Source organism: Callorhinchus milii, unplaced genomic scaffold (genome assembly GCF_018977255.1).
Source record: "Callorhinchus milii isolate IMCB2004 unplaced genomic scaffold, IMCB_Cmil_1.0 Scaffold3, whole genome shotgun sequence".
Classification (NCBI taxonomy): Eukaryota; Metazoa; Chordata; class Chondrichthyes; order Chimaeriformes; family Callorhinchidae; genus Callorhinchus; species Callorhinchus milii.
In genome coordinates this window covers 37,932,069-38,220,426 of record NW_024704744.1, presented here as the reverse complement: position 1 = coordinate 38,220,426, position 288,358 = coordinate 37,932,069, and the positions used below count along the sequence as shown (strand labels likewise).

Here is a 288,358-nt window from a genome sequence, read left to right as displayed (position 1 = left end):
ACAGTGAGTTTTGGCAGTTAATATTGGGGCATATCATAACTCAGCTTCATCCTGTTCTCACAAGACATCCAGCCTTAATAGCCACTTGTGGAAATGAATCCCACCCCTTAAAAACTGTCTGAGTGAAAACATATCTTCTGACCTCTCCCCGATTCCTTTCCCACAATAACAACAATTTGCATTTATATATAGCCTTTCATGATGGAAGACATCTCAAAGTGCTTCACAGAACTGATAGCAAGGGGTGGGGGGGTGGTAGAGAGAAGGTGGCCAAAAGTATGGTCAAAGAGATTGATCTTCAGGAAGGTTTTTGAGGCAAGGAGGTAGGGAAAGAGGCAGAGGGCCTCCAGGATGGTTGCAGAGAGTAAGGGTGATATGCGTAAAAGTTTGCCCACCAAAGGCAGGACAGATTGGGCGGGGACATGAAATTCATTGGCCTGATAAGCTGGAAATCATCTATTTTAGCTTCTTACACTTAAAAAAAAGCCAACTTCTGGGTCATAAGGTGACTGCCAACATAATTCCCTGCTTTGCACTTGTACAGTAAACAGAAATTGATGTCAGCAATTCAGCAAAGGCCTGATAACTCAGAAGTTGACAATTGTTTTAGTTCAGTAATCAGCTATTCTGAGGGAGTGGGTCAGCTGTGTACATGTGCAGTGAACCCAGTTATCACGTCTCGCTATAGTGCTGAATACTATGGATCCCTAACAGCACATTATAATGAGCCTCCACTGTACCTCTCCAAAAGTGGTGGCCAAAGTTCATGGTCAACCAACAAAATAAATGTTCTTGATTGAATATTTCTTGATTTATACATTAGAATACATTAGAATATACAGCACAGAAACAGGCCATTCAGCCTAACTGGTCTATGCCGGTGTTATGCTCCACATGAGCCTCCTCCGGCTCTTCCTCAACTAAGCATTCTGCCATACATCAAGAAATATTCAATCAAGAATAAAAGTGAAAACACACTAGTGATTGAACACGGACTTATCTAGACTGGTACGAATGTTTGGGTAGGCCAATTCTTGATGGCCCCACAAGCCACTTCCACCCTATGGGCCACAGGTTAGCCACCTCTGCTCTCCAAGGTCCCCGCTGAAGGAGATTTTCAAAGTCTGAAGAACCCCAGCTTGTCTAATTGTTGTTCAGAGCTCAATCGTCTAATACTAGAGACCATCCTCATTGCTCTCCTCCGCATTCCTCTAAGGCCTGGGCAGCATCCATTATGTCACTGGGACCAGCATTGTATGCAGTAAGCCAAACTACCTAGTTGGAACACCGTACCGTTTGAGCTTTAACTATGCCCCTAATCTTTGAAATTCCCTGCTTCAATTCCTCTGCCTCGCTCCTTTCTTTATCTATCTTTAAATCCCACCCTAATACCTACCTCTTTGATCATGCCTTTGATCACTTCTCTCCCCCTTCCTCTCTGTTGCTTTGTGTCCAGTCCCACCACTGTGCAGCATTCCGAAATACTATTCCGCATGAAGGGTGCTATATAAATGTGAGTTGTTGGTCACCATGACTTACGGGAATGTGAACTTAACTGTAGTAATATAACCAGCATCCAGTTTGCCTTGTTTGTTGCAGCCTCACATTGTTTTGACATGCTGAGTGATGAGACAACAAGCAAACATTTAGATCTCTTCAGCTTCCCCTTGGCAAGTTCTATGCTATCCATGGAGTACGTGGCTCTCTTATTTTAACTTCTTATATCAGTATCTTGCATTTAACTTAATTGAACAACATTTGCCAATGATCAGCCCATGTGAATATGACATCAAGCTCTCTGTAAATTGTATTGTTCCCTCCCATTCCACTTGCTCTAAAGAAGAGCACATGGTGGTCAAACAGTCTGGAACCAAGATATTTGAAACTAAATAGGAAACAACGATTTGAATATTTTACAAAGTAACACAAACAATACCAATTTGAGTCTGGCACTGCTAATTTTAGTTAAGAAACATTGGATTAACAAATGGTGACTTTTTAAAATAGCCCTCAATTAATCTGCTGAACGTAAATAGTGAAAAGCGTAAATGAGAAGCAGCTCAAACAGCTGACAACTTTGTTTTAAACATCTTACTGTTTGATGAATTATAGATGCTTTCTAATCAGGCGAATTTCAATGCCACTGTGGATTTTCCTAGCAACCAGGTATTAAAAGGATTCAAACTTCTTCTAAAGTCACTTTAATGAAGTTGTACTTTTGCCTACAGTTACCGCAGAACATTAGATATTGTTCTGAAAGGTAGCCCTTTCACGATGGGACACAGGTTTGAATCCCGTGCACAGAGCAATCGGGATCACTGTTTGACAGCTGTTAAGCATTACAAGTGAAATGCATTCTGACCGTTTCTACTTAAACCCCAGTGAAAAATGGATACTTTCTATTGAAAAAAAGTTGCATATTTCCTCTCCTCCACAATTTGAACATACTGTTACCACAGCACTCTACAGTACTTTGAAACCATTTTGACAACTTGATAAAATGTTTTATCAAATGCAAGGATTATTATTAATAACACAGATTGAGTTTAAATGGTAACTTGTGAAATGGCACTCTAACGCCAGCTACTGAAGGTTTCAGGCCAGTTTCAGTCTAAACCTTGTACTGAAGGTGGTGGTTGGGGGGGGAGTTCACACCATGAGCAGAATTTACCCATCAACAGGTTGACCACATTTTTTACATCACATCGCTATTTTCACCCTTTTATTTCTGATTACTCAACCTCACATTAATACACATGCTACCTGTGCACCTACACACAAGACAATAACTTCATAGTGTGTTATATATATATATAACATGTGTCAAGTGACGGGGTGAAAAATGTGGTGGTTCATAACTGATCCAATGTGACTCTGTAATACACTGTCACCTTTTCAACCCCAACGTGTGTATGAAGGTTGATGTGTTTGTGACTTTGTGTTTGCTTCCTCTATTCAAGAACAGGGTGACCTGAAATGAAGAAAGCTGCAAATTGGACCACATGATTACTGATAATCTCCGCTGGACAGATCTTTTAGGTTGAGACTATTTCTAGCACAGCCCTGAAACACCACAGACCTTTCTAAATCAGTGAGAACCAACTTTCTCAGGTGCAATTATTGTCACGTCATTTACTGACATTAGCTGACTAATTCAGAGATTATTTGCAAATAAATGAATGAAACGGATAGATTAGCCAAGCCAATCAACAAAGGTAGTGTCTTCCAGTGTCCTGACCAACAATCCTCAAATAAATTAATCATTCATTTCATGACTGTTTGTGGGATCTTATTGTGTATGAATTGGCTGCAGTATTTGCCGACAACTACAGTCTCTTGACGGCAATTTCCTGTGAAACACTTTGACGTACCAGGATTATTGCAACCGGACAGTGTTCCCAACATTTTTTTAAAAATGTGTCATGTTCAAAGAACGTGGTTTCACTTGACAGAAAATGATCTCAACACTTTGAATAAAGCAATCCATGTAAACAGGATATTCTGTGAATTAATGCTACGTGACAGAGTTCAGCGTGATGTGATAAAATGAAAGGCTTTGACAATTGACGTAAATAGGGCCACTGCTATAAGGCCATTTCCTGTTTATAATCCATCTCATTCTGCTAAATAAACAGGAAATCCATACGAATAGTGCCACAAATGTGACAAGTAATTTAAGAGTTAAAGAATTAATCAAATTCAAGCAAAGTGAAAATTAATAAAATACGAAGCACCAATTTTGATTTTTTTTCAGTGAGGCTTACCTCGCAAGTTAGAGTACAAAGCTACCAGCAAGCAGGGTACACCATATTGGCCAGTGATATAGGGAACTTGTGATAGTTATTATTACAATCCTTTTACAGAAAGAACTTGAAAGAAACAGCTTGCATTTTTATAGCCCATTGTCACAAAGAACATCTCAAAACATTCTACAGTAATTATTGCCAAATGTAGTGACTGTTTTTGTAGGCAAACACAACAGCCATTTCACACCAGCAACGTCTGACAATGGGACTGACCAATTTATCTGGAGGATCATTGGCCAAGGCACCAGACAAAATTCTCTTCTCTAGTCAAAAAGTATCATAGGATCTTTAATATATACTTGAAAAACAGGGAGCTTACGTTTAATCCAATGGATGGCACCTCGAACAATGCAACAACAATTTGTACTTGAATAGTGCCTTTCTCATTACACAGACTCCTCAATAGTCTTGCTTCAGCCAGTTTCCAGTGCCAATCTTTGTGTCCAAAATAAATACTAAAGTGACCAATGCTTATTTAAATTTGCATCTTAATATGTTTGTTTTGACAATAACCATCATCAGTCCTCAGCATTAGGTGCAGGATGGCAAGAGCCAAGGCTTGGGTAATCCACTGGAGTACTGGTGGAGTTCAACAAGTTAAAATCCCAAAGCTTGCCATCAAAAGCACTCTCTGGCAAGCTTCCCATTGCTTGTCCAATCAGGACCCATTAGGGCTTTGGCTTGCATGGTTAACAAATTGGAAGAAGCCCGAGCCCCTGTGACTAGTCTGAGCCTTCAAGTCCTCCCAATGAGTCAGGCTGGCTGGTCTATCAGTACCAGTACCCTTGAGTACTGCAGGTCTACCTGATTCAGGAACTGGATTACAGAGACAGTCACAGAGGATTAAATCAATTATGACATTCTATTGCAAAGCACATCACTTTGGACGCAGCTTAGTTTACCTCCCCCCACTAAGCAGGCGGTGCTGGACTATATCTGCACAGCTATCTGCACAGTTCTCTGAAAACCAATCACTTTTTACAGTTGGGAGGAATTTCATTCCATAAACATCTAAATCATTTGAGGCTATAACAGTAATACGATGCAGTTCAATTCTCCTTATCACTAATTCACTTATCCTGTGAACATCTTAGGTTCTTAGCCTTAAGACGTGTTCCTAATATGTGAGATTATGAGGCATTTGGAAAATGTTAAACTCAATTTCAATGACACAACTGGGATATTCCATTCACCAATCCTTTTCCAAATCTCGTGATATAGGCCCATTGAAAATACTTCATTATATTATTAAACCATCCATACAGCACTTGTGTATGCTATCTATGCAACTAAAATGACTTGTCCTTTCTCTATCTCGTCAGCAAATTTTATCAAAAAAACATTAAAACATCAAGCAACATTTTACTTTACATTGAGGTTTGTGGTTGGTGATTTTGACGCAGCATGTCAGTGTACTAATGCATTCCAACATCTAGTGTCAGGACGCAGATCTGAGTCACAGTGCGCCACATGCAAAATTTCCCACTTCAGTTCCAGTGGTGGCCAAACGTTTTTGTTCGGTCAACAAAATTAATTTTCTTGATTGAATACTTCTTGATTTATGCCATAAATCAAGAAATATTTAATCAAGAAAAACCTAGAAACACACTACTGATCGAACACGGATTTATCTAAACTAGTGCGAAGGTTCGGAGGCTGCTTCTTTGATGGCTCCGCAGGTCAGTTGGTTGGCCATTGGGCTGCTACAGGCTAAATCAGTCTGAACTGATCTTCTAAACTTTCTAGTAAGACAGCAGAATGGCATAGAGAGAGACTTGTGAGATCTTTGGACAAGAAATTATGCACAATTCAGGAGGGAGAAAAATAACTAATTGTGGGTGTGTGGAGAGGGGGATGTGCATGTCTCTGTAAGGGGAGTATGTGGAAAAATAAATAGAATATTTTAAATTTTTTGGTTGTAAATTTCAAAAAGAGAAAGTCCCTGAACAACTTTATAATAAATGCAATAAATTCTGGAGCAAAGAGTGAAACCAAACTTCCTGAAATGGTGGTATAAAATAGAATATCTGACCACCAGTAATCACCATTCTTAGGTGGTGTAAATTGTAGTATTAGTCAATTTACTGATGACACTTTTAAATGGTTTATCAATTTACCAATTTGGTAAAATTGTCTATCATCAACAGGTGGTTGAAAAGAGTTTGTTTGGTTTTTCTGATAAAATGCCCAAGAATGTGAATCTTATTCTCAATGGTCTTCTGTCAGCTATCAATTATTTCTTGCTTTTCTATTACCTTTATGATTTCTATATAATGTATCACTATCAGCAACAATACCCAGGATTCCAGCTGCGTTATCGGAGGGTCAGCTTTTGTTTTCAATTTCTGTGGTATGAAGGTGGCCCAAAACTGTCAGGTAGGTTGTGCAATGACACAAGCTTACAAAAGTTCTTTGGCATATAGGTTAGAACACTCGCCTCACAAGCGAGAGGACCTGGCTTCAATTCTATGGCAGGGCGAGACCTTGGCAAAATTTTCTTACTCCATATGTCTTTGTTTACCTGGCAGTAAGTGGGAATCTGGCTGTTAGTCAATTGACAGATCACTATCAGAGGGTAATAACCCTTTAAAAAAAATTTGGTGACTCAATCCACGACTCTTTCTGGGACACAGCTGTGTGCAATTGGCTGCTACATTTCGCCCACAAAATATACAGTCAATTAATTTTACCATATATTCTGTGAAGCTCTTTGAGACATTTCAATCACGTGATAAGGCGCTATATCAAATGCTAGGATTAGTGTTAATATTATTTTGATGATACAATATTTGGTTACAGGTATTTTGAGGCATATTCTGTCTTGTGCTTTGGATTAAATTTCATTCATGTTTTTCTGTCCTTTCCAAGTTTCACTCTTACCTATCAATTTACACTACACTTCATGGCTGTTTATGGGACATTACTGTGTCCAAATTGGCTGCTGTGTTCGCTTACAAAATAAATAAAATAATAATAATCCTTGCATTTGATATAGCGCTTTTCATATCTTCCAAACATCTCAAAGCACTTCACAGAATATACTGTAAAGTGAATTGACTGTATATTTGTGGGCGAGATGTGGCAGCCAATTATGCACAGCAGTGTCACACAAACAGTCATGGATTAAAATGACCAATTTATTATTGTTTTTTTGAGGGATTATTATTAGGCGTGTGGAGTAAGGAAACTTGCCCAAGGTTTCACCCTGCCAGGAATCGAACCCAGGTCTCTCTCTTGCAAAGCAAGTGCTCTAACCACTGAGCTACAGGACTCCACAGAACTTAACCTTAAGAACATTTTCTTAAAATCTAAGACTGTAGAATTGTGAAAAATTCTTAAGAAATACATAGTCATTGCACTTTACAGTAACCCGTGTGAAATGATTTGAGATGTTCTCCTGATGTAAAAGACGTGGTATAAATGTAAATTGTTGTTGTTTTGCATGCATGTGAAAGATCAGATCAGTTCTTAATTTTAAGAACATTTTCTTAAAATCTAAAACTGTAGAATCGTGGAAAATTCTTAAGAAATTCAGCGTTAATACTTTACAAAGAATTGCAGAAAACTGGCTTCCAAATTAAGACAAAATTCTATTCTAAAAAAAAGTCTCTTGAGCATCAGATTTATGAGTGAAGCTGTCACTGAGGCAGAGATATTGAAAAGGATTTTTGGCTGAAGTTAGTGGTGAGTGAGAGATTTTTTTCAATAACTCACAATTACGAACAACTATCCACAAAATAATGCTGAGCGCAATTGGCTGCCATGTTTTGCCCACAAAATATTCAGCCACTCCATTTTATAGTATATTTTGTGAAGCACTTTGAGACATTTCGAAGACATGATAAGACATTATATCAAATGCAAGGATTGTTTCAGAGTGTTGAAGAATTTGGAAAATTCTTAAATATGGTTTTATTTTTAAATGGATTTTATGTAAGTTTCTACAAAAATCCACTTCATAGTTAAAACTGAATTCAACAATTTATGCCATCTTCTGGATGCTCAGAAAATGTCAGGAAAACCAAGCAAATCTCAACCCAGGTGGAATTTGTCAGCCTGGCTCAGTTAGTAGCACTCTTGCCTCTGAGTTATAAAATTGTAGGTTCAAACCTGGAACTCATGTAGTCTAAGCTGACACTCCAATACAGTGCTGGGGATGTGCTGCATTGTTGGAGATTCTGTCCTTCAGATGAGACGTTAAATCAAAAGTCTGCCTTTTCAGGTGGACATTAAAGATCCAACTATTCGAAAAGAGAAGGGAGTTTCTCCTGGTGTCCTGACCAACAATCCCCCAAATAAAATTGATCATTCACTTCATGGCTGTTTGTTGAGCACTGCTGTGTGCAAATTGAGTTTGCCTACAAAGCACGCAGTAACTCCACTTTGCAGTATATGCTGTGAAGTGTGTTGGGATGCAGAAAGGCATTATACCAAATATAAGGATTATTATTATAATTCACCTGCTACAAATCCCTCTTGAACAGTTTTAATAGTCTGCTCAATGTAGTCACCAAAACATACAAATGATTTAGAGTTGGCCGAAAAGTGACCATTGTTGCCTCCCCCATCCAAGAAAGGTTTACTCACTATCAAGCAATCCTCCATCTAGTTGCTCAGATGAAAACTAATGAAACGTATCCAACTAAGTAACTTCGAGTGACAGGTAACCCCGGGACCTGTGACCTTCTAGTTGAGAGTCAAGCATTCAACCATTTGAGCTACTGGAAAACCCTATTTGTCTTCCTTAACAGACAACTCAACCTAAGTGAAAACAAACACCTTCTATAAAGTGTATACTTTCAGTCTTTTCATTCTGTACTTAACGCCTTGTACTTTGTGAAGCTATGAAAGGTCAAATACTCGCATTTCTGTTTTTGTTTTCTCAAATTCAGTCTTCCATATACTCCAGGTTTAACATTTTCTTTGAATCAGATACAACACAGAGCGTTAATTATGAACAATTACCTTCCTTGAAGGTGCTTGCTGTTTGCCAAAGGAAGTGCAAGACAAAATGCTGGCAAAAAACAACTGAACACAAGTCCCATTGTTGCACTCCAAGTCAACCAAAACAAAGATATTGTTTGCACCTTGGTGTATCAAATGGTTACAAGCACAGCAAGCGGAGATGCAGCTGACAGGAGACGAGGGTTTGTGCGAAGCAGATTATAATCTTCAGACAACTTTCAATATCATTTGACAAAAGCATTTTATTCATTCAGGTTTCATTCTGACGAGAAAGACACTTCTTGGGCTAGCTGTACTGGTTGAAGCCTACGGAATACAATCTGTGGCAATTCATAATGCATTCAATATGATAAGAAGATGTCTTAGTAAAATGCCACAAATGTTGCCCCTGTGTGTGATGTTTCCAGAGGTTCCGCGCCCCTCTGACGCTTTACTTCAATCAATCATGGCTTCATGGCTATTTGTGGGCCAGTGCTTGGTGCAAATTGGCTGCCTCATATATCTACAAATTCACAGTCAGAATATAGATTTACACAGATTGTACAGCACAGAACCAAGCCATTCGCTTCAACCAGTCCACACTCCTCATGAGTCGGAATGCATTCTTTGCTCACTCCCATACCCTTCTATTCCCTTCTCCCTCATTGGTATATCTAAATTGTCATTGTTAGTCACACAAGGAATGAGGTCTGAGTAGGGTGGCAAAATTGATTGAAGGGGACAGTTATGCCTCCCTTGTTCCCTACGCATACTACAGGGGTATTTGCAGTGAAGTACAAACAGTCTTCCTTACAAATGCTTCAAGTTATCTTAACAAGGAAAAGAGATAAATATACAAAAAAAGAAATGTAACCAAATAAGCCCATTAAAACAAAGAAAATACTATAGCTACTAACAACATTGGAAAGCCTCCTCCCACCCACAAAGACACCACCAAATAGTTTAGGATGATATTCAAAGTTTCAGCTGGAGAAAATGCAAACACAGTGAAATTGGTAAGCTAGCGAGATCATTGGTACGGGAATCCAATGGTCAAGTATTAGGAACAAATGAAAGTTCCTGCTTTGTGACGGGAATCCAACAGTTGTAACCAGCAATGAGCAGCAATTTATCTTTTTTTGGGGTGAGCTGGGTTGCAGGCTCTCACCCCCAACCCCCAAGCTTAATTAAACCAAACCCTGTTGCATAAGTGGGGAATGTGAGTTGCCTCCAGTAACTCAACAACAACAACAACTTGGATTTATATAGTGCCCTCCACGCCAGACGGCTCTCAGAGTGCTTCACAGTAACGGATCCCGGGGCAAAGCCAGGGGGCTGGGGAGGAAGGTGGCAAAAGGCGCGGTCGAAAAGAAAGGTTTTCAGCCTAGACCTGAAAATAGGAAGAGAGGGGTAGAGGCGAAGGGAGTGAGGAAGGGAGTTCCAAAGCCTCGAGGCGTATTGGCTAAAGGCACGGCCGCCGAGGGTGGAGCAGAGAACTCGGGGGACAAGGAGGAGGCCAGACCCGGTGGAACGAAGGCAACGGGCACTGTTGTGAGGAGAGAGGAGGTCAGAGAGGTAGGGGGTTTCAGAGGAGTGGAGGGATTTGAAGACAAGGGTGAGGATCTCCCTTGCTCAAACTCGCTAAAACTCAAAAAGTGGCCCCAAACAGTCTAAAGACAGCTCAGACCCAATCCCATACATCATGACCTCAATAGCAAGTCAATTAGCTGGATCGTTTCGCTGATCTGACAAGCCTAGTAAGTAGGGCTCAAGGTAGTCTCTATTCCAGTTTTTCTATTCTACCCCATTTGGGGTGGATCAAACTTTCCAGGATCAGGATCAAACTTATCCCGATCACACCAACAGAGAGTTGAGAGCAAGGCATCCCTGAGGTCAACGACTCAAACCCCTTGCCACCTCATGAGTTAATCATGAGGCAACCCTTTCACCTAACCGAACCTCAAAGGAAAAGCGAGCTACTGAGAACTGGAGAGTCAGCTAGGCAAATTGATGATAGCAGACAGGAAAATGAAAGAACTCCTGTCACAAAATGGCCACTTGACTCACTCCCCTTCCTTTTAGCTTGGCGATCAAGCCCCACCACTGTGTAGGTTTCAAAGGTGGTTGAGTCACAACTAGTGGTGGATTGTACGGCCAGTTTTGTGCCATCCGTATTCTGTATTCAAGAGCCACAGGATTTGGAAGGAAAAAAGGCAGGAAAAGACAGATGTGTAGGAGTCTTTTCTGGCACCAATGAAAGCAATGCATTTACTCTTCCTAAAACTTTCATTGCATTTGAATTCCTTTGGACTTACAAAAGCCCTTTGCCCTAAAACAAAATTGACTTTCAAATAAGCATCACAGCACGTTTGAACCTTTCTCATCCCACTTTAGAAATATCAGGGTTCACTGCACTGAAGTACAGTACCAATATTATGAAGTATCTGCAGGAGTGAAAGGGTTAAAACTGAAAATATAACATTGCTGATATCCTTTACATCTATTTACATGTATTTTACTGTGTTTTAATATTTCCACACAGTCTCATCTGGACTATTCAAAACAGCAGAACAGTAAGTGTAAAGTGGGTGATAATGCCGTTCCCTCTCTGGCAGTAAAAGCAATCTCTAGGTCATAAGGTTTACTCATCATACAGTTACCAGTTTCTCCGATGACTGAATTGGTCACCTCCCCATTAATCCAATATATTCAGATTCATAGAATAGCCTCTCCAGCTGGAATCATTGCTCAGCATAAAGGATCAGTGGCTTAAGAAGAGGGAAGAAGAAAATTAAATTTGGAAACCTTCCCATCCTTTAAAACAACAACAACAAAATTACATTTGTATAGCACCTTTCATGTTGGGAGGAAATCGCAAGGAGCTGGACAATTAGTGTTTCGGACATGAGCTGGGGGTCGGGATCGGGAAGGGTGGAGGACAAGGGGGAAAGGGGGATGACTGAAGGTACGGTCAAAGAGTAAGGTCTTGAGATGGATCTTCAAGGAGACAAGCAAGGGGATGAGGTGAAGGGACTGTGGGATGGAGTTCCAGAGGGTGGGGGCAGAGTGGCTGAAGGTTCACCTGTCAATGTTGTGGGGTGGGCGAGGTGGGGGATGTGAAGCAGACTGGAGCACGCTGAGCGGAGGCAGTGGGCAGGATGATAGGGTTGTTAGGAGGTTGCAGAGGTAGGGGGAGCAAGGCCATGGAGGGCTTTGAAAGTGAGGACCAGAATCTTGAACTATATCCTCTGTATGATGGGAAGCCAGTGGAGTCGGGCGAGGATGGGGGTGATAGAGTCGTGGAACCTGGTGCAGGAGAGGATACGGGCTGCTGAGTTCTGGATGGTCTGCAGCCTATGGAGGGAAGAGTTGGGGAGACCAAAAAACAGGGAGTTTGAGTAGTCAAGCCTGGATGTTATGTATGAGGGTTTCGGTTGCCTGCGGTGTGAGATAGTGGTGGAGCCGAGCGATGTTGCAGAGATGGGGAAAGGTAGAGCAGGACATGCTATGGATATGGGGTACGATTTCAAGATCCTCACCCTTGTATTCAAGTCCCTGCACTCCTCTGCACCCCCCCTACTTCTCTGACCTCTCTCTCCTAAAAACAGAGAACAGATGTTGCCTCCGTCCCTCCGGGTCTGGCCTCCTCCTCGTCCCCCGAGTCCTCCGCTCCACCCTCGGCGGCCGTGCCTTCAGCCAATATGCCCCGAGGCTCTGGAACTGCCTTCCTCACTCCCTTCATCTCGCTCCCTCCCTTCCCATTTTCAGGTCTCTGCTGAAGACCTTTCTTTTCAACTGCGGCTTTGGTCACCTTCCCACCCCTCCCCCTGGCTCGGTCCTGGGATCCTAAACTGTAAAGCGCTCTGAGACTCCATCCGATGTGAAGGGCGCTCTATCAATCCAAGTTGTTGTTGTTGTTGAAGGACAGTTAATGGTCGAACAGGACGCTGAGGTTCCATATTGGATCTGTGAGATGTAGAGTGCATCCATGGAGGGAGATAATATAGAGAAGAACTATTTGTAATCTGAGGTTTGACACTGGCAAAATGTTTCCTCCCTAAGATCAAATAACACTACCTTTGGTAACAAGAGAACTCAATGCTAAAACTTAATCCAAAAATATCTTTCTTGTTTACTTTAGCCAGAGTTCCTGCTCATTAATAACCAAACCTGAAGATGGTCTAAACATCCCTACCAAAACAATTGCAGCTTGATATTTCCTACATTCTTTCCATGATACTCAAAAAGAACTAGAGAAAATTGCCGTTCCAAATTAAGATTCATTTTAAAATTGTTTCCTAAATTTCTCTACAATGTAAATTTAAAGGCTGTGGTCTTCAAATTTTGATAGATTTTTGGTTGGTCAGAGTATTAAGAGATATGGGGAAAAAGTGGGATAATGGAATTTAAAGGATTAGTTGAGGTACAACAGCACTGTAAGTGCAAAGCCATGATTAATTAAATAATAATAATAATAATCCTTGCATTTGATATAGCGCTTTTCACTTCGGGAGGACGTCCCAAAGCGCTTCACAGAACACACTGTAAAGTGAATTGACTATATATTTGTGAGCGAACACGGCAGCCAATTGCGCACAGCAATGTCCCACAAACAGTCGTAGATTGAAAATGACCAAGTTAATCATTGTTTTTGGTTTTTGGAGGGATTATTATTAGACCAAAAGCATGGTCAAAGAGTTGAGATGGAACCTGAACGAGATAAAGGAGGGAGTGAGATGGAGGAATGCTGGGATAGAGTTTCAGAGAATGCGTGCAGATCATCTGAAAGCTACTTGCTTATCATGGGACAGGTAGACCAGGGATGTGAAGTAGGGCAGGGCCCGTTGAGCAAAACTTTTATCAGCATCTATCAAAAGCTGACTGGTGCCATCCCAAAGAGCAGCTGTACTACCCATGAAAACAATGGCAGCAATCAATGCTTGTGCAACAAGCATTTTCCAAACACCATAGAATCATTGATATTTCTCAATACACAATGTTCCACCACATCTAACAGGTCACAGATGTTCTCATTACAGCAAGATGATTCATCGTAATTGGATTGTATATCCTCTATTCCCTTTGATGGGGCTCCCTTTGCTTCTTGTTCTCCTCAACCTTTCTTTCTCTATGTTACGTGAACCATTCCATCCTTCTCCACTGTCTCTTCCCCGCTGAACTGTCTCCAAGGTGACATATTTGGCAAAGGAATGTCAGAATTGAGCCAACCCTCTCAGGCGGTCTCAATAGTCCAGTTCCTGAGCCAGGTGGGCCCACAGTACTCCAGGGCATCGCTGATGACAGCCCTACCAGTCCGGCTCATCGGAAAGGTAAGGAAGGGTAGACCGGTCACTGAAGGCATAGACTCTTTCCACTCAGCTCCCGCTAACCCTGCAAGCCAAAGCCCAAACTAGTAAGGTGATTCTAGCTGGACAAGCAGCAGGAAAGCTTGCCAGATAGTGCTATCAATGGCAAGCTATGCGGCTTTAGCTAATTAGACCCCAGCAGCACCCCAACGCACACTCTGGGGTCCCCAAGCCTTGGCTCTTGCCAACCTGCACGGCCACATTCTGTATTACTCAATGCTCTTTATTTGGTCCTCTCCTCTTCACTATCTATATGCTTCTATTTGGTGACATCATTCATGGGTACGGAGTTCATTTCCACAAGCATGAGGGTGACACCCAATTCTATCTTTCTGTGTCTCCTCTCAATTCCAGTACCAATACTGTTCTGACCAATTACCTGTTAGATATCGTCATGATGACCTTGAGCTTTCTACAGTTCAATCTTGATAAGAATAATGATCTCCTGTTTGCCCACCTCCACATTACCTCTCCAAGATGCTGAGACCATGCCTTCACCGCTTCCAGGCGTAACTATTCTAATTCTCTTTTTGTTAGACTCCCCTGTTCTTCCCTATACAAAATGTAGAACTCTGCAGCCCATATATCCTCACGCACAAAGTTCCACAAGCCCATCACCTCTGTCTTTTGTATGTCATCCTGGCTGAGTTGGTAGCACACTTGCCTGTGAGTCAGATGGTTGTGGATTCAAACCCCATATCAGGCCTGGAACTCATATAGTCTAAGATGATGCTCCAATGCAATGCTGGGGGTATACTGCATTGCCAGCGGTTGAGACGTTCAATCAAAGCCCATCTGCCTTTTCAGTTGGACATTAAAAGATTCCATGGAACTATTCAAAAAGATAATGGAATTTCTCCCGTGTCCTCGCAAACAATCCTCCAAATAAAATTGACCTCATGGCTGTTTGTGAGATATTGCTGTGTGCAAATTGGCTGCCTTGTTTTCCTAAGTGCTTTGAAGTTCCTCCTGACATTAAAGGCACTATTCCAAATGTAAGGTTTATTATTAAGGATTATTATTATTATCATTGCTTGGATCCACTGGCTCAGCTTCCCCCAGTAGATCAAATCCAAAATTCTCATCCTCACTTTCAAATGCCTCGCCCCACTCTGTAACCTCCAGCAAATACCAGCCTGCATCATGTTTGCCCCACCATTTGAAAATTCACCTTCAAACCCATCTCCCAACAGTTCTTTTGGACACATTTTCACCCCCCAGATAACCCTAACCCTAACCCCTTGATCCTGACACCAAGCAAAAGGCAAAATGAAATGCTCATAATATTGAAATAGTACAAATAATAGAAAGTTCCCCAAAGTCTCAGTGTATTTGTACAGTGTGTAGCTCAGCCGATTGTCTAACACAAGAGTAAAGTCATCACTTGCTTAAGACTATCCAAACCAAGCTGAGATTTCCATTCATCCCATCTACACATGGAAATCCCAGAGATAGATTGTTGGAAGGGAATGTGCAATCTCTCCCTGGAGGGGTACATTCTGCTTACCTAATTCTGACAAGTATTAGATGCAGGTTGGCAAGAACCAAAGATTGGGGACCCCAGAATGTGCGTTGGGATACTGTTGGAGTCTAACCAGCTAAATCTGCAAAGCATGTTGTTGAGAGCACTATCTGGTAAGTTTGACATTCTGCCTGTTTGACATCCCACAAACATAGGTTTAAGCCCTCACTAGGGGAGCACTATGAGGACATCAGACATAGAGGTGCATTTACTGTCTCAACTTGGACTGAATTACCTTGAGGAGACAGGACGTGAGAGGGCACTGGTGAGGAACAGGAGGAAAAATAGCTTATTGAAGAACAAAGAGCTTGAGTTTTGCTCCTGCAGGTTAGGACATTATCTGAACCCTTCAGGTAGATTGCTGCCACTCAAAACAGATAAACAACTGATTGCATGAACTTCCTGAAAATTGTACCCAAATTTGAATGCCAAATTGTAGATAAACGTTTTGTAATTTGGCAGCTCTAGTTTATGTTGATCTCTTTTTCCATCATGTCCCATTGCCGCTTCCTTCATTGCCTACCTGATGACCTACTGTTCATTTTCTAACTATAATTTAGTGATCAAATGTTCCCTCAAGAAGTACACTCTTTGATCACGTTTTCCTCTCCAAACCCCTTTTTCCCTTTGATTATCTTTTCCCTCCAAACCACTTTGGCTCCCACCGCAGCTCAGGTGCCCAGCTACCTGTGTCAAGCGCTTTGCGATTTCCTCCCAATGTGAAAGGTGCTATTTAAATGTATAAATAAATGTATATATTTCACTTCACTTTGGCAGGATTTAGAAAATAAAACAAGCATTATACTTGCCAATGTAGCAGAACAAAACTCTATGGGCTCCTGGATGTGAAGGGCAATTTTAGGACAGACACCAGGAAGAGAATAATTAACAGCTGCAACTGGTTATTAGGAAGGTTGACTGAGGCTAGGGAACTGGGACTCATTTAAAGAAACAACTTCATGCCTTTTACTTTCATGTAAACTTTAATACTGCCTTTGTATTGAGCTTCTGTGAATTTTTACTTTTTCTGCCTATTCATGGCCCCCTGGGTAGCTAACATTTCAGATAGCTTCGGTGAACATTTTGCATACATTCTGCAACCCTGCTGGCTTAAGCCAATTTCCTTTGAACAAATTTCAAGGGGTACTTGAGGTCGCAGAACAACTAGTACCTGATAGCTTTTCAGTTTGAAACCAACACTAATTAAAAATGTTATAAGATCACTTGCAGGATTTGGTGGCACAAAGCAGCAAACATATGTACATATATGGGCTGGTGCCCTGAGGATTAGTCCTTCACTAGACAGCACCAGTATGACTCATTGCCGTGGCTGAGACACTGAGCGTCAGCACTGTCACCACACAGAGCTGCAGACAACCAAACCACAACAGACTTGACTTCCTTGTAGCTTTTCCGCACTCGCTGGGCATCTCATACATCGTTACAATGACATCAAAATGAGAGATTAAAACATGCTCACACCTTACCTAAACACTGCAAAGTCCGTCATTAGGTGACTCAGACGGGGTTTTCCGAATGTCACTGAAAGAAAAAAAGTGTTGACTGTAAATGACTTCAGTACTTTACTGTAATCCTGCACATTATCCATTCACTTACCTATTGGGTGATTCAGATTAAACAGACATGAATCAGCTCTGAGTAATAAACATAATGCAAGACAACATAAATGGATCCAGTCTTTAAAGCAATTGAGTCCGCTGGAAGGTGAAAGTAGTGAACATGAATATGATGTATTTAATTGTCGCTTCATAAAATCGATCAATTGATCGTGCTTTTGCAATGCCTTTGATCTCTAATCAAAAGGTCATATAAGTGTATGGACGTTCAAAGCACAAAATTATAACTACTGACTATCCTCCTTGGGGGAGGTAAATGGGGTCTTTTTGGAGCTGAACTGGCTCCAAGTTGACATGTTTGGCAACGAATGTCAGAATTGAGCCAGCCCTCTGTGGCAGTCTCGATCGTCCAGTTCCTGAGCCAGGAAGGTCCGCAGCACTACAGGGCACTCCTGATGACAGTACAGCCTATCTGGCTCATTGGCAGGACTTGGGAAGCAGACCAGTCACTGGGGGCAAGGAAACCTCCCACTTAACTCTCCAAGCCAAGCCATAACGGGTAGGGTGGTCCCAGCTGGACAAGTAATGAGAAGCTTGCTAGACAGTGTTTTCAATTGCAAGCTTGTTAGACTCCCGGAGTATCCCAACTCACACCCTGGGGTCCTAAATCTGGGACTCTTGCCAACCTGTGCATGTAATTGGGTAACAAAACAACAACAAAATTACATTTGTATAGCATCTTTCACATCGGGAGGACATCCGAAGTCGCTGGATAATCAGTGTTTTGGACCCAAGCTGGTGGTCAGGATCAGGGAGGTTGGAGGGCAGGGGGGGAAAGAGAGTGATCAAAGGCACGGTCGAAGAAGAGTGCCTTGAGACGCGTCTTGAAGGAGGCAAGGGAGGGGGCGAGGTGGAGGGACTCTAAGATGGAGTTCCAGAGGATGGGGGCAGAGTGGCTGAAGGCCCACTTGCCAATGGTGGGGCGGGTAAGGCAGGGTTTGTGAAGCAGGTCAGAGTCCTCTGAGCGGAGGGAGCAGGCGGGTTGTTCAGGACTTTGGAGGTTGCAGAGGTAGGGGGCAGCAAGGCCTTGGAGGGCTTTGAAGGTGAGGACCAGGATCTTGAACTGTATCCTCTATGTGATGGGAAGTCAGTGGAGTTGGGCGAGGATGGTAAGCAGGATGTGGCCCTGCAGGGAGAGAGCGCACATTCCATTTGAATAAATATCTCAGGCATTTCCATTTAAACATTCCAAACATGAAATTGTTCATGTGTAGGTGGCACACATGGAATTCTCAGTGCACTCTTATGCAATGTGATGAGTTTTTGCATGTGTTAGATACCCGGCTGACCAAAAAAAAACATTCTTAAAGTACTTTATCATTGCTTCAACTAATTTATGTAGTAGCCTGAAAAAAATAAACCCAAATCAACTACAAATTCATCCTTGCGAAGTGGTGGTATGCATTTATCATGATATAGTTATGTAAAGCCCGTAGTTATAGTATTTAAAGTGGAGTGAAGCTCGGAAAATGCAACTATCTCCTATCAAAGATTGCTCCCATCCCCAACAACAGTACTGATAAAACAATTATGAGACATTCCCCCAAAATAAATAGTCTAGATTTGTGGAGTCCCATAGCATACTGTTTATTCATGCACCTCACAAGTGAGAGGACCCAAATTCAATTTGAGACCTCAGGCAAGTTTCATTGCTCCACACGTTTCTATTTTCCTAGCAGTACGTTAGGAACCCGGTTGTTAGTTAATTGGTGGGTCGCTTTCCGGGGTAATAATCCTTCAAAAACAAATTGGTCACTCAATCCATGACTGTTTGTGGGACACTGCTGTTCGCAATTGGCTGCTGCATTTCACCCAGAAAATATACAGCCTTTACAATATAGTCTGTGGAGCGCTTTGAGACATCTCAATGACATGAAAGGCACTTAGCAAATGCAAGGATTATTATTATTATTTGGCCTGGAAAGATCAATCTGAGTCCCTTTTTGTCAGACCACAAAATGTCCTCCAATGCTCTCATGACTCGATCCTCTCAGACATCCTCTAACTCCCCCCGCATCCCCATCCGCCCACCATTTCCCAGGAAGATTGTGGTATATGAAGGTTAAGATGGCAATTTAATCAAACCTTACTCCTACTAGGATGATACCAGATCTGGCCAGTTACTGTTACCAGGATAAATTGGCTAGGTTAGGCCTTTTTTTGCAAGAGACAAGTTGTTAATAAGGGACCTAATAGAGGTGTTCAAAACTATAAAAGAGTTTGTTAAGGTTAGCATAAATATGCTGTGCCCGCTGGCTGGGGAATCCGTAACCAGGGGACACAGCTTTGAGCCTTCATTATAAGGTACCGAATAAAGGATCTAAAATAGAATTTAGGAGGAACAACTTCACACAGAGGTAGTGAGATTGTGGAACTTGTTGCCTAAAAATGGTGGTTGAATCAGAAAGTAAAATGCTTTAAGAGGAAACTAGACCTTCACATGATGTAAAAGGGTACAGAAGAGGATTAAGGGAGTAAGGATTGGGTGGAGACTCGGGTGGAATATAAACACTGGCACAGACTGATTGGTCCAAATGTCCTGTGTCCAAGCTATACATTCTTTGTAAATCTTTGTAAATGTATGTTCCCTCAAGTATCACAGCCATTTGACCTTTTCATCCTCTCCCAACAGGCATGTCATTCAAATGCATGTAACTGTGTAAACAGGCCAAAATCTCAGGATATGCTCTTACACTTCAGTCTGGAGCATGTGAATAAAATGCATTACCACATAATACGGCACAAGTAAACCATTCAAAGCAATAAAGAAAAACATTTTATCCTCTTACTACACAAGCATTTTCTCATATTAGCCCACGCTATGAAATTTCCCTTATTATTCCCCTATTATTCAGGTCTATTCTTGGAATTTGGGCCGTGATTAAAGCCCATCCAGCAATTTTCACCTACTGGTGTCTGCAGCAGTACAATTTGTGGTTGTGACACAGCTACACAGTCTTTTTTGTTGTTTTTGGCTAAATAAATCTTATGCTCTAATTTTCGCCTGTTACGAATACTCTGAAGACAAAAACTGTTTGAAACTGACTTCATATCCATTCCAAACACTCCCATCCCCTCCCACTTCCATCTGAAGAACCTTCCTATTTAACAAACGCCTATTTACTGAAACCCTGCTGAGAAGAAACAAAAAACAATACTTCATTAAAAGGCAAAAGTTTTGTGCAATCCATATATTGGGAGATTTAATTCAAATTCATATTGTATATTTAATTCAAAAGAAACAAATGTTTAGGAAGAAATCCCACCTGGATCCAGATTTACTCCTGGATTTAGTCCAGAGCATTCTGGACTTTGGCAATATGTTGAATATGTTGAATTCAGTTTTAACTTTGAAGTCTGTTTTCTGAAGTTCATAAAAGAAACTTACAGAAAAATAGCTGCAAAATTAAAGATTTATGCCAAATATTGAGGACTCTGAAATACTAAGGAAATGGGAGTATACCTAGACCTGAGTGCAATTTCTTGACCTTTATGAAATACCACAAATTTCACTCCAAAGAACTTCTTAACTCAACTTTGTTCTTTGAAGCAGTGTTCAAATGCTGCCTCCAGATTTCATGAAATGTATTTTTGGTTACTTGAAGATGCCATTCAAGACAGCAGCCAAACAATGTTGAAAAGAAGCTTCAGACTGAACCATTGTGCTAAACATATGGGAGTTGGCATTCAGATTTACAATTAGTCAAAAAACATTCAAGTGAACTTCTGCTGTTTCGTCACAGATTCAATGTAGTAATTAGCATATGGAATCTATGAAGAAAACTGCATTTTTCATAACAAATCAAGTGGCTCCAGAGGACATACAGTTAATACTATAATTAGCCAGTGGGGTGTCATCCCTAAACTCCACAATGAAAGCTATTAACCCAGTAGCAACCCAGTTGTTCGTTGATTGGTGAATTGCTTTCCGAGGGTAATAATTCCTTCAAAAAAATGTGGTCATTCAATCTACGACTGTTTGTGGGACACTGTTGTGTGCAATTTCACCCACTAAATATACAATTAATTCACTACAATTTTTTGTGTGGTGTGCTTTGAGACACCTCAAAGATGTGATAAGGAGCTATAACATGTGCAAGGATTGTTACTATTTTTCTTATTAAGTGAATTAACCTGCACTGTGACACAGGTATCTTAAGAATTCATGTCACTCTCATGCTTTATTATTCGTTTCAAAACCTTTGATTCTTTTTAAGTGGATTTTCACAGGTTTGACGCTATACTGGTTCCTCTCAGAAGTGCAGGTTGAACAGCCTGTAGACAATCACGGTCAACTCCCAGAGGGTAACTGGTGCCCGTGGAATAGACCCTCAGTACAGCACCCCAAGGGGAGAACATTGTCAGGTAAGTAGAGAACTAATAGTTGTACCCTAACAATTGTATCGAAAGGGTTGAATAATAGAAACCAACTCTTAAATTCAAGACTGTGAGGTTACTGCACTCAAGGACACAATAATCCAAACTGCTATAAGACCCTGTCACACTCTTCAAACAACACTGTAACCAGATTGTGAGTGTGGGTCACAAGAGACAAACTGATTGTTGTAAATCGCTAGTTTGCTTGCGAATTACATGAATGTACAGGGTTTCAACAGAGAAGTCAAACCCTTATTTAATAGCATAATTCAGATTGGCACAGGTGGGAGACAGCTAAAACATTTCCCAATATCTAACACAGTAGAGGAGTGAGATCATTTTGTCTGAAAGCTAATCAAGCAAATAAGAACCAAACAATTCTGTGCCATAATCTTATCTACCCAACTGGCTCCAAACTTTACAGTTTATTGTTCTCTACCACTATGTTACTCGCTCCCAACCACTTTTATCAGATTCCCAAGTTATTTAGGGAATTTTGGCCAGTGATCTAATTATAAACAATGAGAGCAAAGTGTGAGCAGTTTATTACAGTGACCTGAACTCAGATCAGATTATAGCCTTGAGATTATTACCTTGTCTTTTATCAGTGGAGTCCTGTAGCTCAGTGGTTAGAGCACTCGTCTCTCAAGCGAGAGACCTGGGTTCAATTCCCGGCAGGGCGAAACTTTGGGCAAGTTTCCTTACCCCACACGCCTAATAACAATCCATCAAAAAAATAATAAATTGGTCACTTCAATCCATGACTGTTTGTGGGACACTGCTGTGCGCAATTTGGCTGCCGCATTTCGCCCACAAATATACAGTCAATTCACTTTATAGTATATTCTGTGAAGCGCTTTGAGACATCTAGAAGACGTGAAAAAGCACTATATCAAATGCAAGGATTATTATTAATATTTACAACATCTAATGTTCTTCTCCAAATGTCTTCCCTCCTCTTCTTTAGGATCTGACTCATACTAGGCCACGCTTTCATTCACAGGGCTATGCTCCTCTGGTAACTTCACCCATGTAACCATTTTTCATGTGTGTCACTCTAAAATCCTTAATGAAAGCTGTTAAGTAAATGAGCCAGCATTGTAACACAGGGACTTTAATAACTCATGTCACTGTTATGTCACTGTATATGTTTCATACCTGCTTTAACCTCTGATTCTATTAAGTGCACTTCCACACACATGCACTTTGCAGTAATCAACAGCCAGCATTTATATAATACCCTTCACACAAGGTAACATCTCGGAGTACTTTACAGAGGCAGGGCTGAATGCCGAGCAAGAAGGGAGGGGAAGAGGCAGCCATAAGACCCCTAGCTTGTCTAATGTCATTCTGGTTGAGATCAATTAACTCAGCAGAATGAATATCAAAACCAGTTTCAAATAGATGGTTACTTTACCAAGTGATCCATTGAGGCAGCCAATTGTGCACAGCAGTGCCCCCAAACAGTCGTGGATTGAAGTAACCAATTTATTATTATTATTTTTTTAAGGAATTATTTATCCCCGGAAAAGTAATCCACCAATCGACTGACAACCGGGATGTTACTTACTGCTCGGTAAACAGAAAGTGTGGAGTAAGGAAACTTGCCCAACATTTCGCCCTGCCGGGAATCAAACCCAGGTCTCTCGCTTGCAAGGCGTGTGCTCTAACCACTGAGCTACAGGCCTCCACATATAATACATAATACATATAATATACTATATGTTACTACAAAAGATATTTCAATATAAATTTTACCTCAACACCCAATATATTTGGTTACTCAGATGTCTTAGAAACAAAGGAGGATGTGCGACTTGAAAATTTACAAATTGTTTCTTTCCTGCCCTCTGTTTGTCCACTCTAGGGACATGTGGATGAAAAACAATATAGCTTTCCTCTGCACCTGTGTGCTCATAGTGTGTGCATGGCATCTCCTTTCCAGTTAGATCTGTTTATCACACTACACAAGGCTCAAATGCTGAAACTGTCAATATATTAAAAAACCCAGCAGAAATGGTCAGTCTGACTCTAACCAGATCTTGCTCAATGTGTTCACTGAATGCCATGCCATCTGAAATCTCTTTATGCCTTTACTGATAACGTTTATTTCCCCTTGTTGTCAGTGCATCCACCAGTGCAAACAGTCTGTCACTGTTTACCTGCCTTTAAGAGAGGAGTGGTACTGGAAGAAAATTGGAAACAAATGTCTATGGCTCAGTGAGTTACTCAGCTCTGCTTCAGACACAGACATGGTGTGATTCCATTTTTATGAAGGCTGAGGATGCGTCTGAACACAAGCCTAAACTGATCAAAATCATGTTGCTTCAAATGGCTATTAAGCCTTGATAAGTGATGTTTCAGAGGGGCAGTTACAAAGGTCTTAACTTTGAACCAAGAAAGTAATCCCAGAACAATACATTCAGATACGTCAAGGCAAACAGGACAAGAAGGTTCATGTTATAAGGGGAAACCACAGCAACAGCCTTTTGACTCAGCAAGGATGATTGGTGGAGTAAGCAAAATATACCTAAAATAATGATGAAAATAAAGGTATAACTTTGAAAGATACTGGATTTCTATCTTGTTAAAGGATTGGCAGCACAAGCATTCTTCTGATATTGAAGTCAAAGTATAACAACATAAGGAAGAGAAAGATTTTTGGCCCATCAACTTAATCCACCCATAAACCATACAGTACCCAAATAATAATCCTTACATTCAAAATAGTTATCTTCATGTCAGGAGGATTTCTCAAAACGCTTAAGGGGATTTATTTTAAAGTGCAATAAACTCACAGCCTTCTGATTCAAAGACAAGAATGCTACCATCTGAGATAGGGTGACATCTGTCCTATTATAGACTTCATCCACTCACTACAATGCTTGGGGAAAGTTCTGCGTTAATATTCCCTGATCTCAAATAGAGTCGAGTAAACACTGCAGTATTTTATCCCGTCCCTATATATGTCAGCTTGGCTCCGTTGGTAGCACCTTTGTTTCTGTGTCAGAAGTGTAATGTTTAATCTCCATGTTTGTACTTTGAGTTCGGTAAATGGGCAGTGCTGCCCCTTGTCAGAGATATAATCATTTGGTTGAGATATTTTGCCGAGATACCATCTTTTGCTCTTCAGGGAGCCAGCACAGACATGATAGCCCAAATGGCCTTCTTCTATGCCATGGATTCCTATTTGCCTATTCAGATAGATGTAAGATGACATGGCACTACGTTGTCAAACAGAGAGGGGAGTTTGCCTTGGTCAATACTTTCATTGCACAAATTGGTTGCTGTGATTGCCTATTGGCATACAGTCAATGCACTTGACAGCAATTCCTGCTGAAGCACTTTCAGGTGTATTAAAGTTATAGGCACTATATCAAAAATGAAGAATCTTTCCTATTCATTCCAATCCTTCTAGAGTTAACATTCCCCAAGCAACAGAAAATCCATTGTGTCCAGGGAACACTGGAAAGTACAGGAGAGAAAAGACCATTACAGGACAATGTGTTTATCTCAATCTGCAACTTCCCCTTTCAGTTTAACCCTCTGAATTTCTTTAACATACCACTAAGGACATGGAAAAGATGAACAGCCAAACACTGATCCTTCCTAGCAAGTGTGGGTGTGCGGACATCCTGTGATTGAGGTTGAATAGGCTGCTGATTATTACCGTCCAGACTCATGTATGAAAATTACCCATCTACCCGGTGAAAGTCACACCCAAGCAAGGTACCTTCGCCTTCCGCAGGAAAGAAGGACAGAAAAGACGAGAAAAGCAGTAAATGTTTTCATAAGGCTACATAAAACATCAGAAATATGAAGTGCGAATCTACAATGTTGTAATTAGAAAAGAGAATTTTTTTTCACACATAGAGCAGTTTGGATATGGAATGCCCTGTTGGGAGCATTGCCAGGTTGAGGCAGAATCCATATTAGCTTTCCAACAGGAACTAGGTAAATAACTAAAACTAAAGGGAGTAAACTACAGAGGTATGGGGAAAGGATAGGTAAAAGGGACTTAAAGGTTTGCTCTTAAAAGAGCCAGCACAGACACAATGGTTCGAATGGCTTTTTCTGTGCTGTAAATTTCTATCGTTCTCTACGGAGTTGGGACTGGTGACTGGGAGCCACCTCGAAGTGATGGTGACAAAAATAACTATTTTTTAAATATCTTCCATAACAGTAAAATAAAAGAGTATATTAAAAATAATCTACTTCCCTTTCATTGGGATAGAATTCCAAAAGTTACATTAGACTGTGTAGGCTTAACAAAGTGTGTGATATCATTTTGTGTATCATTAAAATGATCAATACCAAACCAGGGTTTGGGAATGCATTAAAACTTAAAATGTATTTTTACATCAACAGTACAGAGTTTCTATTGAATTGCCACAATGGTATGCAAGATAACAGCTGATGAGAGTGTTAATAAAAAATCTTTGCATGACTTAGTGGTGCAATTAAGATGCCACCGGCAATTAGGAAATGATAACCTTTCTCTTTAAGACTATTGTAAAGCTTGCAGTTTGTCTGGCTAACTGCAAGACATCAACAGAGCAAGGTTCATTGCAGAGCCCATAAAATTGACAAGGACAGGGAGTGGCTGAATATTGCCATGGTCTGATCTGCGGTTTATTGCCGCACTGGAGAATAGAGCTTTGTTTTCAATCATTTTGAAATCTTGATTAGTTTCTTTCTCCAACAAAAACTGGTCAAACATAAAACAAATGTATTTAACTATGAGGCGTATTGGAAATACAAATTTGCTTTTCGCTTGTTTTTGGCGTTCATGCTTTGCACCATGTAGGATAATCGCAGGATAATAATTTGGCAAATTCATAGCATGTTTGGACCCTGGTTCATACCCTAAGCAGGTCAAGAGTTACACAACAGAACTGCATGACCCTGCACTACTCATTGTCTGCACAATACCCACTGAAGTTTGTTTCCCAATCTTTGCTAATTAGTAATGAATGAAGACTAGAAAACAAAAAAATGCTTCAGTGTTACTAAGGAAAAGTGGCCTTATATTTCCATTGCACAATCCCAGATCAGTATCTGTAAACTCAGCCTGTTCATTAAACAATCCTAGTCTGTTTGTTTCCTTACATGATTATTCTATGCGTAGCAGTGGTTTTTACAACACAACATTTTTTAAATGTTATCCTCTGATCCAAGTAAAAGTAAACACTCTTCCCTCCCCCTTCCCTGTAAGGAATTGAGAGAGAGAGAGAGAGAGAGTGGGGTGAAACTAATGGGCTTTTATTTTTCCTCCCAAGGCTATAATTTAGTTCAAAACATTTTCTTTGAAAATTGAACCAAGGTCAACTGTATTCATTACGTCCTGCTGCCGACAGTCCACAAGACTTACAGTACAATGTAAACATCGGAAAAAGGGGAAAGTAGAGTAAACATCAGAAAAGGAAAAAGGAGACACTCACAGTACCAGATATTGATAAGGTTTGGGGTTCCAGTTTGGATATCTTAAAAACAAACTCAACATTAGCCAACCTATGAGGCCATCCGAAGCAGCGGTACTCACCTACAACACAGTCACTTCATACTAAAATCTTGAAAGCAATTTGAGACATCTCAACTACGTGATAAGGCATTATATCAAATGGAAGGTTATTTATTATAGTGTTGCTCAAGCAGGTACACATTTTGCATTTGCCATATCTCTTGACATCTGTCCAAGACTGAGAAATAACTTGTTTGACCAGGAGATTTATTGAATTACAACAGGGTTATCTATATTGAAGGAGAAAAAGACAAGTCGTTGTTGTTGAAGAGCATTATAATAATCAGCAAACTCACAGCACGTTGGACACAAAATCACCTCCCAAACAGGTCAAGGAGTCACATAATAGAACTGCTTGACCATGTACCATTCAGCTTCTGCACAATACTCGCTGTTATTCAATTTTTACAGTATTATTTAAAACAAATAGTTTTTGTGTGTTGTTGACCTAAGATTTATGCAGTATCCTATGTTCTGTCGATGTGAGATATGAAGCAAATTAATTGTTGCAACTCGTTGGAGTCAGTGTTTTCAGGATCTCAGCTATGATTATTGTTTAATTTGTCTGTTCGCATCAGAGATCGGTATGGAATTAAGTTAGAATAGAAAGCACGGAGGAAGGATATCCAAGACAGATAGAACCATAAAGGACTGAGGCCAAAATAAGAAGAGGAACAAGGATCTGGGCTTAAATGCAGCCCAGACTGCTAGGTGCTGGCTGTAAGAGGCCTGTAGGAAATACATATAAGCAAACCCAAAGTAGGTTAGTGGCTTCCCACAACAAAGCAATAATGTTACCCAGAGAGGGGAGAGGGCTGACTTGGTTAAGAAATGGAAATTCCCACATTGTTCCATTAGAGGGTGCTCTTTCAAGATTATGATTAAGGGTACAATGAAATGCCATTTCATGCCATGCCCTCCTCACGCATCTCCCCAGTTCCACTACCCATAAAGATTCAGAATTTGGCCACCCATATTCTCACCCACACTAAACTCCATTACACCAATCCTCGCCAGGCTCCACTGGCTCCCTATCACAGAACGGATCGATTTCAAGATCCTCTCACTCTACAAATGCTTTCACATCCTACATTTCTGACCTGCTTTCTGCCCACTCAATACCCACTGCCTCCACTTGGCTAGCTCTGGCCTCTTGCTCATCCCTTGGCCCCTCCATTCCACCATCGGTAGCCGTGCTTTCAGCCACTATGCCCTGAAGCTTTGGAACTTTGTTCTTCAATCCCTCTTCCTTGCTCCTTCTTCCCCTCTTTTACATCACAACTGAAGATCTTCCCCTTTGACCATGCTCATGGTCGCCTCTTCCCTCCCCCAGCTCGGCATCAGGCTCTGCCATTGTTAAGCACTCTAAGATGCTGTCTCACATTATTGGCTGCATTTTTGGCCAAAAAAATTAGTTGCACACATGCTTAATATATCCATTAATTTTTCCAATCAGTGCACGGTGGAAAGATTCAATCCATGTAAACACAAAACTAAAGAAAGGCACACAATCCCACGAAGATCCAATATTCTCAGTTTTCTCATTTGCACATTGAACCTGGTCTAAATATTACAGATATCAGGCTCTCTTTGTATCCAGATGTGTTGACATTGACTTGGAGGAGTGTCTGAAATAAGGAAGTGTATCCTTCACCAGTACCCACTCCCTTTTGACTTTGGTGAGATACAGGAGAGTAACCACTAAAATAAAGACAATAGCAAACAAGGTTACATTTGTATAGCGCCTTTCACGTCGGGAGGACGTCCCAAGGCATTGGATAGTGTACAACATTTCAGACCCGAGCTGGGGTCAGGGAGGGGGAAAGGAAGGGAGGTGAAGGGGGGTGGCCGATGGCATGGTCGAAGAGGAGGGTTTTGAGGCAAGACTTGAAGGAGGCTAAGGAGGGGAGAGGCAGAGTGATTGGGGGATGGAATTCCAGAGTGGCTGAAGGCTCTCCCTCCAATGGTGGGGTGGGTGGGTCGGGGGACGTGGAGCAGGCCGGAGCTGGCTGAGCAGAGGGAGCGGGCAGGTTAGGAGGTTGCAGAGGTAGAGTGGGGCGAGGCCGTGAAAGACTTTGTAGGTGAGGACCAGGATCTTGAACTGGAAGAGAGTGGAAACAGACAAGTGGGAATAAAGATCTGAGGCAGTCTTGTGGGACTGATCAAAGGATTTCAAATACCTTCCAGAAGCCATCGCTGTGAACTTTACTCTTGATTGAGGGTTTCACATGCCACAATGGGAAACTATTTTGTAATCGCCTATGTAGGCATGATAAAACCTTTGATTGTTAGATCACCACTTATTTCCCTGACTCTTTTCCCTGGGCTCTTTCTGATTTGTGTTCCATTCTGTCTGCCAAGTTATAAATTTCTAAGATTATTTTCTCCAGCATGTGCAAGATGGCTCACAATCGTGTAATGGAGTCTGACAGAGGGAACAGGGTAAATATATGTCTGTGAAATATAGAAACACAGAAACAGGAAGAGACCATTCAGCCCCTTGAGCCTGTTCTTCCATTCTATAAGATCAGGGCTGATCTGTACCAGCACCAATTACCCACCTGTACCCCCTATCCCTTAATACCCTGATCTAACAAATATCTATCCATTTCAGTTTTGAATATGTGAATGGATCCAGCATCCACAGCCTTTTGGGGGAGAGAATTCCAGATTTCCACTGCCTTTTGGGTGAAAAATTGCCTCCTAATTTCACTTCCAAATGGCCTCGCTCTAATTTTAAGACTATACCCCCTTGTTCTGGATTCCCCCACCAGAGGAAATAGTTTATCTGTATCTACCCTATTGAATCATTTTATTATTTAAAAAANTTAAGCTCTGCAGATTTAGTTGGTTAAACTCCAACAGTAGCCCAAAGAATTTTTGGGGTCCCCAAGTCTTGGCTTTCGCCAACCTGTGCCCAATACTCTCTGTAATTAGTTGAGCTAGGTGGGTTCCTCTGGAGAGAGAATACACTTTCCATTATAGACACAGGGATGTATCCCCCATAATACACTGATAGATCAACACATATCTGGGAGAGAGGAATGTGGATGTGTACATCAGATCTCAGATCAGTGACTAAAACAAGATTCTCAAAAGAAGTCTCGTCCGAGACAGATAAACTTCATGGCTGTGGAAATACACATAACTAAAAGGCTAAATAATCAGTTTTGGCCATAAACAACATAATAACTTGCCATCCACTATTTATAAACTGCGAGAGGGAATGTCGAGCAATTTGTGGGAGAGAAAAAAAGCTATTCGGGAAGGAAATGACTAAGAATTGATCAGAGGCTCGCAAACTGCAGCAACAATCATAGCATCTGCTATCTGCGGGGCAATCACAACATCTGCCTGGCAAATGGACGTCACAATGAGATTCCTCAAATAATCTTGTGAATTGTATTCATTTTTAACATAATACAGTACAAATATACAAATTGCACAAACCCTTTGGAAGAGTGGGTGGAAAAGGGCGATCATAATGAAGGGAGAGAGAGAGAGCGCTGGGGTTTGGGGCTGTGATCGGTGCTGGGAAGCTGTTTTCTCTCTCCCTTTGTGGTGAGAAACAGCAACAGCTTCACAATGTCTAGCAGCTGCACAAAGCAAATAATAGGATGTGCTTGTAAGAAATTGCAGGTTTCCTTTTCCAATCTGACATTTGCAAAAAAGTGAGTGAGGAGGGTGAGAAAAAATAAGGACGCTGGAAGAGGACTGTGGGAGAGGGAAAGACAGGATCTCGACCAGCTCCAGATGTGGAAGGGACAGATGTGAGAGCAGCTGTTTCGAGACAATAATAGCCGGGACACAAAAGTCTGAATTTCCTCACAAGTTGTTTGAAAACCTGCCACACAAATGCATCACACACATCACACACAGACACAAACAAACTATTTCAGATTTCTAACATTGGCAGCGTGTTTTTTTCTTTTTATCTCGCCAATAAGAGTCTGACTGAGAAAAATAAATAATAATAAACTTTTCGCAGACCTCTTCCCCTCTTTGTTATTTCCTTGAATGAAAAGGTTTGTTAATAAATGGTGCCTATGCAGTATTTAAGTTCATTTGGGGTAAATAAAAATCCAAGCTGTAATAATTGTTTAAAAGAAAGAGGCAGAATATATTTTATTTGGGTCTTTAGTGGATTGTGTGTCAGTCTGGCTCAGTTGGCAGTACCCCTCCTCTGAGTCAGAAAGTTATGGGTCTAAGACCCATTTCCAGATTTTGAACTAATAGGCTGGGGAAACACTGCATTGATGAAGGTGCTGTCCTTCATCAATGCATGAAACATGGCTGTTTCCAGGACTTTACTGTCAGCAAATGCACATTTGCCTACAACTACACAGTCATAACATAACATAACATGCAGGAGCAGGTGTAAGCCATTCGGCCCTTCGAGCCTGCCCCGCCATTCAATCATGGCTGTCATTTAATTTTGCAGTAAATCCTGTGAAGCACTTTGTGATGTCCTTATGAAACAACAACAAATTGCATTTATATAGTGCTCTCCGTGCAGGGTAGCGTCTCAGAGTGCTTAACAGAGGTGGAGCCTGACTCCAAGTCAGGGGGCAGTGGCCATAAGCAAGGTTGAAGAGGAAAGTTTTCAGGTGGCTCTTGAAAGAGGGGGCAAGGCGGAGGGATTGAGGGAGAGTGTTCCAGAGTTTTGGGGAGTATTGGCTGAAAGCATGACCTCCGATGGTGGGACGGAGTGTGCGAGGGACGAGCAGGAGGCCGGTGCCAGTAGAGCGGAGGTGCTGAGTAGTGGATTGGGGAGTGAGGAGGTCGGAGAGGTAGGGAGGTGCCAGGGAGTGAATGCATTTGAACACGAGTGTGAGGATCTTGAAGTCGATCCGTTCAGTGATGGGGAGCCAGTGGAGCCTGGCCAGAACTGGTGAGATGTGGGTACGGAGTTTCAGTATGCGGGCGGCAGAGTTTTGAATGAGCTGGATTTTGTGAATGGTGGAGCTGGGGAGACCAGCGAGGAGTGCGTTGGAGTAATCCAAGCGGTAGGTGAAAGATGCTATACATGAAAGATACTATTCCAAATGCAAGGATTATTATTAAGAATATTAAATATCAAATGTAAACATTCAATTTAATTTACTACCTCCCAAAATGAATGAAGGCCAACTGCTCATTGATTCATTTATAGGAAAAATGTCACTTACGCTGGTAGTCAGAATGCACAGCACTAGACCATGATTACTTTTCTTGGTAGGATAAACAACAACAACAACTAAGTTACTTTTATAGAGCGCCTTTCACGTCAGGAGGACATCCCAAGGTGCTGGACAGTCAGGGGTCAGGACCCGAACATGGGGGAGGGTGGAGTAGGGGAAGGCAGAGAGGTGGGAGGGCAACCAAAGGCATGATCGAAGAGGAGGGTCTTGAGTACAGCCTTGAAGGAAGCAAGGGAGGAAGCGAGGCAAAGGGAGTGTGGGATGGAGTTCCAGAGTGTGGGTGCAGAGAGTCTGAAAGCCCGATGGTAGGGCAGGTCGGGTGGGAGACATGGAGCAGGCCAGAGCCCACTGAACGGAGGGAGCAGGCAGGTTGCTCGGGAGTCAGCAGATCAGAGAGGTAGGAGGGGGCAAGGCCATGGATGGTCTTGAAAGTGAGGACAAGGACCTTGAATTGGATCCTCTGAGGGATGGGGAGCCAGTGGAGTCGGGCGAGGGTGGGAGTAATGGGGTCACTGAGCCTGGTGCGCAAGAGTACACAAACTTCAGAGTTTTGGGATGATCTGCAGCTTGTGAAGAGAAGAATTGGGAAGGCAGATGAGGAGGGACTTTCCATAATCGAGCCTTGATGTGACGAATGCGTGGGTGAGGGTTTCGGCAGCCTGAGGGGTGAGCAGTGGCAGAATCTGGCAATGTTGTGGAGGTGGTGGTAGGCAGTGCCGGTCATGGCGTGGATGTAGGGAAGAAAGGACAGTTCAGGGTCAAACAAGATACCCAGGTTCCTGACTGGCTTAGTGAGGTTGAGTGTGCAGTCATGGAGGCTGATGCTGCCAGTGCCCGAGGTGCAGAGGCGCTGACACGAGCCAATCAGGAGGGCCTCAGACTTGCTGACGTTCAGCTGGAGAAAGTTGTCCCTTGTCCAGGACTTGATGTCGGACAGGCAGTCGGTCAGGACGCCAGTAGTCCTGGAATTGAGGGTGGAGGCAGAGAGATAGAGTTGGGTGTCATCTGCATACATGTGGAAATTTACCCCATGTCTGCGGATGATGTTACCAAGGGGGAGCGTGTAGAGGGTGAAGAGGAGGGGCCCGAGGACAGAGCCCTGAGGAACGTCACACGAGACAGTGCGGGGGCTGGAGGCAGAGACGAAGTGGAGGCGATGTGAAAGGTAGGACCTGAACCAGTCAAGGACAGAACCTTGAAGGTTGAGGTGGGAGGAGAGGCAGTGGAGGAGGATTGAATGGTCCACAGTATCAAAGGTGGCGCAGAGGTCGAGGAGGACGAGGAGGCAGAGGGAGCCCTGGTCACACATGGTCAGGATGTCATTTGTGACCTTGACCAGAACAGTTTTCATGCTGTGGGCAGCATAGAAACCCGATTGGAGGGACTCATGGAGAGAGTGGGATGAGAGGAAAGAGCGAAGCTGGGAGGGAACGGCTCTCTCAAGGATCTTAGACAGAAAAGGGAAGTTGGAGATGGGCCAGTAGCTGGACAGCTGTGATGGGTCAAAGGAAGCTTTCTTCAAGGTGGGTGTGACAGTGACTGTTTTGAGGAGGGTAGGAACAGTGCCAGATGGCAGGGAGAGTTTGATGATGTCGGCGAGTAGTGGGGCAAGGAGGTGGAGCTGGGATTTAAGAAGAGGGGTGGGGATGGGGTCCAGGGAGCAGATGTTGAGCTTCATGGAGAACATGGTGGTGATGACAGAGGAGGGGGTGACAGGTTCAAAAGTGTGGAAGGAGGCCTGGGTAGTGGTCGGAGTGTGGAGGGGCGTAGGGAGGGGGTGGAAATTGGGAGTACAGTGGCAACTGAACAGATTCCCTCAATTTTGGACTTGAGGAAGTCCAGCAAATGTTCTGCAAATAATGCAAATATTCTGAATCATTATAGATGTCCGTTACATAGCACCAGGCCAAGGAATCACCTCGTCATTTCTGTAAGTCAAATGAACTTTAGGTGGAAAGTGTTGAATAATTTAGTAACCCATCTGCAGAAAAATAACCTTTATAAAGGGCTGCAGCTTTGGTATTCCCCCATATCAACTTGTAAAACAAATCTTGGTATCAGAACCTGCCCGAACACATACACATTAACAAGCATTGACTCTCAGTTCCCGAAACACTCCTGCTGGCAAATGAAATATATAAAAATTACAAACTGAACATGCAAAGCAGATAAGAAATCACAATACTATATATTACATGAAACAACACACTCTGGAGTGAGCTCCCAGACATGGATCAATATAAAAAAGACAAACTAGGAAAACAGAGAGCATTGGAACCAACACGATAGACTGAATGATTCCCTTGTATAGAATCTCAAACCATAGAAATTTACAACACAGAAGGAGACCTTTCAGCCCATTGTAAATTCTCTATAAATTCAACTAAAAGTCAGAGTTCAACAAAGTTTAGTGCATTTACGTGGTCATTTCATGGCTGTTTATGGGACATTGCTTGTGCACAAATTGGATGCCGTGTTCGCCAACAAAATGCACTACACCTTCTGTAAAGTTTTATGAGATGTCCTTCCAATGTGAAAGGCACTATATCCAATTATTATCCTGCGTATGTTGGCTTTCTGAAGGAGCTATCCATTTTATGTGCAGAAAATTTATGTTTCTATTTCTATGTTTCTTTAGTAATACACCTTGAGGTGGAGAGGATTTTAATGACAGCACCTTAATTGCCAGATGTGTTATAAGCTTGTAATACATGTTATTGTATCTGTAATATATTAAAGGAAACCATCTTTTTACTTACAAATAGACAGTCACTACATTTAACAGCATATCTTGTGAAACCTTGAGTTGTTCTTCCGATGTGACAGGCACTAGACCAAATGTGTGGATTATTATTACTGTAGGTTGTGGCTGAAACACAAAAGCCGTCTCTCTTTACTTCGATAAAGTCACACACAAAATAAAGCAATGCTTCAACCCAAGTAATTCTGTGCTCCTTGACACCTCAGATAATAAAAGTTTAAATAAAACTCCACCATACAAACCAGGAAATTTTAGGTTCAATCCCTTGTCAATACTATTAGCTGAACTCACTATGGGTGATACAATTGACCCTGGTCTAGGGAGGCTAGATTCAGTTGGACATCACATTTCTGATCTTGATCCATGTCAAATGCTGGAAAGTATATTTATGTGAACAGTTAAAGATAAGATTGGATTTGACTGTGATGCTCCCCAGAGTTGAACAGCCTGCTGACACTCACTATCCAGCCTCACTCATGAAGAATAGTTTTTTGGGTGAGATACTGGAGAATAATTGCTGTCTGTGGGGTCTTAGTCCAACAAAGTGCCAAGAGTGGAGGAAGGGAGAAAATTGGCAAAGAAAAAGTATTTATCAAACTTTTGTGATTGTTTACAGGGACATAATAACATAAATTGTTTTTTTTTTGTTTTGTTTCCTCTCAACCTCTGAGAGTGTTGATGGCACTGACTCTGACGTCCTTGGTGGGAAACTAAGTGGGGCCTCTGTGGTGTTGAGCTGGCATCAAGGTAGTGTATTACTGGGAGCCAGGGATTCTTCCCACTCAGTTCCAAATCCAAATAATAACAATAATCCTTGCATTTGATATAGTGCTTTTCACATCTTCTAGAGGTCTCAAAGCGCTTCACAGAATATACTGTAAAGTGAATTAATTAACTGTATATTTGTGGGTGAAACGTGACCACCAATTGTGCATTGTAGTGTCCCACAAACAGTCATGGATTGAAGTGACCAATTTTATTTTTTTCTCTCGAGGGATTATTATCGTGTGTGTTGTAAGGAAACGTGCCCAAGGTTTCTCCTTGCCGGGAATCGAACCCAGGTCTCTCGCTTGCAAAGTGAGTGATCTAACCACTAACCCCAGTAGGTAGGGTACACAAGCTCAACAAGCAGCGGGAAGCTTGCCAATGTGACAATGCTTTCAATGGCAAACTATGCAGTTTTAGTTGGTTAGACTCCAGCAGTATCCAACACCCACTTTGGGGTTGGTTCCCAAGCCTTGGCACTCACCAACCTGCACCTAATGCTCTCTGAAATTAGGTAAGTAGATTGTTCCCCTCTCTGAAGAAGGTGGGATGGGTACCTGTAATAATTAGGTCAAAAGGATTAAAGGGCCTTGGTCATCCAAAACATTCGGTGATCTATTTTCACGGGTTTACAGTCCTATTTGCAGTTTCAGAACAAAACACAGTCCATGTTTTTACTTTAGAAATTCCACCTGAGGCTCAAGTCAGGTGATATCATGTCCCTGCTCCTCTTGTAACATATATTTGCTTACATTACAGGACTGGTCCCGCCAGTATTTCTAAGTTAGAGGTTGGACCAAATTTGTGTGTGTAAAACAATACACTTGAAACAGTATTAAAAACTGGAACTACAATTTTAGGATTCAGATGATATATATAAAGATATAATATAATCCTTCAATTGGGTAAACTCTAGCCATTTCTTAATTGTACATGCATTTTGAACAAGCTAATTTTAGAGTGTGCTAAAACCGCTTGTAAATGAGCAACTAAAATCTTATGCATTCATTACAAGATATGCTGTGGAGCTAAGCACATCATGACGCAATGCTCATACCGTTATTTTTTCCATAAAGGAGATGATTTTTTTTAAAAAATGAACAAATGGCCAGTTGCTATTCAAAAGGCTAACAGATGGTTAGAGAATGAATTACTGTGGTACACGATAGACCTAAGATTTCAGGAATAGGAAGCAACATACAAGATTTTCTCCCAGTGTCGTAGCCAGCAATTCTCTGGTTTAATGGATCGTTCACCTCATTGGATATTTGGCACACACGCTAATTTCAAAAGGGAATTGGATATTTACTTGAAAAGAAAGAGTGGGGGAGTGGGACTAATTGGATAGCTATTTCAAAGAGCCGGCACAGCCACAATGGGCCAAGTTATCTCCTTCTGTGCTGTAGGATTCTATGGTTCTATGAAATGACTGCTGCATTTACTCACAAAAAACAGTCACTACACGTCACAGCAATCATCCATGAAGCGCTTTGAGGCAATTAGACATGATTTACAAACATTATCTTTCTTTTCACAAATGACTCAACAATGATTGTGTAATGCTTTCAGTCATGAGACTCCTCTATCGCTGATCCCTCCCACCCCAAAATTTCAACCCAGGTTTTGGCACATAAGTGGTTTGGAGCATGTTTTTGAACTACTGGCGCCAGACCACAGCTCAGGAACATGTACATCAATACAACTCCACCATGTATTCGTATCAATACAGTATAATTAGAGATTTAACTAGTTCTTACAAGAAAATATATAGATAGAAAGTAAAGCTGATGTTTGCCACTTACCCTTTGAACATTGCAGCACTGGATTATCTAAGGAAAGCAGAATGCAATTATTATTCCTACATACAAAGCTGTCACACCCTTTCAAAACAAAATATGTGTTTGCGTGTGTGAAAGGAGCCAGGGAGTGCTCTGAGACAACAAATTTCTATAATTAACATGTCTGTAATTTGCTCCCGACGTATAGTTAATGTAAATAGCTCTGAATAATTACTGATTCACTTACTGGATACAGGTGAATAGGAAACAGATAAAAGAGGAAACTTAAAGTTAATAAATAACACAAGAGCTGTCAGCCTTGCATGAATCAGAGGAAGAGTGACAAATAGTAAGATCAGAAATTACAGATATCTGACTCAGAAACTGAAAACACAGAAAAGAACAGAACACCAAGCAGTCATTTTAGAAAACAAAAGCAGAGAGAGAAAAAAGTCAAATCTGAACTATTCATCAACTGCAGATCAAACTAAACCTCATGCCAGAGTTTTATCAGCTTCAAAGACACACTCAGCAACTTCACACCTACCAAAACAGAAAATATCACATTCATAGTTCTTTGTTAACATATTTGCAATCCCTTCATCTGGTATAATATCGTGATCTCTTGATTTAATAGAATAACATCCCATCCTTCAGATGAGAAGTTGAACCGAGGTGGGCATTAAAGATCCCATGGCACTATTCAAAAAGAGAAGGATGTTTCTCCTGGTATCATGGCCAACAAGTCCCCCAAATAAAAAACAAAATTGGTCATTCATCTCATGGCTGTTTGTGGGACATTGCTGTGTGCAAATTTGCTCCCGCATTTGGCCAAAAATACACAGTCACTTCACTTCACATTAAATATGTTGGGGTGTTCTCCCAACATAAAAGACGCCATGTAAATGTAAGTTGTTTAGGTGGATGCAAAAGATGTCATGTCACTATTCAAAAAGGAGTTTCTCTCAGCGTCCTGGTCGACAATTCTCCAAATAAAACCTCATCATTGTTTGCGGGACATTGCTGTGCGCACATTGGCTGTCATGTTTCTCTAGAAAGTCAGAGGCTTAGGGTTAGGACTGTCCAGCACCTTGGGACACTCTCCTGATGTGGAAGGCGCTATACAAGTTAATTTGTTGTAGTTGTTGATAGCGTACTTGTGCACACACTGATAATTAATTCAGTGCCTTTAAACACACACATTAGTGTGAAGACTTCGGGACTCAGTCATATGCTGCGGCTTGCGTAACTGATAATTGGTAGTTGAACAGCCACTAAATTTGATCTCTGTAATGTGTCTCCTACAATCACGCAATGCTTATCACATTTTTACAAGAATATGTTTTCAGGTGTTTTTTGATAAAATCTTTTATTTTAAACTAGTGGTGTCATGAGCTAATAATATCATAACATTGCTCAAAAGAGACTCTGTGTTAGTCCTTGGAAATAATATTGTTTTATGAGGCAGCAAGACAGCTGTAGACATTTTGTACATCATGGTGTTTTTCAGTGAGCATTGCTTTTGGAAGTTAAGAGCTCAGCATTTGAAAAACATTAATGTTATAATAATATGACAATATCCTTTGTATTTAATAATATAAAACGTGATTTTGCCTCTAAGAGAAAATGTCTTAAGATGCTTCACAAGTATCAAATGAAATGATTGTGTATTTGCAGGCAAATGGGAGCTAATTTTCACACAACAATGTCCCACAACAGTCATGAGGTGTATGACCTATTTCTCTGGAGGATCATTGGCCAAGATTGCAAAGAGAAGGCAGTGAGATTTCATTTGGAATAATGAAGCCAAGTAGCCCAAAAAGGTTTCTTCAGCCATGCTAATTCCGGCTCTCAGTGTGTGATAGACTGAAGTGTTCAAACTTTCAACAACAACAAGATTCTATTTATAGAGCGCCTTTCACGTCAGGAGGACGTCCCAAGGCGCTGGACAGTTGGGTCAGGACCTGAGCAGGGGGGAAATGGTCAGGGTGAGGGGAGGGAAGGAAGGGAGCGAGGAGGGGGTAGAGAGTCGAGAGGGCAGCTGAAGGCACGGTCAAAGAGAAAGGTCTTGAGACCAGCCTTGAAGGAGGAAAGGGAGGAGGCGGCGAAGGCACTGGGTGATGGAGTTCCAAAGCCTAGGGGCTGAGAGGCTGAAGGCCCGACCACCGATGATAGGGCGGTTGGGGCGGGGGATGTGGAGCAGACCTGAGCCAGAGGAACGGAGGGTACGGGCAGGTAGGTAGGGGGAAGAAGGTCGGAGAGGTAGGAGGGAGAAAGGCCGTGAATGGCCTTGTAGGTGAGGATGAGGATCTTGAATTCGATCCTCTGGGGGATGGGAAGCCAGTGGAGGCGAGCGAGGGTGGGAGTGATGTGGTCCCGAAGCCTGGTGCGGGACAGTACACGAGCTGCAGAGTTCTGAATGACCTGCAGCTTGTGGAGGGAGGTGCCGGCAAGGCCGGCGAGGAGAGAGTTCCCATAGTCCAGCCTTGAGGTGATAAAGGCGTGGACCAGAGTTTCAGCAGCGTGAGGGGTGAGGTCGTGCCATAGTCTGGCGATATTCCGGAGGTGATGGAAGGCGGTGCCAGTTGTGGAGCGGATATGAGAAAGAAAGGACAGCTCAGGGTCGAACAGAACAGGTTCCTTTCGGTTGCAAAGTTCACAAAAGTTATTTTGACAACAGGATGTACACTCTGGAGACTTTGTTGAGAAATTGGAGTTGCATGATGGAGGGAGTAAATTGCCCCTCAGAAATCAATGCAACAATTTTTGGCAAGACCAGAAATAATAAATAATGTAAGTGCCTTTAGAAGGCAATACAAATGGCAGCAGAACTCATAGCAAAACAGATTTTACACTGTATTTTACATTGTTTGTGGTCCAAGGATGGGTAATTGGAGTTGAGATACAGATCAGCCATGAACAGGCTTGAGGGGCTGAATGGCCTACTCCTGTTCCTATGTTTCATGTTCCTATGTTCCAGATCAAACAGAACAATTAAATGCCAAATTCAATAATGCTACATTTTGTCCTAAAATTGCCCTTCACAGCCCTGTTGTTGTGTTGGTTTGGTATTTAGACCAGTGCTAATGTGGTACCAACCATTGAGGTGTGACTTGCTTATATTTACACTGCCACCAATGACCATATCACCTCTAAGGTACTGTTGTTTAGAAGTCAGATTTTGGCTGATTCTGCTCTATGAACAATTTGGCAAATCTGGAGAAAAATCTGGAGTGATTCCCCATGGGAATGTGCCCAGTGCTTGCTCTCCACTTTACCACTCAGAGCACGGCTAAGATTAGGAATTTAATAGGTGATACAGGCAGCCAATTTCTAGCTGGTTGGCTTGTGTTAGCCTAGTTGAGTTAGCCGCACTCTCTCTCGAAATCTGAAGGTTTTGTGTTCAAGACGATTGTTGGAACATGGAGCCCATCTAATCTATTATTTGTATTACTATTATTTCTACAGTCCATGGCACATTTTATTTGTCCATCACCAGGCCGGATTTTTTGTCTCTTTAAAAAGATCTTTACAAAAAAACTGAATAACTTTGTAGTGTAAATCTAGTCCTTGACATGGCAGGTATTTTTTTTAAGTGACCCTGATGCTATAATATTCAAACAGTGACTATCCTCCTTGGGGGAAGGTAAATGGTGCTTCCGTGGAGTTTAACTGACTCTAAAGTAACTTGTTTGACAACAGAATGTCGGAATGAAGTTAAACCTCTGTGGTGGTCTCGGTGATCCAATTCCCCTGAGAGAGGTAGGTCCACAGCACTCCAGGGCACTCCTGATAACAGCCCAGTCAGCCTGGCTCATTGGCAGGACTCTATAAGGTAGACCAGTCACCGGGGACAGGGAATCCTCCCACTCAGCTCCTGTTAACACTGCAAAGCCACAGCCCTAATGGGAGGGTGGGGACAGCAATATCAATGACAAGTTATGCAATTTTAGTTGATTAAACTCCAGCAGTACCCTATTAATACTCTGGAATCCCAAAGCCTTGGCTCTTGCCAACCTGTGCCTAATCCTCTCTGGAATTAGGTAAGCGAGTGCATCCCTCTTGTGAGAGAGTGCGCATTCTATTCCAATAAATATCCCAGGAATTTCCATGTGTAGTGGGGCACACTTATGTGGAATTCACAATCTGTTTGGATCCTCTTCAGCCTGATGATGGGTTTCCACATGTGTCAGACTCCTGGCTGACCAAAAAAAACATTTGCACTCAGTGCAACTTGACAGGAGATGAACTGCTCGTGACTAGCTCATATTATTTCAAATACTTTACTTTGCAGATTAATTTTCAATTTTATTTTGACTTTACTTTTCTAGACTTCGAAACGTTGCACTTTGAAGTGATTTTAAATAGTACAAGTTGTGAAGGAAAAAACAACCTACATGAATAATGTTAATAGATAAACAGCAGGTGTGTCGGTTTAGAAAACAAAAACAGCTCTTACCAATCTTTTTGGATAAAATGATAAAATGATAAAATATTCTTGTTCTTTTTCAGACATTTAGTATCACCTGTTCTCCAGTACCTTGCTCATACAATTATTCTACAAGTGTGGAGTCCTACAGCATAGTGGTTAGAGCAGTCACTTCACAAGCGAGATAACCCAGGTTTGATTCTCAGTAGGGCGAAACGTAGGGCAAGTTTCTTTACTCCACACACCTCAGTTTACCTAGCAGTAAATAGGAACCCGGTTGTTAATCAATTGGCAGATTGCTTTCCGGGGGTAATAATCCCTCCAAAAAAAAACATTTGGTCTCTCAATCCATGACTGTTTGCGGCACACTGCTGTGCGCAATTGGCTGCCGTGTTTCACCCACAAAATATACAGTCAATCCATTTCTCAGTATAATCTGTGAAGAGCTTAGAGACATCTCAATGACATTATAAGGCGCTACATCAAATGTAAGGATTATTATTATTATTAAGTGTGAGACAGACTGTGAGTGTCGGGAGACTGTTTTACTGCAGGGAACATTGCAGCTGAGCCAAATCCCGTTCACGCCCAACATTCACACACTCACACACGTTCCAGCAGGATTATTGGATAGTGGAAATCCTGGCAGATTTTTCCTTGCCCTAACCCTGGGGGCGCCGAGTCCTGTTTACTTGACCCGCTTACTGCCAGTACACAGCAGCACAAGCTGACATCAATACTGGGTGAGGTGGTAGTTGTGTAAGTGGCATGTACGCGCCTACTTTAATTCACATCGGTGGTTTTGTTGGAAACTAAACACAGGAGAATTGTAGCTCCCTCACTTCATATTTTCTAACTATTATTTCTACAGAGCAGAAAAATGTAACTACATCCGAATTTTTTTAATGCTTCATAATTTGAAGCATCTCTATCTCAAAAGTTGCTCCACTTTACAGTATTTCCTGTCAAGCACTTAGGGACATGAAAAGCGCTACATCAAATTTAATGAGTTTTTTTTAATCAAGAACACCTCCTCTCTCAGCCATATCTTTATCAAGTTCCCCATCTCACAGTCTTAAGGTTCTAAAGTAGTTAATCTTTCCTCTGTCCCTGAGATCACATGCATACCCTCCAGCACATAGGAACCTAATAAAATGGGAGAACAACTTTAGAGAAGGATCAAAAGAAAGAAATATAAAGCATATTTTTGCAAGAAGAATACAAAGTTTGCTCATCACTGAATATTGCGCAGGAATTCCACTGAGGCCAATTGAAGCCACCCTGATTTAGGATTATAAGAAAAGAGGAGCAGGAGGAGGCCATTCAGCCCATTGAGCCTGTTCCACCAGTTATTTCGGCATATCTTTTAAACCCAATGCCCTTCCCTTTTGCCATACCCTTTAACACCTCAAGGATTTACTGTGGCATGTAAGGTAATTCGATCATTTGGACCATCAGCTCCGTTTCTGTGTCACGCCATGTATAATTGACCCATTTCATTTCCTGAAGGACAGTTCTGCACAGTTATGCTCTGGTCTGTAATTAAAGGTAAATTAGTTAAGTTCCAAAGTATTCAATCATCCCACACATCTATTAGCTATTGACATTTCTTTGCAATTGCAATTTTGTTGTCCTAATATGTTTAATTGTTTGTTTCCCCTCATTTGTTTCTCTCCTTTTTACGTTGTCAAAACATCCAAAAACACTTCACAGGATTTTTTTGCTTTAGCATGACTGCATATTTTATAGGTGAATGTGGCAGCCAAATTGTACACAGCAAAGGCTGACAAATAACCATGAAGTGAACAAACAATTTTATTTCGGGGATTGTGAGCCAGCACACAAGGAGAAACTCCCCTCACTTTTCAAATACAGTGCCATGCAATATATTTTTCAGTATTCATTTTGTGGTATTTCTCAATGGGCTTCTTTACTGAGAATTCTACATGGGGGAGGGGGATAACTAGAAGTACATCATTCACATCATGGAGACTCAAGGGAGGGGCTGCTCTGAAAATACATTGAGTTGGTGCAGCATTCTTGTAAGGTGAAGTCATGGATTTCCAGGTTTTGTACTTAAAGCTTCTGTTTATAAGAACCACAGAATCAATCCTGAATTCACATGACAGTCAGTCACTTGACTATGGAGGATGTTCAAGCCAGGATCAATCCTGTTTGCACCCAGTGCCCACAACTGCATAATATCCAATAGAATAGCCACTGGAAAGTGATTCGCAGAAGGAACCATGACTGAGACCTTTGTGACCCTTGTTGCCAGAAACGTTGAAGCCAGGTTCTTCTCTCCTCTTCAACATTCTGACAGGATTGACTTCTCCCTCGCTGCATTCATGCAAATATGAAATTGTATCAGCAACATAGCCAAAGTGCAGTGGTGCTCAGCAGGGAACTCTTTATCCTCAAACAAAAAGAAAATGTGTACAAGTTGTCAAATCTACTGGAGGTTGGCCTGCAGTAATGATGAGCCAATATGCCCTGACCCCTGCTGCATATGCAATCCATCCTCATAACACATTTTGCAACAAGCCAGCTATAATAATAATAATCCTTGAATTTGATATAGCGCTTTTTGACGTCTTCTAGACGTCTCAAAGCGTTTCACAGAATAGACTGTAAAGTGAATTGACTGTATATTTGTGGACGAAACGCGGCAGCCAATTGCGCACAGCAGTGTCCCACAAACAGTCGTGGGTTGAAGTGACCAATTTTATTATTGTTTTGTTTTTGAAGGATTATTATCAGGCGTGTGGAGTAAGGATACTTGCCCAAGGTTTCGCCGTCTTCAGTCTATCCATCCTGCGATGAGGTGTTAAACTAAAATCTGTTCTACCTGTTCAGATGGATGTTAAACATTCGGACACTTTTCAGACAGAGAAGGAAGTGAGGGCTTCCAAATTTAAATGTTTTTTTAAGAAATGTTCACAATTCTGTAGTATTGTAAATTTTAAGACAAAATGGTTTTATAGGCTAAAATGAGTTTAAATTTCGGGCCCAATATGTGGCATTTTCAATTGTTCGAGGCACTTTTTATGTGTTCTGCTTTTACTTTGTGCCTTTCAGCTCCTTTTAGTGCACCAATTTTCCAGCAGACTTGTGAGAGCACGTCTAATGGTAAAGGTGCTCATGCCCGTGTTATTGCACGAATGGTACAGGAGGAGTGTGTGCATCACTGCTTCCCCAACATCCTCGCTTGTGGAGTAAGCAGGTGTTTACATTAATCCTATTGGGTACCTCCTTTGTTTGTCTGCATTCGCCCTCCTGTGGTATAATAATGTGTTCTGACTCACTAACCTTTGATTATTGACAGAATTTTCATCACACACTTCCTCCAGGGCAGACGATCAGTTTCACTGCTATTCTGCTTGTAACTCAATGCCTCACGTTTGTGGCATACGCCAAACATTTTTGAGATAAAAGAAGTTGCTATTAATAAAACCGTCCAATATTCTTGTGATAATTCGGTAACTACACTGGTTGCCAATACAAACACTTGTATGTTACACAATCCTTGTCCAGCTAGTATCACCCTGCCATTAAGGCTTTGTGTCACAGGGTTGAGGGCATGCCTCCACCTTCAAATCCCACTGCTGAGCTAAACAGGCTGGTCAACCATCAGCAACACCTTAGATTATTTATCTACCTTTAGTAGTCGATGTCTCCTAAGAATCAATTGAAGCTGTGCTCTAACTTTAACTCGATGGAAACTATCTCTCTCTCCACAGTCCCCACCGCCCCCCACCCCCACCCCATCCTGGAGGATCTCAGTTTCGTTTTTAATTATAAAGGGACATTCTTATAGCACATTTTAAAAAATTGTGACATGTAATACTCATTGTAGCTGTGATATGACCGCAGTGTCTGTAGTATGTGAGCTAAGCATTCGTGCATACTGTTAAAGTTGTTTTGCAGCATAGCTGTGATTACACGCAAAGTAATGTACAACAATGCTCTCATTTGGTAGCACACACACCCAGAAGAAACAATAGGACGTACAATATCCCTGTGGTCATGTGACTAGGCAAGGCCCAATGTTGTTCTCATGCTCTGTATCACGGACTATGTGTACATTCCTTGGGGAAGAGGTAACAGAACACACTGTAAAGTGAATTGACTGTATATTTGTGAGTGAACGCGGCAGCCAATTGCGCACAGCAATGTCCAACAAACAGTCGTAGATTGAAGATGACCAATTTATTATTGTTTTTGGTTTTGGAGGGATTGTTATTAGGCGTGTGGAGTAAGGAAACTTGCCCAAGGTTTCGCCCTGCCTGGAATTGAACTCAGGTCTCTCGCTTGCAAAGCGAGTGCTCTAACCACTGAGTTACAGGACTCCAAGTACTTCGAAGGGCAGACCAATCACTGAGGGCATGGACACTTCGCACTCAGTTCTGGTTAACCCTGTAAGATAAAGCCCTAATGGGTGATCCGAGCTGGACAAGAAGGGAGAAAACACGCCAGGCAGTGCTTTAAATGGAAAACTATGGAATGTATGGAACTCTCAATCTGCTTTGGATATGCTTAAGCATGGTGATGGGTTTCTGCATGTGTCAGACACCTGGCTGACCCAAAAAAGGAAATATATCTGGGAGATTGTTGGCCAGGACACTGAGTGAAACATCTTTATCTTTTCAAGTCGCACTATGGGATGCAGGGTTCATCTCCAAATACACAGTTACTAACTTTTCCATAAAATCCTGTTAAGCGATTTGAGACATTTTGATGATGAGATAAGGCTCTATATCAAATGGAAGGATTATTATTATTACTGCAAGGGAGGAGGGAAAGGTGAGTGTTTGGGGGAAATGCCTGCCTGAAGAATTGCAGGGAACAATAAATGGAGAATAGTGATCAATAACAGATTAGATAGGAATGTTGATGGAGGCCACACCCCCAATGTCTCAGATTTCACCTTCTAGCACTCAGGTAATCGACAAATATAGAACCATAAGCTATAAATTGAGCAACCGTAGCTTATCTTATAAGGACTTAGAGCCAATTTAAAATTTTGTATCTCAGAAAATTCTAGAGAAACCCCCCAAAAAATTCATGACAATCAAAACTGTCATGCGATATCTTTCTATTCCAAACCTACATTTCAGATGAGTCCCGAAAGGCAGAGATTACACCTTTTCACTGCAACTAATGATAGAAACGTCCATTTGCACAATAATAATACTAATAATAATCCTTGCATTTGATATAGCGCTTTTCACGTCGGAAGGACGTCCCAAAGCGCTTCACAGAACACACTGTAAAGTGAATTGACTGTATATTTGTGGGCGAACGCGGCAGCCAATTACGCACAGCAATGTCCCACAAACAGTCGTAGATTGAAAATGACCAATTTATTATTGTTTTTGGTTTTGGAGGGATTATTATTAGGCTCTGTGTGGAGTAAGGAAACTTGCCCAAGGTTTCGCCCTGCCTGGAATTGAACTCAGGTCTCTCACTTGCAAAGCGAGTGCTCTAACCACTGAGCTACAGGACTCCACAATGTGAAGAATTGTACAGTGCTCAGCTTTCAAACCATTCTAATCCTTAAAGATCTGTTATGGTTGTCTCCACACTCTAAAAGGTGAGTTGAGTGAGTGAGAGAGGGGGGGAAGGTGGGGGAAGACAAGTATGGATGTGTGATTGTGGAGATTAAGAGAGTGTGAATGACACACACAGGGAAATGTGTATGGAAGGGAACAGACAAAGGGAGCAGACAAAGATATAAAATGTGAGTGACTGAGTGTAAAAGTGGTAAGAGTGGGAATGTTTGGGAAGAGGGAAATGGGAATGACCAACTGAGTGTGAAACAGACAGAGAGAGAAAAAGATTCAGAGTGAAAGACAGTCTCTCTCTCACACAGACGCACACAAATCCTACAGAAAGATGGGATAAGCATAGAGAGGGAGAAGGGAACACAAACAGGAGGTGAGGGAGAGAAAAGTAGAAAAAACAATAGAGACAAACAGTAGACAGAGATTCATTCAAACAGTATAGTTATGCTCGCTGCCAATAGCTTGCTACTACAGACTTTCACTCCCTCGTAAGACCTCCTCCCTATTACCCATCCTGGGATGGGCCACTTTACTAGTTTTTTTATAAGCCTGAAGCAATGTGATCACAAAGACCTTTTATGCTTTACACAGCTGAGAAGTACTTTATTTTTCTGTTTCTTTACATCAGTTGAGAAAGGCTGGTTCTTATGTGCTTCCTGACTGTTAGTTGAAGTGAAAAGGTCACATTACATTCAATAAAATAACATTTTTTCCAGCATACCAAATATTTTAAAAATGCAATAAACTTTAATTCATGGCTGTTTGTGGGACATTGTTGTATGCAGATTAGCTTCCACTCTTGCCTACCTAATACAGTCCCTACACTTCACAATAAATTCTATGAAACTCTTTGAGACGTCCTTCCGACGTGAAAGACTCTATATCAAATGCAAGGATTATTTTATTCTTATTCCTATCCTTGTTTTCCCCATTCTAATCTCTTCCCTCCTAAAAGTTGTGACCTGTTTGCCTGAGCTCCAGCCACATCCCTATGATTCATTCACTTGGTCACTGCGTGATATTCTGCTCAGTTCACTGAACTGCTTAGTTTCATTCAAGTTCAGGAACCAATATCAAAGAGAATTTCTCCAGCGTCCTGGACACAAACCCTCAAAAAGAATTGGTCATTCGTTTCAAGGCTGTTTGAAGTACATTGTTGTACGCAGATTTACTTCCATGCTTGCCTATACAATAGTCACTACAGTTTACAGTAAATCCTATGAAACGCTTTCCGATGTGAGAGACGCCATATCAAATGCAAAGATTATTTTGTTATTATTCCTATAGTGACCTCTTCTGCTGAGACTGGAATGCATTTGCCAAAGCAATTAGTGGATTTATATCTTAAAGAATGCAATTGAGCTCTGTATAGACTTGCTAAAGGTTGGCAACCATGTCTGTGATTGTGGGATGAAGAATCTAATCTTGACTTATTTTGTTTATAGCCTGGGCCAATAGAGGTCCAGAAATATTCACCAAAAATGTATGGGAAGGTGGGGGGTTTTGACAAATTTTGAGGAAAAATTCGGGGAGTTAAGTGGTGCTATTGAGGTACATTTTACTGCCAATCTACATTTTTNCACTTTTTTTATAATAATAATAATTCTTGCATTTGATATAGCGCCTCTCACATCTTCGAGATGTCTCAAAGCACTTCACAGAATATACTGTAAAGTGAATTGACTGTGTATTTTGTGGGTGAAACGCACCAGTCAATTGCGCACAACAGTGTCCCACAATCAGTCACGGATTGAGTGACCAAATTATTATTATTTTTAAATTTATTTTTGAAGGGATTATTATCCCCAGAAAAGCGCTCAGCCAATGGACTAAAAACTGGGTTCCTAGGTAAACAGAGGCGTGTAGAGTGAGGATACTTGCCCAATGTTTTGTCCTGCCCGGGAATCCAACCCAGGTCCTCTTGCTTGCGGGGCGTGTACTCTAACCACTAAGCTAGAGGACTCCACAAAAACTAAATATTAAAAAACTAAACGTGAGGAAATAACACAGATTAGATTGTTGCAATTTTTAAAAAAATTAATTTCTTCTTCAACAAAAACTTGGTAGCCCATTTTTTGTGGGGGAAACACCAGCACAGACCCAAAGGGCCTGGAGATCCGTGAAAAAACAGACACTCAGGACCAGTGTCCTAACTGCGGGGCCAAAGGAGCTTACCATCTCCTGCCTCTCAGGGTCCGGCACTGCACACAGACACAGAGATCCAGAAAGAGACACACACACTCAGCGACACGGAGAGACACACACACGCAGAGACACGTAGAGAGACACACACACTCGCAGACACAGAGAAACACACATTCTCAGAGAGAGACACAAAGAGACATACACACACACAGATAGAGGAGAGATACACATACACATTCACACAGAGACACTCATAAACACACACACATGTAGAAGAGAGAGATACACTCACAAACACAAACATACAGAGGAGAAAGAGACACAGACACACTCACAAATACAGCCTGGGCCAGAAACTTCATTTTTTAGTGATTTTATAGCAGACGGCACTGTTTATAGCAGATTCTGCTGCAAAATTGCGGGGAAGGACAAGAATCTTAAAGCTGATCCAATGGGGGGATAAAGAGCTAGTGGAGCCCGGCAGGATGGGGGTGATGGGCTCATAAAGCTTAATATGGGAAAGGCTACAGGCTGTGGAATTCTGTACAGTTCAGCGTTTGTGGAGGGTGGAAATGGGAAGGCTGGAAGCAGGGCTTGGAATAGTTGAGTCTGGAGGTGAGAAAGGTGTGGATGAGGGTTTCGGCTGTTTTGTGGTGGGTGGTGAGGTAGTGGGGGAGGTGGCAAATGCTGCAGTAATAGAAGAAAACAGACTTAGTTAAGTGATTGTGAAGAAAATGAAAGCTGAGAAAAGTCACAATGGGGACTGGTTAAAAGTAAACACTCAGAGACCCTCTAAATGCAGCATTACAATGGATGGGTGGGTCTTATATCCACTATCTAATGGCACTGAGATAAATGATTTGAGCCCCATGCAGGCATCGCATTGACATCACAGGCCACCCATGCTCTGCTGTTTGCTTAAACACGGACTCTCTTCTTACCTTTCCCTGCTGCAGACAAAAAGTAACCACTGGCTTATTTGCCTATGAGTTAGATGAAATGCCCATGCTTACAAAGAATGCCCATAAAGTTAGCACATTAGAGGAAGTGGGTGCAGGGCACTTTGTAGGATTGGGAGCTGAGAAGACAGGTAGCATTTTGTTGCATACTCATTTGAGCTCAATCCAATTTCCAATGTGACTTGCTCCATGAATGCATGTTCAGTGGTTGCACTGACAACAGACCTGTCGTGGGCTTACAAGTTAATGAAACAATTGTATCAACAAGAGGTTCTTCAAAATCGAGAACTTTTTGAATCAGCTAACTCACAATAATGATAATATTCCTTACATTTGATTATCACCTGTAACATCTCAAAGCACTTCACCCAGGAATTGCTTTCATGCATAATGACAGTCATTTTGTGCACAGCAAGATCCTCTGAATTTAAGAACGTTCAATAATTCTGCGCGATGTTCAGAAAAAATGCTCTTACAACAACAACAACAACAAAATTACATTTGTATGGCCTAGGACAAGGTAGATTTCAGGCCTCCGAAGGTACTGCTTCACATAAGAGTAATAATTCTTGCATTTGATAGAGCGCTTTTCACGACTTCTAGACGTCTCAAAGCACTTCACAGAATAGACTGTAAAGTGAATTCACTGTATATTTGTGGGCGAAATACGGCAGCCAATTGTGCACAGCAGTGTCCCACAAACAGTCGTTGATTGAAATGACCAATTTATTATTGTTTTGTTTTTTGAAGGGATTATTATTAGGCATGTGGAGTAAGGAAACTTGCCCAAGATTTCACCCTGCCAGGAATTGAACCCAGGTGTCTCGCTTGCAAGTCAAGTGCTCCAACCACTGAGCTACAGGACTCCATGAACAATTTCATAAAGTCTCTGAAAATCCTACACTTACCGTCAGTGCTGAAGCATACCTCAGCCACATGGTCATTTTTTATGTGTGAGTCTTGCTCGGTGAACATGGGAGGAGGCATCACAGCCCAGTCCTGATGCTGTCCTCACCTATCCCCCACAAGTTACTCAGAGCGGAACCTAGGCTGACATTCCCCCATAGGTTATGATTTTGTGGCAAATTTTTATATTTTTAAAGCTACCCCAGCTGAGATCAGCAAAGTCAGCTCAAACCCCACAAAGATTTAATCTGGGGCTTTTTGTCTCTGTATGGCTCAGTTTCGTTCTAGGCAGTTTGTATATGTTTGACATTAGTTTTCATTTGACTATGGTGGCAGGACGAGATTGCAGGAAGTCCTATGATCAGTTCCCAAAGCTGCTGGTACATGATTTAACCCTTTTTTCTAACAAAAATACCCACGTGTTTTTAAATAGTGAGTTAACTCTGTGGGGCATCCTTTATTTCATTTTTCAACAATGACTAACTTGATTTTCAGAAACTCTGTGAAACTGTTCAAACGCATCCCATGAAGTACAAAATCACTTTGAAATTAATAAGCTTGATGAAAAAATTAACTCTCTCGTTTCCTCCTTTTTGGAGGTTCTGAGGAACTCTCATCACCCCCTTTTACTTCAGACTCGATTTTAATTTCTATTTGTTTAGTAAGCGATGTTCCTGATTCAGGGTTTCAGTGTGTAAATAAAGGTAGCAGCTCCATTTCTTGTACTCTTGCACTCTATTTCTTGTACTTGTATTTTTCTTATAAATATTGACTCATCCAAATCGAGACACTCTGGGCAGGTTTACAGTTTTTTTTAAACTATGAGAGCATTAGAAAGTCTCTGCAGCTGTCACTTTGGTTAAATTATAACCCTACTGTGCACAAGCACTCGCATATCCAGAGCTTGGTGTCCACCTTAACTGGTATGCTGAGAAATAAGCAACGGTGGCTCAAGCTTCACACCAACAACTGGTAGAATCATTGTTCAATCGGTAAAGGTGTGTGTCTTAGTTGTGGGCAGGAGGGTGTTTGATTGTTCTCATGCATTTCTTGCTGCAATGCACTGCTCATCAGGAAACTTGCAGGGAATCACTTAGTAAGAAAACAGACCTGGCCCAAAGGTGATATACTTGGCAACTTGGCTACCAGAAGCTCCTGGTGTACTGAAGACTTGGGTGATTTATGGTGTGGTAACACCAATGAAACTATAGGAGCTGAAAAGGAAATAAATTGAGTATATGCACAGTGATTGAAGTGTGATGTAACTAAAGGTGCTCCTGATCTCATCAGTGTCATGACCACAGAAGACAGTTTTATGATGTCTAAGATGGAAGTTGTTTTGAGAACCTAGTTTTCTCAAAAGTGTTTAACAAAGTGCCACTTGAAAGACACCTTCACAAACTGAGGTCGCTGGGCAAGATATGGCCATGGAAGATTTTGTAGGCAAATGCAGCAGATTTGCACATAACAGTATGCCACACAGTCATGGAGTGGCTGTTTGTATCAGGGGAGTTAGGTCAAAATGGGGAAGATGTATTAAGCGGGGTGGCAAGGCATCTATTTAGGAATCTCTCCTGTTTCTTGTATATATTAATGATGTGGATTCACAGATCCAGTGTCACATATTTAAATTGCAGATGACCCCAAGTTGGGGAAATTATGGAATCAGAGGCCTTACAGAGTGAGCTTGATATATTTTTTAATCTTGTGTGCCTCAGTAGTAGTATGATGTTTCATGTTAGTGCTCTTACATACTGTTCCATGAAATGGGACAGCATAGGCTGATTTACCACTGATTTAAATTCACCAGCATCTTGTCAATGTTTCTTAATTCAGATGTGCCACTGGAGAAAACAACAACCCTTCATGCAGGTTAGCATTTCAGAGCGCTGGAGAAATACAAACCTAAGAACTTACATGTGTTAGTTGCTCTCAGTGAGAACATCACCCAACTAACTATACTGCACTCGTGGAAATCTAACGAGTGTTTGTTAAAGTGGTAAGAATCAAGCCAATTCTGTCATTTCAAGGGTAGTGGATAGACAGAAATAACAAAATCAACTTGCATTTATATACTGCCCTTCATGTGGGGAGTGCTTGATCCCTATATATAAAACCATCCTCAACATATGGCACAAACTGAGTGTGCACAGCATAGTGAAGGGTGAAACCTTGGGCAAGTTTCCTTACACCACAATTGCAAGGATTATTATTATTATATAGCATTCTTTTCATTTAATCAATTATATTTTGCAAAACACCTGTAGACATTTATTTTTACATGGAAGGCGTTATATAAATAACTGATTATCATTATTATTAATGCTTTTAAAAAACATTAAAAATGTATCAAATGTCTCTTTTAAAAGGAACAACATGCAACTTCTTCAACCGTGTTTTTGATCACCCTGCTTCCCACCCTGTCTTCCACTTTCCCCAATCCCGACCCCCAGCTCAGGTCCGAAACACTGACTGTCCAGCGCTTTGGGATGTTCTCCCGAAGTGAAAGGCACAAACAAATGGAAAGTTGTTGTTGTAGTTTGATTTTATACCGTTAAACTCACTATTAATTTTAGCTGCCTAATTTATATGGTTGTAACCAGAATTAAATAGTGGGTTTGCGTATTCAGTATAAATCATTTAATTATGCATTATAAGAGCTGTTTTGGGCAGCATTCGGCATCAAAGCTCATCATTTTAATATATGTAAATCCTCTTAGATCTCTGGGTGATAAACACAAGCTGTAATTGATTCTTTGTCTAAAATTGTATATTTGCATACTGCAGCACAGAGCGACAGGTAAAAATAAAGGCCTACAACAAATCCTGTAACAAGATTAATCTAGTGATAGACTGTTGTCACATCTCATTTAAAAACAACTTAAAAATGTATTACAGTTGGCAAGTGTAAATAAATGTAATTTAATTTCAGTCCTTTTAGCATTTCCTGACCTTTCGCAATTTTATCTTTTATTTTGTATATTTAATAATTTTCCCCTCTTGTCTGAAGATACAGACTCTTTACTCCGGTGCCTCAACCAAGTAACAATTTTAATATGTGAGCCTACACAGTGAGTGATGACAGGCTATTTGACCATGGAAGACCTCACAACAGAGCTCAGACATGTTCTCATCTAACACCTACTCACATTTACTTTATAGCAAGGATTAGTGTCAGCTTTGTTCAATTGCTAGCACTCTCACCTCTGAGTCAGAAGGTTATCGGTTCAAGACCCATTTTGGGATTTGAACTCACAGTCGAGGCTGACACTCCAAATGGGGAATGGAACATTCCCAGAGCTGTCCTTCCGATGAAATGTTAAACCAAGGTCTCATCTCTCCAAAAGCTGCAGATCATCCAGAACTCTGCATCTCGGGCCCTCTTTCACACCAAGCTTCGTGACCCTATTACCTCACCCTTGCTCGGCTCCACTGGCTCCCCAGGCCCCAGAGAATAGAGTTCAAAATCCTTGTCCTCGCTTTCAAGGCCCTCCACGGACTTCCATTCCCTACCTCTGTGACCTGCTGACCCCATATCAACCTGCCCAATACCTCCCATCCGCTCTGGCCTACTTCAGGTCCCCCATCCGACCGCTCCACCACCGGTAGGCGGCCTTCAGTCTTTCTGCCCCCACCCTATGGAACTCCATTCCACATTCCCTTTGCCTCACTCCCTCCCTTGCCTCCTTCAAGGCGTGTCTCAAAACCGTCCTCTTCGACCAAGCCTTCAGCTATCTTCCTAGCCTCCCTACCCTCCACCCTTCCCAATCCCGATCCCCAGTTCGGGTCCAAATGCCTTGGGACAACCTCTCCACATGAAAGATGCTATACAAATGTAATTTTGTATTGTATTTATATTGCATCTAATTCTCTTTTGAAAGTTGTAACTGAATTTGTTTCCACCACCTTTTTAGGCAGTGCCTTCCAGACTGTAAGAATTCTCCGTGTAAAAAAAAATTCTCCTCATCTCCCCTCTGGTTCTTTTGCGAATTATCTTGAATCTATGTGTCCTGGTCACTGACCCACCTGCCAGTGGAAACAGTTTCTCCCTATCTACTCTATCAAAACTCCTCATAGTTTTGAATACCTCTATTAAATCTCCCCTTAACCTTCTCTGCTCTAAGAAGAATAATCCCATCTTCTTTAGTCTCCACATAACTAAAGTCCCTCATTCCTGGTACCATTGTTGTAATCTCTTCTGCACCCTCTCCAAGGCTTTGATATCCTTCCTGAAGTGTGGTGCCGAGAATTGGACACAATACTCCAGCTGAGGCTCCAACACTTGCAAGTGACTTATAAAGGTTTAGTAGAACTTCCTTGCTTTTGTACTCTATGCCTCTATTTATGAAACCAAGGATCACATATGCTTTGTTTTTTTAACAGCCCAACAACCTGTCCTGCCACCTTCAAAGACCTGTGTATGTGAACCCCCAGGTCTCTCTGCTCCTAACCCCCCCTTTAAAACTCTACCATTTAGTGTATATTGCCTCTCTTCATTCTTCCTCCTAGAATGCATTACCTCACGCTTCTCTGCATTAAGATTCATCTGCCACATGTCTGCCCATTTCACCAGTCTGTCTATAGCCCCCTCAATCTGCTACCATCCTTCTCATTGTTTACTACCTTCTCAGCTACAGCTGGGGTTGAAGTCTGATGGGGTGGGGCAAGGGTGGGAAAGACAGCCAAATGTGCGGTCAAAGAGGAAGAATTTGATCAGACCTTGAAGCAGGTGAGGGAAGGGGTGAGTCGAAGGGACTCTAAAAGTTCCAGAGCATGGGGTAGATATGCTGAAAGTTGACTGTCAATGGTGATACAGAAGACATGAAGCAGGCCAGTGCCTGCCAGGCGGAGGGAGTGGCGTGGGTTGGTAGGGTTTGAGGAGGCGGCAGAGCTAGGGTGGGGCAAGGTCAATAAGGGACTTAAAAGGAAAGGAGCACTCTAGGAGTACTTTAAAGGTAAGGAGATCAAAGCACTTTAGAAAGACTGAGTGGGAGTCAGAGTTGGGAGCATCCTGGGCATGGGGTGACGTGAGGAGACTGTAGGTGAATGAAAGCACAATCAAAGAGGTATGTCTTCATTAGGGATTTATAGATCTTCAGGCAGGAGGAGATTTTGGGAGAGGATTCTAGAGAGAATGGGCTGAAGGCACTTCCATCAATGATGGAACAGAGTGGGTGAGGTTTATGAAATAGGTCAGAGGTGGCAGACTGGAGGGTGTGGCCGGTGAAATAGGGATGTAGAAAATTGTAGAAATAGAGTGTGTCATTTCTTAACAACATATATATTAGTGCTTCACCAGGTGATGCCTTTACCCAGTATTCCACTGAAGCAGGTCGTCAGCCTCTTATAAGCAATGTTACCTTTGAGACAACCGCAACTGATTTGTCAAGAGGAAGCAAATACTGGAAAAGCAAACAGAGAAAATCCCAGAAATTGGCAGCAGGTTATTCAGCATCTGAGGTTGAAAAATAGGTTATTCATCAGACAGCACTTCTGTTTATTTGCCAAATTGACGAGATTATACGCTATAATTACTCTTGCTGCTCAGTGTGCCTGCATGAAATCTGGGTGTGTCTTGCTGGCAGGAACCCAAGAATGGGGTTCAGCTGTTGGAGAATTTTCTTTCTTTTAAACCTCAAGAAGTATGTTTTTTTTTACAATACTTTTTTGCTTGTTTCCAATTTCTCCTCTTCTCTTCTGAAGGTGGTGGTTGATGCTCAGGTAAGAGCTGTCTGTTTTACATTAAAATGATCCTTGTATTTGACATAGTGCCTTATCATTTTGTGGGCGAAACCCAACAGCCAAGTGCACACAGCAGTATCCCACAAACAGTGGTGGATTGAAGTGACCAATTCATTATTTTTTTAAGGTATTATTGTGCCCTGAAAAGCGATCTGCGAATCGACTAACAACTGGGTTCCTACTTGCCCAACATTTTGCCCTGCAGCAAGTTGAACCTTGGTCTCTCACTTGCGAAGCGAGCGCTCTAACCACTGAGCTGCAGGACTCCACAAGAATTATTCTACATGGAACACTCCACATGAGACCCCAACCCTCATATTTCCCTCTCCTGTACCCTTCTCTTCTCTCCTCCCTCATATATGCGTAACATTTCCTATTAAATACATTAAATACATCATTAGGTTTCTAGGGGAAGAGCGTTCACAAACTTCACAATCCTCTGTGTGAAGAAAGCATAATAATAATAATCCTTGCATTTGGTATGGCACCATATCACTTTGTCAAGACTTCTCAAAGCGTTTCACAGGATTTTGCTGTGAAGTAGTAACTGTGTATTCACTGGTTGAAAATGGCAGCTAATAATGTGCACAGCAATGTCTTTCAAACAGCCATGAAGTGAATGACCTGTTTTACTTAGGGGATTGTTGGCCAGGACACTGGGAGCATCTCCCTTCTCAATGAATAATGTCAAGGGATCTTTAATGTCGACCTGAACAGAGAGACAGAACCTCAGTTTTAAAATCGCATCCAAAGGACAGCAGCTCCAAAAATGCAGCGCAGCCCTAACACAGCATTGGAGTGTCAGTCGACATCTGTGAGTTTAAAGTGCCGATATGGGGCTTGAATCACAATCAGCTGACTCTGAGGCAAGAATGTTACCTGCTGAGATAGGCTAGCTCCTCCTGACCTCAGTTCAGTCATCGTTCTGTTGCCCACATCACTGCCCTTTATGTGAGAGCCTTGACAATGTGACAACAACAGCTTGTTTTATATAGAGACTTCATGCTTGGAGAACTGGTCTGTTGATAAGTATCTGTACATCTGTACACATGTACATCTCCAGTGGTTTAATTTATCCCATTATCTCGCCAGTGGGGACTGAGGCAAGTTGCCAATTGCCTCTCAGGTTGAGATCAGCTAACTCAGACCAGACCAGGAGTTGAACTTGGGACCTTTCCAGTTTTCTCCTCTTTCCAGTTCTTCTCTTCTGAAGGTGGTGACTGATGCTTGGGTAGGCGCTGGCTATCTTATTCTAGAATTACACAGAATGGTTGCGCATGGCCAGTGCCCCTCGGGTATTCACCGGATAAACCTGATGACGCATGAGGAGAGCTTAATGAAAATAATCAAATAAGAATGCGTTGACAAATATTAGAGACAAATATCACACCCACAAACATTTTCCATCCTAGGTTTATGTGAAACAAAATCTCCAAATCCTCTGGCTACAACCCACACCCACCTAGACAAAAGCACATTCTATTCCAAGCATAGGCGACTCCCATCTGACACGCGCATGCAGATATTTATTAAGTAGACTTTCGGGAGTTATGAGTATGAACCCTCTTATTTCTCCTCCCTTTTATAGTGGTATTTTGGAAATGCTTTGGTGCACTTGTTAAGCAATGAGAAAAGCATTTGCTCAGTCAGTCCTGAGTATCACTTAACACCTCACACTGTATAGGTGTACAATTATCAAGTCAACAATAGCAATTATTGCATGTTAAAAAACAATGCAGAATTCACAACATGGTAAAAAGTGAGGCATTTTATAACACATCCCTAGTAATATCACAACAAACATATTAATGTGAAACCTCCAAGGGGTGTTATCCTACCTGAAGGATGGGATATAAATGTCTCACAGGCTGAGATCAGCTAACTCAGACCAGACTAGGGATTGTTGTTGTTATGAAACATAAGCTTCACCTCTGCAGGGCGAAATGTTGTGCAAGTTTCCCTACTCCACGGGCCTCTGTTTACCTAGCAGTAAGTAGGAACCCGGTTTTTAGTTGATTGGCAGATCACTTTTCCGGGGGTAATAATCCCTTAAAAAAANTGTGGTCGCTCAATCCACGACTGTTTGTGGGACACTACTGTGTGAAATTGGCTGCTGTGTTTCACCCATAAATATAGTCAATTCACTTTACAGTATTTTCTGTGAAGCACTTTGAGATGCCTCGAAGACATGATAAGGCGCTATATCAAATGCAAGAATTATTATTATTAATATAATTTTCAGACACTGAAAAGGAATCCAATTGTAACATCCTAAAATGAGCCAAATTAGAACAGACTGGGGTAAAGCCTGGGACTGTCATGGTTTGAATGGCTCAGTTTCACATTTGACAATGCATCAACCAAGCCAATAAGGATTCTATTTTTGATTCTTCAAATGACTGAAATTATACTTGGATCTAAATGTATTTTATTTTCTCTTTTTATTGGAGCATCCAGAAGTTGACAAATTCTTAGATACAATCTTAACTTTGAAGCTGTTTTTCTGTGAAGTACAGTATTTAAAATTGTCTGTCAGCCAGTCTTAGTTGGGAGCACTCTCGCCTCCGAGTCAAAGGTGTGTACTGTATATTTAAGCCGTATTTCAGAACTTGGAACTCATATAGTCCAGGCTGGCACTCCATTCCATTGCTGACACCTTACTAAGCCAGTCCAGAACCTAGGCATCTTGTTTGACCCTCAACTATCCTTTCTACCCCACATCCATGCCATGACCGCTCTGCCTTCCCCCACTACCGCAACATCTCCCAGCTCCACCATTATTTCACACCGCAGGCCACCAAAACCCTCATACAAGCATTCATAACATCGGGACTTGACTATGCAAACTCCTTGCTGTCGGCCTCCCCAACTCCTCCCTCTATAGGTTGCAGATCATCCAGAACTCTGCAGCCCATGTCCTCCCTCACACCAGACTCCGTGACCCAATCACCCCCATCCTCACCCAACTCCACTGGCTTCCCATCATACAGAGGATACAGTTGAAGATCCTGGTCCATACCTTCAAAGCGCTCCATGGCCTCACTCCCCCCTGCCTCTGCGACCTCCTAACCACTAATAATAATAATAATCCTTGCATTTGATATTGCACTTTTTATGTCTTCTAGACGTCTCAAAGAGCTTCACAGAATATACTGTAAAGTGAATTGACTGTATTTTTTTCTGTAGGCGAAACTTGGCAGCCAATTGCACACAGCAGTGTCCCACAAACAGTCGTAGATTGAAGTGACCAATTTATTATTGTTTTTTTTTGAGGGATTATTATCAGGCATGTGGAGTAAGGAAACATGCCCAAGGTTTTATTCTTGCCGGGAATCAAACCCAGGTCTCTCGCTTGTGAGTCGAGTGCTCTAACCACTGAGCTACAGGACTCCACCCCACCCGCTCCCTACCATCCTGCTCGCTCCCTCCGCTCAGCGGGCTCCAGCTTGCTTCATGAACCCCGCCTTACCCACTCTACCATTGGCAGATGGGTCTGCTGTCAGTCTGCCACTTTGCCCCCACCTTCTGGAACTCCATCCCACAGTCCCTCCGCCACGCCCCCCACCCTTGCCTCCTTCAAACTCCATCTCAAGACCCTCCTCTTCAATTGTGCCTTCAGTCACCCTGTTTCCCCCCCTGCCCTCCATCCTACCTGATCCCAGCTCAGGTCTGAAACATTGACTGTCCAGTGCCTTGGCACGTCCTACCGACATGAAAGGCTCTATACAAATGTAATTTGCTGCTGCTGTTGTTGTTGTTGTTGATGTTATACTGCATCATTCCGGTAAATTGTTAAATCAAGGTCCCATCTGCCTTTTCATCGCTATTTATGGAACATTGCTTTGCACAAATTGACTGTCATGTTCGCCTGCAAAATACAGTCGCTACGCTTTACAATATATCCTGTGAAGCATTTTGAGATGTCTTCCTGATGTGAAAAGTGCTCCATCAAATGCAAGGATTATTGTTATTATAACTGCAGAAAAATACCTTCAAAGTGAAAACTGAATTCAACAATTTGACAAATTCTGCAAACTTTGATGTGAAGTATTATAAAAATAAGAGTTAATCTGGACCCAGGTGGAAATTTTTCCTCCAAATTTGCTGACAACACACTGACAAAAGAGAACCCTTATGTTTCCTATCCCCAAAAAATCTTCCTCTAACATACGTTTGATTTGGCCACAAACTGAACGACGACAAGTAAATGTGAACGAATGAAAGTAAAACAGTATTGTGAATCATCTGTTTTTCCACTAACCCACATCATGAAGCATCAGACCACGACAGTCTGAAATGTAACCAAACTTCCCACAAAAACATCCCCGGGGTTAACAAGCTGAAAATGGTACTTGAAGAAACTGGAGCAAGTCTCTTCTGTTTCTCATTAGATAAGCATGAAATATGTTAGCAAATCCTGGAACCCAGCAACATAATCCAAGTCATTTACAATAATAGACTTAACTGAGTGCATTTTATGGACGATGAATTTATGGGTTACATATAGGGCAGTAATAGGGTCTAATTTGTGATATTTGCAAACCGAGAGATTGCTTTAATTGCAACTTCCAGTTGGTTACCTTGGGTTTAGGAAATTTGACTGGTGGTTTCCTGCTGGTGTTTTAAACGTCGGCCTTTTTTGTAGACTTTGCCAACTTGGAATTCGCAATTTGCCAGCTGAGAATTTCACCGCGAATTTTGCAAATCCAAAGTCACCAAACAGAAGTTGCAATTTACACAACCAATTTGTGAATATTGCACTAAACCAAAATGTAATCTATGAAGTAACTACTGGTTTGTCATTGATGACTCCAGAACATTTTAATTCACCAAACTGCAGCAATTTGGTACAGCCTTAAAAATGAAAACAATATCTGCCAATGGCTCAGTGGAACTCATTGTGGTAATGAACCATAACAGAAAGATTCAGAGACCTGAAGTTTCATCTTGTTTTAGCCATTAAGGACATTTGTCTTAATAATAATAATCGTTGTAGTTGATATAACGCCTTATCCCCCTAAAAAAAGCCGTCATCACCCGCATCTTGAAAAAACCTGCCTGGACCCATCCTTGCTCTCCAGCTGCTGCCCCATCTCCAACCTCCCATTCCTCTCCAAGGTCCTGGAATGAGTCGTCGCGTCCCAGCTCCGCTCCTTTCTCTCTCGCCATTCCCTCTTTGAACCCCTCCAATCCGGCCTCCGTGCTGCCCACAGCACGGAAACAGCCCTGGTCAAAGTCACTAATGACATTCTGAACATCTGTGATCAGGGCTCCCTCTGCCTCCTTGTCCTCCTCGACCTCTCTGCCATCTTCGACACTTTCGACCATTCCATCCTCATACACCGTCTCTCCTCTTTACTTAATCTTCGCGGACCTGCCCTTGCCTGGTTCGATTCCTATCTCTCTCACCATCTTCACTTTGTTGCCTCTAACGGTTTCTCCTCCAGCCCCCGCACTGTCACATCTGGCGTCCCTCAGGGCTCTGTCCTTGGCCCTCTCCTCTTTAATATCTACATACTCCCCCTTGGTGACATCATCCGCAGACATGGGGTCAACTTCCATATGTATGCGGATGACACCCAACTCTATCTTTCTGTCTCCACCCTCAATTCCAGGACCACTGCTGTCCTGACAGACTGCCTGTCGGACATGAAGTCCTGGATGAGGGCAAATTTCCTACAGTTGAATTTGAACAAAACTGAGGCCCTCCTGATTGGCTCGCGCCAGCGCCTCAGCACCTCAGGCTCTGGCAGCATCAACCTCCATGGTTACACACTATAACTCACCAGCCAGTCAGAAACCTAGGTGTCTTGTTCAACCCTCAACTGTATTTTCTTCCCCAAATCCAAGCCATGACCCGCTCTGCCTTCCCTCACCTCCATAACATCGTCCAACTCCGTCACTACCTCACCCCTCAGGCCGCTGAAACTCTTGTTCATGCCTTCATCACCTCCAGGCTCGACTATGCAAACACCCTGCTTGTCAGCCTTTCCAACTCCTCCCTCCACAGGCTGCAGATAATCCAGAACTCTGCAGCCCGTGTCCTCTCCCGCACCAAACTCCGTGATCCCATCTCACCCATTCTCGCCCGACTCCATTGGCTCCCTATCCTTCAGGGGATCCAGTTCAAGATCCTGGTCCTCACCTACAAAGCCCTCCATGACCTCGCCCCACCCTACCTCTGCAACCTCCTAACCCCCTACCAATCCACCCGCTCTCTCCGCTCAGCCGGCTCCGGCCTGCTCCTCGTCCCCCAACCCACCCACCCCACCATTGGCGGGAGAGCGTTCAGCCACTCTGCCCCCAACCTCTGGAATTCCATCCCCTAATCACTCCGCCTCGAACCCTCCTTAGCCTCCTTCAATTCACGCCTCAAGATCCTCCTCTTTGACCATGCCATCGGTCACCCCCCTTCCCCTCCCTTCCCCCTTCCTGACCCCAGCTCGGGTCTGAAATGCTGTACACTGTCCAGCAACTTGGGACGTCCTCTCGACATGAAAGGTGCTATATAACTGTAATCTTGTTGTTGTTGTTGTCATCACCTCATTGAGATGTTTCAAAGTGCTTCACAGAATATATGGTAAAGTGGATACTGTGTATTTTGTGGATGAAACTCAACAGCCAATTGCGCACTGAGGTGTCCTACAAACAGTCATGGATTGAGTGACCAATTTTTTATTTTGGGGGATTATTACCTCCTGAAAGCGATCCGCCAATCAACTAACAACTTGGTTCCTATTTATTGCTAGATAAACAGACGAGTGTGGAGTAAGGAAACTTGTCTAAGGTTTCACCCCGCCTAGGAATCAAACCCGGGTCCTCTTGCCTGCGAAGCGAGTGCACTAACCACTACTCTACGGGACTCCACAAATAAAACTTAAAAGTTAAGACTGTTCAAAATTGTGGAAATTCTTGCGAATTCTTCAGTTTAGTCTTAATTTAGAAACCGGGTTCTTTTCAGGAACCACAGAAAACTGGCTTCCAAATCAAGACTGAATTGAAGAATCTTTCAAATTCTGCATAATCTTAAATTTTAAGACCATGGTCTTAAAACCATGATACATTTCAGACATCAAGTTTTATTCCCAGTCTTGTGTTTGTTAATTGATCTATCCCAAAATACCAAATGTCATATATGAGCAAAATAAAATCTTGCCAGGATTTCTGCTCCTTCAAAATTCTGCATGATCTTAAATCTCAAGGTCAAGACTTTTGAGACACTGATTCCTCTCTAGTCAACCCTGCTGAAAACTACATATTTGTGAACGTTGAGGACAGGTCTGGGCTCAGCTGTGATACCCTCCACAGTCAAAGTAGCCTGCCGACACTCACTGTCTATGCTGATACATGAAGAACAGCATCTTAGGCTAGAGGCCAGCTCTTGTGCAGCAGTATTTAACTGAAGCATAAACCAATACCTTCTGGAGAGGAAAAACACTTGAGAAAAAAGATAATGAAAGAAATGTGTAAGGAAGGGATTGGCAAGATGACCAAAAATGATTTTAAAAGCACTTGCGTGGCATTTCCTGAACGGGGTTAAGGGTTTACGTTTTTACAGTCACTTCCCGTACTTGTGGTATGTTATCAACGTTGGTTCTGAAATCTGTAACTGATCCCATTGCAGTGTTTTTTGGCAACAGAAGCTCAATTTTGCTCTCAGTAGTCAGGTTCCTGAGCCAGCCGTTTGTCCACAGTTTTCCGAGGCAATGCTGACTTCAGACCAGACAGTCTGGCTCGTCAGCAGATCTTGGGGGAGCAGATGGGGCATGCAGAGGAACAAACAGTACTTAATTCAGTTTTATAGAAAAAATAACTGTTTTACTTTATGTTTGGGTGCATTTTTAACCCAGTCCTGAACAACAATCACTTAAGGAATTTAATTAGTGAAGACATAGGAATCACTTTCTGGCCCTGTTCCTAAAAAATCCTATAATTATAAATAGACTGTCGTTTTTCATCAGTGGAAGAAGGGGAAAAAACATATAGAAACACAACAAACCATTTGTGAGCTTCAAAGTGAAGGATACCAGTGCCAAGGGAATAGAACATTTCCATTTTCGGCACCATATATCATCTTAACTTTCTCAGATGAAGTGTATCATGTGCAGAGTAAATATCCAATGAGGCTCCTCTACAGGGTGACAGCATCACTCAATACAACACCGAGCCATACCGACCAGAAAGTTTCAAGTTCAAATTCTGATCCGCGATGAGTTTACTGATTTTAGCCTTTGCATGAGGAAGGACAGGCACTCAAGGGATGAGTTGAGGGAAAGGGCAGTCAGCCAAGATTTCCACTCTTGATAATATTCCTCAATACCACACAATTTCCGTTTGTCTGGTTTGCCGGGTGTCTGACTCATGGAGAAACCCATCTCCATTCTTAAGCATATCTGAACCAGACTGAGAGTTTCAATTATGTACGCCACCTACACATTGAAATTTTCCTGTGTTTGGAATGGAATGTACACTCTTTTCCCAGAGATGCATGTTCTGCTTACATAATCTTGAAGATTATTAGGCACTGGTTGATGAGGGACAATGCTTGGAGTACTGCTGGAATTTAATCAGCTAAAACCGTATAGTTCACCATTGTGAGTGAGCACTGTTTAGCAAGTTTCCCACTGCTTGTCCAGCTACACTTACACTCCCTACTAGGAGTTTGGGCTTGCAGGAGTGGGAAGAATCCCTGCCCCGGTGACTGGTCTGCCTTGCCAACTCCTGCCAATGAGCCAAGCTCTCTGGTCCATAATCAGCAGTGCCTTGAAAAACTGTGGACCCCAAGGAACTGGCCTAGCGAGGGCGCCACAGAGATTAACTCAATTCCAACATTCATCACAAAGATGTTACCTTGGAACTAGTTCAAACTGAAGGAGACTCTGCAACAATGTATGTTTATCCACTACGCTAAGGGGATCCTTATCCATTCTTTTGGAGAAAATAGGAAAACTAAATTAGCCCTCATTTAAATTGCTCCAAAATTGTCCACTTATGCTCTTAAGAGGGAATTAGATAAATATCTAAAAAGGAGAAACATAAAAAGGTATGGGGACAAGGCAGAAGAATAGGGCTAAAGGGATATCTTTAAGAAAGCCAGGACAGGCATGATGGGGAGGATGGACTTCTGTGCCATAATTTCTATGATTCTAAGTTAGAACATGATCAATTCAAACTTTTTCAGATTTGGTGCCGATTCAAACGTGTATAAACTGGACAGAATTTGTAGTAGGAGTTCAGTAACTTTTGAATCAAGAAGAATTTGAACTCAGTGAAAATCCAAGACCTCAATCCTAAACCTTTTGTTCAGAGGATTAAATAGGTCCATAAAGTTTGAAAGATGTAGACTTGATAAGATGGGTATCCTTTTTATTTGTTCTTTCTCACGATCTCCTCCTACGCACCACTGTTAAAATAGTGGTTTATGAAGTAAAGTCATCCCAATACAGGGAGAGCTTATATGTTGCCAACACTTAAGCTAAAAAAAACCAGACTAGAGTACAACACATCTGTAATGAAACACAGAAATTTGAATCACTCTTTGCTGAGAATTGATGTGATGATCTCATCAGTATTTGAGTGCACATATGTTATAATTTTGGCAGAGATTTGACACAGAGGTGAGTTTTGTATATCTTGTATGATTTCCAGTTCTAATTTATCTTTTGGTTTTCCAGGTCGCTTCACTTTCTTTCCTAAAGGTGTTGTTTAAGATGGGATATAGTTTTGGGGAAACCTTTGGCACCTTTAGATATCTTCAGCCAATTCCTAAGCAGCACTTATCCACTTAATCAACGTTGCTGCGATGTTGTTAAATTAAGCTGTTAAATACGAAAGATCCAATTTAAATGTCCACTACACAGTCAAGCCACCAAAATGTAAAAAATAAATATAATAATTATCCTGGCATTTGATATAGCGATTTTCACGTCTTCTAGACATTTCAAAGCGCTTCACAGAATATACGGTAAAGTGAATTGACTGTTTGTCAGCAGGAAAATCCCTCATCTTTATATCTTGATAGTATATTTAAGTCCTTGCTTCTTTGTTGGCTGTAGCCCCCTCTGATAGTATGTGGTGTTTAGGAAACAATGTGACAGGAATCGACTGAGAAAATTTATATAATTGTGTTTGTAAACTAGGAAGAGAAAAGTGTTTGACTACATTTGAAGAGTAAGAACTACAGTAGTACTTTTTCTATCTCAATCTCCATTGAGACACCTTATACCTCTGGTTCTGGTTCCACAGGGTAGCCTCTGGCACTCTCTACTGTGACACACGCAGCTCAAGATGCTTTTTAGATACTCAAGGGAGCCTCTAAAAGGTTAGTGGAGATTCACTGAGCGATGCATTCTTGACCCAAACAGGCAGTTGTAAGCAATCGCAATTGTAGAGGGATTACCAATGAGAGTACAGGGTGTTGTTTTAGGAAAGTATTCCCTTTAAGCAGGAAAAGCCCTCATCTTTATACCTTGATAGTGTGTTTAATCCCTTGCTTCCTTGTTGGCTGTAGGTCACCTCTGATGGTATGTGGTGTTTAGGAAACAATGTCTCAATGTGACAGGAATCGACTGAGAAAATTGATATCCCCACAGCCAGAATTGTTAGATTAAATTGCTTCTTAAACAAACTAGTTTTTTAACGTATCTTTATCTGTCACTGATATTAATTGAGCACTTTCTTTGTAAGGAACTTGCAAAATTCTGAAATGCAAGAGAAGAAAGTTTGACCCAAACAAAAGAAAAGAATGTGCTATGGTTTAGATGTAAAGGAAAGTTAGACTGAGACTGTGGGGATCTGAATTACCTCCCCTGGTGGGTTTGATCTTCTTAATTCTCAGGTACTGCAAGAACAAGCAGGAAGCCTCACATTACCCACCAGAAACAGCTGTGTTTACCACCAGTGGTTTCCTAAAACACTGCTTTATACAGTTCAGACAGACAGGTTTTTGGAGACGCTGCACTGTGGATTCTGTTAATGTTTTCAATCAGCACACACGCAAAGGCTGTTCTATCTGATTCAACTTTTTGTAGCAAACAATCACTAGTTTCCAGCCCTTGTGAGGACAATTATGCTGGTCTTATCAACTCCATCTTATTAATTATCAACAATCATAATCTTTCTTCGAGCGGGGCTCCACCCAGTATAAACAACATTCTAAATTAATGAATTGAAAAATAAATGCAAAACAGACAAAAAACAATAACACGTGTGTCTGTAATGCTAATCTTCATGCAGACTTGGTAGTTTATTGCAAACTAGAACTTTCACCCCCACCACACATCTTAACAGGAGCAGTGAAAGTGGAAAGCCTCCAAGAGACTTGATATTTCACCTAGTCTTAGTCATGAAAGGTGCTCTATAAATGCAATCTTGTTGTTGTTGTCCGTAAAATCATTTTGTCAATTTAAGATTGTGAAAATTATTTATTTTTTTCTCCTCTCCTGGAAACAGTGACTCATGCTGGGGTACACTTCCATACCACCAACCAGCCTTTAGTACATGGCCATGCCAGAATAGTGTCCTGTTGCTCACAAGGGGAAAACTAAGCAAGGGTTCTTGCTCCTGTTCACCTCCCAATGACTACTGGACCAATGGAATATCCGATGATGCATTTTTTTTGGTTAGCCAGGTGTCTGACACATATGGAAGGAAGAGTATCCAAACCAGACTGACAGTTCCATCTAGAAAGAGAAGAAAAGCAAAATGCACTTGTTTTCTTCTCTAAAAGGCACCTGTGGCCTAAATTCCATCTAGTTTTAGCCTGCAAGACCATTTTCTCTTAAAGTTTAGTATAGGACAGAACTGTGGAAAATTCTTAAATTTGGCTTAAATTTGAAAGCAGTTTTTTAATTTTTAATCCTCTTAGAAAATGCCATCGGCCACCCCCCTCCCCCTCCACTCACTTCTCCCTCCCTGACCCCAGCTCGAGTCTGAAATGCTGTACACTGTCCAGTGCCTTGGGACATCCTCTTGACGTGAAAGGTGTTATACAAATGTAATCTTGTTTTTGTTGTTGTTGTTTAATAGAACCATGGAAATTTATGGCACCGAAGAAGGCCATTAGTCCTATCATGACTATGTTGGTTCCCTCAAGAGCAATCCTTCAGTCTCATTTAGCTGCTCTTTCCCTATACTCCTCTAGTGCTTAAGAGAAACCAAAGTTTAGACTGAATTTAAGAATTTTCCATAATACTGCGTAACAACAACAACAACATTTCATTTATAGAGCGCCTTTCACGTCAGGAGGACGTCCCAAGGCGCTGGACAGTTAGGTCGGGACCCGAGCAGGGGGGAAATGTTCAGGGTGAGGGGAGGGAAGGGAGGGAGCGAGGAGGGGGTAGAGAGTCGAGAGGGGAGCTGAAGGCACGGTCAAAGAGAAAGGTCTTGAGACCGACCTTGAAGGAGGAAAGGGAGGAAGCAAGGCGAAGGCACTGGGGGATGGAGTTCCAGAGCCTAGGGGCTGAGAGGCTGAAGGCCCGGCCACCGATGGTAGTGCGGTTGGGGCGGGGGATATGGAGCAGAACCGGAGCCAGAGGAACGGAGGGTACGGCAGGTAAGTAGGGGGCTAGTAGGTCGGAGAGGTAGGAGGGAGCAAGGCCGTGAATGGCCTTGTAGGTGAGGAGGAGGATCTTGAATTCGATCCTCTGGGGGATAGGGAGCCAGTGGAGGCGAGCGAGGGTGGGAGTGATGTGGTCGCGAAGCCTGGTGCGGGACAGTACACGAGCTGCAGAGTTCTGAATGACCTGCAGCTTGTGGAGGGAGGTGCCGGGAAGGCCGCCGAGGAGAGAGTTCCCATAGTCCAGCCTTGAGATGATAAAGGCGTGGACCAGGGTTTCAGCAGCGTGAGGGGTGAGGTAGTGCCGTAGTCTGGCAATATTCCGGAGTTAATGGATGGCGGTGCCAGTTGTGGCGCGGATATGAGGAAGAAAGGACAGCTCAGGGTCGAACAGAACGCCGAGGTTCCTGACTGGCTTTGAAAGGTGGAGAGTGCAGCCTTGGATGCTGATGCTGTCAGCGCCTGAGGTGCGGAGACGCTGACGCGAGCCAATCAGGAGGGCCTCAGTTTTGCGCACGTTGAGCTGAAGAAAATTGTCTCTCGTCCAGGACTCAATGTCAGACAGGCAGCTGTCAGTACATCGGTGGTCGTGGAGTTGAGGGTAGAAGAGGAAAGGTAGAGTTGGGTGTTATCCGCATTCATCTGGAAGTTAACCCCATGTAAACTCGAATTTTAAGGCATAGTGGTCTTACAGGCAAAGAGGTAGGTGTGATTTCAGACTTTCTGTTCAATTAGAAGTTAGCTTTGCACTTGCAGGTTTGCTGTGGGTTTGCTCTGTTGGGGATGAGGTGGCTAACCAGACTCACAGCGTACTGCATATCATGTCCCTTTCCAGCCATCAGTGAAACAGATGTTGATCACCATGCCTTGGACTAAAAAATAATCTTAGAGTACTGAGGGAAAACCCAATAGCTGAGACCAGCATCTTTGCTGTCTGCGTGCCTTGGGCTGATTAGAACATCTTGGTTTGTACAAATGACCTCAATATGTGATTTGACTGGTTAACTGATCTCTTCCTCCCACCCTCCCGGATTTAAACTCAGTAAGTCAATCTCTGTCATCATAACCCACAGTTATGATTCTTCCCATAAACTACATGCATTGTGCAAAAACAAAAAAAAGGATTGCAATACTGATGTCAGGAATTTTATTTTCCAGTTATTTTGGTCTCCTCTCCTGGAGATAATGACTCATGCTGGGGTACACTTCCATACTACCGACTAGCCTTTAGTACATGGCCATGCCAGAATAGTGCCCTTTTGCTCATGAATGGAAAACTAAGCAAGGATTCTTGCATTGTGTTCACCTACCAGTGACTCCTGGCCCAATGGAATGACTGATTTTGCAAGCCTTGGCTATGATGCCTTTTTTTGGTCAGCCACGTGTAGAAACCTAACATAATGTTTAAGATTATCCAAACCAGACTGAGATGTATGCCACCTAAACATGGATATTTCTCTGTATCTAGAATGAAATATCAAGGAGTCAGCCTAGCCTAGTTTGCAGCACTCTCACCTTGAAGTCAAAAGATTGTGCCAAGTCATGCACAACTTGGAACCCATACAGTCTAAGCTGACACTCCAATGCAGTGCTGCCCTTAGGATGAGACGTTAGACCAAGGTCATGTTTGCTTGCCCATTAAAGATCCCATGGCATTATTCAAAAACAGATTGGAATTTCTCCTGGCATCCTCGCCAACAATCCCAAAATAAAAGCAGTCATTCCCCCATCAGTTCTTTATGTTGCTGCTGCATTTGGCCACAAAATACACACAGTCACATAACTTTACAATATATCCTGTGAAGTTCTTTGAGACGTATATATATATATACAGAGCCCTGTAGCTCAGTGGTTAAGAGCACTCGCTTTGCAAGCGAGAGACCTGAGTTCAATTCCAGGCAGGTCAGGGCGAAACCTTGGCCAAGTTTCCTTACTCCACACGCCTAATAATAATCCCTCCAAAACCAAAAACAATAATAAATTGGTCATTTTCAATCTACGACTGTTTGTGGAACATTGCTGTACGCAATTGGCTGCCTCATTCGCCCACAAATATACAGTCAATTCACTTTACAGTGTGTTCTGTGAAGCGCTTTGGGACGTCCTCCCGACGTGAAAAGCGCTATATCAAATGCAAGGATTATTATTATTATTATATGATGTTGAAAACGTAACAGCCGGAGCTTTTAGAAGCAGATGGGGAAATGCACAATCAACTTCTACTTTGATTTGGGCCCCGATGAACACATTACTGCTGAGTAATAAAGTATTATTGGCAGAAAAGACTGAACAGCAGAGAAAGAAGATTGGTATTTGAAAGGAGATTGATGATAAAGGAGATTCCACCAGAAGAAAACCAATGACCAAATCAACCAGCCATAATCACTATTAGTAGAACACCCAACATGTGGCATACTCGCAGACCAGCCTGAGATCCAAAGTCTGATATGTATTATATGTATCAGAATGCTTCATTTTCATACTGCTAAGTAACACAGTAATATAGCAACAAGAGGAGGCCATTCAACCAATCCAAGCCTTATTCTGCCGGCTTAGTCGATTGTGGCATATCCTTTAGTCTATTTCTCCGGCCTTTTCCACACCTGTTAGTCTGTCTGTTAAAAATCCCAGTTGATTCTACAACCATGGCCTTCTGGGGTAGTATATTGTGTGTCAGCTTTGGCTCAGTGGTCTGAGTCAGAAGGTTGTAGGTTCAAATCCCATTTGAGACTTGAACTATCATAGTCTAAAATGACAATCTAATGCAGCACTGGGTGTGTCGCATTGTCAGAGGTTCTGTCCTTCAGATGAGATGTTAAACTGAGGTCCCGTCTGCCTGTTCAGGCAAACATTAAAGATCCCATGGCACTATTTGAAAAGAAAGGGGAATATTTTCCTGTGACCTGGCCAACAATCCCCCAAATTAAATTGGTTACTCATTTCATGGCTGTTTGTGGGACATTGTTGTGTGCAATTGTGCTGTCAAGTTTACCTACAAATAGGAGTACACAGTCACTCCATTCCGTAGTAATTCCCGTGAAGCACTTTGAGACATCCTTCTGATGTCATATAGGTGCTATACCAAAAAATTGCAATGATTATATTCCATGTTCTCACAACTCTCTGTGCGAAGAAATGTTTTTTTGATCTCACTTCTAACTGGCTTAGGCGTAATTTTAAGCCAATGTCTGAGTATAACTGGAGAAGAGGCGCAAGTAAAGTTGCAACATTTGAGCACTGGGATGATTTCATATATTAACTTATCACAAGATTAAAACCACAACTGCCTCTCTGAAATTGACTGTGTTTGCAGCTTTCTTATTTGAATCCCAAGTTTCATTTCACCATGAGTGGAAATTGAACTTGTGGTCAACTCTTCATTTCACATCATCCTGCAGGCAATATGATATTGTTTCACCACAGTTCCCATGGTGTCTGACTTAGGTGAAAGTACTGAACCCCTCACATGATACAATAAATACTATAACTACACAGGAAATCTTCAAGCTTTACTCACAATGGGATCTAAAGAGTAGTGATTCACAATGAGATTCACTGATAGTAACTCAAAGTTGTTGAACAGGGAACATTTCCAGTAACTGTCATTACATCACAGCCAATCCTATAGACAATTTATACTCTAATATTGTATTCATTGTAGTGGCCATAAGATCTCATAGACTCGAATTCAGATAGGGAGGGAGAAGAAACAGTTTAGATGTTACTACTTTTCATATGGGCTATTGACAACCTGCGCCTAATACTCTCCAGATTAGGATAGCAGGGGTGCTTCCTCCAGAAAGAGAGTGCACATTCCATTCCAGACACAGGAATTTTCATGTGTTGATGACATGCATGGAAGTTGCAGTTTGGCTTGGATACTTTTAAGCAGGATAATGGGTTTCCACATGCGTCAGACAGTCAACTGATCAAGAATAAGTCATCTTCTAGGGTAACTAATATACAATAGAATAGGAGCAGTTTACCAGTGTCCACTGCTGGGTATAGGGGCAAAATTTGCAATATTTCCTTCATCAATTTCTTACATTAATCAACACAAGAAAAGGTTAAGAAATACTTTGATTTTGTTCCTCATTAATCACCTTCACTCACTGTGCTGCTCCTTGCCTACAATTCCTCAGAGCCGCCTTCTCCCAGTCAGCTCACCACTTGCTGGTAAACAAGGCAAGAGACAAACTTTATGTGGTACGTTCCTAGTATAGGTGGGGAACATGGTTGTAAATCCGTATTAGATGTTTTTACTCAGGAGCATGTCTAATCCTGAGTTAAAACTCCAGAATGCTTTCTGTTTTCATCTCAGACACACATTTTACTTTTCTTCCTTTCCAATCCCACATGTGCCACCGACAGTCCTCACTACTTAGACCAATTGTCCATTCTGCATTTACTATAGGGAGCAAGATTGCCTGTTCCTTCCCTTTCATAGTTTAGAGCCATTGAACAGACCAAGGATTGAACATAGGTCATTCCGGATTCCCATCCCTCAGAGGATCGAATTCAAGATCCTCATCCTCACCTGCAAGGCCATTCACGGCCTCGCTCCCTCCTACCTCTCCGACCTACTATCCCCCTACCTACCTGCCCGTACCCTCCGTTCCTCTGGCTCCCGTCTGCTCCACATCCCCCGCCCCAACATCGGTGGTCGGGCCTTCAGCCTCTCAGCCCCCAGGCTCTGGAACTCTATCCCCCAGTGCCTTCGCCGCCTCCTCCCTTTCCTCCTTCAAGGCCGGTCTCAAGACCTTTCTCTTTGACCGTGCCTTCAGCTCCCCTCTCGACTCTCTACCCCCTCCTCGCTCCCTCCCTTCCCTCCCCTCACCCTGACCACTTCACCCCTGCTCAGGTCCTGACCCAACTGTCCAGCGCCTTGGGACGTCCTCCCGACGTGAAAGGCTCTCTATAAATGAAATCTTGTTGTTGTTGTTGCATAGTACAGTACTGCACCTACCCGCTCTACCATCAAAGGAGCTCAGAACACACACGCAGATTGCTGATACATCAGGAGCCACAAGGGATGAGGAAGGTTTGTTTATTTTCTCAGTGACTGGCTCAGAGTTGTTTTTGCCTGTTTGTGATTCACAGCCTGTCCTCTCTCATGCAAATGCCCTCGGTGAAAGTCTTCAGGAACATAATGTTGGAGCCTCTGGTTTCTGACAGAACCAGCACTCTGTATAATAAAATAATAATCCTTGCATTTGATATAGTGCCTTAACATGTCATCAAGACATCTCAAAGCCCTTTACAGGATGTGATTCCAAGTCCTGATGTGGGCTTGAATCCACAACCTACTGACCCAGAGGTGAGAATGCTACCACTGAGCCAGGTTGATAATAATATTAATAATAAACCTTGCATTTGATATAGCGCCTTAACACATCTTCGAGACGTCTCAAAACACTTCATTGAATATACTGTAAAATGAATTGACTGTATGTTTTGTGGGCAAAACACGATAGTCAATTGCACGCAACAGTATCCCACAAGCAGTCATGGATTGAGTGACCCAATTATTATTTCTTTTTTATTATTCTTTTGAAGGGATTATTAACCCCAAAAAAGCAATCCGCCGATCAACTAACAACCAAAAAGGGGAGGTAAATACAGATGAATGGGTGACTTAGTTCCAGTGTCACAGAAGAAGCACATGTGTTTGGCACCACAGCAATATCTGGTGCACAACCAATGGTAGGACAAGTTATTGCAACTATCTTATGGTATCAGATTTGTCACAGCACAATCTTCCTCTACAGTCATTGTACTTAGCACAAAGCTTCAAACCCTCCTCATATGAAACTGACCCACATGGAGCAGAAAGACTCCAACAACCTTAGCCTAAGGTGTGATTATATTGTAACCCACTCCTTGTGTTCATTAACGGTGAGAATGGTGAAGAAATACTGGAGATTTTGCCTCTGTACCCCAATAGCGAACACTGGCAAACTGTCATACATTCACCTGGTTTTAGATCATTGTCTTAAAGTTGTGCAGAAATTTGGAAAAATCTTAATTGCAGTCTTGATTAGGAAATCTGCAGTTTTCAGCAGGTTTTTTTAAGAGCTCCAAAAAAACAGCTTCCAAATTGAGACTGAATTTAATCATTTCCAAAATTCTGTGCAGAGTTAAATTTTAAGGCAATGTTCTTAAGGTTATGGCCGCATGAATTTCAGGCTTCAGATTTCATATCTGTCTATGCTGATTTAGCTGGTGTCACCCAAGTGGTGATATGAGGTACTACAGTTGACTTCCAACACTGTGCACTGTATTTGGGAGGGATTGACAAGATTCTAATTAATATCTAGTGCCACCTCCATTCACACATATTGTAGCTTCACATAGAGCAGGAACAAGCTGTCCAGGACACTACCTCACATGAAAGGCACTTAATAAATGCAAGTTGTTATTGTTGTTGTTGATTAAACCAGGGACCTTCCTGGAGTCAATGCCCACTGGACTGCGCCTTTATCACTCAACAAAAACAACTTGCATTTATATGGCGTCCTTCACATTGCGCAACAATTTGGATTGCTTCAGAAGGATGGAGTCGGATGCCAAGTAGGGGAGAAGGGGAAGGGGAAAGTGACCATAAATGTGGTGGAAGAGTCGGTTTTTAGGCAGGATATCTGCAAAGGAGCTTGTCTACTAAGTGTTTATTATGAAAACTGGTTGTAAGTTTTCCTGCAGCTGGAGGTATTTTCAGACATGTCCTGTGTCTCATTTTTGTTTTCTCTTCACTGCATTTCAAGTTTGGCAGCTGTTAAAACGTGCACTTACTTGACTATGTTATTATGAATCATGTCATCTACCATTGAAGATTGATTCCTGAGCTGTTTACTCCAAGCATCCCTCCCACTGAACCCAATCCCAAACCTGCAACATGTAACCAGTTATCTTTCACAAACTGCTTTTGTTATTTTATTTTTGCAGTTTCTCCCCTTGCCCCTCCTACTAGGGAGACACTGACTCATGCTGTGTACTGTAACCTAGACATGAGTGTCAGCAGCCTGTTCAACGATGTGAATATCATAGCAGAGCCTGTGCTTATCAGCATTCTTATATATACAGGACAAATAAGTGTCGCTAGACAGTGATAGAGGTAGCTACCAATTGTTATTTCACCTTCATAGCCCAGACACACAATCATCTATTTCAACGGGATCTAATATGGGACCTTCCAGTTCTGTATGCCACAACAGAATAAATAAATAATCCTTACATTTGGTATAGCGCCTTTCATGTCAGGAGGACATCTCACAAGATATACTGTGAAGTGTAGTAACAGTGTGTTTTGGGGTGTTAATGATATTGGAGCATGAAACAGTAAATCAGGGATACTTGTTAGCAGATTGGAGAAGAAAATTAATTTAGTGTCATTATTAAAAGGTTTTGTGAAAAAATTGTTATTCATAGAGACCAGCAGGTGACAGATTCCCGATTTAAAAATTCTGTTGACAAAGTTACTCCAAACTAGCATGTTGCATTTTTATTTAACTATAAGTCACTACTTTTCGATGAGGGGAGAAAATGGAATATGAGAAGATTATATAAAGTTGAAAGCATAGAACTCCCTCCATAAACCACACACAGCCTGCCTTTTTCAAGCCCTAACCGTACCCTTCTATTTCCTGTTGGAAAATTTTGCATAGACACCCCTGAGCCCCAAAAGTGATCCAACAAAAACTGCAGACCATTCCTTATTCTCACTGTCATTGTTCAAATCTCCTCCAAATTGTGCAAAATTGCCCACAGGATTCAAAATATCCTGTTGAAGGTTAAACCAACATATTTTGACACTATAGGTAGAAATTCCACCTGGGTCTAGAATTACTCTATTAATGTAGCATTTCTGTGAACCCAGAATTTGGCAAATTGTTGAATTCAATCTTAACTTTGAAACCGTTTTTTTCCAGTTCTTAAAAGAAACTTACAGAAAAAGCAGCTTCAAAATTGTGACTATAATTTTAAAATGTTACATTAATAGAGTTATTCAAAATTTCAAGGGGAATGTCTGCTGCAAAATGATTAAAAGTAAACCTGGAAGATAAAGAATCTTAATCCACATAACCTTCTTTCACATGTTGGCTTCGCCTTGAACCTCGGCATCATTTAAATCACAGACCATATTGGATATGTTTTTTGCTATGGATGTCTTAAACACTGAATTGTAGAGACATCAAATAGGACTTCCATTTATGTTTACATGCCCCCATGTATCTAACAACAGTGCCAACACATTTTACAAAATACTTTATTGATGACATGCCTAGCCTGGGGTTTGTTTGTTGCCGTGAGCTGAGAATTGAATAAGACAGGGTTTGAAATATGATCTGACAAAAGGTCAGTCCGAGAATGTTACCTTGTTTGTTGAGCTGCACAGGGAGCCTGATCATACAGGTCTCGTTAGTTAAAATTAGAGGTGTTATTGTATTGTTCTGGCATCCGTCTTTCTGCCCCCTCTCCTCAACAAGCCATCAACAGACAGGTCAATTTACAGTTTTTCTTGGCTTGTCTGTAGTTGAAAAGAACAGCAAATAACAGTTAAGTGAAGTGTGCTTTATTTTTTTAAAAAAATTAAATGTGTCTTTGATTCATTATTTAGAATTACGAGTCATTCGTCCCTGGGCAGCCTCCTTCAGCTGGGAGAAAGGAATAGTGAAGTCAAGGTCTTCTTCATATGTAATGGCACAAGAAAGGTTAAAGACCATAGCACTAAGACCATATTAGTGCTAGGACTAAAAATCTGTCCAGGTAATAGGAAGCTAAGTGAGTATGGAATTCTGCATTGTCTATTCTATTCAGTAAGCCATGGTGACATGGAAGAAAGCATTCCTTTCAACACCATTAAAGTAAACAGAAGACCTATTATGAAAGGATACACAGAAAGAGCAGGGAATTGGTATAACAATATATAGCTTGAGATAAGGAGTCCTGTAGCTCAGTGGTTAGAACACTCACCTCGTAAGCGAGAAGCCTGGGTTTGATTCCTGGTAGAGCAAAACCTTGGGTAAGTTTCCCTACTCCTTTTGCTTGATAATAATCTCTCAAAAAAAATAATAATAATAATTTGGTCACTCAATACACTCAACCCTGCTGTGCGCAATTGGCTGCCGTGTTTTGCCCACAAATATACAGTTAATTCACTTTACGGTATATTCTGTGAAACACTTTGAGACGGCTACAAGACATGAAAAGCACTTTATCAAATACAAGGATTATTATTATTATATATGAATAGGAAAAGTAAACAGTCAGTGGGTGAGGTATAAGTGAGCAACCTGTCACTCGTGGAACAATATTCCAGTGGGAGTCAGAATACTGTATTCAGAACAACAACAGTTTGCATTTATATAACACGCTTCACAAGGGGTAGCACATTTGAAAATAGCAGAGTGACGCATATGAAAATAGCACCGGTAGTACTGAAAATTGGAGGGATAGGGGAAAGGCAAAAAGAATGTTTTCATATTTTACGACTTATTCTGAATATGCAGCTATTTCTTTGTTCCTCTTAAAACTGAAAGAAATTGTCAATTATCTTCAGAGACAGCTTTATTTGTGTTGATTCAGCACTGTAACATTGCGTGTGAAATACCGTGTGAAACAGACCAGCTACGTGATTCTAATTCTTATATTTCTTAACAGGATGTCTTAAGAAGGAATCCAAGTCACGCAAATAAGGACTGCTTTCAAACCTAGATATACCTCAGGCTGATGCAATTTGACTTACTTCTGGATCGAAGTGCTGGTGGGTCGATGGACTATTTAAGGGATCCTGTTAAGAAATATCATAAATCACCAACTGTATCAATGCATCATTACATGTGCACTGACTGACTGATGACCAACTATCAAATCTGCCTTCCTCTGTGTCACTGTTCGGAATTTGGATATGTATTTGAGTAGAAGCAATATGAAAGATACTGAGATAAAGCATGTAATTGGGATTGGGGCAGGTAGCTCCAATAGAGGAACTAGAACCATCTTACGCTTGATGGGTTGAATGGCCCCTTGTGCAGTAATTTCTTTGACACTGTGACTTCAGAGTTTTGGTTGCACTCCACATCTGTTGGGTAACAACAACAAGAACAAATGCAACTTGCATTTATATAGAATCCTTCACACTGGGTAGCGTCTAGGAGTGCTGAACAATGGTGTAGTTTGATACCAAACGGGAGAAAGGGAAGGTCACTGTAAAAAAGGTTGAAGAGGAAAGTCTTCAAATGCAATCTAATGCAAAGTGACTCAAGATTGAGTCAGGGAATTCCAGAGGTTCAGGGCTCAGTGGCTGAATGTTTGGACCCCAGTGATGAAGCAGACGAGTTGAGGAATGCGCAGAAGGACCAAGGTATCGAGCGATGCCCAAGACAGTCGGGCGGATAGAGGAATGGGGTGTAAACAGATTGGATTAGATTAATAAACAAGACACCACAATTTGGAGATGTATGAATCTTTATTTCGAAAACTATAAAGGGAAACCAAAAAAAATGTTGGCTTGTAGCTGGCTATAACTTTAATTCCCATTTGCAAGTTACCACAGTGGGACACAAAATCACCGCAAGAAAGGATTGCATAAAAACGTGGGAGGACTTAAAGTGTCATTTATTACAGAATAACAACATAAAATTAAACAGAAATATAAAATAAAGCAATACAGTCTTCTTCCAATTTTATAGTTTTATAGTAGAACCATGGGATAAAGCTCTGAAATTTGGATTTCACAAATACCTGAGCAATATATTTAGACTGGAAAAAAACAACAGAAAAACAGTCAGACATTGCAGGGATCTGCTAACTGTGTTACCCATTCCTTTAAGATGAAAGTACCATCATGTGACTTGGAAAAGACCTGTAATTGGGAGCTGTCTATGAGTTTTGTTGCAACAACGTACACACACAGATATTTGCAATTAGACAGGTTCACTGAATCATCTGTGTGAATGCTGACTAATAAGGTACTTTAACCAATCAATTAACTGACATTATTTAGCAGGGTTTGTTGCCCCAAAATTGCTAGCTAATGTCAGCATATTGCCTAATTCTGGAATTTCATGTCACGTATCATATTTATTAAGAAATCCCATTGTCTGCTTGAGCCCCAAATCATACCCGACAATTATGTACTCAGCTCCCTGAAGCCACAAATTACATGGCCAGATTTCCACATGCATCCAGACTCCTCCACACGTCTGTTCTTTATGGAATTATTAACCGACTCTTCTTTACAGGTGTTAAACCTTCAAAGAACAGGATACATTGCATGGGAAGCTCAAATACAAGGCTCCCAATTCCAATACTCTGTTTAGATGATTGGGCTGCGTCATCACCTGGTTTGTGCACACAGGAGTTAATTTGATTTATCTTGTTGCCTTTATTACTTTTTCAAACTTATCAGCATTTCCTAATTTTTGAAACGTAGTCGTAGTGAATGAATAATGTCACTGGACTTCAGAACTTTGATAACTGGAAACGATTCAAAAACTAGGGCACTGACACCATGGTCTTCTTTGTTCTAAAAATCTCTATGGAACTAAACATGGAAAATGAATGGGCATCTTTGTTTACTCTGGCGGTAAATCTATTACATTGTGTTAGATGTCTAATGACTAACTAGTGGTGGCTGTCTTTAGGATGGGGAGACAGGTGAAAGGTGGTATGTATGTATGTATGGTTGAGTTGGCTCTAAGGTGCCTCATCTGGCAATGGAATAACAGAAGTCTGAGACTAGTTCATCTCCCTTAATAAATCAATCCTTATCCCTGCCACCCAACCCACCTGCATCTCCAATCGCCCTAAAAAAAGATCCCCCCTCCCTCTCCGCTGCCCTGCAGTCATCTGAACTCCTCCCACTCTGGGCTTCCTTCCGCAATGACCTATCCTCCTCAATCACTCTGCTCCACAACTCCCTCTCTGCCACTCTAGATGCCCTTGCCAGCCTCACCTCCCGAACCATCTCCTACTCATGAAAGTCACCCTAGTACACCAGCCACCTCCACTCCCTCAAGGCAGAAGTGTGTGCCACCGCACCTGACTCAAATCTAATGGTCATCCGCAGATCTGGCTAGATTTCATCAAAACTTACCGCTCTGCCTTGCCTCCGCTAAATCATTCTTCTACAAGATAATCTTGGAGGCCGAGGACAACCCCAGGATCCTCTTTTCCATCAGCAGCCAGCTCCTCCGCCCACTCTTTCACATGCAGGGCGAAACCTTCGGCAAGTTTCCTTACTCCACACGCCTAATAATAATCCCTCCAAAAAAAAACAATAATAAATTGGTCATTTTCAATCCATGACTGTTTGTGGGAGATTGCTGTGCGCAATTTGCTGCCGCGTTCACCCACAAATATACAGTCAATTCACTTTACAATATATTCTGTGAAGCGCTTTGGGATGTCCTCCCGAAGTGAAAAGCGCTATATCAAATGCAAGGATTATTATTATTATTGTTATTATTATGTCTCCCACTGCGAGGAGATGCTGGATCTCCTCAAGATCAAAATAGAGGGTATCCACTTAGCTGCCTCTGCCCTTCCAACTGCCACCACCTCCCCATCTCTCCCTCACACTACCCTACCCATCCCTCCCTCTGCACCTTTGAACCTGTCTCTACCTCTTCTCTCACCACTATTTTAACCCACATGAAATCCACCACCTTCTCCCTCGACCCCATCCTTATCCCTCTTCTTACCTGCCAGCTCCACCTCCTTGCCCTTCTACTCACAGACATCATAAACCTCTCCTTGTCCACTGGCACCATTCCCACCCACTTAAAAACAGCCATCATCACCCCATCCTCAAACATTCTTCCCTGGACCCCTCCCTACTCTCCAATTACTGCCCCATCTCAACCTCTCTTTCCTTTCCAAGGTCTTGGAAAGAGTCATAGCATCCCAGCTTCACTCCTTCCTATCCCTCCACTCCCTCTACCTCCCTCTACATACCCCTCCAATCGTGTTTCCGTGCCACCCACAGCACAGAAACAGCTTTGGTCAATGTGATAAATAACATTTTATCCATCTGTGACCAGGGCTCCCTCTGTCTCTTCATCCTCCTTGACCTCTCTGCTGCCTTTGACATGTTGACCACTCTATCCTCCTCCACCACCTCTCCTCTTACCTCAACCTTCATGGTCCTGTCCTTGAATGGTTTAGATCCTACCTCTCACATCGTCTCCACTTGGCCTCCACAAACTGCTTCTCCTCAAATCCCCACACCATCTCATGTGGCATTCATCAGGGATCTGTCCTCCACTCTTCAACATGTACATGCTCCCTCTTGGTGACATCATCTACAGACATGGGGTCAACTTCTACATATATGGGAATGACAGCCAACTCTATCTCTCTACCTCCACCCTCGACTCCAGGACCACTTCTGTCCTGAGAGAATGTCTGTCAAACATCAAGTCCTGGATGAGAACTAACTTTCTCCAGTTGAAAGATCGAGGCCCTCCTGATTGGCTCTCGTCAGCACCTCTACACCTCAGGCGTTGACAGAACCACCATCCAGAAATGCACACTCCACTCGAGCCAGTCTAGAACTTTGGCGACTTATTTGACCCTCAACAGTCCTTTCTACTCCACATCCTGCCTTCGTCCACCTCCACAACATTGCCCGGCTCCACCACTGCCTTTCCACTCCAGCAGCTCATGTCCTCTTCCCGTACCAGGCTCCGTGAACTCATTACCCCCATCTTCGCGTGGCTCCACTGGTTTCTCATCTCCCTGAGGTTAGTGTTCAAAATCCTTGTCCTTGCCTTCAAAGCCCTCCACGGCCTAGCTCCCCCCTACCTCTGTGACCTGCTGACGCCATATCAACTTATCCACTCCTTCCACTCAGCAGGCTCCGGCCTACTCCATGTCCCCTGCCGGGCCCACCCCAGCTTCGGCAGTGGGGCCTTCAGCCTCTCTGACCCCACCCTTTGGAACTCCAACCCACAATCCCTTCTCCTTTCTCCCTCCCTTGTCTCCTTCAAGGCACGTCTCAAGACCGTCGTCTTCAACTGCACCTTCGGCCACCCTCCTACCTCTGCCATCCAAGCCTCCTGATCCCAATCCCCTGCTCAGGCCCAATTTCTTGACTTTCCAGCGCCTTGGGACGTACTCCCGACGTGAAAGGCGCTCTATAAATGGAATCTTGTTGTTGTTGTTGAAAGGTGCTATACAAATGAAATTTGTTGTTTTTGTTGATTTGTATAACTCAGTTGCCATGACTTTACCAACTAACTTGTTGAGGATATCTTAAAACAGCATATTTTTAAATGAAAAAGAAACAGTGACTACCTTAACAGAAATAATGATGATTATTTGTAACTCTGTGATTGGAACACACAGGATAAAAGTATAATTGAGGACATGAGACAACAAGAGATTTTAAATAGTAGTCTCATATGGTTAATTTTCTCCTGGTGTGCAAGCCAAGAGTCCTCCAGATAAATTGATCGTTCACTTCCTGTTTTTTTTGTGTGTGGGATATTGCCATGCTCAAAAGACTGCCTCATTTGCCTACAGAAGGAATGACAATGCATGATAGTGACTTGCTGTGAGACATTTTGCTTTTAAATATTTTGACATGATAAAGCTCTCTAAAAATTCAACATCTTGCCATACTTATTTACTGGTGCAAAGACGTTGCTCACCAAATTTAGCTGGAAAAGCTCACATGGTTTCTCTTTTCATATAACTGCAGATTGTGTACAAAAACATCTTGAATTAGAACGTGCTGATTCATGTTCAGCATAAATAAACCCCAGCTGCATAGCCGACTGTTCTAGCGGTCAGTGAACCCCTTGCTGCGAGCTGTCAATCTAGTCAGCTCAGATATTGGGCATAAAGATAAGCATATTATTCACTAGATCATAAGGTTGGTTTGGATGAAATTTGATGCCATTTGGTGTCAAGCTTTCAGAATACCTGAAAGGCATCAGACTGGCTCAGTTGAGTCAGAGGTTTGTCTGAGTCAGAAGGTTGTGGATAAAAGCCCCAGATTGGGTGTTGGAACCCATTTAATCTATGCTAACACTCCAATGCAGTCGAGGAGTGTGCTGCATTGTCAAAGGTGCCGTCCTTCAGATGAGACATTAAACCGAGGTCCCGTTTGCCTGTTCAGGTGGACATTAAAGATCGCATGGCACAATTCAAAAAGAAAAGGGAGTTTCTCCCATGTCATGTCCAACTATCCCCCAATAAAATTGGTCATTCACTCCATGGCTGCTGGCGGGATATTGCTGTGTAAAAATTAGCTGCCACATCTGCTTATCAAATAATCATTAGAATTTACAGTGAATCCTTTCAGACATCTTCAGACGTGAAAGGTGCTTTATCAAATGTAAGGATCACTATTAGTACCTAGTCTACTGTCCTCCAATCACAGCTTTAAGCTGCTTCTTAAATGAGACCAATGTCCTGGTCTCAAACATCTTTTAATGCTAATCTATTGCAGTCATTAATTATCCTCTGCGTAAATAAATACTTCCTGGTCTCTGTCCTGAAATTTTCCCTTTGCATCTCTAAACCTAAGTCCTTTTGTTCCAATGTCTTGGTATATCTAAAAATGTTCTTCTGGGTTTACTTTTGCATTCTCATTTAAAATCTTATATACCTCTATAAGGTTTTTGTCTCATAGTCTGTTTTTAAGACTGAAGAGCTCCAGCTTGTCTAATTGTTACTCATAGTTTATTCCTCTAACACTGGGGATTATCCTTGTTGCACTCCTCTACACCGCCTTTAGGGTGTGGGCAGCTCCCTTATGTCACAGCAACCAGAACGGTATTCAGTACTCTAGGTAAAGTCTGATCAGAGAACCATACAACTTGACTAGGACATCTGAAAACAACTGATTTGGAAATATAGCCCAACATCCTGTATGCCTTCCTATTCGTGCCTCACGCTATTGTGACATAGTGAACAATGAGTTAACTCACACCCCTAGGCCTTTTTTAGTTTCCCTGTTAGCAAGTTCTATCCTATCTATTGATACGTGTGTCACCTATACTTATGTATGCAGTATCTTGCATTTATCTGTACTCCCTCCACAGTCTCAATCCACCTATCTCTGCAACCCCCTGAAATCCTACCAACCCGGTCATTCTGCTTCATGTCCCCTGCCCTGTCCGGACCACCATTGACAGGCAGACTTTCGCCTTACTGCCCCCACTCTATAGAACTCTCTCCTGGAATCCCTCTGACTCGCTGCTTCCCTCACCTCGTCTCAAGAACTACTTCCTTATTTGTGCTTTTGGTCATCTTTCCCTTCCCTACCCACCTCAGTTCTCCCTCAGCTTGTGTGGCCATTTAAGCACTTTATGTTGTGAGGACATAAATTGGGGATTTGTAACCCATTTAGTCTACGTTGATAGTTAAATCTATGTCCGATATCATAAAAATGTAAATGTAAATTGGCGTTACATTTAACCGAATTTGCCAATCATCAGTTATGTGCATACCCGTATCAAGCTCATGTTTTAGAACCTTTCCCGCCTGCTCTGAATCCACAGCTCTTCCCAACTTGAAATCAACTGCAAATTTAATTACATTACTTTGGTAGCACTCATGCCTCTAGGTCAGAAAGCTGTGGGTTCATACACCCAGAGTAGAGTTGCTTTGTTTAAGATGCTGTCCTTCAGATGAGATGTCCCATCTGCCTGTTCAGGTGAGCCGTAAAAGACTACAATACTATTTGAAAAGTGAAGTAAGATATTCTCAGTGTCTGGCTAACAATCCTTGAAGTAGGTTGGTCATCCATCAATTTATCATTGGCTGTGTGTGGGATCATGCTGTGTGCAAATTGTCTGCTAGGTTTACCTTCAAACACACACGACAGCAATTCCTTTGATGCACTTTGAGACTTTTTGACTTCATATATTAGAAGTAATAATTTGTTCATGTATTTGTACTGTAATTTAAGCAGAATTAAATAATAATCCTTTCATTTAATATAGTTTTTAATGTCAGGAGAATGTCTCAAACAGCTTCATAGGATTTACTGTAAAGTATAGTCACTGTGTATTTTGTCAGCAAATGCAGCAGGGAATTTGTACACTGTAATGTCCCACAAACAGCCATAAAATGATTGACCGATTTTACTTGGGGATTGTTGGCCAGGACACCGGGGAACTCCCTTCCTTTTTTAAATAGTGTCACGCAATCTTCAACTTCCACTTGTAAGACAGACGAGATCTTGGCTCACATGAAGAATGGCACCTCCAACAATGCAACTCTCCCCCAGCACTGTATTAGAGCATTGGCTTAGGTCAGAGTGGTCCAACCTTTTGGCTGCTTACGGCCAGATGCCGGATTTGATATTAATAAGTAATATTTTTGTGTTTCCGTAAAAGAAATATAACCCGTAAGAATCATATAGAAATCCTATGTTTTAAATTGTGTAACTGTATTACTTAATTTCACTATATTTTAGTTGCAATGCAAACTTTAAATAGGCAATGTAAAAATTCCTACAAATTTTTAAACAATTATGCACGTTCATCAATAAAGTACAAAATGCAATAATAATAATTAAATCCAGAGTAAACAATGAAAGTGAAAACGATAATTAAGAGAATTATAATGCACATAATTTAATAGCCCTAAAAATGAACAAAATAATGATAATCTCAAATGGAAATAATATGTGCATAGTTAATTGTTATATATTAAAATCAAAACACAAGATATCAACTCAGCATCTGCAGCATTAGCCCTTACAGACAATGCTCAACAAAACCAAAACAGATTAACCCAGAATTGCAAAACTAAGAAAGGGGAAAAATAAAGACACACTGAATATATAATAATTCAAAGTAATATGAAGAATTATTAAAATGGATTTAGAGTGGATTGTATGATAATCGCACATAATCAAATTATTTTATTTTACCATGCATTTCCTTGGCACTTAGGCTTGGTTTATTTAACATTGGACCAATGGATCTCTGTGATTGAAATCCAGCAAAAGTGCCAGTCTCTTGGGAGTGTGAATGAGAAACTGAGAGAAAAATTAGTGAGATACACAAAACCTACTCTCTGGGCTGAGCATCACTAGCCGAAAGCTTAACCTTAAAGTACAAATATTAAAGTCCAACAAAATCCCATCCTGGACAACGATATTCCCAGGATTAGACACCAACCAAATGGATGAAGAACACTGACCAGCCAGTGGACAACTGGAGACGCCAAGATTCAAGCCAGCGAAGAGAATTCCAGTCCAGCCTTGACCCTTCTCTTCCCTCCCTTCCCCCAAATAACAACCTATCAGTGAAGGTTCTTGTTTGGGGTCTTCCAATTAGATAATAAACTAATTGGAAGCCACTGGGAGCTAGGGAGGTACAGAGTTTCCACTAGCGAGCACATGAAGGTTGTGGATTCAACCCCACATCAGGACTTGGAATTGTACAGTCTAAGTTGACACTCCAATGCAGCACTGGGGATGTTTTGCATTGTCGGAAGTACCAACCTTTGGTTGATCCTTTAAACCAAGGTCCCATCTGCCAGTTCAGATGGATGTTAAAGATCCCATCGCGCTGTTCGAAAATAGAAATGTGTCACTCACTCCCTGGCTGTTTGTGGGATATTTGTGTGTGCGACTGGCTGCCACATTTCACCCACAAAATATGCAGTCAATCCACTTTACAATATATCCTATGAAGCGCTTTGAAACGTCTAAACAATGTGATTAAGCACTACATCAAATGCAAGGATTATTATTATTATGTAATAAATGACTTGCTCATTGCTGGCAGTCAGTGGAGTCTCTGCACCCTTCCCCCTTCCCCACACCCCAGCTTTGTGTAGTGCACTCAGGAGTCTCTCTTCTCCTTCCCAATCCCTCCCCATGCAGTGCACTAAATTCCAGCAATGTGTAGGTGATTGAGTCTTGTCTACCCCTTCCATTCTGTGTGCAGAGTGCCACATGGTCCGATTCCAGAGCACCGTCTGGCTCAGGGATAAGAGTGTTACCCAATGAGCCAGGCTGACACCTTTAGTTCTTATGTGAATATATTAATTTTTTTTTAAAATCTTGCTTCATTTTTTCAATGTATTCCAGCTTCATTTTTTATGGTTGTTCAAACTATAAAGTTAAGAATAGAGAAGCCTATTATTAGTAGCTGTATCCTTCATAAAGTCAATGTCGCTCAGTGACTCAAATCTTAGCGCTTTTGCCTCTAGTTATAAGGAGGTTGTGGGTTCAAGTCTTACCTCAGACTTTGAGCTCATAATCTAGTCAGACATTCCAAAGCAGCAGTGAAAGAGTGCTAAATTGTTGGAGGTGAAATTTATTGCAGGAGATGGTAAAATGAGGTCCCATTTTGGTGCATGTTAAAGATTCCATGCCACCATTTAATTGCTGGAGTTCCTACCACATCATTTAAATCGTGCTGGGACAAATGTCCTAGCTAAACGAATTAACAGGGAAATAAATAGGATTTAAACTAGTAAAGAGAGGGGAATATATAGGTAAGAGAAACCATAAGTTAGCATTAGAAAAAGTAAAGATGACAGTGCAGAATAGCATGCCAGATAATAGGAATATGTTAACTAGGGGTAAGAAGCTTGGCAAAGTAGATAAGGAATCAGAGAGTAGAGGAAATGGTAGGAAATTAAAAATGTTATCTGAATGCGCGAAGCATTCGGAATAAAACTGATGAATTAAAAGCACAGATAGACATATATGGGTACGATCTAGTAACCATCACTGAAACATGATTACAAGGAGATCTAGGGTGGGAGTTAAATATTCCAGGGTTCTCAGTTTACAGGAAAGGTAGGCACTGTGGGAAAGGAAGTGGGGGTGTAGCCCTGTTTTTAGGGATGAAATTAAAGCAGTGGAGAGGAAGGATCTGAAATCCGATGACCAGGAGGTCGAGACAATATGGGTGGAAATAAAAAATAATAAAGGGCAGAAAATATTAATGGGAGTGGCTTATAGACCCCCAACCAGCGATCACAATATAGCACAGGGTATCAATTAAGAAATCAGTGGAGCATGTAGGAAAGGTAAAGCGATAATACTGGGCGATTTCAATCTCCACATAGATTGGGAAAACTAAATATGCAAAAGTAGGTCAGAAGAAGAGTTCATTGAGTTTTATGAGAGATAACTTTCTGGAGCAGCATGCCGAGGAACCAACTAGGGGACAGGCCATCCTAGACCTTGGTTTGCATAATGAAACAGGGCTCGTTGGCAGTGTAGGTATTAAGAATCCTCTTGGGCGGAGAGATCACAATATGATTGAATTCTGCATTAAGTTAGAGAGGGATATAGTTAAATCCGAGACAAGTATTCTGAATTTAAATAGGGCTAATTTTGTAGGTATGAGGAAAGATTTAGGTAAAATAGACTGGAGAATAAGATTAAGAGGTAAAAATGTAGACCAACAGTGGCAAATATTTAAGGATGTAGTGCAAAATTCTCAGCGGTCACATATTCCCTTGCGGAATAAGAGTACCACAGGGAAAGCAATTCATCCGTGGCTAACTAGAGCAGTTAGAGAAAGCATCAAATTAAAAGAAAAGGCTTATAAAACTGCCAAGAAAAGCAGCAAATCTGAAGATTGGGAGAGTTCAAGAAACCAGCAAAATAAAACTAAAAAACTCATTAAGAGCGAGAAAAAGGAGCATGAGGGTAAGTTAGCTAGGAACATTAAGTCTGATTGTAAAAGTTTTTACAAATATATTAAGAGGAATAGGCTAGTGAGGATAAATGTAGGTCCACTTCAGTCAGAGACGGGAGAAGTTGTAATGGGGGATAAGGACATGGCAGAATCCCTCAGTGGGTACTTTGCATCTGTCTTCACCCGAGAAGACACAACAAGTCTGCCAACAATAGAGATGCACCAAGGGGATAAGGACAGGGAGCAACGCAGGGAAATTTTCATTAGTAGAGCATTGGTGCTAGGGAAACTGTAAGCACTAAAAGTGATAAATCCTCTGGTCTGGATGGCTTGCATCCCAGGGTTTTAAAAGAGGCAGCTTATGAGATAGTGGTGGCCTTATGTCTGATCTTCCAAAATTCCTTGGATTCTGGAACAGTCCCCATGGATTGGAAGATCGCAAATATCACACCACTATTTAAAAAAGGTGGAAAGGAAAAGATGGGGAACTATAGGCCAGTGAGTCTCACATCAGTGATAGGAAAAATTTTAGAATCATTGATTAAAGATGTGGTAGTGCGGTATTTAGGGGAGCACAATATAATTAGGCCAAGTCAACATGGTTTTACAAAAGGGAAGCCATGTTTGACAAATCTCATAGAGTTTTTTGAGGATATTTCCAGTAAACTAGATAAGGGTAAATCAGTGGATGTGGTCTATTTGGACTTCCAGAAGGCATTCAATAAGGTGCCGCATAAAAGGTTAGTCCAAAAGATAAGGACCCATGGCATTGGGGGGAGCATATTAACGTGGATGGTTAACGGGTAGGAAACAAAGAGTAGGGATAAACGGGTCCTTTTCAGATTGGCAGGATGTGATTAGTGGAGTGCCACAAGGATCAGTCCTTGGGGCTCAGCTATTTACCATCTATATCAACGATCTAGATGAGGAGATCAAAGTTAATATATCTAAGTTCATGGATGACACAAAACTAGGAGGAAATGTCAACACAGAGGACGACACAAAAAAAATGCAGCGAGACATAGATAGGTTAGGTGATTGGGCAGGTAGGTGGCAGATGAAGTATAATGTAGGGAAGTGCAAAGTCATCCACCTAGGTAGCAAAAACAGTAGAGCGGTAGAAGGGGAGAGATTGGAATGTATTAGCGTCCAGAGGGACTTGGGTGTCCTTGTACACCAATCACAGAAAGTTAGTCTGCAGGTGCAGCAAGCAAGTAGGAAGGCGAACGGTATGTTAGCATTCATTATGAAAGGATTAGAGTATAAGAGTAGGGAAGTCTTGCTGCAACTGTATAGGGCCCTGGTGAGACCACACCTGGAATACTGTGTGCAGTTTTGGTCTCCTTATTTAAGGAAGGATGTTACGAGGATAGGCTGATCAATTTGAGCCTATATTCTCTAGAATATAGAAGAATTAGAAGGGATCTTATAGAAACCTATAAGATCATCAAAGGGCATGATAGAGTAGATAGTGGGAGATTGTTTCCCCTGGTTGGAGAAACTAAAGCCAGGGATCACAACCTTAAAATCAAAGGCCAGCCCTTTCGCACTGAGAACTTCTTCACTCAAAGGGTGGTGAATATATGGAACTCACTACCCCAAAGGGCTGTTGACGCTCAGTCGTTGAACATATTCAAGACTGAGATAGATAGATCTCTTATTGCAAAGGGGATTAAGGGATATGGGGATAAGACAGGGTTATGTTATTAGCTGGAGTTAGATTAGACGATCAGCCATGATTGAATGGGACAGGCTTGAAAAGCCGAATGGCATACTCCTGCTCCTATATGTTATGTTATCCAAAACCCCATTGCTATAGGGCATGTTATTATGTACTCTTTGGATGTTGTGTCTGCCTGCATAACAGTCACTACACTTCAAAGTAATTCATTTCGATTTGCGGCATGTTACCTGAACAGATTGTATATTATCCCTGCAGAATTAGAGTCACAAGATCTCAAATTAACTCATTGTATGAAATGCTTCGAACCATTATGTGATGCTAAGACGCTAAATAAGTATAAATTGTATTGTAAATACACAAATATTATTATTCATTTCCCTTTGCTGCTGCAGGCAATTAAATAACCATAGTCTATCTTTCATCCACTGGGCAAAGGAAAAGTCTCTAAAAGACAGTAACTTTCTTATGCTCCAGTTGTACTGCTGGCAGCCAAGCAGCTTCTGGTTGCTGCTGCCTGCTCTACATCACTTCCATTAGGACAGAAAAAAAGCGGACATCCAAATTTGTCTCTTTGTCCAGAGCTCTGGTATGAATCACTCTGTCCAAGACCCAATATATACTGCATATTTGCTGACAAATTGCTGACAAAAACAAGTACGAGCATATAGTGTAAGATGATTTACCCCAGTACTGTAAACTGAGAATTTATTGATACAATGTTAGGAATAGCAATAGTGATTTGCATGACTGTCCTGGTTACACCAAGTGAATGAGAATTCTTGTCTGTCCCACCATCTTCCTAAAATTCTGTTTTGCTCTTCGGGTATATTTTTACAAACTGCAGGGTGTCAGAGTTAGCAACCAGACATGAGGAGGTCCACTGCAATAGCATTTCCTCTGCACTGTTTTCTTCTTCACAAATTGCTTGTGCTCTGAAAGTACAACTAATTATAGCCTGTAAACTGAAGTAGCACATCTGTTTGGCCTATTTGTGAAACTTAAATATAGTAACCCTTCCATTCTTTGAAGTTTTCTTCCAGCAAATATATTTACATTTATAATACATTTCTTGCGGCTCCTAGGCTTTGTCCAAACTCTGTAAAGCCTCTGTTCTGTGTGCTTGCTTTAATTGTGTTTCTTACAAACACTTTGCGTAATTCGACCTAACCTTGTTATAGTGGTACAATGTAAGAGAGGCTTCACTGTGTCCACGCCAATAGCCCTGCTAGGCTACCACGGTGAAACCTCTAGCAGATTAGCATATGGTGTTAATGCCATGTAAATTGAGTGAGGGTATTGCTTCCAGAGGTGCTGACTGCCACCTCCCACTGATGTAGGGCTTCACGCTCTCTCCAGAGGAACCAGCGCCTGACACACACTAAGGGAATCGTGCATGATATAATATTGTGCCAGTATGATTTTCTGGCATGATTTTCTGGCCAGAGACAGACAAGCTGTTGGCCTGCTAAAATATGGGCAGCAATAACAAAAAGAAATTTGGAAATCAGGAATTTAGGAAATAGGAATTTAGTAAGTGTCATGCTCAGTGCAGGTTATTTTTGTTTCTGTGCAACCATGGGATATTGTTATTACATGACCTCTGACTAGGTATGATATTATGGTGTCACTAATCCAATGGTGTCACTAGTTCCACATCAGTTGCTCAGCTACCAGGAGCACGAGCACCAGTCAAAGGAACCATCTGATGGTTAATCCACTGTAGTTTCCATGTGTACCAAGTCATCTTCATTGTAGAAAATAATAATAATAATCCTTGCAATTGATATAGCACCTTATTACATCATTGAGACGTCTCAAAGTGATTTGTGTGTTTTGTTGGCAAAACCTGGCAGCCAATCTGCAACATCAGCGGTAGAAATAAAGCCATACCACAGTCTAAACCAGTATCAAACAGAGTTCGTTCTAACGAAGAAGAATCACAGCCAAAACACGAACCTTTTCTCTTTTTTACTTTCGACCTGGAACCATAGAAATTTATGGCACAGAAGAAGACCATTTGGCCCATCGTGTTGTGACTTGCTATGCTTCTCCAGCAATTCCTGTTTTTAATTCAGATATTCAGAATTCACAGGCTTTTTTAATCCCTACAATTTATATGAAATGTTGGACAGGGAGGGACCAGGTGATGCAGTGTTTTGCCTGTTGACCTTTCACATTTGGATCTAGGGTTGGAATACAGTAACAGACCAATGCCTCACTCGTTGAACTGCATTGTTATTTTAAGGTTTTGATTTTTTCCCTTCTCTTTCAGTCTCCCTGGACCACACACCATTTCCTGGCTGAGAGACTTGGCAGGCAACCTGAAAGACTTAAATCATATTTTCCTTTTTGTTTAGTGAATTTTACACTCATCAAGATCGAGAGATGTTAGTGCTGGGAAATAAAATAGTTTGCCAAAAACATTGTTGGCCAATTGTTTTCTCTATTTTCTCCATTCTCCGCCTCATTTCCTCCTGAAAACACTGCCTTTGCTGGGTGCAGTTCAATGGACACCAAGCCACACTGCAGCTTGCTAGCAGGTGTGTGAGAGCAGCCAGCAATAAGCTAACCTTTCTGTGGGGATAAGTCTAGTGGCACCTCTGTGCCTCTCTCTCTGAACCCAAAGTTGAAATCTAAAACTCACCTTGTGGAGAAAGGGGTGCTGCCATTCCCTAGGAACAGCACACAACACCACTGTGTGTCTTAATTGTCAAAATAAAGTGCTTTCTGTATTTAAAGAAATTCAATCCCATTACATGACAAGAGTCAAATGAATTACAGCTTGAAGGTAGATATGATGAGTTTGCTGATCTCAGCAATAGGTAGTAGCGATGTATGTATATATACACACATATAATTGGTTGGAGGAGAAAATAAATTGCCACGGTTCTCTTCCTGGATGCTGTCTTGTGTCCCCCCTTGCTAGAAAGTGCGGAGTCATAAATGTTGAACAAGAACAGGAAAATAATTCCCTTGGAGTCAACACGAGCCAAGCAGCAATTGGGTGAATGACCTATTTCATCTGAAGGATTGTTCACCAAATTACCAGGAGAAACTCCCTTCTCATTTTTAAAAGTGGCATTGGATCTTTAGCGGCAGCTGAACAGGCAGATAGAATCTCGGTTTAATATCTCATCCAATTGCAGTGTATGAGTATCGTATTGAAGTGTTAGACTGCAGACTAAAACACATGGTGCTTGAACCCACAGCCTTCTGATCTGCAGATGAGAGAGCAACCAACTGAACCAAGCTGTCCAAGCCTAAAACTGCCAACACCATCCACAAATGAAGAAAGGCTGCCACCAATTGTGTAACCATTTGTCAGGGTAAATTAGCACGTTCAGGAATGGAGGTTAAAAAATTGTGAGAGATTAGGGGGAAAATAACCTTATTGGCTGAAAGTGTTTTGTAAGGCTCCAGATATCAAAAGGTTCTGACCACACTCTTGACAAGGCCCAGAGACTATTACAGCCTTTTACCAGCTGTTAATTTTTTTAAAATACACTTGAATCCTGGTAAGCACGCAACTAATTTGCCAGGAAATCTTGTACGTAAATCTGGATTATTGCGTGAATCAAGATTTCCAGAAATTGATATATATAAACAACCAATTTGGAATCCTTTGTGCAACAGCCAATTCAATCCTTCATTTCAACAATGCAATCTAAACAACAGCAATAGAAAACATTAAACAAAAACATGTTTTACACACAAGGCACAGGATCTCTAAAGCATGGTGCTCCTGGTGAGGTCTATCCATGGATTGATTGTGCTAAGTCAACCCAGAGTATTAAAAGGTAATGAAGAACAATGAATGTTTAGTATCAGAGGTTGCCACATCATGATGGGCGCTTATCATCAGAGGCTGTAATGTACAAAGAAATCTACCCCTCTGGACTCTGCTGACAATACTGTCTGACAATATGTGTCAGTATGCTAACAGTAGAACAGCAGATGGCTGGGGTGCCTGTAACTTACAAGGCACAAACTCAATCAAGTGCTCTGGTGACTTCATAAACCACAAGAACAAAAGTTCAATGATCCACGAACATCAGCAACAAACTGTGATTAAATTACTTGATTCCGTGCTGAGTTAACTGTTTTCAACTGGGGCGCTATAATTGGCATCAGCAGCCTTGAGCTGGAAGGGGAACAATGAGCCAGGGTATCTCAACAACAACAACTTGCACTTAAATAGCCTCTGTTTAACTAGTAATAAATAGGAACCCAGTTGTTAGTTGATTGGCGGATCACTTTTCTGGGGGTAATAATTCCTTCAAAAATAATAATAATAATAAATTGGTCACTCAATCCATGACTGTTTGTGGGATACTACTGTGCGCAATCGGCTGCCGTGTTTTGCCCACAAAATATACAGTCAATTCACCGCATATTCTGTGAAGCGCTTTGAGACATCTCGAAGACGTGATATGGCGCTATATCAAATGCAAGGATTATTATTATTATTATCCCCTCCCTAATTTCCCTAAAGACCCTTGGGTGCAGTCCGTCTGGGCCAGGTGCTTTGTCCTCTTTCAGCTTGTATTATTTATTTAATATCTCATTTCTTCCTCTCTTAATGGTTGTGATTTTATACCCTGTCTCTTCTGTTCTTACTGAATATTCTTTATCAGATGCCTTTGTGAAAATTAGGGAAAAATATTAATTTACTATTTCTGCCATTTCCTTATTATCTGCTGGGAGCTTATCTCCTCCCCTTCTTAATGGTTCTATTCCTACTTTAACTATTATTTTATTGATAGCATGCCTACATAACAACTTGCTGTTTCTGTTATTTTCTGTTATGTTCTCCTCATGTTCCACTTTGCATTCCTCATTGTCTTTAAACCTCTTTCCTAAGTTTGCTGTATACACTCGTGTTGTCCTCTCTGTTATCTATTCTGTACTTTTCAAATGACCTTTTCCTTAGCTGCTGGTTTGTCTTCACCTCATCCATATAGAACTCTCAGTCTGGTTTGGATACTCTTTAGTGCGTGTTTCCACATGTATCAGCCACCCAGCTGACCAAAAAATATCTTTGTTTAACTGTCCTTCTACGAGAATACAGATCCCTGGCAATGGAGTGTCCACCACGACCTCAGCAAAGTGACCATTCTTCATGTGTGAGACTTGACAGTGTCGGCAAGTTACTTAACAACAACAACAAAATTACATTTATAGAGCGCCTTTCACGTCAGGAGGATGTCCCAAGGCGCTGGATAGTCAGGGATCAGGACCCAAGCATGGGGGAGGGGTGGGGTAGGGGTGAGGGAAGGCAGAGAAGTGGGAGGGTGACTGAAGGCACAACTTAACCATAGGAGTAAGGAAAGGGTAGGGAGGAATCACACCTGAGCTTGATCCTGTGCTTGCCTGAGGTCCATACCTGGAAAAGAGAAGATTGAGAGGTGACATGATTGCTGTGAGTGAATAGTGAACCTGTGGAATAGGCTCCCTAGGGAAACGGTTCAAGCAGGAAATGTTGATTCTTTCAAACACAGATTAGATAGTTTTCTTTTAGGAAATAACATTATGGGATATATACATAGGTAGTTTGGGACATATATCCATGCGACTGTCAGGAAAGTGGAAGGCGAATTAGATGGATCTTGGTCTTTTTTCATCTAGCATTTTTTATGTTCTTATGTACACATACGTGTACATCCAACAGATAGTGCAGGATAACAATCAAAAGCAGAAACCCTGGCTAATTTTCACTCTTTAACCCCCATACTGAGGCCAATTATAGTCCCCCTGATTGCCATCCCAATTGACATCAACTAACTGAGCACAGACTGTGGATTGTCTCAGATTTTCACAGCTGATATGACTCACGAGGAAATGTTCCTTAACAGTGAATTTAAAATCATAAGTTGCTGGGAATACTCAGCAGGTCAGGCAGCATCTATGGAGAAAGTGAGTCAACGTTTTGGGTTCATGACAAAGTTCTGACGAAGGGTCATAGACCCAAAACATTGACTCACTTTTCTTTCTCCATAGATGCCGACTGACCTACTGAGTGTTCCCAGCAACTTCTGTTTTTGTTTTCAGATTTCCAGCATCTGCAGTATTTTGCATTTAATTTAAAATCATGTCCAGTTCGCAAAAGCTTCATGGACAAAGCCAGCATCCAGTGCAGTTCAAAGTTAGACAGATATATGTGATTGCCAGTCTGCACTCAGCTAATTGATATTAGCCTAGGCGGAGAGCTACAATTAGTCCTCCAGAATCTTTGACGAAGTTTAGGATGCTGCAGGCTGAGTGAATTAGCACTGAATTGTTTGGGGACAAAGATCAACTTGTTCCTTGGGCTACAAGCATATTTCAAAGTACAATAGCTGGACATTTGTTTTATTTTACATAAAAACAACATTCTCGGAAACGTATATGAAGTCTGTTTCCTTCTGAGACTAATTCCTTTTTACATCATAAGTGAGAGTTTGTGTAATGATGAAAATAATAATAATCCTTGCATTTGATATACTATAAAGTGCATTGACTGTGTATTTTGGGAAAGCTTGCCAGACAGTGCTTCTAATGGCAAGCGATACGGTTTTAGCAGGTTAGACTCCAGCAGTACCCCAATGCACACAGCCTATCTATCATCGGCGGTTGGGATTTCAGCATATTGCCCCAAATCTCTGGAACTCCATAGAGTCCCTCAAACTTTCCCTTCCCTCACCTCTTTAAAGACCTTTATCTTTGACCACATCTTTGGTCATCTTTCCCTTCCACCCCCACTTTGGCTCCCACCCCCAGCTCATTTCCAACCCTGGACTGCCCAATGCCTTAGGCCATCCTCCCGATGTGAAAGGCGCTATCTAAATGCAATTTGTTGTTGTTCAGTTCATATCCTTCAGTTAGTGACTCATGCTTCTTCCTATTTACCTTGTCAAATCCCTTCATAATTCTGAACATCTCTATCAGGTCTCTGCTCAATCTTCTCTGCTCTAGAAACAGTTTCTTCATATTCCTGTGTACCTTCACTGTGTTTTTGACTTGTTTTCTAACATGGGGCTCACTGAACTGACACAATAACTTAAGAAAGCTTAATAAATGATTTGTTTACATGTTCAATATTAACTCTTTGCTTTTGCATTCTGTGCCCCATTTATGAAACCGGGGATCTGATTACATTTCTTTAAGTCTAATCTTACACTCCCATTTTTAAAGATTTATCCAACAACAAAAACTTGTGTTTCTTTTAGTGCCTTTCATAACAATAATGATAATAATACTTGCATTTGATATAGCACCTGATCACATCATTGAAACATCTCAAAGTGCTTCACAGAATATACAAGGTATTGTAAAATGGAGTTACCATGTATTTTATGGGCGAAACACAACAGCCAATTGTACACAGCAGTGTCCCACAAACAAGATGGATTGAGTGACCATGTGGGTCCTAGATAATTATTTGGGAGGTCAAGTTTGCAGGGTTATGGTGACAGCGAGGGGGTGTGGGATTATTTTGGGTAGCTCTTTTCAAAGAACCGTCATGACACGATGGGCCGAATGGCCTCCTTCTGTGCTGTATAATTCTATCTCTGCCTGCAGGAATAGTGTTTGGGAACACTGCACAGTGGCTGAGTTGGACTGACACCCAAAAAGGAAGAAGGGGGAAAGGGGTTGACCATAGGTGATCAAAGATGCATATGAACCCTCAAGCCTCTCTGCTCTTCCATTCCTTTTAATGGGGTGAATATTGCACTGGAAGTAAAGTGATGGAAATAGGGATGAGTAGATTTTTGATGTATTATATACTGTCTATAATTTGTGTGCATTAAATCCAAGCATTAGAGCACTCAGCTTGCAAGCCTGGGTTCGATTCCCAGCAGGGTGAAATGTTGGGCAAGTTTCCTTACTCCACACACCTCTGTTTACCTGACAGTAAGTAGGAACCCGATTGTTAGTCGATTGGCGGATAGCTTTTCTGGAGATAATAATCCTCAAAAAAAATTTGGTCACTCAATCGGCTGCCGCATTTCGCCCACAAATATACAGTCAATTCACTTTACAGTATTTTTCTGTGAAGCGCTTTGAGATGTTTAGAACACATGAAAAGCGTCATATCAAATGCAAGGATTAATATTAGGATTATTAGCTACTAAAAGAGGAGTTGGGCATCAGGTGAAGCGAGGAGAGGATGAGTGTGCTTTTAGGTGGCCAGTCAAACATAGAAGCTGCTTATTAATTGTTCCAGGGGCACAAAAGACTAATAGCTTGGGAAAATAGGCCAACTATGTAAACAAACAAACCGCATTGTCCTGTAACCCTCCATCAGCCCACGGACAAATTGTGGAGTGACTAAAAAAAATCCTGTTTTAAATCGTACAGAAAAAAAATATTTTTATTGAAAAGCAACCTGGAAAACCATACTTTCTCTCGCAAAGCTTACCTGGCGATCGAAATGCCTGGTCTGCAAATAACTGTGCTCGAAGTATTATACACTGTCTTATAAGGAGGCATACCATGTGCTCCCGTATTGTGCGACCTACTCAAATCGGGGCATTTTCTGTGTTGCTTTTTAAGTTTTATCGCCTGCTGCATTTTCAGCTGAGACAGAAAAACTACATCGTTGGATCTGATATTTTTGATATCAACGGGATCGGGTCACATGGATTTAAATGAACATCGTGCAATCGAGTAAAAATGAAAAGGGAGGCATGCGGGAGCCAGGCTGGGAATGTCGATATGTGTGCCTCGAGAACGAGCAATGAGGGCCATTCTCAAAAGAAATTCGGTGCAAATTGTTTCTGATTGCAGAAATTGAGGACCCACGGGCTAACGTGGAGGTATGCGAGGGGGGGGGGCGGTAAATAGCCGACCGAACCCGACTCATTCAAAAGGTGCTTTAGTAGAAACAAAGTGTAAACCCCCCTATCACCTATCTAATGAGCTGCTTATGTTGTGGGAGCAGTAAAGTGTGCATGCATTGTCTTCAAAAAGCCACAATAAACGTTCCTGCACTGAATCAGGTATTGTATCCCATCTGCTGGGAACTATTCATCAAGGTCTATAGACACTTTTCACTCTATCTCGAGATCTGATTCAATCCATACCACACCCAAGCTTTGTGCAGCCTTCCACCTATCATCCCCAATTCTGTTGTCTCTGGCTAATGAGATGAAAGAGGCCAAGAAAAACATTCTTGAATGAGAATAGTCCCGGATAATGGCTTGTGACTGTAGAATTGTGTTATTTCTCGTTGCATTTTTTTCTTAAAAAAGCTATTCTTTTCCAAACCCGCCCAAGTGAAGATTCAGCCAGTTAAACCGATTTCAGATTATTTTCGCTTGTGCCGTTGTCCCTTTTTAACCATATCAGTAAATGAAAGCACATGATCAGGTATTAAATACCCTCTTATCCGCACCAAGACGTACTTTCCATAAACATGCGGTTATGTGGCTGCCTTCCATTATTGACCAAAACTAACAGATGCAGGAAACACTTGGGAGTGTTTAAGTGGGTTGACTGAAGGAATTCATTTCAAGTAAAATAGGAGGATGAGAGGTACATGTGCAGACAGTTATCGGATTGCAAGCAAACCTCTCGTTACACCAAACTATACCTGAATCAGCGGCCAGGCTACACATAATGGAAAATAAATGCTTTCGGATTTGCTTGCACATTACAGTCGAACAAAATTTATATTTTTAAATAGTAAGATTAAATTAAAACAGCAAAAACCTTTATTTGTAATTGCTTTTTTTTAAAGAAGTTCCTGGGCAGGAATATCGAACGTGTTCCTGGCAATGCGCATAAACCAACCACCAGCGGCTTTGCACTTCCCTCAAAGGGCGTTAGCTTTCCATTCCCCTGACTTATAGTGTATTAATTCCTCTTGCTATTTATTCAGTTGAATAACATCGTAAAAAAAAGTATTTTGCCTTTTTGTTTACCGGCAAAAAGGTACTCGATCGAGTGCAAAAGCCCAGAGCTCTGCCAGTATACAATTGATCTGTAGTCGTTTTCCATGACAGGTCGCTACTCTTTATTTCCCCCACACACTGACGTTGTTATGATCTTAAAAGGGGCTCATTTCAGAAAGCAGCTGGAACATAAACAAGCACCTTCTGCTGATAAATCGGCGTGTTTCTCTTCACTCAGCCATCTCGATAGTGCTCAGCACTGGACACCATTCTTTTATCAGGTGCTGACACCCCCCGAGTTGTCTCTTAACACCTGACCCGCCTCGCTTCACTGCACAGAGTGAAACCCAAGTGCTGTACTGTACACTCCAATGCGGATCTCGCACCAAACTCGGGTTTAACTCGTGAAAAATTCAGCCGACTTGACCCTCTCAATTGAAATACGCGGGGATAAGCAAATCCTGCAATCTCCCTCTTGATAAAGAGGACCCAGACCTCTGGAGGACCAGCCGATCCATCACAAGTGCAGGGCGGGCATGGTCCTGACCTTATCATCTCGCCTCACTTACCTGAGATACTCAACACTTTCCAGGTCGGTCATTCTTCTTCTTAATATAATTTACTCTTGTCTCAAACCTGTCTGGAGCTGCAGAGCTAATTGAATCCAGATACGTTTCGCTAACTGCAAAAGAGAGATTAATTCGCTCGATAACAACAACAAAAGGAACGACTTCGCTCTGTCTGTAGTTTGCATTAACCCCCCCCCCCCCCCCCCACCACCACCACCCCCCACCCCCGAAAGACAGTGTGTCAGTGTTCTCTGTTCGAAAACACTGGGCTCGATGAAACATTCGTAAATATTTTTTTACGTTTTGAAACATTTCCTCGTCATTACTCAATTAGTCAGAGCGGAGGTGGAGGAAACTCACTTGCATAATATGTCAAGGGCAAAATCATCGTCAAATGGAAGGTTTCTAAGAATATTTCGAAAGATTTAGACAGGAGGCTGCCGTGCAGTCAGTGCAGACACACTTTAGCTACAGGAATGCAACGAGGCGCATCTGAGAATTTAGACGCTGTATTTCGGAGGAGGGACAGACGGCATCGTTTAGGATCCGAAAAGTGACCGGAGCTGCAGATAGACACCAAAGTACAGTACATGGATCACCGCGTACGTTTGTGCTACTTGTTTTTATTTTGTGTGTTTTTTTTCAAAAAAAAACTTTCCAGTCGGCATTTACGACCTGCAAAGGAATTGAGCTCTGAAGGAACCGGAGTCACCTCACAGCGCACTGGTGTGAAGTCAGACACAGTGTAAAGCTGCTGTTAAAGCTGCGCTCCCTGACTGCAGCCACAGTCTCTCTGCCTTGTTTGTCCCCGAGTTTCTTTCGGTGGCAAAATGTGTAAGGGATCAGTTTAGTTTAATGTCCGCTCGGCTGCTCACAGTTGTTGAAAGAGACAGTGTTGAACTATCTCCAGCTCTGCTCTGCTCTGCTCTGCGATGTACGAGAACCACACTCTCAGCTCTCGGTGGGACCCAAATCCATTGACATGAATTGACGGCGTTTCGTCATTGGTGACATACAGTATATTTTATTCTCGGATCTCCTGGTATAAACTTTTGAAATGTGCGAGTGTGTGTGTGTGTGTCGGGGAGGGGAAAACGAGAAGCAAATCCAAGGAACTGAAACTTTTTCCCCTTCCGGAGAAGCTGGAATAGAATTAGAATCGAATTGATACAGGAGATTGCGCTTTTTTTAAAAAAAAAGGGTTACTGTACTCCTTGTCTGTGTGTATTTGAGATGGGAGCGGTGTTGTGCTCGTCTTTGCAAAGGCATCAAAGTCATCTGTAGATCAGGGGTCTGCCTCGGATTCTCAACTCCCATTAGTTCGAGCGACACAACCACTGACCCCTATATATAAACCTCTATCTGTCCTCACGAAGGTATCGCATATATTTGGAATAAAATTCATCTTCGACAACTGACACACTATGACTAGGAACGGGCTGGGCTGATGGCGTGAAGGATCCTGTTAGGGACTGTGAGGGCATTGCAAAATAACGGTGGAGTTCTTGACCCTGTACCTCCGAATATAATACCTCTATTTCCAAACCACTCTTGCATCTTGTTTTACACATACGCACATTCATTTAGCAACGATCTTTTCGGGGAAAGCTGTTGAATTCGTGAAGGCTGGCGATAGAGCACATGTTCATTTCACAATAATTGCTGATGGGGGGGGATTTGGGAATGGGGCAATCTCTGGCACACATGTATATGATTCTCCATTTCCCCAACGAGAGAGACAAATAAAATAAAGTGAAATTAGAAGCTGACCTCATTTTTTTGGTTACAAAATAAAAGTGCTTTACAAACCGATGCAAAATGTGATCGGAGAGGCTGTGTGTGACCAGGTGCACTGGTCACCAATGTTACTATTAATAATAATATCTTCCCATATAATAAAAACCTGGGATTGCAGAAAGTGAGTGATGTTGCTCAAAGGCGGATGCGCTGACTCATAGATTGTCAATTTGGCAGTGAGTGAGTGAGTGAGTGAATGTCCTGTATAAAGGATTTTAAAATAGAAGTGAAAGTATTTGTGTGTGTGTGTGTGAGAGAGAGAGAGAGAGGGAGTGTGTTTGGCGGAAGCTGCGAATCACGTGTGGGAGGTGAGAAGTTGGAGGAGAAGTTAGTTGGCGGTGACTGACTTTGCCAATGTACAGACAGACCGGTTAGTGACAGACAGCAATGCTGTAGGAATAACCTGACCGGATACAGGAGCTACACTGGTGATCGATCCAGGTCCCCCCCCCCCCCCCCCCACACACACACACACACACAAATTTCTGATCCAGGTCTGAGCTGATCAGTGTATTTTCCTTCCCCTTTTTTTAAAAAAAACCCCATCGTGTGGGAGCGCCCTAACCTGGGAGGTGATGAGCGATTTCCATCCAACCTGCAACAGGTACGATTCCATGGAATAGCACTGGGACACATGGAATAGCGCCAGTGAGCCGCGCCGCTGCCAGTGGGGCTGCCGCGGTGATCGATGCGAGCGGAGGGGCTTTAACTGTACCTTTTCCTACCTAATGAGATTCGTGCTTCATGCAAATGTTGTATTTCCTCAGGTCTGAATGATATGAGTGGCTGTTAGAGGGAGAGCGGGTCCCCCCCACACAGGTTAAACTCTGAAGCGATCACAACTCCTGACTCCTGGGCGAGATCGCAGGTAGGAACCTGGAGATGAGGCTGGTGTCATTTATTGGGGGTGTGGGGGGGGGGATTTAAATAGCTGTTGGGTTTTGCAATCGTTACCAGCCACCGGCAAATCTTTGCAAGAAAAAAAGGTGAATCAGTTAAAAAAAAAAAGGTCAGTTCGTTGTCATCCCGTGGCAAGAGGTGGGTCTGTGTTTCTCACACGAGTTTCGCTGCTGTTCAGAGCGGTGAGTGAATCCGGGAACACAGATTTATTCCGAGCAAAGCAGAGCGGGTGACCCCGCACCCCCGTCGCGCACTGGGTTTCGTTGGGTGAATGGGGGGGGTTTGGCTCTGGCGGGGGATACCTGGCCGTGAGAAAACAAAAGCGAGAGGGAGAGCAAAGGAGGGGAGGGGAGGGGGTGGGGGGGGGGGAGTGTACAAAACAACAAGAGGCCCCGGTGAGTGTGTGTGTAACCCAAACCGATCCAATTGCACCTTTTCGCTTTTATTTCTCCAGAAACGCCAAATAGTAACAACGTGCAATTTATTGACTCGAAAATGTAGTTGTTACATCCAGACGTGTGCATATATATATATATATATATATATACACACACACACACACCAGGGCAAATAATAGAAACTTTTTTTTTGGTTTAAAGAAAGGAAAAGGGGGGGAAAAAAAATCAAAGGTTAAACTTGAAAAGAGAGAATTTTTGAAACTTTCCAATTTGGGGATCAGCTGTTAATTCGAGTCATTTACTGCGACTGGTTATTACAGGCAGAGAGGAGAGACGGGCAAAGCGTTTCAGGGAAAATAACTAATCGCAGCACAAGTCTGTAATCTAAAGCAAGATTTAATTGCAGGACTTTTATTATTAGAGACCCTTCACCGGTTGTTTCGCAGAGAGAGGCTTCGTTTGGACTCCGACGTGAAAATTCAATTGGGTTGTTTTTAAACCTTGACAGAGAGAGAGAGAGAGAGAGAGAAAGAAAGAAAGACGTTGGTACGAAGAAGACAGCAGTGGAAGAAGTCAACCCCAACCCCAACCCCTTCCTTGACTGGTGAGTAAGTTAAGTTCCAATAAGTTAGTTGGTGTTTGCACACCTCAAGCCCTACAAGCGATCACTGGGTGCTTTACTGGGTTCAGTATTGAGTTGGGGACATCAAACAGAGAGTGAGAGGGATGAGTGGGGTCTCTGCCTCCCAGTGCCCCCCTGCACCTGTATCGCACACTCCAGAGCCCGCACTTCGCAAACTACTCACCATAGATGAAAGAATTTTTTTTTTGCGCGAAGGATCCTCACCTGAAGGTGAAGCTGCTGAGGAGGAGGAGGAGAGAGTGAGGCACATCTAACTGGTTTTATTCAGAACGAAACGCCAACTTATGTGAATCAGGAGAAAACTTCTAAAAAGATATTGTATTCGGTTCAGTCAAGTGCTTTGAGACGACCTCCTGACGTGAAAGGTGCTACACATACACACACACACACACATATAATGCTGTCGTTGTATTTCATATCCTCTTTTACTGCAACTTATTTCAACTGAGAGCATTTGAGATATATATTCAGCAATACCATGAAGTATGAGGGCAGTTTATGGCAAAAACTCTGCTTTTTTTCAAAGAGAAAAAAATGTGGGTTTAAGCGGATATGAAACGGATGTTTCTGAACTGTAAATTCTGACAATCCAACACATTAAAGGTGTTTTACTTAGTGTTTGGGATTGTGATAGTGATAACTGTGAAAACAGTATTCCATCATTATGCTCTAACTGCTGTAGTCACTCATTTAATATGTATTGTTTGTTTCCCGAGAGACAGTATACAGCTTACTGGGGGGCAAACCTCCATAATGTGCTTTTATATGTAACCCAAAGAGTCTAATACATAGATCAGGTAGATATCACTCTTTTGAAATGTTCACTGTATCAATTGTTGGGTTCCTTGTCTCTTCTGACCTGTATTACGTACAGCAAATCCTATAAACTTTTTTAAATGTCCTGCAAGAATGTATTACTGCTGTGCTTTCAAAGATGGGGAAAATGTTATGGATATAACAACAATTTGGTCAATCAATCCATGGCTGTTTGTGGGTCATTGCTATGTGTAATTGGCTGCCACATTTCGCCCACAAAATATAGTAAATAATAATAATCCTTGTGTTTGATATAGCACCTTATTACACCTTCGAGACATCTCAAACATGTTTCACAGGATATACTGTAAAAACACTGTATATTTTATGGCAAAAAAGTATATTCTGTGAAGGACTTTGAGACACCTCAAGGAGATGTGAGGCACTATATCAAATGCAAGAATTAATATTATTAAGATAACCTCTTGGTGGTATCCCATATTTTCAGTTTGATTTTTATGACATGACCCTGCTGGAGAATGGAACAATTTCCCTTGTTACACACCGCACCCCCGGGTAGGGTGTTGCACTGAGTTGCATGCAGGAACTTTGTGTTATACTGCTTTTAGACCACTAATTTGTCTCAGGTAGAAACTAGTAGGGTAAAGTGGTTCTTTTTCCCAATCTCCAGATAAAAATTACACTAATAATTCTTATATTTGTTGTAGCACTTTACCACATTGTTGACACATCAGAAAATGCTTCACAGGATTTTACTGTGAAATATTGACTGAATACCTGTATTTAATTTGTACACAGCAATGTCCCACAATCAGCCATCAAGTAATGACTTTTTTATCTGGTAGAATTTCAGCCAGGCTATCAATAGAAATCTCTCTTCAAATTGTGCCATAGGATTTTTAACATTCACCTGAACCAGCAGGCTGGACCTCAGTTTAACTTTTCTTAAAATAACATTTCTGGCATTGCCGTGCTTCCCAGGCACTGTGTCACATTCGTGTGGCTGAACTAAGCTCAAACGAAGCTCCTGAGGTGGGGTTGCAACACACAATCTTCTGACCAGAGGTGAGAAAGCTACCAACTGAGCCAGGCTGACGCCTAGAAAAAAAACTTTCACCCAATCGAGACTGATTTGCACTCTGGTTCAATCAGTAATAGGATAATGGCCATACTCAATGCACCACACAGACCTCTTTATTCTAAACTTTAACTCAATTTGCCATAAATTAGAGTCACATTGATTGATGCCGTGTTGATCAATGATTTGAGCATGTATGTTTTCCCATTTTGCACTAAATTTTATTCAGGCAGGACAGTGGCCATGTTACAGAGTTGTCATTTTAGTCACAGCAAATTGGTGGAGCTGACATTCACTTCCATTTTAGTTTGGAGATCGATATTATCTCTTTGGAAATGAAGCTCATAATCTAGGCCGAGGCTTCAATACAGTTGCGGGGAAGTATTGTATTGTTGAGGTACCAAATTTCAGATGAGACATTAAGCTCTCCGTTTATTCAGGTAGCACGAGTTTAAAGAAGAACAAGAAATGTTCTCTGTGTGCTCTGCATTATTCTTTTCTGAACCAAATTCACCCAACGCTTTCTCCTCTGCCATCCCTCCCCCTGTCCAAAAATGAAACCGTTGTTCATCACAAGACTGTTTGAGATGTTGGTGGCACAAACTAGCTACCATAATTTCCTATATGACTGTAGTCTGTAGACTTCAAAGTAAGTTAACTTGTGAAGCACTGAGACAGTGACATAAAATGTTTTTATGCAGGCTGGTGTTTGACACATGTGGAAACCCATCATATAACAATAAGAGTATCCAGACCATGATATAAATAAGTGCCCAAATGTTTTTTTTTAAAAAAACAAGGGGATGCAGAAACTTCCCTTTCTGTAGCCGGATTAAACCAAAAGCAAAGCATTGTAACACTGTCACTTCTGGGCAGCACGAGTGGCTTTCCTTGTACTGAACTGCCATCTGAGGGTGTATTGAGCTGTGAGGTTTGGCTCAGTGCCTGCACTGAGCAACAAAAACTGGCATCAGTCCACCCTTATCACATTCCAGTTGTACTCAATAAAATAATTAGGATGTAGCTCAAAGTGCTAATTGCTTTTGACTAATGAAGTCAAGACTCTGTTGGGCTTTGCTGGAGGTTGTGTGGAAGAGTCTTTGACAGGTCTTTTAACAGCTGTGAGCGGTTTATCCTTCCCTGCAATAAAAGATCTGTCTCTTCATATGCTGGGGGTGAGCTGCACTTTTTGTGGAATTGCATGGATAGCTTTATTTTCAGCTCCCAGTGTTGCCAAAGCAAACATCATGTTAAATATTTATGGTCTGCTGTGTCACTGATACCATTCCTCATTGTAAAGTCAGGGAAGGGATATGGTTGCTGGCAACTGTTTCAGAACTGGCACGTCGTCTTCTATTCAATCTCTCCCCTTTCCTCCCCCTCCTCACCCCCTCCCAACTACCCTTTCTGCCATGCAAGTTAGATAAACATTTGCCTCTCAGTGATTATTTACGGCTGAGGGCACATCACCGCACCACCCTGTTGCCATACTCTTGAGCAGCCGACGGCTTACGACACATGCTGTGCCTCTTTGTGACACGTGTGCTGTGGTTGCTTCTTCCTGACCCCTTTCCGTGGGGAGGGTTTTAGCAGGCTATTTTTGGTGTATCCATTTACTTGTCTGTATAAGGTTAAAAAAAACACCTCCTTACCGATCCAGGTGGTAGTAAGGGGATCGGAGACTCGGAGAGACTTTTTACAGAGTTCCTCCGACAGGGCTTTGGATATGTAAGGAATTTTAGTGATGGTGATCTCTGGAGAGCTTTGACCTGCGTTTGCTGGATGTGTCTGTTGTTTTAAGGCTTTCGTTTCATTCTCTTTGGGCCATGGGTTATTCTCGCTTTCTTGTGTTGTACTGTGTGTGTGTGCACACAACACTGTCTTTAATCAAGCATTAGTTTCTACTTCTGAATTAAACAAAGCTATAAAGCTTTCAGATATTGTCGTAGATATTGTCCTGTGCTGAGTTCACTGATTTTGATGATGTGTGGGGGGGTTGGGGTCACTATAGCTGACATTATCATCCTGGTGCAATATCAGTCATAATTCCCGTTTCTGATCAATTTCTTGTTACTTCGTAACCTGTTGGGAATTGAATGTTTGTAGATATCAGATTAGACTGAATTCTGTCTCCCACTCCTTACACTCCTGTCCACAGTCTGACTGTACTCACTGTTTTGACTTTCACCCTAGCACAAGACAGTGTCTTTGAAAGAGAGTAGAAAATTGGAAGGGAAAGAAAGCAATAAAAGTCTGAATTGCAGATTTCTCTTGCTTGTTACTGGGTGTGACTGTCTGATCACATATTTTGTCGTCTCAGAAAATCTGACACATGAATTAGTATTAGGTTTTGAAATGCATCCGATAATATTTACGTTTACATTGCTTGGCAGTGTTTCTACACAATGCCCACATGGTGATATAGGCTCTCTCTTTCGTCTCTCTTTCTGAACTGCTGTGTGCTCAGAAACATTGCTTTACTGAATTAGTGGGATGCAGGTCAAAGGAAGGGGTATATGGGCTCATCCATAGTATTTATTGTCATCAGAGGTATGACTCGAGTGATAGACTGATCATTTCCCAGGTGATGCAATGTCTGTCACTGTTCTTTAAGAACTGGAACACTGTTCTTTAAGAAGTGTAACTCTGTCCATAACATCCTAGTCCACATTAACCATTTACTTAATGATAAGCCCACTCTAAGAGGTTTCTTCCCCTCTTAGACGTCCACAACTGAGCCCCCTGTTACAGCAACTGCTTGAATCCTTTCCAAACTTGGCGGGAGAGGCTCCTCACTGTGAGAGAAAAGTGGAGCTTCATTTATTCTCTCTTCAGCTTGTTTGACAAAACCGTATGCCCTCTTACTTTTCAAGTGTGGCTAACTTAACAAGAGCTGGGCTCCTGCTCCAAGCAGTAATGAACTGCTAATGTGCCGGTTTGTTTAAGGATCATGATGCAGAATATGTGGCTGGAGCTCACACTGATGTGTAACGTTTGCGCTCAGAATAATTTGTGGTAGGATAGAGAGAGAGACAGAAAGAAAAGCGCCAGAATATTGCACTTACATTTTGGGTGGCTGGTTTTAGCCTAATCAGAAGGTAGTTATAAAGTGAAGCTGCTACTATCATTTATTTTGTGGTGCTGCTGTTGATGGTAAATGTACAGTACTAGAAAAAGATCATTGTGGTCCATTTCATTACATTACTGTATCATCCTCTCCAACCTCTCACTCAATTTCTTTATCAAATAACTATCAAATTTCCTCTGAACAATGACCACTTGGGGATGCACTGGAGATCCACTAACCTTTATAGAACTGTGCGCCAGCAAAAAATCAACACCAAAAAAGGAGGGAGGAAATATTTATCATCCAAAAGTACAACGCAACCTCTTTATCTGTGCTGGTTTAGTCCATCCTATTCTTCTGCCAGTTAGATATGGAACAAAATTCCCCGCCTTCTCACCAAACCTGTATACAATAAAAAAAAGGTTATTTTCAAATACACAGTAGCTGAAGGATTTCTCTCCATGTCTAACCCTATGAACTGCTCTTTTTATTATAATAACAACAATAATCCTTGAATTAGATATAGTGCCTTATCAAATCTTCGAGACGCCTCAAAATGCTTCACAGAACATACTTATATTATACTTACATACTTAACAAACTTGTGTAAAGTGAATTTGCTGTGTATTTTGTGGGCGAAACTGCAGGAGGAGGATTAGGAAAGCTCAATAAAAAGTGGTGGGTCTTATGGAAAGCGTATCTGATGAGAGATATTCATAGTTTTAAACTACACCCGTGTTATTTTGCATTTGCTGTAAAACGTTTGTAGAAGTAGTAATACACATTTAAGTTTGGAAGTACACTGGTTTGGGCTTTTCAGCGCCTTGGGACGTCCTCCCGATGTGAAAGGTGCTATACAAATGTAATCTTGTTGTTGCTGTTTGGTAGACTGGAGTTCTTATTTAAATTCCCTAGAAATCATTGAGACTTCATGGAGGGTGATGGATTTTCACTCAGTAAGCGCTCCAGTATTCTACCCCGTGTGAATCAAAGAATCATAGAATTATACAGCACAAAAGGAGGCCATTTGGCCCATCGTGTCTGTGTTGGCTCTTTGAAAAAAGCTATCCAAATCAATCCCACTCCCCTGCTCTCTCCCCATAGCCCTGTAAACTTACCCTCCCTCTCTTAAAAGTTGTTATTGAATCGGCTTCCACCACCCTTTCAGGCAATACATTCCAGATCCAAACAACTCGCTATGTGACAATTTCTCCTCATTATAGTCTCTAGAAGTTTCCCCACTTCTGACGTTAAGCTGACCGTAGTTCCTGGGTTTATTCTTCTGCCCCTTTTTGTACAGGGGAGCAACATTTGCAACCTTCCAGTTCTCTGGCACTACCCCAGTGCCCAAGGAGGATTGAAACATTTTGGCCAGAGCCTCTGTTATTTCCACCCTTACTTTGCTCAGTAACCTAGGATGCATCCCGTCCAGACCGGGTGACTTATCTACCTTGAGCAACAACAACCTTTTTAGTACCTCCTCTCGGTTTATTCTTATCTTATCCAATTTCTCTACCCTCTCTCTGATACTGTGACATTGGCTCCATCATCTTCTTTTGTGAAGACAAATGCAAAGTACTCATTCAGTACGTCAGCCATGCTCTCTGTCTCCACAAGAAGGTTTCTTCTTTGGTCACTAAATGAACCCACCCTACCTCTGATTAACCTTTTATTCTTTATATGCTGATAAAATACCTTAGGGTTCCCTTTTATGTTACCTGCTAATCTTTGCCCCTCTTATTTCCTTTTTCAGTTCGCCCTTGTACTTTCTATATTCTATTTGATTATCTTCTAAATTTTGGACCTGACATTTATCATAAGCCTCCTTTTCCTGTTTTACTATAATCCCAATTTCCTTACTCATCCAGGGAGGTTTGGATGCCCTACGTTTCACCTTTGTGGGAATATATTTGCTCTGTCTCCAAACTAACTCTTCCTTGAAAGCTTCCAATTGCTCGCTAGTTGTTTTAGCGGCCAGTCTTTATTTCCAGTCCACCTTGGCTAATTCCCTTTTTAAACTCACTGAAATTAGCTCTCTTCCAGTTGAGTATCTTCACCTTTGATTGCTCCTTGTCCCTTTCCATAAACACTCTAAACCTAATGATGTTGTGATCACTGTTGTCCAGATGCTCTCCTACTGAAACCTGCTCCACTCCATTCCCCAGAACTAGATCCAGCACTGCTTCCTTCCTCATTGGGCTGGAATATACTGATCCAGAAAGTTATCCTGCACACATTTCAGGAATCCTTCTCCCTCCTTGCCCTTTACACTGTTATTTTGCCAGTCTATGTTAGGATAATTGAAGTCCCCATAATAACTACTCTATTGGGTTTGCAACTTTCTGAAATCTGCTTGCAGATTTGCTTGTCTGTCTCCTTCCCACTATTTGGTGGTCTATGGTATACACCTAACAGAGTAACAGCTCCTTTTCTGCTGCTTAACTCTAACCAAATAGATTCTGTTTTGGACCCACTAGCACATCGTTCCTTTCCAGGGCTGTAACCATGTCTTTAATCAATATTGCCAACCCCACTCCTTTTTTTCCCCTTCCCTATCTCTCCTGAATACATTGTAGCCAGGAATATTCAGCTTCCATTCCTGCCCTTGTTTGAGTCAGGTCTCTGTTATTGCTACTACATCATAAGCCCATATGGTAACTTGAGCCGCAACTCACCATCTTATTTGTCACACTCCATGCATTTACACACATGCACTCCAAGACCAACTGAGTCTGCTCTGCATTTCTCCCCCGTCTAATCCCTCCCTTTTCTGGACTATTCCTTATGACATTGCTATTCGTCTCTCCCAGCTCTCTTTATAACTTGTTTGTCCTCTCTGAAGCTACATTCTGATTTCCTTGCCCCCTTGAAATTAGTTTAAACCCTTCCCCACAGCACTAGTTAACCTCCCAGCGTGGACATTGGTCCCAGCCCTGTTCAGGTATAACCCAACCACATTGTACAGTTCCACCTGCCCCAGAACTGATCCCAATGTTCCAGGAGCTTGAGGCGCTCCTTTCTCCACCATTTCTCCAGCCATGCATTCATGTGTTTGATCCTGCTATTTTGATACTCACTTGCACAAGGTACTGGGAGTAATCCAGAGAACACACTTTTAAGGTCCTACTCTTTAGCTTTTTCCCTAGCTTCTGATACTCTCCCTGTAGGATCTCAGCCATTTCCCCCCCACCCCATCATGTCATGGATCCCAACATGGACTACAACTTCTGGATGTTCCTCTTCCTCCTGTGGAATGTTTTGCACCCGTTCCGTGATGTCTTCAACCCTGGCACCAGGGAGGCAACATACCATGCGAGAATCACGTTTTTGGTTGCAGAAATGCCTGTCTATCCTTTCACCATTATGTCCTCAATGACTATTGCATGATACTCTTCCCTGTTTCCTCCTTGTGCATCCATTTGCTTTCGACTCCCCTCCCCAGAGTGAAGGGAGCTGTAGAAATGCAAGTTGTTGTTGTTAAGGAGATTCCCCCTTTCAGAGAGAGAGGTGAGGGAGACATGGTATTTTTGTTGTATGTAAATGCAATGATGTTTCACGACCTGGGGTCAACACAGTTGATTTCAGCATTCTGTGACTGGTAGGCATATTTTTCACTTTGATTGGCTGCCAAGCACCTATTTATTGATATCTGGCAGCCCTCTGATAACTTACCATCAGTGAACTACTTACAAACAGAGACTTGAGCCTGGGACCTTGAGCCTCTCTGAGTTGGTATAACAATAATAATAATAATCCTTGCATTTGATATAGTGCCTTATCGCATCTTCAAGATGTCTCAAAGTGCTTCAGAGAATATATTATAAAGTCTGTATTTTGTGGGCATGCCTCTACTACCAAATGCTCTCAACCGTGTCCCACAAACAGTCGTGGATTGATTGATCAATTCATTATTACATCCTGAAAAGCAATCCTACTAATCGACTAACAACCGGGTTCCTACTTACTGCTAGGTAAACCGAGGCATGTGGAGTAAGGTAACTTGCCCAATGTTTCGCCCTGCCAGGAATCAAACCCAGGTCTCTCGCCTGTAAGGCGAGTGCTCTAACCACTGAGCTACAGGACTCCAATTGGTTCAGTTTCACACAAAGCAATAGTTTAACCAACTGGCCCAGTGGGGGAGTTTAACAGTTTGTCTTTGGCAACACTTGGTGTTGCTGGGCTGGCAATGTCGTGCGTAAATCTGGTTGTGGCTGTCAGAGAATTTGAAAGCCCCTAGTACTAGGCTATTCCAGGAAATTGGAAGTTGCTGCAATAACTTCAGGCAGAGGGCTTCTTACTATAAGTGACAGGCTGCTGATATCATCACCTGTTTTCCATTATTTCTATGCAGTTTCACTTTGCTTAGAAAATCGCCCATCGCCACCAGCAGAAGTGGCTGTAGATAGGATTTAAATCCCGAATCTCCTGAGGTAAGCACAGGTAGCAGCTTTTGTTTCCTTTGTTATTCAAAGCAAAAGGAGACAATGGATACTATTTGGTGTGAGTAGCTGACCTTCTAACCTTTGCTGATCCCAGAATGCCTGCAGGTCAGTGGATGTTAAAAGTGGCATTTTGTTCCTTGGGGAGCAGAGAGCGGGGTGCGCTCTGGGATAACTCTTTCACCACCCCCATAGTTAACCTTCAAGATCTCCCTCAGAGGTCATCTGTCCTTCCTCTGCTATATCCAAATAATGATGCCCATCTCTCGCCACACTGAAGCCTGAAACCTTTCATTATCCGCAAATATACTTAATGTTCAGTGGCCATCTCTAGATTTACATCCTTATTGCAAGTTTCACAGTTTGCAAGAGTGGAATCGTGATGGTGTTTTTAAAACAAACTTAAAATTAATAACTTCAGAATTTTTTACTTTTCTTTTAAACCATTTTGAAGTTTTATGAACTGTAGTGTGTGGCAATGATTAGACCTGATCCGTGGGGACAAACTATCCTCCGTGTCCCCACAATTGAGATGTTCTGGCAGCACTTTCAGAGGGAGTAAGTCACAATTGCCAGTTAGTATTATTTACATAGTTATCTAAGAAGTCCTGTGCTTTTCCTCCTGGTTGAGGCCTCTATGGGTGGTGGCACATCTCTGTGCACGTGTACGATCAAAAGTCCATCTCGTCACAAGAACCACCAGGCAATGAGAAAACTAAAGGCGACGAGTCATGTACCCAAGCCAATCTTTCAATTCATGCACACGAACAGAGCATAATCGCAAACCTCAGCACTTTCCACATTGTGGAATCCACAGGGTGCATGTGTGACTATATTCAGAGCACGTGTGTTAAACTATTCAGAGTTTGCTGGTTTGATGTACTTCTAGATCAACTCTAAACAATCAACAAGCTCAGTAAATGGCAAATATTGGTACTGGCTCCTAATCTTTCATTCTGCCATCTCTGCATTATTGTTCAGGGCTTACCACCCATTGTGGAGGGTGATGTGTGTTTCTAGGAGACTTGAGCTGTTAAAAGATGGGGTTCAGCTCAGAAAAGGTGAGTTGCAAGGACTGTAACTGGAGGAAGCCTCTTTAACGGTTGATAAATATTTATTTGGGGATGGGGAGAGGAATGTGAGGAAAGCAGTCAGCATGTCTTTAATTCGCAAATTGCTTTTGAACAGCCTGTGTGAAGACAACATAGTATCAGTTTCTTCCTGAGCTGTTGACGCGGACGCAAAAAAAGGGAGCAAAATCCACCAGTGCTGTATAGGTTACTTCATTAATCAATCGCCTGGTCCTTTTGCTAAAACAGCTTTGTTCAATTGCAGCGCGTGAAGCAGATGATGTGAGAAAGCGGTGACACCTGTTTACCTTTTTTTACCCTAAGTGCAGGTCATAGAAATAAACCTGGAGACACTTTGCCTCTTTAATGCCGCTTTTACATTGTGGTTCTAGAGACCCACTCCTTGTGTCTCACTCAAGTCACCATTCCTTGTACCTCATTCAAGTCACAACTGGACTTGGACCTCACAATTAACCCCTCCCCCCAACACACACACACTCACTCTACAGTGCTCTGAGACATTACCCCACACGAAGGAGTGTATATAAACATAGTTTGTTGTTACCAATTTGTTGTACATCCTCAAAGTCACCATTCCTTGTCATTGTATGTAACGGAAATTCTGTGAGGTGCTTTGAGGCATGTCAGCATTTATAGGAGTTACAAAAATGCAGGTTGTTTCCTGCCTCTTCGGAGGTCAGAAATGGTTTCCGAGACTCTGCCATAAGTTTGGGATTTGTGAGGATATTACACTGCATTGTTTACAACTGTGAGGTAGACCAGGGGTATAAATGATGGCCTTTTCTGAAATAGCTTTCTCTTCAGGCTAGGGTGGAGAATGGTTCCAATTATCCTATATTCACGTGTTAATGAATTTGGATTCAGGGAGTTCTTTTCACTCTTGAGGACTGTTTGATTATGCAGTGCCTTTTTGTGACTTGTCTGTCCCTGCATGGATCTGTCTACACTCAAATGGTGGTCTGAATGGCAGTGGTGGCTAATCTGTCTGCAGTCAGCAGGCCTCCGGCTTCAGCTGCCCAGCAGGAGCAGCTCTGTCCTGTAATTACAAGAACTATCAAACCCACTGTTTGACTTATGATCAATCTCTGGCATCCTTTTTTCTTTTTTGATGAAAAAAATGAGGGTTTCAGTTTGCTCTTCATCATTACCCTCTTTAGTTTTACCAAGACGGGCGCCGGCTTTGCATGCACATTCTGCACAATCTGACGGCCATTGTGTCGAACCCAAGCCTTTGTAGATTAGCCCTCAGGACCCACCTCAAGCCTTGGTCTCAGAATCAGGGTCTATGAGTCTGGGTAGGGAAGGGGGCCCTTAGTTTTCATTCCTGCTTTGGCTGTAAATTGGTTGCTGTATTTACCTACGAACGTACAGTCACTACACTTAACAGTTATTACCTGTGAAGCACTTTGAGATTTTTTTTGTCAAAGTTACTTTGTCAAAGGCAAGGATTATTATCCTGGACATGCCAAACAATAATGTATGTTGTTCTGCAGTTCCCATATTTAGTTTTCTGTTCTGTTAGGGGTCATCTTGGCTCAATTGGTAGCACTCTCGCCTCCTAGCCAAAAGGTTCTGGGTTCAAACTCCATATTGAGACTTTGAGTTCATAGTCCATGCTGACACTGCAATGAAGAGCTAGGGGAACCTACATTGTTGAAAGTGGCAACCTTTGGATGAGATGTTCAATTAAGGGCCTGCCTGCCTGCTTGGTTAGGTGGATGTTAAAGAGCTCGACATTCAAAAAGAGGAGGGAGTTTCTTCCAATGTCTCGGCCAACAGTCCCGCCAGTTATAAACAATTGGTCATATACCTCATGCTTGTTTGTGGGACATTACTCTTTGTGTAAATAAGCTGCTGCATTTGCCTGAAAATGTATGTTGAAAGTCTCTGTTTACAGTAATTGCCAACTGTAGTTACTCTTTTCTGTCGGCAGTTTAGTTGCTGTAAGCGGGATGAGCCTACTTGCAGCAGCAAGTAAAGTCATTAAAGTGCTTTGAGGTATTTTGACTTGATGATGCAGTATGTCAGTGCAAGCATTACAGTAAACCCATGCCTTACTGGACTCTAGGTATCTGGAATTTGAACCTATCCGGACCATTATTCTCCACCATTAGTCTGGCTAGCCAGGATTTTAGTGTATTATTCAATAGTTTCAGTTGTCAGCCAACTACTGCAGATACTAGATGATAAAAAGTTCTTTTTTGTAGCTGTGCTGCAGAGTTCTCTCTCTTTATAGAAGCCACTTCTCCTCAGCAGCCTTTATGTCCACTGTTCGTACATTCAGATGCATGCTTAACTTCAAGGAGTCACCCTGCTTGCAACAACAACAAATTCTATAGCGCCCTTCACTTCGAAAAAATGTCCCAGGAACAGCTTCCGAACTGCCTACAAAAGTGATCACCTACGCTTGTCATTTAACATAAAATACATTGAGGCAGTTTGAAGGTGGTATAAAAATGCAAGATATTTCTGTTTTTTTCAAACTGGCAAGCATTAGGCTCTGTTTTCTCCTCTTCCTTACTCATTTTCTCCTTCTAAACCCAGGGGCACATAGTCCAATTGTTGAGAGTCCTAGTGCCTACAAAATACACCTTCCTTTGAAGAGCTTTGACACATTCTCCTGATGTGAAAGGTGGACATTAAATACTATCTTGAGATCAGTTAATTCAGCACAGAATCAGTAATCCCCTCAGCCTCAATATTGAATTTTTAACATCTTCAGATCTGAGTTGTATCCTGCGTTCTCCAACCTCCAGTTCAGATTTTCCCCTTTCTTTAAACCTGCTCTAGTGGAATTTCACACCTTCTTTCAGCTGTCTCTTTTGCTTTGTTTTTTCCCCCAAACCACCCATTCACAGTACTTCACCAGTTGTTAATACCCCATCAAGCAACCTCCTGATGTCATCAATTTCTAATTTCTTCCTAATGTGTGTTTCTCCTGCCCTATGGAGGGAGTTCTGCAGCCCAGGACCTACCCCAAGCATTAATCTATCTTTCTCTTAAATAGATTTTTTTTTAAAAATGTAAAACTTTCTTTCACACACTGTCCTAAAACTTTCCATGGCTTCAGTTTTTGTTACATTAACCAAACATTGATAAAACGCCCATAACATCAAACATCTCAAAGCACTTCATGACATTTCTATAAAGTAGAGTAACAGTATCCATAGGCTAACATAGCAGGCAATTTGTGCACTGTAATGTCCGTCCAACACAATAAATAACTCTTACTTCAGCTGAACTCAGGGGGAAACAGTTGTGGGTGTACTCTATAATACTAAGTATTATAGATGTAATATAACCAATGTAATGTACAATGTAATATAAACAAAGTTTAGTTTACTCTATTACACATGTCACACCTATAATTCCATTCATAGTTCTGTTCAGGAATAATTATCACTGGGCTGCGTCCCAGAGCACTTGACAATGGTGGAGACCGATGCCGAGCCGGGGGAAGGGGCAGGTGACCAAAGGCGCGGTCAAAGAGGAAGGTCTTTAGGCGCAACCTGAAAATGGGGAAAGATGGGGCAAGGCACAGGGATTCAGGAAGGGAGTTCCATAGCTTCGGGGCGTAGTGGCTGAAGGGACGGCCGCTGATGGTGGAGCGGAGGTTTTGAAGGACATGGAGGAGACCAGAGCCAGTAGAGAGGAGGAAGTGGGTAGTGCTGTGAGGAGAGGAGGTTGAAGAGATAGGGGAGTGCCAAGGAATGGAGGGATTTAAACACTAGAGTGAGGATTTTGAAGTCAATCCATGCGTGCGTGTGACACTGTGACATTTGCCCACAAAACACAATCACTACAAATTGCAATATATCCCGTGACGACGCCCTCCTAACGTGAAATATATTATACCAAATGTAAAGAACATTAGGATTATTATTTTAGGAGTGGTTCCACTTACACTGGTTCTAACAGTGAATCACTATTTATGTGTAACACTAGGGTGGTTGTGTATAAACACTGACTCAGCAGTTAGACAATAATAGACAAGCAATGTTATACAAGAAGGTGACAAATGTGAATTTTTACAATATGTGATGATCACATTGAATTGTTCCGTCTATTCCTTAAAAGCTAACCATCAAACTGAGCTCCCCCTCCTTCACCACAACCCAAGAGCAGATGATTGGGAATTATAAAGTTATTCAGTGTGAAGTAATCTCATTACAAAATACTGCAAATTTAGACCATGTAATAATGTGTTTTATTCTGTATAGTTAACTGGATTCACCTTATTCCCCTTTTCATAGATTATGGTATTCCTGGTGTCGAGTGTATTTAAAGCTCCCGTGTGTATGTTTGACCTGTTAGTACCCCAGTTGAACCCAGCATTATGCACTCGTGTGTCTTGTGGCTTTTTCCCCTCCTAAAGCCATTTGCAGAAAGCCTTTTATTTTTAGCTGTTGTGCAGGAGTTCATGGCAGCCCCGCCATTTGTGACCTATACAACTGTTCCCTCTTTGCAATGATGGATTGTGCAGCAAAGTGCTGAACGCCTGTGTAGACCGAAGGTCAGCTGCGGAAGTTTTCTTTTTTGGGGAAACCCTGTGGGGATGGTTGGTCTTTGGGTCATCTGCAGAGAACTGATTGGAGAGAGGCAACGCCTCTTTTGCAGTTTCAGAATTTAAAATCTTATTATTTAATTAATGATATCCAAGAATTTGTAGGCATTGGTCTACAAATAAAATACACAGCCACTACACTTTACTATAAAATCCTGTGAAGTGCTACATCAAATGTTAGGATTATTATTTAATTGGACTAGTGAGTAAATCTATCTTGTGAAGCGTTTTGAGATGTTCTCTTGACAACAAAGGCTCTCTGCCAAATGTAAGTATTATTATTATGAGATTATAATAAACTGAGCCAATCTGCAGTGTTGGATCCCGTACAAACATCCTAGCATAGCCGGCTGTGCTCTTAGATAAATGAATGGCAAAAAGCACGTGAGCGAGGTGGACTGATACATTTAATTCATATTTTAAAAAATCTCCTAGATTTTATTTTGATTCAGAATAAAGCAGGACAGGAAGGAAGTGTGAACAGATAGTTGAAGTATGCTTTATGATGTGCTAATCCGTGTGACTGTTCTCAGTCTTTTCGCCATGATCACAGGCGAGGCTGAGGGCTCACGAGGGTGGGAGTGCTACTCCTGCTCTATATGCAGATCTGACACCCAATGCTTGTGAAAGACAGTATGTGGTTTATTTTAACTGAATGGGGTGCCCAAGCTCTGACATACACCAACCGTGCACTTCAGTCTTCGTTGATTTAATGTGTAATGCTAGGCTTAAGTTCTGGAGCAAAAAAAGATAGTAAATAATATCATTTCACCTCTGCTATTCTGTGACTGAAGCACAACCTATTCCCGGTCCCAAAAATACTCACTGCAAGTAATATTAAAGCTTTGGATCTTCTAGAAAAAAATGCCAGGACCTCTCCAGTGACCCCTGCTGGAAAGCGTGGAATGTGGATTTGAGATGAGAATGAGATTGGACTCTCCTTCCTTCTTTCTCTGCCCCTCCCCAATCTGATCAACTGTGATCGCATGTGCACACAAACGCACTTAAATGCATACATACATATACACACACACACATTTTTCCATTGCTTACTGACACTTGAGACCTACAAAGAAGGTTGACCACTTAGGAGAGTTATTGGAGAACAGCTGACCACTTTGTAACCATACTACAGCAATGGTTAGTGTCTTCAGGAGCAGCGGACAGAGCTAATATAATAATAATGCTTCCGTTTCTGTTAGGCCTGTTCGCATTGTTGAGACGTATACCGTAAAGTGAATTGTCTGAGGGTTCGCCTGCCTGGGAATTGAACCCCGGTCCTCTCGTTTTCGAGGAGAGCATGCTAACCACTTGATGTGATTGCGAACACCTCCAGACACAGGATGTATGTAAAATTACAGTCCCACAGGAATCCTGTGCCGACGTGAGTGAAAGGGTTGAAGCTAAGCATCATGGCATCTGTCAAATTCCCGTGGTTAAAGTCACGTTTTTTTCCTTAACTTAAATATCCTAAACAAGAAAAGGTCACGAGTCTGGTCACCTGACGGGCATCTCCTAGTTATTTTTGGCACTTTATTCCCTCTTGCTACTTTCTTCTTCCTGGCTTGTGCAACGTCCCATTGTGTCTTGACTGTAACCATTTCTCATTGTATCTTCTGCAGACTGTGAGGGGCTGATACCATGAGGTGGCTTGGTTTCCTGTCACAGACGTATTTTCGCTTTTGATCCAGCCTTCCAGCTTGTTTTGTTGGCTGCCTTTAGTAATGCTATTAGCTTAATGTTTTAGTTTGGTCTAAAATTAGACCTAATCCTGAACGAGAGTGAGAGTTTCTTACTTAACCTCCATCCTCCCTGCCTTCTTCCTTCCCTGCAATTCATGTAGTTTTCGTTTACTGGGTTTGTGTGGTCGCTTCCTGGAACTTTATTAAAGGATTTGTTTGGTATCTAGTACCCTGCAATGATTTTAATTATTTCATGAGGAAGGTCTCCTGAGGGCAACGCCTCATCACGCACTTTATTTTCTCAAAGACTGGGCTGCTACCAGCTTGTTGTGCTGGTTCTCTTCACCAATGCGAAAAGGCAGGTTGTGGCTGCCTCTGTTCAAAAGATCCAACTATTGAATTCAAAAAGAAAAGGGAGTTTTTCCCAGTGTCCTGGCCAACAATTCTCCACATCATTTTGCTGTACATTTCATGGCTGTTTGTGAGTCCTGCTATGTGCAAATTAGCTGTACTACAATTCACAGCAGGTTTTGGCGCTATACCAAATGCAAGGATTATTATTAAGTATCAACACATTTACAGGCATTCTGACTCTGATCTGTGATGCATTCAGCAGGGCTTAGTGCAGATACAAAGTAGTGTTACATGCAATGATTTCTTTGGGTTGTGGGAGAGAAAGAGGAAGGAGAGAGGGGGGATGGGGGTGTATCAAGGTTCAACGAAACAAAGCAACGCAGGGAAGAGATGAGCTGATAAAGACAGTAAACAGAAGCTTGTATAGGAGTGTGGGAAAACATTCAGAAGAAGCACAAACAGGAAATGCACTGCCCAGTCTAAACAACGAGTCAATGCGATGGCTTCCATTGAATGTGGAGTCACTCAATGCACCTCTATCAACATTACCAAATGTGCATCAGACTTAACATGACTAAAACCCCCTCCAGTCACTTTGGAAATCATCAGTCCCAGCATCATGTAGCAGCCTGGCCCTACATTCCAGTGATTTACGCTCATCCAGCAGCGGCTATAAATTTGGCCGGAAGTAATCGTCCTGGGCTCGCCTGTGTTTTTATTTTGTCCTTTGTTTATAAAGAGAAACGATGGAAGTGATTGGGATTGTGCAAACAGAACGGGCGTTATAGCCTAACAAGGGGAAACAGATTAGACGCTCATTTTAAATCTGGTTTACTTGAAATACCGAGCCTGGGTGTTCTCCATTATTTTATTCAATTGTTGACAGTCCATTGGGTAGTTCTGATCATTTAGACCCATTCACAGCTGATACCTGTGTATGTAGCAGGCTGTTACGCCTGCTACATGCATGGTAAATGCATACATGGTAAATGCATGCAGCAAATGGTACCTAAATCTTTCCAAACATGATCTCTATGGGTTCCTAGTGCAGGGCTTCTGCATGCCTGGTGTGCCTAGATCCATGTTGCATCCCTCAGGATATTTCATTTGTTTCCTGGACTGCCCAAAGCTTTCAATGGCTCTGATAATAACAAATAGAGGCTGGGCTTAATGTCACACTTTTCATTTACTTGCACACTCCGTGAGTGCTGGGCAGTGTTGTGTTTCTATCTGCAAAGTGGGCAGATGTCCTACTCAGAAGTTCATTAATGAATGGCGCCAGTGTGGAAACCTTTCCTCTCCTCACCTGAAGATGGTGACTCACTTTAGGGTCAAGTTACAAGGGCACCAGGAAGCTCCGATGTCTTTCCAAAGTGTCTGTGCTTTGTGTGTGTGTTGTGTGTGTGTGAGATGGATGCCAGTATTGGCAATCTATTCAACTGATGAAGGTGCCACAACCCAGCTTGATCCCATACTCAACTATTGTCCATACACAATGCGTAAAGTCTGAGACCTCCATCCTATTCTTGGGACAATGAGGCTTTAATTAATGGAAGGGGATTGAGTGGTGTTTCCTCCAGGTCCTGGCCAACAATCCCCCATATACACTTGGTCATTCATTTCATAGCAATTTGTGGGATATTGCTGTGCACAAAATGCTTGCTGTGTTTGCCTACAAAATACAGTCACTAGACTTTACAGTAACTATATGTGAAGTACTTTGATGTCCTCGTGTTACGAAAGACACTGTATCAAATGCAACAATTTATTTATAATGTAATTTATTCAGCACCATCTGGTTGAGATCAGCTAACTGAGTCCAGATCAGGAGTTGAACCAGCGGACTTTCCTTGTCTACATGACTTCATGAGTCCACACCATGCAATGCATTAGGCACTGAGAGCTGAGGGAGCTGTAACCTGTAAATTCGCGATGAATTATTTCAATCAGGCTTCAGTTGTATTTGCTTAAAAAATCTAATAATGCCGTAAGAGCTCAGGGAAGGGGGTAAACATTGCACAGAAAAACAACTGAAATGGCAGAAGATCTGCTTTTCGGTTTTATCTTACTATAAAACACACAACCATTGCTGTGCCATGAATTGCTCTGGGGGTGCATTGGTGGTATTGATATTGGTGGGGGTATATTGGGAGGGCTGTTGGTGGGTTGGTGGGGGATATTGATATTGGGCGCTGCAAATGTGTCAGTCGGGGTGTTGCTTTTGGCATATTAAATGTAGCAAAATATTTATCTGTATATAATCAGTTACACTGCACACGTGCTTGTTTAATTCATTCATGCTGTAACAGTGATTCTTGGCTTAATCCTGCTGTTGCTGCTAAGCTACTTAGAGGTAGTGTTTAACCTATTTCTCTAATGGTCATTAAGAAACATTTTCATTTCCCAAGAAGAGGATTGATTGTAAAATCCTCTCCCGGAGTGACCTGTATGCCAAAGGCATTACCTGGGCCTTCAGAGATGAATAATTGATTAGGCTAAGAGTGGTAAGGAAGAAACAAATAAAATGCTAAATGTTTAAAATCCACCTAAATACGCAGATTACTATCTGTTAAAGCTTCCTTATCTTTAACTGTGAGGCTTAAAAACAGCCTATTGTCTTCAGCTTTTGGAGGTATTAATTTGAAGAGAACCAAGCTTTAGGGTCTAATGACAAAAAGTGACCCACACAATTTCCGACTCTCTGGGACTATTTGGCAGTTGTTCACAAGAAGGTTTAGTTTAAAAATGGAAGGTGGCAGAGCGAGTTTGTATTCAAAGGTCTATAATAAAAAGGTTGGGGAGGCTTGAAAGTATCATGCTTAAAGATGGCCTGTTGGATGGTGCTCCAATTTCTCATGATAAAGAGGGTAGAGGGTGCTGACAGGTAGATCACAGCAGAAACGCTCTCTGTCTGTTAGCACCTTAATTATCAATTATTCACTTAACAAAGTGCAGCTCTGTGGCTAAATGAAAAGATGAATGCAAGCATGAATACTGCACCCGGAGCACTTTTCAAAAGTAAGTTCCTCTTCATCAGGGTATAAGTAGTGGCGCTCAAAATGGTTTTAGTGATTTTTTTTGTATATGTTGTGGGACATAGCAATTTTCTTCCAAGATTTTAGTGTCACTGACAGCAGGTGAAGAACAGAGATAATTTCTTACACTGTAGGGAATGATCTCTGTAATATTTCTTACCACGTTCCTTAATAAGCAATCCCAAGTCGTGTAAATTAGGACTTTTCTGTAACTGGAAGTGCATCGTGCTGTCCTATTGCTCCCACATGATTTGGAGTGGAGCTCCACGCAAATTCTAATGCGATGTTAGGCAGGTTAGAGGCCCCCTGCACCCCATGTTCTTTTTTTATCTTTACTTTTACACTGAGTTTTTGTTAGTGGTTTCTGTATTTGTTCTTGTGTAAGTGTGACTTGTGAAGGTCCAAGAGGAAAGTGAGAGCCGGATCACATAGAGCTACAGAAATATATAGCATTGTGTCTGGGCCGATGCCTATATCTGTTTGAGAGAGTGATCTATTCAGTCCCCTTTACCTGCCTTTTTCCCCATATCCATGATAATTGCTCCTCTTCAGATATCTATCTAGTTCCCTCTTGAAAGCTAATATGGATCTTGCCTCGACCAGGGCATTCCCTACCCAACAAATCACTTTTTAATAATATATTTTTTGAAAAAATCCTTCTAAACTCCCCTTTTCCTCCCTTGCTAACAATCTTAAATTGTTGCCCGGTAAAACATGGGGTCACTGCTCCGAGTTGCTATCCTGCATGAAGGGCACTATATAAATGCAAGTTGTTGTTTTAAGCGCTCTGGGACACCGCTTGCTATGTAAATGCAAGATGTTGCTGTTAAAATTAGTGCCTTCTGTGTTGGAGAGGAAAGGTCTAGTTGTCCTCACCTAACGATTATACATTCGAGCGCGAGCGAGCTCTAACATTTAAATGTGTTCTGCAGCTACGCAGGGATTAACATTTTGTATGATAATTTTAGAATTCACACTTCTCTGGATGCCAATGATGATTGACATTTTCTAGGCCAGAGAGGGTTGTATCATTTACATATTATTAAACACTCCTGGTGTTTGCAGGCAATGTGAAGTGATGAGGTGGGGTGTGGTGGGACCAGCAGAGGCTCAGATTTAATAGCCTTGATCATAAGAGGTGCTCTTGCAATTCCTTTCTTTCCTCCCCTCCCCCACTCTTTTCCTCCCTGCCCCATATTAATCTGGAAGAATAAAAAAATGATATGTGCCAAAATCGCTGTCTTGTACAGGGAATTTAATCAAGGATAGCCTTGTACAAAATCCATTTGTGGCAGTGACCTGTAATTCATCTTGCAGTCCATTGACAGGCTCTGTATTGGCCGTTTGTGCCTTACGAAGTGCTCAGTAGGTGCATAATGAAGGGCTATAGGGAGCCTGAAGGTCAGGCAGGCGCTGTGAAACTTTCACATTGGCATGCTTCTCCCCGTGGTCAGTTTTGTTTGTCGATGGGACGCTCTCGGCTGCCGCTTGAAAACCCGTTCAGAGATGGTCTTATTAAATAAATTAGGATCTGTCAGATCAAACGGATTAGGCTGACGTGTAGCCCCCAGGACGAGGAGCTGGAGCTGGCTGAGGAGGTGCCGTCTGCTGTCAGCTGAGAGCAGGATGGGCACCAAGGTGATCAAAGTCTTCTCTTGTTATGTCTTTCAGTACTACCGGGGTGCACTCTATTGGGGGGGGGTAAAATAGTGATGTATAGTCTGTTGCAAGGCAGGTCTGCTCTTGGTCCCATCCACCTTGCAGTCCCAGGTAGTAGCAAGTGCTGGAGTCTGATTACTCTGAGGAAAGAAGCCTCTGACCCCGTGCCCCTTTGACAGCTTTGACGGGTGGGATACAGATTAAATATTTCTCATCTCCTGATGAACTATGCTCCTCATCAACAGTGACCGCGGCAGATTTTTTTTCAGGGTGGGGAGAGGGAGGGAGAAAGAAAGGGAGATTGAGAAAGAGAGAGAGAAGAAGGGCAGCCCATGTGACCTCCTCCAATGATATTGTTGTCTGAAAAGATCTTTGTGTCAACATTTATGTGGCAAAGCTTTGAGTGACCACTGTGCTGGCTTTTCTTTTTAAAGGAGTAAAGGCAAGCACAGCTCTCAAGTACAGCCACCCACTAAATTACATGAAACGGCCCAGTTCATCAGGGGAGACTCCAAGCTGAAGGTCAGTAAGAGTGCGCAGACCATAAAATGTGGAGCAATTTAGGCTTAAAACCCTGGATGTCTCTTCAGGACAGAATGAGGCCACATTACCTGCTCAGTAATCAACAGGGAGCCTTTTGAAAACTTTTGAGGCTGTACGTGCATGTGTGTACGTTCACATTCAGAGACTTTTTCTGATGACATAGCATTTAGCCTGGCTGCTTGCTTAATGTTTATGCATGTGTTTGTGCCCATGTGTCTGTGTGTGCACTTTTGCATAAAGTGATGATGATAATCGGAGAATTTGGTATAGCACCTTTTACGTCAGATGTCCCAAAGCATTTCACACTGTAAAGCAGAATGACTGTATTTTATGGGAAAACGTGGCATCAATTTGAACACGGCAATGTTCCACAAACACTGGTGAATGACCAATTTTATTTGGAGGATTGTTGGCCAGGACATTGGGAGAAACACTCTTCTCTTTTCGAATTGTGCCATGGAATCTTTAACATCCACCTGAACAGGCACGTTTAATGTCCCATTGGAAGGATGGTGTGTGGCGCACATTTATGTACATGTCAATGGGTTGTAGAAAAAGAGACTGCAGATTGGCTGTAAGGAAAGACTTACCAATTCTGTAAAGGGTAAATTACATAAAAATGTCACTGTAAAATGTTGAATGTTTTAATGTTGATTTATATGCAGAACGGACCTCTTTTCAGAAATGGTTAAAAAAAAAGTGAGCCTGTGGCGTCCCTGTTTTAATTGGGCTAAATGTTCAGTTAGTATCTATATAAAATAAACTACATTGGAGCCACGCTTACTGCCATAAAATCTTTTGCTGTAAAATATTTACAGTTGCGAAGTAATGAGACATTTTTAAAAGTTGCAAAACTAGATAAAGTTCAGCACTTTTGTGGAGTTGGCTTTTTTTTACATGGTTTCCAAGCAGAGCCAGTTTGTAAATGATTTAAATACCCTGTATTAGTTCAGCTGATAGAGTGGCAATAAAATAGGGACTTATTCTGACGGACTCTCTTCTGCAGTGAGATCTTCAAAGCCTTTCTTTGGTAAACACCTTGTGAAAATCAAACCCGCTTGTTGGAATTGTGTGCTTGTGATACCGCGGAGCAGAAACTGTAAAGGATCGGGCTGGTGATAGATTGCATGTAGTCTCTGTATAAAGGTCTTTGCATGTATTTCAGGAATTCAGTTATCCAGAGATAAATCTGATTTTTCTTTGCTTCAATGCTTTGATGATATGTTTCAGACTGTTGATTGGGAATGTTTTGAGTTTTTTCATCCCTCTGCTTCCTCCCCCTTCCGCACCCCTCTCTTTTTTCTTCCCAAAGAAAGAATATTGACCCAGGGAAATCAATGAAAAATTGAGAATGTGTTAGCAAATGTACAAGATAAACGTGATTCGATCACCATGGTGTCAGTTAATGGTTAACACTGTTTAAGATGTACCTGTGCTCCGACACACATAGTGTTTGCACAAGGTGGGCTTCGACCACTGTTTGAGGTGGGGTGTGAAGCGAGGCTGCTCGTTTAAGCAGGGCCAGAAATCAACAGTGCAGATGCACGGAAAAAGCTTTCACTAGCTGCCAGAGCAAGAAAGTAAGGTCGCGTGTTTACCTAATAGTGGTAGGTGGCTTTTGGAAGTGTCCTGTGGGTATCAGGGAGGTGACTTGAACCAGTCAGCTGTCGCTTCCTTTATTTTTCTGGCCGTTGTTCTAACAGGTGCTTGAGATTCCAGTGACTGCTTTAAATATTTGAAATAACCTTTCCTTAATGCCCCTGGAAAAATAAAGCAGCAAAAATAGCCAGGAAGGACGGGCTTGGATGAGAGGGGGGTAGGTTCATTGGGGCAAAGGAACTTGTTTTTTTTAAAAAAAGTGAACAAAAGTCCTTCTGTGTATGTTTCTGTTTGGTGTTTCTTTCATTTTAAGGCATGCCTGCGTTCTCTCTTTTTCTAGCTTGCAACAAACTCCCTCTCTACCCCCACACCCCCAATAAATGCGTGCTTACTTTGCAGTGCAGCCAAGGTAGTAGTGTTTTGAAGCAATGATGCCACTCTGCTAGTTTGTATTGTGTGTGTGTGTTTCAAAAAATCCCCAGGATTAGAAATTGTGTTAACCCAAAATGTAAAAGCTGAATTCTATGGTGAGGATGGCATTGCTCTGGCAGTTCTGATTGTTCATGTTTAACAAAGGGTGTGACTTTTTTGTGGGACGACTGCCGTTCTGTTGTCTTAATTTAAAGCAAAATGACCAGCTGTTCAAAAATGTCTGGAATCAGCACCTGTAGAATAAGTAGTTTGTGTTTGGGGTAATGAGTTTATTGCAACGGTGTGTGTATGGTGGGGTGGGGGAGGTTGTAAGAGAATTTGTCCGAATTGAATTCCCATTTAACAGCATTAACAAAAAGTATTGATGGTGAGCTGCTCAGAGACCATTATATGAGACTATCAATGGCTGATAAGATTGGCCTGGTTGTGCTGCTATTTTAAGTCTGCTACCATTGCTGAAGAAGTTGTATGATAAAGCTGAGGTTCAAAGGTTATTTGATACGTGAACCTGGGCTGTAAAGTCAGAAGGTTTTGAGTTTGGTGAATAATTTCCTTATGTGTAAAGTGTTCACATGAGCTGAGCATGATGACAAGTCCTTTGTTATCATTAATCCAGGGGAGCTACTTGATTTCCAAAATGAGACTTTCCAACCTATTACATTGCTTGCGCACTTTGGTACGTCCTCTCAATGTGAAAGGCACCATGTAAATAAATTGTATCGTGGAGAGAGGCACAAGGGGAGGAACATTGAAAGCTTGAGAGTCCGCGTGGGGTTCTTGAGTTGGGTTAGAGCAAGTCTGTGCATCAATTAAGGTCTCCATAGGCCAGCCTTAGAGCAAAGGTTATGGCTAGAAACAGCACAATCTGTTTAATATGTGCATGAGTTGGATACTTGTCAATGAGCAGCTTCCAAACAAGACCAAAGTTCCCTGACCCGACTTACAATAATCCTTGCATTTAACTTAATATAAAATGGTTTGATTTATATTGTGCAAGAAGAGACTTCTCTGAATTTTTAATCACTTTCATTTCTGGTGAAGAATACCTGCTGATTTAAAATGACGCACTTAACAACAGGTTCCTCTGAACTCTGGTTCTGATCTTAGGTTTCCATTGCCCAATGTACGAGAACAGCTACGAAACTCAAATTGCACAAGACCTCAAATGCCACAGGACAGAAGTGACTAGTTTCCAGATTCCTGTTGAACATTTCTCGTTCTTAAATGTATCAACCTCGGATTCTTCAAATGTCCCAGACTCAGAACAAATTAATCTCAAGTCCAAAATGCCTATCTACTTACTTGATGTAATGCAACCATGTTTTTTTTAAAAAAAGAGAGTTCCAACCACAGCAAAGTCTGATTTCCTGCATTGTGGCCGAGTTTGTAGTAACTATATGGGAAGACATGCTATGTTTGAGTGTGTGTGTGTGTGTGTATGTGAGTGTGTGTGTATATGAGTGTGTGTGTATATGTACGTGTATGCATGTGTAAATGGGTGGGTGAAGCCTGGTGACTAACGCAGGGTGACTAACACATTTGTAAAAGCTTTCTAGACTTAAACAGAGATGGGGGGTTTTTTCTTGACCTTCTGATTTTTAATCTGCTCTGTGCAACCTTTTCACTGTTGCCCTGAAATTACTGGCTCACACTCAGGTACGGTACCCTGGGAACCGGTTGCCTTCCAATTCTGTGCTAATTTGCCCATTCTTTGTGTAAACTGTTCAACCACGGAGGTTAACACACTATCCACACACGCGCACAAACTTTCCAGTAGGAGTTGCTATATAGTGATCAGAAGCAGGAGTCATTTATTCCCCTCCTCTAAGGCTAATTGTAATGTTTCTACTGCACCTAGGCTGAAATCAGTTAACTGAGCTCAAATGATTGAATTCAGGACCTTCCTGATCTTGGTAGCTAGGCAGTGACTGGATCAACTGAGCCAATGATGTGAGGTAGTAGCCTGGAATCAAGATTTAATACAGATTTTTTTTTCCCCCCTGCAAGTCAAGCCACCCGACCTAATTTTATCAAAGTATTTTGAGACTTGTGTGATAGACATTGATGTCTATCACACATTCATCTGTGTAAATGATGTGGGTTCTATCAGCATACAATGTCAGGCTTCATCAACAGAGCTGCTCCTCAATGATAAATGGCACTGAAAGCCACTGAATGGCACTGAGAGCATTTGTGTTGTATTACATTCCTGGCAGTAACATAGTAAAAGATCAAGGAAATGAGAAAAGGAGAGGAAAAATGATCTCTTCACAGGAAAGTATAATCATTATTTAGTATATTTTTAGTAATAGCTTTAGGGAGATGGGATGAGGGTGATAGAAAAGTAATTTGTGATATTGAGGTCTAAGTTAGGATATTCATAAACTATGTTGGTAGCGACTTCTTATTTGTGAAATTCCTGAATCCCAAGTCATAGACCAGACGTGAGACGTGCATCTCTATAGCACAGTTATAGAGATACACATCCCAGGTCTGTGTTGAAATATTTGATCAATCAGGACAGAAGACGACGATTGACATTCGTGCCCTTTCACCCAGAGAGAGAAGAACAATCAGCCAGGGTGCCTGATAACTATCCAGTGACCCCTACTGGTAAGTGGGCAAGTGGCTGTTGGGTAAGGACAGGATCAAGCTTGGTTTGATCTATTACCATCCATGCTCACACACAAAGAAAAAACAAACTAAGAGATGAATTGCAAAGTTATTAATATCTGTGGAACAGAAAAAACAACTTATGGGGCATGTTTTCCCGCATGGGGGGGGGGGCGCACGCGCTATATAAATGCTAGTTGTTGTTTTTGTATTTTAGCATTATTCACACAAGTAATTACTGTCTAAAAATTGCTTTTGAGGATAAATGGAGCAAACATTTGCACTAGAAAGAACTCATAGTCATGAGGTGATTGATCAATTTATAATGGCAGATTATTGACCGGGAGAAAATCCCATCTTTTTTGATTAGTGTCCTGGGATCTTTAACATCCAACTGAAAAGAGGAGGCAGGAGACCGGGCTGCATTTCAGTTGGAGAGTTAGTAAAACTAGGGTGGGGGGTGGGATTGAGGTGTAGAAAGGAAAGGAAATGTATATGTGGGTGGGTAAGGGAGAATTGTCATGGACATTTGGTGCTCAAAGGGTTAATGCTGTCAGGATGAGAAGCAATGGAAATAATTTTGAGGTTTGTACCTTGGCAAGGAATTAAGTTAACACTGGGCCATTCATGATAAATTTGTCTCTGGGAGAAGGGTGAAAGAGGAAGGATTGCAATCCATAGAACCACATGTCCACCAATGATGGACACAATGATTTATTGGAGTAACCTTGCCTATAAACTGGGCAGTGGGTCTTGCGCCATGGAGGGCTATAGTAGAGTGGAGATCACTTTCTGTGTCGGGTCAGTAAAACCTCGGGGGAAGGAAGTAGCAGCTGCCGAGCACAAATGAAGATTGATGGTCCCCTAAAGGAAGGAGGGACACAGGCAGGAGCAGCGAGGATGGGCAGCAGACTCCTGGCAACTCTCAGCTGTCGCTTCCTTAAAGCACTGCAGTCTTTCAAAGGCCAGTTACACCAGAGGACTTCCTGATTATGACCACGCTGCTGTGCTCTGTCCTAGTTTCAGGTCAGCGTGAGGCCATCAGTAACAAAGTCAAACCTTCTAACGAAGTCAGAAATTGCTGAGTGTAAAGGTAGCTAATTTAATGAAAAGAGATTTTGAAATATTGTGATTGAACAATGTCCCTTTTTTCCCCGTCCAAATTTGTAACATTTTATTGCTGCAGATTCGGGAAGTGGGGGGGTAGGGAGAGTTATCTCTCAGTGAGTTCCCCATCTCAGTGAGTTTCCCATCTTTATGAGTTGTGGACAAAATAGTTCCCAGGTTACACGCTTGGCAACAGAATATCTGATTCTCATCAGCGTTCTGTTGTGGTCTTGTTAGTCAAGTACCTGAGTCAGGCAAGTCTGCAGTACTCCACAATATTGCTGATGGCAGACCTGCCAGGTTGGCTCGTCGGCAGGCTGAAAGGAAACTGCGAGTTAGAGATTGCTCCACTGAGCTCCTGGTAACCCTGCAAATTAAATGGCATTATCCGGTAAATGGAAATAGATCATGTCACCGAAGCAGAGAAAGGGGATTAAAGGTCAAGTTAACCTGGTCTGTTTCTAGCTGTTGCCTGCATCGCAGGTTTGTGAGAGCATTGGTAGCTCCCACAGCCTGGCAATGTAGAGCTGGAAAATGTTGTGTTGCATAAATTCCAAGGAAATTTTAATGAAAAAGACCACCTTACCCCACTGGCTCAGTTGCGAGATGCAATGTCCAGAGTGGTGGTGAGCTTTACAGGCAGGGAAGAGCAGTTGGGCTGAGTTAGCCCAACTCGTGTTCAAATCCTCTCTGACCTCCTCACTCCCGAATCCACCACCCGGGGCCTTCGCTTGACTGGCACCGGCCTCCTTTTTGTCCCTCGCACCCTCCGCTCCACCATTGAAGGTTGCGCTTTCAGCCACTACGCCCCGAAACTCTGGAACACTCTCCCTCAATCCCTCCGCCTTTCCCCCTCTCTCCCCTTTTCAAGTCCCGTCTGAAAAGCTTCCTTTTCAACCGTGCTTACGGCCACCTCCACCCCTCCCCCCCGGCTCGGATTCAGGCTCCGCTATTATTAAGTGCTCTGAGACACCACTCTGCGTGGAGGGCGCCTCAGTATTTGAAGAGGAAAAATGATGAGTTCTGACTCGCTATTCAATGATCCTGCTGGAAGCTGCTCGTGTGAGGGCAAGAGTGAGATTGGCTATGATACCCTCTGTGGTCAAATACATCACTGAAATTTGGTGCCTGCGCCTTTCAAAACAGCATGAAGTGAAAAATGGTGAGAAGTGTTTTGGATTAGGCATTTGTCCATAGTTTCCTCGACAAGCATAAAGTCAAAGGCAACCAGTCAAACATGAATTTTATAAGGAATAACTTATATGAGGCAATGCTTTAAAGTGTAAAACAAAGGCACACTATGATGATCATGCAAAATTATAAGATGAAGGTGAGACCTCACAACATGGGCTCACACACACACCGCTCGAGGGGCTCCTGGCTGAAGCTTTGATTTAAAGAGCATTGTCCAGGCAATAGGAAGACGGTGTAATTAATTGTAGCTGCTTCCTTTCAGATGTCAAGCCCAGGTGGTGAAAGTTAAGTGTTGTGTCGTTCAGATGATGTCCTGTAAACAGTTTTGCTTAGACTCCCATCCAGTCTTTCTACACTCAGCTCTCTTAGTGGCCAAGCTGAGGACGGACATTATCCAGATTCCACAGCATTCTGGCTGCAGAAGATAGCGACGAGACCCTACTGTTAAAGTAAACTAGCTGCCGGCCCTCTTGGCTGAACTCTGGGGTGCAGAAGCTGCCTGGAGATCTGGCAGAGACCTGAGCGATTCCTTGGTGGCTGGAATCAGCGCTGCACAATCTGGGGGAAACCAGTTTTGAATGCAGGCCATTAGATGAAATTGCTGATTTGTTAAAATATCCTGCCTTGAATATGTGCAAACAGTCAGCAACCAGACCTTTTGCAGCCTAATACAGTTTTGTTTATTAACCCTTTCTGTGCTGGAGACTCAAACGTCCCATTTCAATACCTGTGGAAATGAAGGCATTGATCGCGTCCGGTTCTTGTTCCTCTGTTATCACCCAGGGAAAGATTGCCAGGCCGCTGAGCAGCACCTCAGCTCAACTTGAAGTATAATTGGGGCAGCTCTGCTGGAAGGGCCCTGTAACTGGAGCAAGACTGGCTAGGGAGGCAATCACTGGTACATATGGTGCCAATGGGACAAGCACAAACATCTGGAAGAACAGCAACACACTGATAGGCCTGCTGTAAAAGACCCAAACCTTATGAGGGGCATACAGAACTTAGTTGCAAGGCTAGCTGAGCGCAGAGGACACAATGTACTGTAGGGGGTTGGGATCTTTACAGGGAGACACTATAAACATATAGTGGGGGTTGATTAAGCAAACAATTGTTCAGATAAAACTCATTGTTCATCAGTTTGACGTCCAGCAATGCCCCAAATAGTTATAATAATAATCCCTCCAAAACAAAAAACAATAATAAATTGGTCATTTTCAATCTACGACTGTTTGTGGGACATTGCTGTGCGCAATTGGCTGCCGCGTTCGCCCACAAATATAGTCAATTCACTTTACAGTCTGTTCTGTGAAGCGCTTTGGAAATATAGTCAATTCACTTTACAGTCTGTTCTGTGAAGCGCTTTGGGACGTCCTCCCGACGTGAAAAGCGCTATATCAAATGCAAGGATTATTATTATTACATGGGAAGAGGAGAGCTCACGATGGTATAATGTAAAACGTTCTGCAGTATGATAGGGTTCACTATGATAGACTTTGCATGGTAGGAAAGCAATGAGTAAATAGTGGATTTGTTCCCAGGAGGAAGAAGGCTGAGAACTGTGGTCAGAAGAAAGGCGGCAGAAACTGCAGTTGAACATGGTGGTAGACAGACAGGTAGTTAAAATCAAACTCTGTTCACTGTTATTGAGTAAAACCAACCACTACAGAATGAACCCAATCCAAGTGGCAGAGGTACGGGCTAATTTGTTGCTGTTACACATCGATAACCTCATAAGCAGATGAGATGAAGACCTCTAACAAAGCTGTGTCTGAGGTATCGGCTTGCTTTTCCTCGGGCAGCTCGAATAAAGCCCCATTTTGTAACTGGTGCTTAAGAAGCCTGTCCGTGCTTTAATCTTAAATAGGAGCTTTGTTTTCCCTCTGCTGCATAAGCCTGCTTCAAGCAGTGCTCACCTGTCATATCTGTCATAGGTTTAATTCATCACGACTCCTGCTCAAAAGCCACGTTGATGGTATCGGGGATCCCTCTTATAAGATTAGTGATCAAAGAAGTTGGAGGTCAAGTTAAGTAAAGGAAAGAAGGTAGAAAATGATTAGTGGCTTTATTTTTTCCTCATGCACTTTTGGTGTGTATAAACTATGGAAACCCTTTGTTCAAACTGTCCCCATTGAATGCGAGAGGGTTAAGTCTTGGCTTCGTTCCTTAATCAGTATCTATTTATTCGACCTGGCTTTTGGGATGTGCTGAAAATGTTGGTTTTGAGGAAAATGTAGAAGGAGCCCAATGGGGAGTGAGGGGGCTGCTCTCTGGATTACAGATGACTGGGAAGCAGCCAGGGATCTCATTGCTGACTATCACTGAGAGATGGAATAGTGTATGGTGGCCGCATGAGCACGACATTGAGCTCAACTGTGTACCAACAAAAATAGTCGCTACGTTTGATTAAATTTGACAGCAATTAGTTATAAAGCGCTTTGAGGCGTTTTGACGTCATCAGGCTCTAAAAAAATCAACCTTTTGTTGCAGTTCGTTAAGGTGCTCTGGTTAGTCCTTTCTTTAATACTAAACTAATAGAATAATAAGGCACGTTTACTGCCAACATCCTTAAATAAGTAACACGATTCTGCCTTATTTTTTATGTCAAAAAAAGCACATTACAGTTTGCATTTATATAGTGCTTTCACATAAGCAGTACATCTTAAGTACCTTACAATGAAGGATTGGGAGCCTAAGCTGGGAGGCAGATGAGTCGAAAAGGGGGTGTGAAGGGGGTAGCTGAAGACATGGTCAAGGAGATATGTTTTTAAGCGGATTTTGAAAACAGAAGGAGGGAGAGAGGCAGAGGGATTTCAGAAGAGAGTTCAAGAGACTGGGGGCAAAGTGGATGAAAGCTTGCCCACCCTTGGCGGGACAGAGGGATTGGGGACATAAAATTGATGCGGTGGGGTGGGGAGTAAACTACAAGAGGTGGCAGAAATAAGGTGGGCAAGGAGATACTTGATGGTGAGGACAGGGGGGGAATCTTAAAATGGTTCCATTCCTAGGGCAAACGTGAAATGCTTTGATTTATATAAAAGTTGTTTTCAAGATCCTCTCGCTCGTTTTCAAATCCTTTCACGCTATTGCACCTCTCCACCTATTCAACCTGCTTACCCCCACCGCCCCAATCCTCCACCCGCTGCCTCTGTTTGGCTGGCTCCGTCCTCCCGATTGACCCTCGTCCCCTCCACTCCACCATCGGTGGCCATGCCTTCAGCCACTACACCCCGAAACTCTGGAACTCTCTCCCTCAATCCCTCCGCTTTACCCGCTCCATCCCCACTTTCAAATCCCACTAAAGAGCTTTCTTTTTGATCGTCCTTAAGGTCACCACCTCTCTCCCTGGCTTGGCTTCAGGCTCTGCCACTGTCAAGCGCTCTGGCACGCTATCCGACGTGAAGGGCGCTATATAAATGCAGGTTGTCATTTTTAGTTAAATATATGGACACTAAAATGGACTATAGCTCACATTTCATTGTACGAGGGTCACCGCTGGAGCAAAAATATTCATTAATCTCAACACTGATTCTGCCTTTGAAATAGAATCAGAGACTGAATTGTCTGAAGTGTTGAAATGGTTTGGGGAAGGATTTGAAACTGTGTGTGTTGTGTTACGCTATTGCCTAACCTGACCATGGGGAGAGGTTGCTCCTCCGACTGACACATGCGAAACACGTGTAAGGTAAATCCCCTAATTCAGTCTATTCTTCCAGCATTCCCTGGCCAGCAGCCAAGCTAAATATTTCTGCTGGATGTGTGTGTGTAAAAAAAACTACTGGCACTCCACTCTGCTCAGCCTGACAACCATTCAGAAAGTTGTTGCAGAGGCTTCTCTTGCTCTGTGTGGAGTTGGGGCGGCCTATGCAGCGGGGAGTAGTTGAAAAGTCGTACTTGTGTTGTGATTAAAGCAGTTCAATGAACCTTAGAGGAGGAGAGCTGCTCGTGGCGTTTGAAATCCCTTCTTGGATTTCTTGGCTGTCTGCCAGCCTGCGTCTGGTGGCTGCTCTTGGGTAAACCAATTATAAAGGCTTTAATATTTGGGTAATTGGAGCACAACCCAGAAGCACAAGGCTGAACATATGGGTGCTCCGTCGACTTATGGCTGAACTGTTTTGGCTGTCGTTAGTATCTAGGAGCTGCAGGTGCTTGAACAAAGATACCCTAACATACACGGATGTGGACAGGGAGCTACACAATGTGATGCAATTCTAAGCTGCAGTGTGCCTGAGTCTGTTTGTATTAATTGCTATAACAGTGATGTGACCGACACACGTGTTGGACCCTCTGAAGTAAATAGTGGCTATGAATCTATTGGGAGGTAAAATGTGTTACCTGATGTGATCATGTTCACTGAAATGTGTGATTCAAACCTGTCTTTAATTATGGACATGTTTGTGAGTTAACCCTCCCCCACCCTCCAAGGCCCAAAGCTTTTGCGGCCGCCATTTTTGTTATGGCCACCCACGTTTTGAAAGCATTCAGTGCTGTTGCAAAGAGCATAGGTGAAACTCAGAGTTTGGGATCTTTGTATTGTTTTAAACTTGTACCTCTTGACTAGCTTTATTTGACTTGACAAGAACCGAGCACAGCCACATCCCATCCTGACCACTTGCAGTAGAGTTAATGGATACACATCTACCACAGAGCAGCATCTGACACAGGCAGCAGGATTTGTCTCTGACAAAAGGTTACAACTGGCTGCAAATCTCAAGCATGTGCTAAGTGCAGGGACGAGTGGACTTTGCTTTTCACTGCCGTGGTTGAACATCAGTTGATCTGCACCCCAGTTGAATGAATGTTCTGTTGCTCCTTGATACGTAGGTTGTAACTCTGCCATTAACGTGTGTGGGGGAAAGCGCTGTGAATATTTACTTTAGCTCTGGATGGCGCAGTAAGCTCAGTGCTTGACCATTTCAATCACTGGTCGAACAGTCTCTCTGTTGACTGTAAGGGTCTGACATGAATTGAGTTTGGGCAATCTTCTCGTCTTTGCTAGACCTGATTTGGTCTCCCACTATCAAATGAGGCACTTCCATGTTCTCTTTAAACCTAGCTTCTGTTAATACATAAACCCTACCAGTGCAGGTCACTGAAGACGCAATGGGTTGTGACAAAGAATGGTAAGAGTAAGACCCTGATTATTGCTACTGTAAGCCTGAGACTCACCATTACACTCTCACACACCACCTAGTGGACAGTTACAGATCTTCATTGTCAGAGGTCTGGGTCCAAGTTGACTGCCCTCTCTGTCCTGACCCGTCAACCTGCGATTCTAGAGAATGTAATGGAGGAGGAAATAACTATGCACGGAGGAAAGTGAACCAAATGTTGACACTTTCGGAAGGGGAAGAAATTGATTTAAAACTGTCCTCTCTGACGACAAGATGTGGAAGTGAGATTGTAAAATATTAAAAGGATAAGCAATCTGTGCTGGAGTCATGTCAGCAAGAAAACCCAGCACAACAGAGTATTTGGCTGCTATATTAAAACACACAGCACCACAGGAATGGGGAATTACAAAAGTGACAATTCTTCACTCACCAGGTTGGGTACTGTGTATTAGAGCAATATTTGACCAGGGCGTGCAGTACAGCCAAGCCTGATACAGGCCATGAGTAAGCATCGTCCAGGAGAGGTCTCTAGGAACCCTGACCCCAAGTGAGCTGTTTCCTTCCCCACCAAGAGCACCCTATCCCCCCAAATAACATGAGTGAATTGTAACATCTCCATTCTGTCCTGGGGGAGATGAGTTAACTCAACCCACATGGGCTGGGAATTGATCCTGGGAACTTTGGGTCTGTATGGCTCAATAGCGCACTCGAGATGCATTTACTAACTGAGTAAACATTTTTCTTTTCAGTAATCAACTAACTCAGCTCTTCCTACACAACCAAAATGAGTAAATTGTTGATCTGATATTTCTTGGCTTGCCTTCTGCTTGGCTGACAAATATCTGAACTGGAGGCTTATGTGTTGTGCACCTCTGCCTTGGTCCACAGCTGTTATATGTTCTTCTCAAGTTTATTATGAAAGATTCTTATTAGGGATAAGAAATGAAGACCTCACATCAAGAATGATCTAAAGGGTGGCCTAGCAGCTCCTGTGTTGGAGGCCATGATCCCTTCCCCCTTGAGTTCAAGTCACAAAGCTTTGACCGTCAGTCGAACTCCACAACCCTGGTTGGCTGAGTTTCTTGACTTGACTCTTAAATCTTTAGATTGAGGGAAGAGTGGGCATCCGTGGTTTACAAGCAGGCAACCAATTGTAACCAGCAAACAGGTCTGGAGAGATCCTTGGGTCAGATTACCCTGCACTCTGTGGGGATTCAGGTAACTCCAAGCCTAACATGTAAATTTGCTAAATTGTTATTCAGCAAAGCGATTCAGTTGAATGTTCAGCAGGATGGTCTACCACCTAGCTAATCTGCTTTGATGGTATTTTGTTTTGTGAGGGTAGAAGAGATTTGATGTTTTCTTGTTGCAAAGATGTGGTGTTTTCCATATGTAACATAATAATAATTTAAATGAATAAACGTTGCATTTGACATAGCATCTAATCACATTATCGAGATGTCTCAAAGCACTTCACAAGACTTTACTGTGAAGTGCGGTCACTGTATTTGTAGGTGAATGCTTGTGTAGTGCTAAACTCTGCTGTGAAAGGTTGCAGGTATTGATCATACAGGTTCTGTTAGTCTCACAGACCACATGGATTGATGTACAGAGGAATTGCAAACAGAATTAGGGAGGCTTTGGAGTTCAGTGGAGTTGTGCTGTTAATTGCTCTTATTAGGGACTAATCACTGCTCAGCATATAGCTGAAGAGCAAAAACTTTAAAATCCTCCCACCTGTCATGGAGCTGTCTGGACCCCCCCACCCCCCCCCCACACACACACACACCTGCATACATATACACACACACTTGCATACATATAAACACACACACACGCACACACGCATGCACATATACATGCATGCTTCAGACACTACACAAAGTAGGCCACATATTTAACCCTTAGAACGCCGATGCTGTGCAAAGATTCTTGCTAAATTCCCTCGTGTTTTCAGCTCATGCCACATGACCCTGAAAAAATAGGTTAATGTTGCAGCAGCAAATTAACTGAAATGTTAAATGATGGTAACATGAAGCATATTCAAATAACTATAAAAGTACAATTTTCTCCATAACTTTACCAATCTCACCACATTTATTTCCATTTTATCCAATTCATTTTCATTGTCTTAAGAAGGGAGTTGAGGGGAATAAAAAAACTCAGCAATAATAGTTTGATCATTTGCATTCATTGATTTTAAAACTGCAAACCCTGATGAGAATAGCAGTAAACACAGGCTGGTATATATTTAAAAGTATTAATTGTTTAATTGCCTGTAATGAAACAATTAACCTAAGACATCACAATATTGTCAGTGGCTCTACTATTGTATTTTGGGTGGCGGTAAGGGGGGCAAAGTGGGTGGGGGGTGAGGAGAGATGGATTTGTAACACTGCTTGCGGCTCTGGTTGGGTGGGGGGACGATCCTTGTTTAATGAATTGGAGAACAATATGTAAGTGTGGAAATTACATGGGAAAAGTGGAAGCCAAGATTGGGGTGGCAGTAATTGGATATAAGTTTATTTTCTTTAAAAAGGTACCATCTTCAAGTTTTCTTTCTCAGAGCTGAAAGTTGCCGTTGATGGATCATTGAGTTCAGTGAAGCTGTCCTGTTACACTTATTGGTCCTAATGAAAAGTACAATTTAATCACTGCTGTGCTAAATTGAGCATGATTAGCTCTTACTGCAGATTAGTGCCCTGTCTGCGGAGCATATTGATCTACGAGTGTTTCCGATGCACTTGCTCCCTGCCTCTTGCTGTGGTAATTGTCCAGATGGCATAAAACGCAGCCAAAGATTTAATAGGAAGTAGGTCACGAAAAGTGGGGGATTAGTGGCAAGCCTCATCCCTGTTCCGTAGGAGGTATGATCTCAAGCAGAGTACCTCATGCGTGTAATCATTGGGAATTAGAATTTCAAAAAGTGCTGCTGCCTTCAGAATGGTCTGTGATTGGGAATAAGATATTAGCTGCCTGGTACTTACTACTTCCATTTCTTCCTGCACGATATTTCAGTAAGCCTTTGTGAACTTACCTCTCGGGTGTACATCACTACAACTTGTACTTTCCAATGTACAGCTTTATTGCATTCTAAGTTTTATTTATCCCCTCCATTCCCTTCTTCCAAACCCACCCCCCCACCCCTACCTCCCAAACAGACACACTCACAGCATTTCTACACCCAACTAATTTATACTTTTTTCCCTGGTAACAAAATAGTCATGTGAACTCCCAAGTCATTATATGCATCCTGAACCCATACAGTAATAGCGATATCTTTTGCAAGTAATATCAGTGCTGTCTATTCTTGAATTGCATGTCTAGGGGAAGGGGGGTAGGAAGTGGAGGCCTGATACAGTTGTGTGGGTGGTCCTGTAAAACGAGCGAGCTGTGCATTGAGACAAATGTCTCTTGCCTGATGTAACCCTTTCGAGACCCGAAATTCACAGCATGAATCAGAGAATATAAACTAGATTTTAAACATGCCATCTGTTACAAACAGACATACATGTAACAGCGTTCACCTACAAATATACAGTCACTACACTTTATAGTGAAAACCTATGAAGTGCTTCAAAACGTTTCGACAATGCGATAAGGCACTATATCTAAGCAAGGATTGTTTGTTTGTTTGTGGGGATATAAAATACAAGGTCAGTGAGTAAAGGTATGGCACGAGTCAGAGAGATGAGGAGGATGCTGGATTGCGCCCAGGTAGCCAGCTCCAACTGGAGTAATGATCAGGATGTACAGCTTTCCTCAGTATTAAGAGGAAATAATCAATCCTGTGTGCCTGCTCCTAATTGCTATCCAATGAAAACTACTACAAATTGCACATGTTTGGGTGTTGGGATCGTACTTGATTGTCATGCCCTCCACAGACCAACAGCCTGCCAACATTCACTGTGTAGGCTCATACGTGAGACCACTTGGGTCAGGTACCAGAGAGCTATTTGTGCCTGTGTGGAGCTTCTCCCCCCAACATCTGTCCAAATTTGCAGGAATGTGGAGGGGCAAGGGTTGAAATCAGAAAGGAGGGGTGGAGAGGAAATGGAATCCAGCCCTGATAGGGTTAAGCTGCACTTTTTGGTACAGACCAGCTTAATCTCCATACTTAGCACTGGATAAACACCAAGACAAGTTAAAAGCTCGCTGAGGGGTAAGACAGCCACTTGGACACTTCTGTTTAGGAAGTGCGGAGTTCAGTTACATTTGTTTGTAATTAAAACACAACCCCATGTGCATACAAAAGATTTATAATACACACCTCCAAAGCCTTGATAAAGTGGCTTGAATTTAGTGAGAATTTCAACCACAGCAAGATTAGGTCTCCTCCCTTCCTTTCATATTTGCACCCTCCACCCACCCCACTCCCCATTTAAAAAAAACACTTTAAGCCTAATGAGCTTGAATATTTTAAAGCTCAATAAAACATAAGACTTTATTTTTCTGTTGATTGACGGGCTTAAAAAAAATTCTGCCTGATGTTGAAAGAGCATGTGGTTTTCAAATCGAATCTAGCACCTTGAGTTTTCAGCAATGACTTGTAAATGACTCCGAAATATTGGTAATGTTAAGTCAGCATTTACTGTAGAGTCACCACGGTTCCAGGAACTTGCTGTAACGGAGATGTAGCGAAGCACTCTGGGTGGGTGTGAAATAAGTAGGTTCTGAGAGGGACTCCCTTTCCCCCCCCCTTCATCTTTTACTTTTTTTTCCTACGCACACAATCTCTCTGAGAGAGAGCTGAGAGCGTGCTCTCAGCAGCTGAAGGCTGTTGACATCTGTCAGTAGCTGAACGTGTTGATAGCATCTAAAGGAAGCTACTGGGGTTTTCTCTAGATAATTGTGACCATGCAGCAATTGCTAAAGTACTGCACATTTGGTGTTACTGAAATAATAGTGGACTTCACAACTGCTGATTGATGGGCTAATTGAGCTTTTCTATGAGATTTGGAGAAGGGAGTTTAAATTGTTGTCTAAAGTCCTGAGCTTTTCTGACTGTAAGGAAGTGTGAGAGTGCTATCAGTGTTGCTGTTCGGAGGATGAGGATAGTGAAGGAAGTGAAGTGACTGGTTTGTTTTGTAAGAAGAGGCAGGAATGTAGATCTACATTCCCAATAGTAAACAAGTAGGGGCATTGTGTCCCTTCATCACAGGATGTCCTTCCTTCAGCCAACTGACAGAGGCAGATAGGAGGAAGGGATTGACATAAGTCTCCACAACAGTGAGTAAAATCACTAATAACCCTCTACATCCCACGGGAGCACTTCTTCTGTGAACGGGTTAGCTGATCACATCAGCACTCTTGTTACCTTTTAATTTCGCTCAGAACTAGTACATTTTGTGGTAGAGAATTCTATTTTTGTTTTGCCTTCTATTTTTGCATTTACTAGTTTAATACGGCTATACAGATAACCCATTTAGTCAGGAGCCTTTTCTCAAGGTTTAGTTTGTGTGCTATGCTGGACAAGCCACATGGATTAGCCCTCATTAGACAGTCAGTACAAGGTTTGACTGCATGTGAAATGATTTCTAAAGCTGAAGATTTTTGCTTTGTCCTTTGCAAACCATCCTGGTAATTAGAAGTGAAGCACCGTGCAGTAGTTCAGCGTGTGCTGGTACTGATGAGGTTAAGACTAGGAAATTGTACAGAAGGAAAGGAATTGCGTGAGTTTACTTTGGCTGTTTGTGTGTTCCTCAGTCAGGAGCAGGATTTAAAAAAAAGTCCAATTGAAGGAACTTATTGGCTTCCTTTTCTTTAAAGGAGTTTTTCATCTAGGAAAGTAGCCTTCACAGTTTAGGTTGGCCACAGCTCAAATTTCAGGAGTTTTTTTAATATATAAAACTGGGGGTGAAATGTTCTTTGTTGCCAAGACTTGAGGAAAGGTGCCCTTGGATGCTCTTTACTTTCATTGGATACTATACTGCTGATGTACAGGTAAAGATCCCGCCCCAGCAACAGGCAAGTCTCAGCAGAGAGCATTTGGGGAGTGAATCATCAGGTCAGGTTTCCTATTAATAAACCTGAAAGAGGGAGGAGAAAGGAAAAGTCTGTTTGTTACACTGAAACTTTCAGTACGTGTAAACCACTCAGCCCTCCAGTGTGGTGAGAGGCATGAGCTCAGCACCTGCTATAACAGTGGAGTTTGGTATCTGTGTGTGTCTTCATCTTCTATGCCAAAGCTGACAGTACCAGTGAGTACTAATGGTAAACAACTGCACGCTACATTGGCAGTGTCTTTAATTTAAATTGCTTTTTGATTTCTGCCTTTCCTTTCCTTCTTTCTTTCTTAGTCTCTCCCATGCATGTTTTTTTTTGTCCTCTTCTCCCTTTTTTATATAAAAAAATATTTTCTCCTTGTTAATTTTCTGCTGTTTCCTTTTGTCCCCTTTTCCTTATTACCTTCTCTGTTCCTTTTCTCTTTTCCTCTCCGGTTTGTTCTCTTTCTCACTTTTTCCTTTGCACCTCGTTTTCCTACCCCCATTCTTCTCTTTTCTAATCTTTCCTCATCTTTTTTCCTCTCCTATTTCTTTATCGCCTTTTTTTTCTTTGTTTATCTTTTTTAATCTTTCTAGCTCTCACTCTGTCTTATTTGACATTAAAATTGCTGTGATTTTGTAATAACGTAGTGCTTGTTGGAAATTAGTAAGAAAGAAATAATCCTCAAAAAAAGTCTCGCTTATAAGAGTAAAGACAGATGTGCTCCTTATTTTGTGTGTCTGATTTCTGACACCTCATATAAATAGATCTCCTATTTATTATCTGGTATAAATTTTCTGTACTTTTCAATATACAGGATGCCGGTGGTTTTAATTGTTGTGCTCTGGGAATGTTTTGAGGTGCAGTCAGTGATGATGCTGTAGGACCTGACATTGAGTCTGCTCCAAAGGATGAGGAGACGTCAGGGCCACTTGTTTTGAATATTGTTTGTGTCTCAGGAATCGGTGGGAAAATTTTAGGCTTCCCCATTTGGAAAGGCAAGCAGGTTCCGCTGCTGCCGCACGCTGTTCCAGATTTAGCTCAACAACGCAGACAACAGCTCCTTCCTCTTCCTCTGGTTGTTTGTGTCACTTTCTGAAGCAGCTTTTCCACAGGCTACTGGAAGCCCGGCCGTGACCTGAAGTGCACTTGGAATGGGAGAGCCATGCGGAAGGTTTCCTGTGATACAGACTGCAACATTTTCAAATGTGGGCTGGGAGGAGAGGGAGAGGAGGCAGAATGGTAGAAGCAGGAAACGGACGTGTACTTATTTTATATTTGAAGTATTGTTTCTTTCACCCACCCACCCACTGACCCATCCTCTCCCAACCACCTCCCCACAGAAAAACCTCCATATTATCTATTGTTTCAATTGTTCTAGACTAGATTCCATATCTGAGTCTACCAAACATGCAAGTTAGACTGCTTGGTCGATTACTCAAGCACTTTGAGCAATTTGCTGCATGGTAAAAGTGCCTCAGTCTGCTCTATTAGTCACACACTCTGTCTCTAAAGGAAACCACAGAATGTGGACAATCAAGATTTTCAAAGATTTTCTTCTTCTCTAGGCACCCAGGGAAAAGCCATTTGGATTCTAGTGTCTGAAGCCTGAAGGGAGAGCAGAGGGCTGGAGAGGAGAGAGGCCGCGGAATGAAAATGGATGTGGAGGTCGAGGATATGACCCAGTGGACTGAGTCCGAATTTGAAGAAAATTGTACGTACATTGTGAACGACCAGTCATGGGACCCCGGTGCCGACACTCGCCTTGTGCACGCACAGGCAACTCTGCCCCGGAATCTGAAGTTCAAGTACTCACGCGATTCAAATGAGGTGAGTTATGTCTCTGTCCAGATCCTCTGTAGCAGCGATAGATCCAGGGGAAAAGGGGGTGTGAAACTTTGCTGAGCTTATTGTTATAAATATAAATAATGATAACCCTTAAAATTAATTGAGCACCTATAACATTGATGTCTCAAAGTACTTTATAGCTAATTGCTGTCAAGCTTAGTGAGTATTTATAGACAAATTCACATTTTTAATGCAGGCACCCACACCAAGCCCTTTATTCAACTCTGAACATCAGCCTAGCTAAGGAATAGAGAGAGGGAAAAGATAGTCTCTCCGACTTCGCTAACTCAGAAAATGCTGCAGATGAATGGTTCTTTCTTTCTTTCTTTCTTTCTTTCTTTCTTTCTTGAATGAATGAATGAATGAATGAATGAATGAACTGGACCAAATACCCTGTATTTAAATGTGATGTAAATCTGAGTGGAGGATACTGAACACACTTTAACTCAGAACAGATTTGATACGTATTGTTTAAAGATGCCACCAGCTTCCTCGCTTTCAATTTGACAATAGTGTAAAGTGACACACTTCTAATAGCTTTCTATGTTAACGTGGTCCAATTTATTTTGTTAAAAAGAAGTTGTGCACTCCAGGAGTCTGTGGGTGGCCAGTGAGTGCTTTGTCTCATTAATCTGGCAGGCAGCGAGAGTTATATATAGTGTATCTACATCATAACTGAGAGCTTATAAACGCTTCAGCAATACATTGGCTACAAAGTACAAGGAAAACCAATAAAACAAGAGTGACAAATGCAGAAAATAATGTATGTTGGAAAGGAAGTCCCAAGACTATGAGTGACTTCAATTTTGCTTTAAATATTTGATCTAAAAAGCTTCTTAATTTGTATAAGAGTAGGTGAAGTGTTTTTTGTTGAGCAAATGTGTATGTGTTTTTGTTGTCCATGGATATGTGTGCTTTTGTTGAGTGTGTGTATTTAAAGGCACCCGAGTAATGCAGGCATGAACCTTAATGACTAGTATTAATGGTACTTTTCCTCGTTGGTCACAGAGGCTGAATAACATCCTATTCCCACAGTTTAGAAGCGGCTGTGCTGCTCTTTCAGCACTCACAGGAAGTGTAGAGACAGAGGAGATAGATGACACTGTGGTCATTTATCAGAGAGAGCGGCAGGTCAGAGCTGCAAGGTCGTCTTTGACCAGTTTCTTTATCAGTTTCACAAATTTGCACTCTGCAGTCGAGATCGCTCCTGAAGTGAGTGAATGTCTGTCTGTGGGTATGACTGAAACTCTATGACTTCTTCATTAGACTGTAGAAGCGTAGCATGCAGGCTTGTTCCCAACATCGTCCAGCTGATTTTCACAATTTTACTCCTCAGCTGTTTTAGGTTTACTCACTATTAGTTCCGTTTTTTTTTAATTCTCTCTTCCTCTTCCCCCACCCCACCCACAAGGTTTTGTTCGTGAACACAGATGATCCCTAGCTGTGCTCACCTGACATCCACACACATTTTCTGGGGGAGTGGGGGGCACTAAAAGCAGTAAGGAGTGGAAGTCCTGGTAGAATCCTGTACCTTCCCCCTTTTCCCTGCCGAGATGTAGGATGTTGAGATACACAGTAGTACATTCCTATTATTGTACTTCTGAAATGCATTTCCATTATATGTACACAATGATCGCAGAGCCTAGTGATGCACAGCAAGATGGGAGCTGTACATTTTGGCACATGATCAGCATCAATTCATGAGTAGTGAACACCATCGATTTGCAGAGTTCAAAACATTAGGGTTTTCTGCCTGATTCAACTAAATGTGGTATCCTTTAGCAAACGTCAGACTATCTGCTTGATGACTAACTTTAGACGGGACTGTCTCTTCAAATGGAGTGTTTACCCATTGCGATCAGCTAACTGGTACTGGGGATTTTTCCCATCTGTTTGACTCAGCACCACATTGTGTCTTCATTGACTAATTCATGGAGGAAGACAGAGATTTAATTTCTTGCATTGTTTCTGATCCTATTAATGAGCAAGCATTATAGCAAAGGGTCTGGGTATTAGTGACTCTGGGACCTCTCGCTCGCTGGCTGGCACTTGTAGCTGAATTGGCTATGTACCTCTCTGCCCAGGCAGCAGCATGGCAAAGATGGCAATGTTATGTGCAATGTGAAGTGAGTATCAGTGACCTGATGGCAGGCTCCAGAATTATTCTACCCCCCTACTCACATTGTCTGAAAACATGGTATTACACAAGTAGGAAGAATACTTGAGGCAAATCTTTATTGCGATACACAATGCAAATTTATATTTATGTACTGCCTGCGTTTCACATCTGGAGGACATGAAAGTTTCACTCCAGGTGTGAAGCTGGATTTTCTTCAGAGCACACTCCACACCAGGTTCAGTCTAGAAGTTTAAGTTGCAGCTGTTTCAAAACTACAGAAATAAGAAAAATGAAGAGGAATTCTCAGGGTTAAATTTGACCACTTGCCACTATTGAGCTTTGTTTAAGGTAGGGAGCTGGCATTTACTGTGATTCAGTGACAGTGGCTTAACATAGACATTAAATAAATTGTATATATATATATGTGGTTTCCTTGAAAATATTTGTCACTATCTCACAGTTATTTATGTTTAATTTATGAATAGAAAAGCATGTTCTTTCCCTTTGACTGTCGCAATAAAAGAATGCTTTGAAGAAAGTTCCCTCATGGAGTGAGTGGACCATGTAAGTTGCAGCTGTCCTAAGACTCTTGTTCATTTATTACTATAAAGACACTTTTGACTATGGAATTTCCCGTCAGGCCCAAAAGAAAATAGGTGTGCAGTTTGCATGTTGGGTTTGATAAGCAGTTTTTAGGGGGAAACAGATAAAATTGTAATAGAGGGACATCTTTGTATGTCATGGGCATTCAATGTCCCGTGTTTCATTAGAGGCAAACTGGCCTCAGAACTCTATGTGGAATTCTCCTTGTGTAAATTCACGTACAGAGACAATGAGGTGGAGTTTGCAGCATTATGTGAGTTAACTAACATAAAGAACTGGTTATGAAACACCATATACTTCACTCCCAACAAACTGTGGGTGGTGACCCCATTCACAATGTCACCGAGAGAAAGAGAGACTCTTCAAAGAATGCCTGCCTGCTGGCTTCTAGCTAGCGTATTCGATGCTGGGTAATCAAAGAGATGACTGTAACATTGGTAAGTGTATGGCTATTGCCCTCTGTGACAATTTGGTAAACGCTCTTTGGCTTTAACATTTTCCCATTGTGTTCCTTTTTGTGGAAGAGAGATAGTGGAGGAGCTTACTTATGTGCAACACTGGTCTTTCTGGTGGCAAACTCAGACAGTGTGCAACAATCGTTTCTTTAAACCATCGAGACCTGTTTTTCCTGGATTTTCATTTATGTTATGACTACAAACTGACTTTTCTATCAAGAATAGGGGAATTTCTCCTCCTCCTCTTCTTCCTCCTCCTCCCCCCACGCCACCACTACCACTGCCAAAGGGTGGGTGGAGATGGCGTTGTTAAAAAAATAAGAAGAAAGCAAAGCATTGAGGTTTCAGATCTCTGAATAGCATAGTGTAATTAAACATTGCAGACTCTTTAAAGGGCTGTTTTAAAGGCAAACACACCTAACTATCATGACATGCATGCTGTAATCACCACTGCTTTTCAGACATTTAATTAATAACTTGCAGTTGTTTCCTATGTAAATACTTAAAGTAAATTGAGTTAATGAAGACTGTGCTTGACTGTTTTTTGTCTGGGAGACAGACATAGGCAGGATGTCTTCACTGACCTAGCCCGCTGACAAAGATAGATGCTCCTCAGTGCTAGAAGGGTCAACGCTGCCATAAACTATCGAGAGCAATGGCTTCTGAGGGGGATATCAAGCATGAAAGTGTTGAAGCTTTCTACCTGTTATCCACCATGTGTTTATACTTGCCAGACATCAGCCCTGCCCTCCTGTGTGATTCATTAGGGTGGTGGTCAGTTACAGTGGCTTTTCGGATCACTGTTAGGACAGATTAATGCAGAGCTGAAAGCTTTGTGCACTTGATTTTAAACAGCCACCTTTTAGCGTAGCACATGTATTGCTGGGTGATTGGGCCAATGTTTAGAATAGGATGGAGGATGAATGTTCTTCCCAAGTGACTAGGTATAGGGAAAGAGACCATTTATAGCAATGTGCTTTAAGTCTACTTTGTATGCACCTTCAGTGGTGAATCATGGCCATGCCGGTGAATTTGTTTTGGTAGAAACTAGCCATTTTGATTAGACTAGTTGCCAAATGCACCAAGTAGTGTGGTGCTCAGCTATCCAAAGGAGTCAAAAATGGGTCCCAGGATACAAGTGGGTCAAACAAAAACCATGGGAAAATTTTATTAGGAAATTAGAAATTAGAAAGTAATTGAAATAAATCAATATAAAGGATATAGAGAGAGAGGAAATTGGGATTATAATAATGATAATCCTTGCATTTGATATAGCTCTTTACCACGTCTGCAAGACATCTCAAAGCGTTTCACAGAATGTACGGTAAAGTGAATTGACTGTAGGGTGAAACGCAGCAGCCAATTGCTCACAGCAGTGTCCCACAAACAATCATGGAATGAATGACCAATTTTTTTTTAAGGAATTATTACCCCCGGAAAAGCGATCTGCCAATCAACTAACACCCGGGTTCCTACTTATTGCTAGGTAAACAGAGGAGTATGGAGTAAGGAAACTTGTCCAACATTTCATCGTGCCCGGGGATCGAATCCAGGTCTCTCGCTTGCGAGGCGAATGCTCTAACCACTGAGCTACAGGACTCCCAAGTACTATAGTAATTATAGCACAAGAGGAGGCCAGCCATTCGGCCCATCACTGGTTGATCTAGGGTCGATTAGCCGAATGGCCTTGGGTGCTGTGCTGCTCCATTAAATGGTTTAACCCACGCAGAATGAGAGGATATTAGAGATGACTTCAACCAAAGTTATATTTACCTGTTTTCTAAAAAAAAACAGGATTGTTTCTCTGGGTTTAAAATGGGAAATTCCATTATTGAACTTTGGTGGAAAGATTGTTATTTTTGGTCATCAAAGTAGGTCAGATCCTAATGCCTCGTGGGTCAACAAGGGGAAGTATCAGCCCGGGTTCTCGCTGGTGGCTGCTACTGGAAAGAGTGAGTGGTGGACACTCACACGGACCATGTGAGGACATTTGGCACCTTGTCCCCAGCCCTGGTGAAAATACTATTTGTCACTTATTGAGGGCACAGTGAAGTGGCAGAGGACTAACTGCTCCCCTAGACCTGTACAGTGTGGTGAGGTTGCAGTGAGCTGACAGCTTGTACAGTACAGCGAGCCACTGACTTCAGGTAGTAGGCCTTTGACAAGAGCTCTCTCTAAATTTGTGATTGTCCCTTTAATAACCCGTCAAATGAGTTGGTTTCAGGTTCTGTTCTCGAGGTGATTTTTAGAATTGCTCTTTCTCATAACTATCTCTTGTGCATACAGGTGTGAGGACTGTAAACAAATGAGTATACTCAGAAGTAAAAACAGCTATTGTGAAATGCGTTTTGACAACACTTATTAGTGGCGACAGAACAAAAATAACTCTGTGTACTTGGGCTCCTGGCACCACTGATCTGTGAAAAGAAAAGGTTAACTTAAGCGTTTTGTGCGGTTTAAGCCAGCCTCATTGGCATAGGGATGTTGCTGCATCATGATGCACAGATGTATGAGTGAAAACCCACAACATGGAAGTAAAACTTCAACTAGCTGGCTATTTACAGAAGTGTTTCACTGTAAGAAAAGGCCTGAGAGCTGTCAGATTTTTTATTTTTGAAACGAAAGTGCAAAATTATTTGAAAATTCGGAGAGGGATTAGAAAAGCAAGTGGGAGAAATGCAGGTGTGTCCTGCACATGAGAACACAATACTATACTGAGTGACCTTAAGCAAAAAAAAACTTACCTTTGGCACTTGGAAGTCAGCAAGACCCAAATGTGAAACCCAGGCCCAAAACTGGCACACCAAATATAGGTGTGTATGTGTGTGCGTGTGTCTAAAATGTTCCTTCAGTTTCTGAGAGGTGGTGGATTACACTAACTACCGCAGCAGTTTAGTGCCTGGATAAATAATTGGCTTCCCGACTTGACTCATGAATGGGATATGCAGCGAGTGCAATAGGGAATCAAACGCCTCTTCTTCCTAAGTATAGGTACTAATCCAGGAATTGTCTAGGAATTTCTTTTGTATGTTTCCTTTTGGTTTGCGTGCACACACTCTGTCTGGGTATCCTGAATGCCTTGCTCTCCAAAATCACGTTTTAAACAAATTGCACGAACATCAACCCCAGTGCTGTGATTCGGCAGCGACAGCTGTTCAGTGCTGAGTGTCTGACTAGACAATTCCTATTCTGCACTGACATTTGCACTCACAACTTTGTGCACACACCGGCCAAACCTGCTGGGTTTCACGTGGGAGCCAGTTAGAAGCTGCTGATGGAAGAAGCTTCCGTTCTATAATGCTTGAGTAACGGTCTTGAATGACCATTTCAGGAATATGGGGGCGAGTGAGGAGGGGGGGGGTGCAAATTGTAGGTTGGCAGATGCTATCTATTAACTGTTGATGGGCTGGAAAGTTGTATTGACTCTGGGTGACAGTGTCTCCAGGATGACGCAATGTGTTGCTGCTGTGGCATTTGATGACTGTGAAAAGCTGGCATTTGGCAGCAATTGAAAATCCTACAGAGCACAATAATGCCGTTTAGATTTACAGCTGACTCACTTACTCGCTGTGAGGAAGTGTGGCTGTGGACTGCATGATAAATATGTGCGATGATTTGAATATTATCTTATCTACATTGAGATAATTAGCCTGATGAGAAGTTCTAAAGAAATAAACTGCTCCTATAGTCATAATGCAGTCAGTCATTAGACCGGTCCTGGATCAGAGCTGTCCTATCATGGATCATTTTGGGAACTTATTTAGGGAACAAATTTTGCAAGTGTCACATTGCATCAGGTGCTTGCATGATTTGGCGGTGTTGCTCCCCCTTCATATCTGGCTATAGTGTACGTTTATGCAGCGTGAACTCTGAATACAGAGCCTCACACCTTCTGGCACTGTCTCCTCAGGTACTGGGAGTTCTGAGCATTGAGTACATACCGAAAGGAACTCGATTCGGACCACTCATCGGTGAAATCTACACCAACGACACTGTGCCGAAGAACACAAACGAAAATACTTTTGGAGGGTAAGTTTGGGGAGGGGGAGGAAAGGGAAGAGAAAACAAATTCTGTTGGTGCAACGGCTAATTCACTAAATGAATACTGCTGAAAAAGTTTGTCACTTCCTGTTTTACATCAGCAGTGGCGAAGTTCCTGTGTCACACCATATATGTAGCAAAGTGGGAGTGTAAATTAGCTGAGTAACTGTCTGTGCCACAGTGAGTGGGGAATCTCGAGGGAGGGCCTCTTGTTCGTAATGAATTGATCTCGGCTATTCTTGGCCCTGTATGTCAGAACATAACGCTTTTCATGGAATAGGAAACGGTTTAGTTCTGCTCGGAGGCAAATTAAATTTGCATTTTGACTGGGGACTAATTAGAAACAGTTGATGCAAAATCCTGGGTTTTATTTCCTCCTCTTTAACCACCAGTGACTTGGCAAAGGTCAATGAGGAAGGAAAGTGCATTTTAGTTCAGGGTTCGAGACATAGGTCTAAAAGCAGTATTTTAGAGCCCGTTTTTACCCTGGTCATGACTTGCCTCTGACCGCAGAGCAATGATCCAGGGCAGGAAACGAGCGGTGATGGATTCAGCAAGAGCAGTGCTCCTCACAGACTCAGCTGGGGCATGAATATCGTTTGTTACAGACTCTTGACTTGCAAACGTGATTTAAGCTAACACCCTTCCTTTCACCCCCACTCCGTGCGTTACATATACAATACCTTTCAGGCAAACCCTATCCAGACCACTATTGGTAACAACAACTTGCACTTATATAGCGCCCTTCACACAAGGCAGTGTCCCAGAGCGCTTGATTGGCAGGCTGGCTATTAGCCATTTTGCCCAAAATTCCCTCCTGGAGTCCTTCTGACTAGTTCTCCTCCCTTCTTTCAAATCAAGTCGCAAAACCTTCCGGTCGTGTTTTCGGTCATCTTTCCCAATGCCCTTGACTCCCACCCTCAGCTCAGGTGCCCATCCACATTTTGGGACATCCTCCTGGAGTGAAAGGAGCTGTATAAATGTAAATTGTCATAATGCATTGACGTACTGATGTACTTGGGAGGGTGTTTTGCATACATGATGCTAGTTTTTACTAAGGGTTTATCAATGTGTTTGACATTAATTGAAGTCAGAGTGTGGTGGGGGTTGCAGAGAAAGAGAAGAGAGAGAAAGGGAGAGGCTCTAGATTGGCTTAAGCTTCACAGCTCCACAATATGTGATTGCTATGTGTAAGAGACATCAAAAACATCATGTGGAGGACACTCATTCATAGCCACCTCGACCATTGATGAAGTACTGTGGTATCCCCTTAATGAACTAATTTTAAAATCATTAAATTGTTGCAGTCTTCCATTCAGACTAGAGGCCCAAAATTCCACCTAGTCTTAACCTGCGAGACCATTTTGTCCTAAAATTTAAGATGGTGCAGGATTGTGGAAAATTCTGAAATTCATTTTTAATTTGGAAGTAGGCTCTTCGGTAGTTCTTAGAGGAACCGATTTCCAAATTAGAACTGAAATTAAGAATTTCCACAATTCTGTGTATTCTTAAATTTTAAGTTTTTTTCCAGCTGACATTAGATGGAATACGGCCTCTGTTTCCTATATTTAGTCATTTAGGACTTACATCTGGCCTGGATTCTCAAACTGCAATACTATACTGCGGTGTAGGCTGATCAGAGTTGCAAAATATTTTACTAATTACCAGAAAAACTACAACATGATGATGTGAATGCTGCTTTTTTTCTTCTTCCTGTGTACATTATGGCATGGAAATATGATTTGAATTTGGGTCTTGCTGATGTCATGGGAGCTTGTGTTTTCAGTTAGGTTGTACAGTAAATGAGAATGTGGAAAATCATTGGAAGGCTTATCAAGATTTCAAATACACACACACAATGTCTTGTAATGGAAGTGACAGTCATCAATTCCTGGAAGTTTTTCAAGAGAGAAAAAGAATAATATTTCACACTAAACAAAACCTGAAAACCTCTCTGGCCACATATCACCTCTTCTACTGTTCCATTTCTCATATCAAACTCACCACAAAACTTTGGACCACAATATTCTCAAGAAGCCAAATGTATTTTTTTCCTCTTTGATTTTTACAGGAAGTGTGTATTTTGAGTGAGTGAATGAGTATGTGCTTGATTGCATGTAGCTGTGTGGTGTGCATGTATGCGAGAGAGTCTACTTAGTTTGAAAACAATATTTTTCTGCCACCGAATATTTCTGTTGCTGCTTTGGAAAAGCTGTTAGAGGCCCTACAGCAAAGCAACAGGTAATTGGTGCCTTGCAACAGAAGCCGAGCATGTCATTGAGCAAAGATCTTTTTGATCTGGCTTCAAACAGCTGTACACCCTCACTAACGGCAGGTGATCCCTGCACAAGTCCCTCCCAGCTGCTTCAGAATTCCAGGTAATTTTATCAACAGCGGCTCAGCACTGAAGACAGGAAGCTTTGCATAGCTGTGGCCCTGGGGTGGGGGTGGTAAGAAAATGCGACTTCTGGAGGCCAAAGATTCAATTTGAATAGCCTTGTAAGGTTTGACGTCAAGGCCAGGGTGACTCAACACATTGTCTGTGCCTATAAGTGCAATCAGAACTGCAGCAGATTAGTGCTTGCTGGTTGCTCTGACTGTGGGGGTAAGAAGTTCTGCGCTGCAGGACAAGGATATATATAGATTAGATAGATATAAAACCTCCAAGAATTTCGCCAGAGCAAACGCACATAGCAGGTAACTGTTAAAATGATCTTTAATACGGTTAAATTACAAACCCACATTTGTGACTTTTGCCCATTAAAATTGTTTTTTATATATTATATACTCATTTGCATTTGTTTCACTCTTTGCTTTTTACCTCTTTAAAGGATACATACTGAGTTTTGTTTGCTTTTCACATTATTGTAGGTGTACTCAGATGGCGAGTTCCACCATTTCATTGATGGGTTTAACGAAAACAAAAGTAACTGGATGCGATTTGTGAACCCAGCCCATTCGAAGCAGGAGCAATGTCTGGCTGCTTGTCAGAACGGAATGAACATCTACTTCTACACCGTGAAGCCCATCCCCGCTAACAGCGAGTTGCTGGTTTGGTACAGCAGCGAGTTTGCCCGAAGACTCTGCTACCCACCTTCAGGTGATCTTATGATGATTAAGCTGAGTAAGTGTGTCAAAAGCTGAGGTGATCTGAGTCCGAACCAAAAAAACAAATGACTGAAAATATCAGAGACTTTAGTTTGAGGCATTCCAAAAAAAATTTCATTCCTTATTCAAAGAGTTATAAAAGTGTGTGAAATCCATTGAAAAGAGACAGAGATACAACAACAACAAATTGTATTTATATAGTGCCTTTCACATCAAGAGACATCCCAAGGTGCAGGACCACAAGAGTTTGCACCTGAACAGTGGGGTTGGAATCAAGAGGGATGAAGGATAAGGGGGGGTTGGAAGTGGGAGGATGACCGAAGGCACGGTCAAAGAGCAAGATCTTGAAGGAGGCAAGGGAGGGAGCGAGACAGAGGTTTTCAGGAATGGAGTTCCAGAGGGTGGGGGCAGAAAGACTGAAGACTCAACCTCCGATGGTGGAGAGGGGAGGGCAAAGGACATGGAGTAGGCCAGGGCCTGCTGAGTGGAGGGAGCGGACAGGTTGGTATGGTACTAATAGGTCACAGAGGTACAGAGGAGCAAGACCGTGGAGGGCTTTAAAAGAGAGGGTGAGTATCTTAAACTCACTTAAACTCTGTGGGATGGGGAGTCCATGAAGCTGGGTGAGGATGGAGGTAATTAGCTTATGGAATGGAACTTGATGAGTGAGAGGACATGAGCTGCAGAGCTCTGAATAATCTTGGTAGGAATTCAACATGTAAAGCCCAAGGCTTTACAGTAAAGCTTGAGTGAGGTTTTAACAGTGCATCTTAAGTAAGGAATGCAATGTGTTTAGGAATAGTTTTATACATCTGTATATGTGTTTGGTTGCAGCCATGCCTTCAGCCACTATGCCCCGAGGCTCTGGAATTCCCTTCCTCACTTCCTTCGCCTCGCCCCCTCTCTTCCTACTTTCAGGTCCCTTCTAAAGACCTTTCTTTTTGACCACGCCTTTGGTCACCTTCCTCCCCCTCCCCCTGGCCTTGCCCCGGGATTCGTTACTGTGAAGCGCTCTGAGACGCCGTCCGCCGCGGAGGGCGCTATATAAATCCAAGTTGTTGTTGTTTGCAGTTTCAAGTTTTGGGGGTTCGTTCCCCTCCACCCACCATACATTGCTCATATGGCTGTTTGTACAACTGTAGACAGAGTGTGTCAATAGCCTAGTTGACTGAATAATAATAATAATAATAATCCTTGCATTTGATATAGCGCTTTTCACGTCGGGAGGACGTCCCAAAGCGCTTCACAGAATAGACTGTAAAGTGAATTGACTATATTTGTGGGCGAACGCGGCAGCCAATTGCGCACAGCAATGTCCCACAAACAGTCCTGGATTGAAAGTGACCAATTTATTATTGTTTTTTTTTTTGGAGGGTTTATTATTAGGCGTGTGGAGTAAGGAAACTTGCCCAAGGTTTCGCCCTGCCTGGAACTGAACTCAGGTCTCTCACTTGCAAAGCGAGTGCTCTAACCACTGAGCTACAGGACTCCACAAGGAGACCATCGCAACTGAGACTCATCTTGTCTTCACTCAAAGTTCATTACCACATTAGAAAGAAGTTTCTCCCAGTGTCCTGGCCAGCAAGCCACCTGATAAAACCCGTGATTATTTCATGACTGTGTGCAGGACATTGCTGTGCCCAAAATAGCCTGCTGTGTTCACCTACAAAATACAGTCAGCACACTTCTGTAAATCCCGTGAAGCACTTTGAGACATCCTAGGAACGTAGGAACATTCACATCCTCCCCATGTGAACGGCGCTTTATCAACAGAAGGATTTTTACATCTCCAGCAGAAAGGTTACTGGTTATCTCATCCAGAGCTGGAGACCTGGGTGATTTTTCACCCCTTTCCTAGCCCAGGGCGATGCTCAAAATGTAACACAATGTAATGCACTAATTTCTGCACCTGTAGGGAGAAGCCATCTAATAATTACTCTAGGAAGGTTATATTCCCAGAACTAATAATTCAGTATCGCTGTGTTAAATTGATTGGTACTGGTACGTTTAGAAAGTTATTTATTTATTGTGGCTTTAAAAAGTAGAAAGATAGGAACTGTGCCATAATTGTTCTCATAAGGCCTCAGTGTGGGCAGTATCGGACTCTGCCTCTCTTTCTCACCTCATCCCCCAATTTTGTTGTGGTCGAACAGCTGGCATGTGCTAGCTGCAGTAACCCTATGAGATAATCCCAGGGGATCTGGCCAACATCCCACCACTGTGGGGCTCATCTTCTTGTGGCCTCTGTGCTCTACATGGATTTTTAAAAAAAGTCTTAACATTGAAATTAACTTTCAAGAAAGAGGAAAATGAACAAGGTTTACATGGGGAGGGATGGATGGGCAGTGCTCCTATCCATACTACCCCCACCCACCCACTCCCCCGAAGAAAAGTAGTGCCCAATTAATTCTTCTCCCCCCACCCCCCACAACAAGACTGACTTTAAATGTCTTTGCTCCACACAGAGTGCCTCAGCCTACCTCGAAGTGGGGAACCACGGGAAAAGTGGCAGCCCAACCGTTCAGAAGGCCAAACAAATGGTAAGGAAGGAGCACAAATGACTGCGCTTAAATAATATATTAAAGCAAAACATTGAATGTGCAGTGATTATATTAAACAAATCAAAGTGACCTTAGGATAAGACTTTATTTTAAAAAATGTATCTTGGGTATTTCTTTAATCTACAATGTGCGAGGGATTTGGATAACTTAATATGTACTGCCTCTTCTACTGAGTTTACTTTTAATGGAGGCCTGGTCTGTTGCCTTATAATAATATTCACATTATCTTAAGTATGTGACACCTCCATTCTCATTACTCTAAACCTTTTTGATGAATTCCTCTTTAATTTACCCGTCTGGCCAACATAGATATTAATCTCTAGGCTCCTTTACATTTACAAATATACGCCACTGTCATTTTTCTAAGCGTTGAAACTCTTTATTCACAGAATCTTTCATATCTCCCATCTCTATATGGCTCTAAAGAGTAATTATAATTTGTAGATTATCTGCCCTATGCTTAACAAGAGGGCAGTGGCTTTTTGATTTTGTAGCTGTCGGCATTTTATTATAGAGTGGCTTTTTTTTGCTTCCATAAATATTGTGATTAAGAGCCAGGCCCAATGACAGATTGCTCAGTGAGGGCTGTGAGGATTTCTCTGTGCTCAGTCACTTAACAACCAAGATGTTTAAGATAATGCCTTTGGAAGCTGGGATAATGTTAAGCACTCGTCAGACTCCTGTTTCTATGGTCAAGGGATGATAATCACCCTGGAAAAGAATGTTGGTTCATATTGTCTGACATGGGCGAATTCACTACACAAATGATTCTCAACCTGGTGAGATTTTACTCTGTAAATCCACTTTTTGGTGGTTTCTGCATCCACGCCAAACCCCTAACAATGGGAATTGGCGGTTACAAACTAACTAACTTGCTGTTGGCTGGTTTTGGTGTTTGCTGACTAATGCTTGCTGGCAGGTGGCAATCTCTCCAGCTGGACTGGAAATGTATTGACCAATTTCTGGAATTGAATGGTTGAGATTTGCTGACAAGTTGACAATGCCCAATACTTGACCAGTCATGCTTCATAGTGGTTACAAAATGACAGTTTGAATAACGACCGTCCGGTTAGTTCCAACGATTCAACTCATTTACACAATCTGTTGCAAACATAGCTTCGCATTTTAAACCCACCCCCCCTTGAACAGTTTTGATCCAGTTGGCAAAGTGCATTGGCTTCACATCAGAAGAGCAATGAAACTTATTTCCTTTCTCCTGGGCCAAAAATACCAAACAGGCCTGCAAAATGGGAATAGAGCTTCAGCAAACTGGAGTGTGGTAACATCTGTCTGTCGATACTACAGTATCTTCAAGGGTGAACCAGTGGTTAACTCCTGGTAACAGGATCATTGCAGCTGCATTTCCTAGTTTTTTTTATTGCTGTTTTATTCTGTACTTGTTTGTCGAATGGGCTACTTTGGTTTTGAGTGTAGGTGGCCTTTTATTTCATCTGTTCCTCTGAACAGAACACAGAATCAGTCACAAACCGCTGCATTCTTTATTTTAGTATCAAATGTGATACAACAGATTCGGTGTGATTTGTACAGAGAACCAGAGGCATTCCCCGCCTACAGCAACTGCGCTGTTTAGACCTGGTTGTGGCTTTTGTAACAGCAGGTCAACCCTTCACATACTACGCTTTCCCCTGCATTCAAATCATAAGCAAAGCCTCTGCCTCCTCCTATGTGCTCGAATGAGACCAGCCAAGCTTCTTAATAACAGAAATTGTGAGAGGGGATGAGTAGCCACGAGAGGAGAATGTCAAAGAAATCCCACGTTGGGGTCAAAGCAGCATTTAATAAAAGGGGGATTTTAAGAGGTGACTCCGACTGATAGAAAAGTGAGGAGGAGGAGGAAGGTGTAAAACTGATCATTGCTCAGTGGGCCTGAAATTCCACCTAGTCTTAGCTTGGCAGACCATCTTGTCTTGAACTTAAAGACAGAATTGTGTGGAAATTTAACTTTTAATATAAATTTGGAACCTGTTTTCTTTTTAAGAACTGTGGAAAACCAGCATTCAAATTAACGCTGAATTTAAGGATATTTCACAATTCTGTGTGATCTTGAATCTTAACACAGAATGGTCTGACAAGCTAAGACCAGGTGGAATTTCAAATCTTGCATATCCCCAACCTGTTCAGTCTCCAAATCCCTCATGGCCTTTGTCTTAAATCAATTTTTAAAATGTAAGATTGTGCAGAATTTTGGAAACGTCTTAATTTAAAACTTTTTTTAAATGCATTTAGTTTGGACAATTATTTTTCTAATTTTTCTCCCCACTGGCACTAGGCTCTGTGCTCCTGGCCTACACCCTCTCTGGTTTTGTTTCAGTTCCTCTGGTGCTGATTGCCCTCTGCTACCTTGTCCAAGTGACCATCGTTTGTGTATGAGCACAGTTCAGTTCACTCAACTGTAGAGATCATAAGACAAACATACACACACATGTGCAACCCGTAGAGGGAAGAGGAGCAGGAACCCTGGATGATTTTCTCAGCATTCGTCCAGGAAAGATTAGGATAAATTAAGCCTCCCATGCAGCCCAGGCTGATACCAGCAAACTCAGCACAAGCCGGGATTTGAACCAGTAATAGCTTCTGGTCTAAAAGCTGCAGACCTACAACAACAACTTGTATTTATATAGCACCCTTCTATCCACTACACCAGCAGCACTGCCACCTGAAAGCTAGATTTAAGGTTTGTGCAAAACCAGCTTTCCCATTAATACTGAATTTCAGAATTTTCCAAAACTGCACGATACTGCAATTTATTACTGCAACTTGTGGCAAACACTAGTCAGAATTTAGGCTTCTGACTGCCTAAGGTAGTAGGTTGATCTGACGCTCCCAACATGTATTTTGATTATCAAAGTCAAACGGGTTTTCATATTTTCAAAGAAAAAAACAATGTATTGAAAGGAAGAGCGGATTAATATTTTCACCAGCGTGATCTGTTTGTAATTAAAAGCAACCCACTGCACTTTAAGAATAAAGAGTCATTCAAAGTGCTGCATGTCAACTATGGTAATTCAGATTAATAGGTCGGTAAGATGGCAAGCAGCATGCTGTGGTACTGCCTCACATGCCCCCAAGCAATGCTAATTGTCACCTCTTCCTCAACCTTCAGCGTGGCCACTGAGGGGTTCACTGGTTGCTTTTATTTCCTTGGTACTTTTACTGTGAAATAATTCACCAGTGACTACTTGAACTTCCTGCCTGCCAAGTTCCAGTTGAGAGATTGATATCTCCCTGATAACCTCATATTTATTTTCATCTCGTGGCCCAAGGAAGCCAAATCCTGCTATCAGCCTTTGCTATCAGCACCTTGCCTACAACATCCACTCACTCTTGTTTGTTTAACCGTGCCAATGCACAAAACCCTTGATGACTATAGCTCAGCAGCTCTGAGCCCTGAAATCCAAGCAAACTCAGTCTTGGCTTCTAAAGAGCACTTTGTTTGACAGCTCCAGGATGTCAGGTTAAATGGCAGTCAGGACAGGTCACACGCCTTTTACTGTGGTGACTGTGACAGCCTCGATATTGACGTCCTCCTGACGTGAAAGGCGCTATACAAATGTAATCTTCTTGTTGTTATTGATGTAAGTAAAACACAAGGACTGTAAAGAACGGATTCACGTTCACACATTTTTTTAAAAAAATCAGAAACCTGGGTCCCTGCTTTACAGTTGTCATTTATCTCAGAAATAAATTTCTTGAGTATACCTTGGTGAGGTGGACCTGGTCAAACAGTTAGTGAAGAACCATGAGGTGTACATTTGCTGTGCCTATAGACTCTTCCTGTAGTGTTGAGACCTCCTTGTAGAGTGCGCAGCCTCAAGCTACTCTCAAGGAGGCCGAATACACTTTGTGGTCTGGGTGTCTGACCAGAGAAGTTCATAGTTGAAGCTCTTCGGAGAGTGGCATCTCCTCAATATAGTTGTTATGGGTGACTTGTTTCCCCTTGTATTGCTCGATTGCTACTCTGGCACAACGTTTTTAACAAATAGTTTTTCTTGTGGACTTGCAGAGAGTTGGTCAAGTAGCGTTGACTGTAAAGATTGAGTCTAGTGGTTTCGGACACCAGATAATCAAGCTTACAGAGACCAACTCAGTTTATTATCAGCACGGCAAAGGTACAGAAAAGCCCTAGTTATCTAATCTGGACAACACCAACTTTTATACCACGCCCCTCACACAGGGTAGCATCCCAGAACACTTATCTAGATCCATCCTCCTTGCGTTCAGCCTCTTTGGAGTAGCCTGAGGTTGTGCACTCTACACAAAGAGGTCTTAACGCTGCAGGATGAGTCTCCTGTTCGGCTCCCGTCAGGGCCTCTGCACCTCAGACACTGGCAGCATCAGCATTCACGGATACACACTCCACCTCACCAAGCCAGTCAGGAACCTAGGCATCTTGTTTGACCTTCAACTGTCCTTTCTCCCTCACACCCATGCCATGACCCGCGCTGCCTTCCCCACCTCCGCAACATCAACCGACTCCGCCACTTCCGCACCCCTCAGTTCGCCAAAACCCTCATACCTGCTTTCATTACATCCAGGCTCGACTATGCCAACCCCCTGCTTGTCGGCCTTCCCAACTCCTCCCTCCATAGGCTGCAGATCATCCAGAACTCTGCAGCCCGTGTCCTCCCCCACACCAGGCTCCGTGACCCCACCACCCTCGCCCGGCTCCACTGGTCCCTCACAGGAGAGAATTCAAAATCCTCGTCCTCACTTTCAAGGCTCTCCATGGCCTTGCTCCCTCCTACCTCTCTGACCTGCTGACCCCCTATCAACCTGTCCACTCCCTCCGCTCAGCAGGCGGTTGGGCCCTCAGCCTCTCTGCCCCCACCCTCAGAGTTACAGTGACTTTAGTGCACTATCTTTTTAAGCATTTTCCATAAAAACAGCAGTGATTCTGTGCTATATTTATGCCCAGCTGGTTTACTGCGTTCGTAACTTGGCTTTCTTTCAATCATGGCTGCAAGGCCACCTCGTTATCACACACAGACACCGTTTCTTTGTCTTATTTCTCACATAGCACAGACCATCTGTTTGCACATCCCTTGTCCTTCCAATAAAGAGCATTTATTAAAGACATGAGCAAGAACATTAGATAAGGAAAATACAGTATCTAGCAAGGTTATAAGAGTACAATTATCAACACAATTCCCCTTAAACGTACATCAGTACACCTGTTCAGTAATTTTCATTATAGGCAAAATCTATAGCAGTACAACAGCAATCCCCTAACAGAGTTTCATCAGCCTACAATGATTTAGTTGCTTCTTTGGAATAGGAGAGAAATAAGACATCACACTCCAAAGGGTAAGGGAAGATGAACATGTCTTCTAAACAGCATACTGGGGTTCTTCATGATTTAATTTATTTTAATCTAATTTGGCCAATATTTTTGATTCAAAAGTACTGTCTCACAACCAGTGAAAATCATCTATCAGAATTTAGCGTATTTTCAGAGACCTTCATAATTAATCTTTCGTAAAGCATACACCAAAAACTATATTAATGTATGGTGCAATTTATTCCGATAAAAGCAAAAATGAACCTAAACTTGGGTGTGTGTGTGTATTTTTAAATAAACTAGACAGAATTTGTTTTATCACTAAATAAAAAAAAATACCCTGTAGTGAATTTGAAGCCTAAATGGTAAGCTCAGGTCTCGGATGTCGGTTCCCGACTTATTGAGCTTGGCAGGTTCAGCGTTATTTGATCCCTCTGATTAAGTTGCTGCCTTGCAATCCCTCCCAGGTATCGGTTACCTCTATGTAATGGCAGCAAGGCCTGCACTAACAATACAATAGTCTCTTTTGTATTTTACTTGTGGAAAGTGGCTCGGCCAGAAAGTGAGCTGGTATTTGTGGTTTGGCATAGGTTTACCTGTCATGTTGTATTGCCACTGCGCTAATCTGTGTACACGGTTATCACATGTGAGTGCTGCATTCTGAGGCAAATGGCACAGTGAAAGTTTATGTATTGTGCAATGTTGGTAAAGAGCGCGACCACTTCCTCATAATGCAAAATTTGCTGAGTCAGAGTGCAGCCTGGCTCCCAATTCCTGTAATAAACTCACAGCGCTGTTCTCTCTGAAATGAAACTGAGAAGGAAATGCTTTGCAATGGTGTTCTTAAGTGACTCATTTCCTGATGGTATTTTGTTTGTTCCTCCTCCTCCTCCCTTCTAAACAGAACAAAATTGTAAGGAAACGCACTATGGGACCGACCTGGTTGAAGTGAAGGGAGCTGAGAGCAGGAACGTGGTTCGCAGCTTTGATAAGAAGCAAATGAAGGAAAGGAATTCAGTGCAAACAATTCAATCCCAAATGGCACCCAGAAAGGAAATTGAGGAGCTCAGAAAAAGACACAGCCCAGAACGGACCTTCCTTCCCCGTGTTGTGTACCCGCTCAGATCTCACAATCCAGATGACTACTTGAAAACCAATCCTTACAGGACCGGGAGCTACAGTTACAACAAGCAGTTACATTCCCCCATACAGTCCTCATTTACCCCCAACCTGTCAGTTAGAAGCAGCCCAGAGCAAAGCTTGAAAAGCTCAACGCCGTACAGCAGTCCCGAGACTCATGTTTCTCCTCCAACTCCTTCATCTCAGGAACATAAAGAAGGCTTCCCTTACTTAAGTGGACCCTACAACAGAGAAGGATTGGGGTGCCTCCCAGCCTATCCCTCTCCCAGCCAGCTATCTCCAGCTCTCTTACAATCCTATGGTTCAGTTAATGCCCAGTACTCCAGGTTCTTCTTACCTCATTACTCGGTCAGCAATGGCTTCAGTGCTCTCAGTGGTATAAACGGCATGAACAACTTCAATCTCTTTCCCAGGATGTATCCGATTTACAGCAGCCTCCTGGGAAACGGCAGCATCTCCCAGCCCATATTCAGTCAGATGGTCCTGCCCAGCAAGTTGCCCCTGGAGAGAGGCCCTAGTCTGCTGTTCCCCGAGCAGCCAAGGGACTTTCGCATTCCAGCATCCAACAGTGCCTTCTCCATCATAGGCTCTGCGGCCAGTTTGAAGGACAGGACTTCCAGCCCCACCAACGGGTCGTCTCCGACTGCAGGCACAGCTGCATTATATTCTGAACATTTAATGCAACCCAAACCTACCTCAGCAGGGCTGGTCAACAGCATTGAAGAAGCTGGTAACCTCAGCAAGCCAAAGAGAAATCTCACCGGTTACAAGACACTTCCTTACCCCTTAAAGAAACAGAATGGGAAGATCAAGTATGAGTGCAACATCTGCTTCAAGACCTTTGGACAATTGTCAAACCTCAAGGTAAATTTTAGTTTTCCCCACAGGGTCATTTTCCTTTTTGGTCAGAACAGTGTCTGATGTGCGCTCAAATGCATCACTATCCTTAAAACTATCCAAATTAAACTACTTAGAGTTCAAATTGTATGGAAATGTCCCCTCTGTTTGGAATTGACTGTGTGCACTTTTTTTTCACCCCCCACCCGAGGGATGCACCCTGCTCATCTAATCCCAGAACAATTAGCAGGAGGACCCCAGAGCGTGTTTTGGGTACTGCTGGAGTTCAACCAGCTAGACCGTGCAGCTTGCCATTGCAAACGTTAGATGATGATAATTGCCCTGAATTATTATTCAAACTTCAAGACCTCCCTCACCCCTTGTGCTGGGTTTAATTAATTTCAGAAGGGAAAAGTATGGGATTGTAATCGGTCTCAGAAATGTAATTGGTCCCACTGCTTTGGATCGGAGGAGGAATAAAATCAGCCAGGGGTCCTTCGCTCCTGATTACAACTAGAAGCCCTACTGGGAAATGCACATGTGTGATGTCTTAAGGATTGCACACGTGTATATTTTTTTCACTCCCCACCCCACCCATAACTCGCTGAATGCTTTAAAAAAAAAGCAATCTTCTCATTATGAAAACTTGTTGGGAAACCTTTGAATGATGAGGTTATATTAAGACTCCATTGTCTGGGCTCATGTGGTAAGAGAGACCACAGTGAGGTTACAGGTGGAATGCTTGGGTCTGTGAAATCTAGAGTAGAGGTCAACGAGAGAAGTGAAGAGAATTGGAAAGGGATGGGGAGTAACTTCCAAAGATTCATTTTGAAGCTTTAGTAAGGAATAAAACATAAATTTCTGAGTAGAGAAAGCTATGGAAAGTGAGTTATGTAAATTCACATTGTAGCTATTACACACATTTGATATTGTATTTCATAAGTTAAATTGATGACTGCATTATTTTCTACACTGGAAGGCTTTATGGTAATCTATGAAATCTCATAATAAAATTAGTGTTGTATCTAAACTGAGCTCTAACAGGCTCAAAATTCCACTAAGTCTTAACTTGTAAAATTTAAGATTATTTGGAATTGTGAAAAATTCAGTCTTAATTCAGAAGCCTGTTCTTTTTAACAACTGCGGAAAAATAGCTTCCTAGTTAAGACTGATTGAATAGTTTTCACACAATTCTGTGCGATCTTAAATTTTAAAAACAGTTCAATCTAAGACTAGTGGAATTTGTTTCATGTGTTTGTGTTGTAAAAACTATTAATCTTCTCATAGGTTCACCTGAGGGTACACAGTGGAGAAAGACCCTTCAAGTGTCAAACCTGCAATAAAGGCTTTACACAGCTCGCACACCTACAGAAGCACTTTCTGGTTCATACTGGGGAAAAGCCACATGAATGTCAGGTAAGCCAAAGTCTATACGAACACTTCAATGGGGGAGCGCTGTGATTTCGGAGGTGCCGTCCTCCAGACAAGATGTTAAACTGAGGTCTCAACTACCTGTTCAGGTAGATGCGAATGATTCTGTGGCACTACTTGAAAAGAGAGGGGAGTTTCTCCTGGTGTACTGGACAACAATCTCCCAAATAAAATTGATCATTTACTTCATGGCTATATGCAAATTGGCAGCCATATTCACCTACAAAGTACACAGATTTACACAGTAAATCCTGTGAAGCACATTATAACCAATGGAAGAATTATCATATTATTAATTTTAATTTTTTTTGACCTGAGCACACACAAACTAAGTTTTTTTTAATTTAAATAACACATCTGAATAACTTAAGGTCTAAAATATAACTTCTTTGTGTGTAATACATTGTTACATATTCCTCTCCAACATGGACAAAAATGATTACAATAAATTAAATTTAATACCGCACATAATTCTGGAAAATTGATAGATTTAATTTGGAAGCCGGATCTGTTTTAAGAACTGCTGAAAACTGGCTTTCAAATGAAGGCCTGAATTTTAAGAATTTTCCATATCTATATATATATCTACAACAATAAAGTTTCATGTCAGAATGGTCTTACCAGCTAAAAGCAGGTGGGCTGAGCTCTTTAATAAGCAATTCGGTAAAAGCAGTGCTAAATTGTTACATGGGAACTTCTCATGATTTATTTTAAGCTACCTATGGTTTATTGCAAGCTAATAGTGTGAGAAAGGGGGATGTCTTACACGCTTGTGGCCTGCTATAAAAGGTGAAGCTTTACAAATGCCTTTCAAAGTGCAATAACATTTGTTCCAGTTTCTGGTAATGCGATCCACAAGTCTGTCAGAGCATCAGAGGTCTCCCACTCAATGGTTGCTGCACTCTTGTTCTTAGTAATTTGACTGTGATTCACCCACAAAAGGTCGTTCCATAGTGTTAGATACAGGCCTTGATAGATTACAGGTGAATTAACTCGAGGCCTCCTTTCAGTATAGAATTGAATCACTGAACCCAATGTTCAGTGCTGATCTACTTTGTGACATGTTTGCCAGAGGAGTGATCAGGCAATAGTAGACACCTAGTAATACTGAGATGCAGTCTTACCCAAACACTTGCCTTCTTCAAATAAGGCATATTAGGTATGATAGCAGTGGTGACCTTTCAGAATCTAACTGTATTGCTGAGAAACTGCTCTTCTAAGTAAAACTGAAATACTACAGCAGCCTTGTTAGTCCAGCTGAAACTGTGACTAAAGTGGTTGGAATATCCCCCTTCTCTCCTCCTCCCCAGCACCATAAGCACCATTGGTGATTTAGGCTTCACTGATCTTGTAGGTAAGCAAGTTTGCCAACACAAAATAAAGTCATATTTGATAATTCCACAACAACGCAAATACATTTAAGTGCTCCAAGACGCTACCCCATGTGAAGGGCACTACATAAATGCAAGCTGTTGTTGACAATAATGACCCTAAAACCTTGTTACAGTTCAGTGTATAAAATTCAATACTTTTTTTAAAATCTCATAAAACTATCAAATATTCTTGCAGTAAAATGAATACAATACTAGTCTCCTAATAACTCTTCTTTTCCTCTGAGCAGGTTTGCCACAAAAGGTTCAGCAGCACAAGCAATCTAAAGACCCACCTACGGCTGCACTCAGGAGAAAAGCCTTATCAGTGTAAGCTCTGCCCAGCTAAATTCACGCAGTTTGTCCACCTCAAGCTCCACAAGCGCCTGCATACCAGGGAGCGCCCTCACAAGTGCCTCCAGTGCCACAAGACCTACATTCATCTTTGCAGCCTGAAGGTGCACCTTAAGGGAAACTGCCCGATTGCCCCGAGCGCTGGCAAGTCCCTGGAAGATTTGCACCACTTCAATGAGGAAATCAATAAGTTCGACATCAGTGACAGTGCGGACAAGCTGGATGATATGGAGCACGGCAGTGATGTGGAGTCGGTGGTCGAGAAGCAGATCTTTACCATGCTAAGGAGAGAGGCGGAAGAATCCAGCTTAAAAAACACTTTTCAAAGGAACCTGGGGAGTGGTCTACTCTCTTCCGGGTGCAATCTGTACGAAAACGTGGAAGCTTCAGTCCTTAAAATGCCTCGCGGTAGTCCTCTACCTCTCATACCTATAAAAGTCAAGCAAGAAGCAATTGAACCTATTGACCCTTGAGATGAGGTGTGATGTGTTTATGACTTCAGCAGCCAGGGTGCCTGTAGCATTCGAATGTACATAGGATTTCTGCAGTGCTAGATAAGCCTGGCCTACATAATGAGAGCTTCCCTTCGCTGGGCACCTCTTCATTCGACTCAGGGCATCTCCGAAACATTTGACAGGACTTTATAACAAGCCTTGACAAAGACAATCATTTAAACATAATTATTTTTCCAAGAATAATACTCAATAATTTATTATGCAATTTAGATTGTTAAAGCAATATTCAGACATAATGTTTACAATGACCCAATCTGTCATTGTAATCAAATATCAAAATGTTTTATTTTTATCTTCTCTGTTGCCATTCTTTGTAGATACTTAAAACTGTCTTTTTTTAGTAAGTTAATATTGGGGGGAGGAGGGAGGGAGGAAGAGAAGGGAACAACTTAATGAAATTAGAAATGTTTTTGTAAAGTACTATTGCGATATGGTGGTGTTTTGCCAAAGCGGGAAGTTTTTAATCGTTGGATCGTTTATCCTATTGTAGTCTTTCTTTCTCTCTTTCTTTCTCATTCTCTTTTTATCATCCTCTTTTTCTTTCTCTCTTTTCTTTCTATGTTGAGACCATCATATTTTCAGTATTGTGTTATTTACTGAATTGCGGATGAGGTGGGAAGAAGATTGTAAAGCTGAACAACAGTTACCTCATTGCTTGTCCAGTGGCGCAGGGACGTTATGAATGATTGTTTTGCTGCTTCACAGTAGGATCCGATTAGAAATAAACACCATTCAGGAATTCTGCTGGCTTGTGCTTCAAGAATATGTCATGGATATGTAGCAGCAATTGATTTTATTTAATAATAAAAGAGTAAAGAAAACAACCTGCTAAGTTGTGAACTACAGAGTAAAACAAAGACGGACTTGTAATCGACTTTTTTAAGTAACATTTGGACCATCGGATGCTCTGTTAAAGCCGGAAACAGTGCAGAGAGGTTGATTTAATAGGAAGTTAGACTTGTTTCTGATCGGTTTAATGCAAACCAAAGCATCACTACTCTTATCACTGAACACACTTTATTTCTTTGCTCTGTAATGTTTCTGTGTTGCTGTTTTTAACCCTGCGTCGGCTACATGAACTTAGTGGCACCCCCGTCCAAACTGGACTCTGCTTGCAGACTCCGTTCCAGTGAATGTAGCTGAAGCCAGTCTGGAAACTTTGCCGATGGTTGGATCTTTCCATTCTATTTTTCATTAATTTAAATTTCCTCTTTGACCAAAGCAACCAGGCATTTTGCAGCATCCGGACTTTTGCTTTTCAATCATTAGGAAACCTGCATCTTTTGTTTACATACTGGTTTACATTGTTATTTATGTGCAACATGTCCAAAAAATGTAAATTAAAATATAAATGTCCACTGAAATGATCTTACTGCTATGCTTTAAATTTTATTTGTATGTATGAATTACATTGAAAAATGAATTATTCACTACTGCACCAACCAGGAAAGTGCTTTCACTATGGAGCCAGAAGCTTTGAGCAGTAAAATGATTGAGAGAGAGAAGAAAAAAGTCCTTACATTTGATATACTGTACTTGGGAGATGTCAAAGCACCTCAAAGTACTTCACAGGATTTACTATAAACTATTAGCCTATGTATTTTATAAATGAACATGGCAGGCAATTTATGCAATTTAGGCATTGCCTTCTGGCTTGGAAGCAAAAGTGCTACCAATTGGGTCAGGCTGATACCAGCCTTAGATGTTGGGAAGCAGCTGGGAAGTAGCTTAACAGTGACAACAACAACTTGCATTTATATAGTACCCTTCACTCGGGGTAGCATCCCAGGGAGCTTCACAGTGGCAGAGTCTGACAACGAGCCGGGGGAGATGACCTTAAGCACGATCAAAAAAGGTCTTCAGGCAGGATTTGAAGGTGGGGAGGGAGGGAGTGAGTTGAAGTCTGGCAAGGGCTGGTGTGTTGGTGGCAAGGTGTTTTTTGCAGGTGAGTAACCAAACGGCAGAGTTTTGAATTCATTTGATGTTGTGGAGCTGGGGAGACCAGAGAGGAAGGCATTGGAATAGGCAAAAATAACGAAGGCATGGTCGAGGGTTTCAGCTGCATTGGTTGTGAGGTATGGACAGAGACAAGCAATGTGGCAGAGGTGGAAAGAAGCAGTCCTGGTTAGGGAATGGATGTATTGTAGAAAGGAAAGCTGGGGATCGAAGTTGCACACAGATTTGGAGAGTCTGCGGGAGAGTCCAGGAGGTTGAGGAGTTCAGACCCACAGGAGAGAAGATGTTGACGGGAACCAAAGAATATGGCTTCTGTCTTGCCAACATTCAGCTGCAGGAAATTTGCACTCATCCAGGTCTTGATGTCTCAAACAATATGGCAGGACATCAGCAGACTGGGAGTAGCAGCTGAAGGAGGAGAAGTAGATTTGGGTATCATCCGCGTACATGTGAAAGTTGACCCCATGTTTGCTGATGACATCGCTGAGAGGGAGTATGTAAATGATGAAAAGAAGGGGGCCAAGGATGGAGCCTTGGGATACCCCGCAGGTGACCGGGTTGGGGGCGGGAGGAGAAATCATTTGCCGAAATATATTGTTGGCAGTTAGTCCACTACAGTGGATAAGGGAGGAGAGACGGTGGAGGAGTGTGGAGTGGAAGACTGTGTGGAACACGGCAGAGAGATTCAGGAGGACGAGGAAGCAGAGGAAGCCCTGGTCACAAAGAGAGAAGGCGTCATATACTTGTGATGAGACATTGACCGAGTTTCCAGTTACCTGTTCTTCAGGTGGACAGTAAAAAGCCTGTAGCATTATTCAAACAAAGAGATTTTCTTATGTTCTAGCCACCAATCCTCCAGATTAGTTAATCATTCTCCTCACGGTTTTTGATGGGAACTTGTACAAAATGACTGGCATTTTTTTCTATACATACGAAGAACAGTCACCATATATTACTGTAATTATCGTAAAGTGCCTTGAGATGCTTTGAAGTGATAAGACACTGTACAAATACAAGTTAGTTTTCTTTCCTTCCTGAGGCTGAGACTTCCCTTCCCCACTCTATTACTCGTCTTTCCTGATAGAACACAGTTTGTGAGTGTTCCAGTGGTAGAATCCATAACAGTGTTCAAGTGAGAATTGGATAAATATTCACGGAAATAATACGGAATATGGGGAAAGACGGAGAGAATGAGATTAGATATCTCCAGTGGGGGAGCTAGACAACTATATACACAATCTGTATTAAGAGATTGCTGCTCTTAGTTGCACACAAAAAGCTGCGACAAGAACTCTGCAATTTGCATCCAGCACAGACAAACAGGATAATGAAACAGTCATCTAAAATAATACTTGTCTGAATAATCGAAGAAAATGAGTACACTCAATTGGTGAATTTTTTTTAGTGACAATATAATGACATAGATTTGTATATTAAGTACACAATTCACACAAACTGTTTTCCATGTATTCAAATGAATGTAACTTGCACCTCAGGATGTCTCTATTCTCTTTGTATGGAAATATGTGTCAATTAAATACTAGCAACTTAACTGTACAAGCTTCAATAGCTTGTTTGCAAAGTTACATTTGAAAATTAATGAATTATTGTGTAATTGCTGCAAGTTTGAATTGAATGTGGAATATTCAAAAATACCCAATGTTTTCCACATACATATACAAATACTTTTCCACAGTTCGTACAAAAATGGCTTTGGAATTTAAGAATTTCCCACAATTCTGGTGATCTTAAATAATAATTAATTAATAATAATAATTATTTATTAATAATAACAATAATTTGGTCACTCACTCCTCGACTGTTTGTGGGACACTGCTGTGTGCGAGTGGCTGCCACGTTTCGCCTGCTTTATAGTATATTCAATCAATCAATCCACTTTACAGTATATTCTGTAAAGTGCTTTGAATGTCTCAAAAGGGCACTGTATAAAATGCAAGGATTATTATTATTATTAAACGTATGCAATGTCTTTGTTGTAGTAATTCCACTACAACTACACTGTTGCTGCGAATGGCTTTGATTCACGTTGTACTTAATTGAATACTCCCTGGTGTAACAGTTGCGAGCAGCACCCACATATACATCTGCAAACTAGGGATTATTTTTTGTTGTTGGCTGATGCATCATTTTTGATGCATGTCAAAGGTTCGTCGGTTATGAGCTCTCCTGTGAAAGATAGGCCGATTCTGGCCACAATGCCTTAACACACACTGCTAAAACTGGGGATCATAATCTTTATATGGTGTACCCGTAAAGAACATTGTTGCTTAATGTACTGGAAGCAATGGATAAGTGTGTTGTTAGAACTCGTGAAAATTCCAAAGAAACAGCTGCTTCTGCAGAAATCATTGAACTTCCTGCAAAGAAGTGAAATTGGTCAGAAACGGAAATATAGCATTGTTTTTAAGTGTCCTGGGAGAATCGATTTGCAGTCATTGACAAACCACGGAAAAACATTTTGCCTTCTTTGCAGAAAAGAAGAGGACTATAGAGGATTTAACATCAAATGTTAAATTTCAATTTGATGTATTTGGAATTTGATAAGAAATTTCCGTTGAATTCTGCTAAGCGTTGCAAAGAAATTCCAAGAGTTAAAACAGAGTTTGATTCGCAGCAACAAGTGCTGGCAAAGTTTCTGGCTGTGTTGGAACTCATAACTCAGGCCAACCACAAAGTTTCTTGGATCCTGGCTCGTCTAAAAATGCCATTTTCCAATGGGGAAATGATCAAGAAAATTCTGCTCACTGCGATGAACACTCTTCTCAAGAATTTTGATGATATCATGCAAAAGTTGCAGTTGAGTCACCAGACTCTGCCTGACAGAATTAAGGAGTTATTATCTGATTTTGAGTCGCAACTGGTGGCTGAATTCAATGACTGTTTGATATTTTCTTATCACTGGATGAAAGTTGTGATATCCAAGATGTCCTCAGCTGGTGATGTGGATTCAATTTGTGGCGCCAGATTTTCAATATTCACAAGATGCTTCAAGGGCTGGATGAACTAAGAGTTCAAACATGAGGTGTCGATATTTTTCAAGCATTACAGAAAATCTGCAAATAGTTTGGCTTTAACTTCCAAAAGCTAACATCTGTGACAACTGATGGAGCTGCTGCAATGATCAGTATGCAACTTGGATTTGTCACTGAATTGAAGAAACATCGATTGCAATTGGTTGTAACCAGAATGCATTGTTGACATTGCATTACATCATACATCAGGAGACTCAGCGCTCAGGTGTCCAAAAACGACAAACTGAAATTAGTGTTGGAGTCCAAATTGTGAACCAAATTCGCCCAAAGCCATTTTCCAAAGACAATTCGTGGAACTTCTCAAGGAGGCCAGTTAGCCTTATGTTGGTTATGGGTAAACCTTTGGAGAAAATAATAAGGAACTAGGTTAGCTATTACATAGATAGGCAGGTGTTAAACAGGGACAGTCAGCACAGAGTTGTGAAGGGCATGTTTGAACAAGTTAATAGAGTTCTTCGAAGAAGTAACTGCAAATGTAGATCAAGGCAATGTTATGGATGTTGTATGTTTGGATTTCCAAAAGACATTTGATAAGGAGCTGCACAGAAGACTGGTGGAGAATCTTAGGGCACATGGAATGCAACAAGCTGAGGAACAAAGAGATTTGGGAATCAGGTATATAAGTCATTTGAAAATGGTTTACGAGAATGATTCTGGGGATGAAGGGCTACAGTTATGAGGAGAGATTGGTGATGCTGGGTTTGTTTTCATTGTAGCAGAGAGGGTTGAGGGGGGACCTATAGAGGTGTACAAAATTATGAGAGGTTTTGTTAGGGTAAATAGGGAGAAGTTGATACCATTGATAGGGGTCAGTAACTAGGGGATGTATAGTCATAAGATAACTTGGAGTCCTGTAGCTCAGTGGTTAGAGCACTCGCTTTGCAAGTGAGAGACCTGAGTTCAATTCCAGGCAGGGCGAAACCTTGGGCAAGTTTCCTTACTCCACACGCCTAATAATAATCCCTCCAAAACCAAAAACAATAATAAAATTTGTCATTTTCAATCTACGACCTTTTGTGGGACATTGCTGTGCGCAATTGGCTGCCGCGTTCGCCCACAAATATACAATCAATTCACTTTACAGTGTGTTCTGTGAAGCGCTTTGGGACGTCCTTCCGACGTGAAAAGCGCTATATCAAATGCAAGGATTATTATTATTATTATTATTATTATTATACCTTAGGAGGAAACTTTTGACCCAGAGAGTTATCGGAATATGAGCAATGGAGACAAAGATCATCGTAGCTTTCAAGAGGGAAGTTGACGGGCATATGAAAAATAGGGGCTTGAAGGGGTTTGGGGATAAGGTGGAGCAGTGGGATTGAGGCCATTTTCTTGTTCTGTGAGCCAGTGCAGACTCAATGGGCCTAATGGCCTCCTTCTGCAGCGCAGATTTCTATTTTTCTATGTTTCTATGACGTACTGAGAGTCTCCTCTCTCTGCTGACTGTAATGGTCCTATATGAAGTAAGTTTGGCTAAATTTAACTCAGTTCCTATTGTGATTGAGTCCAAATTACCATAGGGATGCCTGACATAGGAAGAGAAAACATTCAAAAGATGCTTTTCTGAAATTGACTGAAAGGAAGAGTAGAGAGAGCTTCATTTTCCTATTGATTCACTGACTTGAAAGCGGTTAATGGTGACATTGTGGTCCAAAGAGCAACATTAAGAACCAGAGACACTTTGTGTTAGTTGCAACTTCTTGTTTGCAAGGATTGTGAGATTGTCAAATGGCCAATCACGAATCCCAAGCCAGCAAAGATCAGAAAAATGGCCATTGATCAAAATAGTTGCATATTTACTGCTGGTGTCTGGCTTTGCCAATTTAAAATTTGCAGGGGATGAATTTTGCAAACCAGAAATCACAAACAGGAAGTTGCAGTTAATGCACAAAATTTTACTTTTTGAATATCCCAAATCGGGCCTCTGTTTGTGATCAGATCAGTTACATAATAATAATCTCCCTTGATTTGACACAATAGTAATAATCCTTGCATTTGATATAATGCCATATCATGTCTTCGAGACGTCTCAAAGCGCTTCACTGAATACAACAACAACAACAAAATTACATTTGTATAGCACCTTTCACGTCGGGAGGTTGTCCCAAGGCGCTGGATAGACAGAATTATGGACCCGATCTGAGGGTCGGGGTGGTGGAGAGTGAAGGGCAGGGAGTGAAGCAGGGAGATTGAAAGCGCTGTTGAAGAGGGTTTTGAGGTGGATCTTGAAGGTGGCAAGGGAGGGGGTGAAACGGAGGGACTGCGGGATGAAGTTCCAGAGGGTGGGTGAAGAGTGGCAGAAGGCCTGCCCGCCGATAGTGGGGCGAATAAGGCGGGGGATGTGAAGCTGGCCGGAGCCTGCTGAGCGGAGGGCGCGAACAGGGTGGTAGGGGGTTAGGAGGTCGGAGAGGTAGTGGGGAGCAAGACCGTGTAGGGCTTTGAAGTTGAGGACCAGGATCTTGAACTGTATCCTCTGTGTGATGGGAAGCCAGTGGAGTTGGGCAAGGATGGGGGTGATAGGGTCGCGGAGTCTAGTGCGGGAAAGGACACGGGGTGCAGAGTTCTGGATGATCTGCAGCCTATGGAGTTGGTCAATATACTGTAAAGTGAATTGATGTATATTTGTGGGCGAAACACGGCAGCCAATTGTGCACAGCAGTGTCCCACAAATAGTTGTGAATTGAAGTGACCAATTTATTATTTTTTTGTTGTAAGGAATTATTATCCCTGAAAAAGCGATCTGCCAATTGACTAACAACCGGGCTCCTACTTACTACTCGGTAAATAGAGGTGTGTGGAGGAAGGAAACTTGCCCAACATTTCGCCCGCCAGGAATCGAACCCAGGTCTGTCGCTTGCAAGGTGTATGTTCTAACCACTGAGCTACAGGAATCCACCTTCTCATATCATCAGGACATCTCAACTCACTTCACAGAATATTACTGCATGTATTTATAAGCAAATTTGGCAAATTTCGCCACTGTTGATGGGACACTGCTATGCACAATTGACTGCCGTGTTTCACTCACAAAATATAGTCAATTCACTTTACAGTATATTCTGTGAAGTGCTTTGAGACTTCTCAAAGACATGATAAGGCACTATATCAAATGCAAGGATTATTGTTATAATATCAAATGTAAGGATTATTATTATATAACCAGAATCTAGCCACTATGGCACCAATACCCAGAAAAATAGTTCAATAAGCTGCGATGAAAATCTTCTGATCAATGTTCCATTGATTAAAATACCAATTGAGAATTATTACAAGTCAGATCTGATTTGAATTAGCCAGACTGATCGCTTTCTATAACTTGAGAATGTAAACTGTAAACTACACTATTCAGGCAGACTTTAATGATCACGCTGCGTTAAAGTATGCTGTTTGAAAAGAGAAGGGAGTTTCTCCCGGTATCCTGGCTTATAATCCTCGGATGAAATTGATCATTTACTTTATGGCTGTGTCTGAGACATTGCTGTGTGTACATTTGCCTCCCATGTTTGCCTACAATGACACAGTTACTACATTTCACAGCATTGCCTATGAAGTGTTTTGAGATGTTTAAACATCGTAAGTGCTTTATCAAATACGGCATGTGCACGCATCTCACAGGATCTAAAAATCAGCCCCTCTGCTAAACACTGCAACACTTTAAATAAAGCTTTAACCCAAAGGAAAAATAAAAAGATCCTCTGCCTCAGGGATTTGCTGACTAGTAATACATTTCAGACATTAACTATGTATTTTGTATAGTGTAATCTGATTCCTTTCAATGTTTCCAGGCAGCAGCTGAAACATATTTGGGGTAAACTGTTGTGCTCATAAAGGAGAGGCCTACTTGTGCTGGTAAATCGAACATTTTTCCCACTTTGGTAAAATACCTAGTGCCAACTTAAAGCACTCACAGGTTAGGTATAGTACTGCTACACTGACGTGCCTTAATCACCTATGTATAATTCCCACACGTAAAAGAACCTTGAGCAGCTGGGTGTCTGACACATGTGGAAACCCATCACCATGTTTAGGAGCAGCTAAACTAGACAGAGTTCCATGCATCACATCTACAATAACAACAACAACAAATTTCACTTGCATAGCGCCCTTCATGTCGGAAGACATTCAAGGGCACTAGACAATCAGGGGTTTGGACCGAGGGGAGTGGGGTCAGGAGGGGGAGGAGGGGGGGATGGGAGGGGGGAAGGCACGATCGAAGAGGAAGGTCTTCAGACGAGACTTGAAGGAGGCAAGAGAGGGGGTGAGGTAGACGGATTGTGGGATAGAGTTCCAGGATGTGGAGGCAGAGATGCTGAATGCCCGACTGCCAATGGTGGGGCGGGAAGTCCGAGGGACCTGAAGCAGACCGGTACCGCCGAGCGGAGGGAGCGGACAGGCTGATATGGAGTTATGAGGTTGGAGAGGTAAGGGGCAGCAAGACTGTGGAGGGCCTTGAAGGTAAGAGGGTTTGTACTCGATTCCCTGAGGAATGGGGAGCCAGTGAAGCCAGGCAAGAACAGATAGGTTCCCGGAGCCTGAAATAGAAATTCCAGTGTCTGGTTGGTGTTTAGGAAGAAGCAGCACACTTCATAGCACACTGACAGTTACTGATACTGATGCTGTTAGGGAACTCTGTTAGGGATATTTTAGTTGTAACTTAATTTTGAATTAATCACTCACTTCATTTCTGTTTACGAGACATTGCTGTGCCAAATTGGCTACCAAGTTCACTTACAAAATACATAATACTATACTGCACTTTATAGTATATCCTGTGAAATGCTATGAGATTCCTCCTGACATGAAAGGTGTTATATCAAATACAAAGCCTATCATTATTATTCTTAATGGAAAATGTAATATTTTTCATGTTTCATTTAAGCAGGTTGATAATTAAATTTTTTATATATATTATTATATAAAAATTTTGGTTAATAAATTATTGATATTTACTCAGGTATTCTATGTGTTTTTTTACATACAAAGAAAGATCAGGTAAGTATAAGCACAAAAAACTCAATCCTCCACGCCATTCCCCTTCAGGGTTCTAGAAGACAGAGGTACCATTAAATCATAAGTGCCATATAATATTCTGCAGATGGAAAACTACATACATTTCTGCTCCCTAAAGCATTTAGTAATCCTTAATTGTTTGACTTTTAATGTTCCCATTTATTCCCCATTGAAACTTTTGGTATTAGCTGCCTGTTTTGACTAGCTGTATTTATAAGTTATTGGAGCGTGAGGGAAAGATGTGCAAAATGCACATGACTTTGCAAGTCCTTTGAAACCTTTTCTTATTCCCCTGTTCATATAATCATAGAAATATATAGCACAGAAGGAGGCCTTTCGGCCCATCGTGCCTGTGCTGGCTCTTTGAAAAGAGCTACCCAAATCAATCCCACTCCCCCACGCTCTCTCCATAGCCCTGCAAACTTGTCCTCCTCAAATAATTATCTGTTATTATGTTGCTGGGCAGTGAAGCTGTTATTTGTGCCTTTGGTGTGTTGTCTATTTCACACTAATTTCCAGGCTTGAGTCAGTTTTGCTGAAAAGTTACTTCATTGTATCAGCTATAATCAGACAACAAGACACAGCTATAGTTGCCACTGTCTTACACAATCTGCTCTGCAGCGTAAAAGGGCGGATTGCACAATGTTTACAGAGTCATTTCTAGCCAAACCAGTTCTGCAATGTAAATGCAGCAAAGGATAGGCTTCTGATGAATTGCCACAGTTGGAATCACTTTCTATTTAGCAATCCCGAACCAGGAATCGCCACTGCAGTAACGCACTGCAGGACAAACACTACACTTTCCAACACGAGACTAAAACTAATATATTGAATCGCTCTTTAATTTACTCTTTAATTTGTGGAGTCCTGTAGCTTAGTGGTTAAAGCATTCGCCTCGCAAGTGAGAGACCTGGGTTTGATTCCCAGCAGGGCAAAACCTTGGGCAAGTTTCCTTACTCCACATGTCTGATAATAATCCCTCAAGAAAAAAAACAATAATAAATTAATCACTTCAATCCATGACTGTTTGTGAGACACTGCTGTGCGCAATTGGCTGCTGCATTTCGCCCACAAATATACAGTCAATTCACTTTACAGTATATTCAGTGATGCACTTTGAGACGTCTAGAGGATGTGAAAAACGCTATATTAAACGCAAGGATTATTATTTTTATTTGACTATTGTGCCTTTTTTGGTCAGTCAAAGGATCTGACACATGCAGAAACCGATCAACATACCCAACCAAACTAATCAGAGTTCCTCATATGTATGTTTTAGGTTGTATGGTATGGAATGTGCAATCTCTGCCAAGAAAGGCACACTATGCTTACCTAACATCAGAGAGTTTGGATGCACGTTGGCAAGATGCAATGCTCGGGAACCCAAGAGTGTGTGTTAGATGTAGTGCTGGCAGTTAATCAGCTAAAACTGCACAGTTTGCCAGTGTATCACTGACTGGTAAGGTTTCCACTGCTTGCCCGAGGTGGGTTGTACGGTTATGACAAGCTAAGTGGGAAGAATCCCTGCCCTCAGTCTATCCCTTCAAATTCCTGACAATTCCAGCCTGTCCATCATCAAAAATGCCTTTGGAATACTACAGATGTGCCAGGCAAAGGATCTGGACTACCACAATCACCATAGAGGACTGACTTATTTCCAATATTTCTTCACCAGTTCAGCCCCATGCAGACCCTGCTCACCTTCTCTCCAGGAAGACAGTCACTAACTAGTTAGTCATTAGATCTGACAAGTGCAGGTTTGAACCCTCACTAGATGACTGGAGGTATCAGGAAATTTAGTGAGCCACACCGCTGACTTGCTACATGCAGTGCAAGAGTCGCATGAAAATCATTGAGGGACTTATGTGGAAAAATGAAAATGTGGTGAGTGTGCTGGGACGAGCTGTCATGAAGAAGCGGGAAGGACATAGTTTGAAAGTACGTTGCAAAATTAATTAGATTTATAAAGGTCACGCCATTCAACCATCAATGTTGAACGGTGTGATTTATAATTACAGGCACTTTTGCATCAAGGGAAGGATAAGGAAACAAAACATTTAGGTGTGGCTACATTGTGAAATTCAGTTATAACAAGTTGTTCTGGCCTTGAGCAAAAAAGTATAATGTGTTCAATATCTCCACCATTCTTGGTATTCCTGACCACAGATATGTGTTCTATGCTGGAGATGAATGAGCACCCTCTTTTTCTATGGAGAAATGTCTGGCTTCAACTTGCCTCCTAGTTCAGCCAGCGCAGCCAACATAAGGGAGCTCTCTGTCATAAACAGTTGGACCGAACTCTACTGCTCTTTGGCTCAGACGCATTGCATGTTTCTCTTTCAAGGCAAAAAACAGGTGCTCAGGAAAGTTGCATTGCCGGAGGTGCTGTCATTCAAATGAGATGTCCCGTCTGACTGTTCAGATGAACGTTAAAGATCCCATGGCACAATTCAAAAAGGGAGTTTCTCCCAATGTCCTGGTCAACAATCTCCTTAATAAAATTGGTCATTCTCTTTCGAGTTGTTTGCGGGACAGTGAATACAGAAATTAGCTGCTGTGTTTCCCATTGTTGTAGATCTTCTTTCTTTCATTATTTACTCCTGTCTCTGTTTTCCTTTCTCTCTTTTTGATTCTCACTCCTTCTCTATTTGATTTTTCATTTTTCATCCTGTTTATCTCTCAGTATTCCCTTTTGGTTTCACTATCACTGCCTGTCTCTGCCTCATTTTTTCTCTGTCTACTCTTTTTCACTCTGTACTTTTTTTCTTACATAACAACATACGGAAAAGGGAGGAAATGGGGGAAAAAGGGCTCATCATTCCACTACATTAGCTCTGCCATCTATATACAGGTAGCATTTAACTGTGCTTATCCCAATAACTAATTAATAACCAAATAATGTTATCCAGGTAACTCACTTCATGACTGTTTGTGAGACATTTTAGTACATAAATTGGCTGCCATGTTCACCTACAAATACAGTCACTACACCTTACAGTGAATCCTGTGAAGTACTTTGAGATGTCTTGTGATAATGCGCTACATCAAATGTGCGGTTAATTATTATACTTTGAATAGTCCCAGTAATTTTATCTCTATTATCTTGCTTGCTAGATTATTCCAAACAGTCACCATTCTATTGGTAGCTACATTTCACTTATAATTTATATCTTTGCTGTCCTACTTCCTTAATTTACTTTGAAGTAATAATCTGGGTTCTTTTTATCTATAACATATAACATTTTATATGGTTCAGTGAAGTCAGGCAGACTCTGCTGTTTTGTAGAATATCAAGCCTACATTTCTCCCTTCTTTCATTACACCGTATCCCTTTGACACTTGGGATCAGCTTTTTATTGCTCTTTTCTGTACCTTTTCTGTTGGAAGTATGCACTTCTTGGAGCGTGGTGAAAATCCAAGAGCGTAGAACCTTTCAACCACTGTCAGAAACAGTTTGGCTAAACACTGCTAGGCAGATTCAACTCAGTTCCTTTTATTAACCATTTGCTGTTTATTACAGCTTGTCTTTCAATGCCTCAGTTAAAAAAGCCATGTCTAATCTGAAAATGACCTGTTCAAACCAGAGAGATCTCAGGTCTATTGTCTGTGCTGAGTTAGCTGATCTCATCTGGGAAGAACAATAAGGTACTACAATTGCCCCAGTGGCCTTGGGCTGATAATTATGGAGTGATGCCTGCCTGCTGAAAGGTGTATAAGTGTGTGTATGGGTGGATATCAAGTTAAGATAGGATAGGATTCATCTATGACCTCCCTTCTTCCCCTACAAGTGTCTCATTTTCTCCCTATACTTACTGTTCACACATAAAGAAAGGCCACTTGGTTGAGATCCTGGAGGGTCTTTACAACAACTTTACATAGGATCACATCTATCTCAGAGCACATCATAGAGTCTGTGTTGGATGCAGCTGACAGAACTTGCTGTTAGCAATACCAGATGGAGCTTCAGTCACAGACACTCAGCGGACTTTAACCCACAGGTATGTGGTGGGCAGCTGCCATTCCATTACTTGCTCTGATAAAAGTGCATAAGCCAAAGCAAATCAATCTTAATTTTAATGAGGGACTTCCTATGGCGTCAATAGCTTTAAAAGAACATTTTTGCAATTCAATGCAAGTGAGTGAACATTGTTGGTTTGTTACAACACTAACTTTACGACAGCAGTCAGCAGCACAACTTTTACCAGATTTCTTCATGGTTCTTGACAAATCAATTCCTTTTGTCCAGCAATGTTTAACTGGAATGCTTTTGGGGGTGTCTTGCAGTCTCTGGTTAATGATTACATGTAACAGTAAAACTATTTCTTGTTAGGACATTACGTTTGAATGTGTTCATCCTCTTACGTGACTGCCTCCATTTGTAGGAAGTACTGCAGATCCGAAAATGTACTTAAAGTGGACGTCACTCTGGGAGGAGGAGAACTTTTATAGACTGTTACAAAATCTCTTCTTTGTCTCTGTACCGCAACAAGATATGTGTATTACTACAGCTGAGAGAGTAAACTCCCAGCTGTGGCAACCCTTTGATATACATTTTGGGACCGAGATTAGCAGTCTAAAATGACATTTTGTGCAATGCTGGGGAGGGCTGCCCTTTGGAAGAGACATTAAACCGAGGTCTCGTCTGCCGGTTCAGGCTGACTTTAACTATCCCATAGCACTATTTGAAAAGAGAAGTTTCTCCCAGTGTTCTGGCCAAAAATCTCCCAAATAAAATTGGTCACTTACTCCACAGTTGTTTGTGGGACATTGCTCTGCTCAAACTGTCTGCTGCATTTGCCCACACACACAGACACAGAACATCCTGTGAAGCGCTTTGTGATGTCTCAACAAACTGATAAGGCACTATATCAAATACAATGACAATATAATTATTTTAAAAGCTATTATACAGTCTGCTTCAACTGTTTTTTGGCTGCGTAATCCATGTCCTCATAATTCTCTGTGTAAAGAAATTTTCCCAATCTCTCCTTATGTATTTCTTTGATAAAGATAAAGTTGATGTCATTTCACCATTCTGGTACTGCAGAGAATTATTTAATGGTTTCAAGGACCACAACTACAGTAAATAAAGGAATTGTGATCCTGTGATAAGTGTTACTCACGCATAATCACAGGAAAGGTAAATTTGGATGTATGTCTCAATTTTGGGAAAACAGAACGAGAGAGATCATGTGTTTTTCAGTCACTTCCTTGGCATGTGACATGAGTCATTTTATTAAGTAAGTCGCTTCCTAAGGGATTATACTATTACAATTGGGGTCTATTATGCATCATCTATAAACTATGGTAAACTTTTGACACCCAAAATAACCACCATTTTGTATTTAAATTTTATTTCTATCATGTCACTACTCACTACTGGAATACTCCCTTACAATTATTTAGAGAATTTAACAAGATTATTGCACAACCATGATTCATTAATCATTAATACAACACCTTTTTTTCAATGTCCATAATTGAAACTGAGACAAAGCTCTGTATTTTTTATCTCTAAATTTCTCCTCGTTTTTCCGCCTCACTTACAGGGGTGGCTCTCGCTCCAGTACGGATCCTTGGGCGTGGAGGATTTTAGCATCCTCACCAGCACCCTCCCAGGTATCAGCTGACTCAATGCCTGCTGCTAACTTTCAAACCTGTGACCTGTCTAATAATAATAACAATAATAATAATAACAATCCTTGCATTTCATATAGCGCCTTTTCATATCTTTGAGATGTCTCAAAGTGCTTAATAATAATAATAATAATAATCCTTGCATTTGATATAGGGCTTTTCACGTCGGGAGGACGTCCCAAAGCGCTTCACAGAATAGACTGTAAAGTGAATTGACTGTATATTTGTGGGAGAACGCGGCAGCCAATTGCGCACAGCAGTGTCCCACAAACAGTCGTGGATTGAAAATGACCGATTTATTATTGTTTTTGTTTTTTGGAGGGATTATTATTAGGCATGTGGAGTAAGGAAACTTGCCCAAGGTTTCGCCCTGCCTGGAATTGAACTCAGGTCTCTCGCTTGCAAACCGAGTGCTTTAACCACTGAGCTACAGGACTCGTTCACAAAATATACTGCAAAGTGAATTGACTGTATATTTTGTGGGCGAAACGCGGCAGCCAATTGCACACAGCAGTGTCCCACAAACAGTCGTGGATTGAGTGACCAATTTATTATTATTTTGTTGAAGGAATTATTACCCCAAAAAAGTGATCTGTCATTCGATTAACAACTGTGTTCCTACTTACTGCTAGGTAAACAGAGGTGTTTGGAGTAAGGAAACTTGCCCAACATTTTGCCCTATCGGGAATCAAACCCAGGTCTCTCGCTTGTGAGGTGAGTGCTCTAACCACTGAGCTACAGGACTCCACCACTGTATGACCCACACCAATGAAAGGGACGTGCTGACCTTCTTGCCTGTTGGGAGCCCGGACTGCCTTCGTACATCTCTCCCAACCTGCTGAGCGTATGTTCCTAGCTGGAGAATAATAATTCTTGTATTTGATATAGTGCCCTATCAGGTCATTTACACATCTCAAAGCACTTCACAGAAATGACTATAAAGTGCAGAGATTGTGCACTTGTAAGCAAACATTGCAACCAATGTCCTATGAACAGCTGCAAAGTGCATGACCAATTTTATTTTGGTCACTTTTGGGCACATTTCGCCCACAAAGTATACAGTTAATCCTCACATTTTATGAATCGCTTTTAGATGTCTCAACGACATGATAAGGCACTATATTAAATGCAAGGATTAATATTATTCTTATTTATTTCGGGGATTGTTGGTTCTCCCCAGCATTGCTTTTTGAGTGTCAGCCTTGACTAGAAGACAGCCCAGCAAATGACACTCTATTGCATGTGCAGGCATTTTATTATAATAATAATAATAGTCCTTGCATTTGATATAGTGGTTGTAATATTCAATTACTGTCAAATGACTGTGTATTTGTTGGCAGCAGCCAATTTATGCACAGCAAGGTCCCAGAAACAGCCATTAAGTGAATAATCAATTTATCCGGAGAATTGTTGGGCAGGACATTGGAAGAAACTATTTTCGAATAACGCTATCCACCCACCTGAATAGGCAGACAGGGCCTTGGCTAAGTGTCTCATCCAAAGAATGGTACTGCTGGCAATAATGCATTGCCCCAGTATTGCACTTGAGTGTCAGCTGCTCAAAGTTTCCCAATGTGAGGCTATGTCAGCATCCTGACATAAAGTCGAGGGTGCTACCAACTGAGCTAAACGTTTGACATCATCACATAGGTCAGATATTAGCAGGCCAGATATAAAGTGGGCAGAAGGGTATGGAGGTACCAGAGAATGAAGCAGAGGCCAGGTGAAAAGAGGTGGTCAATGTGGTGAAGGTGAAGAAAAGCAGTCTTGGTCAGGGAACCATTTGGGAGGGAGAAAGGAGAGCTGAGGATCAAACTGGATCCCAACGTTGTGCAGAGAAATCATGATAATAATAATAATAGGAGACAAACAATTGATGTAAAATCTATATCAATTTTAAAACTGTGTTAATTGTAAAGCTATCTATCATCGGGCTCAGCAGGATGTCAATGGTCAGCATGTGGTGAAAATTGTGATATGTATGGGCTGAAACGGTAGTTTGTGTTACTCAGAGCACCTTTGACAATGCATGGTTATAATGGGGAAATTGCCAAAAGTGCTATACATAACACCAACCAAAATTTCAGACCACTTATATGTTAATTATTAAATCATCACTAAGAAATGTACAGAATTGGAGGAGATATGGTCAGATCTGCAGAGCTGTGTTTGAACATTGACTGGCTCAACTAGATTGATCAACAAGGTGAAAATTATCACCGGTGCTAATGGTAATAAATCAAATTGCCACACTTGAACAATTTTCACCCTGATATGAGGAAAGAAAGAGAACAAGGGGGAATAGAAGAAATGTAGGAAAAGACCTATTATTAGAGACAGGACATCAAGTCAGTTCGACCTTATTGCTCTCTGACATTGGGCGAAATTAGTCTTTGAGTTATTTTATCTTCAAAATTTCTCCTCTGCATTCACCAAGGTTCTGACTCATGCTGGGCTCCAGTCGCGTGGGTTTCATTTTGCTCAAGTTGCCATTTGTCATGTACAGGAGGTAATACAGGAGGTAGCAGCGGCCTACTCTAACGTGGAAACATTACAGCTAGCCTGATCCTGACTACCGACACATAGTTTCCATCAGGGTCAATGGACATGCACCAGTAACAGACAATCCCTGGTGTAATTAAATCATTTCTTTATTCTCAGCTCCCAATACTCCAACCATCAAAATAAAGAAATAACTCAAAGACTCCCTTTCCAGGATCATTTTATACTTTCTGCTTCTATTTTATTGGCTTCCATTTTGAAGCGCTCCAAGGCGCTGCCCTATGTGAAGCTATATAAATGCAAGTTGTTGTTGGCTCTTTCTTGATTCCCTTTTACTTCTTAAAGAGATATCCTATAGTAACTGGAGGAGCTGTGGCTGATCTTTTTGTCTCTCTGGCCTAGGAGTGCTAGAACCAATTGCAGCACCTCAATTCTGGAGATTGAAATAAATACAATCTACAGTTTAGGTCAACAGTTCAGTCAAACTTGTGGTCAACTAGTCAGTGTGAGCAAAAGTGTCATTTGTCTCAACACCAGTTGTGCCTTTATCCCAAATGAGAGCATCTGAGCTGCAGAAGTTTAGAATTTCTTTTAAAAAATACAGTAGATTCAATTAATCCAATTCTGAGAGGATGTTTTCTTACAGTGATAATTAGACACTTTGATGCATCCAGTATTGTTGATCAATAGGAATGTCATGTGTGGAATGCAATCTATCTGGATTGAATATCTTAAACAGTAATACTTTGATATTTGAAATTCCAGTTACATTCATGAGTATAGCAATTATGAATCATTTTCTGTACCTATTGCTTTTTGGTGTTTGACCTGCCCGTGGTGCCATAGAACCATAGAGATTTATAACACAGAAAACAACCATTCAGCTCATCATGTCTGTGCTGGATCCCTCAAGCATAATCCTTTTAATGCCATTTACCTGACCTTTCCCTGTAGCTGACTCTATTTTAAATATTTGGCTGGTTCCTGCTTGAAGAGCAAGATGGATTCAACCTTAACTAAAATAATAATAATATAATAACGATAATACGCGCTTCACAGGATTTGCAGTAAAGTGTAGTGATTGTGTATTTTGTGGACGAAATGTGGCAGTCAGTTTTGTGCACAGCAATGTTCAACAAACAGCCATAAAGTGAGTGTCCAATTTTGCCTGAAGGATTGTTGGCCAGAATACTGGGAGAAACTCCCTTCTCTTTTCAATAGTGCCCTGGGATGTTTAACTTCCTCGGTTTAATGTCTCATCCGAAAAACGATACATCCGACAATGTAAACTCCCAGCGCTGCTTTAGAGTGTCAGCATAGACTATGTGATTCCAAGTCCCGAAATGGGGCTTGAACCCATGATCTTCTGACTCAGACTACCGTTCCCAGCAGGGCATTCCCTATTCTAACTAGTCAGTGTGAAAGAAAAAAACAATTCCTAACTTTTCCATTTGCTCTTTTACTAACTATCTTAAGTTAGTAAAACTGAGACGCTACCCTGAGTGGAGGGCGCTATATAAGTGCACGTTGTTGTTGTTATCTTAAAAATTGATGCTCTCTAGTTACTGATTCACCAACCAATAGAAATAATTTCCTCCTATTGACTCGAACAAAACCTCTCATAATTTTAAAGGCCTCCATCAACACACCCCTCAACCTTCTTTATTCCAGCAGAAAAAGTTCCAGTTCCTCCAGTCTCCATTCAAAGACCAAACTATTCATCCCAGTAAAGCGCTCTGAGACACCATCCGGCATGGAGGGCGCTATATAAATCCAAGTTGTTGTTGTTGTTGTAAAGCTCCTCTGCACTCACTCGATTGCCTTTATGTCTTTCCTAAAGTGGGATGACGCATACTGGAAACAATACTCTAACTAAGGTCTAACTAATGATTTATATAATCATTATATAGCACTACCTCTTTATACTCTATACGCTTGTTTATAAAACCTAAGATTCCATTAGCTTTTTTGACAGCTTTGTCCACCTGCGTTCCCACCTTTAAGGATGCACCTTTCATGGCGTTCCAAAGGGTACGGGAAGAGAGGCTGAAAGCCCGGCCGCCAATGGTCGGGCGGGAGACCTGGAGTAGGTTGGAGCCTGCTGAGCGGAGGGAGCGGACAGGTTGATAAGGGATCATCAGATCAGAGATGTAGGAGGGAGCAAAGCCGTGGAAAGCCTTGAAAGTGCAGATGAGGATTTTGAATACTATCCTCTGAGGGATGGGGAGCCAGTGGAGCCGGGTGAGGATGGGGGTGATGGGGTCACGGAGCCTGGTATGGGAGAGAACACGAGTTGCAGAGTTTTGGATGATCTGCAGCTTGTGGAGGGAAAAGTTGGGGAGGCCAACAAGGAGGGGGTTTCCGTAGTTGAGGCTTGAGGTGATGAATACATGTATGAGGGTTTCAGCAGCCTGAGGGATGAGTCAGTGGTGGAGTCGGGCAATGTTGCAGAGGTGGGGAAAGGCAGAGTGGGTCATAATAATAATAATCCTTGCATTTGATATAGCGCTTTTCACGTCGGGCGGACATCCCAAAGCGCTTCACAGAATAAACTGTAAAGTGAATTGGCTGTATATTTGTGGGCAAACGTGGCAGCCAATTGCGCACAGCAATGTCCCACAAACAGGGTTTTTGGAGGGATTATTATTAGGTGTGTGGAGTAAGGAAACTTGCCCAAAGTTTCGCCCTGCCGGAATTGAACTCAGGTCTCTCACTTGTAAAGCAAGTGCTCTAACCACTGAGCTACAGGACTCCACAAATGATATGGATATGGGGGAGAAAGAACAGTTGAGGGTCGAACAAGATGCCCAGGTTCCTGACTGGCTTGGTGAGGTGGAGTGTGCATCCCTAGATGGTGCCTGAGGTGCGGAGGTGCTGGCGCTTCCACTCCTTTCAACATTTTACCACCCAACATATATATGTTCTCCTTACTGTTCCTCCCAAAATGTTTAACCACAAAATTTTGAGTGCATTAAATTTCATTTGCCTAAAAGGGAATCTCTACTATCATCAGACCATGCAAAATTACAGGGATAATTAAATACACTATGAATATTGTTGTAATAGTATCCAACAAAGAAAGAAAAAGTGACTCGATTTCATATAACATTCCCTGCAGATGTTCCTGTTTGGAGCTCATAGAGGATCAATTGTTTGAGGTCCAACAAGGTAGTAACAAGCAAATCATGTGGTTAGAAAACCCTACAAGCTGAGCCACATCTATGCATGTTGTCAGATTGTCACACACAAGCAGTTCTGTACAGTGATTGCTCTCTCTGATGCGGTTGCTGAGTGAACCTCATTTGCTGCCTTTACAGAAAAGCCGTAAACAGCCAACTATGTGAAAGCAAAAACAAGTCACTCCTTTTGCTACTCTTAGAGCCAATATAATTTAAAATCTTTAGTCAACCTGTTGAAAGGTTAGAGGAACCCCCCTTATTTCTCTTCTATGGTTGTAGTCTTGAATAGCATTTTTAAAATGTGTATGGTTTGGTCAACAAAGGAATGGGATGCTTCTCCTCCCTGCCACTAACTGAATCCTGATCTCAGCTTCCTGGGGATACTGAATTGTGTGAATTGCCGAATTTTCAGTTTCCTCCCTCCGCCTCCTCCTCCTCCTTCTTTCCAGGAAACAGCTCCCACTGGCCTCAAGCTGCACGATCTCACGCATGCCCATTCTTCACGGGTGAAGTGACAAATTGGATGGTGCCAGACTATTTGAATGTGGGAAACGTCACAGCCAAGCCCCATCCTGTCTGCATATGATAGTCAGACATGCCAGCCAGTGATCAGCGAACAGTGATCGAGAGCAAGAACCATGTCTGACTTTCTTCTCCTTGTCCAGAGAAAATGGGGGGTTTTCGGAAAAAGCGGTGGGAAGTGTTAATCTCATTTTCTTTGGGTTGACCTGAGTGGTCAGATTGGGAATTTACAATCTAATTGCATTGTGATGCCAAGCAGACTGATGTGTGGGTGTAAACAAACCTAGTTATCACATCAAATCTGTTGTGAAATGTTATGAATTTCACCCTTTAATGACTATCCTGTGCATGCATTTGCAATGCAATATGAATTTAGTAAGTCTTGCGAGTGTTCAACTCCACTACTGTTCAATGCTCTGTGATGCTATCCTGCATGTTATTGTTGTTGTTCAGTAGATTAGTATGTTGTCAGGAGCTGGAAACTATAAAAAAGAAAATATTGTACAATGAACTGGGTAAAAATCTCAGGTCACAAAGATTTACAGTGATGCAGTAGTAGGAAAGATCAAGAAAAAAGAGGAAAATGTGAAATAGAAAGGAAGAGAACAGAAAAATAGGCCACAGAATTGGACTATATGCCTTTTATCCATGTTTTCTTTTCTGCACATAAAACAGCAAATATACTCCACTGTTGCAAAAAAATATGAATTGCTTCTTTAACAAAAACTGTGTGGCCTTTTTTTTGGGGGGGTGGGGAAGGAGGGGCACCACCGAGGCTACAGGAGGAGTGTTGCTCTCTGTCTGTGAGTGTGTATCTCTCTCTGTTTTTTTCCTATTTCATACACACACCAGAGGTTGTGTAGGCTGTACTTGTTTGATGAATTTCTGACATATCATTGATTAGAGGAATGAGGTATGAGCTGGGCCAATAAAAAAGTGCAGCAGCACTTTTTCCGCAGAATCCACTGGACACCTTCACCCGCTATAAACCCCCTGTAAATGCAGTTTCTGGCCCGCAGGCCTCCCAGCTGTTTACCTGACGTCACTGTGATTGGGGGGGGGGGGGAACTCCGAACGCACAAGCGTGGTGCAACGCTAGCGGCAAATGGGCTTCACACAGAGGCCCCGCTGTTGTGATTGTGAGTGTGTATGATTGCCTGTGTGTATGTCTCTCTACATGCAGTTGTCAGTGTCCGTGTGTGTCGGTGTGTAACTCTCTCTGTTTGTGAGTATGTCTGTGTCTGCCTCTCTGTGTGTTTGTGCCTGTGTGTGTCTCTCTATGTTTCTCTCCACCTCACCCCCTCCCTTGCCTCCTTCAAGACCCATCTCAAGACCCTCCTCTTCGACCGTGCCTTCGATCACCCTCCTTCCCTCCAACCCTCAGCTCGGGTCCGAAACACTGATTGCCCAGCACCTTGGGACATCCTCCCAACGTGAAAGGCGCTATACAAATGTAATTTTGTTGTTGTTGTTTGTGAGTGTCTCTATATGAGTGTGCATCTCTCTCTGTATCTGTGAGTGTGTATCTTTCTCTGTATGCTTGTGTCTCTCTCTGTGTCTCTGAATGTGTGTTTCTCTCTCACTGTGTCTTTTGGTGTGTGTGTCTCTCTCTGTGTCTGTGAGTGTGTGTCTCGCTCTGTGTCTATGAGTATCTCTGTCTGTGTGAGTGTGTGTCTTTCTGGGTCTGCATGTGTGTGTCTCTCTCTGTGTCTGTTTGCGGCGCTCGGCGCTGAGAGCTCCCTTAGCCTCATTGGTGGCCCTCCTTCACCTCCCCCCACCCCCCAAAAAAAGACCACAGTTTTTGTTAAAGAAGCAATTAATATTTTTTTTGCAACAATCTAATATGTGACATTTCCTCATGCTTAGTTGTTATCATTACAGTGAAAAAATGTAGGTTGGCAGTAAAATGTATCTCAATAACACCAACCAACTCCCCAACATTTTCTGCAAAATTTGTCAAAAATTTCCCCGCAATTTTGGCCAAAGATTCACATACTTTTCTATTGGTCCTGGTTTTGAGCAATGATTAGCAAGCTAGGGCTCTTCAGTGGGAAGGTCCCTTCTTGGATGGGAAGACTGTAGGGTGAATATTTTGGAAGTATCAGATCAAATGGACTGAAGAACCTTCTTGATCCAAAGCAATCTTGTGATTGTTTGATCTACATGAGTCCTGTAGCTCAGTGGTTAGAGCACTCGCCTCGCAAGCAAGAGGACCTGGGTTTGATTCCCGGCAGGGCAAAACGTTGGGCAAGTTTCCTTACTCCACACTCCTCTGTTTACCCAGCAGTAAGTAGGAACCCGGTTGTTAGTTGATTGGCGGAGTAAAAGAGAATCTCTCTTCTCTTTTCAAATAGTGCCAATGAATTTTTAACCTCCACTTTAACAGGCAAGATGGGGCCCTGATTTAACATCGCATCCAAAAGACGAAACCTCCAACACAACACCCCTCCAGCACTGTATACGAGTGTCAACCTAGACTTTCTGAGCTCAAAATCCCATCATGCGGCTTAGAACCTACAATGTTCTGTTCTGACTCAGAGGTGAGAGTGCCACACTGATCTAATTGACATGTATTTAGGCATGCTGGGCGCCATTCCCTTACTTAATAAGCCGACAAATGACAGCCTACGCTATTTTCACACTAAACTGATTGCATGGAGTTAGTCAAGAGTGCTGCATGTTGATTGCTCTCTGGTTTTCCTTCCCTCCCAAAAGGGAAGTTCTGCACCTCACCTTTCAACAAAGCTGAGATTGGGCATTCATTACATGGGGAATCGGTAGAGGAGAAATTGTAGACAAGGTGGTGTCCAAGTGAAGAACTGCATCAGTCTCTGATATATTGCACCACCCAGTGGCATACAATGGTCTCTTCTCCAAAATGCTGTTGACCCTCCCCCCTTATCAATTACTGATATTCTCCCCTCTTTATTTTCCTCTCTGAAATCCCATCCCCGAGTCCCTCTGACTTGTTCCCTCCGTCTCCTCTTTTAAGGAACGACAAACATACCGCTTTGACTGTGACTTCAGTCATCTTTCCCACCCTTCTCAGCTCCCTCCCCATCTGTGAAGTGGTTTGAGAAGTTCTCCCAGTGTGAAAAGCACTATATATTTGTAAATTGTACTATATGTGAACTCAGGCTAATACTGAAATATACTGAAATCTATTACTTATCACTGATATTCCAGCCTGACACAGTGGTAGCACTCTTGACTCTGAGTCAGGTTCAAGTCCCACATCGGGACTTAGAATCACATAGACTAAAAACTAACACACCAGTGCAGTGCCACATTGTCAGAAATGCTGTCCTTTAGATGAGACGTTAAACCGAGGTCCATCTGCCTGTTCAAGTGGATATTAAAGACCCCCATGGCATTATTCAAAAAAAGGGAGGTTTTCACGGTATCCTGACCAACAATCCACAAATAAAATTGATCATTCATTCCATGGGTGTTTGTGCGACATTGCTGTGCGACATTGCTGTGCGAATTGCCACAAAAAATTTTTTTTTTTAAAATAATAAATTGGTCACTTCAATCCACGAATGCTTGTGGGTCTCTGCTGTGTGCAATTGGCTGCCACGTTTTGCCCAAATAATATAATGTTAATTCACTTTACTGTATATCCTGTGAAGCTCTTTGAGACGTCTTGAAGACATGACAAAGCGCTATATCAAATGCAAAGATTATTATTATTATATCCTATGAAGGTCTTTGAGATATCTTAACAACGTGAAAGGCACAAAATCAAATGCAAGGATAATAAGGTAGATCTCCATATTTAGGTCAATGACACAAGAGCTGGTGTAGATGGACCCTATCATCTTATATCAATCCAAATGGAGATGTTCTAGGATGATACCAAGGATGATTTGATTATGAGCTGAGACTGGAGGGACTAGACATATTTTCAGTGAATCGGTTGAGAGGAGACCTGGTACAAGTTTTGATAAAGTAGATAGGTAAAAACATTTAATCTGGTCAGTGAATCAGTGACTATAGGGAGTCTGAAGGAGCAAAAGGGAGAATAGGAGGATTTTTTTTAAAAGGGGAGGGTTTCTAAGATATGGTAAGTTCTACCAGCTGCAGTGGTAGAGGTAGAATCCAGATTAGCTTTCAAGAGGGAAAGTTGGTTATGCAAAATTAGTAATTTACAGGGCTATGGGGAAAAAGCAAATGGGATTGAAATGATTGATGTCTCAAAGTGGCAGCACATATATTACGGGCTGTAAAGTTTATGGTTCTATGGTGAGGCATTGGGTATAAATTCTGATCAAATCTAATAAAAAGATGAAATAGGCTCAATGGGCTGAATGGCCTCCTTGTGTTCTATGGATACACATCCTACCATGGTCGTCCAGTTCATAATTCTTTTCCAGACATCGGAGTTATCTGGACTTCTTTGATTGCAAAGCTATGAGCGCAGAGTAAAGCATCAATTGTTGAACCAGTTGTTAAAGCATTCATTTGGCCTTGGAAAATCTCTCAGCACCCATCAGGGCTAGATGAGTGAGATGTTTGTCATTGCTGAAGCATCCCCAGCTGATTCCAAAAACAACTACAACAAATTGCATTTGTATAGTGCCTTTCATGTCGGGAGGATTTATGTCACTTTTGCACACAAAAAAGACCCTTCAGTGTAAATCTTAGCCACAATTTGCTGTGTATTTGTTTGTGACTGTTTCTAAAACAAGGTGTTTCCACAGAGCTAATCTGTGCTACTATTGCTTTTAAGTAGTTTTTAAATTATAGTTTAAACATCTTGCAGCTATTCAGGGGCCTTTGACTCTTCCGACAAAGCACTCATTCTAGGCAGTGAAACTGCTGACATCCACTATTAGTTGAAATTACAATCGTGTAACAATTTCCAGCTGTCTTTCTAAATGGAAGACTCATTGTCATTCTCGCCATTAGAGGGTGAAAAGGAGAAGGTGCGGTGGGAAGTAGGTGACCAGTGCAGCAGTATTAGTCATCTTTCTCCATGACTGATCACAATACATCTAAGATATTTGCAAATGCAACTTGCAATTTAGGGCCCAGTCTAATAACAGGTTCAGCTTACCTTGCTGGTCTGCAGAATTCATTGATAATTAAAAGGCAGCGTGAAAAGAAAGGGAAGACAGTGCATGTGTCTCTCAAACGAGTATTGCCAGCTGTACACTCTGTAAGCAATATATTATTTTATTTGTTATAAAACTAGTAGAGTAATATTGTACTTCTAGACCGAGTTTCAGAAAAATAAAAGATGCCAAAAAACCAGAGATCTTGTGAAGCAAGTTGAGTAATATGCTAAAGGTTACCCTATCTTATCCCTTCTAAAACATTTCTTGTAGAGTACAAAAGGTAGGAGAGCTATTGAGAGCAATCATTCTGTTGCCAAGCAAAAAGACACACAGTTGAGTGAGTAAAGGTATATAATAATCCTTCCATTTGATATAGCGCTTTTCACGTCTTCTAGACTTCTCAACGGGCTTCACAGAATATTGAATTGACCGTATATTTGTGGGCAAAACGTGGCAGCCAATTGCGCAAAGCAGTTATCTTGATTCTACACTCTAACAGCTACACTGTGAAACTGAAATGAACTGCCAACCTTAGCAAGCAATGAACTGGATCAACAGGCAGTTTGAGGTTGACCAGTTTTGCTAAAAAGTGTACAACTTCTGCCCCAAAGTCTTTCATCTCTGGGCACACCCCAGTGATATGGTTGATAGATCTGCTTCCCGCCAACAATACACATAGCTTCCAGCAATCAGAGACACAATTCTATATATTCAGTTAAGAAAGATGAGAGTTCTGCAAGATCTATGATAAATTTCCATCGGTGTACTTTTGCTTATTTGGGCGTCGTCTCAAATTTTCCAACTTCCCACACTCTCCTTCAGTGTCAAGATTTGAAACCTATTTCTTGTTTGTTTTGTGAGTCAATAGATTTACTAGTAAAGACATTGTACAGAAGAAACCAGTTTTGTCTGTTTCAATGTTCATATTGATAGTGCAGTTCACAGTATATGAATCATGACAACTTACCTGTCTTCGTACTCTATGAGAGAACCTTATATTATTTAGATCTTAGCTTGGCTCAGTAGGTAGCACTCTCAGCTCTTTAAGCACTCTGAGATGCTACCCTGGCTGAAGACTCTATAGAAATGCAAGTTGTTGCAGATCAAAAGGTTACAAACTCAAGCCTCACACTGGGACTTTAACGCATAATCCAGGACCGAAACTCTGGCTGACCAGCGCTGTGGAGCACTTAATTTTGTACTCTACTGTACTACTATTACTCTTCTTCAGATGAGACATTAAATTATGATCCTGTCTGCATGTTATTGAGGCAGATGTTGAAGATACCATGACAATTGTCCTGTCTGGCTCAGGAACCCAACTACCACCACAGAGGGTTGGCTTGATTCCAACATACTGTTGTCAAGGCATTTTACTGTGAAGCCAGCTCAGCTCCAAAGAGACTCATTTACTCCCCCCCCCCCCAACTGTGAATAAAGATATAGCATTTGATTTAGTATCTTTCGTGTCAGGAGGACATTGCAAAGTGTTTCACAGGATCTACTGTAATGTGTTGTGACTTTGTATGTTGGAGGCTTCTAATTTAACCTAACATATTTTACTTGCCTGAATATCTTTTAAGAAATTCAAGTTACTGTGTTAGTTCTCTTGAATTTCTTTATTTTACATTAAATCTTGTGTCTTGTGAAGTGTTTTAAGATGAGCAGTCTGGTCCTCTCCTGTCCCTTTACAACACTGATGAAGATTATTGTGACTGTAGAGCCACATGGTAGGAAGAGGGGATCTTACTGGAAAAATATACTGCACTGAGACAATTGGCTATATTTGCCAGATGAGCTGCACGTTAATCACGTCCTGAAAGACTACCTTGTCTTGTACTTTTAAAACTTGAATGTTACATGTGAAAGGTATTACTCCATTCAAACATGTATTTCTCAGAGATCAGATTTTACCAGAGAGGAAATCAGAAGGTAAGTCACCTCGCACTCCTCTCACGTATCCTCTAGGAATTGTATTGACAAAGGCTGAATGTCCTTGGAAGTGTGTGCAATATTGGGATCTGAGAAGTGGGACACAGACAGTTTCTATAATAATAAGGAAAACAACTAACTTATCAAACATAATTGGGATGGGTGAACTGGCGAAATAGGCAAAACTGTTTTTCAAGAAAAATACAGGTACATCACTGACATTTGACTGCAATAATTATCCTTTGAATATCTACTGACACTTTCCGACTGACTACAAATGTGTCCTGTAATAGACCCATAAGGCTAAAGTGGAAATCAGTGCTCGGAAGATATTAAGAGATGCTTTTCATTAACAGTGGTTAAGCAATTCTCCAGGGAATCACAGTAGAGACTTGATAGCATCAGAGTTCACTAAGGATTGGGGTGGGGGGGGTGGGGAGGGGGATAGAAGGAGGAGAATTTACTCTGAACAGTACAAATAAAGTGACTAACTGCAAGTAACATACATACACAATTCCCCTTGGCCTGTCACCAGAGAGTATCATTTTGACTTTCTCTACAAGGAAGTTCAAATGGGATTTCTAACTACGTAGAACAGAAAAATAAAACAATGACGACATGGAATATATCTATGAGGTAAATACCTGACACTCAAAAGTGCTCACTACTAGAGCATGTTTTGTCCTTCAGCCAATGTGTAAAAGCACTCTGATCTAGAGAGGATTTTCGAAACCACTTCTGTTTATTTAAATAGGTTGCATTAAATTGAAGATTGGAACTTTTGATCGGAACAAATTTCATTTATTTTTAATTAACTCTGTGCAGGACAGCTAGAGAGATTAGACGTAATGCTGTTGAAATGTTTTTTTAAAAAAATGACATGAACATTGAAAAATTTAAGTAAAAGGCCAGGCTTGAGTCTTTTTTTATTATCAAAATAACTAGTTTTGCAGCATAATTAAAAGTTAACAATACCAAAGTATCACAAGAACTGCACATTATCTTCCACGCATGTATTAGACAATTAGGTTCACTGATAAGCATTTGTACAACATTTGGACAAGCTTCTACTTATTGTACCTTGACCAGTGCCACAAAGGAAACACAATATTGCTTTAACTAATTTCCTCATGTAAACCACAAATGGATAGTGGTAGGAATAGCTAAGATACAACCAACCCAAATTATACAGGAATCTTTTCCTGTATCAAAAATTCAGGGAAAGTGTATTCCTGACTTTTTTGACTAATTTCATTCAGCATGTTATATAACTATTAAACCAAAAGTTAAAATTCTATGAGTGTCAATCCCTTTTCAAATATAAAGCAAACAGCTTTAAGATCTCAAGGGGTAAAATGGTATTTAAGATCTCAAGCAGGTGTTTTAGTACAGAGCGGCTTCCTCTGAATGTTGCGGCAAACATACAGTACATTAAATGAGTCCTGCAAACATCCATTTGAAATGGTGAATTGGTTGACAAGTTTACAGCCCTCCTTAAAAAGACCAGATTTTCACTGGCCAGTGGAGTAATAAATCACACAACTGGAAAATAAAAACATGATGAATTAATATGTAATTGTTAGGCACGTGGAACACTCCAAATTTAGGATTTATATTCATATTTCAGGAACTATTCGATCCCATAAATGGCTAGCTCTCCAGTGACAGCAAGTCCAGTTGTTCTTTCGCTTCTACAAAAGACAATTATAACTTACCTTTCTCTGTGAGTTATGAATCTCCCATAGGAGATGGTTAACTTACTGCTGAGCTTTCAATTTATCTTTTCTATAACTGTCCTTTAATATTTCTCTTAGGAGTTTGGCTTGCTCTTCTTCTCTGAACATCTCTTTTCTTCTCTGAACATCTGCACAAATAGTATTACAATCGTGTTGAAGTTTAACGCACCATTTTGATGTGTTGGAAGTCCAAAATGCATTTTTGAACTTCTATAATAGGTTTTCCTACAGCCAGTACTGCTACAATATCCTACATACCTCTGGTATGCACACTGTAACTAAATTAGGATTAAAGGCTAACAATCTGATTTATAGCAAAAACAAAATACAGTGGATATTTTTCATGACGAGCTTTATTTAATAATTGGTTTTGTGAAAGCGTTTCTGAGTCTTTGATGTGTAATCTCAGTCTGCTATAGTAAATCACCCCTTGCCATTTTCCCCGCTGAAACTACTCTTTAGCCACAATGTTTGGGTGCAGCCACGGGAAAGATATTTGGTTCACTTTTGGTTCCACTGTAATCATGTACAGCAATTTCCTAGTCGATCTTATCAGCACTCAGAGCCATTAACTACAAACTGAAGCTACACTGTCCCATAAAATCTCCTTAAAAGGGGGCATTTAGCAAACAACGATTCCACCTGTACTTAATCCACAAGTCATTTCAGCCATCTGCACATGTAAATATGCAAATCAGAAACACTGCATTGTTTACTGCAAGGATGCAAAAAGATGCCTAAAATGCATGATTATGATAAAACCTGATTGGTGTATACCCATAGAAATGTAAAACAGTGAAACAGCATGCTTTGAAAATGGTGTGCAATCTGATAATCACAGTTATGGAATTTTTATTCACATCTAGAAATAGAAAACAAATGCTTCAACTAACGTTTTTAAAATTCAGAATTTATGTCTGGTACATAACCATAATTTTCCATGTTTACATATTCATCAACAAGTAAAATGTTTGATTTCCTGTTTGTGCATCCTTTGATGAATATAATTTTGGGTTTGCTTTGTAATCTCAAACAACAGAACATATACACAGCATGCTGGAGTTTACAGCCTTCTAACTAGAACATATGGCTGAGGAAGATGTGTAAATTCCAAGGAAAGAGAGTAGCAAAACAAAGACAGATATTTCTATAGAATTCTTGCTAGCATCTTCACATGCTACTTGATTTCCTGCAAGACAGGATAGTCCTTTGCTAAGCATAAACCTATTTTTTCCATTCTCTCATTCTCTAATTAAGTCATGGTCACTTTTGGAAATACCCTCGTTTATTTGTTAATCAGGAGGACAAATCAAACATTGCATGTTTCCACTGCCTGTCGTCTTAGAAAATAACACATTCACTGTTTTACAAGAAACATGAGACAAAGTGGTCTTGAGAAGTCTTTCATGTCGCAAGTGAGGTTTTATGACGACAGCAGAATTGTAGCAGTGATGCAAACTAGGACCAGCCCCATATCTGATTTTAGGATCTTTCTTTCTGTTTGGCTTGCAGCAGCGAGTTTTTTTCTGGTCGGGTTGCTTCCGGCAGGTTCAATGGAAGTAGATATAACTGCTCTGGCAAGTCCAGTGAGGGGGCGGTTTGCTTTTTACTATCTGTGAGTTCCCTGCTTTCTCAGTCTCTAGACAGGTGATTGATACTAATATGCAGGAAATTGTCTGGGTAGCTCAGATGCTCGCTGAGCCACTGTAATGGTGTCTCCAGCATTGGCTCAATCCCATGAATCAGAACTTGATATGGTTTCTCCTCATCTATTGAAAGCACAAACAAAATAAAAACACATAGGGTTAAATATAAATATCCACTTAAAATACAGAAAAATGCAACACATGCCATCCAGAATGCACAAGCTAAGCTCTATTTTCCACCTAGTCTTTGACCTAAAAAGTACGCTCATGCAGGATTGAAGAAACATTTTAATTTCAGGTTTAATTTGGACCCTGTCTATTTTTCAGAACTGCAGAAAACTGACTTCCAAATTAAGACTGAATTTAAGAATTCTGTGCAATCTTAAATTTAAAGTCAAAATGGTTTACCAGGTGAAATATTAGACCTAAGATTTTCCTAATATTTGCATTACCTAGTCATCAAGACAGTAGATTTGGATACTAGGGCACTCAGACTAAGTGTGTTTTGACATTATATTCTCCAGGATTAAGCATCATTATACATTATTAATTGAAAATGTGACCTTTACTCCTAATTATACATAATATACATATAAATATAATCCTTACATTTAAAAGGCGTCACAGGATTTACTATAAGTGAACTGCAGTGACTGACTGTATTTGTAAGAACAATATAGCAAGATGTGGGAAACATCACATGCAAAACACATTACAGAAATGAAAAATATGTGCACTACTCCTTCATAGAAACTAAGTCATGCCCCATCTACACTTGCATTGAACCATGTTAAACTGCATAATGAAACATTGCACAATACTGCTGTATACTGCTTAACCTAATAGCAAGAAAATATAATTTTGCAATTAACCTGAGCTTCATAGTAATTTTAGAAATTATAATCCTTGCATTTTTTGTGGTGCTTGAAATGCTTGCAATACAATGTTATCTTAGGTCAGCAGTTATTGTGCTCCTGTGTATAGGTACCACATGTACCAACTCATAATATCAACTTTCGCACAAAAAAAAAATCAGTAAATACAAATACTATGGCAGAGGAAGATCTGTCCATGTATGGACTTTTTGGTCAGTGAGGGGCAGAAGGTGCAATTGGAATCTCAAGCTTTCCAATTCTTACTAATGGAAAAGCTGAACTCATAAGAAATGTCACAAATTGAACACAGAAAAATGTTTAGGGCAGGAGTCGAGACTTGCCCAAAATGTTTTCCCTTATATATTCTTCAAAATTACTGGTAAATTGAAAACAGAATACCAGACAATCCATATAGCTGACTTAAAAGTCTGGACAGTTTGTTTAGGTCTGACAAATCCTTAACCTTTATTCTATTCATCAGTAAACATCTATTTAATTGAATCCATCTACACAAAAACCACAGGCTGACGTCTTCAGCGCATACATCAGGGTGAAAGATTTTGCCATAGCAATTGCAGTAATAGCCAGTGGGTCAGGTCAAAAGAGGATTAACCAGTCAGGATACACCAAAGGGAGACATCAAACACTCAATTTAAAAGGGCAATTAATCTTGAAAGAAAACTTGGCCTAATGTTTCCTGGTGAATGAGATCTCAATCTTACGAGCAGTACATGATGTAGCAGTAAAATCTATATACAAAGTTCAAGAGCTTTCATCCTGTGATAACGAACAGAATGGAGTGTTGTTTATCATAAAAATGCAAACCCCCAACAGGGTACACATTAAAGAAATTTGTATCAAATTTTACAAGGATAGCTTTAGTGCAGGTCTGCATACGATGCATTAAAAATAAATACTACTTTCTCTTTTCTTCTTTCAAAAGGTCAACTAGTTAAAGGCCTATGTTATCCTAGATGCCTTTTAGATTTATACTGGATCAGCAAAAAAAATAGTTTTGGTGTCAACTCCACAGCATTGTAAGGCAAGAGGAGAACAATAACCTTTATCATCAATAATGGTACCTTGTTGCACAGTTTGTCAATACTGTTTTTATTGATTGCAAGCAAATAATGAGTACAATTTAACTTAAAAAGTCATGATTTGGTTTTTATAGTTCAAATAAAAATAGATTCGTAAAATTTAGCTTATATGGTCTGATCCACAGCACCGACAAATTACATTTGATTAGAGCCTTTGACGTCAGGAGAACATCCCAAGGTATTCCCAAGCAGCACAAAGGCAACAACTGACTTTTTTTAAAATTTGAAAGACAGTCTTAGGCAATATATTACAATGAATATATATGTTCTTACAAAATGTTTACTACAGTAAGCGCAGTTTTTAAGCACAAGAAAACTACAGGTTCTATAACTCTATAAGATGGGAGCAGTTTTATATAGTTTGTGTACATTATGAAAAATTAAGCACTTTTTTGTGTCAGATATAACAACTTGCATTTATTCAACACTCTTCACGGAAGATTACATCTCGAAGCGCTTCACATGGTGTTAGATGCAGAGCAAGAGAGGAAGGAGGGAGAAGTCACTATAGGCACTATAGGCATCTTCAAAGAGTGTTTCTAAGCCAGATCTAAATAGGAATAAAAATAATAATCCTTGCATTTGGTATAGGGCCTTTCAGAACACAACAACAAGATTACATTTGGATCGAAACCAAGCTAGCGTGTACTGTGGAATCAAAGGAGGCAGCCAAGATATTACAGCAGTCTTGAGATGATCTACACCTACAACAACAACAAAATTACACTTGCAAAGCGCCTTTCACGTCGGGAGGTCGTCCCAGAGAGCTGGAGGGCGGCTGAAGGCACAATTGAAAAAGAGGGTCTTGAATCGAGCTTGAGGGAGGGAGCAAGACAAAAGGATTGTGGGATGGAATTCCAAATGGTGGGGGCAGAGAAGCGGAAAGCCCAGCCGCTGATGGTAGGGCGGGTCAGGCGGGAGACATGGAGCAGGTTGGAGCCTGCTGAACGGAGGGAACGGACAGATTGATAGAGGGTTAGCAGGTCAGAGAGGTAGGAGGAGGCAACGACATGGGGGGCCTTGAAAGTGAGGATGAGGCCCAATGGCCAAATAGTTTACTGAAACTCACCATCACACATAAATAATTGTCATGTGAGCAAAGTCCGAGATGCCAGCTGATGCTCAAGGCCAAGAAATAGTAAGTTTAGAGGAAGTGTTAAAAAAAACTTGAGTGGTGGGAACACTTTAAAAATATTTACGAAAAAAGAATCAACAAATACTATATTTGTCAACTTCATTTTTTGTATCAAAAGTTCTTTAGCGTCCCCCTGAGCAACATCTCATCTGATAAACAGATATTACACTTCAATGTATACTGGGGGGAATGCTCAATTGTCAGAGGTGCCATCCTTCAGACGAGATGTTGCACCAAGGTCCCGTCTGTCTGTTCAATTGGACGATAAAGATCCCATAGCATTATTCAAAAATAAAGGGAGTTTCTCCTGGTATCCTGGTCAACAATCTCTCAAATAAAATTGGTAATTCACTTCATGGCTGTTTACGGGCCACTGCTGTAAATTGGCTGCTGTGTTAGTCTACAAATACATAATCCCAATGATTTACAGCAAAAACTTTGAAGTGCTTTGAGATGTTTTGACACAATAAGATGCTATACCAAATGCAAGAATTATTCATTTGTAATAGGATGGGTGTGGAGTTAGAAGCGAATTTCCAAATTTTTCTCCTTATAAAACAGTTTAAAAATCATTGCATGTTTTAAAAAAATGTAATTGCATTTATATATCACCTTTCATGTTGGGAGGACATCCCAAGGCACTGGACAGTCAAGGGTTTGCACCTGAGTTGGAGGTTGCAGTCAACAACAACAACAACAACAAGATTGCATTTATAGAGCGCCTTTCACGTCGGGAGGACGTCTGAGACCTTCCAGTGTGATGGGGGCCAAGAAGGGTTGGAAGTGGAGGTGGGGTGACCAAAGGCGCGGTCAAAGAGGAAGGTCTTGAGATGAACCTTGAAGGAGGCAAGGAAGGGACGAGGCAGAGGGAACGGGCAGGATGGTAATGTTTTAGTGAGTCACAAAGGTAGGGAGGCGCAAGACTGTGAAGGGCTTTAAAAGTGAAGACGAGGAACTTAAACTCAACTCTCTGGGGGTGTGGAGCCCGTGAAACAGTGAAGCAAATAGGAGATTGATCCAAGTTAACACAGATGCACCACCTTGCAGTTAGACAGACCTTGTGCTGAATCTCAGGAGCATGCGAGAAAAATACGAATCAGACAAAAAAAACTTCATGAAAGTAAGGGTGGCAAGAATTGTTACTTGGTAAGGAAGTGTAAGTGCTGTTATCTTGCAGAACTGTATCCAAATAAAAGAAAAAAAGGAGTCAACTACCATAAAGGGAGATGGACAGAGAAAATTTAGTGTGAAAAAAACAATGGATGAACTACAGGAAAACACAATCGTCTACACCCAATTTCTCACCAGCTGAATTGTAAGCAACGTGTAAAAAATGTTTGTCTCCTGGGTTATTAAATCACCATTCACATCAATGTATGTGCTACTCATTTCCTGCATACTGCACACGGGTACTATGCACAGGAAGCATTGTTGATATCAAGTGAGTTCACTATTTTGTTTTAGCACAGAAAGCCAACTAGATAGCATCGAAAGCTGGTGTATTGTGCTTCCAGCTAGGACAGGTCAACAATAGGTCCCAAATGTAAGTGAGGTAGAGATATAGTTAAGGGCGCTATAACAGGGGTCTCCTGTAGACTATACAACTGAGCACTTTTCTGGCTACGTGATCTGTCAATGGTAATTCATTAGCAGAAACTTCCTCAGACAAGAAACAACCTGAAAAGATTGTATGCTGACATTCTATGTATATTTTAATCCATTTTCATTGTACTAGTATGTCTCATTGTGTTACAAAAGTTTCAGAAGTAATTCAGAAAGAAACATCAGCAAAGAAATATACAAAATTGAAGATTTATAAAACAATTGGCTCTAATTAGATTGCATATGCAAGCACACAAGGATCTGACAGAGAAATTAACAGTGTTCTGACCAAATGCGTCTCCAGTTCCTTCAAAGCAGGAATAATACTATGAGAACGGAAAATAGTTAATGTAACCCCAAAGTTCAAGAAAAGAACAGAGGTATGTATCTATGCATTACAGGCTATGTAGACTGACATCAATACTGGATTCAGTTACGACATTTAATGAGAATTATTCATTGAGACCAAAGGTAAATAAGAACCAGCATGGATTCATGAAAGGGATTAATATCAAACAAATCTAATGGAATTTACTTTTTTGCAGATTTTATCAAGTAGCAGATGACAGAAATTTGGTTGGTTTGCCTTTCGGAAAACAAAATCTGATAAGGTTCAAAATAAGAACATTATACAAAATAGAAAGGGGAGTACAAACAATCATGAATGAGATTATTCAGACTATGATGAATGGGAATGGTCAACTCAGTTAAGAGTAACCACTAATTCCATAAATTCACACCATACCTTTTTTTGTCATCCTAACACATTCAGAAACCCAACAGCTTACTTAAGAATATCCAAACTCCACTTACCTCCCACATCCCAAGGAGGGCTTTTGCTATTCAGATTACCTAACTCAATATAACTCTACATTCTTTGAATGAAGTGCAACTGCAAGATATTAACAAATAGATTTTAAATAAAAACGGATTTGTTAAAGGCAGATCGTGTCTGACAAACCTAATAGAATTTTCTGATGAAGTGACTGAGAGGGTGGATGAAGGCAGTGCAGTAGACGTAGTTTATCTAGATTTTCAAAAGGCATTTGACAAACTGTCACATAAGAGACTCGTAACCAAAACAGAAGCTCACGGTATTAAAGGGACTGTGGCAACATGGATCCAGAATTGGCTGGGAGACAGAAAGCAGAGAGTGGTAGTAAACAGTTGCTTTTCTGACTGGAGGGAGGTGTGTAGTGGTGTCCCTCAGTGGTCAGTATTGGGACCACTACTCTTTCTGATCTATATTAATGATCTGGACCTGGATATAGGGAGCACAATTTCCAAATTTGCAGACAATAGTAAGCTAGGAAAAGTAGTTAATGGTGAGGAGGATAGCACCAGACTCCAAGAGGACTTAGACAAATCGATAAAATGGGCAGAAACGTGGCAGATAAGATTTAATGTGGAGAAATGCAAAGTGTTGCATTTTGGTGGAAGAATGAGGAGAGGCAGTATAAGCTGATGGTACAATCTTAAAGGGGGCAAAGAACAGAGAGACCTGGGGGTCCACATAAGCAAATCTCTGAAGGTGGCAGTACAGGTAGATAAAGTTGTTAAAAAAGCATACGGGATACTGGGTTTTATAAACAGGGGCATAGAATTCAAAAGTCCGGAGGTTATATTGAATATTTATAAAATGCTGGTTAGGCCTCAGTTGGGAGTACTGCTTTTAGTTCTGGGCACCGCACTTTAGGAAATCGTTATAAAACCACATGGTATAAGCACTCCAAGACACTGCTCTGCGTGGCGGGTGCTATATAAGTGCAAGTTGTTGTTGTTGGTTTCCTCAGCCTGGGTTTTATAAGTTTTACCTCGACTTACACCTGGGTTGTATTTCAATTTCTCACCCAAGCTATTCTTGTGGAAAGAATGCCAGTTTAGGACCAAAATATAATTGTTTTGTAGCTCTATCTACAGCAACATGGGTGAAGATTCAGCATTTCTCCTGTAAATGTCTGTTTTTCTATATAAAAAGGGTGATTTAAAAAANGTAGGTGGCAGTGACGCAGACGCAAAGGACTTTTATGTGCTGAAAATTCAAATGTTTCTAAATTCCTAATTGAAGTTATTTCTCAATTATTATACAGCTTCAAAATACTGTTTTAGAAATCCCATTTATTAACAATCTTAGCTTTGTAGATTATTTGCATTTCTCCTAACCAGTAAACCCAACTGAACTTCATTAAACATGTAATTCATTTCCTCAGATTAGATCATTATTACTGAAATGACAAGTGAAGCTCCAAGAACAGACACCTGTGCGCAGCATATACAGCTGCAGTTTGTAACTGTTCTAACAGCTCCACTTTCAGTCACGTAAACAGACCTAAAAAGTATAAAATGCAAATGAAGAATTAGAAGATTGCATACCATGCTCAAAAACACACTGATAAAAACCACACATCTCAATATATACTAAACATATTGAAGACAATTGTGAGGTTACATACATTTTAGGAGGAAGAATAAGAACAAGTAAATGTTAGGTAGTAAAATATTAAAAGCAGTGTAAGAGCAGAGGGACCTGAGGTCAGTGCACATGAATCCTTAAAGAAGGGAAGGCAGAAGGACAAAGCTGTCAAAAAAGCTTTCATAAAAAGTTTCATAAATAGGGGTAGAGAATATAAGACCAAAGAGGTAATGCTAAATTGTGTATAAATCCTTAGTCTGACCTCAGAATATTGTGTTGAGTATTGGTCACCCCACTTTAGGAAGACGTCAAGGCGATAGAGGGGAGTTTGTAGAGGAGCTTTACTAGGATGATACCAGGGATGAGTGGTTTGGCCCATTAATAGACTGGAAGAACTGAGAGTGTTTCTGTTGGAACAAACAAGTTTGTGGGGTGACCTGATGAATGTCTTTAAAATTCTGAAGGGTTCTGATGGGAGTTAATAGGGAGAAATTATTTCTTAGCATTTGAGTTGAGGACCAAGGATGCTTGAAGGGACGCGCAGAAGTGGTGATGATTAATGGAAAACAGGACCTTGGGATTATACTTAGACCTCAGGATGGCCTAGGAGTAGACGGCAGATTCGGCCTGTGTGAGAGAGAGATGGTAGGTTCAAAGATGCTTCAGCAATATCTGGCAGTGAACTATGAGGCCAGTTTTGTGCCATCTGTGCTCGAACTCCTGTGCGATTTTATGTTTCTATTTGTATTGCATGAATTGTGGCCAAACATGCAGTATAAACACAAATAATTGTCTTCAGTCAAAATGATGTAACCCTTCCATAAATCACCATCTTTTGACCAGAAATGGCACTTACAACCTTAAGAAATAAAGATTGTTGAGATTCATACAGGAATTATAACCATGTTTTACGATGAGAATTAAAACTCCACACACCCATTACCCACATCCTTGCCAAGCTCTATTCGTTCTCAAAACCCCAAAGGATTGTGTTTAAGATCTTAGTCTTGAAATTCCTCCCGTCTCTCCCCACCAACTGTGCAATCTTCTACAGTCTTACGTGCAGTTTGTATTCTATGCTTTTCTGACTCCGCTAATTCTCACTCTTACTATAGGCTGCTAAGCCTTTAGCCTCAATGCCACTGTCCTCTGGCACTCTTCCAAAACTACTTACTTTGCTACCTCTCTCCCTGTCTTTACAAACCTTCTCAAAACACCTCTCTTCGAATGTGCCTTTAATTATCAATTTACATTTTTATTTCACTACTTGATGTCCACCACATTGCCAAACACTTTCACAAGATTATAAGAGACATTTGCATGAAGACCCACAAGCAGTGACCAATTTATTATTTTTTTAAATGAAGGAATTATTACCCCTGGAAAAGTGATCCTGATCCACCAATTAACTAACAACCGAGTTCCTACAGACTGCTAGGTAAACAGAGGGTGTGGAATAAGGAAACATGTCCAACATTTTGTTCTGCCGGGAATCAAACCCAGGTATCTCGCTTGCAAGGCGACTGCTCTAACCACTGAGCTACAATACCTGGTGTCTGTACTGAAATTGCTCTTTGCAACCCTAAATCCGTGTTCTCTTATTCTGCTGTATCAGTGCATCCGAAAGTATTGTTCTGAGTTTATTTTCCCAATCCTATTTGCTCCTAGGGCTTTGGCTGCCCATTATGTCAGTCATGGCGACCAGTACTGTATGCAGTATGCTAGGTGCTCATTCAGCTGGGGATCTGAACTCAACTGATTTGGCAATATAGCGCAGTATCAACAACAACAACTTGGATTTTATAGCTTGCGCCACGCCGGACGGCGTCTCAGAGTGCATAACAGTATTTTGTTTGCCTTATTTATTTACTATTATTTATAATAAATTTATTTATTGCTGCCTCAACTGTTTTGACATGGTGAGCAATTAGTCAACTAACACCAATTAGTCACTTTCAGCTTCTCTTTGGCAAGTTCTATCCCATCCATGTGTTTCCTATTCTTACCTACATGCAGTACATTGTATTTATCCATTTTGAGGCAACCTTTTACTTGATATGTTTTATATTAATACAATTTGTTCTAATTAAAGAATGGTCGCTTGCACCAATTATATCATGCATGAATATCTTTAACACCACTATGTGGATTCACTGAAATGCCAATAGAGGATTGGTCCTATGTCCAATCCTCAATTTTTTTTTGGTCAGATGGGTGTCTGACAAACTCCGTAACCCATCACTATGTTTAAGAGTTTCAAAGCCAAACAGAGTTCCATCCATGGAAATTTCTAAGCCATATATCTGACACACATGAAAACCCATCTTAATACTTCATAGTTTCAAACCAAACTGCTCAGAGTTCCAAATATTTATGGTTTCTATTTGGCACTTCTTCTGGAAAGCTTAGCATCCAAAACTTGGGGACCTCAGAGTGTGCATTGGAATACTGTTGAAGCTTAACAAGCCAAAACAAGCTTACCACAGGCTAACTTCCTGCTGTTTGCCTCGCAAGCAGCTTAACCAAAAAAAAACTGTTAAAAGTTTTGGCTGGCAGGATAAACCGTGTAAACGAAGAATCCAATGTCCAGTGACTGTTCTGTTCCTCTAAGTCCTGATGACAAGCCAGGCTAGTTGGTTCATTATCAACAGTGCCTTGAAGCACTACCCAGATGACTTGCATAATAATGACCTGCAATATCCATCTGTACAATATCTATACTACTGAAGCAATATACTGGTCTGAGATCACCAATGTAAGTGAGGTATTGTAGACAGAACATTACAGAATTATTACTAGAATTTTGAATTAAGAATAAAATAATATCTGTGTTAACTAAAAAGTATTCGAGTTTGACATCCATTTTACTATATGTATAAGCTAGTTCAGTCTGCTGATCTTTGAAAATGACATCTGTATAACTATGCTCACAGCTCAAAAACTACAGATTTTTCTTATAAATCCTCCGGCTAAAGATGTTAGCTGTTCTCGTGTAATTATGACATTGCACATCCTTTGTTCTTCATTGACTTTCTCACCACTTACCATTTCTAAAAAGAACCAGGGAGAATGCAACTCATATACAATATAAAAAACACATGGGCAGAGGATCAATTACAGATGTGTTTCTGGTCTCTTGCTAGGTTGGGGCTTGTTTGTACATGCATGGCAATATAGGAACTTTATGAACATCTGCAATTCACCCCAGACTATCTCAAATTCCATATAAAAAATTCAACTTGAGAAATTAATTGAAAATGTTTACGGATTTTAATTGTTAGCAGCTATGATAAGCTTGCCTTCAAAACTGTGGAGCTCAGCAGCCAGAATTCCTACTTTGGATTGCTATTCAGAGTGACAATGGGTAAAAGACAGGATTAAGCCTGCAATGGCTCCAATGGTCGAACAACGGGTTAACATCATTCTGGTCAAAAAAGGTAGCCAGTCTACAAAACACTTTGTGAAGTTTGTAATTATTCTGTATCATCTGTACTGCACCGTATACGCTGTAATGTAATTCTTTCAGCAATACGTTGTGATCAAACAACAACAAGAAGATTACATATGTTTAGCGGCTTTCATGTTGGGAGGATGTCCCAAGACGCTGGACAGTCTACAGCATTTCAGACCCGAGCTGGGGTCAACCAACCAATGCCCGACCACCTCAAATGTACTTTATTTTCTTTCAATTTCTCTGAACTTTTTCTCCCCTATTGAAGAAAGCAGCTTTTTCTAGTGTGTACTGTCCTCTTATAACATGGAGTGAAATGGAGAATTTTTAAATCTATTTTAACAGTGCAGTATAGATAACTAGCCATCCATATTGTGTAAGACTACTGTAAGAGTACTAACAATTTTTTAAATAACATTCTGCAAAATAAGACAAACAGTTATTGCCGAACTATTATGAAACATTTTACAGCCACTTTAGCTTGCTAATATATAATAATATCCTGCTTTGCTTCCATAAAACCATCTGCTTTGCTTTTCATTTTTTTGTTTCACATTTAATCCTCAATCCCAGAGTACCCATTAGTCAAATAATTGGCTGGAAACTGGGTATGACAGTTCACTCTATCATATTAGCTTTCTAGTGTTTGATATCATAAACCTGCTACTGATTCAACACTATTCAACTTACGTGGGAAATCTACTGTATTGAATCCAAGTTATTTAGCACTTTACATCTAACAGCTGTGGCATATTACCTTTCATCTAAATGTGGTTAAAAATTTCAGACTTCCACCATAATATTTTACCACCAAGGGATATTATGTCATGTGGGAACCCGAAATAAATTACAGTATGACGCTACATATCAGCACACACACTATCCTCATGTCCAACATTCGATTAGGCTCTTATTCAAGTCAACTTGGCTGCAATGCTACAATTTATTTACATGTATTTAAGGTATGCATGCGCTCAGGCTATACAAATCATGATTTCAATAAAGTGTGAACAGTCAGTATAAGATAAAGTGTCTGATCTTGTATATACAAAATATAGTGACTATACATTATCTGTGAATCACTTTGAGATGTTTCAATGATGTGTTAAAGCCCTATATCAAATGTAAGAATTATTAGCTAATTTATGTGCAATTGGCACAAAGAACACGGTTAAAAGCTATTTCAGGAATGACAGGACAAGGCAAACAATTAAACTAATCCAGAATTTGATGCAACTCCAACAATATTCATATATGCCAAAGTACTTGACTGGTAACTGCTATCATGCATAGTGACAATCTATAGGCAAATGTGACAGTCAATTTGCTCTACAGGAAAGACCAGAAACAGCCATGAACTAATGTTGTTCACTGAATAAAACAGATAATTTTCTGTTAAGTATATAAAGGTAATGTTCTAAGAAACGCATAATCTAGGTTTGTAGTTCCCATCCCCATAATACACCAGTGGGCATAATAATTTATCAGACAACCTGGTATAAACATCATAAACTACAGCTTTCCAAGCAGTAATAACACCCTGACCAATTGTAAATTCTTCAAAAGTGTTTCCACAACCGTTTTATAGCAGAGCATAATTTATACCTTCTCACCTGCACATCTATGCACAGGCTGAGAAAGGTTGTGGGGGGGAGGTGACTGAAATATGGTCAAAAAGATAGGTCTCGATGGGTTTTGAAAGTGGGGAGATACGGACGAAACAAAGGGACTCTAGGATGGAGTTCCAGGGAGCGGAGACGAATGGGATGGAGACATGAAGCAGGCCAGTGAACAGAAGGACAACCACCAACAACAACAACTTGGATTTATATAGCGCCCTCCATGTCGGACGGCATCTTAGAGCGCTTCACAGTCAGTAACGAATACTGGGGCCGAGCCAGGGGGAGGGGAGGAAGGTGACCAAAGGCGCGGTCGAAAAGAAAGGTCTTCAGTAGGGACCTGAAAGTAGGAAGAGAGGGGGCAAAGCGAAGAGAATTCCAGAGCCTCGGGCATAGTGGCTAAAGGCACGGCCGCCGAGGGTGGAGAGGAGGACTCGGAGGAGGACAGACCCGGAGGAACGAAGGCAACCGGTACTGTTTTGAGGAGAGAGGGGAGGTCAGAGAGGTAGGGGGGGTGCAGAGGAGTGGAGGGATTTAAATACAGGGGTGAGGATCTTGAAATCGATCCTTTCTGGGATAGGCAGCCAGTGCAATCTGGCAAGGACTGGGGTAATCGGGGAACGTAGTTTTGTGCAGGTGAGAATGCGGGCAGCAGAGTTTTGGATGATTTGGATTTTATGGATGGTGGTGGATGGGAGACCTGTGAGGAGGGCGTTAGAGAGGTCCAGCTAGTGGTGACAAAGGCATGGACTAGGGTTTCAGTGGCCTTTGGAAAGAGGTACTTGCGGAGACGGGCGATGCGTCGGAGGTGGAAGAAAGCTGTGCTGGTGAGAGACCGGATGTGGGGGAGGAAGGACAATTGGGGATCGAACCTGATGCCAAGGTTGTGTACCAGGCCTGAAAGGTTGCATGAGGTTGCAGAGGCAGGGAAGGACAAGACTGCGGAGGGATTTCAAAGTGAGGAAGAGGATCTTGAATTCAAAGGACGAGCATTTTGATCTTGATTCTCAAAAGGCGTGGGAAGGCGAGGTAGTGGTGAAGGTGGGCAATGTTAAGGAGATGTAGGAAGCGAACTTGATCACAATTTGATGGATGGTTTAATTAATTTTTTAAAAAATCGATAATAATTTTTTCAAGGCTTTCAAGATTAATCCATGCTTCCTATATTCTTACACAAAGAAATTTCTTCAAAACAATTCTGAAATTTTAACCAATGACAAGCCAAACACACGCACCAAAGATTTCTGTGATAGGTTATTCAGTGCCCGCCAAGATGTTGAAATACTTCTAAAAACAGCAAAAAATATTGGGTCTTCACAAAATCAATTACACTTGGATTTTGGTTATGAATGCAAACCAGATATCGAGGAGTAGGTGAAGAACTGTACATCACAATCTTCGGCTTCAGGTTATAAACGGTCTCTGCTTTATTCAGACATCTTACTTGATTTTGTTGCAGCCAAGCAACCTATTCTCGTCCCTACGCCTCGCTCCCTCCCTTGCCTCCTTCAAGGCACGCCTCAAGACCCTCCTCTTCAACCGTGCCTTCGGCCACCCTCCTATCTTCTCTGCCCTCCACCCTCTCTGATCCCAAACCCCAACCTCCCCCTCCCCCCACTCGGGTCCTAATCCCTGACTGTTCAGCACCTTGGGATGTCCTCCCGACATGAAAGGTGCTTTACAAATGTGATTTTGTATTGTATTTTATTCTCCCTTATTAACTAAATATCCCTGGTTATAAACTGTCATACTTTGAATAAAAAGTTATTTAGGTTAATGAATGCACAAAAACATTTTAGCCTACATCAGCCTGAATCATTTAGTAGCACTCTCGCCTCTGAAGCTTGTGCAACTCATAATCAACTCTGACGTTCCAAATGCAGTGCTGACAGTGTGGTGTCAGTGCCATCCTTTAGAGGAGACATTAAAAATCAAGATCCTGTATTCCTGTTCAAGCGGACGTTAAAGGTTCCACAGTACTATTTGAAAAGATAAGGCAGTTTCTCCTCGAGTCCTAGCCAACAATCCCCCAAACAAAATTGGTTATTCACTTCATGGCTGTTTGTGGAACACTGCTGGGTGCAAATTAGCTGCTGCATTTGCCTACAAAATACAATCACTCCACTTTACAGTTTATGCTGTGAAGCTCTTTGAGATGAGAAAGAAGTATTTCAAATGTAATGATTAAGAATTATTATTATTTCTAAGTTTATAACCATGTGAAAAAATTCATAAACCAAAGCAAGGTGTCAAATGTACAAGAACATATTCATAATTTTACAATTTAAAAAAAATATGAAAAACTAATTAATTTTGAAAGAACACATGGTACTAAAACCTTTTTTCAACTATTAAAACACTGTCCAACATTTCTGAGATAGAAAATAAAAGCCATAACTGTAATGTTAAAAAAAGGAGTTTTCCCTGGACTCTCCTGCTTAAAATTGTGAATCAAACCTATTTTCAATTGTCCTTTTTAAAACAGGTCTGAATTTATCAACTCAGAAGACAGATTAAAAACAGTGGTAGACGCACAGACTTGATGGGCTAAATTACCTATTTCTCTGCTGAAAACATTCTTATGAAACTTTCTAAACAAAGCAAGAGCTAGGCTGACAGTAATATCTGATGTCTTTCATAGTGAATAAAGACAGTAGACAAGAAAAACCTTTATACAATGTCGCCATCAGAAAAGAGTATAGGTGCCGATTGGCTCAGTTAGAAACATTCTCTCCTCTGGATTCGAACTTGAGCTCATAATTTGGGAAACTTCCTTGTATCATCCTAAAGAAGCACCACATTGTTGGAGGTGCTGTCATTCAGATGAGATGTTAATTCTGGTCCCATCTGCCTCTTCAAGTAATAATAATAATAATAAAAGTACATTAAAGACCCCATAACCTACTGAAAAAGAGAATGGAGTTTATCCTGACATGCTGGCCAAAATTCCCCAGTTAATTTGGTAACCTACTATATATAATGTTTTGCATTTCTTGGGACGTCCTCCCGGCGTTAAAGGCGCTATACAAATGTAATTTTGTTGTTGTTTATAGCTATTTGTGGGTCCTTGCTGCACGCAAATTAGTGACTGTATGTGCGTAGAAATACACAGTCACGAATCACAACAGCAGTTATTTATGAAGTGCTTTGAAATATTCTGACATTATAACTGCTATATCAATTGGAAGGAATATTACTATTACGTTTCAAGTAGTATACTCAAAAAGAAAACTGTTACCATATTGCATAAAGTAAATTATTTTAATCTTATTAAATGAACAGGTAGAACTTTGACTAATTTTCATCTGTGCAATGCCTTCCTTTACTGAAAAATTATTAGTCAACATTTTAACAGCAGAGTATCCCTTTTTATATAATTCAAAACTGTATGTTGCCATTTAATTTGTTTAGAAACAAATTTCAAAACATTACATACAACATGCTTCACGTTCAATGATTTATTGCAATATTCTACGCATTATATCACTGCTATGACGAAGAATATGTTTGAATGGCACAAGCCTTTTCATCAAACTAGAGATCAACACCCATGTTAATCACAAGAAATCGTAGTGCGGTATTTAGGGGAGCACAATATAATTAGGCCAAGTCAACATTGCTTTACAAAAGGGAAGTCATGTTTGACAAATCTTATAGAGTTTTTTGAGGACATTTCCACTAAACTAGATAAGGATGAATCAGTGGATGTGGTCTATTTGGACTTCCAGAAGGCATTTGATAAGGTGCCGCATAAAAGGGTAATCCAAAAGATAAGGGCCCATGGAATTGGGGGGAGCATATTAACATGGATTGGGGAATGGTTAACAGGTAGGAAACAAAGAGTAGGGATAAATGGGTCCTTTTCGGATTCGCAGGATGTGACTAGTGGAGTGCCACAGGGATCAGTCCTTCGGGCTCAGCTATTTACCATTTACATCAACGTTCTAGATGAGGACATCGAAGCTAATATATCTAAATTTGCAGATTGTCACAAAACTAGGAGGAAGTGCCAACACAGAGGATGACATTAAAAAAATGCAGCGAGGACATAGATAGGTTAGGTGATTGGGCAGGTAGGTGGCAGATGAAGTATAATGTAGGGAAGTGCTAAGTCATCTACCTAGGTAGCAAAAACAGTAGAGCAGGTTATTTTTTAAGAAGGGGAGAGATTGAAATGTGTTAGCGTCCAGAGGGACTTGGGTGTCCTTGTACACCAATTACAGAAAGTTAGTCTGCAGGCGCAGCAAGGAATTAGGAAGGCGAACGGTAAGTTAGCATTCATTATGAAAGGATTAGAGTGTAAGAGTAGGGAAGTCTTGCTGCAACTGTATAGGGCCCTGGTGAGACCACACCTGGAATACTGCATCCAGTTTTGGTCTCCTTATTTAAGGAAGGATGTACTTGCCTTGGAGGGGGTGCAGCGTAGATTTACTAGGTTAGTACTAAGGATGAAGGGGATGAGTTACGAGGATAGGCTGACCAATTTGGGCCTATATTCTCCAGAATATAGAAGAATTAGAGGGGATCTTATAGAAACCTATAAGATCATCAAAGAGTAGATAGTGGGAGATTGTTTCCCCTGGTTGGAGAAACTAAAACCAGGGGTCCCAACCTTAAAATCAGAGGCCAGCCCTTTCACACTGAGTTGAGGAAGAACTTCTTCACTCAAAGGGTGGTGAATGTATGGAACTCACTACCCCAAAGGGCTGTTGAAGCTCAGTCCTTGAACATATTCAAGACTGAGATAGATAGATTTCTTATTGCAAAAGGGATTAAGGGATATGGGGATAAGGCAGGGTCGGGTTATTATCTGGAGTTAGATTAGAAGATCAGCCATGATTGAATGGCGGGGCAGGCTCGAAGGGCCAAATGGCCTACTCCTGCTCCTACATTTTATGTTATCTTAAATCTAGACCAAATCCAAACATCAGTCAAATAGTCGAAAAATGCAAAATCAATACAAGTTCAGGATTGACCTGTTTTCATTATAAAAGAGATCTTTAATGGGGGACCTAATAGAGATGTTTAAAATTATAAAGGGTTTGATAAGTTTAACATAAATAGACTTTCCCCTGGTTGGGGAGTCCATAACCGGGGAAACAAATATAAGATAGTGACTAGGGGACGCAAAAGATAATTTAAGAAGAACTATTTCACGCAGGGCGTAGGGAGACTGTGAAACTTGCTGCCTGAAGCAATGGTTGACGCAGATGTACTCAATCATCAAGTGAAGGATAGGGGAGTAGAAGAGTATGGGAGGGTGTCAGAAATGGGCGAAGACTCGGTGGAGTATAAACGCCGACATGCACTATTTAGTCCTAGTTGCCTGTTTTCGTGCTGTACATTCTATGTAAAAAATCTTTGTACTGAAACTAAACAGGTCTAGTGTTTAAAATGTATCACAATTTTAAGTGAAACCTACAGAGAGACATGTTGGATATAGAACAGGGCTAAGTACCTGCATGGACCAGGAATATTAGTGCAATGATCAGAGGTTTATCTTAAATAATACTCCCTCTTTGGTACTTACATACCAAAAAGTGCTCTGGGACGCCACCCTACCTGAGGGGCGCTATATAAATGCAAGTCGCTGTTGTTATATTATGTTAATATCCATCTTAATTTGAAACAATTTGAAGATAGCCACTTTTACATGGTTTGTTAGAAATAAACCCATAAAAGTAAAATTACCGCTTTGTAAAGCTTTATAAGTGTAGATTTCAACAGAGTTCAATTGGAAGGACAAAACTTAATGTTAACATTAGAAGTACAGACATGTACAAATATGGGGCCCGACTCAAGAATTATGAAAAGGAACTAAAACTGATGAGGAAATCTATTTATGTCTGGGAAAGATTTAAAGAAATACTTCTTCAAATTATAGAATAAAGCACTCCAGAGGCAAAAAGACTTCAAAAGGGTGGCCGTATTCAAGAAAGTTCAAAGGCTAGAAAATGAAATATAACATCGACACTTCAAGTTTCCTGCTTTCTGTACTTCTCTCCACCCTCTCCATTTAGTTTCAATGAATGGGAAGATTTGCAGCTGAAGCTAAGACATTATGTTTCAGTGATCTCAAAGTTTGAGAAATGGCAGCCCTGATTAGTGAGATAGTTAGTATGCAATAAGCCTTATTTTCATTTTAAGCAATTAGAAACAGGGGTCCTTTGTGCAAATGCTCAAGGTACAAGGCTATTGCAGAGCAGTCATCAAATTCCCTTATTGCATTTGAACAAAAAAATAAGAAAACAGGAAATAAAAATAAATACAAAAACAGATAGAGAAACCAAAAAGTGGCAATAAATTGACTGGATTTTTAAAAAAATGTTTCTCAGCAAAACAGTTATCAATTCTCTGATTAGCAGCAATATTAACGACGTTTCAATATTAATGAAATCTTCAAGATTCTCACCATTTGTACAAACTCAGCTCAAATTAATGACTGTTTGAGCACTATTGCTTAAACGTTAAGCACTGATGACATTACTTGCAATTCCTGGAGGTTGTTTCATGAGCGGGTTTGGAATCAAATCAATGCTCTCAAAGATTCATTTCTATTGCACAAAATTGGCAGCAGTCAACATCAACTGCAATATAAATGAAGCACGACACAAACTGTTTTGACCTGGAGGCTTAATTGTGTTGAGAGAAAATGGTTGGCTCTACAATTTATAAGAGTACTAAAATATAGGTTTTTAATAAGAAAAATCACCTTGCTTTGATAGAAAGCAATAAGAAATCAAATCAAATTTTCTTTAGTGGTAAGAGAACTTGTGTAACGGAATCCTGAATATAACTTTTCACACTGTAGTGATTTGGTTTCATGACTGCAATTGGCAATGAAGATTTTAATTAAGGATTTTCATGTTCCACTTGTAATAATCAATTGTTAGCAAGGGTGAAGAATAAGTTATGTTGCAATTTAAAACTAATAATTCAAAATAAAATCCAAATATCAATAGATCATTGGGACTTCCACCTGATGTGAAAGGCGCAATATAAATGCCATTTTTTGATTTTTATTTTGTAAAATGAGAAACCTATCCAACATGCTGAATTAATTATTTGATTGTTGAAGTTATCACAATCTTACCGTCAGAAGGTACAGCAGCAGGAAACACTTCTTTTAACAAGTCACCAAGGCTGTGTGGTTGTCCATCTGGACTGAGTGGTCGAAACAGCTTCTGAATAAACGGTTTCTCGTTTAAAGGCTGAAATGTGCGAAAACAGAATTAGACACCCAAGACCACGATATCGTATCTTGCACAGCAATTATTAGGTGATAACATACTTTGAAAATCTAGAATAAAATACTCAGTGCTGTACTGAACAATTGTTATACGGATTAGCTCAATAAGAAAAAAGGACTGAGTGAAATCTATCCTTAGGGTCTTTTGTGTGCCCTGTCCCCCGCCCCACCCCCCAATGTTTTAGGTAGTTTTAATAGATAGGGTTGTCTTCTAGCACATCAATTGTAAGGATGACTGGTCCAATAAATAGCACCTGTTCAGTTCTGTACTTTTGTGTCAGTCTAGATTATGAGCTAGTTTTACATTTTAAATTTTGATAAGTTGATCCAATTTGTTTCACTCAAGAAAAATACATTTGATTCTGTGCTATAAAGCAGTTATAATGATTTGAACTATGGCGTCTTATTTGACCCTCAACTATCCTTTCTACCCCACATCCATGTCATGACCCGCTTTGCCTTCCCCCACCTCCGCAACATCGCCAGGTTCTGCTGCTGTCTCACACATCCGGCCGCCGAGACCCTCATACATGCTTTTATAACTTCCAAGCTCAATTACACAAACTCCCTGCTTGTCGGCCTCCCCACCTCCTCCCTCGATAGGCTGCAGATAATCCAGAACTCCGCAGCCCGTGTCCTCTCCCGCACCAGGCTCTGTGACCCTATCATCCCCATCCTCGGCCGACTCCACTGGCTTCCCATCACATGGAGGATACAGCTCAAGTTCTCACCTTCAAGCTCTCCATGGTCTTGCTCCCCCTTACCTCTGCGACCTCCTAACCCCCTACCAACCTGTCCAGTCCTTCCGCTCAGCGGGCTCCAGCCTGCTTCATTTTCCCCACCTCACCCATCCCACCATTGGTGGGCAGACCTTCTGCCACTCTGCCCCCACCATCTGGAATTCCATTCCGCAGTCCCTCTGCCTTGTCCCTCCCTTGCCTCCTTCAAGACCTGTCTAAGACCCTCCTCTTCGACTGTGCCTTCGATCACCCTCCTTCCCCCTCGGCCCTCCATCCTCCCCGATCCTGATCCCCAGCTCGGGTCTGAAACATTGATTGTACAGCGCCTTGGGACGTCCTCCCAATGTGAAAGGCACTATAAAAATTTATTTTGTTGTTGTTGAGAATAACTTATACCATTAACTTTCCACCTTAAAAAGTTATTAATAAATATAATTTTTGCAAGAGCTTTACCTGGTAAGAACAAAACAAAACATTTTTTTCATTGTCACAATGAGAACAGAGTGAGGGCACAGTGAGGTGATTATCTTTCCTCCAAGGCTCCAAGATGCTATCCTGAGTAAAGGGCGCTATATAAATGTTATTGTTCTTTCACAAAATGGAAGATAATTGAGGTTCTATTGTAGCTGTTACTAATATGTATCCATGTCCTAACCTTGGCACTCATTAAGATTACAGAGCAAACCATTATAAGGTCACTTTGGTCCAATATCATAGGTCCAGCAGTATAACAAAGTGCAGAAAAATAGCCGATTTTCAAGTCATACAGATACTGTGAATGCACAACTCGTAATAAGCGACATTATTGTCACTTTCCTCTTCCATCGCACATGCGTACCACATAGGAAGTGAGTCTGTGGTGGTAATTTATTTAACACGCCCTAAAGCTCTGGAACAACCCCCCAACGACCCCCAGCTGGTGTCGTGCCCTGGGAAGCTGCCCTGCATGAGGGACGCTGTATAAATACAAGTTGCTTTTTTGTTGTAATTTGGAAGTTGGCCTTTTTTTAGCATTTGGGATGCTAACTTAAAAAGCTAAAAAGCCCTGTAAGCAAACCTGCCTTATAAGCTGGTGTCTTCTAACAGCATTACCCTGTAACTTCTAAAAAGAGTCACTCATGTGGCACCTTATCAAAAGCTTTTAGAAACCCAGGACATTGGAAGATGAAGTTTCCCTACATCAATTTGCATATTAAACTATATCAAATGTAAGGATTAATATTATTAAATCCTTAAAAAGGTTTAAGAGGTTGTCAAATTTTCTGAAGCTGTATTGACTATCATCAGATTACTTAAAGCTTCTTCTATTTTATTTCTGATTCTAGAGGTCAGGCTCATGAGTCTGTGCTTTGCCGCGTGTCGGCACGCTCAACACCGTCGATCACGCCATCCTCCTACATCGCCTGTTCTCCATTATCCACCTCAGTGGGACCACACTCGCTTAGTTCGAGTCCTACGCCAGTACTACATTTCTGCAAGTGACTTTTCTTCGCACTTCACCCCAAGGATCAATTCTTGGTCCCTTTTTCTTCTTCATCTATATGCGCCCTCTCGATGATGTCATCCGCAGACACGGGGTTAACTGCCACATGTATGCGGATGACACTCAACTCTACTTTTCCACCTCCATTGTTAAGCGCTCTGAGATGCCGCCCAGCGTTGAGGGCGCTATATGTGCAAGTTTTGTATTTGATATTTGTGACCTTCTCAAATATAAAAAATAAATGTTTCCATTTCAAGCCTGTCGGAAGATTCCCAGTATTCATTGAGTTCCGCAAAATGATCACCAGTTCACCTCTTTCTCTCACTCCTTCAGTTTCTCCTTTTAAACTCTTTTCAAATGCCACAGCCCTGGCACTCCTCAAAATCCATCATAACACTTAAGAGTATCCAAACCAGTGATAGTTCCAAATATGTATGCCACCTACACATGGAAATTACCCTGAGCCTGGAAATGGAATGCACCCTCTTCCCCTGCTTAAATAATTTTCGACAATTTTAGGCACAGTTCGGCGAGAGACAAGTCTGCAATTGAGTTGGAATTTAAATCAACTAAAACTGAACATTTCTGTGGCAATTGTGTGTCAGCATTTGTATTACTGTCTCTCTGAGTCAGAAGGTTGTGGATTGAAGCCCCATGTCAGAACTTGGAATCATATAATCTAAGCTGATGCTCTATTGCAGTGTTGGGATTGTGTTGCATTGTCGGAGGTGCCATCCTTTGGATGAGACGTTAAATCGAGGCCCTGTTCAGGTGGAAATTAAAGATCCCAAGGCACTATTTGAAAAGAGAAGCTAGTTTCTCCTGGCGACCCAGCCAACAAACCCCCCCAAACACAAATTGGTCTCTCATGCCATGGCTGTTTGTGGGACACTGCTGTGTGCAAACTAGCTGCCAGAGTTCATCCACAAAATACATAATCAATCCACTTTACAGTATATCCTGTGAAGTGCTTTGAATTGTCTCTAAGGCACTATATCAACTGCAAGTATTGTTGTATTATTAAATAAGAACGAGAAATAAGCTTCATATGTTTTGCAACAATGATATTAAGGATATCTCACTAAGTAATTCAGACTGAACAATCATTCTTTAAGGGACAGGCAGCATTAGGCAAGAAAATGTTAGTGAAATAATTTTAATGGAAGCTACAATCTAATAAATTATCAAAAAGCGATAGGGTTTTACCTAAATAATCCTTTACTCTTTTTGTAAAATTAAATGTTTTAATCAGAAAATGTGTAACATAGCAAAAATTAACCATTAACCAAGCTATATTACCACTTATTGAAATGGATTATGCACATCCCTATCATATATGTAGTGCTGCACTTTGGCTCATACACATATAATGTTTTTAATTCTATGAAAATCATTCCTCACTGTTGTTGTCAGTTCCTCACCTTTCCTACAATAACAAAGCCATTGATCGTCTTTGAAATTACTATAAAAAANGTATTATGTAGTAGTTACAGTTCCAGGTCTCACAGGGACGACTTGTCAAGTAACAGAACCAGACTGCAGCCTTGTTGCCTTATGCAATGATATATTAATACTTAACAAATATGTGCTGTATCATTTTTTTACAAAATCATTCTAAAGCATAATCAGTACAATTTAGAGCAGCAAACATTCACTTGTGTGCACTATAATATAAGTGTCCTGAAGAAAAGGGCTTCCTATCCACACAACTGTTTGGCAGTGTTATTTGTTTTGAAATGAAATGTTTTAAGTAAAGGTGTAGTTTTCTTTGTACATACTGGATTCTTGTCGCACTTCAATTTTGTAAAAAGGTATCAGTTACTAGCTTCTGAAACCAATCCAGATCTTGTTTTATGCTTTATCTACTTTTGAAGCTGTTGCTCAGACAGCCCCCTTCAGTGTAACACCTGAGCTTATCACCTAGAATTATTAATCAGTGGGCTCTGAAAGGCAGCACTTTAGATAAAGAGTTCTGGCACTTGTAACCAAATGCTACTGTTGGGAGTGGGTGAATGAGGTTACTGAAACTTACAGGACTTGTTAACAACAGTATACTTATAGAATTACCAGAAAAACTGAGTCATTGACAGGATGTGAAGACTTTACAGAATTAGCTGTAAAGTCTAGAAGGTGAGAGTACATTGAATTCAATTGAATTACATTTTGATTCATTTTTAATTAGAACCGTTAATAATTGATTATTTCAGTACAAAAGGAAAGTTAATTGCACTGTTCTAATTCAATTCCACAGCTTGTAAATTGAAAATATTTTTACAGTGCTATTATCAATGGTTTTGCTTTTACATTGTAATAATGTAAACTTATTTTGTAATTGAATGAGTTATGCAATGTGCTTATCAAATGATCTTTTGTAACTTTTTTGAACAATACTTTATAACTGTAAGTTTAAATGCACAGCATAAATTCCACAATGGAATATTCTGTTGCTGGGATCTGTCATGTCACTTGTGTGATCGATAAGTCTACCTATGCATGAAAGGACATTGGTGCTATCTAAATTTAGTTCACAGAATACTGGAAAAGGTTTGTGGTTACATTGCCCCCTGAAGATCAATTATAGCACGTGGGCATGAAACTTTTCATTACCTGAAGAAACAAAAACCTTGTCTGGTCTACTAACTTCAAAATTCTATGGTCCTTTAGTGGTTTTCTGACTAACTTTTGCAATTGTAAGTGGGTGACAAACTAAATCACTTTCACAATCTCACAATGGTTAAAGAACTTTAATCCAAGTTATTTTAATCTTCACAGAGTTACTTCATTCGGCAGTTCCCTATATAAAGCTATAATTGTGGTTGTAATTCTGTCAAAGGCATTGTGTGAGGAGGGGGCATGGGTCCTGTGACTTCCTCCAGGGAAAGAACACGAAATAGGCAATACCAACCACTGTGAAGATTTTCCAAGATCACTCTCCTGGGAACCAAAGACATTTTGAAAGGGTGATCAACAAAAGTAGCCTCAGTTTCCTGCTCTTCAGAAATAGAAGAATGCTTCTAACCCATTGCACACCTGAAAAATGCCTTTTAGTGAATTCAGACAAGGGAACTCAAACATTGTTTTGCGCCATTAAATGTAATTTTTTAGACAATTATTGAAAATATTTTTTGCTATGAGCCATTCATGATTTTCTCAAAAAATTACCTGACAAAAATTATAGTAAGCCAAATTTGTTTAAAATTCTACCTCAATTAAAATCACCAATTTTCCAAAGCTATATTTATGTATTTTTCCCCTCAAACACTAGTTCAATGTATTTTAAAACATTTGTACTAGATTTTCATACTGGCATTAATACAGACTCTTTGTTCCACCATCAACCTGCACTTCTGTTTATGGACAATGGAGAATAATAAGTGATTGTTAGAAAAAGAGCAGCATGTTCATCCACAAATACAGTCACTATACAGCACAAATCCTGGAACGAGGTTGAGACTTTTACACTGTGATAAGGCACAATACCAAATGAAAGATTATTATTTTTAAATGGCACCTTGGCATGTAAATTGTATCTCGTCTAGGGAACCTTGTCTCAATTGGTAGCAAGCTTGAATCTGAGTCAATAGACTGTGGTACATCCTATGTGTTGTTTTCCATCATGATGTGTTACTTACAGTGGAGATTTCCCCAAACTTACTCTTATTTGTTCATGCACTCACTGCTTATTTCTTTACAGGACAAAATCCTCCATTATCAACTTAGTAGGAGACCTGTAACTCAGTGGTTAGAGCACTCGCCTCGCAAGCGATAGACCTGGGTTTGAATCCCAGGTAGAGCGAAATGTTGGGCAAGTTTCCTTACGCCACACGCCTCTGTTTACCTAGTAGTAAGTAGGAACCCGGTTGTTAGTCGATTGGTGGATTGCTTTTCCTGTGGTAATAACACCTTCAAAAAAATATTAACGATGAATTGGTCACTTCAATCCATGACTGTTTGTGAGACACTGCTGTGCACAATTGGCTGCCACAGTTCGCCCACAAATACAGAGTCAATTCACTTTACAGTATATTTGAGACGTCTCGAAGACGTGATAAGACGCTATATCAAATGTAAGGATTATTATTATCAGTTCCATTTCCTGTGTTTGTTAAGAAGTACTTTTTGAACACAAGAGCTATTTTAGCTGCTGTTTTGGACTATCAATGATCAATATATGTTGAATAGGGCCATCTTTTCAACCTAGATTAGAAACAGTTGGACCTTTCTGAGGATTCAATCTTTTTCACTGAACGCTCATTGTTGTTAAGAACACAATCCAGTTTATCCCAGTTATGTAAGGTGCTCTGACATTCTATTTGTTCTCAACCAACTTCCTCCAAATTAAACCTATAATTACAAATTCTTCTTACTAGAATTTTAGTATCGCACAAACCTAATTTCTTGGTTCATGCAATGGCATGCTTCCTACATCGGCAAGGCTGTATTTACACCTTAAGTGAACAAAGCCAACCACACTAACCTGTAACATTGTGAAATTATTTTAGTCAAAATAAAATATTGACAGACAAACTTTTGTTTTGGTTAGTCAGGTGTCTGGCACCAACAGAAAACCATCATCGTGCTTATGCATATTAAAACCCGAGTTTAATGAATCACACCTGGAATTTCCCTTGCATTAGAATGGAATACACACTCCCCCCTCTGCAGACACGGGCTCTTCCCCCCCACCGCAGACAGGCGCTCTCCCCCCACCCCACTGCAGACACTCGCTCTCCCCCTCCACTGCAGACACTCGCTCTCTCCCCCCACTGCAGACACTCGCTCTCTCCCCCCACTACAGACACTCGCTCTCTCCCCACTGCAGACACTCGCTCTCTCCCCCCACTGCAGACACTCGCTCTCTCCCCCCACTGCAGACACTCGCTCTCACCCCCCACTACAGACACTCGCTCTCCGCCCCACTGCAGACACTCGCTCTCTCCCCCCACTGCAGACACTCGCTCTCTCCCCCCACTGCAGACACTCGCTCTCACCCCCCACTACAGACACTCGCTCTCCGCCCCCCCCCCCTTCCTCCCCACTGCAGACACTCGCTCTCTCCCCCCACTGCAGACACTCGCTCTCTCCCCCCACAGCAGACACTCGCTCTCTCCCCCCACTGCAGACACTCGCTCTCTCCCCCCACTGCAGACACTCGCTCTCTCCCCCCACTGCAGACACTCGCTCTCTCCCCCCACTGCAGACACTCGCTCTCACCCCCCACTACAGACACTCGCTCTCCGTCCCCCCCCCCACTGCAGACACGTCGCTCCACTGCAGACACTCGCTCTCTCCCCCCACTGCAGACACTCGCTCTCTCCCCCCACTGCAGACACTCGCTCTCTCCCCCCACAGCAGACACTCGCTCTCTCCCCCCACAGCAGACACTCGCTCTCTCCCCCCACTGCAGACACTCGCTCTCTCCCCCCACTGCAGACACTCGCTCTCCCCCCACTATAGACACTCGCTCTCTCCCCCCACTGCAGACACTCGCTCTCTCCCCCCACTACAGACACTCGCTCTCTCCCCCCACAGCAGACACTCGCTCTCTCCCCCCACTGCAGACACTCGCTCTCTCCCCCCACTGCAGACACTCGCTCTCACCCCCCACTACAGACACTCGCTCTCCGCCCCCGTCCCCCCCCCCCACCCACTGCAGACACTCGCTCTCTCCCCCCACAGCAGACACTCGCTCTCTCCCCCCACTGCAGACACTCGCTTCTCACCCCACTACAGACACTCGCTCTCTCCCCCCACTGCAGACACTCGCTCTCACCCCCCACTACAGACACTCGCTCCCCCCACTGCAGACACTCGCTCTCACCCCCACTACAGACACTCGCTCTCTCCCCCCACTGCAGACACTCGCTCTCACCCCCCACTACAGACACTCGCTCTCCCCCCCCGTCCCCCCCCCCCCCACCCACTGCAGACACTCGCTCTCACCCCCACTACAGACACTCGCTCTCTCCCCCCACTGCAGACACTCGCTCTCACCCCCCACTACAGACACTCGCTCTCCGCCCCCGCCCCCCCCCCCACCCACTGCAGACACTCGCTCTCCCCCACTGCAGACACGGGCTCTTTTCATTTTACTTATCAGTAAAATCAAACTTTCACGGTATTTATTTGTGTTGTATTTCATATCTTTGTATTTATGCCATGTAGTATATTTCACAGAATTTGCACTGTTTAAACTGCCAGCTGACACCTCTTCACCCAAGTCATCCTCTTACATCAGGAGGCACTTGAATACCAGTCACAACCTTCAGTGAAACTCACCACTGCTATTTGGCATTATTAACTGCAGAAGGTGAGGTAACACAATACGACACAGACTTAACTAAAGCATGCGTGGACAGTTTGTCATGAGACACTGGAGATGTGTGGATCAGAGGGAAAAACATATTGGGAATTGTAATCCTGATGGTATCTGTCAACCTCTGCGGGCATTGTCTGCAGTGGGCTAAATGGCCTCCTATGTTCTCAGAAGCATATTTATTCTTATACAGAGTATAAGATGGATGAAGACGACTTTATTAGCTAAATAATGATACAAGTTCTTATATCTTAAAATATGGAAGATAAGTTGACAGTTATACAACTTATTATTATTATTTTGTAACACGCTGGAAAAGAATAACCATATTTGTAACTGTACAGGTTTTAAAAAAAACAGGAAGTCCTGCTGTTCAGGACCACTGAAGCATGATAGTTACGCAAGTCCCACAAATCATACATTCTGATATGACCACATATTTGTCAATTGTAACGCTTAGTGCTTTTCATTGTTATTCTTAGAAACTGGAATTAGCAAACAAGAACAATATCTGTGGGTAATGTCAAGCTTTAAGGTACTGGATCTATGTCAGTAAGAAGGAACAAAATATTCACTATAGATTGTTGTATCACATTCAGTGAATAAAGCCAGAATAATGAAATAAAATCAAAATCAGCAATACAGAGATCATAATTTGATAAACACAGCATTTCTTTTGGCAAACAGTTCATGTTAAGTGATTTGTTGTCATATAAAGCGCTATGAAAGTTAGTTAGTTTTTAAGAATGTTTGATTCTGCAGTGACCCTATTTCCACCCTAACTGTTAAACTATCTCTGATATGACTATGAGTAAATAATTTAAGAATGCGATTCAAAGCCATTCTGAGTTGTAATAATGCAGAAACCCATCACCATGATTAAGACTGTCCAAACCAAGGTGAGATTTTTTNGTATCCCACCTACACATGGAAATCCCAGAGATAGATTGTTGTAATTGTATGCACACTCTCTCCCTGGAGGGACACATCCTGCTTACCTAATTCCGGAAACTATAAGGTGCAGGTTGGCAACAGCCAAGGCTTGAGGACCCCACGGTGTGCGTTGTGGTACTGCTGGAGTCTAACCAGCTAAAACCGCATAGCTTGCTTTGATATTGCTGTCCAGCAAGCTTTCCCACTGCTTGTCCAGCGAGGACCACCCTTCTCATGAGGGGCTTGGCTTCCAGAAACCAAGACTCTCCTGATTGGCTCCCGTCAGAGCCTCCTCACCTCAGGTACTGAGAGCAACACCATCCATGGTTGCACACTCCACCTTACTAAGCCAGTCCGGATTCTTGGGGTCTCGTTTGACCCTCAATTATCCTTTCTACCCAACATCTGCGCCATGACCCGCTCTGCCTTTCCCCATCTCCGCAAAATCGCCCGGCTCCGACACTGTCTCACACCACAGGCCACCGAAACACTCATACATGCTTTCATTACTCCTTGCTTGTCGGCCTCCCCAACTCCTCCCTCCATAGCCTGCAGATCATCCAGAACTCTGCAGCCTATGTCCTCTCCCGCACTAGGCTCCGCGACCTATCACCCACATCCTCACCAACTCCACTGGCCTCCATCACACAGAGGATACAGTTCAATATCCTAGACCTCACCTTCAAAGCCCTCCATGGTCTTCCTCCCCCCTACCTCTGTGACCTCCTAACACCCTACCATCCTGCTCGCTCCCCCCAGCGGACACCGGCCTGATTCACGTCCCCAGCCTCGCTCACCCCACTACTGGCAGGTGGGCCTTCTGCCACTCTGCCCCGTCCTCTCCATCCTGCAGTCTCTCCGCCTTGACCCTCCCTTGACTCCTTCAAGACCCATCTCAAGACCCTACTCTTTGACCATGCTTTTGATCTCCCTGCTTCCCTCCCTGCTCTCCACCCTCCCCAGTCCGCAGCTCAGGTCCGAAATTCTGTTTGTCCAGCGCCTTGGGATGTTGTCCAGACATGAAAGGCACTATACAAATGTAATTTTGTTGTTGCCAGGTTAAAGGTTGCTGAGTGAGATGACTCCCTGCCCCCTGTGACTGGTCTGCCCTTCCAGGTCCTGCCGATGAGCCAGGCTGGCTGTACTGTCATCAGCAGTGCCTTGGAATACTGTGGACCCACCTGGCTCAGAAACCGGCCTACTAAGACTGCTGGAGAGGGCTGGCTCAATTCTGATTCATTGCCAGGCATGTCACCTTGCAGCCCGTTCAGCTTATATAGCGCCCTCCACACAGGGTAGCATCTCAGAGCGCTTTGATAGGGAATGGTGCCAGTTGACAGTGAGAGGCTGACGAGGTCTGAGAGTAAAGGGGCGAGGAGGTGAAGTTGGGAGGTAAGGAGCAGGGTAGAGACAGGGTCAAGGGAGCAGGTGGTGGGCCTCATGCAGGTTATAGTGGTGGTGAGAGAGGAAGGGTTCGAAAGTGTGGAGGGAGGGATGGGTAGGGGCTGGAGTGTGAGGGAGAGATGGGGAGGAGTGGCAGTTTGGAGGGCGGAGGGAGTTGAACGGATCTCCTCGAGTGAGCGAAGGTGGCTGGTGTACCAGGGTGAGTTGCGCGAGTAGGAGGTGGTTCAAGAGGTGAGGGGGGCAAGGGCATCGAGAATGGTGAAGTGGAAGTTGTGGAGGAGAGTGACCAAGGAAGTCGGTGTGGGAGGTAGGCCAGACGGAGAGGAGTTCAGGCGACTCCAGTGCAGCGGAAAGGGAAGGAGTTGAAGTGCAGGTTGAAGTCGCCTAGGATGAGGAGGCATTCAGAACAGAGAAGCTAGGAGGGCGCAGATGAACGTGGGGAGGGTTTGGGGACGACAAATCAGAGAATTCTGAGGGAAAGATTGGAGGGGTGGTAGAGAGTAAGGTGCTTGAATGCATGTAGATTTAACAGGTACGGAGTGAGACAAATCCCTCCCCACTCCCCACCCTGTGAATGGTATGACTCTCCAAATAGACCATACACTCTTTGACTTTTGCTACTTTCCATTTCAGATCTTGAACTGACCATTTGAACTAGATCTTTGCTTTCCAGTGATGAGCAAAGTAATGTTTTCTGTGGTAGAGAAAAAGAAAGAGAACTACCATCCACAAATTATATCTGTAGCTTTATCAGAATATTCTATTGAATAATTACAAATAAAAACTGCCTATTTGTCTCTATGCTTTATAATTTAAGTTTTTCTTACTGATCTTCTTCATGCTGGTATGGTTACGTGAGAATTCATGCTGGTATATCTGGCACTCTCCAGTCAGAAAGGCGATAAGCCAATCGACTAACAAGCGGGTTCCTACTTACTGCTAGGTAAACAGAGGGGTGTAGGGTAAGGAAACTTGCCCAACGTTTCACCCTGTCCGGGAATCGAACCCAGGTCTCTCGCTTGCGAGGTAAGTGCTCTAACCACTGAGCTAGAGGACTACACTAATATGACAATAGGAAGAATTCTTCTCCTTTCAATTTATGTCATGGGATGTTTAATGACCAAGAAGATGGGACCTTGGTTTAATGTCCCATCCGAACGTTAGCATCTCCAACAACATAATGCTCAACCATTACATTGGAGTATCAGCGGAGGCTCAAGTCTGTGAGTCGAATTGAACCTATAACCTTTCAACCCAGAGGCGAGATTAGTATTAACTAGAAAAAGTTTAGTTCTAACCAGCACAATTACCATTATGAGAAACTGTCAATTGAAAAAATGTATCCATAAACACTGCACAAGCTAAAGCTCATAGAAAATTTACACTACCCCAAAATTATTTCACTACCAAGAATTTCACGGAAACAGTTGCGCAAGACACCAATTTGCTGTCTCATACTTGATACAGCACTTCCCCTTTGTTTGTAAGCTTTCATCAGATGAGTCGGAGATGAGTCAGCAATGCTTAGCTAAAAACGCAACTCCTGAGCGGCTTGTGATTAATTTGAGATTAAAATGAGACAGAAAGTGCATGTTCAAAATAGATTGCCGAAAAGGACATTTTGCACATTAGTCTTTCAGTTATGTGAAGAATGGAATTTAGGAACCATTCAATACTGTTGTTATTTATTAATTTTAAAACATCAATATTTCACCTGCTTTGGAGAGGAATGCAGTGGTCTTTTGAAGGAAGGCTTCTTCGCAAGCAATTTACCACTTGTCAGAAGGAAAAGTCACTAAAGTATGAAGTCAATCAGTGCATTTATTTTGTCAGGTGAAAAATATTCCTTTTATTTTTTTTTAAATGAGAATAAAATATTACAATTCCTAGGATATTCTTGGTTTACAACTGTACCCCAAGTAAAATGCATCCTGAGTAAAATACATCACAACATTATCAAAACCGTCTTCAAATGCACCTATGACTAGCGAATAAACTATGGCTTTCAAAGTTGATGTAGGTATGCTAAAGGTTCTCACCTGATATATCCTGAAAGGAATATACCGGAAACCTCCTTCATCTCCTGGACACTCCATTAGTTTTCGATTGATGGCCCAGAATTGGTCAAATTTGTCTAAATTGAAAAAAACACATTTCAAAACTTTGTTTTATTCAATGTAATTGAACAATACATCTAATTTAGACTGAGCCACAAGTTTTTGACATCACCCAAATTACATTACACAGAACCACCACAAGTTATAAATTCCAGAAAAACACATAATTGGTCATTCCCACGACTGTTCCTGGGACATTGTTATGTGCAAATTTGTTGCCTCGTTCATCTACAAATGCAATCACTGCACTTTACAGTGAATCATTTAAAGGGTTTTGAGACGTTTTGACAACATAATAAGATGCTATACCAAATACAAGGAGTATGTGTATATACAGTAAAGTCCGGATAACTCGACCTTGGCTTAACTTGTCACAATCACTTAAGTCATCATGATGTCAATAACCCAGCCACATATGCCTAATACGCCACTCCAGGTAACTCATCATTGTTCCTTTCCCTTGGAGTGATGAGTTATATATTATAATTGATGTATATATACACACACACATAAAAATTATAATTGATCAAAGTACATCAAGCCAGTTAACACTTATTGTGTATAATTGCCTTTGATGAAGCATTAATATTTGGAATAAAATGTACCCTGAACTAAAATGGTTACCGAATACAGTGTCTGGTTTCTAATAGTCAGTATTTTACTCAAAAAATTCCCTATATGGTAGCAGCACATTTAGAATGCGTTAAGAGCTTTAAACAGAGCTTAAAAAGGCAATTTTAAATGTACCTTTTGACCTCAAAATTGTATACCTTTTAAGCATTTTGATATTTAAGGAATGTATTGGGAAACTCTAAGCAGGATGTAATAAAGGCATGGGTGAGTGTTTCAGTGGGAAAATCATGACACTATAGTTATTGATAGAAGCTGGTTTGGGTACAAATGGCTTCACATCCGCATTGTTATCACAGCCACAGTGGAAATCAGTCCAAATTAGTGCAGACATTGGGTTCTGTACTGTATATCATCTTTTTACCCTTCTATTTTTCTACTGTCAGTTCCTTGCAATTCAAAAAAACACCAATCTTTTTGCAATAATGAACATAAAATGCAAGAAGTTTCAGAAGAAAACAGCAGGCTTAGGTCTTTTGGTTGTCTTGAATATTACACAGTAGACTGTAACAGAAGATGCTGTACGACAACTTTGAATGTGCCTAAACTACTCAGTAGGGGAATAAAGCAACACCTTTACAAATAGCTTTGAGTCAAGCATCCTGTTTAAAAATAATTCAGAGATAAAAGGGAATTCAATATTCTATTGGTAATGTTATTTCTCTTCTTCTACCATAAAAGAGCCCAAGCCCTGAAGACAAACAATTAATTCCCAAAAGAATAACAGACAAAGAAGTACAACTTTGTAGAAAGAGGAAAGTAAAGCTGGTGCTTTAGATTTCCCATGGGAAAACTGAAATGAAAATTTCAGTCCAGAACATTTTAAGTGTCTGAGGAAACAATGGTTAAAGTGCAGGAACATAAAACCAATAGCGGGTGTTTTATAAAGAAAAACGTGGCGTCATTAGAACCACATACATCCTGCCAAAAAACAAAAAGGAGAAAAAGGTCTGTTAAATATTGCATTGTTCCGTATATTCGTTAAGTACAACTAGGATGTTTCAGTTGAGTGTTGAAACGTACAATATCACAACTTGAAACTGTACATTATCTGCATGTGAAGTCAGCTAAGACTTAGGTACACAGCCTGGTAAACAAACCCTCAAATAAAATTAGTCACTCACACCATGGCTGTTTGTGAGACATTGCTGTGCGCAACTGGCTGTCGCGTCTCGCCCACAGAAAATACAGTCACTCCACATTATAGTATATCCTGTGAAGTGCTTTGAAATGTCTCGATGACTTGAAAAGGCTCTATATCAAATGCAAGGATTATAATAATTATTATAATGCATCGTGTTTATAGCAAGATTGCACTTTATAAACCCAAATATCACACTGCAATGAAACTGCACAATATAACTCCCAATTCTCCCAATTTTGCATTTCCAGACTTTTCAGGTTGTATCGTAGTGTGCAATTGGCTGCTGCGTTCGCCCACAAATATACAGTCAATTCACTTTACAGTATATTCTGTGAAGCGCTTTGAGACTCTAGAAGACGTGAAAAGCACTATATCAAATGCAAGGATTATTATTATTATTGAAGTTTGGGAGAGATTGTGGGGAAAAATAAGGACCAACCAGAATCACTCATATCACTGCTTTTTTTTTCTTTCTTTCTCTACCTCAATATTAGCAATTAACATTTAGTTTTTCTACATGTTTCATCAGTGTTATAAAACAGGAGGCGGCAAACTTGCCACAAAGTCTTCACTTAGTTGACCACCAAGAAGCATACAAATAAACTTCCACCTTATTCTTGCAGCCCTTCCAAGACTTTGATCGCTAATATGAGCATCAAATAGGATAATATCAAATACAGCTAATATGAGCACTCCTTTGCACCCCCCTACCTCTCTGACCTCCTCTCTCCTCAAAACAGCACCTGTTGTCTTCGTTCCTCCAGGTCTGGCTTCCTCCTTGTCCCCCGCGTCCTCCGCTCCACCCTCGGCGGTCGTACCTTCAGCCATTACGCCCCGAGGCTCTGGAACTGCCTTCCTCACTCCCTTCGTCTCGCTCCCTCCCTTCCCATTTTTAGGTCTCTGCTGAAGACCTTTGTTTTCGACCGCGCCTTTGGTCACCTTCCCCCCCCCCACCCCCTCCCCCTGGCTTGGTCCTGGGTTCTGAAACTGTAAAGCGCTCTGAGATGCCATCCAGCGTGGAGGGCGCTATATAAATCCAAGTTGTTGTTGTTATCCAGTAATTGGAAATTTAAAAATGTGGGGATGAAAGAGTTATTTTAATTGGCACTCTGCCCCCAACTCTTGTGGTAACATAAACTGCTCCAACATAACGTATATTGCCACAATTATGTAATCACTTTTTATTAAAAGTAAGTAGTGAGCATGAACATTTAAAAATTATTTAAAAGGAGGATTTAATTACAAACAGAACGGGGCAGTTCTCTTAAATCAAAGTATTCAAATGCTGAGCCCAGACTGCAGAACCAGTTATAAATATAAATACGTGTTTCAGGAATTTCCTGCCTCGAGGAATTTCATACTAAATTTGTAGGAGCACCAGCTGAAATACAACCTCAAAATGCATTGGAGAACTGACATTTTAACAATTTTATGTTGTTTTCAAATAGAACAACATTAAAATTACATTTAGAAAACATCTTTCACATTAGAAGGACAAAGTGGATTGGCTAAACCTTGTCCTGAGATTTCTATCAAATTTATGTTATGCTACATGAAGGGTACTATGTAAATGCAAGTTGTTGTTGTTCGGGATTTATGGGAGGCAAATCTTACAGAAATAGCAACAAAACAGAATCTGTGCATGCATGCTCCGCAGTACAAACCTGGGCTCTTAAATGTTTATCACATATCTTTCCCACTGTGGTGGGGGGGAAAAAAAGACCTTGTAAGTGAAGTGAATGGCATGGAAGAAATCATCACCGGCCTGTATGGATTATATTACACTTTACATTGTTGTTTCAGCCATAAATGGAGTACACATACATAAAATTTGCTATCGAAAGTGAATTATTAAAACCATTTCTGATGCAAAAAGATTAGAAAAACAACTCTAAATCAGCATTAAAAGTACCTTAAAGGAGAGTAAAATTTCCTTGACAATTTGTCATCATCTCTCTTAGCCATTCAGCCATCAATCAAAGTGCACTCAAAACCTAGAGTGCTCTCTAGTTATCCAGCTCTCTGCTAGGACTTTTCTTTGCAGCTTTCTTTGCTGTGTGTGTGTGTTTGTGAGGGGGGGGGGGCAAGAGAGAAAGAAGTGCAATTCAAGATTTGCCATATGTGGGATTTTTGATCAATAAAGCCTGCCGTTGAGCAACAGTTCTGAGATCATAGTTTTTCTTTGTTCTCTTTTGCATATTGGAACAATTTAGTCCTCCAGTGAATGAGTAAGATTCTTCCCCAAAAAAGTGTCAGTACACAGGCAAACAATATAAAATTAAATTGACACTTCATAAGAATGTGGATATTAATAAGTGTTAAATGATGCAAATGCAATTGCTTTATTCTGTTGAAAATAATAATAGCCGAGGTGGAAATACTTTATATACAAATGTTTTTTTCATCTTAACATCAAGAGTCAGACATTATTAATCCTTATCCAAACATGTTTTAGTTTAGGCAAATAAAAACCTTGCCTTGACGAATAAAAACATGTTTGATTGATCTGCTTGGATAAGAAAGCAACTAAAATCCATCAACACATTTTGGTTGTTTGCTTAAAAAAAATGGGCTTTTTCAGCCAATCAAAACCTTCCATTCTCCAACACAAATGTAGGGAAAAAACAGGCTGAAAAGGAACAGATTGATTGAATGTTCTTTTTAAGAGAAATAAAATATAGAAAAGAAGTACTGATAGTCTAAAGATTAAGACAACCAGTGACTCAAGAGAAAAGAAAAATACCTATTTAAGTGACGCTTTACCAGTTCCAGTCATAAAATGTGATCAAAAGATTTGTAGCTACATAAAACAACAATGCTTATCTCATTGTCCAACCTTTAATAGATATCAGCTTTACTCAGGTGATGGAACTCTCACCTCAGAATGAGAAGGTTGTGGGTTGATGCCCCCAAGTAGGACTCTGAGCTCATAGTCTAAGCTGACACTCCAGTGCTTTGAGATGTTTTGATGTAAATAATATATACTATATTAAGCACACATTTTAAAACATATATATATATATATAAATATACTTAGAATACAGGTAGAACTTCCTGCTTATTCATCTGTATATAAATTTTCCAGGGCCAGGCAGCACTTGATCAACCATCAGGTTAATGCACAGCAGTTACCCTGTTAAAAGCTGATTAATCTGCTCCACACCTCTCAGCAACATATGTCACTTAAAGCAATTGAGTACAGAAGGAGTGACCCAGGTAATGTAGAACATATTTCCATTTAACATTGTGCCTTTAATGATGTCTCAAAGCACCTTACTTAATAAATTTTAAACGGTGACCTGTTATAAATAGAAACCTAACTAATCTTCAGCAGAAATATCCCATAACCAGCAATGAAGATTATCCAAGTGTCTGCTATACAGTATTTGGATGAGGGGAAGGTTGATAAAGATGCAGGGAGAACTTCTCGGCTCTTCAAAATAGTATCATAGGATCTTTATCGCCCACCACCAAAATATGCAGTTCTCTGTTTTACATTTCATCTGAAGAACATCACCACCAACATTGCAATGCTCCCTCATTGCTGCATTGGAGAATTAAGAGCTTGTTCAAATGAGAACATTTGAAAGAAAGAAAACTGCACTTTTATAAATATTGTTTTATTCTATCTGGGGTGTGCTTACGCAACTGTTTTTCCCCTTTAAACACTTTAATTTAGAATGAAATTTTTCTAATAACATCCCTTACAGCACCAACCACTGACAATTGTATCTGCCTTGCTACAAATATCCCAGAAAGTTCACGATATCTACGTACGAGCGTGAAAAACAAATCATGAAGCTTTCACACTGAGAACCAACTCCACAAGTGTAGTTGTCTAAGTCAATGTATCCTCTTCCAATTTGTGTAAAAAAGCTCAAGCTTGCGTGCCTCAAAAGAAATTACAACTCCACATTGCTTCTTTCTATGTAGTGTCTTCAATCTTTGCCTGTGGTTACCCAATATATTTGCATATCAAGCTTCTTCATTCATATTTAAATGAATCAAATCTTCAAAATCTATTCCTTTTTAGACAAGTAATGCTATCAGTACTAACTGAGAGATGTTTATTTTTCTCTCTTTTAAGGCTCAACAAAATGATGAAGTACTCATTTCACAAAGTTTGGTTTTTAGTCATTTCAATTTGCCCTCCACGTTTGTGATGAGTTTAATCAGAGCAAAAAATCAATGTTAACGCAAAGTAAACAGGATTAAATAATACTGCATTTTTTTTAATAAAAGAAACGTAGAATTCACAAGAGGTCACAAAACTACATGATGAAAGTCCTTAAACATAACTGTTGAATGCAATTTATTTATTGGCCTTATGTTCTCCAGTCATTCATCATAGCTCATCCCTTTTAAGCCTATGCCTTGTTAAAGAGATTAGTTACATTGGGAGCACTGCCCTAAAATCAATACTAAGACAGTTAGAACCAAGGTTAGGAAGCAGTTTGTTGAACTATTTTTGGCCAGGCTCGTCTCAAATGCCAAATGCGGAAACCCATCATTATGCTTAAAAGAATCCAAACCAGACATTGTTCCATGTATGCCACCTATACATGGACATTCCCATATGTAGGTGGCATACAGTGGGCTGGAAATATATGGAAAGATTGGCTCACAATTCTTTAAAGTCTGAATCAATAGGGACTTTTAAAAAAAAAGATACACAGGCACTTGGGCAGTACAGGAATTAAGGGATATGGCATTTTGATTAAATGATTTGCCAAGATTGAATAAAGTGGTGGAACATGCTCAATGGCCTCCCCCTTTTCCCTATTATCTTATGCTCCTTCTGAAGTACGTTTTTCTTCTATGCTGCTTCTATAGTCTGGACAGCTTCTCATGTTGTGAAGACCTGAACTGCACATGGTACGGTGCAGTACCCTGTATGTAGAGGCAACGGCTAAGTCAGGTGTGAACAAATCCAGAAAAATGGCCATTGTACAATACCAGCTGCCTCTGAAGGCTCATCTCCAAACTAATAGTATAACAGTGATATTGCTTATTTACTTTTGAAATTTAATGATCCAAAAGAGAATGTGAATTGGGGCAATAAATCTGCTCACACACCTTTGACACAGTGAAGATTTAATATTAAAGGGACTGAGGTAATGAGTGGGAACGTTCTTGCATTGCTTGCACATTACTAACTATTTTTACATGCAATAAAAAGCATCCAATTCTACATTATTTTTCTGTATGTAATGGTTATTAGCTTTTTTAAAATGTGTACTCATTAAGTTGTAAAATATTTTAAAATTAGTATACTATACAAATAGTATAACACTTTATTGAATCTTGGCAAATCATTGAATCAAAATGCCATATCCCTTAATTCCTGTACGGGGAAATCTCCTTATATACACAGGTACTTGTGTGGAAATCTGTTTGGTTTAGATTCTCTTAATTATGGTAATTGTTTTCTGCATGTGCTCGACTCCCAGCTGACCAAAATAACACATTATTCAGGATGGCAGCGCACGTTTCCATTTAAATCATATTTCGTATCTTATTAATTTGTCAGAGAGGCTAAACACTTCATGAAGAGGGAATTAAAGGGAAAACCCATTAACTAATTTTGTGCTACTCATTCAACTCCTTGTGGGCTAGTTACAAAGCACAATAACAATCAGCAGGTTATTTTAGATCAATTTTGCGGTCAGGGAAGAACATATAGTTTTACAGAGATAAAAGGGAGGGTGTGGGAAACTATATATTTCTTTCATAAATTTCACGCTAAAAGTGCTACTTTTGATTATAATAATCCTTGTATTTGATCTAGCGATTTTCACATCTTCTAGACGTCTCAAAGTATGTACTGTAAAGTGTCCCACAAACAGTCGTGGATTGAAGTGACCAATTTTATTATTTTGTTCTTGAGGGATTATTATCAGGCGGATGGAGTAAGGAAACTGGTTTTGCCCTGCTGAGAATCAAACCTAGGTCTCTCGCTTTCAAGGGAAGTGCTCTAACTACTGAGTTACAGGACAACACAAAATGATAATAATGGGGTGAAATACTATCACAGCCCATTCTCCAGACAAGATTTTGCCACATAAAATTTATTGTTAATTTGTAATTCTTTGGTGACCTCCGAATGATACAGAAACTTCATAAGAAAAACACAGTACATTTATCTGATTCACAAAATAGAGAGCATGCATATCCCATTTATTACCTCCTCTTATCACATGGTACATGATCAATCTTAACAGTCTTGGACAACCATCTCCTCCATGACTTAAAATCAGGAGTATGATGAATATAGGTCTGATCAAAAAGAAAAAAATGTATAATAGGGAAGAAGGGGCAATAAATGGGAGAATAATAAAAGGGGATATGAAAAAGACTGGAGGTCAAAATAAAAAGCAATAACAACGACGACAACAAATTACGTTTGTAGCGGCTTTCAAGTCAGGACGATGTCCCAAGGCGCTGGACAACCAAGGATTTGGATCCGAGAGCAGGGTAGGGGTCAGGAGAGGTGGAGGGTAAGGAAGTTAGGGGTAAGAGGGTGTCTGAAGGCTCGGTCGAAGAGGAGAGTGTAGAGATAGGCCTTGAAGGAGGCAAGAGAGGGAGCAAGCGAAGGGACTATAGAATAGAGTTCCAAAGAGTGGGGCAGAGATGCTGAGGCCTCGACTGCCGAAGGTGGGGTGGGGACATGGAGAAGGCTGGAGCCCGCTGAGCCGAGGGAGTGAACAGGTTGATATGCAGTTAGCAGGTCGAGAGGAGCAAGGCTGTGAAGGGCTTTGAAGGTGAAGATTTTGGATTCTAGCTTTGGGTGATGGGGAGCTAGTGGAGCCAGGCAAGGATGGGGGTGATAGAATCACGGAGCCTGGTGTGGGAGAGGACATGAGCTGCAGAGTTCTACATGATCTGCAGCTTGTGGAGAGAAGAGGTGGGAAAGTCGACAAGCAGGGAGTTTAGGATATTCAACACTGGATAGGATAAGAAAACACATTTACATGGACATAAAAACTAAGAGGATACTCAAAGAAATCGTGAAACCACTTGGAGCTGAAGGGGGCAATTATGTAATTCAGAAAGAAGAAATGGTGAATACAATAGTTTGCTCCTGTTTTTACAGAGGGAGATGAAATTGGGATTGCAAGAATTGAGCACTATTCTCGGTTTCGGCATCCACCAATTATATTTTACTAAAGACACAGTTCTCTATGGAGTCCAGAGTAGACATGACATACTGGTGCTGTCATTGTGGATTATAAGAGATAATATCAGTCTCTATATATAAATATAGTATGGCCAGCACAGAAGTCAATCCAGACTGGCATTCCATTAAAGTAAGAAGAGTGCCACCCCATTGACAGCACCCACAACATAATACAACTACTGACGGTAGCGCTGTTCGCAGCTGCTCTGGATTAATTTATAGAGGCCAATCACGTAATTGAGCATCATAGTCACATCAAAAACAACTTGGATTTATATAGCACCCTTCACGTAGGGCAGCCTGTGACAGTGGCGGAGTCTGACTCCGAGCCAGGGGGAGTGGGAGGGTGGAGGTGATCGTAAGCACAATCAAAAAGGAAGGTTTTTAGGCGGGATTTGAAACTGAGGAGGGAGGGGGCTTTTATGAATGTATGAATAACTAAACTAGCTGTATTAGAGAGTGACCCAGTCAATACAAATAGTCTCAAATACAAATTTAATGTACATGTATCATGTAGTACTTTTAGCGTGACATTTATAAAAAATATATATAGTTTCCCACACGCTCCCTTTTATCTCTGTAGAACTACGTGCTCTTCCCTGACCGCAAAGTTGATCTAATATAACCTGCTGATTGTTATTGTGCTTTGTAACTAGCCCACAAGGAGTTGAATGAGTAGTACAAAATTAGTTCATAGGTTTTCTCTTTAATTCTCTCTTCATGAAATGCTTAGCCTCTCTGACAAATGGATAAGATCAGAAATATGATTTAAATGGACTCTCGAGGGAAACGTGTGCTGCCATCCTGAATAATGTGTTATTTTGGTCAGCTGGGAGTCGAGCACATGCAGAAAACAATTACCATAATTAAGAGAATCTAAACCAAACAGATTTCCACACAAGTGGAGTCCTGTAGCTCAGTGGTTAGAGCACTCGCTTTGCAAGCGAGAGACCTGAGTTCAATTCCAGGCAGGGCGAAACCTTGGGCAAGTATCCTTACTCCACACAGAGCCTAATAATAATCCCTCCAAAACCAAAAACAATAAAAAAAATTGGTCATTTTCAATCTACGACTGTTTGTGGGACATTGCTGTGCGCAATTGGCTGCCGCGTTCGCCCACAAATGTACAGTCAATTCACTTTACAGTGTGTTCTGTGAAGCGCTTTGGGACATCCTCCCGACGTGAAAAGCGCTATATCAAATGCAAGGATTATTATTATTATTAAGTACCTGTGTATACAAGGAGATTTCCCCGTGTCTGGAATGGAACTTGGCAATTCCATGTATTGAACTTGTTTCTTGCAATTATGGAATGCTAAAGGATAATATTATCCTCACATATTCATCTGCAGAATACAATGTGTTTTTTAAACAAAAGACTCTACATTCTGGTAGCGGGATTCCCAATTTGGGAGCCATCTTCTTGTTTATACGACTGGGTACTGAAAGATGGTGATTCAATACCCAGGCATTTAAAAACTCAGAATGAGGAACAGGGCACTAACCAATGCAATTTTTAAATATGTAATGTATACTATTTTTAAAAGATATTTTACAACTTAATGAGTTCACATTTTTAAAACCTAATAAACGTGATTACATACAGAAAAATAACGTAGAATTGGATGCTTTTTATTGCATGTAAAAATAGTTAGTCATGTGCAAGCAATGCAAGGACTTTCCCACTGGTTACCCTCTGTTCAATTTTGAGTACGTCTGGGAAATTGTAATATACTATTTCTGTTCTGAAATATAATTTTGTAACAAAACATGAGAGATGCAACAATATACAGAAATGCAACAATCTATTGCTGCAAAACTCAATACGCCGTGACAGTGAATAAACAGGTTCTGACTTCCAAATCGCTGAGTTATTGACCTTGGCCACATTGTTGTGGTAAAGTTAATGCTGAGCTACTGTCAGATACTTGGCAGCTGACACCAAGTAGTACTGGCTCAGATCTGTAAATGAGTTGCTCACCATCCCTCTCACCAGTAGATAGTGAAATGTTCCCACAGAGGACAGAAAAGAGCTATTTGATACTTACTAAATGTTAAAACTTTCATTCTCACTTTCATCACATTCAGGCATGACTATTCCAACACACTGTTCAACAGCTCCTCCATATAAAAACTGAAAACTACCCAGATCTCTGCAGGGCATACCCGCTCGCTCCCACACCAAGCTCTGCAACCCTACTATCCCCATCTTTACTCAGCTCCACTGGCTCCTCATTCCCCAGCGGATCAAATTCAAGATCCTCGTCCTCTCATTCAAATCCTCACATGCCCTCTACCTACCCTACCTCTGCAACCTCCTAAAACCCTATCGACCTGACCACATCTTTCACTCAGCCAGCTTCAGGCTACTTGATGTCCCCTGTCCTATCTGCCCCCCATTGGTTGGGAGAATTTTCTGCTGGAAATCCATCTTGAAATATCTCCAACTTTCCCCATCCCTCCTCTTTGACTGCATTCGGGGTTATGTCCAGAGGAGTAGAGTAATAAAGTATAAAAGTAGGGAAGTAATGTTAAATTTATATAAACCCTTATTAGAAAGATTGGGAGGGCTCAATGTCATAGAATCATACAGCACAGAAGGAGGCCATTCGGTCCATTGTGTCTATGTTGACTCTTTGAAAAGAGCTACCCAAATCAATTCCATTCCCCCACACTCTCCCCATAGCCCTGCAAACTTGTCCTCCCCAAATAATTATCTACTTCTCTCTTAAAAGTTATCAACTTGTTATCAGCTTCCACCAGCAAAGTTCATACTCCACTATCAATCCAACATTACAATCTGACATTTTCCGTCACATGCAGGAGCAAAAGCTGCAGTGTAAGACACCACATAGTGTGTTACACTACAGCAATGGGGATTATCATCTTCCAATTTTGACAGAGAGTATGCAGTCTCCATGTCAATTACATCTCACACCCCAGAGAGATCAGCATCAAAGTGCGGAAAAGAGAAAACTCTTTACATTCTTTGTTTTAGCCACTGTGGTGGTAAAGTTGTTTGGTTGATGAATTATTCTCTACTACTATTTACAGGTCCAAGATGAATATTAACAGGTCAATGATTCTCGATCTGAAACTGAAGATATCTTGATTCCTCCTGGAGGATTTACAGAGAAATTCTTATTGAATAACTGATTAGTGAGTGTTCCCTCAGGAAAAGAACAGTCCTAAAGGACTATGTTTACCATGAGTATCTAATAATAATAATAAGCTTTGCATTTGATATAGCGTCTTATCCCGCCGTTGAGACGTCTCAAAGTGCTTCACCGGATATATTGCAAAGTGACTGCACATTTTGTGGGTGAAACGCATCAGTCAAATGTGTACAGCAGTGTCCCACAAAACGGCATGGATTGAGTGACCATATTACTATTTTTTTAAGGGATTATTATCCCGAAAAAGTGATCCGCCAATCGACTAACAACTGGGTTCCTACTTACTGCTAGGTAAACAAAGGCATGCATGTGTGTAGATTAAGGAAACTTGCCTAAGATTTTGCTCTGCCGGGAATCGAACCCGGGTCATCTTGCTCTCGCGAGATAAGTGTCTAGAGTGGAGTCACATATACCTTTCCAAGCGCAAATTAGAAACGAGAATTACAAACCTCCATTTTTAGAATATGACTAAAGAGGCCAACATGATCAATATATTATTACTCCCTCATGTGAAAGCAACATACCAAGCTGACAACTGGTTTAGTTGTATATATACACTGCACTATACTTGGAATATTTCCCAATACACTGATCATGATCAGGTGTTCAAGAAATATTTGTTTGGAAGAAAATATGCCAGAGTTAAATAATGTTGATCTGATATATGTATGAGCAGAATATGGAACTAGTGACCTCAACCAGTCCCAACTGTAACTGTAACCAGCTTTCACAACGTTCCACAAATCAATAAAAAAAATCAAAATATAAATAGAGCTAAATTTATCAAAAAATAAATTTGTTGGCGTAAAATTTGATCAGTTTTGTTTCCAAAGGGAACTTGTTGACAGTTATAAAATATCATCTCTCATTAACAGTTTTTACTATTATAAACCATCCTTTAATTTAACAAGTCAATTGACAGCTGGAAATCGTTGAATTTTTCTATGTACTTACCTCTGATAAATGCCCTTATGTTCTCAGTAAAAAAATACTAAGGTGGGGAAGCCACTTTGGAAATTTGGTTAAAAGTTTATAAAATCTTTTTAAAGCTGTTTTCCGTTTTTAGATACAACTATGATATAATTTTGCCATTTCAGAAGGAACCACAAGTCTCAAAGGACATCTTTTACTGAGTGTGGTGCAATCTGATCAAAAGATTTTAGTTCACGTAACAAAATTAATGTTCAAAGCAGCTTTTTTTGCTGTGTAGACAAACATTATGGTTATTGAAAGCATTTATTTTCAAAGGGAAACGATCTCTAATTTTGAGTTAAGTTCAAAACTGATTTAGCAGGGTTGACTACCGCCACAAAGTATTGAACATATTAAACAGCCATCCCTACAGCAAATGAATACTGACTTAGGCCTTGCCCACACACTTCCTAAGCACCATAGAAAGCCAAAAGCAACGTCATTCATTAAATGGAGCAACTCTAGAAGGCAGTTCAAAAATCAATCCATTTATCAAAAGTACATAGAAACATTCAACAGGTCGTCTTCATAAACTACATTAACATGGTTTGGGAATCAAGCAGATAGCTGAACTAGCAGATCTCCATGAGCAGAAACAAAAGTACATAAAAGAGCTCTTAATAGGTAGATAGAAGTGAACCATGCCACAATGCGGTTGTTTCGATCCAGAAAATTTCAACCCATGTTATATGCAAGGACTCAAAACATCCACCGCTGGTCAGCACTTCGGCATTTGTGATGCAAACCAGGGATGTCATTGACCTAACTTACTCGTGCTATTCTCACGATGCACTCCCAAACCAAATTTCCACACAAAATGCCACGGTCCATTACCCCATTACCTAGCTGCCTTATCAATCCTCGATATTTAAGTACATTCCGCTATATTCCCTGATCCACAACACTATATACCATGTGAAGGGCTCTATATAAATGCAAGTTGTATTTACAAAGAGGGAGGCAGAAGGAGCATTTTGTGCACAATATACTTCGCATCCGTTTGTGAGACAATGTGGTGCATAAACTGAATATCACATTTAACTATATTTGGAGGCTTTTACCTTAAAAGTACAGTCCACTCTGTACAATTGCATGGAGTCAGGATCAGATAGAAACCATGCAATTATATAGAGTATGCAATTACCTGAAGTTCATTGGTGGCGCCACCTGCCTGTCACTCTCCGCGCTGCCTCTCTTTATAATTCCCGCTCCGGCTTTCTTCCGCGCTGCCTCTCATCACATAATACGCTTGAAAAGGTACCACACATAACAATAATAACCTTTGCATTTGATATAGTGCCTGATCACATCGTTGAGATGTCTCAAATTGCTTCACAGGATATACTGTAAAATGGATTGACCGTGTATTTTGTTGGCAAAATGCGGCAGCCAGTTGGCACAGCAGTATCCCACAAGCAGTCATGGATTAAAGTGGCCAATTTATTCTTTTTTTTTGAATTAATTATTACCCCCAGAAAAGCGATCCACTAATCGACTAAGAACCGAGTTGTTACTTACTGCTAGGTAAACAGAGGCATGTGGAGTAAGGAAATTTGCCCATTATTTTTCGCCCTGTTGGGAATCAAACCCAAGTCTCCCACTCGCTAAGCAAGGCTCTGAGCTACAGCACTCCACATATGACTTATATAAAGTTATGTATAAATCAGATTTTATACAACATACACATAACAAATACAATAAATGTTATTTTTCTTGTAATGAAATAACTTGAACTGGCTGGTGACAGTAAGACAAGGTTTGTGTACCATGTTTACATACAGGGGTGCAGGTAAATGAATCCTTGAAGGTGGCAGGACAGGTAGAAAAGGCTGTAAAGCGAGCAAATGGGATTCTAGGCTTTGTAAATAGGTGCATAGAGTACAAGAGTCAGGAAGTTATGATTAACCTACATAAAACACTGGTTAGGCCCCAGTTAGAATACTGCACCCAGTTCTGGGTACCACACTATAGGAAGGATGTTAAGGCATTGGAAAGGGTGCAGAGGAGATTTACGAGGATGGTACCAGGAATGAGGGACCTTGATTATGAGGAAAGGCTGGAGAGGCTGGGATTATTCTCATTGGAGCAGAGAAGATTATGAGGAGACCTGATAGAGGTCTTCAAAATCATGAGGGGATTTGATAGGTTGGAAAGGGAAAAACTGTTTCCACTGGTGGGTGTGTTGGTGACTCAAGGTCACAGATTCAAAATAGTCTCTAAAAGAAGCAGAGGAGAGGTGAGAACAATTTTTTTCACGCAGCGAGTTGTTCGAATCTGGAACGCATTGCCTGAAAGGGTAGTCGAGGCCGATTCGATAACTACTTTTACAAACGCGGTAGATGGGTATTTGAGGAGGACGGCTTTGCAGGGTTATGGGGAAAGGGCTGGGAAGTGGGATTGACATTAATTGCTCTATTCAAAGAGCCGGCACAGACTCGCTGGGCCGAATGGCCTCTTTTTGTGCTGTACAATTCTATGATTCTATGAAAATATGGTAGCCCATTCTTTCCATATTCCCAGAACCACAAGGTCATTCAAAGTCTGTAGCTTCAAATCAAATTATACAGGTAGGAATATATCTTTTATGCAATTAAACAAATTATGCAATTATCTGATTTGCATTTGAGTGGTGTGCAATACCATGCAAATAAATAGCAAATTTTTGGTGCCTAGAAATTGCTGTTATTATCTGATATTAACAATTTAGTGGAGTGCACTTACTATAAAATTGCAAGTACTTTTTTTAAATAATCTTCAATAGTTTCAAGACTTTATATTTTCTTTCTTAACTGATGTGAGTATATGTCAGGCATGTTATTTCTCCAACAATTCTACTCTTTGATTAATTATTTAGTAGCTCCAGTACATTGATTGCTACTAAGAGTGTTGAATTAATGTTTTACTTGTAGACTTATAGCTCCTGTGTAAACTGTATAACATCAATCACATTTAAATATAAAATGGAGCACGTGAAGGTAGGATTTATAATAGGATTCATGAGTCATTACATTTCATGATTATTTAGTCACATGCAGGATACAAGAGTTCTTGGCAATTGAAAGTGTCTAAATGCGCAAGAGCATTATGACCAAAAGAGAAACATATACATCAATTAGAAGATGAGCTACTGAGGGCAGAATAGAAGCTGTCCCATGTTCTTGGTACTTGCTGAAATCCTAAAGATTATGCTGCAATTCTTGGGATTCTTAATTTGGGGTCATGTTCAATTATGACAACATTGCCCTTTCTCCTGTAATACTAAATGCAGTAGGAAAATCCAGGATATTACACCAATGTCAGCACAGTGCATTCCCAGATTTGGTATAGCACAGATTAAATGGCTCCTGTCCCAACAATATGCTCCTGTCCGAACAATATGCTTCAACTCCAATCTTGAGACTTCTCTTTTACTTCATCTGTCCAATCCTTGTACATACCACATTTTAGCAATACAACAACAAGATTACATTTGTATAGTGCCTTTCACGTCGGGAGGATGTCCCAAGGAGCTGGACAGTGTACAGCATTTCAGACCCGAACAGAGGTCGGGGTGGGGGGGGGTTCTTGAGGCAATACTGGCAGTTTAGAGGCAATCAATGCCAATTTATAGATATGTTTGTCTCTGGACCCATACCCACTCAGAACTGAGTTGAAATTATACAAACTGATTTTATGTAGGTATCTGGTAGCTACCAGAAAGGGGGAGTTATTTTATCAACCCCATGCCCTAGATCAAAAGGATCATGTTCTCCATGATTCTCCAGTTCTCCACTGGAAATTCTTGATAAAGTATACAGTGGCACCCAGTTACCCACGATTATGCAACTAGTATTCTTGCATCTTGGTTAATCCTCCACAGGACAGCTTGTTACAAATGGTATTAGTTCACTCAGTATTGATTTACCATTGGCCACATACCACCAAACAAACATACCCTCATACTTTTAAAATACAATTGTGAATGAAGAAATCAATTTCTTCCTCCATCTCCAGGTCAGTTCAACTGAAGAATGGATACGTCTATATTAAAAATGTCAAGACATATTTTACAATGGTATTCCAAGGAAGTAACCACTAGATTGAAGAAAAACATCTTGAACTTTTTCAAACAAGGTAATCATGCAGAAATGTCAGGTAACACTGAGACAGAAGGACAGTTGAAAGCACTACTACCAATGAAAATATACCGATTCCTATCCACAACAATCACATTGACTGTATGTTCCACAATTTATGAAAATGGAGTTTATGTTCATTTATGCTGAATAGTTCCATTCTGGGTTATTCATATGATCTTGGTAAAGATTTATGCAGTAATTTATGGATTGTGCTAGTTTTAATTACAATAACAATCTTCGAAGTCACTATTATTCAGCTTTTAACTAACAATTGCTTCATGCCAGCATGAGAGAGATTGCTCATTTGCTCATTTTCAAGCAACAAAAACATATTGTAATTTATGTTCTTTGGAAACCTTGGAAGTATAACTCTGAAATATAAAAAACTATGCAACTAAACAATTTCTGTGCTCATGAATCTTTTCAATTCTCACTGTAAGTTTTAAAAGTTTTGAAGAATTCTAACACAAAACAGTATTTTCTAAATTTCTACTATCTAATACAGATTATGAACTACAATGCCACCTATTGGGTAAATATCAGATTAAAAATCTCAATTGGAGCTAGTAATGTTGACATTACATTCAGTATTACTAGAACGAGCAACCTGTATGTTCTACGCATTCTAATTAAGGATGGAGTATGAGGATTGAGGAGGATTACAGCAGACTACAGGAGGACATAGACAGGCTGGTGAAATGGGCAGATACATGGCAGATGGAATTTAATTCGAGAAGTGTGACGCGATGCATTTTTGGAGGAGGATTGAAGAGAGGCAATATAGGATAAATGGTACAATTTTAAGGGGGGGGTTCAGAATCAGAGAGACCTGGGAATTTGCATATACAAATCTTTGAAGGTGGCAGGACAAGTTGACAAAGCTGTTAAAAACACATATGGGATCCTTGGCTTTATAAATAGAGGCATTGAGTATAAAGGCAAGCAAGTCATATTGAACCTTTAAAAATCGCTGGTTAGGCCTCAGTTGGACCACACTTTAAAAAGGATGCCAGGCCCTTGGAGAGGGTGCAGACTAGGTTTACAAGAATGACACTAGGGATGAGTGAATTCACAAATGTGGAGAGACAAGAGAGTCTGGGATTATTCTCCTTAGAACAGAGAAAGTTGAGGAGAGATTTAATAAAGGTGTTCAAAATTATGAAGTGTTTTGTTAGAGTAGATAGGGAGAAACTGTTTCCTCTGGTGGGTGGATTGACAACCAGAAGACACATTTTTAAGTTAATTGGCAAAAGAACCAGTATGGAGATGAGAAGAATTTTGTTTTACCCAGAGAATTGTTGGAGTCTGGAATGCACTGCCTGAAAGGGTAGTGGAAGTAGATTCGATAGTAGCTTTCAAAAGGGAAATGGATAGGTACTTAAAAAGCAAAACATTGCAGAGGTATGGGAAAAGAGCTAGGGAGGGGAACTAGTTGGATTGCTCTTTCAAAGAGCCGATACAGGCACGATGGGCCAAATAGCCTCCTGTATTGTAAGATTCTATGATTCTATGGAGGTGACAAAATAGATTACTGAGGTGGATAATATTTAGACAATATTAAACCTCACCTACAGAGATTTTCATTTTAAAGTTCTGAAGTATTATGCAGTAAAGCTAAATTAAGGCAAGAGTAATGTAAGCTACAGTTATAATATAAAATAAGATTGAGGCACACAAACATACACAAAACAAGTAGGATTGCATTGTGAAAAGTGTAAAGTCATCATGTATTCATTGTAGGTCCTCATACAATTTTACACTAGGAAAACAAAAGTGAAATCCCTATTAGCCTAAGTGAGATACTGAAGAGTAGGCCTTAATTAGATCGTCACGAAACAAGACTGCCTCACACACAGTACGCAAATGCCAGGAAAGGATAATATTTTGAAGTGGTTATCGAATGACAAATGATTAGCTTGAACCACGATTGTGAAAAGAAGCAGAATTACACAACATGGAACTACATTATCTTTGGGAGGGAACAAGGAGAGAAACATCAAATAGGGTTCCTGATCAGTATCCTGGCAAGCTCTGCTGCTAAGTTTGCATTGATTGAAGTTAGATGAGATCACCATATCAAGCTCACTGTGATGCTCCACTCAAGTAACTTGGCAAAACTTAGAATAACATACTGCGGTCACCAAACATAATCTTTTCTACTCAAGCTTTTCTCATGGGATAACCCATTTAGCTCAAGTGGCAGCATTCTCATCTTTGGGTCAGAAGGTCGTGGCTTCATGCCCCACATCAGGAGTTAAATTCAGTCAAGGCTAATACTTTTTTTTGGTTAGTCGGATGTTTGACACATACAGAAACCGATCATCTGATAACCTGATAATGCCAGGATGTAAACAATCCTTTTTACTTTTAAACAAAGGACTGTTTGTGGGACATTGCTGTGCGCAATTGGCTGCTGCGTTTCGCCCACAAATATCCAGTCAATTCACTTTACAGTATATTCTGTGAAGTGCTTTGAGACGTCTAGAAGACGCGATAAAGTGCTATATCAAATGCAAGGATTATTATTATCATGCTAACAAGTATCCAAGCCAAACAGAGAGTCGCATGCAGCTCACCTATACATGAAAATTCCAGGGATAATTATTGGAATGGAATGTGCACTCTCTTCCTGGAGGGTCCCTTCCTGCTTACCTAATGCCAGTGAATATTAGGCGTAGGTTGCCAAGGTTTGGGGACCCCAGAGTGTGCATTGGGGGGGTACTGCTGGAGTTTATCCAGCTAAAACTGTAGTTTCCCATTGAAAGAATTGTATGGCAAGTAAGGGCTTTGGCTTGTAGGGTTAACAGGAGCTGAGTGCGAAGTGTCCCTGCCCCATTGACTGGTCTGCCTTTCAAAGTCCTGCCTTTGAGCGAGGTTGTCATCAGCAGTACCCTGGAGTACTACGGACCCGACTAGCTCAGGAACTGGATTAGCGGAACCGCCACAGAGAGTTGGCTCAATTCTGACCCCCGCTTACCTCCTCCAAGGTTAGTAAACTAATATTTCAGCGCAGTACTGGGGGAATGCTACATTATCAAAGGTGCCATCTTTTGAATGAGACATTAAATTGAAGTCCCATCAGTCCGTTCGGATGGAAAATTTAAAATTTAAATATCTCTCCTGGTGTTCAGGCTAAAACTATCCAGATAAAGTGGTAGTTCATTACAGCTATTTGCAGAATCTGCTGTGTGCAACTGTCTACTACATTTGCCTACAAATATAGTCACTATACTTTAACCTGTAAAGTACTTTAATGAAGTTTAATTTTGAACTTAAGCCCTACATCAAATGTACAAAAGTTATTATTTGTGAAGATTTTACAGAAAAAAAAGCAACTTTTAATAAATCAGTGTACATTAAACTAGATTGTCTTGGCTCAGAAATTGAGATTAGTTAGGTGCCAGAAGCCTACCTTCAAACATACAGCCACACTTAAGTATAAGCAGGAGGGTAGAAGAGGGGGGAAAAATGTTTTTCCTCTCCACAGTGCACATTTTCATAATCAACCTGTTGACGCAGCTGGTAGCATGTTTTACTATTTTATCTTGGGAAGCCAACAGAATAAAATATTTTGTCTCACATATAACATTAAACATATACTTAATTCTTTTCGCCAACTGTAAAAAAAACAGTTTTGCTTCTCTTTTAAAGCCCAGAAAACATTTACAGATGTATCGCATTCTCAGATTCAGTTGACCCAAATGGTACTTTCTTTTCTTCTGTGGTCGTTTGCAGTGTTTCATAAGTAACAAAAAAACTATATCAGAACCCTATAAAAAGTACTGAAAGATGCTGCATGTTCTAAAAGAGTTGTCTCAGTTTCAGAAGCAGCTTTTATTTCTAATATTAAAAAACCTGCCCGATTTTTCTTTAATTCTAGGCAACATTCATATCTGTAGAGAGCTGCAGCCACATTCGCTTATTTTGCTTTTGAAATTTGCATATTAGCTTTGGTTATCATCAACTCAATAATGACGGTCAAAGAAAACAAATTTGATTAGACCATTTCATGTAGTGTTTAAAGCACAACAATGACAATTGCAAAACCATTTATATAAACAACATTTTTGCAAACAATGTCCAATAAAATACCTTGCTCTTAATAATCACCTTAGATAAGCTTAAATTTCCAATACGAGAGTCACACCATTGTGAAAGTACGAGTTGGATCTAATACAGCACTTTATAATATTGAAACGTCTCAAAACATTTCCCAGAATTAGTTAATTTTGAGATACTGCTAGTAGTGCCAGTAACATCTCAAAACTAATTAAATGGATTATCTTTTATTTGATAATAAACAACTTGCATTTATATAGTGCCCTTCATGTGAGGTAACATCTTAGAGTGGATAAATTTAGAGAGGGAAGAATATGTTTGAGGGCATCGAGAACTCTTCCTGGAAATAGTAAATTAGGATCATTAATATCCATCTTAAACACCCAAACAGTTAGATGAAGAAAAAGATTTCCAACAATACAGTACTTCCTTAATACTGCACCAACATGTCAGCCTCATGAGATTATCAGCTTCAACTAGTTGTTTGGGGAATCAACCCCCCAAACTTCTAGCTCAGAAGCAATAGTGCTAACAACTGAACCAAATATCATCATTAGACTATCCTTAAGACTATATAGAATATAGCATAATGCAATTGCTTTAACAATAAAACACATGAAATGTTAGTTAGCTATATTCTTGAATAATGTACTGCACATTACCTAGATGTATTGCAGTAAACAAAACATAAAGCTGAACAACTTGTTTTCATCAGGAATCTAGGGCCACAGAAAAATTTAATAGATGTACACAATAGAGCAAATGTGTGATTAAATAGACTGATATGTACCCCACAATTATATTGGCTCTCTGTATAATTAATTAATTAATTAGTAACATCAGTGGCAGGAACAAACTATGTGTTGTAAATACTTTAACAAGCACAATGCAGTGTTGAGTGATCCTACAAAATTCACTTTTGATATGCATTTAAAGAAAACAAACAGAACAGGGAACGCAACAACAACTTGCATTTATATAGCACCATTCACGCGGGGCAGAGTTTGGAGTGCTTAACAGTGGCGGAGCCTGACGCCAAGCCGTGGAAAGAAGGAGGTGACTGTAAGCACGGTCGAAGGTCTTCAGTCTCACCACAGCTTTCCAAATATAGAAATAAATTTAATAAATACAGAAATAAATTTAAAGTTTAGCAGTTAGGCACATCAGTTAATGTTTAAACTCTTCCAAGTGCATTAGGACATCCACCTGACGTGAAAGGTACTAATGCAAATTTGTAATTTGTATCATTTCTCACAAATGTTCTGTTATAATTGCTATGATCAGCTGATAATCATATTAATTAACCATATATAAAATAATGTTTTTTTGTTGTTTCTCATCTTTAATACAGTACTAGATTCACCACAACCAACCACACTGGCATAAAGCAGCCAACCAGCTACAAGGGTGGGTTCTTCCTTTTGTCTGACCAATTTGACTTACTAAATTGACACCTGTTGTAAAGGCCACCAAAGCCGAGTATACTTGCATCAAATCTTTCACTGAAAGTAAATTTTGTGCTGCGTAACAGAAACTATAACTGACTCATTTCAGCACTGCACCATGTGATAAAAAGATAAGTTTATAAAATTGTCTTCTTTTACCACTATTTATAAAAGCTGTGTCTACAATCAAATACACACAATGTTCAAAGTAGACCTGAATTTGTGCAAATACGTTTGTTCATTCACTAGTTTGATTCTGAGGATGAAGGGAATTGAAGATTCCTGAACAACTTGGCTGATTTATAAATCTTTACAAATTCAAACCATGCAGATACTTGACTCCACTGAACTGCACTGTACTCCCTAGTTTTGAACAAGTGAGCCGATCTTTTTATTGCTGTACATATTTTGCTGTTTGATTAAAGGTAATGAATAGCTTTACATTGTATTTTACTTCACATTTTAATTACAGTGGCGTCAGATGTTATGCCCAAATCCTCTTACCTTGTGCCTCCTTCTTAGCTTTCAAAACTCATCTAAGAACCTCTCTATTTGACTGTACTTTCAGCCCCCTCTCCTCCCTCCACCCTCAACTCAATTCTAGGTTGAGCTGCTGTTCAGTCTTTGTAAAATACTCCAAAACATTCTCTTTGGGTGAAAGGTGCTCTATAACTGACCATTGTTGCTGTCATTGTCTAAGAAGGGGACAAACCGTACTGAAACATAATAATCCTTGCATTTGATATAGTGCCTTATCATGTCTTCGAGAAATCTCAAAGCGCTTCATAGAATACACTGTAAAGTGACCTGACTTTATATTTTATTTGCAAAACGTGTTATTTTTCAACAACAACTTGCATTTATACTGTGCCCCTCACGCAGGCTAGCGTCTCAGATCCATAGCATCAGAGAAAGTGATAATGAATGAATGCAATAGTTAAGACAACAGAAGGCAACAGAAGGCAACCCAGTTGAATTCATTAATATAAAACCATCAATGAAAATAATAAGCAAACTGAGTTAAAGAACTGAAACTTTTTGCAAAACTCTGGCTCCTATAAGATTATTCTTTGATTGCCTTAAATATATAAAACAATAACAATTTGACAAACCTATATTTTTCGAGGAGAATCTCTTAGAATACAAGTGTCACTGTAAATGAACTAGTGGATCTGAATGGTAGTATTTGTCCTCAATATCCTGTATAAATTTCCACATCATATGTGGAAACTCTTTGCTATTGTTTAGAGACCTTGGTTAAAAATAGTAAACAATCATTCAGGAAAACATCGAATTTGGAAGTGAGAAATGGTAATTACAGTGCAATTTTCCAACTTTAAGAAAAACAAAAACATCTGCAACACAATGCAGAAAATAAGCCCTTCTTAAAAGAATGAAGCGAGAGTAACTTACCATTTTGTAAGCCCATCCAGAGCTGCTTATGGTCTTTTTTCTGCATCTCATTGATTACTTGACTTTTGTGTTTTAAGGCATCAGCTTCTTTAATGCAGGACATGAAATGAGCTTCAACGGCATCCTTGGTGGTACAGTGAAGTAGTTCCTTCTCGGGAAAATTCTGGGGAAAAAAAAGCAATAGTTATACACAAATCATACAATTTTTATATTTCACCAACACAAGGCAAAAAGTGTGAAACAAGAAATCCTCTCCAAATATCCAGTTTGTGTATGTGCAATTTTGAGTACATACTTGAGGTTACCTCAGGTGTGATTTACCGACACAGCAAGAGTAAATCACATCCTTAGCAACTCTGCACGTATACACACAACATATTGTGTTCACACCTAACTTTTTTTTTGCTCAGAGATAAAGGCACAGTGAGAAAACAAAGTTGGAAAGAGCGCCAGAAAAAAAAGAAAAAATGAGAGAGAGAGGCTGGCACAGATTGCTATTATAGTGGAGCCTTGTTATAACACTAAGAGTGGAGTCCCATAGCGCAGTGGTTATCATGCTCGCCTCGTAGGTGAGATGACACAGGTTCAATTGCTTGCACAATGTGTGCTATGTGGGAACTCCAGGATGCTTTGTGTGCCCTGGACAAACATGTGTGTGGGGAGTGCCTCCGGTTGCTTGAACTTAGAGTTTCTGAGCTTGAAGAGAGGCTTGTGTCACTACAAAGCATATGGGAGGCTCAAAAGTTCATGGGTGGAATGTTTCAGGAGGTGATCACCCCACAGCCACACAGTGTTCATGAGGAGAGTGAGTGGGTGACCACCCAGCAAGGTAGGAAGAGGTAACAGTGCAGAAATCCCCTGAAAGTGTGGCACTTACAAATTGGTTCTCTGTACTGAATACCGGTCAGGGTGATGACACCTCTGGGGAGAGGAAACAAAAGCAGATGGATGCATAGGGTGACACCGGGAAGAGTGTCAATACAATTGTCATTGGGGACACAAGGTTGAAAGGAGTAGACAGACGTTTCCGCAACCAAAAACGTGACTCTGACATGGTATGTTGCCTTCCTGGTGCCAGGATTGAAGACATTACAGAACAGGTGCAAAACATTCTACAGAGGGAAGGGAAACATCCAGAAACCATAGTCCATATTGGGATCTATGACGTAGGGAAAAAAAAGGGCTGAGATCCTACAGGGAAAGTATCAGACACAAGGGAAAAAGCTAAAGATTAGGACCTCAAAGGTGGTGATCTCTGGATTACTCCCAGTGACTCGTGCAAGTGAGTATCAAAACAGCAGGATCAAACACAGGAATTCACGGCTGGAGAAATGGTGTGGAAAGGAGGGCTTCAGTGTCCTGGAACACTGGGACCAGTTCTGGGGCTGGTGGGACCTGTACAAGGTGGATGGGTTACACCTGAACAGGGCTGGGACCAATAACCTCGCAGGCAGGTTAACTAGTGCTGTGGGAAAAAGTTTAAACTAGTTTCGAGGGGGCAAGGGAATCGGGATGCAACATCAGAGAGGACAAACAAGTTACACAGAGGGCTGGGAGAGACGAATAGCAAAGTAATAAAGAATAATCTAGAAAAAGGGATTAGATGGGGGGAAATGCAGAGCAGACTCAGTCAGTCTTGGAGTGCATGTGCATAAATGTACAGAGTGGGACAAATAAGATTGGTGAGCTGCAGGCTCAAGTTGCCACATGGACATGGGACTATGATGTAATACTATGATAAAGTGCCACATAAGAGACTTGTAAGCAAAATAAAAGTCCACGGTATTAAAGAGACAGTGGCAGCATGGATACAGAACTGGCTGGGTGACCGAAAGCAGAGTGACCTGGACATGGGTAAAGGGAGTATAATTTCCAAGTTTGCAGATGATACTAAACTAGGAAAAGTAGTAAACAGTGAGGAGGATAGACAGACTGGTAAAATGGACAGACACCTACGTGACAGATGAAGTTTAATGCAGAGAAATGCGAAGTGATGCACTTTGGGAAGAAGAATGAGGAGAGCAATATAAGCTGATGGTACAATCTTAAAGGGGGTGAAGGAACAGAGAGACCTGGGGGTCCATATAGGTAAATCTTTGAAGGTGACAGGACAGGTAGATAAAGCTATTAAAGCATACGGGTTCCTATTTATAAATAGGGGCACAGAATACAAAAGTCAGTAAGTTATTTTATGATGAACCTTTATAAAACACTGGTTAGGCCTCAGTTAGAATACTGTGTTCAGTTCTGGGCACCACATTTTAAAAGGCATTGGAGAGGGTGCAAAGGAGATTTACCAGGATGGTACCAGGAATGAGGGACTTCAGTTATCAGGAGAGGTTAGAGAAGCTAGGATTATTCTCCTTGGAGCAGAGAAGGTTAAGAGGAGATTTAATAGCAGCTATCAAAATTGTGAGGGTATTGAATAAGGTGAACAAGGAGAAACTATGTCCATGGCAGGTGAGTCGGTAACCCGAGGGCACCGATTTAAAATAGTTGTTAAAAGAAACAGAGGGGAGGTGAGGAGAAATTTTTTCACACAGCGAGTTGTTCAGATTTGGAATACATTGCCTGAAAGGGTGGTGGAAACCAATTTGATAACAACTTTTAAGAGAAAAGTAGATAATTATTTGGGGAGGACAAGTTTGCAGGGCTATAGGGAGAGAGCGGGGCAGTGAGATTGATTTGGATAGCTCTTTTCAAAGAGCCGGCCCAGACACGATGGGCCAAATGGCCTCCTTCTATGCTGTATAATTCTATGATTCTGTGTCAGATACCTGACTGACCTACAAAAAAATCTGCCAATTATACCAGCTATAATGCTAATATTGTCATGACTGTCATACATGTCTACAAAAACCTACAGCGTATCAGAAAATGTCCTGCGATTCCAGATTCCATTATGAACTAACTCCAAAACTGACAGGATGCAACTTGCAGTTTTAAATAAATTCTTTGCATTTTACCACAGCTACAAATCAGTAGAACAGTAAAAATGAAAAATGTAAAATTACCTTGAAATGTACTAGAATGTTCCATGGAAGTGCAGTGTTCGATGCATGAAGGTCAAAAAGTAAACCAATTGGATAATGCCTAATGACAAACGAGAGAAAGGTTGATACTGAGAACAACAACATTGACAACTAAAATACCACATTTACGCATCTTTGAAAAGTTTTCAGACATTGAATATTTTATTTCCTTGCAACAAATGATGTAAATTAAATGGCCTTCTATATAAAAGTTTTGTACCAACAAAATCTATCAACTAAGCTAACTTTATAAAGCATCAAGAGGAAGCTAAAAGATTAACATTAGAAACTGATCAGTTTCATGCTTGTAATAAAATTAGCTAAAAAGTGTCATGATATTTCTGCCTGAAATCAAGTAAGTACAAGATCCAGGTGAATACAGATTAGAGAGAGAAACACATTTAAGAAAGACAAAGGATTAGAGTGAAATACACACACAATAGTTAGAAAGAGTGAAAGATACACACAGAAATATACAAGCACACTGAGACCCATGGTGTGCAGTTTTCATATCTGCCCTGCTGATTTTACAGTCCTGTGAATCTGAAACTCTAGATACATCCTTTTGTTCCTTTACTCCTCTTAAGTTACTACCATCCAAGGTACCAGCCAACTTCTTTAGTCTTTCTAGCAAAGTGAATCACTATACATTTTCCTATATGAAATTTCCTATAATAAACTTTGATGTAGATAAAAGAAAATGAACCTTGAATCTTCGAAATAGTGAATGCTGAAATACAAAGAAAATGCTGAAAAATATGCAAGTTAAACATCTGAAAGAATAGTGGGTAAACATCCCAACCAAGACCTTCCTCAATATAGGCTTTGTCTTTCAGAAGATAATCAACATGCTGATTTGGAAAAATTAAAAAGTTTTACTTTCCACACAAATAATACATCAGGCCTTTATGATCAATCATGATCATCCCTTACTTTGTATCAAAAATTGATAGATTGCCGTAGTTGTGCATCTGATGAAGGAATATAGTTGAACAAGTATTCTTAACTATGTTAGTTATAAAACGCTTCAAAACAAAAATCTTTAAGAAGAACCAGATAGAAAACTGGAATCTATTATTCACCATATGTAAACAACATGGAAACTCAGGTGTACATGTGCCATGTGTAAAACGTGTTTATAGAAGGAATTACAAATGCTCTAAATTATGGAAATGGTTCATGAAAATCCATGAAAATTTGGCATAACAACGTTCCGCAAACAGCCATGAAGTGAGTAACCATTTTATCTGGGGGATTATTGGCCAGGAAACTGGTTACCTATTCAGGAGGACATAAAAGATCTCAAGATACTATTCATAAAGACATCCTGTATAGCCAACAAATTTCCCCAGTTCCTAGCCAATAATCTTCCAGATAAATTCAGCATTCAGTCATTCCTGTTTGTGGGTCATTGCTGTAAACAAATTGGCTGCTGCATGAGTTTACAAATAGCTTGAGAGCAATACCAAATGCAAGGATTATTGCTCATGAAGTACTTTGCAACAATGACAGTATAAGCGTTATAGAAAATGGCAGGATTATTATTAGACTAATCATACAGATCTAAATACAATTGTTTAGCATAACTAAGCTCCAAAACTGGAATAATATCTATTTACTAAAAAGTGTCCATATCTGTATAAACCAGTGGCGGTTGGCCAATGAAATAAATATTTCTTGATTGAATATTTCTAGATTTATGGCATAAATTTATGTTATTCTGTTATTACTATGTTTATTTTGTTGGCCAAAAAGGTTGGCCACCACTGGTATAAACAAATCTTTACTAATTATTTCAAATTCATATATGTAGTTAATTATCTTTATAAACACAATTATAAGTATAATCATATGCCTAACAAATGTTCTAGTACAGTATCAGTAAAGCTAACTGAAAAACAAATATTATTAAACAGTTAATTCTGAAGCAAATCAGTATGTAACTTCCTTTGTTAATGAAAAACATCCTGTACAGCCAACAACAGGCTTAAGCTTGTTCTTTGTACTCCCACGTTTGAGACGTTACATACTGCATCACTGAAGGCTCAGTCTGGCTAAGACAATGCCTCAATAAGCTGTATTATATGCGTGCACATTGAAAGTATTCTTATGTCCTGAAATTAAATTAGTTTGTGGTTGATTATGATTCCAGTTGCTCTTATGAAGATATGCTTCCAACATGCTTTCAATCATTAGTCTAAGTTTTTAAGTTTTGGTTTTCATATGAAATTCCTTCAATAGTAACCAACATATATACAGAGCGAGTGCAGTCAGCTGGGTCCAATCTTGCAGCGACTGCATTAAAGCAAAGTGTGGGGAAAAAATGGCTTACATCTGGGTCATTGCTATGCGTAAGAAGTACCACTGTCATAATTTCCTTTAGGAAATGACAATAGCGACAACAAAATTGACCATTTTTTAAAAACAGGACGTTGGCCAGTCAGTACTGGAAGCTGCGTGTTTCCGAACTTCCAGGAGTGCACAGTACACCAGCACAATACGTGGTGTTTACTGGGGACATTATTACAGGGTTCCCTGTACAGCACTGCGATGCTATGGGTCAGCATGAGAAATACAAAACCACAATTGTGAATGGCAACATGTTGTGGAAGTTTAAATGGTTACTTTCACCAGACAGTGTTATTGAAACAATAACTTGCATTGCATATAGCTTGTGCTCTTCACATGGGGTAGCACCGTGGAGTGCTAAAACACAATCAGTCTGAAGAATAACCTGAAAAAGTAAAATCCAAATATCCTTTAAGAAGTTAGTCAGTATTTCATTCCAAAGGCAGGAGTTTTACATCTAGTTTTGAGCACCCCATTGTGGAAAAGATACCAAAGCTATGGAGAGGTGCAGTGAAGATTCATTTTGACAATACTAGGGCTGAGTATGTATTGGTATGTTGTGTAACTTGAAAATGTATTGCTTTTGCTGGAGAAGAGAAAGGTAGAGGGAATTCTAATAGAGATTTTCACAATTATGAATGGTTCTGATAAGGTAAATAGAGAAAGAATATTCCACTGATTGAGCAATTCATTAACTCAAGGACATAACTGAGGATCAGAAGAAAGATGAGCAGTCAGCTTCTTCGGGGAGGGTTGTCTTTAACTTGAAAATAACAAAATCACTCTGCTACTTTATTGTTGCATTGCTAGCTGGTTGCCAACTATCTAATACAGTTTATTTCCACTAATACTGGTTCATTTTGGAAGCTCTGACATGTGTGTAAAAAAACTTGAATGAACTACTTTTACACTAGTAATACTCTAGCACCATCTGCCGGCAAAATACATTGCTTCACTGATTTCAACAAGTGGCTGACCATCATTTTCCAAAGAACAAAGTAACATTCAGAAACCATACTTTCAGAATTTGATGTTTCAAAATGGATTTTTACTGAGTGAAAATGGATTGGAGCTTCAGTTGAGAGGAGTTTTTGTTGCTCATTTTGCTGATGATAATCTTTAAACAGGAACAATTATTCCTTACTGTGGCAGTAACACCGCATTCTTTCAATCTAATCTAAGAAAACGATGCTGTACCATGGTTCCTCCAATTACAACTTCAAAATCACCAACAGCTGTGGGGAAAATAGTGGATCATGAGATAAAATAAATAAGTTGGAACAACAGGTTTACACACTGGCCTTTTAAATCTGAGACCTGGGTTGAAATCACCTTTGTCTTGCCTACAATAATACTGCATGAAATGAGTTTGGGATTGGGCTCACAGTACAATACTGTGTATTCACATTAAATTTTCCATCACACGCGTGAACAATTGACATGGAAAACTGACGTTGTTCAGTAGCAGTTGCTCCTTCAAGACGGGAGGGGGGGGGCGGGAAGGAACTCTACAATACAACAACTTGCACTTATATAGTGCCTGTCTTCCATGCAGGGTAGCGTCTCAGAGTGCTTAACGGTGGTGGGGCCTCACTCCAAGCCAAGGGGAGATGGCTGTAAGCACTGGCGAAGAGTAAGGTTTTCAGGTGGGACTTGAAAAAGGGGAGAGAAGGGGCAAGGCGGAGGGATTGAGGGAGAGCGTTCCACAGTTTTGGGGCGCACTGGCTAAAAGCACAACCTCCGATGGTGGGGGGGGGGGGGGGGGGTGCGAGTTTGAGTGGAGGCGCCGGGTAGTGGATTGGGGAGTGAGGAGGCCGGAGATAGGGAGGGGCCAGAGAGTGAAGGGATTTGAACACGAGTGTGAGGATCTTGAAGTTGATCTGTTCAGTGATGGGGAGCCAGTAGTCTGGCCAGAACTGGTGAGATGTGGGTACGCAGTTTGTTCCGGGTCAGTATGTGGGCAACAGAGTTCTGAATGAGCTGGATCTTTTGAACAGTGGAGCTGGGGAGACCGGCGAGGAGTGTGTTTGAGTAATCCAGGTGGGAGGTGCTACACGCATGAACGAGGGTATCTGCTGCATTTGGGGTAAGGTACGGTCGGAGACGGGCAATGTGGCAGAGGTGGAGGAAGGTGGGCCTGGTCAGGGATCGGATGTGGGGGAGGAAGGACAGCTGAGGGTCAAAGTGGGAGAGGGGGGGAAGACAATGGAGCCGAGCAAGGATAGAGGACACTGGGAGAAACTCTATTCTCTTTTTGAACAGCCTGCGGGATCTTTAATTTCCATCCGAAGGACAACGCCTCCAACAATACAAAGCAAAGAACAAATTACAATACAAAACCCCCAACGCTGCACTAGAGTGTCAGCCTAGACCATGTGTGTTCAAAGTCCCAACTTGGGGCTGGAACCCACAACCTTCTGATTCAGAGGCAAGAGTGATACAAACTGTGTTAGGTTAGGTCAAAACACTGGGGGAAATTTATCAGTGAGCAATCCACATTTATACAGTCAGTTGTAAACTAGGCACACTGAATATGAAAAGGTGTATGACATATCATTTATGTTAAAAATAAACATAAATTACATAAGTAAAGTTTACCTCGCCTTTGGCCACAAGAGGGACCTCCAGCTTAGCCAATGCTCACAAGTGACTTTTTGGGTGAGAATTTCAATCGGTCACAAACACTTCTCAACATTTAACCTTTGACAAAACTGCTGATTTGCTGCACTTAATGACGTGAGAAATTAATTGCTATTTGTACTTTTTGAAACAAAGCTATCAAGGAACACTGCGATTGTAATTCAGGCTTTTGAGGTGCAATAGAATTAATTAATTAATTTAATTAAACCTTATGGACTTTTGCTGGGGTACAGTTTGCCAAATCCACTACAATTGGATCCACAACTGATAATAATAATTATATCAGATCTACCAGCAGAGGAAAAGAATATAAAATGGGTTTACCAGACATTATAAATGTCAAAGTTTGAATGACAAGATCACAGCTGTCTCTACTTTTCGATTCTAAACACAGGGGCGTGATGACCAAGAGACCCACAAGGGACAGCTCTGGAAGGGCCATGTTAATAAGAGGAGATATTCTGGTCAGAATGTATCTGAAATATCAGACTAAGGAAGCCAACACAGAACTGACAACTATTAGGGTAAGGAAGGACATCTGTGGATTGTTTGAATGTTCCAGTCAGAAACGGGCGCTCATTTCAGCAGTTTAAATTGGATGACCCATGAGAACAAAGATATTGTACTTTCCTCTGATTAGATCTTTCAAACAACATGCAAGCACTTTTCCAGTGCTTTCAGAAAGAGTCAGAAAAGGCCCAGAAGCCCATATAATCCACACCAGGATAATTCTCTATTTCACCTCCAACCGCGTGCAGCGTAGGTTCACCAGAATGTTACCAGGCCTAAAAGGGTTAAGTTCAAGGAAAGGCTGCATAAACTTAGATTGTATTCCCTTGAGTTTAGATGGTTGAGGGGTGATTTGATTGAGGTGTTTAAGATGATAAAAGGATTTGATAGGGTAGATACAGAGAAGCTATTTCCTCTGGTGGGGGAATCCAAAACAAGGGGACATACAACAACAACAACAAGATTCCATTTATAGAGCGCCTTTCACGTCGGGAGGACGTCCCAAGGCGCTGGACAGTTGGGTTAAGGACCTGAGCCTTGGGGGAAAATGGTCAGGGTGAGAGGAGGGAAGGGAGGGAGCGAGGAGGGGGGAAATGGTCAAGGTGAGGGGAGGGAAGGGAGGGAGCAAGGAGGGGGTAGAGAGTCAAGAGGGGAGCTGAAGGCTCGGTCAAAGTCATAGTCTTAACCTTAGAACCAGGCCATAAAAGGGTGAAATTAAGGAAGCATTTTTTCGCTTAAAGGGTGGCAGAAATCTGGAATTCTCTCCCCCAAAAGGTCGAGGATGCTGGATCCATCCACACCTTCAAGAATGAGGTTGATAGATTTTTTGGTAGGTCAGGGTATTAAGGAATATGGGGAGAAAGCGGCAAATTGGAATTGAAAGGATTAGTTGAGGTACAGATCAGCCATGATCTAATTAAATTGCAGAACAGGCTCGAAGGGCTGAATGGCCTACTCCTGTTCCTATGTAACTCAACACTCAGTAACTTCTCTCCTGTTGTCACACACATTCCCCCTCCAGGAAAGGTGATGAACCAGACAGAAAATAAAAGGCCAATTTGAGAGGAAAAAAAAATCTGTGCCTCCATATCGTTTACCAGAACTGGACATATCACCCAATGTGGGGTCCCACCATTGCATCAGAATAGGTTCTGTAGATTTGCAGTCTGTTGCCTTATGTATGGATCCCAACACTCAAATGTGTCTGTTAATGGCCACCTCACACAATTTTTGAGCCTTCAGAGTATAATCGATGTTCACCCTCAAGCTCCTTATCTTGGACCAACCACTTTGAGGGGAATCCCACCCAAAAGGTAGTCAAACTAAAGATTTTGATGCCGAGGTACATTATGTTGCAATACTCTGCATTAAAGGCTATCTGTTTTTTTACCCAATCAAACATCCTGTGCAGATCAGCTTGCAGTGCATGCACCTCTTTCTCTTCTCTGTCCTACTTTCGCACCAATTTTAGAGCCAACAGTAAACATTGCTATAGTGCTGTTAAAGCTTACATAAAGTTGTTATAAATAGTAGGGAACCCCACTCGAGACAGCATCTTCCAATCTATTTCCATTAATGAGTACCCTCTGCTTTTTGTTGCAAAGTCAACTCTCTATCCAACATAGTACTTATCTAAGTCACCATCAGAAATAAGATGCTTTTAGAAATTTGGTTGAGGAAGAAAGATTGGCCAGGACACCAAAACAATTTCCACTTTCAACACTTCATCAAAGTTAGTGCCATCTTTAATGTTCAACTGAACTACCAGACCACGTAGATAAAGCCTTGGTTTAACATTGTATCCAACACAAAAGAATTGATGCAAACAATCTGGCAACAATCTCCTGTGACAAGTCTTATGGAAATATAAATAACAACATCAACAAATTACAATTTTATAGTACCCTTCACATTACAACTACAATAGGTTTACTCTGCACTACCTCAACCCAACTGATCATTGGTAGAATTGAGAGAGAAATCCACAACTATAACTGATCATTTCAGAAAATTATATTCAGGTAGAAACTATATTCTTTAACATTAGTAAATTTGAATCCTGCAAGCTTAATTTATGGAACATAAAAAGATTTTTAAAAAAATATATCACAAGGAAGAACACAGCCATTCAAAATGTTCTGAGCAAAATCCAAATTAAAGACAGGCGAGGACACCCACCAACCCAATGGGACCACTGGTTAGTCTAGGCAATCCCCCAGTTTCCCCTATCCCAGCCCACCTACCTCACTCCTCAGATATTGAAAACAAAACAAAAAACGTCTCCACATACTCACTTGCAGTGTCCCGAGTTGACATGTATAACACAATTTCAATCTAATGGAAGCATGCTTGACCAAGCTGTATTTAAACCAGCTGATTTTTTTATATAGATTTCTGTAATCATTCTGATGCTTTGGCAGAAATGAAGGATATATCTAAAATTAAATAACTGCTGATATTATAGTCACTACACTTTAAAATCTATAATGACAAAGTCACTAGGAGTGTCAATGGGAACTCACCACTTCAGAGGTAGCCCTTCGTATTCAAACCACATCTCTCCCACATCTTCTTGTCTCATAACTTTCTGGAAATGCTTTTTAGCTTTGTCAGTGACGAGCATGAAATAGCTGACTCTTGGCAAAAGCAGCTGAAAGAAATTGCACATGTTGTTGAGGGTCAAATGTTTCACCGCTATGGCATTTGCAAATAGAGGAAGGTACGATGTCAAATGGAAAATCAATATTGCAAAATGTATACAATTTAATCCATGGTATGGGTCCTCATTCACTAGTTGCCCTACAGCATCACGTAAAAAGTTGTTATTTCACAAAATCCCTCAGGTTCTATACATGTCAACTTATTACTTGTGACTTGTTGCATTCCTATCCTTTGGCAATTCTCCACAATATGCCTAAATTATTGGACTTTGGAACATAGTGAAGCTAAATCTGACATGACTATATAATCTCCATAGCATTCTTAGACTAAACAGCTGCTGTTTGATTTGCATTTTTATAGAATCTTGAATTTTCTGTTTTTGGAGACGTGGGCTAGTTTTCGCTTTTATCAACTCTGTTATTCCTGCTGGTCTGACTGGGATCCTGGACAGGCCGGATTTAATCAAAGGATGATACTTCTCATTTTTAATTTTGGTAAGTTAACTTCTCCTCATTCCAGTCTGAATTTCACTGAGCTGAAGCCTGATGGTTTCCAGCCAGATGACTTCTTTGCTTTTCACAAAGTCCTCTGCTCTCAAATTTTATTTAATCAGAACCTTAACTGCCTGATACAGCAGTTTTAAATCTTGTACTGCAATCAGTTTCATGCTCTGGTTAGTTTTCAGAAATCATTAGGATTGCACTGTTTAAGCACCTTGGAACGTCCTGCCGACATGAAAGGCCTTATATGAATGTAAAGTTGCAGTGTATTTTATTCTGTGTTGTTATTTGTTTAAATGCTTTTGATGCTGTTTGTTTTTACATTCATGCTTTTCATATCTAAAAATCAACAGTCTGAAAACAATGCTTTTGAATCTTTAGATTCAAAAATTATATATCCTCATACATTTGTGTCAATGACTAACTCATTTTTGCATTATTATTCTAGTTATCCATTAAAAGCAGAAAGAACAAGCTTGACCCTTCACAGTTTAGATGTATGTCTGTTCTCAACAACAGAAGCTCACTATTACAAAATCAGTTGTTTTCAACTATTATGAATGAGCAGATTGAAGCATCCTTTCACCTCTAAGACCGGGATCTGAAAGGTCAGATAAAACTATTGTCTCAAGTAAGGACAGAGTGAAATAAATTTGCATAGTTTCAACTCAGTCTCTCTCTCATGGCCACAGGCCCATAGCAAGAACAGCCTATGTGTTCCTCAGACAGGTAATAAATAACATGAGATGCTCCAATAAGGTTTGAGATGAGCTTCACTCTACTCACATTTGAGTCGAGCTTCACGCTACTTCTAGATTTTGCTGTATTTTACTCTTATATTCCCTCGTTCTCCATCAATTTGACAAGCACAGCATTTCACCTTTAAATATCAGTGGCTATCAAGTCACCGGATTAAGTCTCCTGAGCAGACAATTCTTTAGGAAACAGTTGATAGATTTACTACAAATAAGGGAGTGTAATACAAGATGACTGTTTCTAAGGTTGCAAACATCACTTTTTTTAAAAAAAACTATAATATAAATAAGAAAACTCGAATAATAATAGTGAATGGAAAAAATTAGAAGTGAACAACTCTAGCTGCACACTTTTGGATGAGATGGGGTTTACAGAGAGTGCAGCTAGGGAGGAAAAGGGGCGGGGAAATATAGAGGTGTGGGCCAATTGGAAGAAAGCTGGAGGAAAAGAGAATTATAAAATAAATTACAAACAAATCAGAAAAAATGAACACCTCCCCATAATGGGGTAAAAGAAATGCAACATTGTTTCTTGTACTTACATAATAAGGTTCAGCCTCTCGTTCTGTTATTTCATCCTGAGATAAGGTGAAACAGGTTGGTATTCTTCCAAACCAAACATCACGCAGTACATCCCTGTCATCTGTCATTCTTCCAACATTCGATGAAGCACATATAGACTGATCGTGTATCTTTGAGCAGCTTTGGAAATAAAAATATGATGAATTTAGTCAACAGAGAATAATGGTCAACTTTTTTTTCTGCCCATTCCCCTACCACCAAGAATTATTTCTAAAAATGGCACTTTAACACCAAAAGTCACACATATCCTTATTACGATGGATGTGCATTCGGTAGGATGACAGCCCTACATACTTACATTGCATTTTGTTCAAGTTATAATTATTTAAACCAAAAAGTAAGTTCAAAGGGAGCATGTTTTGTTAAAAATACTCATCCTTGGGAACAGTTGGTAGTACTCAGTTAGTAGTACTTTCGCCTCTCAGTCAGAAGGTTATGGGTTCAAGACCCATTTTGGGACTTTGAACTCACATAGTCAAGGATGATACTCCAGTGCAATGCTCCGGGGAGCATTCCGAGATGCTACCCTACAGGAAGGCCGTTATATAAATGCAAGCTATTGCTGGATATTTATGCTCTATTTTTGGATGTACAATCCTTTGGAAAAAATATTACACCAAGGTCAGGACTCAGAGATCAGGTGGACATTAAAGATCCTATCGCACTACTTAAAAAAGAGAAAGGAGTTTGTCTCTATGCTCATTTAAAATATAGCTTGATGTTGTGATGGGAAGATAATAGGGTGGATATTCTGGGGGATGAGATCAGATGGTCAAAGGGCCTTCTTCATCCAAACCAATCTTGTGAAAGATAAAATTGGTCATTCACTTCATGACTGTTTGTGGAATAATGTTCTGTGCAAATTGGCTGCCAAGTTTACCTACAAAATACAGTATAAATACAAAATAAATTCACTTTATGGAAAATCCCGATAAGTGTTTCAGATGTCCTTCCAACATGAAAAGAACCATATCATCTGCAATATTTAATTACATTTCAATAATTATATTTATTCTTTGTGCAAGAATATCTCTGTCATTATTTCGTCTTTAACTTTTGTTGTGTCACTTTCTTGACAAATGATTTAAAATTGAATATTGAGTAATTTCAACTCAAGAATAAAAATAACCACCCTCCTTCCACAATGAACTCACCAGTTACCATCTGACTGCCACAGTGCAGTATGCAGCATTGTACCTCAAAACAATGCTTTATGCCATAAGTCTACAAGTTCACAAAAACAGTCAACAAGTGGTACAAACGGGATTCAAAACCAGATTAATTGAGAATTACACACTCGTCAATCAATTTTATTTTCCAGAAAGCAACGGGTTAATTTTCTATAAATAGCCCTGAATCACAATAATATTTATTGTGTAAAAACACGATTGTGACACATTACTACATTTATAAATTGTGTAAAACTTTCAAGCCACATTGTTGCATTTGTAACTTGTATATAGACAACTATCACATATTGTAATTATATAGAGACAACTTTGTGTACATAATATTTGTTTATTATGTAGACAGCATGTCATTATATTTGTTTATGGTGTGCAGACAGCCCATGTTATATATTAATGTCTGTGTGCAGCCATTGCAGCCCGCCTTGTGTCACATTATTATATTTGTTTTCTGTTTGTGTCACATTATATCGGTTTAATGTGTACGGATAGGCCTTCACATTCACGATTATTGTGTAGTAATCTTTACATTTCATGTATGCATGTATGTAGAAAACAACAACTTGTGTTTATATAGTGTTCTTCACAAGGGGCAGCGTCTCGGAGCGCTTAATGACAGCCTCATGGCAAATTATTACATGCATGTTGTGCAGATAGCAACATACAAAATACAACAACAATCCGAGAAATGCAGTACACTTCTACCACTGACTGGCACCACGTCATATTATTACATGTATATTATGTAGACAGCAGATTCTATTTGTGTGTATGGTGTGCAGACAGCCGGTCACATTATTACAAATAGAATGAAACTCTTATTTAGTGTTACTGGGGTCTGTCTGTAGACAGCATAATCATTACATTTGTTTATACTGTGGACCCACAGAATCCCAGAAATCCCAGTACACGTCTACCACTGTCTGGCCAGCTATCTGTGTTTGGCACCGAGGTGCAAAGCTCTCCAGATTTCAATGACGTTCCAGCAAACACTGGCTTTGTGAGCTCTGCCATGTGCACCGCAGGAAAGTCATCAACAACCCAAACGCACTGACCAGTAACTGCACTATATAATACAACCCATAATACAGGGTTTCATTTTATGGGCTCAAACCACCATGTAACTGGATCAAATTATGACATGTCTGATACAAGACAGAAAGGCCGTGCAAATCATAGGCATGTCGTGCAGACAGACAGGCTGACACTTTAAAAGCAGCTGCACTGACCACTCGTCATATCACATACACATACACAGGCACCTTGTCATATAGGTACCATGTCATATCACACGTATGTTGTACAGGTACCATGTCATATCACACACATGTTGTCCAGCTCAGCTGTGAGCTGCCGCCGGGCCCTCGCCTTTCCCAGGCAGCGGGGGCCGTGACCTCGTCCCCGGAGCCGTTTTACCTGAGCTGCCGAGCAGTGAGGAGGAGGAGGAGACTCCCCGGGGGGGGGGGGGGGGGGGGCGCTGCGGTGCTGTCTCTCAGGCCGCGCGGCTGTGCCGCTGGAGCTGCTGCTGACCCTCGGGCTCCAGCTGTGCGACCAAGGAAGAGGCTCTCCTCCGACACCGACCTTCTCCCCAGCAGCCCCCGCGTCAGCGCCGCTCCCCTCGACACCGACCTTCTCCCCAGCAGCCCCCGCGTCAGCGCCGCTCCCCTCGACACCGACCTTCTCCCCAGCAGCCCCCGCGTCAGCGCCGCTCCCCTCGACACCGACCTTCTCCCCAGCAGCCCCGCGTCAGCTCCGCACCCTCGACACCGACCTTCTCCCCAGCAGCCCCGCGTTAGCCCGCACCCTCCGACACCGACCTTCTCCCCAGCAGCCCCCGCGTCAGCCCCGCACCTCCGACACGACCTTCTCCCAGCAGCCCCGCGTCAGCCCGCACCCCTCCGACACCGACCTTCCCCCAGCCCGCGATAGTCGTGGTCGAAGGAGAGAGCAACTGCAGCGCCACCTGGGGACAGGTGGGCACGAGTTGGGCGGGTTGTGGGCGGGTTGGCGCCCAGTGTGGGCGGGTTGACGCCCAGTTGGGCGGGTTTTCTTATCCTGCGCGTGGGGAAAAAAAATCGTTGGGGGCCCAATTTTTAAAATCTTAATTTAAATCTGCGAAACCGTTTTGTTTCCCCTTTTGAAGACCTTTACTTACAGTTTTTTTTAAAAAAAAACACTGACCTGAGTTGGCAACTCTGCTACAAACAGCAGCCAACATGGTACTGCAGATCCCGGGAACCTTAAACAAAAACAGGGAACACTCAGAAGGTCAGACAGCATCTACCGAGAGAGGAAAGGTTCGGGTCAATAACCCACAAGATATATGAATGAATGTGAAGCCATTCACGCGTACTCTGGGTCTCGGACGCACCTTTTTATAATTTTCCCCCCTATTGCCCTATTTTGTCTTGCGCCACACCAACCCCTCTGATCTCATCATCGTCTGAGCAGAGAGCCCAGCAGCCTGAGGTGGGAACTGAGTGAGAGTTCTGTTAAGGAATTTGGTGAGAGTGGGAATTCGGTGAAGAAGGGGCAAGAGGTGCATAGTTATAAAACATATTAGAACAGCAGGATCAAACACATGAGTGCACGGCTGGAGAAATGGTGCATAAAGGAGGGCTTCAGGTTCCTGGATCATTGGGACCAGTTCTGGGGCAGATAAGGTGGATGGTTTACACCTGAACAGGGCTGGGACCAATGTCCTCCCTGGGAGGTTAACTAGTGGTGTGGGGAAGGGTTTAAACTAATTTCAAGGGGGCAAGGAAATCAGAATGTAGCTTCAGAGAGGACAAACAAGTTACATAGAGAGCTGGGAGAGACGAATAGCAATGTCATAAGGAATAGTCCAGAAAAGGGAGTGATTAGACGGGGGAGAAATGCAGAGCAGACTCAGTTGGTCTTGGAGTGCATGTGTGTAAATGCATGGAGTGTGACAAATAAGATGGTGAGTTGCGGCTCAAGTTACCATATGGGCTTATGATGTAGTAGCAATAACAAAGACCTGACTCAAACAAGGGCAGGAATGGAAGCTGAATATTCCTGGCTACAATGTATTCAGAAGGAATGGGGAAGAAAAAAAGGAGTGGCAATATTGATTAAAGACACAGTTCAAGTCGTGGAAAGAGACAATGTGCCAGAGGATCCCAAAACAGTATCTATTTGGTTAGAGTTAAGGAGCAGAAAAGGAGCTGTTACTCTATTAGGTGTATACCATAGACCATCAAATAGTGGGAAGGAGATAGATAAGCAAATCTGCAAGCAGATTTCAGAACAAGGCAAAACCAACAGAGAAGTGATAATGGGTACTTCAACTATCCTAACACAGATTGGCAAAATAACAGTGTAAAAGCCAAGGAGGGGGGAGGATTCCGAAATGTGTGCAGGATAACTTTTCTGGGTTAGTATGTTTCCAGGCCAACAAGGAAGGAAGCAGTGCTTATCTTGTTCTAGGGAATGAAATAGGGTAAGTGGAGCAGCTTTCAGCAGGAGAACATCGAGATAACAGTGATCACAACATCATTAGGTTTAGAGTACGTATGGAAAAGGACAAGGAACAATCAAAGGTGAAGATACTCAACTGGAAGAGGGCTAATTTTAGCGAATTAAAAAGGGACTTAGCCAAGGTGGACTGGGAAGAAATATTGGCAGGTAAAACAGCTAAGGAGCAATGGGAAGCTTTCGAGGAGATAGTTCGGGGACAGAACAAATACATTCCCACAAAGGGGAAAGGTAGGGCATCCAAACCTCCCTGGATGAATAAGGAAATTGGGATTAAAATAAAACAGAAAAAGATGAGTGTTAGGTCCAAACACAGAAGATAATTAAGTAGAATATAGAAAGTACAAGGGAGAACTGAAAAAGGAAACAAGAGGGGCAAAGAGATTGTATGAGAAAAGATTAGCGGGTAACATAAAAAGGAACTCAAAGGTATTTTATAAGCATATAAAGAATAAAAGGTTAGTCAAAGGTAGGGTGGGTTCAATTAAGAGTTCAAAGAGGAAATCTTGTGGAGGCAGAGGGCATTGCTGATGTGCTGAATGAGTACTTTGCATCTGTCTTCACAAAAGAAGAGGATGCAGCCAATGTCACAGTGTCTGAGGAGAAGGTAGACAAATTGGATAAGATAAGAATAAATTGAGAGGAGGTACTAAAGAGGTTATCTGTGCTCAAGGTAGATAAGTCACCCGGTCGGACAGGATGCATCCTAGGTTACTGAGGGAAGTAAGGATGGAAATAATGGAGGCTCTGGCAACAATCTTTCAATCCTCCTTGGACACTGGGATGGTGCCAGAGGACTGGAGGGTTGCAAATGTTACTCCCCTGTACAAAAAGGGGCAGAAGGATAAACGTGGAACTAAAGGCCAGTCAGCCTAACGTCAGTAGCGGGTAAACTTCTAAAGACTATAAGCCGGGACAAATACATTTTCGCTGAGAAAAATATGGGTTAGCAAAGAACAGCCAACACAGATTTGTTCAAATTAAATCGTTTGTAACAAACCGGATAAAGTTTTTTGATGAAGTATTGGAGAGGGTGGATGAAAGTAGTGCAGTTGATGTAGTTCATGGATTTTCAAAAGGTGTTTGATAAAGTGCCACATAAGAGACTTGTAAGCAAAATATAAGCCCATGGTATTAAAGGAACAGTGGCAGCCTGGATACAGAACTGGCTGGGAGACTGAAAGCAGAGAGTGGTGGTGAATGGTTGTTTTTCTAACTGGAGGAAGTGTGCAGTGGTGACCCCCAGCAGTCGGTATTGGGGCCACTGCTGTTTTTGATCTATATAAATGACCTGGACTTGGGTATAGGGAGTACAATTTCCAAGTTTGCAGATGATACTAAACTAGGAAAAGTAGTAAACAGTGAGGAGGATAGTAGCAGACTGCAAATGGACATAGACAGACTGGTAAAATGGGCAGACACGTGGCAGATGAAATTTAATATGGAGAAACTAGAAGTGATACATTTTGGGAGGAAGAATGAGGAGAGGCAATATAAGCTGATGGTACAATCTTAAAAGGGGTGAAGGAACGGAGAGACCTGGGTTTCATATAGGTAAATCTTTGAAGGTGGCAGGACAGGTAGATAAAGCTGTTAAAAAACATGTAGGATATTAGGCTTTATAAATAGGGGTGTAGAATACAAAAGTCATGAAGTTATGATGAATCTTTATCAAACACTGGTTAGGCCTCAGCTAGAATATTGTGTTCAGTTCTGGGCACCACACTTTAGGAAGGATGTCAAGGCTTTGGAGAGGGTGCAAAGGAAATTTACCAGGATGGTACCAGGAATGAGGGACTTCAGTTATCAGGAGAGGTTAGAGAAGCTAGGATTATTCTCTTTGGATCAGAGAAGGTTAAGAGGAGATTTAATAGCAGCTATCAAAATTGTGAGGGTATTCAATAAGGTGAACAAGGAGAAACTATTTCCACTGGCGGGTGGGTCGGTAACTTGAGGGCACCAATTTAAAATAGTTATTAAAAGAAACAGAGAGGTGAGGAGAAATGTTTTAACACAGTGAGTTGTTCGGATCTAGAATGCATTGCCTGAAAAGGTGGTGAAAGCCGATTCAATAACAACTTTTAAGTAGATAATTATTTGAAGAGGACAAGTTTGCAGGGCTATGGGGAGAGAGCGGGGGAGTGGGATTGATTTGGATAGCTCTTTTTAAAGAGCCGGGACAGACACAATGGGCCGAATAGCCTCCTTCTGTGCTGTATAATTCTGTGAGTCTATGATTTCTGTTCTCCACCAAAATGTTTCCTTTTTCTTTATCCGCCCCCTTCTCTGCTTGTCCTTATAATCTGCTCCCAACGTCTCCCAGTTCTGATCATAGGTCATTACCTGAAATGTTAACTCACTTCACACTAACAATAAATTAGACTTCAATCTTTCAATTTGAGCACCTATAATATCCAGCAGAACAGGACCTCAGTTTAATATCATATGCAAAGAACAGCACCTTTCACAATGGAGCCCTACCACAGCATTGTATTAAAGCGTCAACATAAACTATGAGCTCAAATATTTACTTGGGGTTGACATCAAACCACAAACATAATAATAATCCTTGCATTTGATATAGCGCCTTATCACGTTGTCGAGACGTCTCAAAGCGCTTCACATGATACACTGTGAATTGACTGTATATTTTGTGGGCGAAACATGGCAGCCAATTGCGCACAGCAATGTCCCACAACAGTCATGGATTAAATGACCAAATTATTTTTTGTTGAAGGGATTATTAACTCCGGTAAAGTAATCCACCAATTAACTAATAACCAGGTTCCTACTTACTGCTAGGTAAACAGAGGCGTGTGGAGTAAGCAAACTTGACTAACATTTCGGCCTGCCCGTAATCCAACCCATGTCCTATCTCTTGCAAGGTGAGCACTCTAACAACTGAGCTACAGGATTCCATATACTTCTGACTACTCAATTAGTATCATTCTTCCATGTTTCAGTTGTTTGGTCAGTGCAGTGTGTGTGTGTGTATATATATATATAGAGAGAGAGAGAGAGAGTAAAGGCGGGGTGGGGAAGGTGTAACAGGACTTTGTGGACACCCTGTATAGAGGGTGTTGACTGTGTGTTTTGTGAGTGAAACTTCTTAGCTAGAGGTGAAATGCTGTACACTGTCCAGCACCTTGGGACGTCCTCCCGATGTGAAAGGTGCTATACAAATATAATCTTGTTGTTGTTATAAAGTGGGAAAACTCCACAGCTTTAACCTCAAATCCTGCTCCAGTTGCAGGAGACACAACAGAGCCCCAGTCAGTTGCATGGCTCTGTGAGTATCTCTCTATTTCCTTTTTGGTCTGTTCTGTGATTGCCTCACTCCTTTGCGGGGGCGGTAGGAGGTGGGGGCGGGTTTGCTCGGTCGCTCACTCATTCACTCTGAGACAGGGGAAAGTGGTGGAGGAGGAAAGAGAGAGGGGGAGGCGTGCGGTGGTCTTTCAGCAGGGCTGGTGTACTCTCACTGGCAGAGAAGGCGGTGAGGGGAGTGGAGGGCAGAAGGCAGGGCTCAGGGATGGCGGGATGAATGTCAGGGGGCAGGGCTGGGGTGCTCTACCTCGCTTTTTCTTGCTGTTGGGAGGGGCCAGGTTTGGGGTTCAGGGGCAGGTTTGGGGGTCAGGGGCAGGTTTGGGGTCAGGGGGCAGGGTTGAGGGCAGGGCTGGGTGTGGTTGGTGAGGAGTGAGGAGGTGCTCAGGGGCAAGGCTGAGTGGGTGAGGGTGATGGGGAGGGGTTTCAGGGCAGGGCTGTAAAGTGAATTGACTGTGTGTTTTGTGAGTGTAACTTCTTAGTTAGAGGTGAGAGTGCTACCAACTAAGCCAAGCTGAACTGAGGATGAGGGCATTGGCTGCATTGGGAATGAGACAGGGTGGTGATGGGCAATGTCCCAGAGTTGGAGAAAGGTGGTCTTAATCAGGAGCTGAGAATCAAACACAGATATAAAATGATATGCAAATAGGTTCCAGACTGTAAACAAAATAATGTTTGTAATAATACACAATATTAATCGGTTAGGAACCCGGTTGTTAGTTGATTGGCGGAGTGCTTTTCCGGGGGTAATAATTCACTCAATCCATGACTGTTTGTGGGACACTGCTGTGCGCAATTGGCTGCCGCGTTTCGCCCACAAAATATACAGTCAATTCACTTGACAGTATATTCTGTGAAGCGTGTTTAGACGTCTCAAAGATGTGATAAGACGCTATATCAAATGCAAGGATTATTATTAGAAATATATACATTGCATTTGATATACAACCTTATAATAGTACTAATCCTTGTATTTGATACAGCACCTGATCACATTGTCAAGATGTCTGAAATAAAGGGAAATGAGGTGAAATATCTGGAGCATGTATAGGAATATAACTTCATGAAATCGCTGTATCATGTATTGAAATTGCTATTTCATGTGACACTCAAATGTCAGCACCACTACTTGATTGTTACTCTTTGTACATCAGACTCATAACTCTGGCAGGAAAGTCTTGAATATGTCAACAATGCCCTTTCAACAATCTGATCTGTTTCACACTTCAACGTGCTACTTATTTCACTTCACATTAACAACTAAATGTACTGAAATTGGCAGCTGCCTTACCACAAAAATCTGTGTTACAGACAAACCTTATTTCTAAGCACACGTTCATAATATTTTTATCTCATCACTTTTTTAGAAGAATGTAAACTGTAATCTACTCATTTGTATGGATTTTTCCAGCCACAGCATAATAAGGTTTCAAAAAAATTCTTTGTCATACAATGCCGAAACATATTACAGCAATTATGCATTTCACTGAAATGATTTTAACCCTATGAGCAAGGATGATTATGACATTCACAAAGATGAGAATAGCTAACAGTTCAATTGTTTTTCAGGGTCAAACTACAATATGTTGACATTAGATTGCCTTAAAAGGTAGTCTTTTGACTTGGGTTTCAGCTGATTTGAGGCTAATATTTCATGTATGAGTCCAACTGCAGAATGGACATTGAAACACTGAAAACACACAGAAGACATATGCAGTAAAGAAAAGATTTCCTCGAACAATTTGGCGATGTTATCTTGTGTTGAGCTGAGCCTTAAAAAGCTTGAATGTGAAAGATTCAATCGATCAGTCTCTGCCGAGTTTGTTGATTTGAGGCAAAGCTACAATAAGGGTATTTCCAGTGTGTGGCCCACCTACACAAACCTTTGGTTTGATATCCCACCAGAAGTTTATTTTTTGCAGCTAGCATTAAAATTAAGCCATAAAATCACATACAGTGCTTTTACACCTTAACGCTGACCTCTTGCACCTTGCACTTGAGCGCTGCCTCAAGAGTAACAGAAAGTTTAGGATGAAGGGAGGAGATTGGCACCTAAGCATGTACAACAACAGCAACCATTCCATAACATTGGATTTACATACCTCCCTCCATGCTAGATAGGGTCTTGGAACACTGCACAGTGGTGGTGGTGATGGGGGGGGGGGGACACAAAGCAAGGGAGAAGGATGTGTGGGGGTGGGAGTGACCATAGGTGCAGTTGAAGAGATCTCAGGTGGAAATTAATGATAAAAGGGTGCGGGGCTAGGAGGCAGGATTCAGACCAAGATTTCCCGAGATTAGAGGCAAGATGGCACATCCACCGATGGTGGTGGGGAGGAGTCAGTGAAATTGACAGGTATTCATTTTCAACTGCAATTAACTTAAATCCTGCAAGGATTTCAAAATTGATTCCAAGCCAATTGTATGTGCCTTCGAGCATCTAATAGGAATGTTAATGCTTGACTGTTAAATATGCCTATTGTGTCTGGACTTGTTAAGAAACTGACAGTAACTTTTGACTTGAATACTATATGTTGTTGGTATGGCTACCACTTGACAAAACTGCCTTGCTATTGTTACTGTTGCCAAAGTTACTATCTGCTATGGGGACCAAAGAAACCCCTCTTCTCATTGCATAGCATACTAATAAATGCTATTTTGTACCATTATTTTAGATATAGTATGTTCGTACACCTAATACTGTATCTTCGAATTCATCACTCAAGTCCTGCAAAGTTATTCTTAACTCTTCTCAAATGGCCTTCTGTTCTCATGGATAAGATGAATGCCCCTTCAGTGTCACCTCTGTTAGCAGCTTCAGATCAGGGTCCTATCCCGGCCGACAAACCCCCGGATAAAATTGGTGATTCACATTGTAGCTGTTTGTGAGATGTTGCTGAGTGCAAATTGGCTACAGTGTTCACCTGCAAAATACACAATCACACACTTTACAGTAATAATAATCTTTGCATTCGATATAACGCCTTATCACGTCTTCGAGACGTCTCAAAACGCTTCACATAATATACTGCAAAGTGAATTGACTATGTTTTGATGGGCGATTTTCTTACCTGGAGGCGAGGATGCTACCAACTAAGCCAAGCTGACATATTTTATGGGCGAAATGCGGCAGCCAATTGCGCACAGCAGTGTCCCACAAACAGTCGTAGATTAAGTTACCAAATTATTATTTATTATTATTTTTTGGAAGGGATTATTACCCCCGGGTAAGCGATTCACCAATCGACTAACAACCGGGTTCCTACTTACTGCTAGGTGAACAGTGGGAAGGAAACTTTCCCAATGTTTCGCCCTGCCGAGAAGCGAACTCAAGTCTCTTGCTTGCCAGGTAAGTGCTCTAATCATGTATATCCTGTGAAACACTTTGAGACCTCCCAATTTGAAAGACACTGCATCATATATAAGGATTATTTTTACAATTCCCACAAGAACCTGATAAAACTTAAACTCTAAAAACTGTAATCAGCATACAGCAGGATCTTTTAACTAAAGAGGCAGAACCAAGCCTCTTTATAGATGAAGTCAAATCAAGTATTTTGTAACAGAATGTGAAAACAGGTCAAGTCATCTGTATGTTAAATCATTTGTAGGTTGCATAGTTTTGTACTTGAATGGCAAAAGACTATTTGTACCCCTGCAGCCACTGTCATTGGTTTGCACTGATGAACCTATGTTCAGGTGTGAGTTACACATCGGGAGTTTACAGTAAACTCTCCAAGGTTTGAGGAAACTGATTCAGAGGAGGCAAGGTGGAGAGCAATACAAAGTGTGGTTTCAATGTATGCAAAAGAGAGACCATAAGAAGAGAAGCTGGGATAATGGTAAACAACTATTCTGTGAGCAATGACCAGAAAAGCTGAGGGAGTTATAACACAGAAACACTGAAGGGGAGATGAAGCAGTATTCTACTGAAAATGTCTAACCAGAAGATTCTAGACATTAGTCACAGCTACAGAGATTCAGGTAAAGCAACAATTTGGACTTAACATAAAAGAATATCTCAAAGTGCTTGACAAATAATGACAAGTGGTGGACAGCAAGCTGGGAAATTAGAGATTTATAGTTAATGATCAAAGGCACAGGAGGTGCTTGCAGGAGTCTTTTGAAATCAATGAGACAGGTAGCAAGGAAAAGTGTTTTCTGGAAGGGAGTTGCAGAGGACAGTGACATGGTGGCTGAAGGCACAGTCATTGATGGTGGAATGAAATAAGTGAAGAGAAGCAATAGACCAGGGTTGGAGGAGTGGAAGGAGTGAGCTAGAATGATAAAGAAAATTGAATAAATAGGATGGGGGAGTTCTTTGGAGGGATTTGAAGAGCAGGACTAGGAACTTAAATTTGATACTCTGAGGTACTGGGAGCCATTGGAGCTTAGCAAGGATGTGGGTAATGAATGTGTGTGGTAGCCCACTCGCTGCAAAGGTCAGAATCAGGTGATGCTTCTGTAGAGAGCAGCTAGGGAGGACAGCAAGCGTAACATTGGAAAAATAGTCTATTCTTGAGGTGAAAAAAACATACACAGGTGAGTTATGTTCTGGACGTGGAATAAAGAGGTCAGTGGTGGACTATATGTGGGGTTTGAAACTCAATGCATACTCAAATAAAAGGTCGAGGATGCTCACAGTCTGATTCCACATTACACTGCAAGTTTGTCAGAGTGGAGCTCAGAATAGGTTTTTAATGGGTTCTGCTCCACATTTGCTTATTTAATTATAGAATGAAGAAGTATCATGTTGTAAGTATATTCAACCAACATACTTGGTACCCGGCCCATTTCTTTCCCTTCCTAGCTCTGGTAATAGATTCCTACTACTGGTTGACGGGGAGTACGGGAGGGGAGCAGAAAACATCTGTACCAGGAAACGAAGATCAGCAAAGGGGAATTGATGGCAGAATTTGGAATAAAAAAATAGTAAGTTGTTGTAATGTCTTCAAGTCACGTTGGGCTCTCCAGTGAGCATTGGAGTTAAAATCTCAGTAGTCAATATGAAGGCGTAATCATTGCTGTGCGCAATTGGCTGCTGTGTTTTGCCCACAAATATACAGTCAATTCACTTTACAGTATATTCTGTGGAGCGCTTTGAGACGTCTAGAAGATGTGAAAAGCGCTATAATAATAATAATAATCCTTGCATTTGATATAGCGCTTTTCACGTCGGGAGGACGTCCCAAAGCGCTTCACAGAACACACTGTAAAGTGAATTGACTGTATATTTGTGGGCGAACGCGGCAGCCAATTGCGCACAGCAATGTCCCACAAACAGTCGTAGATTAAAAATGACCAATTTTATTGTTGTTTTTGGTTTTGGAGGGATTATTATTAGGCGTGTGGAGTAAGGAAACTTGCCCAAGGTTTCGCCCTGTCTGGAATTGAACTCAGGTCTCTCGCTTGCAAAGCGAGTGCTCTAACCACTGAGCTACAGGACTCCGCTATATCAAATGCAAGGATTATTATACATAATTACACATAGTCAAGTTGCGTAACTCTTGTTTGCCTTTGAGAAATATTGTCCTTGGACTTTTAAGATTTTTTAAACCACAGGATTTGGCAAACCCACAGAAATGTTACTGTATTTCCACAGGTGGAGGGAGGCAGCCTCATGGGTATTTGAGCCAAGCCTGGTGTAAAAATACATGTCCAATTCCGGGCTTGAGCCTCAGGAAGCCTGGGACACTGCACATAATTTTTTGAAAAGATATTAACACTCACCTGCATCTCCAATTTACTACAGGCTTCTGTGAGAACATTTTCACTATGTAACTCTGCTGAGTAACAACACAACAAGATTACATTTGTATAGTGTCTTTCACGTCAGGTGGACGTCCCAAAGTGCTGGACAGTGTACAGCATTTCAGACCCGAGCTGAGGTCGGGGGAGTAGAAGGGAGGAGAGGAGAAGGGGGGTGACCGATGACATGATCGAAGAGGAGCGTTTTGAGGTGGGACTTGAAGGAGGCTAAGGAGGGGGCGAGGCGGAGTGATTGGGGATGGAATTCCAGAGGTTGGGGGCAGAGTGGCTGAAAGCTCTCACGCCAATGTGGGG

General features: G+C 41.3%; 2 protein-coding genes, 1 long non-coding RNA gene and 2 other non-coding genes across 9 annotated transcripts; 3 read left to right on the top strand and 2 right to left on the bottom strand.

Moving 5' to 3' along the window:
• The first annotated feature begins 22,263 nt into the window (after nucleotides 1-22,263).
• Nucleotides 22,264-22,335, top strand: trnae-cuc. The gene has a single exon. It is a non-coding gene; the product is annotated as a tRNA-Glu (tRNA).
• An 82,451-nt stretch (nucleotides 22,336-104,786) lies between these two features.
• Nucleotides 104,787-106,378, top strand: LOC121848588. Of its 2 annotated transcripts, none has more exons than XR_006084973.1 (3): nucleotides 104,787-104,871; nucleotides 105,269-105,369; nucleotides 106,308-106,378. It is a non-coding gene; the product is annotated as an uncharacterized LOC121848588 (long non-coding RNA). The 2 variants fall into 2 exon arrangements; XR_006084972.1 differs by lacking the exon at nucleotides 104,787-104,871 and adding an exon at nucleotides 105,028-105,105.
• A 5,300-nt stretch (nucleotides 106,379-111,678) lies between these two features.
• Nucleotides 111,679-277,695, bottom strand: LOC103182206 (ATG5 autophagy related 5 homolog (S. cerevisiae)). Of its 4 annotated transcripts, none has more exons than XM_007899123.2 (8): nucleotides 276,893-276,918; nucleotides 274,250-274,409; nucleotides 272,314-272,441; nucleotides 264,275-264,353; nucleotides 261,261-261,423; nucleotides 237,049-237,143; nucleotides 223,978-224,095; nucleotides 111,679-111,766 (listed from the first exon to the last, which is right to left on the bottom strand). In XM_007899123.2, the coding sequence occupies exons 2-8, from the start codon at nucleotides 274,355-274,357 to the stop codon at nucleotides 111,729-111,731; spliced, it is 729 nt and encodes a 242-aa protein (XP_007897314.1). In that variant the 5' UTR covers nucleotides 274,358-274,409; nucleotides 276,893-276,918; the 3' UTR covers nucleotides 111,679-111,728. The 4 variants fall into 4 exon arrangements, with proteins under 4 accessions (XP_007897314.1, XP_007897312.1, XP_042188810.1 ...); XM_007899121.2 differs by lacking the exons at nucleotides 111,679-111,766; nucleotides 276,893-276,918 and adding exons at nucleotides 202,203-204,812; nucleotides 277,658-277,695; XM_042332876.1 differs by lacking the exons at nucleotides 111,679-111,766; nucleotides 276,893-276,918 and adding exons at nucleotides 202,203-204,812; nucleotides 277,058-277,109.
• On the bottom strand, nucleotides 115,377-115,448 carry trnav-uac. Its single transcript has one exon. It is a non-coding gene; the product is annotated as a tRNA-Val (tRNA).
• prdm1a (PR domain containing 1a, with ZNF domain) lies at nucleotides 147,981-173,966 on the top strand. Its single transcript, XM_042332875.1, is given in 9 exon segments — nucleotides 147,981-148,035; nucleotides 148,341-148,602; nucleotides 155,708-155,807; nucleotides 155,810-155,826; nucleotides 158,710-158,938; nucleotides 161,412-161,486; nucleotides 167,711-168,810; nucleotides 170,071-170,199; nucleotides 171,836-173,966. Coding segments are annotated over 8 exon segments (2,406 nt in total). The 5' UTR covers nucleotides 147,981-148,035; nucleotides 148,341-148,422; the 3' UTR covers nucleotides 172,412-173,966.
• Nucleotides 277,696-288,358: the final 10,663 nt, after the last annotated feature.

Excerpts from the sequence above, each read along its gene's own strand:
- LOC103182206 (XM_007899121.2), bottom strand. The coding sequence starts at position 274,357 with ATGACAGATGACAGGGATGTACTGCGTGATGTTTGGTTTGGAAGAATA. Across the intron at positions 272,442-274,249 it reads GAGAGGCTGAACCTTATTAT|CTGCTTTTGCCAAGAGTCAG; the intron begins GTAAGTACAAGA and ends AATTTCTTTCAG. Across the intron at positions 204,813-223,977 it reads TGCTGCTGTACCTTCTGACG|ATGAGGAGAAACCATATCAA; the intron begins GTAAGATTGTGA and ends TGCTTTCAATAG.